At 44.8% G+C, this 288358-nt stretch overlaps 6 protein-coding genes across 6 annotated transcripts; 5 read left to right on the top strand and 1 right to left on the bottom strand.

Annotated features, from left to right (window-relative positions):
• Positions 1 to 103787: 103787 nt before the first annotated feature.
• Positions 103788 to 119528, top strand: LOC129865079 (myotrophin-like). The gene is made up of 4 exons (XM_055937551.1): positions 103788 to 104139; positions 108921 to 109034; positions 110936 to 111019; positions 118220 to 119528. The coding sequence occupies exons 1-4, from the start codon at positions 104071 to 104073 to the stop codon at positions 118304 to 118306; spliced, it is 354 nt and encodes a 117-aa protein (XP_055793526.1). The 5' UTR covers positions 103788 to 104070; the 3' UTR covers positions 118307 to 119528.
• A 38963-nt stretch (positions 119529 to 158491) lies between these two features.
• Positions 158492 to 171913, top strand: LOC129865077 (protein FAM180A-like). Its single transcript, XM_055937549.1, has 3 exons — positions 158492 to 159428; positions 167384 to 167481; positions 171010 to 171913. Exons 1-3 carry the CDS (start codon positions 159350 to 159352, stop codon positions 171358 to 171360), a joined length of 528 nt encoding a protein of 175 aa, XP_055793524.1. The 5' UTR covers positions 158492 to 159349; the 3' UTR covers positions 171361 to 171913.
• Positions 171914 to 172000: 87 nt separating this feature from the next.
• On the top strand, positions 172001 to 174149 carry LOC129865078 (bile acid-CoA:amino acid N-acyltransferase-like). Its single transcript, XM_055937550.1, has 3 exons — positions 172001 to 173327; positions 173606 to 173758; positions 173930 to 174149. The coding sequence occupies exons 1-3, from the start codon at positions 173285 to 173287 to the stop codon at positions 174031 to 174033; spliced, it is 300 nt and encodes a 99-aa protein (XP_055793525.1). The 5' UTR covers positions 172001 to 173284; the 3' UTR covers positions 174034 to 174149.
• Positions 174150 to 195142: 20993 nt separating this feature from the next.
• On the top strand, positions 195143 to 241014 carry LOC129865076 (semaphorin-3C-like). Its single transcript, XM_055937548.1, has 18 exons — positions 195143 to 195353; positions 201237 to 201411; positions 216662 to 216822; positions 220367 to 220429; positions 222435 to 222554; positions 223811 to 223901; positions 226001 to 226120; positions 226346 to 226488; positions 226588 to 226702; positions 227279 to 227348; positions 229287 to 229431; positions 229727 to 229949; positions 231528 to 231616; positions 232261 to 232302; positions 232533 to 232690; positions 236213 to 236280; positions 237207 to 237337; positions 238469 to 241014. The coding sequence occupies exons 2-18, from the start codon at positions 201276 to 201278 to the stop codon at positions 238901 to 238903; spliced, it is 2310 nt and encodes a 769-aa protein (XP_055793523.1). The 5' UTR covers positions 195143 to 195353; positions 201237 to 201275; the 3' UTR covers positions 238904 to 241014.
• A 695-nt stretch (positions 241015 to 241709) lies between these two features.
• LOC129865075 (platelet glycoprotein 4-like) lies at positions 241710 to 258487 on the bottom strand. The gene is made up of 11 exons (XM_055937546.1): positions 254262 to 258487; positions 253761 to 253908; positions 248940 to 249086; positions 248643 to 248734; positions 247840 to 247889; positions 247529 to 247598; positions 246850 to 247034; positions 246388 to 246506; positions 246031 to 246104; positions 245878 to 245932; positions 241710 to 242929 (listed from the first exon to the last, which is right to left on the bottom strand). Exons 1-11 carry the CDS (start codon positions 254426 to 254428, stop codon positions 242762 to 242764), a joined length of 1275 nt encoding a protein of 424 aa, XP_055793521.1. The 5' UTR covers positions 254429 to 258487; the 3' UTR covers positions 241710 to 242761.
• Positions 258488 to 258621: 134 nt separating this feature from the next.
• Positions 258622 to 278936, top strand: LOC129865074 (guanine nucleotide-binding protein G(i) subunit alpha-1). The gene is made up of 9 exons (XM_055937545.1): positions 258622 to 259034; positions 268689 to 268731; positions 269154 to 269295; positions 269544 to 269701; positions 270843 to 270971; positions 272820 to 272949; positions 274894 to 275047; positions 276911 to 277131; positions 278043 to 278936. The coding sequence occupies exons 1-8, from the start codon at positions 258917 to 258919 to the stop codon at positions 277099 to 277101; spliced, it is 1065 nt and encodes a 354-aa protein (XP_055793520.1). The 5' UTR covers positions 258622 to 258916; the 3' UTR covers positions 277102 to 277131; positions 278043 to 278936.
• Positions 278937 to 288358: the final 9422 nt, after the last annotated feature.

The following is a 288358-nucleotide window of genomic DNA, read 5'->3' as shown; positions in this document are numbered from 1 at the left end:
GTTACTACATGATTCCATATGTGTTATTTCATAGTTTTGATGTCTTCACTATTATTCTACAATGTAGAAGATGGTAAAAATAAAGAAATACCCTGGAATGAGTCGGTGTTCTAAAACAATTGACCGATAGTGTACATGTCGTCATACGGTCAATCAACGCCACTGGCTACCGTGTATAAAACCGCAACAACGGCAACAGATTTATTAAGAGAGCTGTATGGGAGAAGATAAATGCCAAATTACATAATACAATCAGACATCTCTGGAATTGAAGCAGAGCATTGAGAGATGTTCCTATTTACTGCAGACAAATGAATATAAAGCAGGAGAAATGTCAAAAGCGATGATGACAAAACAAAGCTCAAAACGCGGCGAGTACTAAAGAAAATTATGGAAAAACTGAAGCATCTCAGCCCCTAATGAAATTGATGGCGGTTCACATCTCCGATTTACCGTCATGAAAGTGGGCCACGCCGCCAATTCTATTAATCTTGTTCATAGATAATGGGCAACAACTATCAGCCATAACAGCCACCATTGATGCTGAATATGGAAAAGAAAGTGGACAGAGATGAAAGGTAAACAAACAGAGCATTGTGCAGTGGCTGGGGTTAAATGACAGGGTCAGCCTCTTCACAGGGTAATGCCCTCCAGCACCAACTCAATGGAGTAGCTACAGGTGCAATCCCCACTTCAGCACAACAACGCTCATAAAAATGTTCTTATTATGACACTCTACCAAAGCAAAGCCAATAGTAGTTCGCTTAGCATTAGATGGCTTTCAGCAGATATTAGATTAATTAATCCTGTGATGGCTGTTAGAAACAGAAATTATATTAAAGGGGGGCTGAACTCACTGATTTGGCCTGGCTTTGTAGCTTGCTCATTAAGAAATGCAAGAAGCCATGAGCGAGAGGTGTTTTGGGAATGTGGTTTGATGTGGATGTGATATCCCAAACAGCCACCATACCAAACACGCGACGCAGCATGACAATGTGAACGTGATTGCTTCCTTGTTTCTAGAGTTGTAGCTTGTTTCTAGAATAGCAGCTTGTTTCTAGAGTAGCAGCTTGTTTCTAGAGTAGAAGCTTGTTTCTAGAGTAGCATCTAGTTTCTAGAGTAGCAGCTTGTTTCTAGAGTAGCAGCTTGTTTCTAGAGTAGAAGCTTTTTTCTAGAGTAGCAGCTTGTTTCTAGAGTAGCAGCTTATTTCTAGAGTAGCAGCTTGTTTCTAGAGTAGCAGCTTGTTTCTAGAGTAGCAGCTTGTTTCTAGAGTAGCAGCTTGTTTCTAGAGTAGAAGCTTTTTTCTAGAGTAGCAGCTTGTTTCTAGAGTAGCAGCTTATTTCTAGAGTAGCAGCTTGTTTCTAGAGTAGCAGCTTGTTTCTAGAGTAGCAGCTTGTTTCTAGAGTAGCAGCTTGTTTCTAGAGTAGCAGCTTGTTTCTAGAGTAGCAGCTTGTTTCTAGAGTAGCAGCTTGTTTCTAGAGTAGCATCTAGTTTCTAGAGTAGCAGCTTGTTTCTAGAGTAGCAGCTTGCTTCTAGAGTAGAAGCTTGTTTCTAGAGTAGAAGCTTGTTTCTAGAGTAGAAGCTTGTTTCTAGAGTAGCAGCTTGTTTCTAGAGTAGTAGTTTCTTTCTAGAGTAGAAGCTTGTTTTTTTAGAGTAGTAGCCTATCTTTGATGACAGCTGTTTTTGTGATGCAAATGTTAGTTCACAAATGTGAGAATGTTTGAGTTGGAATAAACACAAGCCGTTTAAAAAAAACGCTTTTTCTTTCAACATAACATTTGCGACGATGTCTTCTTGTTTGTTGTGTAAACAAGTCAGAGGCGCTGCGTGCTAATGGTTAGTTTGGCTGTCTGTAAATAAATGGTTGGTTGTTGGTTGATTCTGTTCAGAGATTGGATAGCGTGCACCAGATTATTTGATTACTGCCAACTGTGATTAGACTGCCAGGCAGGCTGCGTTTAGATAGGCAGCCCAATTCTGATATATTTTTTTCACTAAACCAATCACTGATCAATCAGATCAGCTCTGAAAAAGATCTGACGTGAAAAGATCGTATGTGATTGGTCAAAAGACCAATTAGGAGGGCCTCCCGGGTGGCGCAGTGGTCTAGGGCACTGCATCGCAGTGCTAACTGCGCCACCAGAGTCTCTGGGTTCGCCCCCAGGCTCTGTCGCAGCGGGCCGCGGCCGCGACCGGGAGGTCCGTGGGGCGACGCACAATTGGGCTAGCGTCGTCCGGGTTAGGGAGGGTTTGGCCGGTAGGGATTTCCTTGTCTCATCGCGCTCCAGCGACTCCTGTGACGGGCTGGGCGCAGTGCGCGCTAACCAAGGGGGCCAGGTGCACGGTGTTTCCTCCGACACATTGGTGCGGCTGGCTTCCGGGTTGGAGGCGCGCTGTGTTAAAAAAGCAGTGCGGCTTGGTTGGGTTGTGCCTCGGAGGACGCATGGCTTTCGACCTTCGTCTCTCCCGAGCCCGTACGGGAGTTGTAGCGATGAGACAAGATAGTAATTACTAGCGATTGGATACCACGAAAATTGGGGAGAAAAAGGGAATAAAAAAAAAACATATATATAAAAAAACAAAAAAGACCAATTAGGAGAAAAAATATCAGAATTGGGCTGCCTATGTGAATTAAGCCGCGGTGGCCCTGTGTGAGCAGGATTGAAATGAAAACCTAACCCTCATGCAAGTTGTGGCATCCTCAGTTACACAAATATCACAAAACTCTGTTTTGGAATATGCTGAATTTTTTTACGAAAATTGTTCTATTTACACTTTGTAGTCAATTTTGACACTAGAATAAGTGTTTCTGACGTATTGTTGCCACATAGGCCGTTTTTAACCATACAAGTTGGTTTAGTCGCTCTTAAGGCAAAAGTGTGGTTAGCATGCAGACCAGGATTACATTTCTTCAAGGTCCATTTGCTTCCTTAGCTTTGATTAGAATGTTTCATATTATTTTTTACATATCCTCACACTCACAAAGTCATTATTTCCAACTTGCTTCTTTTCAGGGCCATTCACGTTTTACAGCACTGACCACTAAAATGGAGAAGCAGCTTGTTTGTAAAGTTGTCCTCTTATGGGCCCTTTAACAACAGCATGCCACAGGGGATGATCACTGGGCACTATTCATTTGTCTAACTGATCATAAAATTGGTGTTTCACATCAAGCCTGTGTTAGATTTTTGAATGGAGTCAAGGACTGCCAAATTAAATTCCGGAAAATATTAAGTCAATAATGGCCAAAAATACCATCAAGATTTCTGCTGGAATAACCTTACTAGCCCGTCATATTCCCTTAGTATCTATATTAGAAGTCCTCACTTCATCTTGACTGGTATCCTCCAGTATGTCATATACAGTAAATGGGTTGCAAACATGATCCAGCTCTTTTAACAGTGCTCTTTGCCATGTAAGTTCGGAGCTATAATGACATTTCAATTAGCGATGCCCCCCACGGGATGAATTCACAGTCACTGGGACTCTGGCGAAAGGGAAAGCTGTGCATCCTGGGAATGCATAATCTGATGAATGGCTTCTTAATGGAACGGCTAAAGAGCAGCGACAGACAGAACAGCTGGGCTCGAGTCTTCTCTCCGTCTTGCACGTCTCCTTTCTGCTAAGCACTAATACACACGTTTTTTGTTCTGCCCAGCCCCGGGCGCTCTGAGTAGGAATCCATTTCTTTAAAATGTGTATATACACACCAGCTATAAAGAGACACAGAGGTTAAAGGGGTTTTTGAGGAGAGGATACAAACCAAGGGCATTTTCTCTCTCAGAAAACGGCTTTGGGCGTTTCAACAGAGACGGGTCATATTGTTTACTTTTTGCCCCTCGTGGTTTAACTTGTGAAGATATTTTGGTTTTCCATTTTCTGTTTCCAAATTCTATTTGTGATGAATAATTGATGCCAGAGTGTTAGACGTGTTGTGGTGGCAGTTTACCTGCCAGCCACGCTAAGACTTTGCTCCAACTGACAAGGTCAACACTTCCTGTGTTTCTGGAGTCTGATCCTTCCCCTAAATCCCACTAGAGATTGTGTGTAAATCCTTCTACCATCTGTGGAGCTTTCTGTTGGGAACAAACAGGTATGTGTAATATCTGGCTGTAGTATCAATGGTCTGCTGTGATCTCTGAACTGTGCTGGGACTGGAAGCTATATGAAGTCTTTGTCAGGTGGATTTTGATTGTAACTCTCATGGATGAGCTTGGAGTGTTTTGTTTTTTTGCAGTCAGCCTTTTGCTCTGGCCTTGTGTGAGATATGACACACATGCAGACTGCAGAGACCTCTCTTTGTTTGTCCAGAATTCCTTCTTTGTTGTTTCTCATCAAAATCTCTCTCACCATTCTATTCCTTATTATGCTCAACATTAATCTAACATCATTGAGGCCTTCATATGGGGACCTCTTGCTTTGAAGCCTTCCAACTCTAGCTTTGGGTACTTGATGGAACCCCATCACTGCTGATACAATGGAGAGTCCACCCCACTCTGTGAAGGATGGCTTACCAGAACTGTGAGGCCTGCTCTCACTCTGCAAGCCTCTTATTGTTTAGGATTTTCAGAGATATAAAGCTATTTCCTTATCACTGTTTCTGCTTTTAAGCACTGTCTAGCTGCTCTCCCTCTCCCAGACAATCTCTGTACTTCGGTCTTTCCTCTCTTGGGTGCCTCCGTGTTATCTCTGGCTCCAGCGGAGCATCCATCATCACATTACAAGAGTTGGTGAATAGGAGGGCCCGCCACAGACTACACAGGACCCCTCGCTTACTCCCCAGATCAATTATGGATGCATCTGTGTGTTCATCTCCGAGCAGGGAATGTACTTTCTATTATAAATACTGATAACGTGTTTCCTCAACTGTCCTCTTTATCCATCTCTGCCGGAGTTTCAATAACACCCTTCACAAGTAACAAATAGGAAAACATGCCCGCTGTTCTTTGAACTGTTCGAAGTACTCCAAAATTCCACGTAGTCCGTCTGTACGTGAAAAGTTAGGTAGGAACACAACATGCATTGTTGGTTCTCCATTTGAGTGTCTTCGTTCTGGAAATACACTATTTATTTTTCGTTATCTGTACGGACCAGTTCCCATACGACTGAACGTTTCTCGTCAACAGGCAATGCTGTGACTTGAAAATAATAACAGGAGAAGTGCATCCTAGATGGTTTTGGGAAATGATTCCCAGTATGTGAGTTCCTTGAGTTATGGAGCTTTGGAGTGTTTGTGGAGAGAGGAATATCTATGAATACAGTGTGACATTTCTCAGACAGAATTGTGCACAAGTCCTGATTGCATTGCAATGACCACAGATGAAGAAAGATAGGAAACTTGAATAATGCGTTGTCAAGAGGCAATAGAGTCAATGTCGTACAGGACATACAAGAGCAAGCCTTATAAGGGAGTCAAGAGGACAAGGGACTGATGGGGTCTTTTCTCAGTACCTGTCTAGAAATGATACTCTTTCGGTATGATAGTTTGATGGTATGATAACATAAGTTTTACCTTCAGGTAATCTTTTCTATAAAAAGTTTAAGGATGATATCAAAATGAATCGTAAAAGGCTTTAAAGCATTGCATTAAAAAATAAAAAGGCTTTTGAGTCTTGTTTCAATGCTGACCTTCTAGTGTAGGCTTGGCATTAATGTATGTGCTCTCTGTCATCTCTGGGTCTGCATGGCAAATGGCCCAAGACAATGCTCAAGGACCAGTCAAAGATAAGATTCCCCCGTTAAGGGGCCAAAAGGCCTCTCTCTCTCACACCGTATCCAGCTGACTGACTACTTGAATGTGTGATAAAATTGTATATTGCAGCCATGTTTGGTATCTATTTTATACTTGTCCCCTGAGGAGAACTCTGATGCTATCTAATGTATATGGATGTATGATCTCTGTGGTAACTTGTACCTGTACAGGGTGAACTGTAAACTACTGTATGTAAAGGAGTTTTATTGTCTTTAGGAATTCTACCTTAGTTGCATTGGTCTCATCCCCCACAATACCTTTGGATGCTGTGACATCCTGTAGAGATTGGGCCTGAGTGATCAGGTTACTGTAACTAGGTATCATTTAATTGTTCAGTGTTGGTTGGTTTTGGTTTGAAAAAGTCACACCTTCAAATGTTATAAATGGAATGAAATGCCCTTTTCTGCCTCTTATCCTGTATTCCACCCGTGAAAAAAGGCTGTGTGATAGATGCTCATTTCCTAGGCTGTTAGACCTCTGGCCAGGTACATTTTCATCTGATTTGTTCATACATTGCTTTGTAACTCCAAGGTTTTCATGGCTAGAATAATGTCATGTAATGCTTATTAATGGTTTGCAACTTAAGCTTTATTCCATGCATAATTAATAGTTTATTTTACAATGTTATTAAACCTATTTGCCTTTAGAATTCCATTCTCAGACCAATTCTTGCTAGTCACGGATTTACTCATTGCCTAATGCTTGCTTGCATATTTTAATCATTTTTATGGAGTCAGATAAACAGTTTAATAGACTTTGTTAGCATACTAATTACATAGTCTTATTACGGGTTGTAAGCGACATGTATGTATGTGTGTGCGTGTATATATGCGTGTATATAAAATCAAATCAAATGTTATTTGTCAAATGCTCCAAATACGACAGGTGTACTGTAGACCTTATAGTGAAATGCTTACTTACCAGCCCTTAATCAACAATGCAGTTTTAAGAAAATACAAACAAACAAAAAATAATAACAAATAATTAAAGAGCAGCAGTAAATAACAATAGCGGGTCTATATACACGGGGTACCGGTACAGAATCAATGTGAGGGGGCAACGGTGTCAAGGTAATTGAGGTAATATGTACATGTAGGTACAGTTATTGAAGTGACTATGCAGAGATAATAACAGAGAGTAGCAGCAGCGTAGAAGGGGGGGGAGGGGCAATGCAAATAGTCTGGGTAGCCTTTTGATTAGCTGTTCAGGAGTCTTATGGTTTGGGAGTAGAAGCTGTTTAAAAGCCTGTTGGACCTAGACTTGGCACTCCGGTACCACTTGCCGTGCGGTAGTAGAGAACAGTCTATGACTAGGGTGTCTGGAGTCTTTGACAATTTTTAGGGCCTTCCTCTGACACGGCCTGGTATAGAGGTCCTGGATGGCAGGAACCTTGGCCCCAGTTATGTACTGGGCTGTACGCACTACCCTCTGTAGTGTCTTGCGGTCTGAGGCCGAGCAGTTGCCATACCAAGCAGTGATGCAACCCGTCAGGATGCTCTCTGTCACACCCTGATCTGTTTCACTTGTCTTTGTGATTGTCTCCACCCCTCCAGGTGTCGCCCATCTTCCCCATTATCCCATGTGTATTTATACCTTTGTTCTCTGTTTATCTGTTGCCAGTTCGTCTTGTTTGTCAAGACAACCAGCATTTTTGTGTTTGCTCCTGCTTTTCCCCAGCCTCTCTTTTCTCATTCTCCTGGTTTTTGACCCTTGCCTGTCCTGACCCTGTACCCACCCACCTGACCACTCTGCCTGCCCCTGACCTTGAGCCAGCCTGCCTTCCTGTAACTTTCCACCACCTCTGGATTACTGACCTCTGCCTGACCTGACCCTGAGCCTGCCGGCGGTCCTGTACCTTTTCTCCTGTTGCTGTAATAAACATTGTTAATTCAACACGGTCTGCATCTGGGTCTTACCTTGATACCAGATACTCTCGATGGTAGAGCTGTAAAACCTTTTGAGGATCTGAGGACCCATGCCAAATCTTTTCAGTCTCCTGAGGGGGAATAGGTTTTGTCGTGCCCTCTTCATGACTGTCTTGGTGTGCTTGGACCATGTTAGTTTGTTGGTGATGTGGACGCCAAGAAACTTGAAGCTCTCAATCTGCTCCACTACAGCCCCGTCGATGAGAATGGGGGCGTGCTCGGTCCTGCTTTTCCTGTAGTCCACAATCATCTCCTTTGTCAAGTTCACGTTGAGTGAGATGCTGTTGCACCACACGGTCAGGTCTCTGACCTCCTCCCTATAGGCTGTCTCGTTGTTGTCGGTGATCAGGCCTACCACTGTTGTGTCATCAGCAAACTTAATTATGGTGTTGGAGTCGTGCCTGGCCATGCAGTCATGAGTGAACAGGGAGTACAGGAGGGGACTGAGCACGCACCCCTGAGGGGCCCCTGTGTTGAGGATCAGCGTGGCGGATATGTTGTTACCTACCCTTACCATCTGGGGGTGGCCCATCAGGAAGTCCAGGATCCAGTTGCAGAGGGAGGTGTTTAGTCCCAGGGTCCTTAGCTTAGTGATGAGCTTTGAGGGCACTATGGTGTTGAACGCTGAGCTGTAGTCCATGAATAGCATTCTCACATACGTAGGTATTCCTTTTGTCCAGGTGGGAAAGGGCAGTGTGGAGTGCACTAGAGATTGCATCATCTGTGGATCTGTTGGTGCGGTCTGCAAATTGGAGTGGGTATAGGGTTTCTGGGATAATGGTGTTGATGTGAGCCATGACCAGCCTTTCAAAGCATTTCATGTGTACAGACGTGAGTGCTACGGGTCGGTAGTCATTTAGGCATGTTACCTTTGTGTTCTTGGGCACAGGGACTATGGTGGTCTGCTTGAAACATGTTGGTATTATTTCGGAGCCGGTGTATATATATGTGTGTGTGTGCGTGTGCGTGTGTATATATTCAATATTACTTCTCTACACTACCTCTGACATAAATGACCAGATCAAACAATAGAAGACAATAGAAGACTGCACCAAGCTCTACTGCATCTTCCCAGCTCAGCCGCTGTGGACTTCTGCTTAAACAGCCATGTTAATTAAATGCTAAATAAAGCTGGGCCATTATATTCAATTAGGCTTTGTTTACATAAGCAATTACCTTCTAATTTAATAAGTTACTTTAGGGGATACCTGATTGGCTGAATAATGATGTTTACCATTGTCTATCAAACACGGTGGCTCAAGGTTAACCCCTCAGGATTGGCTTGGCTGCTTGCTGTCCTGCTAGTCCAGGTATAGTTATCACGTTACTTTGTCATTGCAGGTAATGTGTTTCCTCTTTTAGGTTGACCCTTCCACATTATGACTTTCATGCATGAAGATGTTAGCATTAAACATAGTTACAGTCCACATCTGGACACAGAGACAGGCTGAACTGCTTTGATGAACACCCAATGTCTTCCTCGGCAGAGGCTTTGCTTTGGAGAATAATGTTAATGGAAAGGATTGGACCCACTGCAAGTCTCTTATGTGTTCCATTCTCACCACACTGAAGACTATCTGTTATGTGTTAGTTCCAGGGGCAGCGGGAGGCTCATGGGGAGTTACACAACCTTTGATTATTCCTCTCCTCTTCCTCTTCCTCTCCTCTTCCTGTCCCTTCTGTTCTCTTCTCTTCACCCACACCTATGATTCAGAACAGTTCTATTGCTGACACCAAGCACAGAGACAAGGGTTGGTGTCAGGAACACTGTTTGGAAAGAAAAGAAGGATGGAAAAAGTTCTGTTCTGAACACTGACACTTCATTTGGAGACATGTTCTCAGTAGCGGAGGTGACAATTACCCATTGTCAAATCATTTTACCCTTAATTTGGGGGATTGTTATTGCCTTGGTAATGATGTTGGAACATTCCGCAGTGTCGCTCCTACTGAACAGGTACAGTAGATCTTGACTCAATGTTCTCTTCTCTCACCATACAGACTTATACAGCCCATATTAGTTCCAAGTCTACATGTTGTATAAGCCTCTGGCATGGCTTTGCTGAGTGTGAATAATATGGAGGGTCAGTCCTAGGTTCCCTACTGACTCTCATACTTTATTTACCAAGTTGGCTGGCAATCAATTTCATACATTGCAAGTAAACATGTTGTTTGTCCATGGGAATAACAGAATGTATTGCAAAATGATTTCTTTCCAGTCGTACTTTTTACAAAGGTTTCCACCCACTCCGTATGTATGATGTAATAATTCACCACAGCTATGATGGACTTGTGTTATGTGCGCTGGCACCAGTGATAGCCATAAGAGAGAGTGTGTGTGTGTGTGTGTGTGTGTGTGTGTGTGTGTGTGTGTGTGTGTGTGTGTGTGTGTGTGTGTGTGTGTGTGTGTGTGTGTGTGTGTGTGTGTGTGTGTGTGTGTGTGTGTGTGTGTGTGTGTGTGTGTGTGTGTGTGTGTGTGTGTGCGCGTGTGTGTGCGTGTGTGTGTGTGTGGAGCCTGGGCAGAGATGAGTAAATAGCATTGCCATACTGACACAGAGCATGTGTTTAGACAGCTGTGGACCTTCTTGATGGGAAGTTAATCATATAGAATGTGTATGGTGTTGTAATAGGATATGCAGGTGTTTTCAGTGTCATTCAGATGAGGGAGAGCCCTTGATCTCGTGACTTGATTATGTGTGAAACAGGAAACATAACATGATATAATACATATATAAACCCTTTAAAATCCTTTGTTTAATTGCATTAAATAATACATGACTACTTTAATGTGCATCATTAAAGCTTGATTATTAACATAGCTTTATGAAAATGTATTTGATGTAAGGCATCAACAGACATGTTATAAATTACCTATATGCTTGCATATTCTGTATCTTACTGGATGTTGCTCATCATACAATGTTTTAACACTTCCAGTTCAACCTGCATTCACACAAGCCAAGTTGTTATACATAAAATATGTTTATTATTTATTTATTGTTATTACGTTGTCATGGTTATGGTTTCAGGTGTGCTGCTGATATACTGCACAGTAAAGTTAAACGGTCAACCTGTGGCGGGGGTCTGACTGAACATAAAAAATAATGTTACTCATTATTGTTGAAGTGGACTTCTTGTTGACGTTTCTCCAAGAGGTGCAAATATATCTCCACCCTGGGCAGCTAACAGTATATCAGACCCTGCTGAGGAGAGGGGAGAGGAACTCATTAAATTATTATGTGTGAGTTGTTTGTCAACTGAATTATTCATAGTGATTTGATGGCTATGGATGAAGGATTTAGAGATTCATGGAGAGAGGAAGCTCTTGTTTGTTTGGCTGCCGGATTTCAGAGCTGCTCAATCTCAGGAAGTCTGAGATTTTAGAGGACAAATGTTTTGTTTATCTGCTCTGGACTATGAATTATCAACTGACAAATAATGTTTTGCAAGTTTGTGGTGTTTGCATGTGTTTATCTAACTCCCTATCTCTTTATCACTTTTTCAGTCTGTTGTTTAGTTTCCCTCTCTCTTGGGTCCTTATACTCTCTCTCTCGCTCTCTATCTCTCGCTCTATCTCTCTCTCTCGCTCTCTCTATATCTCTCCCTCGCTCCCTCTCTCTGGTCACACTACTGTATGAAACACATCCCTCAAAATAACAAAAGGAGCATTATCTTTGAAACCCTTTAATCAGTTCATAATTTTTTTAATTAAGCAAGTCCTTAGTGTCTTGTCCCTCGGGTCCTATGATTTGTCACTGAAGTAGAAGAAATGAATCAGTACAATTTCTTCACCAACAGCCCTCATACAAGTGCACCAGTGAACTCAGCTCAACTCAGCTCTCTTCTCCTCCGCCTCTGCAGCAGGTCTGAGGAAAGGATAAGTCCATTTCACCTGTCAGGGGGTCATCAGATGGCTGCACTTAAGCGAGAGGAAGGGAAGGCTGGCAGGCCATTATCTTTATTTCACCACACCTGGTGTGTGTTCTCAGTCTGGCTCCATTAAAGGGGCTGTTGGCCGGGCAGAGAGACACCGTCTCCTGGACTCATCCACTAGTCTGTCTACCGGGAGCCTGTGGAGGGACACGTATAAAAGAAACAACAGGAAGTGACCTACTATGTGTTATATGTGTGGCTCTTCATATCTTCCTATCTTCATTTCCTCATAAAAACAGATGGTGAGACGATAATAGCACATGCACATCTATTCATAGTATGATGCCTATGCATTTAGCCTACTGTACACATAGAGATGTATGTGCCTGTCTGTCTGTCTGTCTGTCTGTCTGTCTGTCTGTCTGTCTGTCTGTGTCTGTGTCTGTCCGTCCATCTGATATGTAACCAATGATGAGAGGCTTGGCGCAACAACCACCAGGGACAAGTGGACATCGACCACAACTTCAGCCAACTCACTACTAACACCATCCATGTTCCCAAACACCTCTCTGCTCCAGCCCTGAGCACTCACTGGAAGGGAACCACATATCCTCACTTTCCTCCACCTTAACAGGAGACTCACTAGGCCTACATGCTGCAGGAACGGTCAACTGGTTCTCAACAACAGGAAGTGATAACACCAGTGGATCTGGCTTCTTCGCAAACCTAATTTCTTCAAGCTTCTGATTCTCATCACAAGACATAGTCGTGTCAACCTGCAAAACCATGACTGGGTCTTCCAGCAGATCACCACTAATTTCACAAAGTGACTGGGAAGTATCACCCTTCCATAGCTCAATGAGAAACAGGTGAGCTAAATCAACCCTTGACCCCCAAACAACCTCATGGTCAGGCTGCTGAGGAACCACAACCTTCCCTACTTTGGCAAAGAACGTGTCAGTTAAAGGAACCAAATGATCACTGACAACCTCTGAAACTAACAGATCGCTTGGGGAAACCAAATATGTTCTCAGACCACTAAGATAACCTAGTTGCTCACTATTACTTCTTCACTAGGGAGAACCATTTCCTGGGGACCACTGTCTAGTTTGTCAAAAAATGTTTTCTCCAAGTCCCAACATAAATCATCATCCGGTCACACTTTATTTGGATAGTTCGGATTTTTGATGTCATACTATCAACAAACGATCTGTTGATTTGAAGCAACTACTCCCTGAGACACCTGACTTTTCACTGGTGTGACCCAAACCTGATCACTAGGGGAAGCTAGCTCATCACTCTGATCACTGAAGGGAAGTGGTTTAGTAACAACACTTTCTGACTGACTGACAACACAAACTTTCTCCCCTTTGTGCTGTCCTTCATTGATCTGCTGTTTCAAGAATGCTATTTCCTGTTCTAGCCTCGCAATTTCCAACTACCCACTGGGCAAAAACTGGTTGAATCAACATTGTTTCTATGTTGTTTCAACCAAAACTTTCTGTGTGATGACGTTGAATCGACGTGGAAAACCGATTGGATTTGCAAAGAGTCATCAACGTAAGGGCATTTCGTCTTTTTTTTCACCCAACTTTTAACCTAAATCCAATGACCTGTTGACATTTTTTGTTGATTTCACATTGAATTCACTCAATAAAATGTATTTATAAAGCCCTTTTCACATCAGCAGTGCTTATACAGAAACCCAGCCTAAAACCCCAAAGAGCAAGCAATGCAGATTTAGAAGCACAGTGGCTAGGAAAAACTCCCTAGTAAGGCAGAAACCTAGGAAGAAACCTAGAGAGGAGACAGACTCTGAGAATCAACCAGGCTCTGAGAATCAACATGAAGTCCAGATCATTCTTCAAGATGTTCAAACGTTTGTAGATGACCAGTGGGGTCAAATAATAATCTTAGTGGTTATAGAAGGTGCAACTTGTCAGCATCTCAGGATTAAATGTCAGTTGGCTTTTCACGTTAGTTGACATATCAACCAAATGTAAATCAAAACAAGACGTTGAACTGACGTGTGTGCCCAGTGGGATGTCTTCCTCCTGACTGCTATCCACCAGAACCGGGGGCAAGAGCTCATTCCACTTCTCTGATAACTGCTCTGCAACCTCTAACTTGCTCAACTCCTCTGCTATTTCAACCTCTAGCATTTCTGCCACCTGACATAACTGATCCCTCGATAGCTTGAGAAAACCCCAACTATCCTCTACATCTGCCCAAAACACTGCTGGCTCAAACGGCCCCGTAGTCAAAATCAGTACACCAAACCGAACCAATAAATCAACAGACGAAAGTCAGTTAGTCACTGGCTCACCGCTAACTAACCAATACTGTACATGCACACACTCAAAGCCCCTGAGATAACCACTCCTACCAGGCAAAAACCAAACCAGCAGGCCATGCACAAAATCCACACACCATTGCTACAGTTAGCCACTAGCCTAGCACTAACACAAACTGATTTACCAACGCTACAAATCATTGCAACCGTTAGCCACTCGCCTAGCGCTAACTCAAACACATGTGGAACCCTGACCTGTTCACCGGACGTGCTACCTGTCTCAGACCTGCTGTTTTCAACTCTCTAGAGACAGCAGGCGCGGTAGAGATACTCTTAATGATCGGCTATGAAAAGCCAACTGACATTTACTCCTGAGGTGCTGACTTGCTGCACCCTCGACAACCACTGTGATTATTATTATTTGACCATGCTGGTCATTTATGAACATTTGAACATCTTGGCTATGTTCTGTTATAATCTCCACCCGGCACAGCCAGAAGAGGACTGGCCTCCGCTCATAGCCTGGTTCCTCTCTAGGTTTCTTCCTAGGTTTGGGCCTTTCTAGGGAGTTTTTCCTAGCCACCGTGCTTCTACACCTGCATTGCTTGCTGTTTGGGGTTTTAGGCTGGGTTTCTGTACAGCACTTTGAGATATCAGCTGATGTAAGAATGGCTATATAAATACATTTGATTTGATTTGATTTGATGTGCCACAGAGGCCTCGAGACTCGAAACTGGGAAATCTAATCCTGCACACAGCACTAACAAAAGCTACCAAAATCATAGCCAAACAGTCAACACATAATGTTCTGGCCCATGAGAAAAAACTCCTCATCAGCTCTACAGTAGCTAACAACTACTACCAGCTGCAAACAATTGACTAGCTTCGCGGGTGTGGCAACACCAAACATCAGCTATCTTGCTAGCCAGCAATCTGAAACTGACATTAGCCTTACTGATTACCTCACCTAGGATGCTAGCTTGATTGGATTATATTTTGTTCAGATGGTGACAAAACAAACATACATTTGTAAAAAAGGAAAAATACCAAAGGCATGCTCAAACAAAAGACTCAAAACCAAATGAAAGGCCTCCTGGCCAACAAACAATCCCAGCAGCCTCACGGCTTGCAAGCAGGGATACTGCCCTGACTGACGATCACCTTAATTGGCAGCACTTGATGTGCTTACAATCCAGGCTCAGCACTTGGACAAGGTTTCTGCTGCCCCCTGGGGGAATGGAGTGTGTACGTGGCATTGACCTGTAGTGTGCTATCTAAACAGCCTAACCTATTCCACAACAATAGAACATAAGAGTTACATTGAATCTAACAGGTCACACGTCCAGATACCAAAGAATATGTTCATATACTCTTTTAACCTTAGTGTTTAGAATAGGCAATTGTATTTCCACTAACCATTTCAGTTATTTGGGTTGTATTTGAAAGCCTTAGGGTCAAATTGAGGGTTACACTAATGCATTCTGGGAAATGTAGTATTTCCCCCACATTGAACTAAATTGAAATATATTAACTTAGAATATCCACATGCAGGTTTTGTTTTCAAATCAAATCAAGTTTTATTGGTCACATACGCATGGTTAGCAGATGTTATTGTGAGTGTAGCAAAATGCTTGTGCTTCAAGTTCCGACAGTGCAGCAATATCTAACAAGTAATAACTAACAATTCCACAACAAATACCTAATACACACAAATCTAAGTAAGGAATGGAATAGGGAATATATAAGTAAAAATATATGGATGAGCAATGTCAGAGCGGCATAGGCTAAGATGCAATAGATAGTATGGAATAGAGTATATACATGAGATGAGTAATGCAAGATATGTAAACATTATTAAAGTGGCATTATTAAGGTGACTAGTGTTCCATTTATTAAAGTGGCCAATGATTTCAAGTATGTATGTAGGCAGCAGCCTCTCTGTGCTAGTGATGGCTATTTAACAGTCTGATGGCTATTTAACAGTCTGATGGCCTTGAGATAGAGGCTGTTTTTTAGTCTCTTGGTCCCAGCTTTCTTTGATGCACCTGTACTGAACACGCCTTTTGGAAGGTGGCTCGGGTGGTTGTTGTCCTTCATTATCTTTTTGGCCTTCCTGTGACATCGGGTACTGTAGGTGTCCTGGGGGGCAGACCGCACCACCCTCTGGAGAGCCCTGCGGTGGTGGGCGGTGCAGTTGCCGTACCAGGCGGTGATACAGCCCGACAGGATGCTCTCAATTGTGCGTCTGTAAAGGTTTGTGAGGGTTTTAGGTGACAAGATTAAAAAAAATCAGCCTCCTGAGGTTGAAGAGCAGCTGTTGCGCTTTGTTTTCCTTGTTTTCCTTGATCATTAACTTTAATAGCTTGTCCTGAAAATAAATTATTTCAACAATATCAAATATTCATGTATATAACAACGTTTTATGTTTTATGTACAAGATTTCTATTTGTATAGAGGTGGTGTACTAATACAGAATAGAAGAGGCATTTTAATTGAATTTACTTTCCCTGAATTCAATTGTATTTACTTTAATAAAAATTTGAATTGCAATTATGTATCCTGTTTACTACTTCAATTCAAATGTAATTAAAATTCAAGAATTTAACAAAAGGAACATTACCTTTGAAACCCTTTGAAGGTAGACTCAGCAAAATGACTTTGACACGAGCAGCACCGGAGATATTGAGATAAGTGAGATGCAACACATCGCTCTCACACAGTCACACACAGTATCTTTGCATGTGCATGGGTTCACTTCACACTGTGTACAGAGTGGTAGCCACAGGACCAAAACAGTGGAGAAGTTAAGCCTTGCGCTTCAACACTCTTAGTTGTTGAGGAAATTGACCCACTATTCTTTTGACTTTCTGCATCTACGTCAAATTGCTGAGTCTACCTTTAATCAGGTCCATTCTTTTAAATTAAGCATTTTCTGCCCTGAAGAGCATATTCACCACACATGGGAATGTCTTGAATGTTATAAACCATAAAGTCCTTTGTGTCTTGTCCCTCGGGCACTATGATTTGTCACTGAAGTAGAAGAAACAAATCAGTACAATGTCTTCACCAACAGAGAGAACATCCATTTGTCTTCCTCTAGGGTTCTGTGCAATTGCTTTAATTCAACTGCACTCAGCACTCTTCTCTTCCGCCTCTCCACCAGGTCTGAGAAAAGGACAAGTCCAGGGGGTCATCAGATGGCTGCACTTAAGCGAGAGGCGAGAGGAGTGGAAGGCTGGCAGGCTATTCTCTTTATATCACCACACCTGGTCTGTGTTCTCAGCCTGGCTCCATTAAAGGGACTGTTGGCCGGGCAGAGAGACACCGTCTCCTGGACTCATCCATTAGTCTGTCAACAGGGGATCCGTGGAGGGGCACTTATAAAATAAACAATAGGAAGTGACCTACTGTTTTATATGTGTGGCTCTTCATTTCTCCATATCCACATGAAGGCAAGGAGGCTGAGATGGCGAGACGATAATACCACAGGCACATCTATTCATAGTGTGATGCCTATCCATATAGCCCCCCCCCCCCCCCCCCCCACACACACATATGTCTCAATTTGTATGTATATTGTGTTGAGAGAGGAGAACATTTACACAGAACAGAAGGCACATTAGTAGTCATTGTATTTCCATCTTTGAAAAGCAAATTCATCTAAGATTTTGTTGCATTTTTCACTAAATGCACACAGTTTGTTTACGTTTCCATGCTGTCTGTAAATTGATCCGGCAAATCTTCTGTGTAGGTCATTTATGTTGAGATCTTAGATGTATGGTATGAGACCTTAGATGTATGGTAAACTCCCCATCAATGCTTCAGTTCTATATGCCTGCTGTTAATAGAGGAAGGCCCATCAGGATCTACCTGTCCTCCAAACTGCTCTGAGCTACCTCAAGATACCTTCCATCTTATTCTGCAGCAGAAATGGAAAGATGCCGTCTTCATCTCCCCAAAGGCTCTTCCACTTTTCATATTTAGTTCGTTTTGTGAGCCAACAGATAATTGAATGACATAATATTTTAAAATGGAGAGTACGCAGCCATACAAACCAAACCCCTGCGACACAGCTCCTATTTGGGAACACAGTTTAGTGTAGGATTGTTTCTCAGATTCCCCGGTGTGCTCCTTTCAAAACAGAACAAAAACACATGTGAGCATAAACCTCCACGATTTATTCCTCGAATCTGAACATTCTTTCCGGCTCCCTCTGTTTCCACCCCTCCCCATTGCTCTCTGATTATCATCTCAGCTCAGCTCTCCAGGAGCTGTATTAGGTTCTGTGTAGCACTTCTACCTCGCTCCCTGCACTCTGTGGGAGCTCCAAACAGGAACACAAGTGGACCACAGCGTGTTCTATTCCCACTCCCGGTTGGGAGCTGAGGTGAGTGCCAGGCACAGAGGCAGAGACACAGGGAGACAGAAGGGGGAGAAGGATCCTGAATAAGTACAGTGCTGTAGCTATTTCAGTGCGTTAGTCAAAAGGGCCCCTCCTTTACGCCCCCCTGGAGTGGGAGATATGCGCAGTTTGATCGACAGCCATGCCTCTGGTGCCTAGGAATATATTCTCCCTGCGCAGCGCGAGAGTGGATGTACAGGGATAGAAGAAGAAGAAAGTAATACGTGGAGAACCAAGGCAGGATTCACTGACAGTGTAGCAGGGGCCTTGTAGGGCCCTATAATGTTTTTGCCTGATTCCGGTTTCCCCCAAATTCTGCTTTCTCAGTTTTTTCAATTTTGATTCAGGTTTTCACTCTCAAAATCTAACTTTTTTAATAGAAAAACAACTAAATTGGAAGTTCTATGTCCAAAATAAAGATTCAATCATATCAGAAGACCACTTTTGAGGTCTGTAAAAATTCTTAGAAATGTAGATGTTTGGGTGTAGTTACCCTTTAAATCAACTGGGCACCAGTCAGAGACCATTGTTTGGTTAGGGATGTTTCTGTAGCGCTCATGTGACTGCAGAATTTGAAAAAGAAAATGGCCACTGGACTGAGGCAAATAATCATTATATCATTTTGGCAAGTAGTGAACAATTAATTGAGAAGGTTTAGGGAAAGCATTTCCATCTACCAGTAGAAGTTGTCATTACATTAGCCTCAACGCTAACGGCTACACAAAGTGGTAGACAAATGAGCACACACAGACAGGGGCATTCCTATGCAATTGCCTCTTCAGAAAGTTGAAGGAAAATATGAATCACTGAGGGATTTTGTTCATGTCCTATGATAATCTTGGGCAAATGTATTCATTTTCTAATCAATTCAATACATTTAATTGATTCCCTACTAAGTTCAATACATTTTAGAATATTATTGAATTCCATTTTAATGCATTATCCTCAATGTCTATTTTATAGGGCCCTAGTGTCACGCCCTGACCTTAGTAATCTTTGTTTTCTGTATTATTTTGGTTAGGTCAGGGTGTGACGAGGGTGGAATGTGTGTTTTTGACTTATCTAGGGTTTTTTGTATGTCTAGGTGTGTGTGTCTAGTCTAGACATATGTAGGTCTATGGTGGCCTAGATTGCTTCCCAATCAGAGGCAGCTGTTGATCGTTGTCTCTGATTGGGGATCCTATTTAGGTTGCCATTTTCCAGTTTGGTTTGTGGGTTATTGTCTATGTGAAGTTGCATGTCTGCACTCATTGTTTATAGCGGTCACGGTCATTTTGTTAGTTTGTTTAGTGTTCTTCGTGTTCATTCGTCTTACATTAAAAGTATGTATTCACATCACGCTGCGCTTTGGTCTACTCACTACGACGTTTGTGACACCTAGACTAGTTCTCCTCAACGTGTATTTTATAGGGCCCTAGACTAGTTCTCCTCAATGTGTATTTTATAGGGCCCTAGACTAGTTCTCCTCAATGTGTATTTTATAGGGCCCTACAATTGTTCTCCTCAATGTGTATTTTATAGGGCCCTAGACTAGTTCTCCTCAATGTGTATTTTATAGGGCCCTAGACTAGTTCTCCTCAATGTGTATTTTATAGGGCCCTACAATTGTTCTCCTCAATGTGTATTTTATAGGGCCCTAGACTAGTTCTCATAAATGTGTATTTTATAGGGCCCTAGACTAGTTCTCCTCAATGTGTATTTTATAGGGCCCTACAATTGTTCTCCTCAATGTGTATTTTATACGGTCCTAGACTAGTTCTCATCAACGTGTATTTTATATGTCCCTAGACTAGTTATCCTCAATGTCTATGTTTTAGGGCAATAGTCTAGTTATCCTCTACTTGTATTTTATAGGGCCCTAGACTAGTACTGCTCAATGTGTATTTTATAGGGCCCTGGACTAGTTCTCCTCAATATGTATTTTATAGGGCCCTAGACTAGTTCTCCTCAATGTGTATTTTATAGGGCCCTACAATTGTTCTCCTCAATGTGTATTTTATACGGTCCTAGACTAGTTCTCATCAACGTGTATTTTATATGTCCCTAGACTAGTTATCCTCAATGTCTATGTTTTAGGGCAATAGTCTAGTTATCCTCTACTTGTATTTTATAGGGCCCTAGACTAGTACTGCTCAATGTGTATTTTATAGGGCCCTAGACTAGTTCTCCTCAATGTGTATTTTATAGGGCCCTACAATTGTTCTCCTCAATGTGTATTTTATAGGGCCCTAGACTAGTTCTCCTCAAAGTGTATTTTATAGGGCCCTAGACTAGTTCTCCTCAATGTGTATTTTATAGGGCCCTACAATTGTTCTCCTCAATGTGTATTTTATAGGGCCCTAGACTAGTTCTCATAAATGTGTATTTTATAGGGCCCTAGACTAGTTCTCCTCAATGTGTATTTTATAGGGCCCTACAATTGTTCTCCTCAATGTGTATTTTATACGGTCCTAGACTAGTTCTCATCAACGTGTATTTTATATGTCCCTAGACTAGTTATCCTCAATGTCTATGTTTTAGGGCAATAGTCTAGTTATCCTCTACTTGTATTTTATAGGGCCCTAGACTAGTACTGCTCAATGTGTATTTTATAGGGCCCTAGACTAGTACTGCTCAATGTGTATTTTATAGGGCCCTAGACTAGTACTGCTCAATGTGTATTTTATAGTGCCATAGACTAGTTATCTTGAACTTGTATTTTATAGGGCCTTAGAATAGTACTGCTCAATGTGTATTTTATAGGGCCCTCGACTAGTTATCCTCAATGTGTATTTTATACATCCCTAGACTAGTTCTGATCAATGTGTCTATTTTATAGGGCCATAGACTAGTTCTCCTCAATGTGTATTTTATAGGGCCATAGACTAGTTCTCCTCAATGTGTATTTTATAGGGCCCTAGACTAGTTCTCCTCAATGTGTATTTTATAGGGCCCTAGACTAGTACTGCTCAATGTGTATTTTATAGGGCCCTAGACTAGTACTGCTCAATGTGTATTTTATAGGGCCCTAGACAAGATCTCCTCAATATGTATTTTATTGGGCCCTACACAGGTTCTCCTCAATGTGTATCTTATAGGACCCCAGACTAGTTATCCTTCACTTGTATTTTATAGGTCCCTAGACTAGTCCTGCTCAATGTGTATTTGATAGGCCCCTCGACAAGATTTCCTTAATGTGTATTTTATAGGGCCCTAGACTAGTTATACTCAACTTGTATTTTATAGGCCCCAGACTAGTTATCCTGAATGTGTATTTTATGGGGCCCTAGAATAGTACTCCTCAATGTCAATTTTGTAGGGCCCTAGACAAGTTCTGCTCAATGTGTATTTTATAGTGCCATAGACTAGTTATCTTGAACTTGTATTTTATAGGGCCTTAGAATAGTACTGCTCAATGTGTATTTTATAGGGCCCTCGACTAGTTATCCTCAATGTGTATTTTATACATCCCTAGACTAGTTCTGATCAATGTGTCTATTTTATAGGGCCATAGACTAGTTCTCCTCAATGTGTATTTTATAGGGCCATAGACTAGTTCTCCTCAATGTGTATTTTATAGGGCCATAGACTAGTTCTCCTCAATGTGTATTTTATAGGGCCCTAGACTAGTTCTCCTCAATTTGTATTTTATAGGGCCATAGACTAGTTTTCCTCAATGTGTATTTTATACATCCCTAGACTAGTTCTCCTCAATGTCTATTTTATAGGGCCCTAGACTAGTTCTCCTCAATGTCTATTTTATAGGGCCCTAGACTAGTTCTCCTCAATGTCTATTTTATAGGGCCCTAGATGAGTTCTCCTCAATGTGTATTTTATAGGGCCATAGACTAGTTTTCCTCAATGTGTATGTTATAGGGCCATAGACTAGTTCTCCTCAATCTGTATTTTATAGGGCCCTAGACTAGTTCTCCTCAATGTGTATGTTATAGGGCCATAGACTAGTTCTCCTCAATCTGTATTTTATATGGCCCTAGACTAGTTCTCAGTAGTACTGTACTCATTTCTCTATGTGGGAGAGACTACTCTTATTCCACACAGACATCCCCTCCAACCAGGATGGTATCTATCGACCCAACCCAACCAGCCGGCAGAAGAGTGTATCCAATGCTTCAGACCGACTCAGACCGCCTGCTCTGGGGAGGCCAAGTGGGGGTGAAGCTTCCAGTTAGCTGGGTCTGAGTTTCCTTGCCATGGTCTTTGACTTCTCATGGGGGGCTGAGAGATGGGCTCTCTTCTGTACGCCTGCAGACTGCAGACTCCAGTCATAGCACTGAGGTCCAGGTTAACACAGGAGAACAGCAGGATTATTCGCAATTTCCTGTCTATTGGAGATTTTATTATCTGTAGAAAGCATGGGGCTTCTCATAGCACACAACTGGATAAGAAAATGTACATGATGTGTGCAGGTCTCCATTTCATATAACTTGTATTAACACTGCAGATTAAAAGCGAAAAATGAGATGGGTAGATGCCATATAGATTGTTGATTATTTTTGAAGCAGACAGTCAAACTGTGTACTAAAACCATGTGAATAAGTCAAAAGTGTGCACTGAATAACGATGCAGTTTCCTCTGTTACAGTTGTTTACCCAATATATATTTTGTTAAGGAATGTATCAAGTTCTTCTCTCGTATAGTTACAAATGGAAAGGTGCATGGAGGGTTTAAATGTAGAGAAGTTCAAGCGAATACGTGCCCTACCTGTCCCAGGGGCTCTCTGTGAGTAGCACAAACCAGAAACATAAGTGAGCTGTTGAATCATTGATAGCAGGAGGCTATCTCATCTACCTCTACTCATCTACCTCTGGGTTCAGGGACCTGGGGTAGAGAGGAAAGAGAGGGAAGAGAGGGAAGCTTGAAAGTGAGACGGCCGGGCCGATGATCTCCTCAGCGAGAAGGTAGAATGTAGTGAAGCGCTGTTTGTGGGCCACCCACTGTGTTCTCTTCCTTTTAGCACCACATGAGCTCATCTATGAGACGGCCTTGAAGTAGCCTTGATGTAGTCTGGCCATTACTCAGCCCTCCTCTCCTCTCTTCTAGTCATTTTATTTCTCTCTCTCTCTTTATCTCTCATTCTTTCTCCCTCTTAATGATTTTAAGTTTGAAAATGTTTTTTTACATTTTTTTATAAAAAGAGAACAGGGACCGAACATTAAAAAGACAATTTCTAATTTCTTATTGAAAAATAAAGAAGTGTTAAACAAGATACTTAGACTTCTAGTAGAGCCTATATTAATCTCATTTTCCGACTGTTCCATTTCACCAGTGACCAATGTTTTGAATAACGAAAAAGTTATTTAGCCTCTCCATAAAACAAAGGAGAGCTGCCAGTGTGGAGATGGAGGAGGAGTATAAATTGAGTAATGAGTTTGTGGGTGGAGTGTAGCGGCTGATGTTCTCATGAACTTACATGTATAAAAGAACGTGAACAGCGGTTTTCAGAAAAATATCCACAATAAGCCATAGTAATAAAGTAGGATCAACTCACTCACTCACTCGCACGCACACACACACACACACACACACACACACACACACACACACACACACACACACACACACACACACACACACACACACACACACACACACACACACACACACACACACACACACACACACACACACACACACACACACACACACACACACACACACACACACACACACACACACACACACACAATGCTATCATGTCATGTGTGAGCATCTGCATGTGCAGAGAATACGAGATATCAGTCTTGCGGCACACAAACCAGCCAGTCTCTCCCCCTCCAGCATCATCAATCTCTAGTCTCCAGCTCTCCTACAGGCTGCTGATTTTCCTCAAAGTATTCGAAGCAGGGAAAGCCTGGGGCTCATCTCAAAAACACCACCCCACGACAGTCTGCCCATTCCTCAGCCCTCCTCTCCTCCCATCAGCCCTCCTCTCCGTTCGTTCTTTCCCTCTCTCTCTGCCTCTCACTTTCTCTTATTTCTTGTCTCTCCCACCTCTCCTCTATTCTAGTCATTTTATCTCTCTCTCTCTCTCTCTCCCACCTCTCCTCTATTCTAGTCATTTTATCTCTCTCTCTCTCTCTCTCTCTCTCTCTCTCTCTCTCTCTCTCTCTCTCTCTCTCTCTCTCTCTCTCTCTCTCTCTCTCTCTCCCACCTCTCCTCTATTCTAGTCATTTTATCTCTCTCTCTCTCTCTCTCTCTCTCTCCCACCTCTCCTCTATTCTAGTCATTTTATCTCTCTCTCTCTCTCTCTCTCCCACCTCTCCTCTATTCTAGTCATGTTATCTCTCTCTCTCTCTCTCCCACCTCTCCTCTATTCTAGTCATTTTATCTCTCTCTCTCTCTCTCTCTCTCTCTCTCTCTCTCTCTCTCTCTCTCTCTCTCTCTCTCTCTCTCTCTCTCTCTCTCTCTCTCTCTCTCTCTCTCTCTCTCTCTCTCTCTCTCTCTCTCTCTCTCTCCCCCCATCCTCATCTTTCCCTCTGTCTCTTTCTCTCTCTCCTTCTTTTCTCTCTCTCTGCAAAATGCTGGCAGTGAGTGAGAAACTTGGTTTTAGCTCAAAGGTTTACCAGACCCTCTACTTCCTCCCTCTGTCTCCTGCCCTGTGGCAATCATCTTGCCATCAATACATTTCTACCATTAATAACCTTAGCGGTCTTCCACGATTGCTGTGTCAATGTGCAGTTACATAAGCCTACAGCACATTAGGTACCGAAACTTACGCATGTTGCTGCCGGCAGGCGGCCAAGGAATTTCAGCTGGTGGATATATATATAATATTATATATAATAGATATATAGATATATATTTTTTGTTTTGGATGGTGTTGTTAACACAGCATGAGCACTGAAAGTCTCTTAACTGTGTGTCTTGTCCCTGTCAGAGCCATGTGAAAATAAATCAAGTCAGATTAGTTCATGAGATTAGGCTTCTAAGAGGAAGGCTGCAGACTGGACAGCTGGATGTGTCATTAACAGACTAACAACAGACAACACGCGGACGTGACATCCATGACATAGTTTAACTGGCCCGGTAGGCATGTTTTATGGGAGTGCTCTTCGAATGTGACCTGACTCACCCTGCCGCTGGCCAGCAGCACGCCGGCCGAGCCACGCACAGCCACAGTTGGACGTAGGTGACCGTGTTCCTGAGAACAGAAGATGCTGCTGGGCTGAACTTTGACCCTGCTTGGTATCAGTGGGCCAGTTGGTGGGCAGCCAGAGGGCCAGAGGATTAATGACAACAGAGCAGACACTCAGGCTCAGGGACAACACAGTTCTAATTAGATACATGGGAGAGGAAAGAGGCAAAGTGCTCTTGTCTGACTGGGTATATACAGTGTACTGGAATCAGGAAGGGAGTGGAATGCCTAGCGTTGTTGGCTGGGGCCTTGCTGGTTTGTGTATGTAGAGAGTGTGTGTGCGTGCATGCATGTTTGTGTGTGCTCAGCTTGTCTGATTACCCCACCATGATGTCGTCCAAGTCTTATAATGAAGTAGGGGGGGCAGCAATCAAGCTCAATTTTCATTGTTACCAAAAATAAGAATGATTGTTTTCCTGTGCCAAAGTGTGAAATTGCCTTTGATATCGGTGCGTGCCAAGCGAGAGGGCAAGCTGCCGATCTCATTGTGTTGCTGCACGGTGGGCAGGGAGCCATGGAGAGTCTATAGAGGTCGCCACGCTCCTTCAGGAGGTTGACTTTACACATAGGATTACAGCATGCGTGTTCCCTTCTATCTATCTCACACATAATGTACTGTGACATTCCACCTCTTTCCTGTTCAAATCCGTCTTTTTACTCCTCTTTCTGCTATTGGAGGAAGCATGCCCACCGTTTTCCATCTCTCTCCCTCTCTGTACCTTGGCATATGTTTTACAAGTGTCTGGAATGCTATTGGAAGGATGTGACACCATTCTTCCACAAGAAATTCCATCATTTGGTGTTTTATTGATAGTGGTAGAAAAGGGTGTATCAGGCACCGCTCCAGAATCTCCAAGTGTTCAAATGGGTTGAGATCTGGTGACTGAGACGGCCATGACATATATTTTACATCGTTTTCATGCTCATCAAACCATTCAGTGACCACTCGTGCCCTGTGGATGGGGGCATTGTCATCGTATGGGGTCATAGCCATGGTAGCCAAAATAATGGTCAAAAATGTGTTATGCCCAGCATTTTAATACATGGCCCTAAGCATGATGGGATGTTAATTGCTTAATTAATTAAACCACACCTGTGTGGAAAACCTGCTTTCTATATATTTTCTATCCCTTATTTACTCAAGTGTTTCCATTATTTTGGCAGTTACCTGTATGTCAGAACAGATGAAGCTCTGATAAAAGAATGTGATAATTCTAGTGTTCCTCTCCTCTCCTCTCCTCCCCTCCCCTCCCTTCCCCTCCTCTCCTCTCCTCTCCTCTCCTCTCCTCTCCTCTCCTCTCCTCTCCTCTCCTCTCCTCTCCTCTCCTCTCCTCTCCTCTCCTGTGTAGTGAGAGTGCTGGTCACCGGGCTGTGACTTGCTGTTAGTATTTAGACTGCAGTCTCCACTCTGTCCAGCTGACTCCCCTGTGTGTGACCGTCACAGGCCACTGACCAGCAGCATCTCACACCAGGCCCGATTTTTCTCAGAGGAGGAAAACCTTGCAGCATGCGCTTATCCTCTCCTCTGTCTCCACCCTAATTCTCTCTCTCTCTCTCGCTCTGGTTTTCTGTCTCTCTCGCTCGCTCGCCCTGCCCTGCACCACACAGTGTGTGTCTGATAACCTCTCCCGGGCTGTCAATCTGTTGACACACCGGTGTCACCATCATACTGTCTGGATTCAAACAGCCTGGAAAGTCTACATTATATTCACACAGATGTAAACATTTTGACATGTGGTCCATGGCATACTGTGTTTTGTATTTTGAATGTCCAATACACTTATACAATACTTTCAGCAAAAAAAACACACACATACACACAAAGAACAGAATAATCCACATATGTAACAGCTGTAGTGAAACGTGTTAAATTCCTCATTGAGACGGACTGATTTTCTAGCACGTGAAGGTGTCTGAGGCTTTGTGGGACAGTAAAAAGAAAAAGAAAGGGGAGTCCCTTTACAGACCCGTCTTGCATTTAATGGATCACTTGCCTTAGAGAGGTTGGATCGTGATATTCATTATGCGGTGCTGCTTGTAGCACTACTGTAAAGCACTAGAAGTTTCCAGCTAGGTGTGAACAAACATTTAATGACAATTGCATATTCATACTGTATGGAACTCATGTTGAGAATCTAAAAAACTGTAGTTGCCTATTGCATGTATTTGTTGCTGAATTTATTATTTTGGGGGTATCTGTACTTTACTTTACTATTAATATTCTGACCACTTTTACTTTTACTTCACTACATTCCCAAAGAAAATATTGTACTTTTTACTCCATACATTTTCCTGACAACCCAAAGTACTCGTTACATGTTTAATGCTGAGCAGAACAGGACAATAGTGAAATTCACGCACTTATCAAGAGAACACGTGGTCATCCCTACTGCCTCTGATCTGGTGGACTCACGAAACACTGAGTGTCAGAGTGTGCCCCTGGCTATCCATACATTTAAAAAACAAGAACATGGGGCCGTCTGATTTGCTTAATATGAGGAATTTGAAATGATTTATACTTTTACTTTTGATATTTAAGCATATTTTAGCAATTCAATTTACTTTTGATACTTAAATATATTTAAAACCAAATACTTTTAGAATTTTACTCAAGTAGTATTTTACTGGGTGATTTTCACTTTTACTTGAGTAACTGTCTATTAAGGAATCTATAATTTTACTAAAGTATGACAATTGGGTACTTTTTCCACCTCTGGTAATACACACCGTATTACCAGTGGTGGAAAAAGTACCCAATTGTCATACTTGACTAAAATTAGAGATTCCTTAATAGACAGTTGGAACGGGCTCAACTTTTATAGTACTGTAATGACCTGACTAGATCATAAAGGAACAATTGTCCAGACAGAGGTTTGAGTTTACGAATTGATGATTTATTAACCCAACTTTACACAGGCTACTGTTTGGCCGTAGCCCACGCCAAATAAATGAAAGATACCCCACAAACCAACCGTGACCTTCTCTTGTGAAGCCCAGACGTAAGAGAGAGAACAATGGCTAAACTTGGTCTTAACTTGCAATGCTCCATCCCCCTGCCCAACCCACCTCCACACCGCTCCGCCAACCACCAGGATGCCCGGCGTCAGAACATTCCAGGCATCCCCGGGATTGGCAGATAGCAGGTTGATTGGCATGTCGGACCCCGCGAACACTGTTAAGTACAACACAACCCACTAATAGCCTACCACATAACACACCGCTATCTGTGCGAGTCGCTACACAGCCCCCCCACCACAAAGTCCCTCGTCCCTGAGGGAACAAACAAAGTCTCTGAAGCAACCCAGAGGTCTCCTTTGCCTGTGTGGCCGTGATGGTTGCAGAGTGTCCAGATGTGAAACAGGGGGCTCCATCCGTGGCAGGGGGCTGCCTCTCTGGGAACCAGGGGATGAAGGAAGGGATATGGGGAACAAGGAAGTGGAAACAGGGAATACAGTCCGTGGCTCCGGGGAACCACACAGTGACACGGGGAGGGAGACAGGGGGAGTGGGCTGTCTGGAGCCTTGTCTGCGGCACCTGGGGGTGGGTGACTGGAGAATATCATTGCCAGAGAGGGGAATTGTGGGGGTCCTTGGGGTTTGGGGAGCAGAGGCCCCTCTGCTTGGGGCTAACCTGTCCCGTTGCAGTGCCACCTTTCTCCCCCTGGGAGGAAGCTGCACCCGGTAAACAACCTCCCCTACCCTCTCCAGGACACTGCAGGGTCCCACCCAGTGACTGTCCAACTTGGGGCATCTGCCTTTTTTCCTTACGGGGCTGCAGAGCCAGACCAGCTCCCCAGCCACAAAGTGCCTTCCCCGGGTGTGCACGTCATAGTTCCTTTTCTGCATCACACCTGCATTCACCAGCTGCTCTCTGGCGAAGGTGTGGGCTGTCTCCAGGCGGTCCTGGAGTCTCCGGGCATACTCCGGCCCCGGGGGAACATGAGGGCTATCCAGGGGCCGACCAAACGCCATCTCCGCAGGGGTGCGGATCTCTCTCCCCAGCATGAGGAGGGCAGGCGTGCAGGAGGTGGAGTCTTGGACAGCGGAGCGGCATGCCATGAGGACCATAGGCAGGTGCTTGTCCCAGTCACGCTGGTGTTTGGCAGAGACGATGGCCAGCTGCTGTCCAAGAGTTTTGTTGAAGCGCCCCACCAGGCCATCACTTTGAGGATAGAGAGGAGTAGTGCGGGTCTTGTGCATACCCAGCCTCTCACACATGGTGGGGAACACACGGGACTCAACGTTTCTGGCTTGGTCGCTGTGGATGGATTCCGCAGCTCCAAACCTGCTGAACATCCCCGCTGTCAGGGCGTCGACGATTGTCTCTGACTCCTGGTCAAGGAGAGCATAGGCCTCGGGCCATTTTGTGAAATAGTCCATGGCCGTGAGCACCCAGCGGTTTCCAATGTCTGTGGTGGGGAACGGCCCAACTACATGGGAGCCCCCACTGGGAACTGTTGGAGCTGAGCATGAGAGCAGCCTGGGGGGCCCTTTCTCGCTGTGCAGTTGTCACAGCGGCGGCAAAAGTCCTCCACATCCCTCTTGTGCTGCCCCCAGTAAATGCCCTGACGGAGGTGGCGCAGTGTTTTTGTGACCCCAAAGTGTCCAGTCCCCACCCCCCCATGAGTACTCTAGAGCACAGCCTCCGGCAATGCTTTTGGGACCACCACCTGCCACCTCTCCTCTCCCGTAGCTGACTCCTTCCATGCCCGCTGTAGCACGCCATCAGCCAGCAGCAGTTTCTCAAACTTTGACCACAACTCTTTGGTCGCGAGTGAGAGCGCTGTCACCTCTTCCCATGGTGGCCTCACCTGCGCCTCTACCCACTGTAGCACTGGCTGTTGGTCTGTGTCCCGTCCCTGCTGCTGCCCCCATTCAGCCACGTCGACAGTCTGCAGCTCACAGCAGACAGGCCAGTTCGGCCGACACTCTGTGGCACAGACCCCTTCCTCTGCACACAGCTCTCTCTCCAGTCCCCCTCCTCTGCACACAGCTCTCTCTCCAGTCCCCCTTCTCTGCACACAGCTCTCTTTCCAGTCCCTCTCTCCGCTCACAGTGGCGGCAGCCGTCTACAGTACAGGGCCGACGGGACATGGCGTCGGCGTTGGAGTGGCGTGCCCCTGCCCTGTGCACCACTGTGAAGTCATACGACTGAAGCTCCTCCAACCAGCGTGCCACCTGCCCCTCTGGCTCTCTGAAAGGCATGGACCACTGGAGAGCAGAGTGGTCAGTCCTTACAGTAAAGGGCAGGCCACCCAGGTAGTACTTGAAGTGTTTGACGGAAGCCACAACAGCCAAGAGCTCCCGCCGGGTGACACAGTAGTGGCGCTCATGTTTGTCAAATGCTTTGCTGAAGTACGCCACCACTCTCTCCCCCTCTGGCCCCACCTGGGCCAGCACCCCACCCATGCCCACATTGCTCGTGTCTGTGTCCAGGATAAAGGGCAAGGTGAGGTCAGGGGGGCGAGCATGGTGGCCTCGATCAGTGCACGTTTGAGGGTGTTGAAGGCCTCCTCACACTCCACTGTCCAAGTGAAAGCCTTGTCCTTCGGCAGGCCCAACCCCCCTCCATGCCACTCCGCCAACCACCAGGATGCCCGGCATCAGAACATTCCAGGTCGCTACAGTACCGTCAAATACATCACCCTATGTGAGTGCAGTAACCAACGCTGTGTGGAACAAGGACAAAAGCTCCAATGATTAGAAGTAATGGCTTCTTCTCGCTAAATGAAAGCATGGAAATGATCTGTCCACGGAGCGTAAGTGTCACCAGAGATGTCCTGAGGGAGGGCACTCCTCCGGTCTCCCTGTGCTATTGTTCTTAGCGAAAGCCTTGTGCCCTCCACAGCTTGATCAATCACAAGCTCGCAAGAGCCTGAAATAGCCCCTACTCAATCACTCACCCTCCCAACCACCCTCCACTACCAACGCCACCCTCAACCACCTGCTCCCTTTACTGGCAGCCCCGCTGGCATGAGGCAGCTAGCTGGCTGGCGTATCCTCTGTGTGGAGGATGGGGGGAAGGGGAGGAGCGGCAGGGGGAAGGGGAGGAGCGGCAGAGGCAGGGGGAAGGAGAGGAGTGGCAGAGGCAGGGGGAGTCAAGCGGGAGATTGACTTTAGCAGGGAGCAGAAGGCCGTCAGCTGAACGCCTGAGATGTTTCCTTCGTAGCAGCTTTCACAGCAGATTAGACACTTTCCAACTGTCTGGCTTTCACTTTAGTGTACAAAGCCTACCTGCACAGAATACTGATGTCCACTGTAGTGTAGAGTTCTTCAGGCCTTTATCTCCAGAATGACTCTCTCTCTCGCAGAGTGTGTGTGTTTCTCTCTGTGTGTGTGTTTTCTGTGTATGTTACCGACAGTAGTGCGACAGAGGATCAATGACGAGCACGCTTACTCTCAGTCACCACCATTCACGCAGTAGCATCTAACCTAGTGTACATGTTGTTTATGGCTGAGAATAAAAGCTTAAGCTCCAGTGAAACGGAAGGGAGTGACTGCCCACAACAACTCCATATCAGCATCACTGTGTTCCACAGTGGGAGTCGTTGGTCTTTTTTTATCGGTTGACAACCAACTCTATAAGGCTATAGAGTTGCTATAAGCCCTCTTTGGCCCTGGCAGAATGCAGCCTCTCCATGATAAGGGGCTCTGTCCTTGTCATGAGGAGTGATTTCCTTCTGTCAACTCACAGGCAGCCCTCTTCCTCATCCCTCCCTTTTAGTTTTCCCCTCTTCTCCTCTCATCTCCTCTTTTCCAACCTGACAGATTCACTCTCTCTTCCCTCCCCTGGACTCCTCCATCCCCAAAAACAAGCCTCTCTTTCCCTTCAGGGACTTTCATGTCCACCAGGCGCCAGGGTGCTCAGATCAGAAGTGATTGTCTGCATCAACAGAGCCGAGAGAAGAAAAGACTGCTGCTGTCCTTGTACAGTGATCACACGAGCAGGCATCCATCTTCTGATATTCATAAGCTCTTATGAGCTCTTATATAAAAGTCAGACATGCATTATGAGAATAATGCGTCCTCACTACGCCCACTCTTTTAAAGTGTGGATCTCGGCAGATAAGCAGATGAGAGTGAAATGTGAAATTGTCTTTCCAGTCATTTGGATATATCACCACCCACATACCTCATTTATGGTTCTGTCCTGGTCTCCCGAGGCGTCGCACCTCTTGTGTTCAACAGCTCTGTGCATCAACGTGTCAACAGCTCTTGTTTAGTAATTAGAGCTCATGATAATAGAATGAATCCCACAATACCAGATACTCATCTAATCTCCATCCTCCTTCTTGCCCTTATACAATCCCTCTCTTTGAATCAAAAACATCAGAACATGAGGAAAGTATTCAAGTTAGTCAACTACGGCAACTTCTGCTTACACTTCTGCTTATAGTTCTGCTTACAGTTCTGCTTATAGTTCTGCTTATAGTTCTGCTTACAGATCTGCTTATAGTTCTGCTTATAGTTCTGCTTATAGTTCTGCTTACAGTTCTGCTTATAGTTCTGCTTATAGTTCTGCTTACAGTTCTGCTTACAGTTCTGCTTACAGTTCTGCTTATAGTTCTGCTTATAGTTCTGCTTATAGTTCTGCTTACAGTTCTGCTTATAGTTCTGCTTATAGTTCTGCTTATAGTTCTGCTTATAGTTCTGCTTACACTTCTGCTTACACTTCTGCTTACACTTCTGCTTACAAATATGGGAGCGTTTGAGGACTGCGTCATGTTCTTTCATGCAACACTAGAAGGTCACGGAGTGGGACTGACTGTGCCTGGCCACAAGGTCACAGAGGGGGACTGACTGTGCCTGGCCACAAGGTCACGGAGGGGGACTGACTGTGCCTGGCCACAAGGTCACAGAGTGGGACTGACTGTGCCTGGCTACAAGGTCACAGATTGGGACTGACTGTGCCTGGCCACAAGGTCACAGATTGGGACTGACTGTGCCTGGCCACAAGGTCACAGAGTGGGACTGACTGTGCCTGGCTACAAGGTCACAGATTGGGACTGACTGTGCCTGGCCACAAGGTCACAGATTGGGACTGACTGTGCCTGGCCACAAGGTCACAGATGGGGACTGACTGTGCCTGGCTACAAGGTCACAGATTGGGACTGACTGGACTGACTGTGCCTGGCCACAAGGTCACGGAGGGGGACTGACTGTGCCTGGCCACAATGTCACAGAGGGGGACTGACTGTGCCTGGCCATAAAGTCACGGAGTGGGACTGACTGTGCCTGGCCACAAGGTCACAGAGGGGGACTGACTGTGCCTGGCCACAAGGTCCCAGAGGGGGACTGACTGTGCCTGGCCACAAGGTCACGGAGGGGGACTGACTGTGCCTGGCCACAAGGTCACAGAGTGGGACTGACTGTGCCTGGCCACAAGGTCACAGAGTGGGACTGACTGTGCCTGGCCACAAGGTCACAGAGGGGGACTGACTGTGCCTGGCTACAAGGTCACAGAGGGGGACTGACTGTGCCTGGACACTGGGACAGAGATAAAATGGCAGTACCACTGGAAATTAGAACAGAAATAATAAAGACTGTCAGTTTGCTTACATTGACTTGTAACGGGTCCGTTTTCTTTCTGTGCCTCAGAGATTTGAATCTCCCTCGCTAAATCTTCCACTTCCTGTCCTTTGTCTTGAACGAGGTTATACGCACTTGAATATTGTTTTTGAAGTTTAGTTAACCATTTCGTCTCTGTAGATCAGTTGTAATATGTGTGTACGTTTCCACAAATGAGTCATACATCAGTTATGGTATAATATATATAGTATATAACTATATACGTCCCTTCCAGTTGTAAAGAGAGAGAGAGCCCCAGATATTATTTCAACCAGTTTGAGAGACTTAGATATAACGTTATATTCTGCACACAGCAATGCAACAAGTAGGCAGTTTTTTTTAAAGAGCCAAATCCCCCTTTTTTGTCAACAATGAAAACACAGCACGTTGACAGGATACAGGAAGAGAACCCACCACTTCAAAAGATTCACACACCACTTCATAATAATCCCCCGCAATAGAAATCAGATGGTAAACCATCGATGCCAGGGGCTCAGCCTGATGAGGGCTGCCTAACTGGCGTGGACAGCTCCTGAAGAGTAATGCCAGAGTCCAAAGCAGCTCCCTGCTCAGGGCCCAATTGAGGAAGTCCATGTAACAACTATTCAGCACACAGAGGATCACAATCCTCCACCTTATAGAGGGCAGAGTAGAAATCCACGGCATGTTGGCGCAACTCACCGTCATCCGTGGTCACCTTGCCATCAGGGAGACGAAGGCAGACCATCTGTTTACGTTGCAATGTCGACTGCCCTAGCTAAAGAAAAACACTAGGAGCATCCATATCCTTGAGGGTAGCAAAGCGAGACCTAATCAAGGCACCCTTCTATCTTTTATGTAAAAACGACCTCAGTTCATGTCTCTTGTCTTATAAGTTCATGGCTAATCCGGGGTCATCTTGAGTGAGATTTGATGTCCTGTTCAAGGGCCCTGATAGTCTCTACAACTTCAATACTAGACAGAGCAGTGTACCTTTGACAAAACACACATATTTGGGCCTTCCCAACCTCCCACCATTGTCTCAAGGACTCAAAATTCAATTTAATAACTCTCCATTCTTACCCAAAACAACAAAAACTTTTCACAAAACAAGGCGTCATGTAATAACTCAACATTAAAATACCAATAAGGGGATGACCTTCGTGGACAGGACAAGTGAATATCAACAGTAACAATATGGTGATCAGAAAAACCCACAGGAGTAATGTCACACCTTCCAACCCTACTACAGTAGTGCTCAGATACACACAACCTGTCTAACCTTCCAACCCTGCTACAGTAGTGCTCAGATACACACAACCTGTCTAACCTTCCAACCCTACTACAGTAGTGATCAGATACATACAACCTGTCTAACCTTCCAACCCTACTACAGTAGTGATCAGATACACACAACCTGTCTAACCTTCCAACCCTACTACAGTAGTGATCAGATACACACAACCTGTCTAACCTTCCAACCCTACTACAGTAGTGCTCAGATACATACAACCTGTCTAACCTTCCAACCCTACTACAGTAGTGATCAGATACATACAACCTGTCTAACCTTCCAACCCTACTACTGTAGTGATCAGATACATACAACCTGTCTAACCTTCCAACCCTACTACAGTAGTGATCAGATACATACAACCTGTCTAACCTTCCAACCCTACTACAGTAGTGCTCAGATACACACAACCTGTCTAACCTTCCAACCCTACTACAGTAGTGCTCAGATACACACAACCTGTCTAACCTTCCAACCCTACTACAGTAGTGCTCAGATACATACAACCTGTCTAACCTTCCAACCCTACTACAGTGGTGATCAGATACATACAACCTGTCTAACCTTCCAACCCTACTACTGTAGTGATCAGATACATACAACCTGTCTAACCTCCCAACCCTACTACAGTAGTGATCAGATACACACAACCTGTCTAACCTTCCAACCCTACTACAGTAGTGATCAGATACACACAACCTGTCTAACCTCCCAACCCTACTACAGTAGTGATCAGATACACACAACCTGTCTAACCTTCCAACCCTACTACAGTAGTGCTCAGATACACACAACCTGTCTAACCTTCCAACCCTACTACTGTAGTGATCAGATACACACAACCTGTCTAACCTTCCAACCCTACTACAGTGGTGATCAGATACATACAACCTGTCTAACCTTCCAACCCTACTACTGTAGTGATCAGATACATACAACCTGTCTAACCTCCCAACCCTACTACAGTAGTGATCAGATACACACAACCTGTCTAACCTTCCAACCCTACTACAGTAGTGCTCAGATACACACAACCTGTCTAACCTCCCAACCCTACTACAGTAGTGATCAGATACACACAACCTGTCTAACCTTCCAACCCTACTACAGTAGTGCTCAGATACACACAACCTGTCTAACCTTCCAACCCTACTACAGTAGTGATCAGATACACACAACCTGTCTAACCTTCCAACCCTACTACAGTAGTGCTCAGATACACACAACCTGTCTAACCTTCCAACCCTACTACAGTAGTGATCAGATACACACAACCTGTCTAACCTTCCAACCCTACTACAGTAGTGATCAGATACACACAACCTGTCTAACCTTCCAACCCTACTACAGTAGTGCTCAGATACATACAACCTGTCTAACCTTCCAACCCTACTACAGTAGTGATCAGATACATACAACCTGTCTAACCTTCCAACCCTACTACTGTAGTGATCAGATACATACAACCTATCTAACCTTCCAACCCTACTACAGTAGTGCTCAGATACATACAACCTGTCTAACCTTCCAACCCTACTACAGTAGTGATCAGATACATACAACCTGTCTAACCTTCCAACCCTACTACAGTAGTGCTCAGATACACACAACCTGTCTAACCTTCCAACCCTACTACAGTAGTGCTCAGATACACACAACCTGTCTAACCTTCCAACCCTACTACAGTAGTGATCAGATACACACAACCTGTCTAACCTTCCAACCTTACTACAGTAGTGCTCAGATACACACAACCTGTCTAACCTTCCAACCCTACTACAGTAGTGCTCAGATACATACAACCTGTCTAACCTTCCAACCCTACTACAGTGGTGATCAGATACATACAACCTGTCTAACCTTCCAACCCTACTACTGTAGTGATCAGATACATACAACCTGTCTAACCTCCCAACCCTACTACAGTAGTGATCAGATACACACAACCTGTCTAACCTTCCAACCCTACTACAGTAGTGATCAGATACACACAACCTGTCTAACCTCCCAACCCTACTACAGTAGTGATCAGATACACACAACCTGTCTAACCTTCCAACCCTACTACAGTAGTGCTCAGATACACACAACCTGTCTAACCTTCCAACCCTACTACTGTAGTGATCAGATACACACAACCTGTCTAACCTTCCAACCCTACTACAGTGGTGATCAGATACATACAACCTGTCTAACCTTCCAACCCTACTGCTGTAGTGATCAGATACATACAACCTGTCTAACCTCCCAACCCTACTACAGTAGTGATCAGATACATACAACCTGTCTAACCTTCCAACCCTACTACAGTAGTGCTCAGATACACACAACCTGTCTAACCTCCCAACCCTACTACAGTAGTGATCAGATACACACAACCTGTCTAACCTTCCAACCCTACTACAGTAGTGATCAGATACACACAACCTGTCTAACCTTCCAACCCTACTACAGTAGTGCTCAGATACACACAACCTGTCTAACCTTCCAACCCTACTACAGTAGTGATCAGATACACACAACCTGTCTAACCTTCCAACCCTACTACAGTAGTGATCAGATACACACAACCTGTCTAACCTTCCAACCCTACTACAGTAGTGCTCAGATACACACAACCTGTCTAACCTTCCAACCCTACTACAGTAGTGCTCAGATACACACAACCTGTCTAACCTTCCAACCCTACTACAGTAGTGATCAGATACACACAACCTGTCTAACCTTCCAACCCTACTACAGTAGTGATCAGATACACACAACCTGTCTAACCTTCCAACCCTACTACAGTAGTGCTCAGATACACACAACCTGTCTAACCTTCCAACCCTACTACAGTAGTGATCAGATACACACAACCTGTCTAACCTTCCAACCCTACTACAGTAGTGATCAGATACACACAACCTGTCTAACCTTCCAACCCTACTACAGTAGTGATCAGATACACACAACCTGTCTAACCTTCCAACCCTACTACAGTAGTGCTCAGATACACACAACCTGTCTAACCTTGCTGCACTGACACCACCTTCATTAACTTTTAGCCATGTGTACTGCCTAACTTTTGCATGTCTTACTCTTCACAAATCAGAAAGCTCAAACTCAGTTAATAGACCAGGCAGGCAAGTGGCTGACCGCAGGTGAGGTTCTTCAGCAGCGTGGTCAACAGTAAAATCCACTGTACAGTTCCAGTCCCCCTCTAAAACCATTCACCCCTCTTGGTCTTAAGGTTTCCTTTATTTGATCAAATACAGCAATACGCTCTGTACCTTTATTAGTAGCATTAACATACAAATAATACAAATAAAAAAACAACCCTTGACAATCTCTGTTGTAGATACCACAGTCACCCCTAAGCCTGAGGAAACCAGAATTGCCACCCCAGCACTGAAATTAGCACCATGACTAAGTTTATGCTGCCCCTCCCACCACATACCCCAGTCAACCTCACTAGCCTCATCACTATGTGTCTCCTGTAGAAAAACTACATTAAGCCTTTTCTGTTTTATTACTTCTAATACACAAGCCCTCTTATTCCTGTCCCTTCCCCCATTAATATTGAGATAACCGACCCTTAGTATCTCCATATAGAAAAGAGAAAGGAAAAACAGAAAAAACCACAAAGAAACCAGACAAAGAGAAAAATGCACCCTATGAGGCATGATAATTATCAATGTTTTAATTTAATGTAATAAGCATGACGCTTATGGCCAACATCCCCACATACTGACTTTCAACGATAACTCCAAAGTCTGCTCCGATGAGTCCAAAAACATAAACACCTGACGCCGAAACAACATAACCTGTTTCAGCTTTGCTTTATCTTGGCCAGGTCGCAGTTGTAAATGAGAACTTGTTCTCAACTAGCCTACCTGGTTAAATGAAGGTGAAAAAAATAAATAAAAAATAACCTGGTGTTTGCAACCCAGCGGGACAATTTGAATTGAACTTGCAAACTTCCCAAACCGCAATAACTTGCGCTCCAATAGCTCATTGAGAATAAAAGGTGGTACATCCAAAATCGTAACCCTTGTTGACGGAGAAAAAAGTGGCGTAACTTGAATAAACACACACTTTAAGAAGTAAGCCTTGCTCAACCATACAATCAACAAGATGCTCTTCTTTAAGAAAAACCACCACCGCTTTATTCATCCGCGACGTATAAGTAACATTTTCATATCCTACCTTCTCTCCTACGGCGACCAGAAACTCCTCCACAGTGACAGTAGCTTCAGTAACACACGTGTCGAAGTGACAGGTGAATGCACCAATTTGTAAGTCGCTCTGGATAAGAGCGTCTGCTAAATGACTTAAATGTAATGTAAAATGTAAATGACAGGGACGGCGTCCCCATGGGGGTCGACATCCCCACCAAAACCAGGGCAATTCCAACAAGAAATACAATACACCTAATTCTACCACTGGAGAAAACATCATCATGCATAGAAAAAGCTAAACCACCAAGAAAAGAGAATAAAAAGATAACACGGGCGATCTAACTCCAGACACCACTCACACTCGCTCATACAACTCCCAGCATGCACCAACACTCCCAGCATGCAGAGAGAGAAAGAAAGAGAGAGAGAGAGAGAGAGAGAGAGACAGAGAGACAGAGAGAGAGAGAGAGAGACAGAGAGACAGAGAGAGAGAGAGAGAGAGATGAGTGAATAGCTGTAGCCCAGGGAAGAAGTTACAACATTCTCTCTCTTAAACAACATCTGAACTACCTGCAACAGCCAGATGCCCCGCGGCTCATTAGCTATGCAAATGTGGCACACCTGACATTCGTCTTAATGGGAGCCAACCAATACTCCACAGTGAGGCGGCCATCAGTCATCCCGTATTGGATTACGCCAGACAATGGAATTGGATATGCTAATGTATGCATATCATTGCAGGTAAGGTGACATGATATCCTGCAGCAGTGCATCAGAGTGAGTTAAGGGAAGGGCCCTCACCATAGCAACATGTAGGGAGGGGAGGGGCCAGGGTGCTCTGGGTGTTACGCAACACCACAGCAGGGTGGACACAAAACAATGTCATCGTTTATACACAGCTGCTATCTTCCTCATAACACTGCCAACAATCCTGTATATTCAACGCTGTAGATGTAGTTACGTAAGGGGTCCCTTTGATTTCTCTCTCTATTTTCTCACCTCTATTTCTATTTTTCTCCCTTTCTTCCTCTCATCCTACTTTCTTTCCCTCCCTTTTTTCCACCTCTCCTCTCTCCCCCGCTCCACCCCTCACCCCTTGCTGTGTCTCTGGCCGTGCTTAGTGGGCGCGGGCCGCTGTGATCCTCTGTGAGCGCTCTCAGGATTGGCCCTGATGATGCATCACCAGCTGGAAGGCACAGAAGAAGAGAGAGAAGAGAAGCGATCTAGCTATCTCCTCCAACAGTTCACTGAGGATCAGTGGTGTTCTCCTGCTTTCATCTCAGCAGCTCTCGACGAGCTGCACCTGCATGCCCTTTATCTGAGCCCACACTCTCCATCCATCTATTCCATCTATCTACTCATCCATCTATTCCTCCATTCATCCATCCAGTCTGGCTCTGCACATACAGCAGACACAGATACAGCATTGTTGGCGACAAAAAACACTTGTTAAGGATTTTGCCCCGTGAGAAATGTTGCTGTGGATTGCAACACACAGCACTTTCATCACTATTTCCCTTTCCTCTATTTCTCTGTTTGTGACGGAGACATCCCTCACACATGTATGTCTGAATGCCACTCTTCATGACCCCAGCACTGGTCCCCCCTCTCCTTAATGTGTGGGTGGAACGTTCCCAGCCATCGGGAGGCACCTCGGAACACTGCAGCGTTCCGTATTCCATCCATGATTTCCCTGGGCACCCATAAAGCATTGCACCAAATCTGGGATCCAGTTCCCTGGTGACGCGGCCGTACCGCGAATTCCCGAAGTTCCTCGCTGACGTCACGCCATGAATATCAGCCTTCCGATTCCGAAGCCTTGTGGAGGTAATCGTTGCCCCGGCCGACTCCTGGGAGATGAAATCCCCCTTTCTCTCTCAGGTTTTCAATAATGGCCCATTAAGCTGATGCATGTAGAGTTGACGTCATAATAACATGGGTTCTTTTAAACTGCAGTTTGGATCACCGCCAGTTAGGAGGGTTCGACTCCTCCAGGTTAGGTGGCTTTTGTTGATTCAATGCTTAATCTTTACATATCAAACACAATCCACTCTGAAGAGATCGATACTGAATGGATGAACGGTGTGGACGTCCGGGCTGGCATTATTCCCCGCTGACGGTGAAGCACGTCTTTATCTCCCATGTCTCAATGACCTCTTCTAGTTGTTAAGAGCAGGTCACGCACCAAACTTTCCCAGTTCCTAGTAGAGACACAAAAGCACATTCATGCCTCTGGCCGCTGAAAATTATTCGACGTCTACTCTCTTAACTCTCTCCCCCTCTCCCTCTTTTCCTTTATTCTCTCTCACAATTTCTCTTTCTCTTCAATCCCTCTTGCTCTGACTCTCTTTCTCTCCCTCTCTCTCTTTCTCTCTCTCTCTCCCCCCCTCCTGCTATGAAACATTTAGAGATGCCCTGAGCCTTGGTATCTACCGGTCAACCTGCTCCAATGGTCTCTCTACTATCTTTTTATTTCTCCCAGTATTTCTCTGTGTTCTCTCATATTTTCTGTTTTGTGGCACTGGAGCAAGAGCCTCTAAACCCCTAAATAATGGATATAGTTGACACTCGGCCATTAGTATCACTATATTCCTACAGTGTACAAGAGATGCATTGTTCTTATATCTGACTGAATGGGTAAATGACGCAATACGTTACCACAATAGGTTTAGTCCTATGAGATCCAATCAGCAGTGAGGCAAAAAAGCTATGAAATAGTCTCTCTTTGTTAAAAAGACGGCTCTGCCAGAGTGGAACTGGAATTTGTTGATAAAGAACCTTCCCTTTATATCTTAAATGCCTTTAATTTGTTATGGAAGTTTATCTTGCCGTTTTGTAAGACACAGAATACAAAGTAAAATTAATAAAGGCATGGTAAAAAAAAACGTCAAACTGACACCTGTAAAATACTTTAAAACGGCACGCACACGCACACACACATACACATGATGGAGCCGCAAGAGAGAGGGTCAAGAGCTTCAAGTTCCTCACTGAGGACTTAACATGGTCCTCTCACACCAGCACAGTTGTGAAGAAGGCACGAAAGCCTTCTAATTTTCCCTCCGGAGGCTGAAGAGATTTGCATGGCCCCACAGATCCTCAAGAACTTTTACAGGTGCACCATCGAGAGCATTCTGACTGGTTGTATCACTGCCTGGTATGATAACTGCGCCACCCTTGATGGCAAGGCCGTATAGCGTGTGGTGCGGACGGCCCAGCGGCTCACTGGTGGCGAGCAAGCTCCCAGCCATCCAGGACATTCGTGTCAGGCCCGAAAAATTGCCAGTAACCCCAGCCATGGACTGTTCTCTCTGTTTCCCTCCGGCAGACGGTACCAGAGCATCGGACCAACAGGCTCCGAGACAGCTTCTTTCCCTAAGCCTTAAGACTGCTGAACAGCTAACAACAGCTGCCCACCCTCTTCCACAGACTATCTGCACTGACTCTATGATCACCCACAGGTCTTTATCCACACAACCCTCCCCCCCCCCCCCCCCCCCCCACACACACACACACACACACATACACCGACACTCACACACTCACAACTGATGCTGTACACAGTCACCACGCCCACTGCTGCTATTTTGATTATTATTGACTATTATCACCATTAGTATTTATCCTGCGACCAGTCACTTTAACCTGTTGACATATACATACCTCAATCACTCCAGTACACCTGCACACTGGAATCATGCTACTGCCACTGACCTGTATGTAGCTTGTATTCTCATCTTAGTTTTTTCTTCTCTCGTATTTCTCCTGTGTTTTCAATATTAGTAATTGTATTACTGCATTATGGGAAAGAGCTGCAAGTAACCATTTCACTGTACTGTTTTACAACTGCTGTATCCTGTGCACATGACAAATACATGTTGAAACTTCAATACACACACACACACACAAACACAAACACACACACACACACTGACATGAAAACTGTGAAGAAAGGAGTTCTGTCTGCATTACGCTACCCACTCCCAAACAGATATGTTCACTAACCCTTCTGTTTCCTCTGTGTTAATGTGTCAGCAGTGACTCGGGGCTATGACAGCTTCCTCTGATGTCTTGGAAGGCTGTACTGACTCCTGCAGGATGTTGAGGAGGAACTGTGGGAGCATCTGGTGAGAGGAAGCACTGCTACGGAACCCTCCTCTTCGAAGCAGCCATGCAGCAGCATCTGCATTTCTCCCACTGCGCTCATATATCCTCAGCAAATCTGACAGTACTATCACCTGATCATTTTATCTGATATAATTTTGTAGATATACGTTTTAAACACAGGAGGTTGGTGGCCACCTTAATTGGAGATAACAGGCTCGTGGTAAGGGCTGGAGCGGAATTGAATACATCAAACACATGGTTTAATGCCATTACATTCACTCCGTTCCAGCCATTATTAAGAGCCGTCCTCCCCTCAGCAGCCTCCAAGACAAAACGCACCAAACACACAATATATTTGTTGCCAAACGCCATGGGAGTGGCTCTGCAGAAATTTGAGAAACAACAATAATAACAATATTTCATTTAATTTGTGAAGTGCTTTTCTCACACCCAAGGAAAAACAATTAGAAAAAAAAAGATAAATCCAAAACACAGAACATTGCAAGCAGATCCGGTGGACAGGAAAACAGAATTAACATACATTAGGTGTCACGTTCCTGACCTGTTTTCCTTTGTTTTGTATTCATTTTAGTTGGTCAGGGCGTGAGTTGGGTGGGTTTGTCTATGTTTTGTATTTCTATGTGGGGTTTTGTGTTCGGCCTGGTATGATTCTCAATTAGAGACAGGTGTGTATTGTTTGTCTCTAATTGAGAGTCATACAAAGGCAGCCAGGGTTTCACTGGTGTTTTGTGGGTGTTTGTTCCTGTGTCCACACAGGACAGTTGAAGGTTAGTCACGTTTGTTGTTTTGTAGTTTTGTAGTGTCTTGTTTTGCTGTGTTCATTAAAAGATGGCTTATTTCCCTCAATCCGCATCTTGGTCCTATCCATGCTCCTCCTCGTTTGAGGAGGAGAACAACATTGACTGCCTTTACAGAAACACCCACCACAACAGGACCAAGCGGATTGAGGAGAGAGAGAAAGAACTAAGGCACTGGACACAGGAGGAATGGTCTTGGGAGATCATGGACGGAAAAGGACCCTGGGGAAGGGTTGGAGAGAATCGCCGCTCTCGGGAGGTGAAGAAGGCAGCCACAGCCCAGGAGCGGTGGATTGAGGAGGCAGCACGGATGAGAGGCTGGAAGCCCGAGAGGCTCACCCAAGAATTTCTTGGGGGGGGGCTAAAGGGGAGTGTGGCGAAGCCGGGTTGGATACCTGAGCCAACTCCCCGGGCTTGCCGTGGAGTAAGAGGGCGTCGTACTGGTCAGACACCGTGTTATGCGGTAAAGCGCACGGTGTCCCCAGTACGCGTGCTTAGCCCAGTGCGGGCTATTCCACCTTGCCGCACTGGGAGGGCTAGGTTGGGCATCGAGCCGGATGCCATGAAGCCGGCCCAACGTATCTGGCCTCCAGTACGTCTCCTCGGGCCGGCGTACATGGCACCAGCCTTACAGGTGGTGTCCCCGGTTCGCCTGCATAGCCCAGTGCGGGCTATTCCACCTCGCCGCACTGGCAGGGCTACGGGGACCATTCAACCTGGTAGGGTTGGGGAGGCTCGGTGCTCAAGAGCACGTGTCCTCCTTCACGGTCCGGTATATCCGGCGCCACCTTCCCACCCCAGCTCAGTACCACCAGTGCCTACACCACGCACCAGGCTTCCAGTGCATCTCCAGAGCCCTGTTCCTCTTCCACGTACTCTCCCTATGGTGCGTGTCTCCAGCCCGGTGCCTCCAGTTCCGGCACCACGCACCAAGCCTCCTGTGCGTCTCCAGAGCCCTGGACGCACTGTTCCTTCTCCCCGCACTCGCCCTGAGGTGCGTGCCCTCAGCCCGGTACCTCCAGTTCCGGTACCACGCACCAGGCCTAGAGTGCGCCACGAGAGTCCAGTGTGCCCTGTTCCTGTTCCCCGCACTCGCCCTGAGGTGCGTGCCCTCAGCCCGGTACCTCCAGTTCCGGTACCACGCACCAGGCCTATAGTGCGTCTCAGCCGGCCAGAGCCATCTGTCTGCCCAGCGCCGTCTGAGCCATCTGTCTGCCCAGCGCCGTCTGAGCCATCTGTCTGCCCAGCGCCGTCTGAGCCATCTGTCTGCCCAGCGCCGTCTGAGCCATCTGTCTGCCCAGCGCCGTCTGAGCCATCTGTCTGCCCAGCGCCGTCTGAGCCATCTGTCTGCCCAGCGCCGTCTGAGCCATCTGTCTGCCCAGCGCCGTCTGAGCCATCTGTCTGCCCAGCGCCGTCTGAGCCATCTGTCTGCCCAGCGCCGTCTGAGTCATCCGTCTGCCACGAGCCATTAGAGCCGCCCGTCTGTCCCGAGCCAGTAGAGCCGTCCGTCAGTCAGGAGCCGCTAGAGCCGTCCGTCAGTCAGGAGCTGCCAGAGACGCCCGCCAGTCAGGAGCTGCCAGAGACGCCCGCCAGTCAGGATCTGCCAGAGACGCCCGCCAGTCAGGAGCTGCCAGAGACGCCCGCCAGTCAGGAGCTGCCAGAGACGCCCGCCAGTCAGGAGCTGCCAGAGACGCCCGCCAGTCAGGAGCTGCCAGAGACGCCCGCCAGTCAGGAGCTGCCAGAGACGCCCGCCAGTCAGGAGCTGCCAGAGACGCCCGCCAGTCAGGAGCTGCCAGAGACGCCCGCCAGTCAGGAGCTGCCAGAGACGCCCGCCAGTCAGGAGCTGCCAGAGACGCCCGCCAGTCAGGAGCTGCCAGAGACGTCCGACAGTCCGGAGCTGCCCTACAGTCCGGAGCTGCCGTACAGTCCGGAGCTGCCGTACAGTCCGGAGCTGCCCTACAGTCCGGAGCTGCCCTACAGTCCGGAGCTGCCCTACAGTCCGGAGCTGCCACTCAGCCCGGACCTGCCGGAGTCCCTCAGCCAGGACCTGCCGGAGTCCCTCAGCCTGGACCTGCCGCCCCTTGTCCCGGTGCTGCTCCTTGTCCCGGTGCTGCCCCTTATCCCGGTGTTGCCCCTTGTCCCGGTGCTGCCCCTTGTCCCGGTGCTGCCCCTTGTCCCGGTGCTGCCCCTTGTCCCGGTGCTGCCCCTTGTCCCGGTGCTGCTCCTTGTCCCGGTGCTGCTCCTTGTCCCGGTGTTGCCCCTTATCCCGGTGTTGCCCCTTGTCCCGGTGCTGCCCCTTGTCCCGGTGCTGCCCCTTATCCCGGTGCTGCCCCTTATCCCGGTGCTGCCCCTTATCCCGGTGCTGCCCCTTCATTTAGGTGGGGTTAGTGGGAGGGTGGTCATTGGGAGGGGGATAAAGAAGCGGGGATTGATTATGGTGGGGTGGGGACCTCGTCCACCGCCAGAGCCGCCACCGTGGACAGACGCCCACCCAGACCCTCCCCTAGACTTTGTGCTGGTGCGCCCGGAGTTCGCACCTTAAGGGGGGGGTTCTGTCACGTTCCTGACCTGTTTTCCTTTGTTTTGTATTCATTTTAGTTGGTCAGGGCGTGAGTTGGGTGGGTTTGTCTATGTTTTGTATTTCTATGTGGGGTTTTGTGTTCGGCCTGGTATGATTCTCAATTAGAGACAGGTGTGTATTGTTTGTCTCTAATTGAGAGTCATACAAAGGCAGCCAGGGTTTCACTGGTGTTTTGTGGGTGTTTGTTCCTGTGTCCACACAGGACAGTTGAAGGTTAGTCACGTTTGTTGTTTTGTAGTTTTGTAGTGTCTTGTTTTGCTGTGTTCATTAAAAGATGGCTTATTTCCCTCAATCCGCATCTTGGTCCTATCCATGCTCCTCCTCGTTTGAGGAGGAGAACAACATTGACTGCCTTTACATTAGGTCCTTGAAAGCTTTCATGAACAGCTTGTCACGATCGTCTTGACGTGGAAGAGAGGACCAAAACGATGCGTGTGAAAAGTACATATTTTAATAGATGACGAAGACGTAACACGAATACTTAATCAAAACAAAACAACAAACCACCGTGAAGCTACAAACGTTAGTGCATACACAAGCTACAAACGTTAAACATAGACAATTACCCACAAACACCTAAAGCCTATGGCTGCCTTAAATATGGCTCCCAATCAGAGACAACAATAAACAGCTGTCTCTGATTGAGAACCAAATCAGGCAACCATAGACTTTCCTAAACACCTACACTGAACACAACCCCATACATTCTACAAATCCCCCTAAACAATACACACACCCTAAACTAGACAAAACACACAAACAACACCCATGTCACACCCTGACCTAACTAAACTAATAAAGAAAATCAATATAACAGAGGCCAGGGTGTGACAGTACACCCCCCAAAAGTGCGGACTCCGGCCGCAAAACCTGACACAGAAGGGGAGGGTACGGGTGGGCCTTCCTATGGCGGTGGTTCGGGTGCGGGACGTGGACCCCCCTCCACCATAGTCACTACCCGCTTTGGTGGCGCATCTGGACGGAGGAGCAGCTCCGGACTGAGGGGCAGCTCCGGACTGAGGGGCAGCTCCGGACTGAGGGGCGGATCCTGGCTGGCTGGCTATGGCGGATCCTGGCTGGCTGGCTCTGGCGGATCCTGGCTGGCTGGCTCTGGCTGGTCATTGCTGGCTGACGGCTCTGGCTGGTCATGGCTGGCTGACGGCTCTGGCTGGTCATGGCTGGCTGACGGCTCTGGCTGCTCATGGCTGGCTGGCGACTCTGGCTGCTCATGGCTGGCTGGCGACTCTGGCTGCTCATGGCTGGCTGGCGACTCTGTCTGCTCATGGCTGGCTGGCGACTCTGGCTGCTTATGGCTGGCTGGCGACTCTGGCTGCTCATGGCTGGCTGGCGACTCTGGCTGCTCATGGCTGGCTGGCGACTCTGGCTGCTCATGGCTGGCTGGCGACTCTGGCTGCTCATGGCTGGCTGGCGACTCTGGCTGCTCATGGCTGGCTGGCGGCTCTGGCTGTATCATGGCTGGCTGGCGGCTCTGGCTGCTCATGGCTGGCTGGCGGCTCTGGCTGCTCATGGCTGGTTGGCGGCTCTGGCTGCTCCTGTCTGGCGGAAGGCTCTGGCTGCTCCTGTCTGGCTGGCCGCTCTGGCTGCTCCTGTCTGACGGAAGGCTCTGGCTGCTCCTGTCTGGCTGGCGGCTCTGGCTGCTCCTGTCTGGCGGAAGGCTCTGGCTGCTCCTGTCTGGCGGACGGCTCTAGCGGCTCCTGTCTGGCGGACGGCTCTGAAGGCTCAGGACAGACGGGCGGCTTTGAAGGCTCAGGACAGACGGGCGGCTTTGAAGGCTCAGTACAGACGGGCGGCTTTGAAGACTCAGGACAGACGGGCGGCTTTGAAGGCTCAGGACAGACGGGCGGCTTTGAAGGCTCAGGACAGACGGGCAGTTCAGGCGGCGCTTGGCAGACGGACATCTCAGACGGCGTTGGGCAGACGGGCAGTTTTGAAGGCTCAGGACAGACGGGCGGCTTTGAAGGCTCAGGACAGACGGGCAGTTCAGGCAGCGCTTGGCAGACGGACAGCTCAGACGGCGTTGGGCAGACGGGCAGTTCAGGCGCCGCTGGGCAAACGGTAGACTCTGGCCGGCTGAGGCGCACTGTAGGCCTGGTGCGTGGTGCCGGAACTGGTGGTACCGGGCTGGGGACACGCATCTCAGGGCTAGTGCGGGGAGGAGGAACAGGACGTACTGGACTCTGGAGACGCACATTAGGCCTAGTGCGTGGTGCCGGAAATGGTGGTACCGGGCTGGGGACACGCACCTGAAGGCTAGTGCGGGGAGCAGGAACAGGGCATACTGGACCCTGGGGACGCACATTAGGCCTAGTGCGTGGTGCCGGAACTGGTGGTACCGGGCTGGGGACACGCACCTCAAGGCTAGTGCGGGGCGCAGGAACAGGACCCACGGGGCTCTGGAGATGCACAGGAGGCTTGGTGCGTGGTGCCGGAACTGGAGGACTGGTACGAGGGGCTGCCACATGAGAGCTAGTATGTGGAGCTGCTACAGGAGGTGCAGGACTAGGAAGGCGTACAGGAGGCCTGGTTCGTGGGACTGTCATTCCCAGACGGTTAGCACGCACCTCAGGACGAGCATGGAGAGCTGACCCAGGTAACATCACTTCCCGCACACGCTCTGTCGGGTGGATTTTGTGCCTCACGCACCAACACAGCAGCTCCCTCATTTCACTCTCCTCCAAACTCCCCAATAAATCCTTAACAGTCTCTGTATCATTCCCATTGCTCACCTCCAATATCAGCCCGACTGGCTCAGGTTCTTTCTTAGGGTCCTCACGGGTAGCACGGGAAGTTGACGCAGATCTCCTATCTGAACTCACCACACTCCCCATGAGCCCCTCCCCAAGAAATCTTTGGCGTTTCCTCGAGGGCTTCCTACCGCGCCTTCGTGCTCCTTTCTCCAACTCCATCATCCTGTAACCCTCCTCGCACTGCTCCAGCGAATCCCAGGCAGGCTCCGGCACTGTCTCTGGAAAGCAAGCCCACCTGTCTATCTCTTCCCAGGTTGTTCTCCACTCATCCTTTTCCCGGGTCCATTCCTCCACTAAGCGCTGTTCCCTCCTTTCACGCTGCTTGGTCCTGGTTTGGTGGGTAATTCTGTCACGATCGTCTTGACGTGGAAGAGAGGACCAAAACGCAGCGTGTGAAAAGTACATCTTTTAATAGATGACGAAGACGTAACACGAATACTTAATCAAAACAAAACAACAAACCACCGTGAAGCTACAAACGTTAGTGCATACACAAGCTACAAACGTTAAACATAGACAATTACCCACAAACACCTAAAGCCTATGGCTGCCTTAAATATGGCTCCCAATCAGAGACAACAATAAACAGCTGTCTCTGATTGAGAACCAAATCAGGCAACCATAGACTTTCCTAAACACCTACACTGAACACAACCCCATACATTCTACAAATCCCCCTAAACAATACACACACCCTAAACTAGACAAAACACACAAACAACACCCATGTCACACCCTGACCTAACTAAACTAATAAAGAAAATCAATATAACAGAGGCCAGGGTGTGACACAGCTCAGTCTTTAGCTGTGCCTTAAACGAGGCCAGAGACTCTGCAGCCCTGACAGTGACTGGAAGTGCGTTCAGATGATGTGTTGTTTGCAGTGGGGCCGCACTCTCCATGCAAATGGGGCTGGTAGTGAGAAGAGGTTGGGGTGAAGACAGCTTGTTGTGTGTGGGGGTGAATGCAGTATCTTCACTGAGGAAAACACTGACTGAGGAGATGGGGGTTGTTGATTAGTGTGTGACGTTTGTGTTGCAACCACTTGTGGTCCTGTGTATTTTATTGAACAGTTTGCGGGTTTTAGTCCCTCAAATGTATTGACACCCAGACACCTTCACACCTGTTGCAAGCATGCAAAACTTCTTGCTGACATCTGCTATCATCTCATCACATACTAGCACTGCATGGTGCTGAAGAGGCATTTTCAAAGAGATCCTCGGTATGATGATGATGAACAGGAGAAGAGAATGGAAGCCGGTGATTCACTAACAGTAGTAAGTCTGGGATGTGGGAGTTACAGATGTAAGATCTTAATTTGGTAACTCTTTTGTTGCTCCGAATTTTCCTGCACAGGACGAAATACAAACTTGTAGTGTAGTTTTTTTTGTAATTTCCACTTTGAAATGTCAGACTTGATTTGCCCTAACAAAAAATGTATCAATCTCTACAAAAATGTCAATAAATTATAATCCACATATTAATTCACATTTCCTTGTTGCAGCAGCAATATTTTCCTGCTGAAGCAAACTGGCTCAAATGAAGATCCTACATCTGTAGACTCACAACTCTCATTAGCAATCTGTCCTCTGTAGAGTGAGTTTCCTGTATCCCTTCACTGTTGGTAAACAGGCATGTGTGCCAGTAGAGAAGAGACAGTGGAGGTCTGTTTAATTTGGGCCCATGGAGCCTAGTCTGATCCCTGGCTAGAAGGAGTGGCTGTCTGTCTGGAGTCAGAGGGGAGTCTGGGGAATGGAGTCCTGCCAATCACAGACACATGTCTGTCCAGGCCTGATCAAGCCAGACCCCTTCTGTGGCACCGGGCGCCAGCATCCAATCAGTCCTCGGTCCACCTGGCTGGGCACACTGCCGGCAAAGCTGGGGAGGCTAGGACCACGGCCAGCCAATCAGAGTCTGGAGGCTTGTGAGAGCGAAATTACAAGATGATGTTATAATGCTGTTATTGCATCAAATGGTTGTTTTATAGAATAGAATAGGGTTCTTCAAACTCTATTGTGTCTGTGTGAACTGAGAGGAGCTTCTGAGAGTGAACTCTAGCAACTGATTTATGATGGTCTTGTCCTCTCTCGGAGCTCGCATTCCATAGAATGAGTTGGAGTTTGTGTGCCGGGAGTACCAGGGTGGAGATGGCTCGGGTAGGGATAATTATGAGAGGAACCTTGTTTTGGGTGCCAGACCCTGGTTTTCACACAATGAGAACAGTCTTTACAGCAGATACTGTCTGCTGTGAATGATTCATTTCTTTCATACAAAGTCTCACCTTGTGACCCATTCCACACATCTGTTGTTTGTCATGCAGACTAAGGGGGTGTATCTTTGCTCTAAAATATCTTTGTATCCTTTGTGTTGGGGCTCTCAACCCAACAATCACCATGTTGGGTCGACCAGCCATCGTTATTGCTCTATGCTCCCTTGTCGATAAGTTTTGAATAAAGTAATATCCTGATTGGTGATTGGCCTTGTCTCTCCTCATTATTGATTAGAATTTCCACGACAGGATTTAGTAAGAGAATTTGACAATCCTTAATCAACAGCCATTGAATTCTAAGAATCCTACGAAATCTACTTGTTTTTGTTCATGGTCCTTTGTTGCAGTGCTTGCAGCATGAGGTCGGTTTGACTGTTACACCCTAGATTAAAAAATAATTGGTATCTTTTGCTTGACTGACACACATGCATGTACACACACACTCACACACTTATGCCCACACACACTCACAGGTCATCTGTCTGTTCAGGGGCAGTTCAGTAGCACATATACGGCTAGACACAGGGTTGGTAACAGAGTTACAGACAAAAATATGTCTGACTATGTATGGATCTGATGACCAACTCACTACACCAGCATCATGGCAAAACACACTCTGGTGTCCAAGACAAGGAACGGTGCGACATTGCTCTCCTCCTCCTCCTCCTCCCACGTTGCTCCCACTGCCTTCCCTCCAGCCGGCTCTCTCAGCACTGCATCTGTGAGCCCTAGAGCTGTGAGATGATGAGTCAGTATTTGTTTAGTGGCATTTTGCTAATGCTAACGTGGACCTGGGTGAAGAGAGAAAAACAAGCAGCAACTGTTTGTCCATATGGGCAGATGACAGATGACAGATGACTGATGACAGAGGGCCTGGCATGGCATGTTGCTGGCTCATACTGCCCTTTTTATTGCTCTCTTTACACTTCTGCTGGGTATCCTACTGTGTGTGTGTGTGTGTGTGTGTGTGTGTGTGTGTGTGTGTGTGTGTGTGTGTGTGTGTGTGTGTGTGTGTGTGTGTGTGTGTGTGTGTGTGTGTGTGTGTGTGTGTGTGTGTGTGTGTGTGTGTGTGTGTGTGTGTGTGTGTGTGTGTGTGTGTGTGTGTGTGTGTTTGTGTGGCAATCCTCTGATGAATCACACACTGGGTTTAAGAGATACTACTTTCTATCTTGTCTCTTAACGAGAACATCGTGATTCAGAACACCGAGTCAACAATGTCTCCTCTCTCCCACCAGAGTGACCTGCTGTGACATTTTGGTTTCCTGATTCTCTGATCCTGACAGCCAAAACCACGAGACGCCGCCTCCACTGAAAAGGGAACATTTTCCTCACCTCCTTATGTCCCGTTACCCAGGTGGTCCCTGGCAGCCATCGTGTCATCGTCAGTCTCGAAGGGAGGAAGGGAGGAAGGGAGGAAGAAAGAGGGCGTGGGCATTTGCCTGAGACACCCCCCCCCTCTGTTCTCTTCACTCACTCATTAACTGGGATTTCATACATGTGCTAAGCCTGGTTAATGGGTTTGCCCGCATCCCGAATGGCACCCTACTCCTGTGATAGTTGACTACTTTTGACTATGGGCCATGTAGTGCACTATATAGGGAATAGGGGGCCATTTGAGACACACTACACAAGAAGTGGAGCAGTTGCCTGAAGGGAAGAGGTGTCAGTCAGAAAGTCACTTCCTTTCAAAGGGCCGTTTCAATCACCAAACACACATTACCTACCGCCCAGGGAGATGGAGAAAAGGTTGTTTGTGATTCAAGGGGTATTTTTGATTCAGTGGATAATAATGGATGCATGGTGTGTGTACTTCACATCAAGATTCTCTCATCACATGATGTTATTGGTACCTTTGAAAGTCTTATATGTGTTTTGTAGTGAGTTTGTGTTTGCGTGTGTGTATTCTTGTGCATGCCTGTGTAGGTGAGGGTGTGGGTGTGTGTGCATGCATGCCTGTATTTATGTGTGTGCTTGTGTTTATGCGTGCACGCATGTTTCCCCATGTGTGTGATTGTCTAGTGTGCCTCCGGCAGCTGTGATGACCTCTTTGCTTGACTGTTGCGTGGGCTGCCATTAGTGCTGTCCTCCCGGGAGGTTGGTGATGTGTATTCCATGGTGATGACTGGGATAGCTATGTTTACTACTACCACTGCTGTTTACACCCACACATCTTAATAGCCTGACTGAGCTGTCAAACAATAGCTGCTGATCAATAGCCCTGGTCCAGGAAGGAGGGAGAGGGAGAGGGAGAGGGAGAGGGAGAGGGAGAGGGAGAGGGAGAGGGAGAGGGAGAGGGAGAGGGAGAGGGAGAGGGGTGGAAAGAGAGTGAGAGAGAGAGAGGTGGAAAGAGAGAGAGAGAGAGAGAGGAGAGAGAGAGAGAGAGAGAGAGAGAGAGAGAGAGAGAGAGAGGGGGGGGGGGAGAGAGAGAGAGAGGAAGAGAGGGAGAGAGAGGGAGAGAGAGAGAGAGAGAGAGAGAGAGAGAGAGAGAGAGAGAGAGAGAGAGAGAGAGAGAGAGAGAGTGCAATAGATGGATATAGAAAGAGGAAGATGGAGAGATTGTCCTCAGCTCCTTCTTCTCTCCTGGTGGCCTTCTTTCACCTCCTCTCACACCAGAAACCCAATTGAGGGCCCCCAGTAATGAAACAGATGTCATCTCACATTGGCTCTCTCCATTTATCATGGGATTATTTGCTGTGAGGCCGCTGTGTAGTAAGACGCCTGTTACAGGAGCCACTCTACAGCTGAACTAGCTGCTTCAACAGGCTGGCACATCCTGGATAGAACTGGGTCATTTGGATGTGGCAGCAATGGATTGGTACTGGAGGAGAGGCACTTCAATCATTTGAATAATAAAGAAGCATTTCTTAAATCTACTTCCATGGTCCTCCAAGAGTGGTTGAATATCTTCGTTTCGTCTGAGATTCAAGAAGGCTAGTTGGTTTGCTATGACGACCGTGGTCTGGACATGACCAGAATACTATTTCACAAAATCAGTGTTCTTTTAGGTGTGTTTGCTGTTCTGTAAGCCATGACCTGTGCGACCACTGGGATTGTAATCATGTATATATTGCCATTACATTTCTGGACCGATGACCTTATACCACTGCTATGTGAACTCCATGTGGAAGATGGAGAGCAATGTTAAATCAAAGTCACTCAAGCTAACTCTCACAAATGCACAGCAGAGCCCTGCAGTACTATTTTTGTTTTGATGGCTCTAGCACAAGGCTTGACCTTCGGTCTAACATAACATTATATATATATATAAGGCTTAGTCACTCTGAGCCATGTAGACAAGCCGCCAAGCCTGCTAGCGATTTTAACCTGTGTGTTTGACTTTAGTCATGCTGACCAGCCAGCCTGTGTTTTATAACGTGGTACTAGAGCCTCACCACAGACGAACGCATGCTGGTGTCATAGCCAGATCTACTGTCTGCATAGTGGGTATGATGCAGTGTCCTAATACACAGTATGTTCAGTATAGGTTCAGTCTTCATCAGCAGTGGGTGAAGGGGTTCACTGAAATGGACTGCTGACTGTCACTGGAGGTTGGAAGGACTTAACAAGCCTGGCATCTCACAACACAAACCTGCACTATCTCTGAGCCCCAGCTAATGATGCTAGGCAGTGTCTCAGCTGCATTGGAGCGGTGTGTGGGTCTCTCTTCCTCTCTGAGCGGTATGCCATGTGACAGCGTAATGCTGATTCACCTCACCACTCTGAAAAGATGTGTTGGTAAAATGAATTCTCTCTCTCTCTTCGATCTCCGTCTCATTGCATTAGGGCTGCCATATAAAAGCCATGTAGACCTTAAATTAGCCACAGACAGAGGTGTTAAGAAGTGGTCATCCATAGTTTCCATGGGTCCTCATCTGTCCCTGTCCATCCCCCATTATGGTGAAGAAGATGCTCTTTGGCTCTGTGGCTGAACACACATACAACACTGTATCCTGATATCTGTAACAGCCAAGTGTCTGTGGTGGATATACTGCTATGTATAGCTTCCCCTTTGTATCACCTCTCCTTCGTCTTCCATCAAGTGTTAGCGCTGCGGTTCGCCCCGGCTGGAAAATAAAAGGGCTGATAAGGAATATGGAAGATAAAAACCTGAGGCTTTATCAGTCAAATTAGAGTGTTAATGGCTTCAAGGTCAGAGTGGGACGCTTTTAGAAAGCGGGGGTCTGGCTTTTATCACAGTCACACATTCTCCCAGTAAGAGGAGTGATGTTTAAAAAGTACACTGCCACCCTGTGGGTTTTACTAGTGGGGTGTGGGGTTCGATGAGGAGTTTACACAGTAGCCACTCAGAGAGAGAGAGGGAGAGAGACCGTGGCAGTGGCCAACTCTGTGACCTGCCATCTCCTGATCCAGACTCCTACCCTTCCCTCTCCTCATTACTAACCCGGCCGCCTTCATCCACGTCGCCATATTTTTCAAGGCATATTTTAGTGTGCTTGTCATGGAAGTACGGAGGTTAACACAACGCACACACCTTCCCCTGGTTGGGAATTCCAATTACAGCCATCTGCTGCCCATCTTGTGGATGGAATGCTAGTGTGAAGGAAATGATGCCTGCCGAGCACATATGGCAACAGAAGCCAGAGAGGGAAAATATTAACTAAGGAATAAAATGGTGACAGCAGAAAATGGCATTGAGCTCTACCATGGTGCTTATGTCTCTGTGTGGAGGAGAGCGAGGGACTGCAGGTGGTGGGAGGAGAGAGATGGACTGTCACTGTGCTAGCCTTGCTGCTGTAACTACGCTTGCTCTCTCTCTCTCTCTCTCTCTCTCTCTCTCTCTCGCTGTCACACAACAGACATGTCTCATTGGAGCAGACGTCTGTTACTCCAGCCCTAAACCTGACATGTTCCCATGATTATAACAATGTCAGTTTCCCATTAAATTCCATTCGATTTCTGCATGAAATCATCAGCGCTGGCACACAGAGGATTATTAAACAAGATTTTGTGGGCTTTTTCTTGTGCTCTCTCTCTCTCTCTCTCTCTCTCTCTCTCTCTCTCTCTCTCTCTCTCTCTCTCTCTCTCTCTCTCTCTCTCTCTCTCTCTCTCTCTCTCTCTCTCTCTCTCTCTCTCTCTCTCTCTCTCTCTCTCTCTCTCTATCTCACCTCGGCCTGATAAAAGAGTCACAAATGTTCCTTTTTCTTCAAAACATCCTACTCCTCTTCCATACTAAAACTCTCTTTCTCTCCGTCTTCTTTAAGGATAAGTTACATACTGTATTGATCCTTCAGTGTTGCTTTTCTCCCCCTCAGTCAAGGCCTCAGTCAATTGGTTCCTGTCCAACTGCCTTCATTCTCCCTTCATCTTTCTCTCTATATACCAATCTCTCTTTCTTTCTCTTTCCTTTGTCCGTCTCTCTCTATTTTTCTCTCTCTCTCTCACTCCCTCTTTCTTACCTCCTCTTAAACAAAACCAGGCTTTTCAAGGCAGTAAGGCTAAAGTGGATTCTCTGCCATCCAAATAACATGAAGGGTGATTTAATTTTTCAAAACAATTAACACGAAGCCCCAAACTGAAACACATTGGCCAAAATGACACATTTCACTTGCAAAATGCATTAAGAACTTCAAAACATAAAATACATGACACAAAATCAACCACCTCCATCAAAACATTAAAAAAACATTATTTCAATCAATCGTTACAAAATGTCCCAATGAATACTAACTACAACTGTCAATAATCTTAATTTTTCAAAACAATTAACACAAAGCCCCAAACTGAAACACATTGGCCAATATTGCACATTTCACTTGCAAAATGCATTAAGAAGTTGCACCATGAAGGCAAGTAAACATATTATCACGGTACGGGTTCTTTTCTTTTGTCCGAAAATTATTTTACCAACGATAACCAATGCAGAAAGTGTCATTCAAGAGCATGAATATCCAGAAACAAACGGCTTCATTTGACCTTTCTCCATTTGAACTGAGAGCTGAACTATCTTCCTCTGTGGGCCGCTCTACCTCTCCTTTGTCCTTGCCCCCTGCCTCTTAATTGGTCCATTCTTGCAAACAGCAACTCAGAGGTGACCTCTTTTATGCATGAATAGGTACTGACTGATGATTGAACAGTTGCACAAAGAAGTTTTGCACACGTGCAGAAGAGGTTCACATTCAAGAGAGTCATTTGCATCAGCTGTGAGCAAATGTTTTCATTTTGTTTGTCATGATTTGAGTTTTGCGTCTTTTGTAGAGAGTCGTGTTTACTGCTTTGCACAAATGTGCTTAGCATTTGCATTGTGTGTGAAAGCAATGAGAAATTACTTACAGTTTTGAAAAAATAATACTCTTTGCTAATTAGGTTACGATGGAGATCCAGTGGACCCCAGTTTCATTAAAAGTGTCTTAGCAATTGAGAAAAAGTGTAAAACATCAGGGGGTGCGCTAGAAGACGCAGGGAGAACTTGAATAAGTCAAAAGGGTGAGATGTGAAACCTACATCACAGCTCTCTCTCCTCGGTATGCCATAAACTCCCAATCCCACCAGTTTTTTCTTCTTCTTATCAGTGAATTTCCCCCCGCTCTTCATCCCTCTTTTTCCCCCCTCCCCTTTCTTCCCATGGACACTTTGAACGGCATCCCCTTCCCGGCTGTCACTGCAGGGCATCCATCCGTGTGCAGCTCAACACAATGTGTAATGATGTAAACAGATAAGAGTCCCACTACGACAGCCCACCCGCCCGCGTGGGCGTTCCTCTTATCTACCTGGGATATTGGAGTGGAGCGGAGAAACGGCAGACTGCAGTTTTTACTCTGGCGGCCCCTAATCTCACGCTGCCACTCTCCATTTTCTACAGCCCCATCTGCAGCCGTCGCTCTCCCAGGTAGAGGGAGATGAGATGCAGACAGAGCACTCCCACGGACTCTCTCTTTCTCTCCTGGACCCTGTGTGTTTGGAGTGGAAAGGGGACTTGAAAGGAGAAGGAGAAGGAGAACTGAGGCATTAGGGTAATTTGGGTTACAACAGCCATTTGTGTCAAGCACTCAAAGCCGAGGGCAGCAGTCATTTGAATGCGACGTCTTCGGAGACGTTTCCTCTTCGCATGAATTTATTGGGGCTGATTATGCGTGATAATAGGCGTATTGGTGGTTAGGTACACCTTCTATTCTCTAGCAGGTCTGCTAAGGTAATGCATTTGGTTGAATTTGCAAAACACTTTCTTTGAGCCTCAGAATGCTCTCTGATCTCTAGACCTCGGGTGGCATACAGAAAAGAGCAAACTGAAAAGTTTAAATAATTGATTTGAATGGGTTTTGCTTTTGGAAAAATCTACAGAATTCATGAAATTAACATCAAGAAAGGTAACATCAAACGACCCCTTAATTTTAAAATTATATTTCATATGTGTTATTTAATAACTGTATATCAGTGTATGTCTGTTATTCAAAGAAAGGAGCCATAACACTTGAAATAATCTTTGTTTTTGAAGAAAGTAATTTACAGCTGAAAGTCTGATAACACAAAGCTGATATTGTGTTGAACCTTGCACCGGGACCCTTTGAACAAACATTTCCTTTGAACAAACATTTCCACTGCAGCCTGATGTAGAAGCTCTGAGTTACACCCTGTAATTATATTTCAATGGGTTTTATTCTCTTTGAAATCTTTATGGTCAAAAAGGCAGGCTCAGCACGGCCCCCATTGCAACAAAACAGTTTCGTCCACTTGCTCCACTTGTTTAGGTGGCAGGTTAGACAGGTAGCCAGCAGATAGCCAGCAGGTAGCCTAGTGGTTAGAGTGTTGGGCCAGTAACTGAAAGGTTGCTGGTTTGAATCCATGAGCTGACAAGGTAACATTTTTGTTCTACCCCTGAACAAGGCAGTTAACCCACTGTTCCCTGGTAGGCTGTCATTGTAAATAAGAATTTTTTCTTAACTGACTTGCCTAGTTAAAAAAAAAAGAGATGTATTTGGCTCCCGTCTAAGATTTGTGCTCCACGCCCCAAAAACCTTGCTCCCTCAGCATACTGCTCTTGATAATGGATATTAAAGGGCCAGTGGAGTCAAAAACATGATTTCCTGTGTTTTATATATATTTCCACACTATGAGGTTGGAATAATACTGTGAAATTGTGAAAATGATGAAATGCCCTTTTAGTGTAGGAGCTGTTTGAAAAGACTGTCTGAAATTTCAGCCAGTTTTGGTGGGATGGAGTTTTGACATCACCAGGCAGTAAATTAGTTAATGGACCAATAAGAAAAAGAGTTTCAAACCTCTCTGCGAATAACAGGTAATTTACAGTTTTACCCTCTTTGCTAAGAAGCAATTTTTGTTTCTTTTTGACCATTTTAATTGAAAACAATCACAGTAAGGTACTTAATTGTTACTCAGAAATTATTGGATATTGATATAAAAATAGCTGCCTTGGACTTTTAAAGCCGTGATTATCAGTGAGTTCACAAAGGATATAGTCAGACCCAGCCTAGATAAAGCTGTGTATCATTACATTTTTGTATAGAGCTGACGCTCGTTGTTTAGATGATATGAATCACAATCTCTTCTTTAATTAGATTATTCTATCTTATTGAGGCCCTGAAGCCCTCTCTCGCTTAACAACCTAACATCTAATCAGACTATTTGTTTGCTGGATTCTAGCTAGATAAGTACGTTTTCAACAGATTCATCTTACTTACCTGGGAACTTTCCTACTACAAGAGGGAATTGCTTGCTGGAGTTAGGTTTATAAAATAAAATAATGCTAAGCAAAACCTGAATCGTTTTAGACAGGCAGTAGTTCCTTAGTGGAGGCTCTGGTTGGAGGTATGATAGCAGCTATAATGGTCTGCTTTATCCTAGTCAGAAGCAGTAAGTCAGGGAGAGGGTACCGGCTATCCCAGGGCAGCATAATGTCCACACTGAAAGAGTTGTCTTTCTCCTCTCCTGGAGTAGTTGGGCTCTCTGTGGTTCTTTCAGAACCTGCAGCTCCCTTAGCGACCACAGCTCTGCAGCCACTCTAGCCCCTAGCTCTCATCTCCTATGCCATCCACAGCCTTGTCTCTAGTTCACCCTCTGTCCCCCGGCACACCAGCCCATTTTGTCCCCCAGCATGTCTAAGCCTCTGTACTCCCATAGCCTATTAGGGGCTAGAACACCTCTCTGGTTTCATAGCCCCTTGCTTTAGCTCTACGGTCCTTTTAGCCCTCAGCTACCTATCCCCTGAGCTTCCTACTGCCAGCCTCAGCTACCTATCCCCTGAGCTTCCTACTGCCAGCCTCAGCTACCTATCCCCTGAGATTCCTACTGCCAGCCTCAGCTACCTATCCCTTGAGCTTCCTACTGCCAGCCTCAGCTACCTATCCCCTGAGCTTCCTACTGCCAGCCTCAGCTACCTATCCCCTGAGCTTCCTACTGCCAGCCTCAGCTACCTATCCCCTGAGATTCCTACTGCCAGCCTCAGCTACCTATCCCCTGAGCTTCCTACTGCCAGCCTCAGCTACCTATCCCCTGAGCTTCCTACTGCCAGCCTCAGCTACCTATCCCCTGAGATTCCTACTGCCAGCCTCAGCTACCTATCCCCTGAGCTTCCTACTGCCAGCCTCAGCTACCTATCCCCTGAGCTTCCTACTGCCAGCCTCAGCTACCTATCCCCTGAGCTTCCTACTGCCAGCCTCAGCTACCTATCCCCTGAGATTCCTACTGCCAGCCTCAGCTACCTATCCCCTGAGCTTCCTACTGCCAGCCTCAGCTACCTATCCCCTGAGCTTCCTACTGCCAGCCTCAGCTACCTATCCCCTGAGATTCCTACTGCCAGCCTCAGCTACCTATCCCCTGAGCTTCCTACTGCCAGCCTCAGCTACCTATCCCCTGAGCTTCCTACTGCCAGCCTCAGCTACCTATCCCCTGAGCTTCCTACTGCCAGCCTCAGCTACCTATCCCCTGAGCTTCCTACTGCCAGCCTCAGCTACCTATCCCCTGAGCTTCCTACTGCCAGCCTCAGCTACCTATCCCCTGAGATTCCTACTGCCAGCCTCAGCTACCTATCCCCTGAGCTTCCTACTGCCAGCCTCAGCTACCTATCCCCTGAGCTTCCTACTGCCAGTCTCAGCTACCTATCCCCTGAGATTCCTACTGCCAGCCTCAGCTACCTATCCCCTGAGCTTCCTACTGCCAGCCTCAGCTACCTATCCCCTGAGCTTCCTACTGCCAGCCTCAGCTACCTATCCCCTGAGATTCCTACTGCCAGCCTCAGCTACCTATCCCCTGAGCTTCCTACTGCCAGCCTTAGCTACCTATCCCCTGAGCTTCCCATTGCCAGCCTTCAGTTCCATGTGACCAATGGCCCCCTCGGCCCAAAATGTTTGGCTCCCAGCTATCCTCCTCAGCCTTCTGCCTCCTGCTCAGACAGAGGAGAGAAGAGGTGCCTGACTGTCCATTGTCCTGCTGCCATTACCCTGATTAGAAAATAGGCCACGTCGCTGTAGCTCGAAGTCAACCTGAATATGTGGTGTCCACTTTCTAATGAGGTCAGACACGTTGCCTGTCCTTCAAAGAAGACAAAACGCATTCACACGTGTTGGCGGTTCGGCACAGGGCTGCAAACTATCAAGAAATTACTCAGCCAAAGTCTCTAATCTATACTGAACCAGAGAGGGAACAAGCTACTATTTTTGGCAAATAAATAATCCATTACAGAAAACAAATGGATGAAATGTCATAAATCTGTAGCTAATTGTCAAACAAAATTGTTCCTCTCTCTCAGCCAGGTACGAGTGAAAGTTAGTCCCCTTCCAGGTGCCATTTAGTTGAATTTGCACTGATGTGCCAGTCACTCCTCTTCCACTTCCCAGACTCTGGGTTGAAATGTGGTCAAATGATTACCTGCAGTGCTCCACAGCCTCATTAATTATACATGTAGCGGAGCCAGAGTGTGATTCTAAACTGCAATGGGCGTTGAGCGATGCGCCTGTCACTCAAAGTTCAGACTGGTGCCGGAGGAGGCTGACTGGTGCCGCCGACGTGATCGCGCCCCAACGGAGGAGGCTGACTGGTGCCCCTCAGTGCTAAACAGGAGAGTGAGAAGGTATGACGGTGACGGTGTGAAAAATAGCATTTGTTTAACCCTCGTACATTATTCTGGAGATTAGTGTCATCGGGATCAGGGAAGATGGGAAAGCAGGGAGGAGAGAGAGCCATGGAAGAAAAATGTGTCCTTGCTATCCGGGGTTTCCTTGGGACGTCCCAACTCTTACCCCATTGAAGTTGACATTTAAAATGGTTAAGGTAAGGGATAATGTTAGGGTAAGGGTAGGGGTTCAATTTAGGGTATGGGCGTCCCAAGGATCCCGGATAGCACTAACCCTGTGGTAATGTTCCATTTGAAACAGCCTTTTAATTAAATACAGTCAATTTGTGGTCATTAAGAAAATACAAAAACTAAGAAAATTCTGTATGGAATACATGGCTGTTAGTTTTTCTCCTCATACATCAAGCCCTTTTCATAAACTCGTGTGTAGTTGTGTGTTTATGTATGAAAGTAATGTATTTTATGATGATGACAATAGCATGAAAGAATTTGAATAATTGGTTTGTGGTTCTTGCAACAGTAAACACACTCATCTAATAAACTGCACATATGAACACTGTAAATAAGCCATAGTTCATAACCCTTTGGTGAGCTCAAGTTGTTTGTCTTCATTAGTCAGATTCCAGAACGTTCCATTTGTCTTTTGTGCTCTTCTTCCCTCTTCTCGTTCTGGTGAGCCGAAGCAACAGTGCAGAGACAGTATCGCACCAAGAACGCAAATGATGATTGGTGAAAGATCCATTCTCATTAGACTATGCCTGACTTTTCCTGAGTTACGAGTGATGTTGTGGAGTGTGAGTTGCATGGTGGGCTCACCTCAGAAACAGAGCTCCCCCTTCTCTCTGCAGCCCCAGAGTCGTGCATTACTCTCCCCACCTCTCCCTCCCTCCCATGCCTTGTGTAGCCCTGCTACTGTGAATACAGATGTAATCTTACAGCTCTGACACATGCTAGATCCCAATCCAACACTGTTATCCCCACAGTCCACCATCCAACACCACCTACATAATCCTCTCATTCCCACCCTGTGTTTCTCCCTCCATCCCCTGCATCTGTCCGTCTGTCTGTATGACTAGCCGTCTGTCCAGACACTTCATTATGACGACAGACACCAGGTCGACAGGCAGAGTTGGAGGAGGGACCAGGGAATGCAGGCTGCCTACTTTCCTCTCCTCTTACAAGTGGTCAAGGACATTGGCCCCATGTTCTGTTCTGTTCTATAGCCGGCAGGTTGTACTAGCTCTTTCTTTGACATTCAAATGAGGATCATCCCTTAGGTCTGTACAGCTTTCCTATCTCTACCCTCCCAATAAGAGCAGATATGAATTCAAAATGACCAGGCCCATCACTACTGTAACTGCAAGACCTGTCAGAATCATTAGGATTTGGCACCTGTATTTCACCGGTACTGCATGCTGATTTTAAATGCTAATGGCCATCCGCTTATCAGTAGATGCTTGAACTGCAGCTCTTTTTTGAAAAAGAGAGTCAAATGTGTAGCAGCCAGTCTTTGGAGTTTCATGTCCGTAAAACAAGTTCAATCCCCCAGATGTCAGTCACTCATCCCACTGTCTGTCGGAGGGGGGGTTATTCCCTAATTGCCCCCATGTTCTCATCCCACTGTCTGTCTGGCCAACATTGGAAGGGGGGGGTTGTTATTCCCTAATTACCCCCATGTTCTCATCCCACTGTCTGTCTGGCCAACATCGGGGGGGGAGGGGGGGTTATTCCCTAATTACCCCCATGTCCTCATCCCTTTGTCTGTCTGGCCACCATCGAAGGGGGGGGGGGGTTATTCCCTAATTACCCCCATGTCCTCTTCCCTCTGTCTGTCTGGCCACCATCGAAGGGGGGGGGGGGGGGGGTTATTCCCTAATTTCCCCCATCTTCTCATCCCTCTGTCTGTCTGCCACCATTGAGGGGGGGGGGGGGTTATTCCCTAATTGCCCCCATGTTCTCAGCCCTAATCACTTAATTAGGAAGCTAATCTCTGCAATTCAATTAAAGCTGTGTGATGGCGTTCAGAGCATCAAGCTGACCCCAAAGGCGAGGCGGAGTCCCCAGACAATTATACTACACTACTGAGTCACCGTGTGAGGCTAAATGGAATTAATTTATAAGCCTGGTGTGGAACAACTGGATTGGGTGGTCTAATGACGTACACATTGCAGTGCTCAGTTGAAAATGTAAATATGCTGAGGACATGATCGTGTAGTCATATTGATGGAGTCAGATAGTCAAGACTATCTGCAAGGATCTGAGTATGTGTTTTTGAGCTGTAATGGTTTTCAGAATTTACTTTATCAAGGTTGATAACATGTTTCCATTCACTGTTGAAGTCAAATTCAGAGTTGATAGTGTTTTGCCTAAAGAACAACTTGTTCATTATGAAAAATGTTCCCTCTAAGCAATTTTTTGTTTCTCTGTGCAGGCTGATATTTCTTCTGTGCGGCAGTCCCACGGCTGCCGCACAGAAGAAATATCAGCCTGCACAGAGAAGCAAAAAATTGAACTTCACTTAACATTCTAGAGTTTCCCGTTAATTAACACTATCAATGTTTCCCTTTACTGTGGGAATTGTGATCGAATCAATGCAATATTAGAAACTTTCAATACAACATACCGAAACAAAACAAACGATGCAGGAGTTAGTATGCAAAACTAACTATGCAATATATTATGTTGTAGGCAGTTTGCATCGGAGTAGGATTCTATTGTGTTGACAGGAACGACTTAGGCCTGTACTCTACACAGACCGCTGTAACATAGCAAATCAGAGCTGCAGTAGACCTACATGCAAATAGACCATTGCCATATATGGATCTTTGCCAATCCAAGATGGCGTAGCAGTCATATATATATATATATATATATATATATATCTTTTTCTCCGCATATCTTTTTGATATTTTTTTCCAAAACTCAACTTCAAAACACTCTCCTGCATCCCGCCTCACCCAATGTGGTGCGGATCTGTTTTTTTCTAAAGAATTATTCACCTCGAATAAGGAATCCCACAACAGGAGCTAGCCAGCTCACTAATTACTAGCTAGCAGTCAGCTAATCACTGCTAGCGGTCATCAGCTAACCTTTAGCTCGGAAAGCTCCCGCCAGTTTGTACAACTCGACTCAAACCAAAGCATACCGGACCTATTTTCTCTCCATATCCCCGGATTCCTACCGCAAGCTCTGGACATTTTCACCTGGATCGTCGCAGCTTGCTAGCTGCTACCCGAGTACTGGCTAACGCCGGTCCCGGAGCAAGCACCAATTAGCCTGGAGCCCATGCTAGGCCCTTTCTCCCATGCTAGCCACTCCTGGGCTACAATACCCGGACCCCTTCTACTGCCGGTACGGGGCACGGAACCCCGCCGATCCTTCACAACTGCACTACGACTTAATCTGCTCGAGGGGGTACTCAACTGGCCTCTACATCGCGACCACCCCTGAATGACCATCCGCTAGCCGCAGCCTGCTAGCTGCTAGCTGTCTAGAGCATATTGGACTGTTAGCTGTATAGATCCATCGACGATTTCTTGGGCCACTATACCTTTTTTGTCAAATGGACTTGGACCCCTCTGCTACTCGGAACCCTACTAATCCATCACGACTGGTCTATCGACGTCACCAACGCGGAGACCAAAACAGACTTTACTCCGTCGAGAAGTCCCTCTAAGGCCCATTTGCTAGCTTGCTAGCCCCGGTCTGCTAGCTTGTATCCCCGGCCTGATAGCTGTCTGAATCGCCGTGTCTCCAGCCAGCCCAACCACTCACTGGACCCCTCTTGATCAACCGGCTACGCATGCCTCTCCCTAATATCAATATGCCTTGTCCATTACTGTCCTGGTTAGTGATTAATGTCTTATTTCACTGTAGAGCCTCTAGCCCTGCTCAATATGCCTTAACCTACCATTTAGTTACACCTCCCACATGTGCGTTGACATCACCTGGTTTAAACGTCTCTAGAGACAGTATGTCTCTCATCATTACTCAATGCCTAGGTTTACCTCCAATGTACTCACATCCTACCATACCTCTGTCTGTACATTATGCCTTGAATATATTCTCTCACGCCCAGAAACCTGCTCCTTTCACTCTCTGCTCTGAAGGCACTAAACGACCAGTCCTGTTAGCCTTTAGCCGTACCCTTATCCTACTCCTCCTCTGTTCCTCTGGTGATGTAGAGGTTAATCCAGGCCTTGCAGTGCCTAGTTCCACTCCTACTCCCCAGGTACTCTCATTTGTTGACTTCTATAACCGTAAAAGCCTTGGTTTCATGCATGTTAACATTAGAAGCCTCCTCCCTAAGATTGTTTTATTCACTGCTTTAGCAAACTCTGCCAACCCGGATGTCCTTGCCGTGTCTGAATCCTGGCTTAGGAAGTCTACCAAAACCCCCGAAATGTCCATCCCTAACTATAACATTTTCCGACAAGATAGAACTGCCAAAGGGGGCGGTGTTGCAATCAACTGCAGAGATAGCCTACAGATTTCTGTCTTAATATCCAGGTCTGTACCCAAACAATTCAAACTTCTACTTTTAAAAATCCATCTTTCCAGAAACAAGTCTCTCACTGTTGCCGCTTGTTATAGACCCCCTTCAGCCCCCAGCTGTGCCCTGGACACCATATGTGAATTGATTGCCACCCATCTATCTTCAGAGCTCGTGCTGCTAGGTGACCTAAACTGGGACATGCTTAACACCCCGGCCATCCCAATCTAAGCTCGATGCCCTCAATCTCACACAAATGATCAATGAACCCACCAGGTACAAACCCAAAATCCGTAAACACAGGCACCCTCATAGATATCATCCTAACCAACTTGCCCTCCAAATACACCTCTGCTGTTTTCAACCAAGATCTCAGTGATCACTGCCTCATTGCCTGCATTCGTAATGGGTCTGCGGTCAAACAACCACCCCTCATCACTTTCAAACGCTCGATAAAACTATTCAGCATGCAGGTCTTTCTAATCGACCTGGCCTGGGTATCCTGGAAGGATATTGACCTCATCCCGTCAGTAGAGGATGCCTGGTTATTCTTTAAAAGTGCCTTCCTCACCATCTTAAATAAGCATGCCCCTTTCAAAAAATGTAGAACCAGGAACAGATATAGTCCTTGGTTCTCTCAAGACCTGACTGCCCTTGACCAGCACAAAACATCCTGTGGCATTCTGCATTAGCATCGAACAGCCCCCGTGAAATGCAATTTATCAGGAAAGTTAAGAACCAATATATACAGGCATTTAGGAAGCTAAGCCTAGCTTTTTCAAGCAGAAATTTGTAACCTGTAGCACAAACGTTCTGGGACACTGTAAAGTCCATGGAGAATAAGAGCTCCTCCTCCCAACTGCCCACTGCACTGAGGCTAGGAAACACTGTTACCACCGATAAATCCAGAAGAATTGAGAATTTCAATAAGCATTTTTCTACGGCTGTCCATGCTTTCCACCTGGCTACCCCTACCCCGGTCAACAGCCCTGCGCTCCCCACAGCAACTCGCCCAAACCTCCCCCACTTCTCCTTCACCTAAATCCAGATAGCTGATGTTCTGAAAGAGCTGCAAAATCTGGACCCGTACAAATCAGCCGGGCTAGACAATCTGGACCCTCTCTTTCTAAAATGATCTGCCGAAATTGTTGCAACCCCTATTACTAGCCTGTTCAACCTTTCTTTCGTCTCGTCTGAGATTCCCATAGATTGGAAAGCTGCCGCGGTCATCCCCCTCTTCAAAGGGGAGACACTCTAGACCCAAACTGCTACAGACCTATATCTATTCTACCCTGCCTTTTGAAGGTCTTTGAAAGCCAAGTTAACAAACAGATTACCAACGTTTCGAATTTCACCGTACCTTCTCCGCTATGCAATCTGGTTTTAGAGCTGGTCATGGGTGCACCTCAGCCACGCTCAAGGTCCTAAACAATATTATAACCGCCATCGATAAGAGACATTACTGTGCAGCCGTATTTATCGACCTGGCTAAGGCTTTCGACTCTGTCAATCCACATTCTTATTGGCAGACTCAACAGCCTTGGTTTCTCAAATGATTGCCTCGCCTGGTTCACCAACTACTTCTCCGATAGAGTTCAGTATGTCAAATCGGAGGGCCTGTTGTCCGTACCTCTGGCAGTCTCTATGGGGGTGCCACAAGGTTCAGTTCTCGGGCCGACTCTCTTCTCTGTATACATCAATGATGTCGCTCTCGCTGCTGGTGATTCTCTGATCCATCTTTACGCAGACGACACCATTCTGTATACCTCTGGCCCTTCTTTGGACACTGTGTTAACTAACCTCCAGATGAGCTTCAATGCCATACAACTCTCCTTCCGTGGCCTCCAACTGCTCTTAAATGCAAGTAAAACTAAATGCATGCTCTTCAACCGATCGCTGCCCGCATCTGCCCGCCTGTCCAGCATCACTACTCTGGACGGTTCTGACTTAGAATATGTGGACAACTACAAATACCTAGGTGTCTGGTTAGACTGTAAACTCTCCTTCCAGACTCACATTAAGCATCCCCAATCAAAAATGAAATCTACAATCGGCTTCCTATTTCGCAACAAAGCTTCCTTCACTCATGCTGCCAAACATACCCTCATAAAACTGACCATCCTACCGATCCTCGACTTCGGCGATGTCATTTACAAAATAGCCTCCAACACTCTACTCAGCAAATTGGATGCAGTCTATCGCAGTGCCATCCGTTTTGTCACCAAAGCCCCATATACTACCCACCACTGCGACCTGTATGCTCTCGTTGGCTGGCCCTCGCTTCATACTCGTCGCCAAACCCATTGGCTCCAGGTCATCTACAAGTCTCTGCTAGGTAAAGCCCCACCTTATCTCAGCTCACTGGTCACCATAGCAACACCCACCCATGGCACGTGCTCCAGCAGGTTTATCTCACTGGTCACCCAAAGCCAATTCTTCCTTTCGCCGCCTTTCCTTCCATTTCTCTGCTGCAATGACTGGAACGAACTGCAAAAATCTCTGAAGCTGTTGACTCTTACCTCCCTCACTAGCTTTAAGCACCACCCGTCAGAGCAGCTCACAGATCACTGCACCTGTACATAGCTCATCTGTAAATAGCCCATCCAATCTACCTCATCCCCATACTGTATTTATTTATTTATCTTGCTCCTTTGCACCCCAGTATCTCTACTTGCACATTCATCTTCTGCACATCCTACCATTCCAGTGTTTAATTGCTAAATTGTAATTACTTTGGCACCATGGCCTATTTATTGCCTTACCTCCCTTATCTTACCTCATTTGCACATACTGTATATAGACTTTTTCTACTGTATTATTGACTGTATGTTTGTTTATTCCATGTGTAACTCTGTGTTGTTGTATGTGTCGAACTGCTTTGCTTTATCTTGGCCAGGTCGCAGTTGCAAATGAGAACTTGTTCTCAACTAGCCTACCTGGTTAAATAAAGGTGAAATATATATTTTTTTTTAATCACTTTGAACTGGACTGTTTTTACAGCGTAAGCGGTCGTGAGTAAATGCACTTGTCTTGAGATCAAAGCACGAGCTGCACCAGTGCACATTTGTACATTTGTTCATATTCATTGCTGGTCAGTGAGTTATTAGCCCAGTTATAGATCATTCGTAATCAGCGATAGGGGAGTGATTGTGTCACACCCTGATCTGTTTCACCTGTCTTTGTGATTGCCTCCAGGTGTCGCCCATCTGCCCCATTATCTCCTGTGTATTTATACTTGTGCTCTCTTTTGCCAGTTCGTCAAGTCAACCAGCGTTTTTGTGTCTCAGCTCCTGCTTTTCCCAGTCTCTCTTTTTTTCCACCCTCCTGGTTTTGACCCTTGCCTGTCCTGACTCTCAGCCCACCTGCCTGACCCCTCTGCCTGCCCCTGAGCCTGCCTGCCTGCCGACCTGTACCTTTGCCCCACCTCTGGATTATAAGACTTCTGCCTACCCTGAGCCTGCCTGCAGTCCTGTACCGTTGCCCCACCTCTGGTTTACTGACCCCTGCCTGCCTTGACCTGCCTATTGCCTGCCCCTGTTGGATTATTAAACCATTGTGAATTCAACGTTGTCTGTATCTGGGTCTTACCTTCATATTGTAATGAACCCGATGGGAGACAGAGAGCTGGTTTCAAGCGCATGGCGCAGCAGATGTTTATTTGTAAAGGACCACAGGAGGAGGCAGGTAGATTGGTCCAGGGGCAGGCAGAAGGTCATACACAGGGGTCCAAAGAGGCAACAGTACAGACAGGGAAAAGGCTAGTAACGTAGTCTGGGAGATCAGGCAATAGGTTGATAACAGGAAATCCAATAGTCAAAAGTACAGACAGGGAATAGGCAAAAAGGCATCGTTAGTGAGGGTGGCCAAAACTATGATACACAAGAGAATAAATACGGGAAAAAACAGAGCTCTGAATAGAAATGTGTATCAAAACAAACAATACCTCACATTGATGGGGTGCAAAGAACTGAACTAAATAGAGTGTGTAAATGACATACAGGTGAGTGAACAGGTGATTATAATTCAGGTGATTGGGATCTGGAGAGTGAGCTGCGTTCAGGGGATCTCGGTGTTTGAGAGTGTGAGTTGGAAGCAGACGTTACACATACCTGATAGATTGCTTCCTGCAAGAGCACAAAACGTGTGCATTTCTAGACATCTTTGAAAAGTGAGTCAGATAAAGAGTTTTTTTTATCTGAAAGGGGCAGTGGTGTATTTTGAGACAGGCTTGAATAAGCTAAGTAGACAATAGGCAGAGGATAGCATAATTTGTCTGATTCTCTGTAATAATGGTATGGGAATAATTATGCATTTTATTTTGTGAAGTGGTTTTTGCATCAAACACAACAATATTTTCAGTCACCTCCTTGTCTGAAGGACAAGTGGATAAACAGGTTCATGTCAAGCCCTGCATGTTTTTATCAAAAGTCACATGGAATGTAGGCCTACATTGAACACCACACATTGGCTGCTACTGTGGGCTGAATGACAGAACAGCTATTTCCATGTTAATGCATTTTCTCCATTATTTCTGACGGTTGGCCACTCCTGTATGCCTACATTATAATCAAATAGCCACAGTAGTCTAATTGACCGCTCTTAAAACTAACTTAAAGTGTGTACAGCCTCAGTGTTCACAGTAAACGTGTGTCAGAAGTTTTACAGAATTTTCACAACATTCAAGTTTGCGCTCAGCAGACCTGAAATTTGCTCAGTGACGTAAAACAATTGAGGGAACATTGATTATGGGTCTTGGTCTTTTAACTGGATGGATGACGCACAAACAATCTCAAAAGCGTGAATCTGTGAACTGAAGTCAATAAATATCCAATGAACCTGATCTGAACAGAACATTATTTTCAACACACCTGTCTCAAGGCAAGTCACAAAGATTCTCATAAACCCATCTATTAGCAGTAAGCATGTAGTCACTGAATCCAAGAGAGCGTCTGTCAATTCTCCTTACATTTTTTGCATGTTTAACAAGGTACAGTTATTAACATGGTAATTCACAGGTGACTTCCAAATGTGTAGTTACACAACATTATTTACATAGTGTAACAAGAAAATGTGTCACAGCATCAATAATTACACATGTGGAATAACCTTCGGCCAGTGGATGTGTAATTACACATTCCTTGTTCCAATTGTGTAATAACTGATAGCTACTAGCTCTACAGCCTTATTACTACATAATGACATAGTGACACGTAACTATGTTGTTACTAGTTACTACTGTGCAGATATATAGTCATAGGGGTAACTTAATGTAAAGTGTTACCCAAATTCATTTAAACCACCAGGTTTTACGGGTTAAGACTCTGAATGCCATCCTCCTAATCCTTTTAGTATTCAGCCAGCACATAATGGAAGCAACCAGATTTGGGGAGGGCAATCAGTGAGTCTAAATTGAGAAATGGAGGGGCCGTGCCTTCAACCTCCTGGTGCATTGTTTACACGCCACCTAATTTAAAAGGAAATTGAATGCATAATTGCCTGTACATCTGGGGGCATCGCCTTGATAATTGAGAGGAGGGAGAGATGGGGTGATGTCGGGAGAGGAGGAAAGGAGGAGTGCAGGCTTCTTCTTCTCTTATTTTGTGTGGAGATCAATCAGACAGTTTCCCAGCGGTGAAGGAGAATAGAAACAACCAACTTTTTTCCAGTGTCTTTGTGTTCCCTCAGTGAGTGTCACTCCTCGGTTTCTCTCACCCCTTGTTTGGTTCCCGTCGTCCAAGTGTCGAAGCAACAAGTTGAATCCTTTGCCGTTGTAGCTGTTGGGGAGATAATGAACAGGCTAATTAGGGGACGTCGTTAGGATTGTAATTCTCTTACTTCATCTGCTCATTAGCTGTCAATATTGTTAATTAGTGGCGTTAGGAGTAACAAACATCTGAGGTGGAGCAGCGTCAGATTTTCTGCTGTGCTCTGCCTCTTTCCTGTACTGTGGCCGTGGCTCCATTCATTGTAGCCTGAGAATGGCCAAAGGCTTAGCCTCCAGAACGTGCGTGTGGTAGCGATGGTACTGTGGTGTACTTATAACTGACTTGCCTAGCTAAATAAAGGTTAAATAATAAAAAAATAAGCCACTGAGGCCAGCTAGGGTCACATTACTTCCTGTGAAACTGACCGCTAACATCAACATATTTAACACAGGGAGTAAGTAGCCCAGGTTCTCTTAGCTACGGTACAGGATGGGTCACGGGTTACATTGGACTCTGTTCTATCCTCATGGGATGCCAGGCTCAGTCATTAGATAGCTATTGTTGAGACGGCCACTCCCCTCACTTTGGGTTGAGTGTGTCTCGCTGATTTCCACAGAGCCTTTTCACTTCCTCCTGAAAACCAAGTGTCCTCCAGTTAAGTTGAGAACAATGGCCTTTTAATTTGTGCCATTTCGCACGTTGCTGATGATCTTATATTTCAAACCTGTTTGAAACCCCCTGAAAAAGAAGAGTCCCAGGCAAAAATGCAGAGGAGTATATTTATTTAATTTGTCATTAATCATGCTGGACTAAATAATAAGGCGGCGTGCGGCAATTAATCAAAGACGACGAGGGCAGCAACATCTTTCAGTTGTTTATTGTGCACTATTGGCATTATTTTTCTATTTTTTTAATTAGGAATGGGTTGGCTTCGGAGTCAAAACTAAGAGGCTTGGTGTGTGTGTGTGTGTGTGTGTGTGCGTGTGTGTGTGGAATATAGGATGAGTGTTTTAATTACGACGCAGAGGCCTGGGTGTCTTCCGTTCACAGTAGTCCTCTCACAGTAGTCCTCATTTATGACGGCAACAGAGAGGAGACACTAGATTGTTTTAATCTGGTTTCTTCCGACCAGGGAGGGGGAAGAGTCGGTTCATCTGTTGATTAATTTCTTCTTCTGCATTTCCTGCATGCGGGGAGAAAAGACTGTGTAGGACATGCTCCAGTGAGTCTGGAAGAGAGAGAAAGAGAGAGAGAGATGTCTTTTATAATGGAGAGAAGACAGAAAAAAGAGGGAGAGCGGGATGACATTGAGTTTGGTGGAATCTGCACAATAAAAAAACTTTGATTTCAACTCGTCCTTGGTCCGTATTCATTTAGCGTCAGAGGGCTAGATAGATACGCTGTTGTTGTGGCTAATTTAATTGATTTGATTGACAGCTACTGCACTCGCTGTGGTTATTTTCAAATGGAATAGACAGAAGAATGAACATGCACATTAGAGTATAGACTATATTTCTTTGTTACTAGTGTCTTTGGACTTAATATATGCAGGGAGAAGCAAGAGACTACTGTCTGCTGAGCCAAATACTGAGCTGAGATTATAGGACCAATGGCAGACAGGAATGATTACTGAGGTTAAATGACCTCATATTCTTCCAAAGACTATTTATCTACTTTCCTCTCTGAGGAAAACCATCCCCTCTATTTAGTTTCTCCTTGGGGTAGAGCAGTGTGTGGGCTAGCTGCCACTTGCCAGGTCTTAATCAGTGGAACTCCACCTGCGGTGGCTGTGAAAAATGGTTGTGCCTCTGCAGGTATTGTGATTGGAAAAAGGCAGCTATTTTGTGCTCCTGGGGAAGGAGGACCCGAGGTTGTAGGTCGCTCCTCTCTTTATGAGGAAATTAATAAAACACTCCTCTGTGTTTAAAGATGTGGAGAAAATAGTTGTTCCTTTTTTCTTGAAACGAAGTTCAAGCAAGATTTACGAAGACTCCATGATTAACAAATTATTTCTGACTGACTGTGGAGGAACTCAATGTAATTCAAGTGGCAGTACCATGTTATTGGAATATCTTCGTATTTCTCTGACAGATATTTCAGCAGTACCACAGCTGCTACACCAGCCATGAAATGAAGTGGTTGATTCAGAAAGTAATTCTGGCCTCTTGGTTTATTTCTTTTTTCTTCAATGAATTTCCTCTGCCTCTGTAGAAGGAGAGAGTGCCCTTTCACTCATCGGAGGAGTGCAGAGGACTCTCATCAATTATTCCCCCCGGAGACGCGGCCGGCCGACCGCGGCCGTTAATCCAGCTGCTGGGGTCTGTAGCTCGACTCAACTCCCCTCTAACTCTCCCTTTGTTTGTTGCATTTTATTCATGTCCCCTTTGCTTATCTCCTCCAGTGGCAAAGCCATTTGTTTTATCCAAAGCAATTTTGGGTTTTATTGCAGGGTGATTGTGCACAGTGAGGTTCTGTCGGAGCACCGATAAATGTAGAGGACGCCGACAGCCGGTACTCCCACCCATCCGGCCAGTCACCAACCCACAGTCAGGGGAGTCCAGACACCAGCTTACCCCTCCCTTATGGTCTTCCTGTGTTATGTACTGTACGCAGAGATTGAGCTGTCAAATGAATACAACAAACACAATGCAAACACTGTAACAGGAAATGATGACGGAAATAGAGCCGCAGTCCATTGCATTCATTGCAGGTGTCTTATTCCCGACACAGAGGTGTTCTTGCAGTGTAAGCATTTGAGTGTTATATTCTCTTCAGTAGCGCAATCCCCTCCTTTTCTCTCAAGCTTTTCCTCTTTTCTGAAATAAAGGGCTCTTTCCTCTCATAAGGAGGAGATTGCAGCCATCAATATTGATTTCGCTCAGCTCAAGTGCAGATGATTGCGTACATTTCCTTTTTAGATGTGCATAGATAATTATCTCTGTCAGCTAATCTAACATTATCACCCACCCCCAGAAAAGTTTAATGGTTGGTTCCTGACAGAGGCTTTGAGTAGATCAGTAGACATATTACTGAAGACGCCTGGGTCTCCTTAAAAAGTTTCGGGCCTCTTAAAACATTGATGGGCTAATGTCTGTTGAGGGAAGAAAAATTGTACATGAAATATTAATTGAAATTTTAATTTCACTGTTGCTGTGTCACAGCCAGTGTTGGGGCATTACAGTAATACTATTACTTTTTGCGGTAACGAGTAATATAACGGAGTACTGTTCTAATTTGAGTAATAATATTACAGTTACTGATCAAAGATAGGTCGCTGTTACTTCTTTACTTTTGTTATCATTACCTTTCTATTACAGTTATAGATCCAAATAAATATTTGTGACGGTTATTATTCCCTCTGCTGACGCAATATTAAATCCCCCCCCCTGTCCCAGATTCTAATTGTTTTTGTCCTTAGTCCTTTCACCAAGTTCCTGTTTACGTACACACTATTACTACTAACTGTTTTAGTGGGCAGATGAAAAATGTCAGAAGTGTCTAAAACATTGAGTTTCTCAGGGTGGAAGTACTTCCATTACTTTGATTTGGTAGAAGGACAACATCACAATTGTCACGTTCTGACCTTAGTTCCTTTTTTATGTCTTTATTTTAGTCTGGTCAGGGCGTGAGTTGGGGTGGACATTCTCTGTTGTTTTTTCTATGTTTTGTTCTGTGGTTATATTTCTGTGTTTGGCCTAGTATGGTTCTCAATCAGAGGCAGGTGTCGATCGTTGTCTCTGATTGAGAATCATACTTAGGTAGCCTGTTTTCCCACTATGGGTTGTGGGTAGTTATTTTCCGTTTCAACCAAACAACCAAGGCTTGATCTAATCGTTCAGGAGGACAGGCTGGAGCCCAGTCCTACTTGTATAGGCCTACATACTGTAACCTTGACATTATTTACAATGAGTGAGGACGCTCAATGTTTTGGTGTAACGCGAAAGTGCTATATCCAGTAGTGTAACTAATTACTTTTCCCAGGGAGTGATAAGTCATTTGTTACTTTTGAATGAAGTAACAACCCCAACACTGGTCACAGCTACTGTATTGTTGATGACCAATACAGATCCCTCAAATACACTATGGGCCTGCTCAAAATCCTATTCTTGCTGAAACATCACATTTTACTAATGTTAAATCAGCATAAAATCCTATATTCTGTTAGATTACACGGAGTACGTCATGTTTCTATCTACCTATTGCTCACTAAGAAGTAGTGACCATTCGCTCACAGAGTTGCATCAAGAACTGTAACTTTATACATTCAAGCAGAACCAATATTCGATCTACTTATAGTAAGGATCAGTGGGTCCTCATCACCCTTCCTCACATGCACATTCTATGCACAGCTTTAATAACAGAGTCAGAAGTCATTATTTCTGGGGTGACTGTAGTTTGCCTGATGAAATGTTGGCTCAGCCTTACTGGTAGAAATGTGTTATTTATGATCCGCAATATAATACAAAGTCATTTGAGACCAAATCAGAGCGATTATGTTTAAGGAAACCATAACCGTAATCACTCATCAGCAAAATCATTGTCAGTGCTGTTGTCATTTATTTAGTCATCATTATCATGCTCGTCGTTGTCATCATTATCATCGTCATCGTCGTTGTTGTCACCATGACATAAGCATAATGTAATTATCAGATGATACCTTGGTAAAATAACAGTCCCCTTTTCCCCAACCTAATACACTTGTGGTCACAGACATATAGGATGCCCCCACCTCCAAAACAACACACAGAATACACATAAATACAAGATGGATACCACTGTGACCCAACTACAGCTCATAGACCCAAGTACATATGTATATATTCTTAGACGGATAGAGACCCTATATATTACACAATCATGTACCAATTCCCACACGGAAAAACAAATATGTTGTTGTGAGCTTTACAGTAATGTACTGTTAAACCAAAGTTTCTTTGGAATTTACGGTAACATACTGTACTTTCTTTTTTACAGTAACTGCCAGTAAGTTTATTTTTTTACATTGCAGCAGTTCACTCTCATTCAGGTGAAAAAATGGCTTAATATGCAAGGTAGGGTCTTATCTGCCTCCTTGGTGACCTGCACTCACCCTCCAACAGAGCAGCCTCCTCCCTCCCACCCCTACCTGCTCAATATCACCTAACCCTCACAGGGAGCGCTAGTAGGTTGAACACTGTCAGTATACACAGGAGTTCAGGAGATCTCTGAATGCTCTTTGAGGTTTTACAGGCTAAGTCCTGTTTTTATCATTGCTATGGTAATGTGATTGAATAAAAACAGAGATTGCTACAGTAGGCAGTTAAGGAGTGTACAGTCCTTCCCTTCATGGTGGAGGTTGGCCTAGCCATTCTACTAATGATGCCAAACCAGTAGTGTGCGTTGTGAGTTCAGTTATATTCCCCATATCCACCCCTTTTATACACATGTCTAGCCCTCAGAGAAAAGCCAGGCATCGTGTGCTAAGTCTAGAGGACTGTGTAATCACGCAGTAAGCATGTCCAATTGTGATCAATGGAACTATTGATCAAGTGTGTTGTGAGGTTGCAATGCCTTGGGACCCTGTGGTTTGACCTCTGCAGGGAACTGTCTGTTGTTCAGATCTGAAGACTCGTTTCCTCTGCAGCAGGGCCTCGGGGCCTCAGGGCTTACTGCTTCCTGGAGAGAGGCGCTCGAGACCCCAACAGATCCACAAACCGGTAAACCGACACAGACAGACACATGCTGTCATAGAGCATAGAACGTACACACTGCACTGTCCTCTGGAATATAACGGTATATAAATAAACGTAATTGGAGGAGAGAGACAGATAGCTTTTACATGAAGGAAACCTCGTGGGGATATCACTGATGAACAGAACAGAGGATGATAATGCTTTGAAGATTGCAGTTCAGCAGTCATGGATTATAACATATTTGTATGCATGAGGAAATGACCCGAGGTACTTTTGCAGATGAAAATAATTAAAGTTGGGATGGGATTTGCATGATAATAGCAAAGATTTTAATTTCTATTGCATGAAGAGAAAAAATACATGTCTGTCAGTATGAATTTAATCTGATTGTATTTGCTTTTTCAAACCTATTTATTCTAGTGATGTTATTATGCAGAGAATGATGCCTAGCGTGTTGACATTGGTGTTTTATATCCTGACCTAGTGGTCTCTCCTACTAATCAACATATTCACACAGACCTCATCACACATGGAACATCGCCCGGAGAGGAGAGAGGTGGCACCCTGGTTCAGTCTCTGGGAGACAAAGAAAGGAAAGTGACAGATGTGTTTTCCATAATTCTGCCTGAGCAGCAGAGGACAAGGTTGATATCAACGGTGAAACTAGTTTTCAGGGTCCAACTGTTTTTTTTTCTGCGATCTGGTTCGTTGTCCCCTGGGCGCCTGTGGCTGACAGTCTGTTCCAGACATGTTTTTGCATCGCTCTGCACCTGGACAGGGACATACCGCAGGCCAGAGAGGAGCGGAGCTGCATCCCTGTGATCCAAATCTGTGAACTCTTGGGGCCTGCAGCTCGCATTCTGCATTCGGTGTGACAGTGTGTCTTTCAGGGGCATAGTAAACACTAAACACTTCTTCTTCAGTTGACTAAATCCAAACTTCTTTTAATGATATTCAGCATAATTATGTTAAACAACCCCATCATCCTTGTGACAAATCACAAATGCTATTTATTTACCAACATTTTATTTATGATGATTCCTGAAAATCACAGTCTCAGGTTGATGCTAACCATTGACCTGAATGACCTCAGATCACATCCTATTGTAGTATTGATCTGATGATTTAAAAAATATATAAGATGAGGTCATTGCTGATGGTCTATCACTGCATTGTATCGGGGCACAAACCAAATTAACACGAGGGGGGAAGGGGCTCACCATTCTGGGTTTAATCAATCACCCCCGTAGGAATCAGGGGCGGGAGGAGGAGGGACAGGTGGAAGAGGGGTTGGGATGTGGGATGTTGTCTGGGGAAGGAAGGAATTCCCCTTCAGGGGCTGGTGCGGAACCGACTCGTTTTTCACCGCGCGGCTCATTCATTCATTAGGCAGCGAGACGGGGGTGTTACGGTGGTGGTTCTGCCACGCTGGCGCTGCCTCGTTACTCTCCCAAGGCTGGCAGGAGTGTAACACGGTGTGGAATATCTAACACCCCCTCCATCGTCCCCAACCCTGCCAGGGAGAGATGTGAGCTCAACATGTTGGATTGGATTGCAGTATCGTCATAACTCAGCCAAGGACGTTGTCTGTGGAGGAGAACGGGATAAGTGACGTAGAGCTAGAGAGGGGTTTCAAATCCCCGCGAAGAGACGTGGGAGGTATTTCTCTGATTGAAATACTAATAGCCTTGGAAGATAGAAACCTCCTCTCTCTCTCTCTTTTTTTAACTGCCTGTTATAGCGTAGGGCTTAAATATCATTCTTCCCTTCAACTGCATCTAGAAAATATTGAAATCCCGTGAACAGTTGATTTAGCTTTGTACAGTACCTATTAAGAGCTTCTTTTTAGATGAAGGACCAGGGCTTTGTCCCAAATGGCACCCTACTCAGAATGGGGCTCTTGTAACGATAGTCTTCATCCTCTTCATCTGAGGAGTAGGAAATGTCGGACCAATACACAGCGTGGTGCGTATTCATATTTATTCGAATACTTTAAATAAAGAACAAAACAATAAACAGACGAAACAAACGAAGACGCAACAGTCCCGAAATAGTGAACACTAATACACACCAACAGGAACAATCACCCACAACCCACAATACCAAACAGGCTACCTAAATATGGCTCCCAATCAGAGACAACGACAAACACCTGCCTCTGATTGAGAACCATATCAGGCCAAACACATAGAAATAGACAAACTAGACATACAACATAGAATGCCCACTCAGATCACACCCTGACCAAACAAAACATAGAAACATACAAAGCAAACTGTGGTCAGGGCGTGACAGCTCTGCACTAAATGGGGAATAGGGAAGGATCTGCCATTTAGGAGGCACCCAGTGCTGTTGAATGTAATCACCCCATATTGATCAGAGAGGACAAAGGCCACGTTATTACTGGTCTATGAGTGTGTCAATGCTCCTACCCATTTGCCTGTGATGCATTAGTTCCATTTACATGGCTGAAATGTCCCCAGCAGAAACATGTCGCCTTCACCTAATTACTGTCATTTCCCCTTGTTTGAAGCCAGCCTCCATTTGAAGCCAGGTAATGGCTTTTAGCACAGCAATTATTCCACTTCCTTGTATCTTCCTATCTCTCACTTTGGATGAGAATAATTTCCCCCGCTTTACGCTGTTTCGAGGGATATCTGCAACCACACCACAGAACGACCCCCTGTCGTTGTTATTAACGGTTGCATGTAGGAGAGGGGCTCCTTCACTTTAGAAACTGCAGTACAGGATTGCTTCAAACTCACTATTTCCGAAGCCACAATAGTTGTTTTATCTGTGTTCCATTTATACTATCACAATTTACTAACAAGATTCTTATCCCATGTTGTTCTCTACTCTCCCCAATAGGCACTTCAAGGTTGTTTTTTCTTTCCAGCTTTTCTTGGTGATGGGTACGGTATGCCTGATCTGAAAGCCCGTAGAGACCAGACTGTGATGGGTGCAGATGTTGTAGATGAGGGGCGATGAGGGGAGATGAGGAGGAGGAGGAGGTGCAGCGTGGTGCTGGAGGATCATGTGTTGATAGCTGACATATCTGTTTTCAGATGGGGAGAGCCGAAGCCCTATGCCTCCCTCGGGGGAAATCTGCTCTGTTTCCATCTCACACATTTCTACTGGCTCTCACTCTCTTCCTCACACGCACACACACACAACACACACAGACACTGTATCATCCCAGATGCAAGAGCCAGATTTACTTATTTCATGATGGGCTTCTAATCCAGCATTATCTATTGATTTCGATTAATTTTTATCTCCCACCCAAAGCAGTTATGATTTATCCGCTAGAGCATACGTGATAAATGTACTTGAGAGTAAAAACGGTATTTGTGTAATTGGATCATTCTTCGTCCCACTCCCCATAACTCCTCTGTCTGTTCTTTGGTAGAGTTATGAGCGCTCATGGCAGGTAATGTATTTCATTATACGCCAGGCTAGTTTTAAATATAGAAAATGGGTGGGATGGGACCAGTCCAGCCTAAGGCCATTTTCTCGGCTGGTCCCTGAAGGTGCATCCAATATTGATTGCTATGGAGCGGAGTGTTATATCCCCACAGAGCAGGATGTGTAGGCAGCAGGAGAGACGCTGCTGCTTGTTGGCTGGCCAGATTTAGACTGCCAAGCAACACTAGTGATGACAGACTACTGGTGGAGGTGCCATGGATTTACAGTGAGCTGCAGCTTCACAGCTTGAGCTGCTGAAGCCCCCAAGCTGTCTGCAGAGCGGAGAGGCAAAACAGAGACGAGGCTCTCTCTCTCTCTCTCTCTCTCTCTCTCTCTCTCTCTCTCTCTCTCTCTCTCTCTCTCTCTCTCTCTCTCTCTCTCTCTCTCTCTCTCTCTCTCTCTCTCTCTCTCTCTCTCTCTCTCTCTCGCTCCTTCTCTCTCATCATGTCAACATGTGAGCATTGATTAAGGCTGAGAAGATGTATGCAAGGGGGAGGAGAGAGTAAAGGAAATGCTCAATTGTTCTGTGTTTACCACCTGTTATGCAAGTAGGTTGTTTCCATCTACTGTGGGATAGGAACACAGCATCCATGATAGGAGAGGACTGTCTCCAAAGAAAGTACAGAATTCAAAACAGCAAATATCTGTCACTAAAATCCTGCTGCCTAAGGAATGAATTTCCATTCAGATTGTGACCAGAAAAATATGGGTATTTATTCGGCGCTCTAACGCGCTGAATGATGAAGAAGTTTTGCCCAGTGATGCTCTTGACTAGATTAACATCAAAAGTATCCTACTTTGCATTCTGGGTGTAAGGTCTGGCTTCATCTGACTTTCACTTTGAGCTGTGATGAATCTGCTGAACAGTTTTTCTCCCTATAAAGGGACATCTGATTAAATGAAAGGCGTCTGATTCTCAGAGCAGTGGTGGTTTGACAGCCCAAGTATGATTCATCGTCATAATCTCCTTTGCACAGCGAGCGATTTTTGTAATCAACACATTCCAAGTGAAAAAGACGTGAATCATTCTCTCTCATATGTGCCTAATCAAGAGGGGAAAGCAGCAAATGAAACAAGCTGGTTAGGACTGCGTGGCTCATCAGACAGCTCTGAGCGTAGTGTGAGAATATGGGTGTACATAATGGGAAAGTTATGCCTCTACTTAGTATAGAACATTGTTTCTCAAGCATGTGCTTATTTCTGGGGGGTTTTCCCAAGCCTTGATTCGTGGAATTTATGATTATTTGAATATGGTGTGTTAGTGCTGGGGTAGACACAGGAAGAGGCGAAGTGGGATGGTCCACTCCCGTTGAAATCTGTCCACAAAGACAGCAATAAGCAGAGCGATAAGCAGAACACCTGCCTTCCAGCCTTTGGGACGACTCCCATTGTTAGGGCGGAGAATAGACCATCTCGTCATTATATACAGTATATCTGGCGTCCCCCAGGAAAGGAATGGGATTGTTACATAAAAAGAAACACTCAAAAATGCAGCATGTGTCCAACCCTGGTAAATGTTTTCACCTGGAACTGATCATCAATGCTGACAGAGGAGCAACAATGTGCATGAAGGGTTTTTCCAGGTGAACTGCTACAGTACACAGATTCCGAAGCTGACTCAAGCGTAATGCATCAAAGTAAGGAAATAAAACTGTTTGGTCAGCAAGAATAAAACGTCCCTAATGTTCTGCATTATTTTTCCACCCCTCGTCTCTCAGGGCTGTAAAGCTGGTGCTGCAGTCTCTAAGGTGTTTACGCTGGGCAATTTCAGTTATTCACCACCGAGGAGCGAGGAGGATGGGAGGAATACCAACCTCATCTGATACTCACCTGGGGCATGAGTCTGGCTGCATTCCATACAGGTAATTACAATTATGCTAATCAACTGCACCATTTGGCCCAGAACAAACACACACACCTTCTATATAAACACACACCACATATACCGACACGCCCACTTGCACTCACACATGGTTTGGTATGTCACGCTCTAAATCTGTTAAAGTTAATAGTTACTTTTCCAAAATTTTAATCAGTAAAGTAACTTTTAGATTAACCAAACTCAGTAACGTAATCTGATTACTTTGTTACTTTTGGATCAAACACATTTGGTGTGTCATCATAGTAGTCACTGACTTGTGGTCAGACTCGCTCATGTGGAGCAAACTTAAAATTGCCCCTTTTTTAATGTTTAGTTGAATTTTATTCATAAAACAGAAAGGTGTTTCTTTTTTTCTCCTCACAAACATAATTTCTGAATTTATAGTAATCCAAGAAGTAATCATCTTGTTTTTCTAAAGTATCTGTAATCTGATTACAATATTTTTGCTGGTAACGTAACTCAGTCCTGGGGCCCCCGGTAGGTGCACATTTAGTTTTTTTGCCCTAGCACTACATAGCTGATTCAAATAACCAATTGATCATCAAGCTTTGATGATTTGAATCAGCTGTGTAGTGCTGGGGATGTTGGACCGAGTTTGGGAAACCCTGAGTTACGTTACCAGCAAAAATATTGCAATCAGATTACAGATACTTTAGAAAAACAAGATGATTACTTGTAATGAGTTATTCCCCAATCCTGGACTCACACACACACAAACATGCACAGACAAACACACACACACACCATCAATCTTATCATCATCCTATGCAACTGATGAAATGAACAAGTGGTTAAAAATACTAGGCTATACATCTATCACACAAGGACATAAGCGGGCAAATCATGGCCACTCTCAAGGAGAAAGCTGAAAGTAGCCGCAATCTTCTCTCTCTTGTTCCTGATTCAGTTTCCTAGATTGGCTTGGGAAGGAGATTGAAGCCATGAAACCGGGTGGGGGGATAGAGGAGGTAATAGGTTTTGGACTAGGGCCTTATGAGACACAGGACAGGTGATGACTTGAGCACTCTCAAGGTGATTTTAGTGTGCACAGGAGGCAGTGGAGGACCATGTCAGTAAGGCACCTCTGGATAGGGCAAAATAGCACAGGACTCAACATCCACCAGAATGGATACATACAACTACACAAAGTTTCATTTAGCATCTATGCCTAGTGATTTATGAGTGTAGTTACAGTACAAGTGGAGAAACAGATTGACAGCAGTCCTTGATGAAGTTTAAATCAATGTATTACATACCTTGATGCAGCAACATTTACAAAAGCTATCACTCTCCCTGTGTCACGTCCTGACCTTAGTTCTTATGTGTGTTGCTTGTTTTAGTGTTGGTCAGGACGTGAGCTGGGTGGGCATTCTATGTTGTGTGTCTAGTTTGTCTGTTTCTGTGTTCAGCCTAATATGGTTCTCAATCAGAGGCAGCTGTCAATCGTTGTCCCTGATTGAGAATCATATATAGGTGGCTTGTTTTGTGTTGGGGATTGTGGGTGGTTGTCTTCTGTCTTTGTGTTCTGCACCAGATAGGACTGTCTCGGTTTTCACATTTGTTATTTTGTATTTTGTATAGTGTTCACGTTATTGTCTCTTCTTTATTAAATCATGTTGAACTCTAGCCGCGCTGCATTTTGGTCCTCTCCTTCACCCCAGGAAGAAAGCCGTTACACCCTGCTGCATAGTGATGCCTGTTGCAGGCCAGGACTGGTATAGCTCACAGCCTAGAGCCTATAGTTGGCAGCCTACAGTTTAATTTACAACCTACAGCCAATACAACCTATACCCTATGCACCCTAAAGCCGGCAGTGGCCAGGCCAAGACATTCCCTCCCGCCTCCCGGAACAACAGAGCGAGTGCTAATGAGGCCATCTTCCCTTAATTTAATTTAGCATGGCCCATCCACGGGGCTCTACTTCTTTCTGCCATGCGGCTCCCAGCTGCTGGGTGATTAACCTGGGAGGAACTCTACAGGATTCTGTGGTAAATACCGCTGTCTGCATGGTCCATTACTGTGGAGGGCTGCCCTGCCTCCCGCCACCCGCCCACCATTAGCCTCACTCAGCCAGCCTCAACGGCGGCACAACATTCAGCTGTGGCTCTCCTGTCTCACACACACACACACACACACACACACACACACACACACACACACACACACACACACACACACACACACACACACACACACACACACACACACACACACACACACACACACACACACACACACACACCTACAATGTGCTATTGCAGGCCACATCACACATCACATACGCATGGACACACTCACATTTGGACTTCAATAATGAACTTCTGTGGTGGATCAGGGTGTTCCTTTATCTCCATTCTAGTTGGACGGGGGGAATGTGTGTGAAAAAGTGCTATCACTCGCCTCTGATTAATTTATTTTCTCACATCACTCTGACTGTATCTCATGATGATCATTCTTATTGCTGACGTGCTCTCAGCTCTCGTTGAACTATGCATTGATACATCGTTGAGTCAGCATAGAGAGTTGTTCATTTTCTTTAAAAGACAGCCAACTGGTTGAATCAATATTTTTTCCATGTCATTTCAACAAAAACATTTAATGTGATGACATTGAATCAATATGGAAAACTGATTGGGTTTGCAAAAAATCCTCAACGTAAGAGAATATCCCAATTTTTTCACCCAATATTAGCCTAAATCCAATGGTAGGGTGACATTTTTGGTTGATTTCACGTTGAATTCATGTTAATTGACAACTCAAATCAAATCAAAACTAGATGTTGAACTGACACCTTTGCCCAGTGGCAGGGGTCACCTTAGAATCCTACTATTAAAGTAAATGCTAAACCAGTGATTATTGAACATATTTGATGAGTCTCACCTGTCTGTGAAACATGTGGGAGCATTCCTGTGCGCCCAATGTGAAACCAGTGAACAAACAACCAGAAACTAAAAACCCAGAAATTGATAATTGAGCAGTGTAGACAGTCACACACACACACATACACACATGTATATATCACTCATTTACAAGTTCAAAAATGAATATAGCAACTAAGGATTCTAGCTTTAAAAATGCTAAGGTATACATCTAGCACAAAAGGACATAAGTGGGCAAATCATTGCCACACTAAAGGCAAACTCTCAATCGCAATCTTCTCTCTCTTGTTCCTGATTTGGTTTCCTAGACTGGCTTGGGCAGGAGATTGAAGTCGTGAGACTGTTGATTAGAGGAGGAGGGAACAGGGTTTGGACCAGGGCCTTATGAGTAGGGCCAGGAGTTTCTGGCCACAATTGTAGGAACTGTGCTTTTACCGGTGTTTACAGCATTGTCCACTAGTATTGACATAAACTGTCTCCAATCAATCAATGTGTGTTTGGAGGGGGGATTTCCTAAGCCAGTGGAGGCATAGCTCTGTTAACTTCTTTATGATAGGGGACAGCATTTTCACTTTTGGATAAATTGCGTGCCCATAGTGAACTGCCTCCTACTCTGTCCCAGATGCTAATATATGCATATTATTATTACTATTGGATATAAAACACTCTGAAGTTTCTAAAACTGTTTGAATGATGTCTGTGAGTATAACAGAACTTATATGGCAGGCAAAAACCTGAGAAAGAATCCAAACAGGAAGTGAGAATTCTGAGACTGGTCAATGTTCAACTCATCGCCGATTCAATTCCCTATAAGATATGGATCTGTTTGCACTTCCTACGTCTTCCACTAGATGTCAACAGTCTGTAGAACGTGGAATGAAGCTTATGCTGTGTTGTGGGGCCGGATGGGAGGGGTATGAGTCAGTTCCTGGTCATGCGCTTTCCTCATGATATCGCCTTGCGTTCCATTACTTCTACAGACATGAAGGAATGCTCCGGTTGGAACGTTATTGGATACATATGATAACAACATCCTGAAGATTGATTCTCTACTTAGTTTGACCAGTTTATTCGACCTGTTATATAACTTTTTGAAGTTTTCGTCCGAGTTCGCCTGCATTTGCGCGACCGTTTGGACATGTGCACTAAACATGCTAGCAAAAGTAGCTACTTAGACATAAGTAATGGACATTATCGAACAAAACAACAATTTATTGTGGAACTAGGATTCCTGGGAGTGCATTCTGATGAAGATGATCAAAGGTAATGGAATATTTATGATGTAATTTCGTATTTCTGTTGACTCCAACATGGCGGAGAAATGTTGTTATGTTTGAGCGCCGTCTCAGATTATTGCATGGTGTGCTTTTTACGTAAGGTTTTTTTGAAATCTGACACAGCGGTTGCATTAAGAACAAGTGTATCTTTAATTATATGTAAAACATGTATCTTTCATCAAAGTTTATGATGAGTATTTCTGTTATTTGACGTGGCTCTCTGCAATTTCTACTGATATTTTGGAGGCTTTTCTGAACATGGCGCCAATGTAAACTGAGATTTGTGGATATAAATATGCACATAATCGAACAAAACATAAATGTAATGTGTAACATGATATCCTATGAGTGTCATCTGATGAAGATCATTAAAGGTTAGTGATAAATTTTATCTCTATTTCTGCTTTTTGTGACTATTATCTTTTGCTGGGAAAATGGCTGTTTTTCTGTGGCTATGTACTGAGCTAACTTAATCGTTTGGTGTGCTTTCGCCGTAAATCCGTTTTGAAATCAGACATGTTGGCTGGATTCAAAACATGTGTAGCTTTAATTTGGTGTCTTTCATGCGTGATTTCATGAAAGATTGATTTTTATAGTAATATATTTGAATTTGGCGCGCTACAATTTTTCTGGCTTTTGGCCAAGTGGGACGCTACCGTCCCACATATCCCAGAGAAGTTAATCTCACAAAACCTATTATTTGTTAGGGAATACTATTTGTAGATCAGTGATTCTACACCTCACTTTGCTCAAGCTGAACCTCTCCAACTGCCACGGAAGTTACTGCTGAGTTCCTCCCAGGTTAATCACCCAGCAACTGGGAGACGCATAGCACTCCTATATTTATTCTGTGAGGCAGTACCACGCACAGCTTAGAGGGAACATTTTTCATAATGAACAAGTTTATCAGGAATCAAGGTAAGACCCAGATGCAAACACGTCAAATTCACAATGGCTTAATATTCCAACAGGGGCAGATAATAGACAGGTCAAGGCAGGCAGGGGTCAGTAAACCAGAGGTGGGGCAACGGTACCGGACGGCAGGCAGGCTCAGGAGACAAAGGGCTGTGAGACATAGGTTTGACTCTGGACACATGAAAGGTGGGGTGTATATGAAGGGTACGGCCGCTCTTCCTGCCGCTCTTCCTCTGCGGAGAACAGATGATGAACAGCAGAAGGCCTAATAATATTGGAGATGGGAAATGGGCCCATAAACCGGGGGGTGTGTTTGCGGGATTCCACCTGGAGGGGCAGATCCTGGGTGGATAGCCACACCTTCTGCCTGAGACAATGTTGATCAACTCCTTGTTGTTCCCTGGAATTGGTCTTGAGGAGGGCCGACCGGGCTCTCCTCCAGGTATGACCACAGCGGCGGACAAACATCTGGGCAGAAGGTACGCCGACCTCTTGCTCCAGTTCGGGGAAGAGCGGGGGCTGATACCTCAGGGAACACTCAAATGGAGATAGGCCCATGGCAGAGCAGAGAAGGGTGATGCGGGCGTACTCGACCCACACCAGTTGCTGGCTTCAGAAGGTGGGGTTGGCGGAGACCAGGCAGTGCAGAGTAGTCTCAAGATACAGTTTGGCTCTCTCCAACTGGCCATTTGACTGGGGGTGTAATCCAGAGGACAGGCTGGCTGACGACCAAATGAGGGCACAAAACGGCTTCCGGAACCGGATGAGAATTGAGGCCCCCGGTCGGAGACCATGTCCATGGGAAGTCCATGGATCCAGAAGACGTGCTGCACCATGAGCTGGGCCGTCTCCTTGGCTGAGGGTAGTTTGGGGAGAGGAATGAAGTGAGCGGCCTTGGAAAACCGGTCGACCACATTCAGGATGGCAGTGTTGCCCTTAGACGGGGGGAGACCCGTGACAAAATCCAGGGATATGTGAGACCAGGGACGGTGAGGGACAGGCAGTGGTTGCAGAAAACCAGCCGGAACTTGCCGAGGAGTCTTATTCTGAGTACAAACTGTGCAGGCGGAGACAAACACGGCAACATCCGGAACCGTCGTAGGCCATGAAAAGCGTTGTCTCGCGAAGGCCAGGGTCCGACACGAGCCCGTGTGGCTGGCAAGCCTGTAGGAATGGGCCCACTCCAGGACCGAAGAGCGGACAGCGTCAGGCACAAACATCCGATTATCCGTCCCCCCCAGGGTTCAGCTGGGAACGTTGCGCCTCCCGGACTTGTTTCCCTATACACCAGTTGAGTGTCGCCACCAGGCACGAGGTGGGAAGGATGGTCTCGGGCTCCGGTGTGGTACCCGTGGGGCTATGGCAGTGGGACAGTGCATCCGCTTGACATTCTTGGATCCCGGCCGGTACGAGAGGGAGAAGTTGAACTGTGTGAACAGCATCTGGTTGCCTGGAGTTGCGGCGCTTGGCGGTGCGGAGATACTCCAGGTTCTTGTAGTCGGTCCACACGATGAATGGGTGTTACGCCCCCTACAGCCAGTGCCTCCATTCCTCCAATGCCATCTTCACCACGAGAAGCTCACGATTCCACACATTGTAGTTCTTTCTGTGGCGTTGAGGCAGTGGGAGAAGAAGGCACAGGGATTTAGCTTGAGATCCAGGGCAGAACGCTGAGACAGGACCACCCCCACTCCGACATCAGAAGCATCGGCCTCCACCACAAACGGATTGGAAGGGTCCGGTTGAACCTAGATGGGAGCTGTGGTGAAGCGATGTTTGAGGTCCAGGAACGCCCAGTCATCAGCTGGAGACCACACAGCAGTAGCCCACACAGCAGTAGCCCAGGTGTGAAATTGTGTGTGAATTTGATGGTCAAAGCAATGAGGGAATCGAGCTCCGTAGGTAACTCCCAGGCTGCAAGCTTGTCCTTGATCCTTGATATCGAACAGTGCCTCTTGATTCCAAGCATTCTCCGCTGCCAACGTGCGTAAATCCACCGCATAATCAGCTACACCGCGGGAGTCCTGCCGAAGTTGGATTAGCTTCCAGGCGGCCACTCGGCTGGAGAATGGGGTATCAAAAAACTTCCTCACTTCTCCCACGAGACTAGCGCACAGGGCGGGCTGTTGTTCCCACACAGCAGTAGCCCAGGTGAGAGCCCTCCTGGACATCAGCGTGATGAGGTAGGCTAATTTGGAGCGATCTGAGGGGAAGGAGGAGGGCTGAAGCTCGAAGACAAGGGCACACTGCGCTAGGAACGCCCGACAGGTGCTCTGCTCTCCATTGAAGCGTGCTGGAGGAGGTAAGTGGGGCCTCCGAGAAGGTGGAGTGACCGATGAGACGGCACTGCTAGCAGCTGAGTCGCTGAGGAGCTGTGGGGTTACCACCGTGGTAGGCGGCCTCCTAGACAACCCGTGTAATTGCTCCAGCAAACTGTCCAACGCCCGGTCATGGCGTTCAGCTACCATTTGGACCCCCTCCACAAGGCCATGAAGCAATTCCTCGTGCTTACCAATGGTGGCTCCCTGGGTGGAGATGGCGTTGTGCAGCTGGCCCGGGTCTGCTGGGTCAGTCATGGCCAGTTCGTACTATCATAAATCAAGGTAAGACCCAGATGCAGACACTTCGAATTGACAATGGTTTAATATTCCAACAGGGGCAGGCAATAGACAGGTCAAGGCAGGCGGGGGTCAGAGACTGTGAAAAGCAGGAGCTGAGAACAAAAACACTGGTTTGCTTGACAAACAAGACGAACTGGCAACGGGCAAACAGGGAACACAGGTATACATACACAGGGGATCATGGGAAGATGACAAGAAGACACCTGGAGGGGGGTGGAGATAATCACAAGGACAGGTGAATCAGATCAGTGTGTGACAAAGTTGTTCTTTAGGCAAAAACCTATCAACTCTGAATTTGACTTCAACAGTGAATGGAAACATTTATCAACCTTGATAAAGCAAATTCTGAAAACCATTACAGCTCAACAACACATACTCAGATCCTTGCAGATAGTCTTGACTATCTGACTCCATCAATATGACAACACGATCATGTTCTCAGCATATTTCAACTGAACACTTAATTGCATATGTCATTAGACCGCATAGCAGACGGAGGTAGAACCCTGTGGGAAGGTTGACATTTATTGTCATGAGTCTTGTCCTGGAGGCAGAACTGAGTGTTTCCCCTTCGATAGACCAGCTGCAAAGTTAAAATTGGGATGGGAGGTGCTAAATTAAATTAATGGAAGATGGCCCCATTAACACTACCTCCATGGGCCGTTACTGTGGAGGGCTGCCACCTGCCACCCGGCACCCGCCCACGGACCAAACTTTACAACTCAATTCCTACATTTGAATTAAAAAAAATGTACCAAACAAAATTATGCTACATTTTATCTCTGGGACCCTCAGGATGACAAATCAGAGCAAGATTACTGAATGTAAGTACATTATTTACCTTCAGAGATGAATTCATCAAACCAGTTGCGGTGATAAACATTTTTTGTTGTTGTGCACTCTCCTGAAACAATAGCATGGTATTTTTTCACTGTAATAGCTACTGTCGATTGGACAGTGCAGTTACATTAATAGGCTCTTACTATAGTATTTTTTTTCTCGAGAGATAGGACAAAGTTTTTTGTTATGTTGAACATGTGCTCTTCATGACAGAACGTTAACATCAGGTGAAATAAAACTATTTCCCCCATCAAGTGACTACTCAAAAGGCACCTGATTTGTGCACAGGGATCACCATGGAAACCTGCGATTAAACTAAATGCTAAGTAATAAGGGTGAATATTAACCATATTTGATTAGCCTTACATGTCTGTGGAACATGTGGGAGCATTCCTGTGCTCCCAATGTGAAACCAGTGAACAAACAACCTGAATTTAAAAACCCAGAAATGGAAACGTGAGTAGTAGTAGACCGAGGGGTTCTGTACCCCTTAGGTGGTTTAGCAGTCAGAAGTGATCTAATGTGTTGCTTAGCCCCTCTCATTCACTTTGTGTTCCTGAGCACCTGAAAAGCAAAGTTCAGAGTCCTCGGCAGACGAGCCCTATTGATTCAAACGGCTGTGATTCGCTCTCTGTTTTGTCCCGTGCATCCTTGCGAAATCCCCTGAACTCAACAACAATTCACAGGAGTGTGCTGTTTGCTCTCGTAAGAATCAGAGACAGACTATTCAATATCTAGTATTGTGCATATCAAAGAGGACAGTGAGCTTCCTGAGTTAGAGGCTAGCAGTTACTCCATAGCTCTGTGTACGCTCACCTCTGCCTTCTGTGGTCTCAGGCAAAGCAACTACACAGGGTAGCTAATGTCAACCTACACTCTTAGAAAAAAAGGTGCTATCTAGAACCTTAATGGGTTCTTCGACTGTCCCCATAGGAGACCCCTTTTAAAAACCCTTTTTGATTATGGGTAGAACCCTTCTGGGTTCCATGTAGAACCCTTTCTACAGAGGATTCTAGCTAGAACCCAAAAGGATTCTACCTGGAACTCAAAAGGGTTATCCTATGGGGGCAGCTGAAGAACACTTTTTTCTAAGTGTAACAAAACTCATATTGATGAATTGCTGTCTAATTGGGAGGCTGGAGATTGTATAGATTTTCTGACCAGACTTATCACAGGTGAAGTCTGTCTCACAAGCTGTGTAAAATAAGGAACCATATTAATAGGGTAGCTTTGTGGTGAACGATCTGAACAGGGAAAAGCATTTTAAATGTTTTTAGATCGCACAACCTTGATTAAGTATCAAGAGAAACAGTTGTAAAAGTTGACTGTTCTATCTTCCGGTAACCTTCCCTCAATCCCTCTTTGAGAGGGAAATCTAAACATGCAGAAACGTTTAGCTAAAGTGTGCGAAAATGTGTATTCACCTAATCCCATTCATTTCCCCCTTCTGTCTCTAACTCTAAACTTGGAGGCAGAAATTGGATGATTTCCATTGGCACTCGAGTGAGGCGCCTTTTCACAAGGCACTGCTAATCTCCCAGACCTCCCTCTGTTTAACTCATCCTGTGACATATTGACAGAGGGATTTCTCCATTCTTTACTGTGTTAAAACAAATCATCTAACTTGACTCATCCTGTAAAAGGAATATACGTCAATGGAAGAATTATTCATCTATTAGACATTCTCATGTATTACCATATTTTCACTCATGTAGATATTGGCTAATGTATTTTACTGTGGGCCCAAGTAGTTCGTATAATCAGTATGATCAACATGATTTCTCTCAGTCCATGACCGGTACATTGAACTAGTTATCAGGAGAGAATGGAGAGACTACATCCCAAGGGAGGACTGCTAGATGGTGAGGGAGCGGCGCCGATAATATGGGGTGATATGCTGGAAGGAAAGAATGAAAGAAGATAAAGAGCGCAAGCGGGAGAGAGCGCAAGCGGGAGAGAGAGAGAGCGCGAGCGGGAGAGAGAGACAGCGAGGGCTGCCCGTGAAAACTGGGGCCCGCCACGCACATCGCTCACACGTCCAGCAGAGAATGGAAGCAGGCTGACTGATTTGTGCCTAATGAAGTTGTCACATCCTTTCAACAGCCACATCGACAACGTGCAGCACAAGCCCTCAGCCAGGGCTGTTTAGGGGTGACCAGGGGCAGCCAATGGCGTGACAGGGCTAGCTGAGGGATGGATGATGCGACGGAGCACTGCTTGATGGGAGCGGGGGCGGATGATAGAAGGTTATAAGGGTTAACTCTGGACAGTGGACATGCACTGTACAGTATATTTGCTTTATAGTTGTAGCTGTACAGTATATTTACTATGTAGTTGTAGCTGTACAGTATATTTACTATTTAGTTGTAGCTGTAAAGTATATTTAATTTGTAGTTGTACAGTACATTTACTATGTAGTTGTCGCTGTACAGTATATTTACTATGTAGTTGTAGTTGTACAATATATTTGCTATGTAGTTGTACATTATATTTACTATGTAGTTGTAGCTGTACAGTAGATCTACTATGTAGTAGCTGTACAGTATATGTATTATGTAGCTGTACAGTATATTTACTATGTAGTTGTAGCTGTTCAGTATATTTACTATGTTGTTCTACAATATATTTGCTATGTAGTTTCACAGTATATTTACTATGTAGCTGTACAGGATTTTTATTATGTATTTGTACAGTATATTTGCTATGTAGTAGCTGTACAGTATATGTATTATGTAGCTGTACAGTATATTTACTATGTAGTTGTAGCTGTTCAGTATATTTACTATGTTGTTCTACAATATATTTGCTATGTAGTTTCACAGTATATTTACTATGTAGCTGTACAGGATTTTTATTATGTATTTGTACAGTATATTTGCTATGTAGTTGTACATTACATTTACTATGCAGTTGTAGCTGTACAGTATTTTTACTATGTAGTTGTACAGTATATTTACTATATAGTTGTAAAGTATTTTTACTATGTAGTTGTACAGTATATTTGCTATGTAGTTGTACATTACATTTACTATGCAGTTGTAGCTGTACAGTATTTTTACTATGTAGTTGTACAGTATATTTACTATATAGTTGTAAAGTATTTTTACTATGTAGTTGTACAGTATATTTACTATGTAGTTGTACAGTATATTTACTATATAGTTGTAAAGTATATTTACTATGTAGTTGTTCAGTATTTTTACTATGTAGTTGTACAGTTTTGCAATAGTTGTAAATATGTTATGAGATTGCATTGTTGACTTTATTCATTGTTAAGCATTGTTGACTTTATTCCCAATGTTGTAGATGTATGCTAGTACAGCTAGTATGCTAGTACAACACTGCTCCTCTGATGGCGCAGCACCCCTCGTCTAGTGAATTGATACATTTACATTTTAGTAATTTAGCAGATGCTCTTATTCAATTAGGATTAAGTGCCTTGCTCAAGGGCAAATTGACAGATTTTTCACCTAGTTGGCTCTGGGATTTGAACCAGCGACCTTTCAGTTTCTGGCCTAACGCTCTTAACCGCTAGGCTACCTGTCACCACTCAAATCTAAACAAATCATTGGAATCCACTTCTCTGCACCTTTGAGTGAGAGTAGCTGTTGCTGTGTGCTACATAATTGCAACGGTTGGAATGTAGTTAGAATTACACCGTCGCGGCTTTGTAGACAGGGTCCCGTCCAGGAGCCTTCTTATTTTCTCCCCACCCACACAGCCACGCTCCCATGTGGAGTGGCAGTACAGGAGTATCCAGGGTCTGACCTCGAGAGGGAGGCAGAAGCTGGAGTCAGAAAGCAGCTGTCCACCCACAGTTCCATATTTCCACTGCCTTTAATAGATGCAGAGTCAGACAGGGTCAATGGTCAGACATGGTCAGTACAGAACATGTTCCCGCCACACCGTTGATGATGATCTCTGGTCTCTGAGTGCTTTCACCGTTTTACAATGGCCTGCTTTTTATAAACCTGTCAGTCAGCTATATATAAAGAGAACGTGCTTTTAGAACTTCCCAGTCTTGCTCCTGGCAAACTATTTTCAGAGTGAAGCCTTTATTACCTTGTTATTCATTTCATGCAGTGAACGAGATCGCACAGTACATTAAAATGATACTCCATTAAGTTGATTCAAATGTATTATTGGTTATTCCTCAGGTGCTTGGGGAATCTAGCGTGGATTACATGTGGTGTGAAGCCGATGTGGAGAGGAAGACGGATATAGATTTATATAGATCTTGTTTTATTGGTTTAGAATTGCAACTAATTTGCAGCAGTATTAAGCTGATATGCATTAAAACTCTTTCTACCACAGCAGGTTGGTGGCACCTTAATTGGGGAGAACGGTCTCGTGTTAATGACTGGAGCGGAATTAGTGGAATGGTATCAAGTACATCAAACACATGGTTTCCGGGTGTTAAATACCATTCCATTTGCTTCGTTCCGGCCATTATCATGAGCTGCCCTCCCCTCAGAAGTCTCCTGTGCTTTCTACAAATTGCTAAACTGTCTCCTAAAGCTAGAATCGTTAGTTGCTAAATCTATTATGAATTAATGATACATACTCATTGATTGTTGAAGAACATAACTTCTAAATGCCTCATGAGCTTAGTTCAACTGTCGTACCCCATCAGATCCCAAAACATGTGCATGTTGTACTTCAATGTTTGTAACAATGTAAATGTAAACAAACCCTATATAACTTCAAAACATGGTTAAAACTATAATGTTGATATCATGGTCAATGGTCATGATCAGTCAGTCAGTGTGGTCAGTGGTCAGTGGTCAGATGGTCAGTCCTTGTACCCATAGCTCTGTCTAGGAATTTGAGAGTGGTTACATTGCTCCAAGCCCATCCCTCAGTTTTTTTTGATCAAAACAGAGGCGGAGAGACACTTTGTTATTGTTTCAATTAAGGATCCTAGCTTTAATATGTAACGAGACTAATAATAGTACTGTTGAACCATGCTGTCATACTGTACAGGTGCTGTTGTGATTCTGCACTCCAGAAACAATGGTTTGGTTGTGCTGAGGGGAAGGGAAAGCATATAAGCCCCAAACTTCCTCTTCTCTCAATATACTCAGTATCTTCCTCTTCCCCTTTATTACTTTTCCAATCTGCATTTTGATTCATTCTACAAACACGCCAAAGAGAAAACAGAACTATATTATGCAACTGTCTTATCAAAACTTTCCAAAATGTAAAGCGACAAGACCAGATGCTGCCTCTCTTCATCATAATCTATTTCATTCCTCAACATCAGAAACTGAATTGGGTTCATATGGAATATCTTTGGGTATAAATAGTTTGCAAGGTTTCAGAGCATGCTAGTCTATATCAATCATGGTCGGCTGCTTACTTCTGAGGGTGACTTAATGTAAATGCTCTGTGGAATTCTGTGCAAAGCAAATATTGAAGCAGTTGAAGGCTAAAGCGAACACTGATACAGAAGCACGGTGGTTACATAAACAATTATTAAGCGTTTATATAAAATCACTTAAATCCCTTAAATTAATCATAACTTTTACAAGTGCAATCTCTGTCAATTAACATTTTCATTAAATCAATTTTCAAATGTTTTAAAGTAATGCTGTATAGTTAAGCAATAATGCACGAGGAGGTGTGGTATATGGCCAATATACCACGGCTAAGGGCTGTTCTTATGCACGACACATCACGGAGCGCCTTGACACAGCCCTTAGCCGTGGTGTATTGGTTGTGTACCACAAACCCCAGAGGTGCCTTATTGCTATTATAAACTGGTTATCAACGTTATTAGAGCAGTAAAAATACATGTTTTGTCATACCCGTGGTATACGGTCTGATATACCATGGCTGTCAGCCAATCAGCACTCAGGGCTCGAACCACCCAGTTTATAATCATGTATATAATGTATATATAATCATGAAGCACAATGTTATTGTAGTCTTTGTCAATTTGGAGTCTGTCTCTGTCTCTGCTATGCAGTGATGCCATTGAGTTGGGATCTCCCTGGCTGCTGTATGAACCCGGCACAGTCTGTCTCACTAATCATCAGCCAGTTAGCATTGACAAGACTGATAGAGATGGATTATTGCAACATGGTCAGCACATGGATTACCTGTCAGTACTCTGACTAGCTGACCGAGCTGGAGATGTGGAGATGCTCTTATAGGTATCAGAGCTTGACAGAAAGCTGGAGATGAGTTTGCTATGCGGTGCAGACAGAAGAAGACAGAGGAAATGAAAGAAGAAGCAGGGCAGACAGAAGAGGAGGAGGAGGAGGAGGAGGAGGGAGGAAGATAAGGAGAGCATGTAGGGTGAACTAGATGTTTGATCCCTCTGCATTGGCAGGTGAAGACTCATGCTCGGTGATGAAGAGAAACTGCCCCAATTACCCGATGTTACCCCTGGATGCACACTGGAAGCATATCTCCCTCATCCATACCATTCAATATACCATGTGGCACACATTAATATTGTTCACCTTCATGTTTAATTCGAACCTTCTGCAGTGAGAATGAATGGCCTTGCCTGAGAGGAGGAAAAGTTGCTTAGTTGTCAAAGTTTTTGGACACGGCCTCTGAAAATGCGATCTTTCATTTAATGAGATTCTTCTCCAACTTTTCTTTGTCTTTGCGGTGCGATAAAAAACTACTGCCTGATCACTAGTAAGACAACTACAGGGGACATGTACTAGAAAACATGTTCAATATCAGTTTCCCAGATCATTTAAGATAGAGCTGAAAATAGGGGTTTATTCATCGTTGTGAGAAAGAAAACATTTATTTACATTTTTGCCCCGCTTTTTTATTGAAAACGGGTTCATATTTTTGCCGCCTTGGGATTGTTTTACCAAAGTGAAAAATAGAGGTGCCCCATACTGTCAAATCTGTAGGGACAACTTGTTTTACACTCCATTCCTCAAGATCAATGCAGCATCTAGAGATGTTACAGAAAAGTGTATGTCCTAAATTTACTCTCCCATTAGAGTTCCGCCCTAGAATTCATTTTGAATATGGTGCCAATCCATCTATGTTTATTTCTTAGTCCAGCACACTTCAGGCTTTATTGTCTATAATAAGGTGGGATGTCCTGTAAATCATCTGCTTTAAAGTGTGATGTGACTCACTATAATCAGCAGGCGGCCATCTTACCAGCCAATGATAATTACGTTAGCACATTGAAATGTTCACTACAATCCTCATTAGGTATTGCAGTGGGGACATTTCAAATGAACACAGCAGCACCCACAAACATTCATTTGAGTTTTAACCAGCCATCAACATTCTGTATATCGGCCTGCTGCTCATATATACTGCACTTTATGAACTTTAGATCACCCAATGGTGACTCATTTGAGACATGTATGTGACATTAGCATGCCAAGCAGGGGAATGTAGGGAGTCATGTCCTATGTCCTCATCCTCATGTGGTGAATAGATACTCCAACCCGTACTCTGGAGAGTTTATTACAAACACATAAAGCAGTTTTAATGGCCACCCTGAACCTCTCCTCAGACAAGCAGTGTGTGTGTATTGTACATCTATCAGGCTTAGAAGAGTGGGGGACAGGGGAAGAGGCTGGGCTGCAGGCAGGACGTTGGAGGAGAGTTAGAGAATATCATTACCTTCATTTTTATCCCGAGTGCAGAGCCCTATTGAATTTTCTCCAAATGGCGACTTTTATAGTCGCTTTTCATCTGCTGGCCGAGTTTGTTTTTGCTCCAGAGTGCTTATTTGAAGTAATAATAGTGCTACAAACAGCCATTCATCACAGAGAGAGGGACATATAAAGCCATTTGATAGCGTGGGTTGGGGTGAGGGGGGGGGGGGGGGTAGAGGGTGAAATAAAGATGTGCGGGTCTTCCTGTTAGGGAGGCTAGAGACTATGACATGAGGAAGATCTCAGTTGCATACTCCCCGTTTCTTCTCTCTCCTCTCCTTCTGAAAACCCATTGGAAGAGAAGGTCAGAGAGGAGGGTCCTCTGGCTTTTTTATCCAATGGGTTTCGAGAAGGAGATGAGGATGGGGGGAGTATGCAATTGAGAACGTCTCATAGCCTTGAACTTCTTTGATCTTGGCCTTACCCCTTCACAATGATTGACATTAACCTTTGATAAGATGTGCAATCTACTATCATCAGTGGCTATTTTGCCCCATTGGGAGTTTGGTTTAGTCCTGATGTGTTTTTATTAACCTGTGGGTTCAGCAGACCTGGTATCTATTAGTGATGTCCCATTGAATATCAAGAGGGAGGTAATGGAAATTGCCATGGAGTGAAGAGCAGATGCCAGGAGATGGGGGGTTACTTCCTCTCTACCACCCAGAGTCAGTCACACTCCTCTGGGCTGACTGAGTGATGACAGGAGCTGTTACACCACATGCCTTAAAAAAAAAACTAACAAACTTAATTGACTGGGCCGAGCCTTTCCAGTAAAAAAAAGCTCTGTCTTTCGTTTTATTTAATCACTTATGTGAACACCAAATTATTCAAAATGGCGTAGCAGTGGGACGTGTGTCTTTGTCATGTCCCATCCTGTCCTGTCCCATGTATATATTGTTTTCGTCATATACATTTAGTATATATTTTAATCTCAATTTCCATCTATGGACTGAATATACTCTCCTCCAACCCACCTCACCCAATGGGGTCCAGATATGCTATTTTTATACTTTAGAACCGGAGCCCCCTTCAGAAGCTAGCCAGTTAACTAGCTACTAGCTAGTAGTCAGTTAGCCACTGCTAGCGGTCCTCACCGTTAACTCGGACATCAGCCAGCCTCAACACGGTCAATTCCTGCCAGTCTGCACAGAGCGATATCAACATAGAGCATATCAGACTGCTTTTTCTCTACTACATCTCCGGATTCCTACCGCAAGCTCTGAACCTTCACACCGGATCATCATTTTGCAACCCCTATTACCAGCCTGTTGAACCTCTCTTTCATATCGTCTGAGATCCCCAAAGATTGGAAAGCTGCCGTGGTCATCCACCTCTTCAAAGGTGGAGACACTCTAGACCCAAACTGTTACAGACCTATATCTATCCTACCCTGCCTTTCTAAGGTCTTCGAAAGCCAAGTTAACAAAAAAGATCACCGACCCTTTCGAATCCCACCCTACCTTCTCCGCTATGCAATCTGGTTTCAAAGCTGGTCATGGGTGCACCTCAGCCACGCTTAAGATCCTAAACGATATCATAATCGCCATCGACAAAAGACAATACTGTGCAGCCGTAGATACAAACCAACATTTGCGAAATATAAACAGAGTACTTTCTCTATTGATTCAACAACAGGAGAGAGAGTTACATGCTCCTCTCCTGAAAACCTTATGGAGTAGGAATGTGGAAGTTCAGAAATCGAATCCTACAGAAGTGAAGAGGAAGAACTTGTGGTGAAGGCTTCCGAGCCTCACCTCAATGAGCAGGGACATGCCTGAGATGACTCTGGCCCAGTGGGAGTTTGTTTCGCGGAGAAAGTAGAGTCATGTCTTTTGGCTGACCCATTTGTAGTATCAGGCTGTGTGGAAGGGGGAGTTGGGTGTTGTTAACTCAGTCAAAGTATCCAGAAGTGGACTTATATCGGTTTTCTGTGTGTCTTCCACCCAGAGGGAGTGGACGCTATGTGTCACGTGCCTCATTGCTCCCCAGTGGCGCAGCGGTCTAAGGCACTGTATCTCAGTGCTAGAGGCGTCACTACAGACCCTGGTTCGAATCCAGGTTGCATCACAACTGGCCATGATTGGGAGTCCCATAGGGCTGCGCACAATTGGCCCAGCGTCATCCGGGTTAGGGTTTGGCCGGTGTAGGCCGTCACTGTAAATAAGAACTTGTTCTTAACTGACTTGCCTAGTTAAATAAAAGTTAAATAAAAATAAATAAAAGGACAAGAGCTGTGTCTAGCTATGCTCTCCAGAGCAGAGCACCACTGAAGTTAGTGATTACTAAGGTGGCTTTGAGTGTGGAGATGGATCAACTGAAGTTGAAGATCCCTGGTATCTGTGATGCACACCATTTGGTGAGATGTAGATCCAGTGGCGAGCGTGATACTGAGGAGACCCTGTCTATCCTTGATATTGAGTGTTTGCCTGATAAAGTCATGCTAGGATATGTTAGTTATCCCGTGAGAGCGTTTGTGGGTGCCAAGGTTATGGTCATGTTGCAGCAGTGTGTGGGAGGGACATTCTGAGGTGTGGGAAGTGTGCAGGAGGGCATGGGACAAAGGAGTGTGTAGTTTCGGAGGAAAAAGTAGTGTGTTGCAATGTTGGGGGAGTTCATGTTGCTGGGGATCATGTGCGAGTGAAACAGGTTGAGGTTCCAAGGGGTTGAGCAGTGCAAAAAGTGACAAATGCTGAGGCAGTGAGGAAAGTAGAGGATGATGGGCAAAGGGTAAGGGATCATGAGAGAATACCAATAAGTAGTAGGGCAGGAATGAGTGTCCTGAAATAGTTTGTGTTTTAGCAAGGTTGGTTTCTTGGCATTCATCGCTATGGTAATTAACTGTACAGCACAGATGAAAAGGAACAGAAGTCGCAGAAGATAAAAGTAGTAGTAGCAGCAAGTAGTAGCAGCAGCAGAAAAGTTATTAGGAGTGAACGATTTAACTGCAGAATAGTTAGAGGAGATCTTGAAAGGAGTCCCATCCTCCCAAGCTAGAAGCCAGGAGTAGGAACAGTTCGAGAAAAGTTGTGGGATAAGGAGTGTGTTTTGATTTTATAGGTGCAGGGTTAGTGGGTGGTGCAAATGTTATTTTACCGTTCACATTTCTATATATATTTGTCAAATTCCGAACTGAGAAGGGCTGGATTTCTCAAAAATCGTCTCATCAGGCGAAAATTCAAACGAAGAAGATCTGCGTTCTCAGTCGTCACTAGTTACCACAGCCACAAATTCATAAACCCCGCCCATTACTACAATTTAACTTCTTAAAATGTGATTTTAAACCTAACCTTGAACCTAACCTTAACCCCACTGCTAACATTATGCCTAACCCTAAACTTTTTTTTTTAAGTGAATTGTTCATATCTAGCCAATTTTGACTTTGTGTTTTCTAGTGGAAACCGTATTTTCGGGCATGAAGAAAGGTTAACTTCCGGGTGTGCGGCATCGGAAACGCTTCATGAGAGAAAGGCGGACCCCTCCTCTGCTGTCCTTTCTTTGAAACTTTATTTTTTAACAATTGCCTGCACTGCACTCTTGAAGTACCAGGTGTTCAATTTAGCAAATTATTTAATTCCTGTAACGCTGCAAAGTTTATAGCCGCCTTCGCTTGATTACGGAGTGATCTGTCAAGAACTGCTTGCCTTGAGAGAAGTGTGACAGCTGCCTTTTTCATCAGGGAAGCCGCAGTGAACTCTTTGAACACAAGAAAATGGGGGATAAAGAATTGATGTGGGCCTTGAAAAATGGAGACCTTGACGAGGTTAAGACCTTAATGAAGGTACGATATACTGTAGCTATCTTACTCGAAAATCAGCCAGCTAAGTGCGCTAGCTAGCTATGTTTTGTCTGTATAGCTAGCAAACGTTAGCTAGCCATGGCATTGCAAGGTTAGCTAGCTAGGTAGCTACCTTTCATTGCTAGCTTAGTGTACATTAGCTAACTATCCGTTCACCTAACTATCACAAACTCACTGTAGTTAGTTAGCTAGAAGGTTTGCTTTTACAAACGTTTGTTAAACAATCGGTACCTAGATTGGGTAGATTGTTAGATAGCCAGCGTTAGCAAACTACCATGCTAAACAGAAATGGTTAGCTAGCTACTGCAACAACTTGTTGTAATCTGATTCAATCACAGTGTATCGGTGTGTCTTTTTGCTATTACCTAATGAATGACTATTTCTGCAGACAAGCATATATATGGTCAAGTACCTAGCTAACGTTAACTAATTATTAAGCTAGATAGTTGGCCCCTGCTTGAGAATCAGTCTTGGTTGGTTTTAGCAAGCAGCCTAACTAGTTATAGCAAAATCCACAGGCCCCTGTTGTTGTGACAGCTAGCTAGTGTGAAGTGAGATTTGTTGCAAGGCAGATCTATCTAGATGGCTAGCTTGCTAACTTCATGCCGTTGAAAACATGAAGTAGGCCTAATCATACTAGTTTGCGCTCTGCTTTGAATGAGGATGTTCCGGGAAATCTTATCATTCAGCCTCCATACTGACTGAGTCTCACTAATTATCAGGCCACACCTATGCCATTTTTAGAGCAGTGAAACATTACCTATTGGTCTGTAAACAGGTCATTTAGACATTAACTTATTTTGGTCAAATTCTAGACATAAAATAGACTCAAACTTGAATCAATCATATTTGAAGAACACTAATGGTGGCAGTCGTTTTGTAGGCATCTCCTTGAAATATATTTTTATCACCAATGTTGCATTCTCTGTAGGCCTACATTCCAGGCACACATGGTGCATTTGGAAAGTATTCAGACCCCTAGACTTTTCCCACATTTTGTTACATTTCAGCCTTATTCTAAAATGGAGATGTTTTTTTAAATCCCTCAACAATCTACACACAATACCCCACAATGACAATGCAAAAACAGGTTTTTAGAAATTTTTGCAAATGTATTAAAAACCATTTTTTTCTCACATTTGCATAAGTATTCAGAACCTATACTCAGTACTTTGTTGAAGCACCTTTGGCAGCGACTACAGCCCTGAGTCTAGGGTATGACGCTACAAGCTTGGTACGCTTGTATTTTTGGAGTTTCTCCCATTCTTCTCTGCAGATCTTCTCCAAGCTCTGTCAGGTTGGATGGGGAGCATTGCTACACAGCTATTTTCAGGCCTCTCCAGTTATGTTCGATCGGGTTCAAGTCCAGGCTCTGGCTGGGCCACTCAAGGACATTGAAACTTGTCCTGAAGAGTACAACCTTGGTTTCATCAGACCTGAGAATCTTGCTTCTCATTGTCTGAGAGTCCTTTAGGGCTGTCATGTGCCTTTTACAGAAAAGTGGCTTCTGTTTGGCCACTACCGTAAAGGCCTGATTGGTGGAGTGCTGCAGAGATGGTTGTCCTTCTGGAAGGTTCTCCAATTTCCACAGAGGAACTCTGGAGCTCTGTCAGTGACCATCAGGTTCTTGGACACCTCCCTGACCAAGGCCCTTCTCCTCCGATTGCTCAGTTTGGCCGGGCGGCCAGCTCTAGGAAGAGTCTTGGTGGTTCCAAACTAATTCAATTTCAAGAATGATGGAGGCAACTGTTCTTGTGGAGCTTCAATGCTGTAGAAATCTTTTGGTACCCTTCACCATATCTGTGCCTTGACACAATCCTGTCTAGTGGCTCTGTTGACAATTTCCTTTGACCTCATGGCTTGGGTTTTGCTCTGACATGCACTGTCAACTGTGGGACCTTAGACGGGTGTGTGCCTTTCCAAACCATGTCCAGTCAATAGAAACAGGATGGACTTCAGCTCAATTTCGAGTCTCATAGCAAAGGGTCTGAATACAAATGTAAATAAGGTATTCATGTTTTTTAATTTTAATACATTTGCAAACATTTCTAACCCTATTTTCACTGTCATTATGGGGTAGAAAAAGGCTGTATCATAACAAAATGTGGGGAAGGGGTCTGAATACCCCCCCCCCCCTCCCCCCCCCCCAATGCACAGTACATAAGATATCTAAGCATTGGATCTTTCTGTGATGTACCTGAAAATAATACTGAAACACGGCTTGTGGTTTGAGGTTTAGCCAGTCTGGTGTAGGTTGAACACCTTAAAATAGCTGTGGGTTAACTCTTGTTGAAAGCTGAACCACACTGATGAAGCGTTAGGTCTGTAGAGCTCCTGTGTAAAAGCAACATGTCTTTTTATGAATTTTATTTAGACAGTAGGCTTGGAGCTAGACAATCTGACCTCTATTCTTTATAGACCTATCAGTTGATTAGCTAACATCTGTGAAATAGCCTAGCTCTAACCATTAGGGTGGACTGTATTTAGGCTCTGCTTTCCTTTCAGCTTTTGGTGATTGAGTTTAATCAAAGTCAGAGGTACAGCTATTAAAAAAAAAATCTTTACTGATTTTGGCAAGCAAGACCGTTACTAATGCACTGAGTTGCTGCATTACTCATATTGATCTCAAAGGCTGCGTTTACACGGGCAACCCAATTCTGATCTTTTGCCGCTAATTAGTCTTTTGGCCAATCAGATGTTTTGCCAGTAATTGACCAAAATATCAGAATCTGCCTGCCTGTGTAAACATAGCCCAATAATCCCGGATTACAATTAAATTGCAATAGGATGGAAATGTTTCAGATCTGGGCCATTCAGTTGCGGAGATGGGTTTTTCCGCCCTTTGCCAAAGATTTTTCAAAAGCAGGCAGCTCCTAGACACTTCATACTGCACATGTGGAAATTAGACTGTGATCCACTGTGGTTTCCCTTATCCCTCAACCTGAATGAAGCCATTGAAATTGGCCCCATATTACCCAGCTCCTGGAGGTGATATTTGAAAACTATTAGAACGGGGATGAGATACCATCATGCCTAATGGATTCAGTTGGCTTGGGTGTAAAATGAAGGTGTGGAATCAGGTTTCCACTGTTTTCCCTGACCTTCAAGGGAATAGTGACACAGGTGAGCATGCCAGAGATGGGCCTCTGTGGGTTATATATATGGGCCTCTGGGTTATATATATATCTGTCATACAGCTAGTGACAGGATAGCAGTTTGACTCCACATCACTGTCGGGTTAAGCCGTTATGTTTGTCATTCATATATATTCATATTTGAACTGCAGGAAGGGCAACTAGTGTCTGCAGCTGCTGTCTCAGTTTATCCAATAGAACCTTTCTCACCAGGCTACATTAGCCTAACTCACGGGAGAGTAGAGAGGAATGTGTAAACTCTGAATACAACACATGGATGGACCATAGGCTACATTTACCTGAGTTATGGAGATCTATCAAGCTTCAGAAATCCAATGAATTGCAGCAAAGGCATCCATTGGATCACTGTGCTGTCTAGCCTAAGCTTTTGACAGCAGGTGAGTGGTGCTAGCATTACCCAAAGCCTGGCTGTAACCTTTACTGCGCCAGATTGATTATCACGCCCGGCCGGCACAGCTAAAGACTAGCCCAGACCCCGACTCATCTCCTGAAAGGCTTGTTGCCTTAATTCCATTACCGCGTAACTGCCCTATGCAGAGACTCAAACAAAAACCATTGACTTCAAAGTTTAGCAAACCATAAAACTCAATGCGCAAGGATTTGTCTACTCTTAACAATTTCCACTGAACATTTTACAAAACACATTTACAGCAAGAACTATGCAAAAACAAAGTTTGATAACCGCACTAAACTGAGATTTTACCGTATTTCTTTTACCAAACTTTTTTTTTTCTTACATTTTTTATTTACTGTGGAAATTGTTCAACGTTGTCATTGTGCATAGAGCTGTGTGATTTTGTTAAACTTTGAAATCAATGGGTTTTGTTTGACATACATTTTTTAAGTGAAAAAACTGAGTCATCAAATCTTCTGGTGACCAACACAGACGAAGGATAGCCGTGCCCCCTCAACCCCTGCTCTAGTGTCTCTCCATCACACTCTTGCTTCCTGTAATAAGATATGTCTCTCTGTCACACAAGCGGAGTAGGTTCTGCTTCATGTTCATGGGTACACCGTAGGTCCTAGCTAATGTATAACCTATAGAGCTGCTGTCTGGGAATCCATTTCTGTCCTGTAGCTAGCCAGGTACTATAGAAAGTCATTCAAATGGGTTGGTTTTATGCAGGATGCTTAGCAGGTGAATACATTCCAGTCCTCTCTTTCCTCGGGCCAGATAGCCAGCTAATGAGAAAGGTGCTATGGTATGACCTGGTACTGACAACGCTGCCTGGTCTGAGTGACCGGTCTCTGTAATGAGTATTGTCCCTTCAGGACTACCCACCGCTCCACACAATGGACTGTGGAGGAGCTATAGAGCCTGTCTTTCTTCTCGCCTGTAGGCTTGACAGTTTGAGGCCTCGCAATACCACAGCAGGGAGACTCTAGGAAGAGGCGTGTGGTGTGATTGTGTGACGGCCTCTGTTTTGAACTGAGGGGTGTTTCTGGCACAAGAAAGGATTTCTATTATGTGATTGTATTAACTGTGTGCATGTCCATGCAGTAAGTGTTTATGTTCCTTTTAGCAAGCGGGTGACCAAGTCTTGATACAGGAGGGGAAGTTGTGTAGGTGATGGTATCTCAACCGTTTTTAAAATATTTTTTTTTTAGGATGAGGATGTGAACAGGACCCTGGAGGGTGGCAGGAAGCCCCTGCACTATGCTGCTGACTGTGGCCAGGCTGAGATGCTGGAGTTCCTCCTCTCCAAGGGCGCAGATGTCAACGTAAGAGCTGCTAGTGGGAATACTGCTATCAATATAGGCCTACTGCTGTTATACAGTTATTAGAATACTGCTGTCAATATAGGCCTACTTTTATACAGTTATTAGAATGCTGCTGTCTATAGGCCTACTTTTATACAGTTATTAGAATTCTGCTGTTAATATAGGCCTACTTTTATACAGTTATTAGAATACTGCTGTTAATATAGGCCTACTGTTATACAGTTATTAGAATACTGCTGTTAATATAGGCCTACTGTTATACAGTTATTAGAATACTGCTGTTAATATAGGCCTACTTTTATACAGTTATTAGAATACTGCTGTCAATATAGGCCTACTTTTATACAGTTATTAGAATACTGCTGTCAATATAGGTCCTACTGCTGTTATACAGTTATTATACTGCTGTTAATATAGGCCTACTTTTATACAGTTATTAGAATGCTGCTGTTAATATAGGCCTACTTTTATACAGTTATTAGAATACTGCTGTTAATATAGGCCTACTGTTATACAGTTATTAGAATACTGCTGTTAATATAGGCCTACTGCTGTTATATTGTTAGTATTTAAAAACCGTATTCTAATTTGAGTCCTTCTCTGTTTTATTAGTACTGAAATGGAAGAAGGCTATGGTGGTAGCCCTCTCTGTCACCGATCTGCTCACGTTAGAGAGATCAGTTATTACTGATGACCAAGGAGGAAGGATGATACGTTTTCCATTCTGTGTGTTTGCATTAATTTGCTTATTGAATAGATCTAATTTTACCAGAGAAAACAGCACTCCCTTATTCTGAATCCACTCATACAAAGCTTCTACTATAGTCAACCACATACTGTAGTAACGACTCAGACCGACATGACTTAACTACTGTAGACTCTGCTAGTTTTGTTCAGACATGTAGAGAGTGGTTAAGCTCTATGTTTGGACCAATGGGATTCCTCCGTTATAAGGGACTTGTCATTCTCCTGAAGCCCCCCCCCCCAATTCCCTCAGTGTGGAGAGAGCGGCACAGTCTAACTGGCCACATAGTCTGTCAGAATGCTCCCCTGAGCCTCAACCCATTACCACACTGCAGTGGAGGGAATCGATCTGCTGTTACAATCGGATGGAGTAGTGTGATGGTTGTGGCATTTACAAGTTAGGGAAGGTGACCATATTGTACAGTTCTGCGCTAGTATCTTTCTAGGTAGCCTCGGTGTGCAACTGTTGTTAATATTATAAATTCTTAACCATATTCGAAGCACTTCTTTGGTCTCAGTCCCCTCAGCTCCTCAATATTGCCACACAAGCCTGAACGTGCTTATGGATGTCACTGACGTTATAGTTAGTTTCACACAGACACGTGTTGACCGTTCAGGCGATACCTGCTAGAGCTGGAAGTTCTGACCTTCCAGTGTGAATTTGGAATGCTTGTTAACTAGGCCCAGCTCTCACTGCACACAGTCTGTAGGGCCATGTCCTCTCCCCACCTCCCTTATCTGCCTCACGGTCTGATCACCACCACACTTGTCATTCACTCCAACATCCATCAGTCTGCCTCTTACACCATTTTGTTTTCTCTAGGCTTGTATCACTAACACCCCCCCCCCCCCCCCCCCCCCCCCCCCCCAGAATGTGTACCCCTGTCTCTCTTCCCCAGTCCCTTCAGATAAGGGGCCCCAGCCAGGGCTCCTGAAACAGGAGAGATAAATAGTGCCAGAGTGGATTTCCTCTAATTCATTGACGTGATAAGGAGAGAAATAAAAGCTCTCCGTTTGAGTTATTTCCTGTGATAACGAGAGTGACGTGATGTGCCCTTGTGTTGGAGGCAGGGACGACTGGTCTGCTGATGTATGGCGCCTGTCCACGCACAAACCCGCTTACTTCCTTTTTTTTCACTTTCTTTGGTCTCCCACAGGCCCCAGACAAACATGGTATCACTCCGCTGCTCTCTGCCACGTACGAGGGTCACCTCACCTGTGTCAAGATCCTGCTAGAAAAGGTAATGCCACACACGCGTGCACAGAGCTGTCTTTACACTCGTCAGAGCCATTTCTGTGTTGGAAGTTCTGTGTGATGTGTAACTGCTGAGGTAACTCCTGTATGACAAGGGACTACAGTAAAGGCTGAATGTTCAGTGACTGTCTGGTCCTGGCTGCCCAAACCTTCTGTTCTGTGTGGAGGGAGCTGGAATGTTCCCAGACCTCATCACACAGCACTGCTGCTGTTTCTTACTCTCCCACTAGCTAGTCACACACACACACACACACACACACACCTCACTCAGCTCTGGAACACTGAGGAGATGATGATACGATGGCTGAATGTGACACCTCTGTCCTGGCAGTCACCCACCGCTGTAGTGAGGAGCCAACACTTTTCCTGAACACCAAGGAGCTGCTTTTACAGTCCTGTAATGCTGCCATTTTGGATTCATACAAGCAGATAGGTTTTGTATTCTTTGAGAGGTGATCTTTGTCAAATTATGAAATCTTATTCCTAGTACACAGTAACTACTATCACAGTGCAGTTGTAGAGCAGTGATTTGGGCTATATTTGTTTGATGCAGAACTGTGTACATACAGGATATGATTTGGGCCATATTTGTTTGATGCAGAACTGTGTACATACAGGATATGATTTGGGCACTGCCTTGTGGAGTAGAGTCAGTCACTCACTGTGTGGTGTTAGTTTTCATTCAGCTCACGTTTTCCCAGCTGCTATCTGTTATCATGGCGTGCCGGCTCAGTGAGGTACCTGTTGTGCAGCCACATAGAAATTACAGATGTCTCCGTTCTCTAATAGTAAGCCCTGTGGAGGCTTATATCACTTTCCTCTCTTTCTCTCCCCCTCACTCTCCCCTCTTTCTCTCCCCCTCACTCTCCCCCCTCTTTCTCTCTCCCTGCTTCCCTCTGAAAACATGCCAAACTGCTGTGAAATGGATGTACCCCTCTCTCCCTCACTCGTAGTTGCACAACACAAAGGGTAGAAGCATAATATGGTCATTTCTTTCATTACCTCGTGATTGTGCTTTTTTTTATGTCTGTGGTCTCTATCTGGGGAGCGCCGACATGTCAGAACAATTACAAATTACTTTCATAAAACGTGTGTGCGCCTCAGCATTTGTATGTGGATGTTTGTGTTTTCTTGTTTCTGACTGTGTGAGAATGGAAACCAACAGGCTAATATTTCCAGTGGGTAAGCATCTGTCATCTCCCAGCCCCAGCCAGGCTAAATGAGGTGGGGTATACAAAAGCTCCGTGCCGCGCTTCTCCGAGAGTGGCGTAGGCGGCCTCACTCGCCGAGAGATCCAGCGTCACAGCAGTTAAGGGACTTACTCGCGACGGGACTGCCAAAAACACGTCGCCACTCGCCTGTGTCCAAACTCCAAGCGGCGCCCCTCTTTGCATCCTACGGACACGACCCGCCACGTAAATCACCCGGCACCAACACTACTGGGAGGGGACACAGTCATGATGCATGCAGAGACCGAGATATCATATGGATTAGAGGTCGACCGATTCAGATTATTTTTTTATTTTTTTACACCGATTAATCAACCAAATTATTTTCTTTTATTTTTCTTTCTTTATTTAGTGTATATGTAATAATGACAATTACAACAATACTGAATGAACACTTGAACACTAACTTAATATAATAGATAAATAAAAATCTATTTAGTCTCAACTAAATAATTAAACCTGACTGTTCCATTTGGTTTAAATAATGCAAAAACAGTGTTGGCGAAGAAAGTAAAAGTGCAATATGTGTCATGTAAAAAAGCTAATGTTTAAGTTCCTTGCTGAGAACATATGAAAGCTGGTGGTTCCTTTTAACATTTGTCTTCAATATTCCCAGTTAAGAAGTTTCAGGTTGTAGTTATTATAGGACTATTTCTCTCTATACCATTTGTATTTCATATACCTTTGACTATTGGATGTTCTTATAGGCACTATAGTATTGCCAGCCTAATCTCGGGAGTTGATAGGCTTGAGGTCATAAACAGCGCTGTGCCCCAAGCATTGCTAAGAGCTGCTGGCAATACTAGTGCTGTTTAAATGAACGCTTACAAGCCTGCTGCTGCCTACCACCGCTCAGTCAGACTGCTCTATCAAACATCAAATCATAGACTTAATTATAATAAACACACAGAAATGCGAGCCTTAGGTCATTAATATGGTCAAATCCGGAAACTATCCTTTCGAAAACAAAATGTTTATTTCAGTGAAATACGGAACCGTTTCGTATTTTATCGAACGGGTGGCATCCATAAGTCTAAATATTGCTGTTACATTGCACAACCTTCAATGTTATGTCATAATTACGTAAAATTCTGGCAAATGAATTACGGTCTTTGTTAGGAAGAAATGGTCTTCACACAATTCGCAACGAGCCAGACGGCCCAAACTGCTGCATATACCCTGACTCTGCTTCCACTGAACACAAGAGAAGTGACACAATTTTCCTAGTTAATACATGCAGAGACCATGCCTGCTAACATGAATTTCTTAACTAAATATGCAGGTTTAAAAAATATATACTTGTGTATTGATTTTAAGAAATGCATTGATGTTTATGGTTAGGTACATTGGTGTAACGACAGTGCTTTTTTCGCGAATGCGCTTTTTAAATCATCACCTGTTTGGCGAAGTAGGCTGTGATCCGATGATAAATTAACAGGCACCGCATCGACTATATGCAACGCAGGACAAGCTAGATAAACTAGTAATATCATCAACCATGTGTAGTTAACTAGTGATTATGTTAAGCTTGATTGTTTTTTGTAAGATAAGTTTAATGACAGCTATCAACTTACCTTGGCTCCTTGCTGCACTCACGTAACAGGTGGTCAGCCTGCCACACAGTCTCATCGAGGAGTGCAATGTAATCGGTGTCCAAAAATACCGATTGTAATGAGAACTTGAAATCAGCCCTAATTAATCGACCATGACGATTTTATTATATATTTTTTTTAATCGGTCGACCTCTAATATGGATGGAACCAGATCACCTCTTAGGGATGGGACAGTCACGATACATGCAGAGACCGAGATATCATGTGGCTGGAACCAGATCGCCTCTTGGGGAGGGGACGGTCTCGGCGCGATACGTCAGCAATTGAAACCCCATCTGGCAGAAATGAGAATGTGGCGTCTGTCATCAGGCGAAGGAAGGCACTTCCCTCATCAGCAGGGGTTAGGCCTGAAGTGGAGTGCGAGGAGATTTGAGTTGACGCTCCACACCACAGCAGCCTGATGGCTCATTTCAGCCAGAAGCACCACCATCAGGACTGGAGCTCTGAAACACTTTCTCTCTGGCTACCTTTCCCCACACTGTTATTACACATCAAGAGCAACAGCAGGCCAGTGCTTGAATGTCTACTCATTGATTCATGTCCACTCGTTTATTCAGCTTTAAGAAACATTCAGAGGAATCTGATACTGCATCGTTAGTCCACTACTACCAGAATGTATCATTCATGATAACTCAAATATTCATTTTGGACAAAATGCTTGATAGTCTCGGAAGTGTGCACCTGATCATCATGGGAGCTGACCTCTGACTGCCCCCAGGAGGTTCCTGCATTATCGAAGGCCTGTTAACCCTGTGTCTAACCAGCCAGCAGGCTGGGGGAGGGAGTGTTGCTGACTTGACTACAGGCCAGAGAGACGGCTTCAGAACAACACGGGGCTTGTTAATTATGAATCAACACTGAATCCCTCCCTTAACAACTCCCACTCTTTTATTTTTATTAACCCATCAACCCCCCCCTAAAAAAAATATTTTTTTATTTTACAGCTTTTGTGCTACATACACATTTTACATACATGGTACTTTTATATAAAGCAGTCACAACAAAAATACATTACCAAACATAAGCTCTTCAATCCCACCATTCTCAGCCCATCCCACCTATCAACATAGACCACACTCTTTTAACTGTTGGCCATGGCCATTGGGTCAGGAGTATGATATTATTCAGCCTAGTCTTCTAGCTGCATTAGACCTGGGGTGTATTCAGTGATGTGAAACGGTCTGAACGTTCTGTGAAATGTTGCAGATAGAAATGGAGTGAGTAGAGCTCACACTGTTCCTTGTTCAATCATCTGTTCTACGTCATACGTAACGTTACGTTACCTCCTCCTGATCAGGCCCCAGTCTACACTGTGCTAGGCAAGTGAGGGAGAGTGATTGTGTATGGGTACCGCAGTGTGAAGAATGTGTCGTGATGGATTTAAGACTTGAAGGGTGGGCTGGGTAACAGGAAATGAGTTAGTAGGATTGTGCAGACTACCATTTCCTCCCTGTCTAAATGTAGACCTCTGCGCACCACTATGGGCATGTTGCTAGGAGGGAGGAGGACTGGGGGGAGTGAGACATGCTCGTACTGTGTCGGGATGCTATTAATCTTCTCTCTTCTCTCAGGATGATGTTTAGCTTTTGGGACTAACTAGCCAAGATACTTTTTCATGTGCTCGACAATAGATGCCAGAAATGGTTTGTTGTGGACAACAGTGTGTGTATAGATAGATAGTACTACCTTTTCCAGGCTTATAGTGGCTCAGTTGGTTGAGCATTGTGCTTGCAACACCAGGGCTGTGGGTTCAATTCCCACGGGGAACCAGTATGAAAATGTATGCACTCACTACTGTAAGAACTCTGGATAAGAGCGTCTGCTAAATGTTACACTACAGCCTCCCGCTCACCCTCACTGTCTTACAGTACAGCATACCCCTCACTGTCTTACAGTACAGCATACCCCTCACTGTCTTACAGTACAGCATACCCCTCACTGTCTTACAGTACAGCATACCCCTCACTGTCTTACAGTACAGCATACCCCTCACTGTCGTCTTGCAGTACAGCATACCCCTCACTGTCGTCTTGCAGTACAGCATACCCCTCACCCTCGTCTTGCAGTACAGCACCCCCCTCACCCTCGTCTTGCAGTACAGCACCCTGCTCGTGTTTTGGTCAAACAGCCGTCCAATCTTTTTCCTCTTCTTTGAGCACAGTGCAGCCAACAGAAGTCAGTTTCTCCATCCCCATACAGATATCGAGCTCTCCTTTCTTTCCTCTCCTCCCTCGTTCAAGGCCATGTAAAATATGCCCCGTGAACGGCCCCGCGGCCGCTTGACTGGAGCGGGCGGGTCGATGGACTCCTGTAAGCATCACATCTTATAACCAATTCTGAGGGGAGGAGATCTGAGGGCCTGATAGATTATGCATGGGCAGTCTTTCCTTTCCACTCAATAATGGCATAATGAAGACTTAATGGACACCTCGGCCAAGAGGCAGACTTACATAACCCCTATTACTACTTACTGCACGCACACACACGCACACACACACCGTGGCGTTGTTTGGCTCTGTCACTCCAGGATGCTGTGACTGGCCTACATCTCACTTAGCTCAGGCTGTATCACATCCGGCCGTGATTGGGCGGCGCACAATTGGCCCAGCGTCGTCCAGGTCTTGCCGGGGTAGGCCGTCATTGTAAATATGAATTTGTTCTTAACTGACTTGCCTAGTTAAAGGTTAAATACATTTAGAAAATAGTTGCAGCCTCAATCTCTTCCTGGCTGGATGTTGTTTGGACCATCAGTGTTTACTGGCTACCATCATTACTCCCATTTTAGACTAGCTCATTATTCTAAGTGGAGACCGGTGGATCTCCGTGGTAGATAGTCTGCAGTTGTTTTCTCCCCCCTCTCAGTAGAGCCCAGGGAGAGTGAGAAGCCGTGTCGGTATACGACAACACGAGTTGGTCTTCACTGGATAATACAGCTAGCTAGCTCCAGTTATGAGTCAGGGAATGCTCATTATATGGTGCTGGAAGGCTCCTGTAGGTAGGTAGCAGCCTTCTCCCAGGCTGTGTTGACTAGGAGTCTTGTTGAGGTGAGCGTCGGGGTGAAGTGGTGCTGTTGTGTAAATGAGGCCTATGGAGTACTGCTACTTCTGGGTCCTCCGTCCTCCTCCGCCGGTACCAGCTGCTAGCTAATGACTTCCCCTGAGCTAGAGGGCCTCCTCCGCCTCCTCTTCCTCCTTGTTCTCTTTGCCGTCAGCCCGCGAGAGCCTGGAAGACGATGACCATGGAGAACAGCAGGCTTGGTCACAAGATAACACACCATCCAAGTACAGGTGTTGAGGCTTCGCTCCTGCTCGTTCTCTCTCGCTGCGTGTCTGCAGATTGCTGTTTTGTTTAACCATGTTACCACATTTATTTAGTGATAGTTTGGTCCTGTTATGAATATTGAAAGCCATACAATCTCACTAAGCCAGGTCATCATTGTAAATAAATAAAAAATATATAACTTTTCACAAAGTTGCATCAGAACACTGTAAACTGTATTGTGAGATGCAAGTAAACTCTTAAATGTAGCTTTCCCCCCAATTTTAGAGATCTCTTTCTAAGATGGTATCCACCAGTCCTGTTTAATCCCTGTAGCCCGTGCCCCGCTCCGATGCTCCTTTTGGCAGCACACACACTTTCTGCCTGGCACTCAGTGAGTCAGGCTTCTCCACTCGACAATGGCGTGTTCTCTGCCCGGGCTCCGTAAGCCCCCGCTAAGAGGCTGAAGTCTTCCATTAAAGTTGTTGGTCTGGTAATGCTCGACCACTCGTCAGCTAGTCTTCTTGTAAATTTAATCCCACTTTGTCCGTTATTTGCAACCCTTGCTGCATTCCCTTCACCCTCATTCACCTTCACTGTCTTGTTCTTAAACAGTGTGTGTGTGTGTGTGTGTGTGTGTGTGTGTGTGTGTGTGTGTGTGTGTGTGTGTGTGAGAGGAAGAGCAACATTGGGTTAGAGGGAGTCGGCCAGAGCAGGGCGCTACACAGCTTTGCTTCTCTTGAACCTATAATGAGTAGTAGTTTGGGATGCTTGTTGATGAGTTAATCAGTGATTAAGCGCAGTGCCTTGCCGTTCCTTTTGGAATGCACTTGGAGGGTGAGAGGGACTACATCATCACAGAGTGGGTTGAGGGGGACAAGCAGGTTGGCCCACACTCTCACAGAGCATTACTGATGGGCTGAACCTGTGGCCTTGGGTCGAGGGCCGGATGGGGGTGTAGGGTGAACACTGATTCTAACCTTGGCCTGTAGTTCACTTAGAGAGAGGGTTCACACTGTTGAGGCCTTGACGCTCCACTCAGATCATAATGTCTCCCTGTCATGTCCCCCCCCCCCCCCCCCCCAGGGAGCCGACAAGGAGCAGAAAGGACCAGACGGGCAGAGCGCCTTCGAAGCAGCCGAGACCGACGCCATCAAGGCTCTCCTCAAGTGAGACGGGAGCCTAGAAGGGACGGACAGGCGGATGCAGCAGTGGTCCCCCAGACAGACAAGATGGACACACCGCTTCCCCCGACCTCTGTCTTTAGCACTGCTTTGTCTGTTTGCGGTTTTTGTTTTTTCCCTTTTTTGTTTTATTTTTTAAGGTATAGGGATTCTCTCTTCTTGCCTCTTCAGTAGCCATTGAATGGATGGACTTGTCAATCATGTCTCCCTAAGGGACCAAACACCGAGGGGGAAAAGCACCGACTTGGACCCTCCCTGAACACACAAGGATGCAATGTAAAAATGAATAGAGCTTAACTCTTAAATATGATCGCGCTCAAGTCCTGTGTGCACTCCTTTCACAAAGATGTTGGCAGAAAAACAACGGAGACATTCAATAGTGTTCATTTTGGTTGGCCGTTTTCAGTATTGTAAGACCACTTGGTTATATTCATCTTCCAAACATCAGTTGTGCTAGATGGAGAACGGTTGTAAAGATGAATTCTATTCGCCCAGTAAGATGGCCTCCTCTTTCCCCTGGCTGTGTACTGTAGCTCTTCTCTGTAGACCTGACTGGCTAACTGTCCACTGCTTCAACTAGGGGGGTTTGTACTGTATGAGAGGGTAGGTCCTGTTTAGGTCGCTAATAATATTGGTTACTCACTCTCTACGTAACCCTCTACTGATAACATATCACACTAAACATTAATGACCAAGGTTACTCTAACGTATAATAGCGTAAATACCCCCTTGACCAATCACCATGTTGGCTATTACAAAACAATATATGTAAAATAAATTTTGATTAATTTGTTATTAAAACATTGCTGTGTAGTGATGACATTATGTCAACATTGACCATTTATGCAATTTAGAATTGCATAATGTTTTTCCCTTTTGAGTGAGTTTTGAACGTGTTCTGATCTGCAATCCTTTGTTGCCGCAGTGTGTTTTGTATTAGATGAATTTGGTGGGTGGGCTCTGAACAGAGGGATATACAGGGGTGTAGGGTTCAAACTGGGGATCGGGGAAATGATGGTCCTCTCTGGGTTTGATTAACCTGCCGGCTCTGCTGCATGTCAGAACTGCTTCTACTGCTACCTTCTCCAAAATGGATGCCTTCCTCTTTTGGTTGCTTTCAAATAATTACAATGCAATGGTAACAAAATACAAAACGCTTTCTCTCTGGCATTGTTGTGAGGGGAAAACTGAAATAAAAAATCTTAATTATTCTTGTCTTTGTGTGGTAATCCATTGGTTTTGTTTTCTGCTGGTATTGTCAACTTTTCAGTCAGTCTTACAAATCGAAAAACACTCATTGACTCTGCTCTTAGAACGGACACTTCTGAGCGGTGCGCACACTTAACTGTAATCTATATTAGTTCCTTTGTATACAGCTATACACGTCTGTGCACCCACTTACCTGCGAGGCTGCGATCCATACTAGGTGCTTTGTATACAGCCATGCCCTCCATCTTAATGACTTGAGTATTGCTTGTGTCTTTGTCAAACTGTCAGCATCAAAGCCCCCCTCCAGCTGTGTCTGAGCCTGGAGCACAGTGGGTTGTCCTGACTGAATAACAAGCAGCAGCTATTGATTCCATTGATTCCTCATTATACTGTCTGGGCTCTCTGAGTGGTGAGTGTCTCTGGCAGGGGAAAAAATGACTTGCTCATATTGTTCGCTGGCGGCTGCCTCTCAAGTGCCCCCAGTCCCAGGTGAACTAGCTCGCTCTCCCCCCGGTTAAATACCCTCCTCTGCTTAGTCGTTGACTAACACCTAGCCAGTTGCCTCCCATTGGGTAAAGGGCCAATGGAACACTATCAAGGTCTGCTGCTCTCTCCAGCCTATAGGATGACATTAGAAAATATAGGCTGAGGTTTGAGAAAGGGATGTTTATCACTTCTTTGACATCTTGGTGTTTTATTTTCCCTTCGCTGGTGTCTTTATCTTCAAATCCTTTGGTTTCTCTAAAGGACTCGGCCCGTGTTCATGAGCTTGACCTGAACAAAGTCTCCCTTTTCAACTCCGATAGGCCTGTGTCTTTCAGGAGGTGAATGAGGAATCTTGATGGCATGGGGGAGTATGACCATTGAGTTGCTTCCCTGATGCTTGTAGACATGGGTCACCTACCAGGCACATTGCTCTGTACAGAGGAGGGCTGAGCATGACGTCAGTCTGAAACACAACACAACAATGTGCTGTGATTGGGCAGGGCCCAGCTCTTTTTCATATTTCACTAAATGACGCATGGCTTAATGAAGAGCCAGTTTTGTACCCTCTGAGATCATAATCCGCTTTCTTCATCCCTACACATTGCATGTTATGTTCTGTTATGCTCCCTGACAGTCAATAGAATACTGTGGACTAGCTCAGGTCAGGAAACACATTCCTTCCTGGCCCATTGGTCATTACTCGACACACACCCCATCTAAAACGATGGTATCATTGAAAAGAGCTGCACACTGGAACGGTGCTAACGTACGTGTTTGTGAAGTATATTGAGTATGGCTGAAGTGGGCGGGCTGCCTAGTATCCAATAGTGTTTCTGTTATAGAGGCTTTTCTTTCTTCTCCAAAAGGCATTACTGGCGATGATCAACTGCACTGTTCTGCACCACACTAAGAGCAGTGAACCCTGGGGCGCACACTAAAAGTACCCAACCATTTCAAATGGTGAGGCAACAGTTGGCTGCAACATGTTTCCTGCTGTGCCACTCAAGCTTGACTAGAGTCTATGATGGAACCCCGCTACACAAAACATAAACAAAAGCATTCAGTAGCAGGTGAAAGACATTTCACCCAGCTTAACCTGCGGCTGATAGACGACAGTCACCATAATGTCTTCTTTAGTCTGTAATTACTAAAGGTAGCTGGAGAGAAGAGAGCGAAACTGGATGAGTGTAGTGGCAGGCCTGTGAAGTGATGGCGTTAGGTGTTCTGTTAATCAGACAGACTCGTGCCTCTCTTTCCCCTGCCCGTGTCTAAAGCCTTCTTCCCCTGTCTGTCTCCCCGAGAATAAAGGAGAAATCAATTATTCCAGAGCTGTGAAACATCGACATAAACTCAGACTGCGAGTGCAAATTTTGTTCAACCCTTGTCTCTTCTCTGATTGGGCCTCTACATGATTAAAATGGTTAGAAAGGTCTGTCTGTCCATTCTTGATTGGCAAGGAAATTCTGCTTGGGAATATAAAGCACTTAATTTCCTACTGTCTTTGTAATGCAGAGGCACAAATACTCTTCATATGTGTCGAGAAAAACCTATGATTTAGGCTGATGGTGAATAAGAATTGATTCATTGCCTCCGTCTTGTCAATTAGCCTATAAATTGCCTCTCTCCACAGGCCTGCGGACCTGCTCACAGGCAGTTCCGGCGTTTTCAACGGAGCTTTATCTGCCTAGACCAGGGAGGGAGATCCTGTTTTATAATTAAACCATAATAATTTGCTTGAAAATGGAAGCCGTTCCCAGTAGTTTAGATACTGTTTGTAGTCTAGGGGAGAATCTCAATTCCATACTCCTCATGTCCTCCCTCCTCGCCTCCTTCTAAAAACCCACTGGAGGAGAAGGTCAGAGGGGCGAGACCTCTGGCTTTCTCATCCAATGGGTTTTGAGAAGGAGGTGAGGAGAGAGGAGTGAAGACACGAGGAGTATGGAATGAGATTCTCCCTTGGAGGCCATCTATTTGATGTGCTGCTTATCGGAAGGCTATTCTATATGTGATAGTAAGACTGGGTCAAATAGACATCAAAACCAATGTTTGAACCAGGTCAAATAGACATCAAAACCGATGTTTGAACCAGGCCAAATAGACATCCAAACCCGATGTTTGAACCAGGTCAAATGGACATCAAAACCGATGTTTGAACCAGGTCAAATAGACATCAAAACCGATGTTTGAACCAGGCCAAATAGACATCAAAACCGATGTTTGAACCAGGTCAAATAGACATCAAAACCGATGTTTGAACTAGCGCTTCCTATCAGGGAGTTGGTCTAACGTTTCATATATTCATGAAGTGAAAAGAAAAAGCTATTTTACATACATGTCAGACATGATAAAGATCCATGGGTTTCTTTCTGTTCCCTTGAACTCTACTCCCACCTTCTGTATGGAAAAGAGAACTGCACCAACCGGGTTTTTTTCTTCCATAAATGATTTTACAACCACATACATGCATTTAGACTCAAATAGATATCTTACTTGTGAAATACCAATTCACAAAGAACACTGTTTTGTTCATGATTATGTTTCACCAAAGTGAACGGTCTAAACCTGATAATGTAGGGAATAGTAGAAGCAGATTGATTGCTAAGTGTCCTGTCTCACAGACATAATTGCCAGACGCAGTAATTAGCGTGTGTACGCATGGACACACACATTCACACACACACATTCACACACACACATCATCCTCTCTACTCCAGTTTTTATCTATTTCTACAGAGATTCCATGTAGAGTGGAGCTCGTAACTAACCAGCTCTAAATGCTGCCAAATGAAGTAACAAATCGCGGTCATTATAATAATAATGATTTGTCTTTCTACCCATGATTGTCTCTGGACGATCCTCTGCCTGTCTCCTGTTTTTTCACCAAAAGGCATGGTCTACACTACATAGTGCAGGGAATAGTAGAAGCAGATTGATTGCTAAGTGTCCTGTATTACAGACATAATTGCCAGATGCAGTAATTAGTGTGTGAGCGCATGGACACACATTCACACACACACCGTCCTCTCTCCTTCCTGTTGCTGCTGAGAATCCATGCAGAGTATGATAGTGATAATAATTTGTCTTTCTATCAGTTATTGCCTCTGGACGATCCCCTATGTTTGTACTTTTAATTTCAATAAATAATTTGTCTTCTTCAGAGAGAAATAAAAAAGGAAAACCATTCCTCTGGAAAAAATAACACTTTTCATATATAAATTAAGCTCAAATCCCTCAGGCAGTTTAGATTGGCGAAACGGTTTGGCTTTTCAACTGATCTGAATACATGTAGAACAGTACTTGCTCTGTCAGTGTGTGCTTGTGTGTAGAACAGTACTTGCTCTGTCAGTGTGTGCTTGTGTGTAGAACAGTACTTGCTCTGTCAGTGTGTGCTTGTGTGTAGAACAGTACTTGCTCTGTCAGTGTGTGCTTGTACGCATGTGGATTTGAAATATTGGACAGCATCTTGTAAGTTTGATCCATGAAGAAGTCAGCAGGAGAATGAAAAGAATAAAGTGCTGGTGGGTGACGGACTGACTTGCCTCCATATCAAGGCTAATCACATAAGCGTTTAAGGAATTTTCAATGCAAGACTTTAATTAAGATTCAGTCCATTGGTCACAAAGCCATCGTCTCCATGGGCTGGAGTTAAAAGCTGTCAGGGAGGCACAAGGGTTGGCCTGGGCCCCAGCCTACGTCTCCTCTCTTTCTGCTCCTTCATCCTGCTCTCTGTCTCTCCATCTGGTCCAGGGGAGCAGGAGGGAGATGTTTGAGCAGGGAGGTAGGGAGGTGGGGGGTAGAGGGGACTGGACTGGAGAGTTGTCTACAGGTAAAGGCAGGTCAGCTCAGGTATGGCATTTTTACCGTGGAGGGAAATAGTGGTAGTTGCTTCCTATAAATCTCTTATGGGCTATTTACTTATCAATACCGCTTTATTTGTACTCGCAGCTAATGCGTACAGAGCCCCAGCCTCAGTCCCAAACCGACCAGGGCCCAGACTCCAAGCTTTCTCAGCTGGATAATCATTTGTAGAGGAATCAATGGTGGCTGGAAAGCTATTAGGAACATTTTAATTTGGAATAAAAGGAGATTTATGATTGCTGTTATGACGGAGCACCCCAGGTGCAGCGTGGCTGCCGGCTATGGAGGCGTGGGCTGCTGAACAACATCGGGGCAGGCTGGGTAATATGTTGGAGGGACCACATGCTGCCTCAGTGACTTTGGTGAACCACTCTCTCCCCAAACTTTCCTCCTGCACAACTAGAGTTAGAAAGTGATTTACAGAACACTGGCAGCTTCTTCTGTCTATTTCAGCCTTCTTCAACAGACTATTTAAAAGTGGGTGTGTACTGTAAGTGCACTTAGCTGATAACAACTACTGTGAGTACAACAGCTGGTGGCATTTAAACAATAGATAGGCCTGGAGGGAGAATCATGAGACCGAATGTTCCAGGCCAAATCAAATAAAACAATTATTGTCACATGCTCTGTAAACAACAGGTAGCAAAGCTACCAGTGAAATGCTTACTTACAGGCCCTTCCCAACAATGCAGAATACAAAACAAAATATTAATATTAATAATATAAATACTCAATGATAGCTTAGCTATATACATGGGGTACCAGTACTGAGTCAATGTGCAGGGGTACGAGGAAATTGAGGGAGATATGTACATATAGGAAGGGGTAAAATGACTCGGCAACAGGATAGATAATAAACAGTATCAGCTTATGTGGAAGTGTGTGTGTGGCAAATGTGTGTCTGTGTGTACGTGATATGTGTGAGTGAGTGTGTGTGTGTGTGTGTGTGTGTGTGTGTGTGTGTGTGTGTGTGTATGCGTTGGAGTGTCAGTGTAAGTACAGTGCACTTGGAAGGTATTCAGATCCCTTGACTTTTCCCCCAAAAAATGTATGTTACAGCCTTATTCTAAAATTGATTAAATTGTTTTGTTTCTCCTCATCAATCTTCACACAATACCCCATAATGACAAAGAAAAACAAATTAAACTTTTTTTTGAAACAAATAACAATAAAACTGAAATATCACATTTACATAAGTATTCAGACCCTTTACTCAGTACTTTGTTGAAGCACCATTGGCAGTGATTATAGCCTCGAGTCTTCTTGGGTATGAAGCTTGGCACACCTGTATTTGGGGGGGGTTTCTCCCATTCTTCTCTGCAGCTCCTCTCAAGCTCTGTCAGGTTGGATGCGGAGTGTCGCTGCACAGGTATTTTCAGGTCTCTCCAGAGATGTTGGATCGGGTTCAAGTCTGGGCTCTGGCAGGGCTACTCAAGGACATTCAGAGACTTGTCCCGAAGACACTCCTGAGTTGTCCTGGCTGTGTGCTTAAAGTCAATGTCCTGTTGGAAGGTGAACCTTTGCCCCAGTCTGAGGTCCTGAGCACTCTGGAGCAGGTTTTCATCAAGGATCTCTCTGTACTTTGCTCCGTTCATCTTTCCCTCGATCCTGACTAGTCTGAAGAACATCCCCACAGCATGATGCTGCAACCACCATGCTTCACCGTAGGGATGGTGCCAGGTTTCCTCCAGACGTGGCGCTTGGCATTCAGGCCAAAGAGTTCAATCTTGGTTTCATCAGACCAGAGAATCTTGTTTCTCATGGTCTGAGAGTCCTTTAGGTGCCTTTTGCAAACTCCAAGTGGGCTGTCACGTGCCTTTTACTGAGGAGTGGCTTCCATCTGGCCACTTTACCATAAAGGCCTGATTAATTGAACGCTGCAGAGATGGTTGTTCTTCTGGAAGGTTCTCCCATCTCCACAGAGGAACTCTGGAGCACTGTCAGAGTGACCCTCGGGTTCTTGGTCACCTGCCTGACCAAGGTCCTTCTCCCCAGATTGCTCAGTTTGGTTGGGCAGTCAGCTCTTGGAATAGTCTTGGTAGTTCCAAACTTCTTCCATTTAAGAATGATGGAGGCCACTGTGTTCTTGGGGACCTTCAATGCTGCAGAAAGTTTTTGGTACCCTTCACCATATCTGTGCCTCAACACAATCCTGTCTAGGAGCTCTGTGGACAATTCCTTCAACCTCATGGCCTGGTTTTTATATAGACAGGTGGGTGTCAATCAATTGAATTTACCACAGGTGGACTCCAATCAAGTTGTAGAAATATCTCAAGGATGATAAATGGAAACAGGATGCACCTGAGCTCAGTTTCGAGTCTCATAGCAAAGCGTCTGAATACGTCATATATATACATATAAATTCAAAACATTTCTAAAAACCTGTTTTTGCTTTGTCATTATGGGGTATTGTGTGTAGATTGATGAGGGAAAACAATTATTTAATACATTTTAGAATAACGCTGTAACATAACAAAATGTGGAAAAAGTAAAAAGGGACTGAATACTTTCCCGAATGCACTCTATGTGTGAGTGTGTGGGTAGAGTCCAGTGTATATGTGTAACCGATGTGAAATGGCTAGCTAGTTAGCGGTGGTGCGCGCTAATAGCCTTTCAAAACGGTGACGTCACTCGCTTTGAGACCTTGAAGTAGTGGTTGCCCTTGCTCTGCAAGGGCCGCGGCTTTTGTGGAGCGATGGGTAATGATGCTTCGTGGGTGACTGTTGTTGATGTGTGCAGAGGGTCCCTGGTTCGCGCCCGGGTCGGGGCGAGGGGACGGATTAAAGTTATACTGTTACATATGCATAGAGTCAAAAAGGGTTGGTGCAAAAAGGGTCAACGCAGATAGTTCGGGTAGCTATTTAGCATTCTTATGGCTTTGGGTGTAGAAGCTGTTCAGGGTCATGTTGGTTCCAGACTTGGTGCACCAGTACCGCTTAGAGAACAGTCTATGCCTTGGGTGGCTGAAGTCTGACCATTTTTAGGACCTTCCTTTGACACCTCCTGGTATAGAGGTCCTGGATGGCAGGGAGTTCGACCCCAGTGATGTACTCGGCTGTACGTACTACCCTCTGTAGCACCTTGCCAAGCAGTTTCCATACCACGCAGTGCTGCAGGCAGTCAAGATGCTCTCAATGGTGCAGCTGTAGAATGTTTTGAGGATCTGAGGGCCCATGCCAAATCTTTTCAGCCTCTTAAGGGGGAAGAGGCTCTTGTCATGCCCTCTTCACTACTGTCTTGGTGTGTTTGGACCATGTTATGTCCTTAGCGATGTGAACACCGAGGAACTTGAAGCTCTCAAACCGCAGCCCCGTCGATGTGAATGGGGGCATTTGGCTCTCCATTTCCTGTAGTCCATGATAAGCTCCTTTGTCTTGCCCACATTGAGGGAGATGTGTTTGACCTTCTCCTATAGGCTGCCAGGTATTAGTAGTGGGAAGTGTTTGTTCACCTTCGGCCACACTACCTTTGTTGTTAAACCTGACATCTCCCCTTACCGCAATCTTCCCTCCCACTGCCTTGGCTTAGTGACCCCTATTAGTCAGACTTGGTCAGGGAGATGCTCTTTGTGTCTGTGTTACATCTCTTTGTGTCTGTGTTACATCTCCCACCACAGAGCACATGCACGAGCCCCCGTTGCTGTGCAGGGCAGCCAGTGTTCCCATCCAACCTTTGTGTTCTCCTGAGTTGAATCCACAATTAGCTGTCTCCTATTCAACATATACCCCCTAATGCTCTCTTAGCATGACCTATCTACAGGTAAACACCAAACCAATGGACCCCTGGACCCTTACTGAACTACCCCTGTTGCCTGGCTACCCATCCACATCTCTGCGGCCAAACTGACGTTTCTTCTCCAGGATGACAGTGATCGATAGAGCAGCGAGTTGTCAGGCAGCTGCCCCTCCTCCTTGGTCTATGGTATCGATTCATCATGTTCTTCAGCAGATTCCATTCCACTAGTGGTTTGATGATGTACAAACTGTGCCCACGTGAAAATCTCTGGTTCCCTCTGTTTCTATTACATAGAAGGAATTCTAAGTTTGGTTTTAGATGGGAGTTCGAACTTTTAGCCCTGATCAAATAGAGGGTTTGACTCGAGAACTGTTTCATTATTGTAGGGTTAACGATCCCTAAGTGTATATTTAACTTTTGGGGGTGGACATATTTCTTCACAAGGGGGAGTGCTTTAAAGTGTGGTGGTCTTGATTTTTAAACAGAGTTTATTCACTAGGAACTAAACGGAAGCAAACTGAAAGATACAGGGAGGGACATACTGTACCTGACTTTGTCAAATAGAAACTGTTGTTTTTGTTGTAAAATGTTTTTTCGTTTGGAGTTAACGATTTCTTGTGCAAAACAGGGGGTGTATTCATTACGGAAACTGTTTAAGGTTTAAGAACCAAACGGAAGCAAAACAAGAGTTTCTATTGGACAAATTCAGGTAGGTCCCTCCCCGTTTCGTTCCGTCTGCTTCCTTTTACAAAGAAACGTTTTGCAACCAAATCTGTGTAATGAATACGCCCCTGGTGATTATGTTTGTGATCCATAAACACATCAAGATCAAGAATATGGTGAGTAGCACTGAACCCCTTTTGCAAATGCTTTTACCTGTGTACTCAAATTAGCCATATTTCAATTTCTGAGTACTTTCAGTGCAGATAGACTAGAGCAAATCCTTTTGAGAAGTGTTAATTCCATTAAGATCAAGCTATCTCTTCTCCGTCTATCAAATGCACGAGGAAGACCTTTGCCGTCAAAACTCATTCACACCATGACAGTGTGTAGCCTATGGTGCTGTGAAATCTTGAAACATCTTCTATTGTCTCGTCTATTGATTTATTTACGTTCTTTAGGCAGTTTGTGTTCCATCCTGCCAGAGAGATAGATAGATAGGACTGAGTATAGAATCGCTGGCACTCGGGGCTGACAGAGTCCATTATGACAGCAATGATGTGTTCACTCCTGCTGTCACCCTTTGACTAATGGCATCTCCTGTAGAACGCATCAAAACTCTGTCTGCCATTCAACTCAGTATCGAGGTCTTCCATACTTTCAGAGTCAGGAATCTGAGTACAAGAATAATGTCTTCTTTGCGCCAGTCGCTGCTTGTTATTATTCACAAACTCCTTCAGAAGCTGACTTTAATCGATAGATACAAACACAGCTCTTTATTTTTTTATGTCTTTGCTCTGCACATTTTAAATGATAAGGACGATAATAGCACAGAGCAGACATTGTGGAGGGAGAGCTCGTTGGGGATATGCTGCCTCAGTCGTCGCTCGGGGATGTTGTGGTCCTGTCAAGGTGCAGGGCTGGCGAGAAGTGGCCTATTAAAAGCCTGTAAAGTAAGCACATTTGATGTCCTTGAGACGTCTACTTCACTCACGCCCTCATAACAGGGTCAATACAGGCCCAGACAACGGTGGTTCATTGAAAAACATATAAACAGAGACCCATAGATATTGTGATGAATCACTCAAGATGCCGATATAATAATAGAGTTAGTCAATTGGCCCTCTCTCCTGTCTCCACCTCCCCTCCAAGGCTCTTGCCTATGCTACTCCTCATGGGGGACACTTGTTGTGTGCTCATTGATTATATGGTTTTTAATGCACATCATGCAGAGCAGGAGATGCACAGTAGTAGTGCTGAGAGGGCCTGTATGTCAGTGCATCGATCTCTCCATTAACCGGTCAGTGTTGGACAGTGCAGCCATGTATCCTGTTAATAAAGTGTCTACGGTACCACACTGAACCAGGTGCAAAACACATTACTTCCTATTACATTGGCCAACAACAAGGAGAGCAAATACTTTGTCAACTGTTTAGTGCTTCCCCGTGGACTTTATTCTAATGGAGAGTGTGATATGAGATATAATTTCCCTGGTTTATATTTGCGACTTGTTGTTGTGTTCCTGCAAAGGCAATAAATCAAGCTCTTTAGCGACTGTCTCCAGATCAGCGCTTGCTGCATCAGATACTCTGGGGACATGTCAATAGTGTGAAGTGGCTTGTCTCCTCCCTTTCATCTGCACTGATATTAAAGAGGCTAAAGACAATTCACCATAGGTATCTTTACCATATTGTTTCCTCCATATCCTGTTTGTCTCAGACACAATTCTGATGCTCCTTAGTTGAGATTCTGTGAACTGAGACTGGGGCGCTGTGTGATTCCCTGCTCAGTTGTAAAGATTCATAGATATCTTTAGACTCGGAGGACGTTAGCTTAGGGTCTCATGTTCAATTATTAAACCGGCCCAAATGGTGTCTCAGTCTTCCTGGGCGTCCCTCCCCTGCGCTAGCTGGTGGCTAATGGCTCTGACCGCCACAGAGCTGCTTGTTCAAACCATCAGCAGGAGCTCTGCTGGGCGAATGGTTAAGCTTATTTGCATGTCTTAGTTTTCAGTTGCAAATAAGCTTAACCATTCGCCCAGCAAGCAACTGAAAACTAGGACATGCAAATAAGCTTAACCATTCGCCCAGCAAGCAACTGAAAACTAAGACATGCAAATAAGCTTAACCATTCGCCCAGCAAGCAACTGAAAACTAAGACATGCAAATAAGCTTAACCATTCGCCCAGCAAGCAACTGAAAACTAAGACATGCAAATAAGCTTAACCATTCGCCCAGCAAGCAACTGAAAACTAAAACATGCAAATAAGCTTAACCATTCGCCCAGCAAGCATGTCTTAGTTTTCAGTTGCAATGAAATGGAATTAGTTGGAATCACATTGTGGATGTATCTGGGGTCAGGGTGTGCCGTAGACTAGCCACAGGTCAAAAATGTACTGCGTCGTCCAACTGAGTGTTGGAATTGGGAGATGATACTGTGGGGTTCCTATTCGCTCCACTGGTCTTTATGCAGTAGTAACAGAAGAGCAATACATGTTCCCATTCAATCTCTGTTAATGTGCCTATTAACCTTAATCGTTTATCAGAGCATCAGGGGTAATTTAATTGTAATCTTTGAAGAGAATAGATTATGTGCACTCTATTAACCTTTTCATTGCTTCCCAGCTAGGCTACTGTGTGAATATCAATAGTGTTTTCAGTGTTTGGTCCTCTCCTTTTCTCCATGAGGAGAATTTGAGCAGAGTCAACCTGGACTCAGTGTTAGACAATTAGTATGATATGTTACGTTTTGTATGGTATGTATTAATTTGTGGATTTTCATCATCCATTTCATATATGTTACGAATTACAATTCGTATTTGTTACAATCTGCCATTTGTACAATATGTTACTAATTTGCAAAACGTAAGATATATTACGAATTCCAATTTGTTGTGGCTAACATTAGTTAGTTGGCTAGGTGGCTAATGCTAATGTTAGCTAGGTACCTAATGTTAGCTAGGCTAGGGGTTAGCTAGGCTAGGGGTTAGGATTAAGGTTAGGGTTAGGTTAAAGGGTTAAGAGAAGGGTTAACTAACATGCTAAGTAGTTGCAAAGTTGCTAATTAGCTAAAATGCTAAAGTTTTCTGTGATGAGAATCAAACAGACAACCTTTGGGTTGCTAGAGGTTCATGTTATACGTAAACATTCCATCCCGACCAACCACCCTACTTTAGTTTTTGCCTTAAGTAATCCTCTGTTTTATGTATCCATACCAAACGTAACATTTCATACTAAATTGAGTAGGATTTACATTTACTATGTTACGTCTAGTGTATGAGAACAGGCTGGCAGAGCAGGATTGTCTCACGTGTATCACTGAGTGCACAATCTTTTTTTTTCTTCAACTTTATTTAACCAGGTAAGCCAGTTGAGAACAAGTTCTCATTTACAACTGTGACTTGGCCAAGATAAAGCAAAGCAGTGCTACAGAAACAACACAGAGTTACACATGGAATAAACAAGCATACAGTCAATAACACAACAGAAAAAAAAGAAAGTCTATATACCGTGTGTGCAAATGGCATGAGGAGGTAAGGCAATAAATAGGCCATAGTAGAAAAGTAATTACAATTTAGCAGATTAACACTGGAGTGATAGATGAGCAGATGATGGTATGTAAGTAGTGATACTGGTGTGCAAAAGAGCAGCAAAGTAAATAAAAACAATATGGGGATGAGGTAGGTAGATTGGGTGGGCTATTTACAGATGGACTATGCACAGCTGCAGCGATCGGTTAGCTGCTCAGATAGCTGATGTTTAAAGTTAGTGAGGAAAATGTAAGTCTCCAGCTTCAGCGATGTTTACAATTCGTTCCAGTCGCTGGCAGCAGAGAACTGAAAGGAAAGGCAGCCAAAGGGGGTGTTGGCTTTGGGGATGACCAGTGAGATATACCTGCTGGAGAGCGTGCTACGGGTGGGTGTTTTCATCGTGACCAATGAGCTAAGATAGGGCGGAGCTTTACCTAGCATAGACTTATAGATGACCTGGAGCCAGTGGGTCTGGCGACAAATATGTAGCGAGGGCCAGCCGACTAGAGCATACAGGTCGCAGTGGTGGGTGGTATAAGGCGCTTTTGTAACAAAACAGATGGCACTGTGATAGACTACATCCAATTTGCTGAGTAGAGTATTGGAAGCTATTTTGTAGATGGCATCGTGAGTGGAGGCTTTGTTGCGAAATAGAAAGCCGATTCTAGATTTGATTTTGGACTGGAGATGTTTGATATGAGTCTGGAAGGAGAGTTTACAGTCTAGCCAGACACCTAGGTATTTGTAGTTGTCCACGTATTCTAGAGGTGAATCAGGGAATCACCCGCAGCAAGAGCGACATCATCGATATACACAGAGAAAAGAGTCGGCCCGAGAATTGAACCCTGTGGTATCCCCATAGAGGCTGCCAGAGGTCCGGACAACAGGCCTTCCGATTTGACACACTGAATTCTGTCTGCGAAGTAGTTGGTGAACCAGGCGAGGCAATCATTTGAGAAACCAAGGCTGTTGAGTCTGCCAATAAGAATGTTGTGATTGACAGAGTCGAAAGCCTTAGCCAGGACAATGAAGACAGCTGCACAGTACTGTCTTTTATTGATGGCGGTTATGATATCATTTAGGACCTTGAGCGTGGCTGAGGTGCACCCGTGACCAGCTCGGAAACCGGATTGCACAGCGGAGAAGGTACGGTGGGATTCGAAAGGGTCAGTTATCTGCTTATTAACTTTGCTTTCAAAGACTTTAGAAAAGCAGGGCAGGGTGGACATAGGTCTGTAACAGTTTGGGTCTAGAGTGTCACCCCCTTTGAAGAGGGGGATGACCGCGGCAGCTTTCCAATCTTTAGGGATCTCGGACGAAACAAAAGAGAGGTTGACCAGACTGGTAATAGGGGTTGCAACAATGGCGGCGGATCATTTTAGAGAGGGTCCAGATTGTCTGGCCCAGCTGATTTGTACGGGTCCAGATTTTGCAGCTCTTTCAGAACATCTGCGATCTGGATTTGGGTGAAGGAGAAGCTGGGGAGGCTCGGGCAAGTAGCTGCGAGGGGTGCAGAGCTGTTGGCTGGGGTTGGGGTAGCCAGGAGGAAAGCATGGCCAGCTGTAGAGAAATGCTTTTTGAAATTTTCGATTATCAGGGATTTATCGGTGGTGACCATGTCGCCTAGCCTCAGTGCAGTGGGCAGCTGGGAGGAGGTGCTCTTGTTCTCCATGGACTTTACAGTGTCCCAAAGCTTTTTGGAGTTAGAGCTACAGGATTCAAATTTCTGTTTGAAAAAGCTAGCCTTTGCTTTCCTGACTTCCCCGAACAGTTGCATACTATTCGATGCAATTGCAGTCCGCCACAGGATGTTTTGTGCTGGTTAAAGGCAGTCAGGTCTGTAGTGAACCAAGGGCTATATCTGTTCTTAGTTCTACATTTTTTGAAAGGGGCATGCTTATTTAAGGTGGTGAGGAAATTCCTTTTAAAGAACAACCAGGCATCCTCGACAGACGGGATGAGGTCAATATCCTTCCAGGATACCTGGGCCAGGTCGATTAGAAAGGCCTGCTCGCAGAAGTGTTTTAGGGAGCGTTTGACAGTGATGAGGGGTGGTCGTTTGACCGCGGACCCATAGCGGATGCAGGCAATGAGGCAGTGATCGCTGAGATCCTGATTGAAAACAGCAGAGGTGTATTTGGAGGGCAAGTTGGTCAGGATAATATTTATGCCCATGCTTACGGATTTAGGGTAGTACCTGGCGGTTTCCTTGATAATTTGTGTGAGATTGAGGGCATCTAGCTTAGATTGTAGGACTGCTGGGGTGTTAAGCATATCCCAGTTTAGGTCACCTAACAGAACAAACTCTGAAGATAGATGGGGGGAAATCAATTCACATATGGTGTCCAGGGCACAGCTGGGAGCTGAGGGGGGTCTATAACAGGCGGCAACAGTAAGAGACTTATTTCTGGAGAGATACATTTTTTTTAAGTAGAAGCTCAAGCTGTTTTGTTATAGACCTGGAAAGTATGACAGAACTTTACAAGCTATCTCTGCAGTAGATTGCAACTCCTCCCCCTTTGGCAGTTCTATCTTGACCGAAAATGTTGTAGTTGGGTATGGAAATCTCAGAATTTTTGGTGGCCTTCCTAAGCCAGGATTCAGACACGGCAAGGACATCAGAGTTGGCGGAGTGTGCTAAAGCAGTGAGTAAAACAAACTTAGGGAGGAGGCTTCTGATGTTAACATGCATGAAACCAAGGCTTTTTCGATTACAGAAGTCAACAAATGAGAGTCAGTGCCTGGGCCTGGGTTAGCCTCCACATCACCCGAGGAACAGAGGAGGAGTAGGATGAGGATACGGCTAAAGGCTAGCAAAATTGGTCGTGAGGTGCTTTGGGGACAGAGAATAAAAGGAGCAGATTTCTGGGCGTGGTAGAATAGATTCAGGGCATAATGTGCAGACAGGGGTATGGTGGGGTGCGGTGTAAGAAATACCATTGTAAATAACACAAGCATATTGCTATTACATTGTTATAACTAACTTCTTTCTTAAACAAGGTTCTCTCACATACTCACAAGCAGAAACTGAGACACACACACACCAGAGACAGATGGCTGACACAGAACATTCATAAACACTGATAAGGCAGGGAAGGCCTTGAGCAAGAGTGCTTGGGTCTGCATCCCACGAGATAATGAGACACACACATAACCAAGGACTGAGGGCTGACGTAAACCTTTCATAAACACCGATTAGATAGGAACATCTGCGCACACACCTAAATCTCCTGTTTTAACTGAACATTGGTAACAAAGAACTTTTGATACAAGACTCAGAAGGATGACGCACAGCTCATCCGGACCAATCTGAGAAGACAACAACCTGATCAGGACCAACCAGAAAACCAGATCTACCAGACTCAACCTACTTTCTGTCCTGTATAAAATGACTATGTATTTCTGTTATCTGGGCTCTGTCTGCAGGTTCCTTACGAGCTGAATGAACGAGTCCATGCATGCTTGTATCAGATATCTTTACCTCTGAATAAAACTGCTTTTTATTATACGAATATCCACCCTGTCCAGAGTCTCTACTTCGTCTCAGTTCTCCAGTAAACTTGTGTCAATCAACAGCGGGTACAAGCCCAGGCACTGAGTGATGATAAGAGAGGTTGCATCTCTGGACACGCTGGTTATACTGGGTGAGGTCACCGCATGTGTGGGAGGTGGGACAAAGAAGGTATCTAAGGCATGTACAGTGGGACTAGGCGCTCCGCAGTAAACTAAAACAATGATAATTATCCTAAACAACAGTATACAAGGCATATTGACATTTGAGAGAGACATAAAGCGAGGCATAATGCAATCACAGCTGTTGATTGGGAGAGCTAGCTAAGTCAACAACGGGTAAGACAACAACAGCTAGTCAGCTAAGACAACAACAGGTAAAATGGGGATGAATGGGCAGAGGGTCGGTTAACTACACACATGGCCTGATTTCCGTTGCTAGGACTGACAGATAAACATAGGTAAACAAAGTGGAGTACCGTGATAAATGAACAGTCCAGCAGGCATCAGCTATGTAGCCAAGTGATCATAGGGTCCAGTGTACAGCAATAGATGGAACAAGGAAGCCGCGGGGTAGTCGTTGCTACGCTAGCACGCGGGAAACACAGCGTTTAAAGTTAGCAGTCCGGTGTAAGTAGAAGCGTCTGATCCGTCGACCGGCAAAGGCACAGCTGATGGAATTACGTCTGCGGACCAGTTGTGGTGGTACGGCGGGGCGCCGTGTCAACAAAATTACCGGTCCGGTACGGCCAGATGGCGAAAGAGGTATTGTAGTTGTGGTCATTTCGTTTGCTAGCACCTGGCTCAGGGCTAGCTTCGGGGCTGGGTCACTCAGTGACAGCTAGTTAGCTGTGATGATCAGGGGTTTACGGCAGGAATCTGGCGTTGTAGTGGAGAAAAACAGTCCGAGGCTGGCAGGTATTATCCAGGCTAAAAAAACGGCTGGTGCCTGAGGAGAGGGTAAAGGCCGCTAGCAATGGCTAACAATGACTAAATAGCTAATAACTTAGCTAATTAGCTGGCTACCTTCTGATGAAAGTTTTGGCTATAGGGTCAAAAAAAAAATTGCGGATCCGTGTCACATTGAGTGAGGCGGGTTACCGGAAGGTATATTTAATTAAAAAATGGAAAAAGAGATTGAAAAATAAATTGGAATATATATACAAAAAAAGACGAAAAAATACAAAACGTAAACGAGAGGACAACAAACCAATACATTAAGAACACCTGCTTTTTCCATTACATAGACTGACCAGGTGAAAGCTAGGATCCCTTATTGATGTCACCTGTTAAATCCACTTCAATCAGTGTAGATGAAGGGGAGGACACAGGTTAAAGAAGGATTTTCAGCCTTGAGACAACTGAGATATGGATTGAGTGTGTCAAGAACTGTAACGCTAGTGGGTTTTTCACGCTCAACAGTTTCCTGTGTGTATCAAGAATGGTCCACCATCCAACTTGACACAACTGTGGGAAGCTTTGGAGTCAACATGTACCAGCATTCCTGTGGAACGCTTTACACCTTGTAGAGTCCATGCTCCGATGAATTGAGGCTGTTCTGAGAGCAATAGGGGATGCAACTCAATATTAGGAACTTGTTCCTAATGTTTTGTACACTCAGTATACATCTAAATGTTGCTCATGTCTCAAACAGTCATTGGTTGAAGCATCCGACACCAGTCGAGAGGAGTTTCCAAAGAAACACAATATTCATAATAGTAATGTCCCGTGGTTCTCCTCCTGGGAGAGAGATACAGCGAGAAATATCAAGAAAATACAACATTTTATATTTTGCCAAAGAGCTCAAGTCAAAACAACAGGTTTTTTCCATTCACATCTGCGAGACATTGTGGCCTGGATCAGAAGAGAGGGAAGCTGATAGTGGATATGTTATTCTTGGCCTTTCAAAGGGAAATAGTGAAACTAAATTGACTGTTTCAGTGCATTGCTGGCCGTTTGGGTAAGCTGTTCATCTGGTCATATCTCTTCTTGGTTAATGTTTCTTTCATTGTCCAATTTCCGTTCCTTTGCGGGCAGATTGTTTCACCATGCGTAATGCTAATAACATAAGAGTGTTGCTAATGAATGCACAATCGGCTGGAGACATCCAGGTGTGTTTTATAAAAAGATGAGCTACGTTCCATGGGGAATAATAAAAACTGTCTTCTAATAGTGAATCATCTAAACTAGAAGATGAGTGAATTGTAGTCATTTGGGCACTATACATTTTTCTTATGATTTCCTTTGAAATGTTCAGCACCAGTTAAATGCACTGCACAAGCAGCCCTATAAGTCATGTATGTGTGTGCGCACATTTGCGTGTGTAACAGTATAACTTTAAACCGTCCCCTCGCCCCGACACGGGCGCGAACCAGAGACCCTCTGCACACATCAACAACTGACACCCACGAAGCGTCGTTACCCATCGCTCCACAAAAGCCGCGGCCCTTGCAGAGCAAGGGGCAACACTACTAATAGGTTTCAGAGCAAGTGACGTAACTGATTGAAACGCTACTAGCGCGTACCCGCTAACTAGCTAGCCATTTCACATCCGTTACACTCACCCCCCTTTCAACCTCTTCCTTTTCCGCAGCAACCAGTGATCCGGGTCAACAGCATCAATGTAACAGTATAACTTTACGGCGTCCCCTCGCCCCAACACGGGCGCGAACCAGGGACCCTCTGCACACATCAACAACAGTCACCCACGAAGCGTCGTTACCCATCGCTCCACAAAAGCCGCGGCCCTTGCAGAGCAAGGTGCAACACTACTTCTAGGTTTCAGAGCAAGTGACGTAACTGATTAAACGCTATTAGCGCGTACCCGCTAACTAGCTAGCCATTTCACATCCGTTACACGTGCATGCAAGCAAGCATGAGCCTGCGCAATGACTGTGTCAATTCCCCAAAAAAGCCAATTAATTCCATCTCCCACTGTAGAGCCTTGTCAGCCAGGGCCATTAGCCAGAGACAGACAGGACGAGGCGCTGAGACGTCTTTACACCTATGTAACATCTCTGTTGATGAAAGTCCTCTGAGATCTTTGATTGGATGGTTGGTGTGGGGTGACGGGAGATTCCAGACTTAAAAAGACACCTAAAAGACACATCGTTCTCGAGCTCATTTGAACAAGTTTGGTGATTGGCAGGAAGTTGTTTTTGTGCTTGGCTCTTTAGGATCGGAAGTTTTAGTGGATTATTTTTAAGTCATTTTCCTGACCTGCGAGTCAGGCAGTACAGTAGCTGATTATCGCCATTCATTTAAAGGAGTCTTGAGTCTTTTCTGTCCCCACTTGTCTCCATATTGTTAATTAATTATGCTGTATATTCTGGTTAAACACTTGACTGAGCCTTCAATCTCTTGCCTAAGTGTTGGTTCTAATTCTCCACTGAAGCCCTCTTCAATAGAAGGTCTGAGGCGATATTTTCCTCTCTCTATACTCACTGGCACGTACTCTTTCAGCTTGTTGTCTTTCAAGCTCAACTTCACAGGAATTTCTAATTGTCCTCAGCCATCTGTCTATTACAGTACCTCAGTAAAGACAGAATGGACAGCAGACAAGCTCAGCTTCTTTACTTCTCTTCTATGGTAAATCCATGTTTCCAGCACCAACCCACAGTCTGAAGAATCATATACTGTACTCTGTGTATTGAGGAAAACTTTAGTGATGAACAAGAACTGTAAATACATCAAGTAGCTAGTTTAAAGACGATGGTGTTGTGATTATCCAGGTTGCTCCTAGTGACTCAATTTCCTGAACAAATATGAGGTACTGTATATGATCCAATTGGGGTAGCAGTGCAGACCAAAGCTTAGTAAGCCGTCTTACCCTGAAGACTGATACTGGGGTTACGAGGCCTTTAGATAACATAGTATTATAGAAAATAGAGGAGCTGGTGGGAGGAGCTATAGAAGGATGGGCTCATTGTAATGGCTGGAATGGAATTAAATGAACGGTATTAAACACATCAAACATATGGTAACCACATTTGACTCTGTTCCATTTATTCTATTCCAGCTATCACAATGAGCCTGTCCTCCTATAGCTCCTCCCACCAGCCTCCTCTGATAGAGCTAGAGGCCTATGTTTCCTCTTTAGCCATCAACAGAATGTGGACATTTAGTTTCCTTATCTCTCCTCTAATGGGAACACAAACAAACTGAATGGACTTTTCCGCATGGCTTCAGACGGATGGGATAGTGGGATGTCCGTTGAGAGGCAGATAATTGCTATGTTTAACTTTTAATTTCAAGGAGTGGGAGGGAGAGAGAAATTCCTCCTTCTTGTTTCATTGGCCAAATAATCCTTCATTGGAGGTTGATCACCTCTCTCTCACTGCTCAATCTGTTAGATAAAGACGGCATGGCATCAGAAATAAGGAGAAGGGAGGATGGACGGAAATAGAATGACAATTGGATGGAGATTTGGAGATTGTGCATCCCAAGAGTCCCTCAAAGCAGGGTGGGCGATGCTCACAGGTTTGGAAATGATTCGTTTGGAGAATCGCCTCGATTTGTTGTTTTTTTTCTCCCTGCCCCCTCTATCCGTGTCTCTTTCTTGGGGCGAGAGGAAAGGTATTCATTAAAATTTTTCAATAAGTCATTATTTGTGCTCCTCTTTGGCCATTTTGTCTTTATATTTAATATACTTGTGTGTTTTTTTTGGGGGGGGGGGGGTGGGGATGGGGGCAGATCGTCCTGCTTTCAATTTAAGAAAGGAAATATCTCCTTGAGCTCATAAGATGTGTCCCATAAAAAAATCAAGGTTGGGTTCATAAAAGATTTACGGTCAGGTAGGAGTGTTGGCGGTTTAGTTGAGATCTCATACAGGTCTTCCAGGTTTTGATCTACAAATATGTGATGTTGGTTTTGGAGTGTTATTCATTTCCCTCAGTTTACACACCTGTTGTGTAAACTGAGGCATCATCGATCCACTTTTCATTTTCCTTTTGTTTTGTCTTGTATTCCTAGAAACCTGGTCTCAATTTCCTCCTAACATGTTGTGTATTTAACCCTCTGTTCCCCCCATGTCTTTGTGCGGAATTGTTTATTGTAAGTGCATGTGCACGTTTTCTCTGGTGCGCAACGGGTTTTGTACTCATTTGTTCGTTGTTCTGGTTTCCGGTGGTTTTATGACCCAGTTTTGCTCTCCTGCGGCTGACTTCCCTGCCACCAGCTACGCACCCCCTTACACCTTACATATCCGTTACCTGAAAAATAAAAACATGAACATGTGATGAAATGACTGCAAAGTACAGTAGAAAATCAAAATGTTACAATGAAACCAATGCTTTTACTTCTGCACTAGGTGCAGTGTTGTGTTCAGGGATGTAGTAGTAGAAAAAGTCAACGCCTGTCGAGATGACGGTTGGAGACTAGCGTTTTCCCTCAACTGCACCCCTGGTGTTATTTTTACTGTATAGTTTTACTATAACAGTTTTGCTACCCTTTAGTTTCTCCCAACATACCATATCATCATATTAAAGGTAGCCACACTGACTGAGGAGGAGGCAGGATGCGTAGGTTGTTGCCCCAGCCGATATCATCTTTAATGGCTTTGGGCCCAGAGGACAAAGGTGGGGACAGAGACAGAGGGAGAAGTAGAGACAGAGGGGGAGGCAGTATTAGCCCTGGTGCTAGAGGAGCTGGCCCAAGAGGGAGATTATAAAGTCATTGGAAAGCTGATCATCGGTTATTAAGGGAAAGGCCGGTGCATTAATGTGTCCAGAGACCTGAGCCACACAGGGAATGTCTAGCAGGCAGTGTGGAGAGGGAAGGCCACATTAGTGGTGTATGGAGAGAGGAGGAAAATCAAAGTTTATTGGTCGCATACACAGATTTGCAGATGTTATCACAGGTGCAGCGAAATGATTGTGTTTCTAGCTCTAACAGTGCAGTAATAATACCTACCAATACAAAACAATAAGCACATTATCCAGAAAGTAAAACGATAGAAATACCAGAACGAGCAATGTCTGAGTCTGGGATATAAATGGTACATCTGTAGAAGTTCATGAGGGACCAAGCCAAATTTCTTCAGCCTCCTGATGTTCCTTTTCACCACTCCGCCAGGGCTCACACCTCCTCCCTGTAGGCTGTATCGTCATTGTTGGAAATCAGGCCTACCATTACTGTGTCGTCAGCAAACTTGATGACTGAGTTGGAGATGTGCGTGGCCACGCAGTCATGGGTGAACAGGGATTACAGGAGGGGGCTGAGGAGAAAGAGGGGAGGTGGTGGAGGAGGGGGCAGGCCACTGGTGGAGGTAGAGGAGAAGGGGGAGCGTAGGAGCAAGAGGAGGATGGGAAGGAGTAGGTGTTGAAGGAGGATGACGTGGAGAAGGAGGGAGAAAGAGAACGGTGAGAGGGCTGGATATGAAAGCCCTTTAGATGGGGAGAACAGGAGAGGGCATCAGGAGATTAGATGAACTGCTGTGAATTGAGATGAACTGGACGGCAAGATAGAAGTTCTGTCTGTTAAACGGTGATGTGTCTCTTTTGCTATTGATCAGAATAATTACCCTGCACCTCTTAATAGTTCCAATTTACCAGAACATTTCTTTGTTTACTGTGCAGAAAAATTGTGTAAGCAACTTGTTTTGTTTCACTCATTGTTGCCTCAGGAGCCCTTTCTGCCAACTTTTTGATTTGGCTTCAGCAGCAGGCTTTACTCAGGGACAGGTCTGATTGTTCAACTTGACTTCAGAGCTCCTTAATGGTGTATTGTGGTTAATGCTGTTATGGGGAGCTCTCAGCTGATTGGCTATTTAGTCACATAGTCCCCGAGTGGTTTCTAAACAGGGACCCTTCAGACGTTAGTTTCTGAAATATCTTTCCTCGCTGAAGAGAAAAGCATGCAATCAGTGGTATTGATTTAGGGAGCTCAATTTCTTAAACAGTTGCTATGAATATTGGAGTGTCATGATCATGACTTTTCACAATCTCTTACTTACCAATCACTTACTGCACTGTACTTTCTAGTTCTGTGAACTCTTCCTCATTGGTCACAATAGGTTGAATGTGAATTTGAGATACGCACAAGGTACTCAAACCTTGTAAATGCCCTATTGATGTAAATGCATGACTTGTGCAGAAGTTAGTTACTGTAGTTGTTAACATCCTAAATTAATCTAGGACTCTGCATCATAAACTATTGCCAAAAGCAAGTTAACACTTCCACAACGGCATATTACATTTTCAAAGGCTGATTTAGTGGCTCAGTATAATAGTTATGCAGACAATTGTATCTTTCAACGCCCCAATGCCTTGTTATTTATGTTTTTTACAACTCAACTCCCATTACGTTTCCGCATATTCATAAATCATTTAACTCTGTACCTATCCAAAACATGCCAATAAACAAATTAACAGACTAATCAAAAAGTGTGCACTCTTTGAGATTTTTTTGCTAACAGTCACAGACTGAGAATTGACATTAATACTGTTTCAGAGCTGATTATTTGGTCTGTTGCATTCAGAGTGCTTAGATGGTTGGTATGGTATTGCAGGGAGTTCAATATTCTACTCACTGAGTAAGGCTGCTGGAATTACCAGACTAAAGATAACAAAACAGTTTGAATTCAGTTCTGTCCCTCTTGCTTGTTTGTTTACCCTACGCCCAAATACAGTCTAGACAGCAGGGGATTTTGAGTGGGTGTTTCTTGGTGGGTGAGGTTAGAAGAGTTTAAGTTCGCTCTCTTTTGGGTGCTTGTGCATGCTGTCAAAACGGCTTCAACTTTTCCACCTCTCGCCAACTATTGAAACAAAACAGACTTCACCTGGAGAAGGGTGCTTTTGTGTTACCTTGGGGATGTGGATCTGTTGGACGCTCTTTGTCATTGTGATGACATCAGGTTATGTATGAGTCTCTCTGTCTTGGAGAGGGGTTAGGAGAGCTCTCTGCTGGCCAGAGGGGTGAATGCTTGACATAGAGGTACGAATGATTAGCCAGGAGTAATTAGAGTCTCTTCTCCTGTCGGAACGATGTGTCTGATTAATCTGCAGCAGTGGGGAGTCTTGGCTCAACACAGGACAGTGTATCATAGCGTAGGCTAACTGTGTGCTTAAAACAGCATGATGAGTGACAGTGAATGATGATGCTTAATGGAGAGGACATTTGTATAGGTGGGAACTACGTCTTGGGACAGTAACTGTCTAAGATCACTTTGCTTGTCTAACTAACTGGTCTGCCGAGATTCTGTAATCTTGATAATAAATGTAAATCTACTTTAGATGTCTGTTAAATGGACAGTATGGAGACACAGCTAATCATGAAATGAATGATATTGTGATTTGTGAGGTAGTTACAATGAGCTAATGTATATTTTTCAAACTCGTGGCCACAGCATTCTATTGAGGTACATTGTTAGCTGTGTGTGTGTGTGTTTGTGTGTGTGTGTGTGTGTGTGTGTGTGTGTGTGTGTGTGTGTGTGTGTGTGTGTGTGTGTGTGTGTGTGTGTGTGTGTGTGTGTGTGTGTGTGTGTGTGTGTGTGTGTGTGTGTGTGTGTGTGTGTGTGTGTATGAGAGACCTCTACTCCCACCGACCCCAGGGTTCGCCCTAACCGGCTGAGTGGTTTGGGCCAGGGCTGACCTTGGAGGTGAGTCCACTGACCTGGATGTCTGAATAGCTCATTATCCAGCCAATGCGCCCTCAGGGGACCAAGCATGAGCCAGACTGCTCCCTGGGTAACAACCAGGGAAAACATTCCGATCCAGCTCTCATCTCGACCCTGCACAACAAAGTTCAACCCAGCTCTCAGCACAGCTAACAGAAGGAGATTCATTATAAGGGGCAGGAAATGTCACACAGCTTAAGCCCCTGTGATTTGCTAATCATCTGAGGTCCCCAGATCCTGCTGACAATGCAACATTTAGCGGGAGGTTTTATATCCAGTATTTTTTTATCCATGTCTCTCTTACCCTGTTCGTTATCTTCTCAGTGCTCTGTTTTTTATTTTCTTGTCAGCATTGTTGTGCGCTCTAAGAGAATCCCTCTTAGAACAGCGTCTGTCTGTCGCTAAGACTCTCCATCTCGTCCCATGTCTAGTCCCTCTTTTCTCTCCAGGCCCTTTCTGTCAACAGTGGCGTTCTTTACTTGCTCAGGATCTCTGCATTAGCAATTCAGTTGTCAAAAAGAGGGAGAAGAGCGCAAAAAGGCAGAGCTCACAGGGGCCCATCCCATTTCTCACTGTGGCTAATTTGTCTTGATTAGGGCCAGACGTCTTTTGCAAAAGTGAAGGCAACGCCACATGGGAGGCACTTGAGTGTGCAAAGACATAATTACCTTACTGTGTTGGAAGGAAAATGGTAGAAAACACAAAGAAACTCAAGTCCCAACCCTACTCCAGGACCATAAATGGCATCTTTAACCTTTATTTAACTAGGTAAGTCAGTTAAGAACAAATTCTTATTTACAATGACGGCCTACCCCTGCCAAACCCGGACGACGCTGGGCCAATTGTCTGCCCTCCTATGGGACTCCCAATCACGGCCGGATGTGCTGCAGCCTGGATACGAACCAGGGACTTCCACTGAGATGCAGCGCCATAGACCGCTGCACCGCTCGGGAGCCCCCCCAGGATGATCAAATCGTTATCACTCATAGATGAAGAGAGATGCCCAACTTCCCCTGTGGTTCCATGGAAAAAGAGATTATGAAGCACAAGTTGCCTCTAGTTCAGGTTTGCATTGTTACCCCCCCCCCCCCTCCCCCCGCCTTCTTACTAACGACACTAGGCAACAGGGATGGTTTTGAGATTCCAGGAGTGGAAGGAAGATCAGGATAAAAAAAAAAGGCTTTGGGTAATCAATTCACCCCTGGATCAAATATGTCCCCAGGGGCTGGTCACTGAGCCCTGGCCAATAACAGGAAAAATCTATTAGCCCCACCAGTGGCCAGATTCCATCTGTTAGCATGCTACGGGGTGTGTGTGTGTGTATGTGCGTGTGCACAGTTAGGCCTGGGAGGGGCTTGTGTAACCTCTCTCTCACAAAAGCCCTACTGGGCGCGAGACAGAATACATAAAAACGTCTTCTTCAGGACACACATTATCCAGTCATACCTCTCCAATGAAAAGGATGAAAGCCAAACACACTGTCTGACACAGAGAAAAACAGAGACAGAGAGAGGGGAGGGGGGGATAAAGAGTTACTGTCGGGGGAATGTGGACAAAGCAGGAACACTGTAAGTACAAGGGTTCTGAAAGGGTTCTTCGGCTGTCCCCATAGGAGAACCCTTTTTCGTTCCAAGAAGAACCTTTTTGGTTTCCATGTAGAACCCTTTCCACAGAGGATTCTACATGGTTCCCAAAAAATGGAACCTACAAGGGTTCTTCAAAGGGTTCTCCTATGGGGACAGCTGAAGAATCCTTTTAGGTTCCAGACAGCACTTTTTTTCTAAGAGTGTACTACATCGCTGTGTTCAAAGACAGACCTGCCAGACCTTTCAGACAGTCAGTCAGCCATAACAGTTTTTGTCAGGCATTGTCTACCTCTGATTATACCTAAAACTGACCTTGATGTTGAGGAGTGAAACTCACACACGCTCACAACAGGAAACTCCGAGAGAGGCAGAGACAAAATCAGTGAGAAACAGAGGGAAACTGAGGGGGAGAGAGAGATGGAGAGAGGGAAACTGAGGGGGAGAGAGAGAGGAGGAGGGAGAGAGGGAAACTGAGGAGGAGAGAGAGAGGAGGAGGGAGAGATGGAGAAAGGGAAACTGAGGAGGAGAGAGGGAAACTGAGGGGGAGAGAGAGGGGAGGGGGGAGAGATGGAGAAAGGGAAACTGAGGAGGAGAGAGGGAAACTGAGGGGGAGAGAGAGGGGAGGGGGGAGAGATGGAGAGAGGGAGGAGGAGGGAGAGAGAGAGGGAAACTGAGGAGGAGAGAGGGAAACTGAGGGGGAGAGAGATGGAAACTGTGGGGGAGAGAGGAGGAGGGAGAGAGGGAAACTGAGGGGGAGAGAGAGCTCAATCCAGAGGCTCAGACAGGACATTGTACCTTTGATCAGCCTTGTTGTTAAACATTCTGACCTCTGCAGAGAGGCAACCCCCAGTAGAGAGACACCGTAGACAGGGCACACATCTTTCTCTGTCCCTCCTTCATCCCGCATTTTCACTCTGCAGAAGAGCCCAGCAGGCAAAGCGGTGCTTGATATGGCATTTTTAGATAGTTTGGATAGATATTTATGTTGTTTTAAAAAAATGTATTTAGCTGTTATTTTACCAGGTAAGTTGACTGAGAACACGTTCTCATTTACAGCAAGGACCTGGGGAATAGTTACAGGGGAGAGTAGGGGGATGAATGAGCCAATTGTAAACTGGGGATTATTAGGTGACCGTGATGGTTTGAGGGCCAGATTGGGAATTTAGCCAGGACACCAGGGTTAATTAACACCCCTACTCTTACAATAAATGCCATGGGATCTTTAATGACCTCAGAGAGTCAAGACACCTGTTTAACGTCCCATCCGAAAGACGGCACCCTACACAGAGCAGTGGGATATTTTTTAGACCAGAGGAAAGAGTGCCTCCTACTGGCCCTCCACTTCCAGCAGCATCTGGTCTCCCATCCTGGGACTGACCAGGATCAACCCTGCTTAGATTCAGAAGCAAGCCAGCAGTGGTATGCAGGGTGGTATGTACATGATATTGATGACAAACAAGTTCTCTATGGTGGACACAGCGTTTAGCAATTCATACAATGTCTCTGTCTCTAACAAGGCTCAATGAAAATTTATAGTTGGGTTAAGAAGTTTAGCAGGGATTTACAGTATCTGTGAGGCAAAGCACATTGTAAGCTTTTTTGCTGCCCGGTCCCCTTTGTCCTGAAAGCTGTGTTAGAGAAGAGAGTCACCAGAGTGGATCTGCTGCTGCAGAGGAAAGAGTGTAATGAGAGAGGCTTTTAGAGGGGATATATAATGAGATATCTAATGAGGGGAATGAATGAGACACAGCAGGGGGACCGGAGGATGGGGGGATCACATCCACTCACAGTAAACAACACAGAGGGAGGGAGGGCCTGTGGATACATACACATCAACTGTCTGCCGCCTCACTAATGTCTTTTCTGTCCTCATCAGTGTGTGCGTGTGCATGAATGAGTTCATGAGTGAGTGTGTACAGACTACAGGCTATACGATTATTTTTGTATGTCTATATGTGTGCAGGGGAATGTGCAGGTGTATTGTTGTATGTCTATATGTGTGCAGGGGAATGTGCAGGTGTATTGTTGTATGTCTATATGTGTGCAGGGGAATGTGCAGGTGTATTGTTGTATGTCTATATGTCTGCAGGGGAATGTGCAGGTGTATTGTTGTATGTCTATATGTGTGCAGGGGAATGTGCAGGTGTCTTTTCGTGAGGGGCTTTGTAGTGTAACAATATATTTCTGTATGGGCTGATTGTTACTTGTAAGAGCCGTTGTTGCATTTGGAAATGTCTTGGTCTGGAATATAGACGGCAGCTCTGCCTCTGATCTAACGAGGCATTTTGCTCTGCGGTAGACAGCTTTGAGGGGATTTCAGAAGAGGAAGTGTGAGATTTTAACAAGGAGAAAATTTTATTTGGCAAACGTTGAGCCGAGAAAAGGTTGCAAAGGAGTGGAAAATAAGACGGGCTTCAAGCTGAGTCCCACCCACTCAAATGCTGTTACGTCTATTTAGAATTGGATATAGGAAACCAAAAGCCCTGAACTGCCATTGTGTAACATAAAAAATGCCTCAAATTTAGCTAAAGCTGTGGAATTAGCTTTTCATACAAAGATGCTTCTCTTTCTGCTAAAGATGGAAAGAAATGTGCCTTGGGTTATCTAATGACTTTGTTTTTGTTTATTCTGTCATACTGTATGTCCGTCACACTAACTTTCCAGTACATCCAGCCAATCATTTTGCTTTCGTCACTTTCATTGACAAGATTGACATGGTCATTGAATATGAATGTTAGTTCTTTGTATCAGCTTGATGTCACAGTCTCATTTACATGCAGTACAGGTACACACTGGGCACAGACGTCAGTTCAACGTCTAGTTTTGATTTTCATTTGGTTGAGTTGTCGACTAACGTGAATTCAACGTGAAATCAACAGCAAAAAAAATAATTGCACTGTCAATGGATTTAGGTTGATATGTGGGTGAAAAAAGACGAAATGCCTTTATGTTGATGACTTTTTGCAAATCCAATTAGTTTTCCACGTTGATTCAACGTCATCGCGTTGATTTTGGGGGGTTGAAATGACTTGGAAACAACGTTGATTCAACCAGTTCTTGCCCAGAGGGTAAGGTTATGAATGTAGCTAAGATCCCCCTTTGTTTTTCTTTCATCATTTTTATTTGACATAGAAATCTGTGGTTAGGGAAATGAGCACACTGCATAGCAACAAGGCAATCACTGAGAGTAGAGAATGGGAGATGTAAATTCTCTGTGCCAAACATAATATTTTATATTTTCAGCTACATCACTGTCTCAAGGGAGGTTAGTGGAATTATCACATAATGGTTCTGCTTTGTGGGAGCTTATTACCCTAATGCCCTTATTAGAGAGTACCAGAGGTGAGTGACATAATAACCACATTCATCATATAATACACTGTACAAAAATATTGGTCCCATGTTTCATGAGGTAAAGTAAAATATCCCAGAAATGTTCCATACGCACAAAAAGCTTATTTCTTTCAAATGTTGTACACACATTTGTTTACATCCCTGTTAGTGAGCATTGCTCCTTTGCCAAGATAATCAATCCACCTGACAGGTGTGGCATATAAAGAAGCTGATTAAACTGCAGGATCATTATTACACAGGTGCACCTTTTGCTGGGGACAATAAAAGGCCACTCTAAAATGTGCAGTTTTGTCACACAACACAATGCCATAGATGTCTCAAGTTTTGAGGGAGCATACAATTGGAATGCTGACTGCAGGCATATCTACCAGAGCTGTTGCCAGATAATTTATTGTTAATTTCTCTACCATAAGCCGCCTCCAACGTCCAACCGACCTTACAACCGCAGACCATGTGTATGGCGTTGTGTGGGCGAGCGGTTTGCTGATGTCAACGTTGTGAACAAATTGCCCCATGGTGACGGTGGGGTTATGGTGTGGGCAGGCATAAGTTATGGACAATGAACACAACTGCATTTTATCAATGGCAATTTGAATGCACAAAAATAGGTTGATGGGATCCTGAGGCCCATTTTTTAAGGTATCTGTGACCAACAGATCTGTAGTCATGTGAAATCCATAGATTAGGGCCTAATGAATTTATTTAAATGGGTTGATTTCCTTACATGAACTGTAACGCAGTAAAATCTTAGAAATTGTTGCGTTTCTAGTACGTTTACAGTATATATGGTATAATACATTAGGGGTGAATACAACATACTGTATATACTGCAGCCAACAGTTACAATATCCTCTTCTCCTGTGGGTTTATGGACCTCTGTAAACCAACATAAGACTGCTGGTTACTCCGATACAACACTTACAGTCCATTAGGAAAGTATTCAGACCCATGGACTTTTTCCACATTTTGTTACTTTACAGCCTAATTTTATAGTTTTTTTCCCTTATCAATCCTCACACAATACCCCATAATGACAAAGCAAAAACAGGTTTTAAACAGAAATATCACATTTACATAAGTATTCAGACCCTTTACTTTGTTGAAGCACCTTTGGCAGCGATTACAGCCTCAGTGTCCTCTTGGGTATGACGCTACAAGCTTGGCACACCTGTATTTGGGGAGATTCTTTCATTCTTCTCTGCAGATCTTTTCAAACTCTGTCAGGTTGGATGGACAGCGTCACTGCATAGCTATTTTCAGGTCTTCCCAGCCCAGGCTCTGGCTGGGCCACTCAAGGACATTCAGAGACTTGTCCTGAAGACACTCCTGCGTTGTCCTGGCTGTGTGCTTAGGGTCATTGTCCTGTTGGAAGGTGAACCTTCGCTCCAGTCTGAAGTCCTGAGCGCTCTGGAGCAGATTTTTCATCAAGGATCCTTCTGTACTTTGCTCCGTTCATCTTTTCTTTCGATCCTGACTAGTCTCCCAGTCCCTGCCGCTGAAAAACATCCCCACTGCATGATGCTGCCACCACCATGCTTCACCATAGGGATGGTGCCAGGTTTCCTCCAGACGAGACGCTTGGCATTCAGGCCAAAGAGTTCAATCTTGGTTTCAGACCAGGGAATCTTGTTTCTCACGGTCAGAGTCCTTTAGGTGCCTTTTGGCAAACTCCAAGTGGGCTGTCATGTGTATTTTACTGAGGAGTGGCTTCCGTCTGGTCACACTACCATAAAGGCCTGATTGGTGGAGTGCTGCAGAGATGGTTGTTCTTCTGGAAGGTTTTCCCATCTCCACAGAGGAACTCTGGAGCCCTGTCAGAGTGACCCTCGGGTTCTTGGTCACCTCCCTGACCAAGGCCCTTCTCCCCCGATTGCTCAGTTTGGCTGGGCAGCCAGCTCTAGGAAGAGTCTTGGTGGTTCCAAACTTCTTGCATTTAAGAATGATGGAGGCCACTGTGTTCTTGGGGGCCTTCAATGCTGCAGAATGTTTTTGGTACCCTTCACCATATCTGTGCCTCGACACAATCCTGTCTAGGAGCTCTTTGGGCAATTCCTTCAACCTCATGGCTTGGTTTTTGCTCTGACATGCACTGTCAACTGTGGGACCTTGTATAGACAGGTGTGTATATTTCCAAATCATGTCCTATCAATTGAATTTACCACAGGTGGACTCCAATCAAGTTGTAGAAACATCTCAAGATTGATCAATTGAAACAGGATGCACCTGAGCTCAATTTCGAGTCTCATAGCAAAGGCTCTGAATACTAATGTAAATCAGGTATTTTATTTGTAATACAGTTGAAAAAATTCTAAATATCTGTTTTTGCTTTGTCATTATGGGGTACTGTGTGTAGATTGATGAGGGGGAAAAATGACTTAATCCATTTTATAATAAGGCTGTAATGTATCAAAATGTGGAAAAAGGGAAGGAGACTGAATACTTTCCCAATGCATTGTATATCCTGTTCAACCAATACTGTTGACTTGGATGCATTTTGACATATTCCTTCTTGGTCGATCCTAACCCCACTTTGTTCAGACTTCCCATCATTTTCCCCTTCTTTATGCAGTTACGTTTTCTCTCTCTCTGTTCTCCCTCTCTGTTCTCCCTCTCTGTTCTCACTCTGTTCTCCCTCTCTGTTCTCTCTCTGTTCTCTGTTTCTGCTGGCAGTGCATGTGTCCTGTGTTGTGCATCCAGCAGGAGGTCTGGACTCAGCCTACCATTAGCCACCTCTGGTTCAGGCTTTCATATGTTTGGTGTCCACTTCTGGAAAACAACACGTACGCTACCCTGAGGTCCTTCCTATTTTGCCTCACCCTGACTATTGGCCCTCATTGAACAACCCCTCCACCTGTCCTAGAATGCCCCCCAAGAGAGCCTGTCGTGTCCCAACTCCCCTTTTCAGGCGGGTTCCTTTCAGACATCTCTCTCTCTCTCTCTCTCTCCTTTCTATCTTTTGTTCTTTCTTTCTTTCTCTCTCTTTCCCCCGCTTTCATCCTGCCATCTTCCGTGGAGTACAAACAGCATACAAAGTTGGGATGTTTTTGTTGCCATGGCACCAGGAGGAAGCCTAGGCAGAGAGCTCTGTCAATATTGTATATACACTGCTCAAAAAAATAAAGGGAACACTTAAACAACACAATGTAACTCCAAGTCAATCACACTTCTGGGAAATCAAACTGTCCACTTAGGAAGCAACACTGATTGACAATACATTTCACATGCTGTTGTGCAAATGGAATAGACAAAAGGTGGAAATTATAGGCAATTAGCAAGACACCCCCAAAAAAGGAGTGATTCTGCAGGTGGTGATCACAGACCACTTCTCAGTTCCTATGCTTCCTGGCTGATGTTTTGGTCACTTTTGAATGCTGGCGGTGCTTTCAATCTAGTGGTAGCATGAGACGGAATCTACAACCCACACAAGTGGCTCAGGTAGTGCAGTTCATCCAGGATGGCACATCAATGCGAGCTGTGGCAAAAAGGTTTGCTGTGTCTGTCAGCGTAGTGTCCAGAGCATGGAGGCGCTACCAGGAGACAGGCCAGTACATCAGGAGACGTGGAGGAGGCCGTAGGAGGGCAACAACCCAGCAGCAGGACCGCTACCTCCGCCTTTGTGCAAGGAGGTGCACTGCCAGCGCCCTGCAAAATGACCTCCAGCAGGCCACAAATGTGCATGTGTCTGCTCAAACGGTCAGAAACAGACTCCATGAGGGTGGTATGAGGGCCCGACGTCCACAGGTGGGGGTTGTGCTTACAGCCCAACACCGTGCAGGACGTTTGGCATTTGCCGGAGAACACCAAGATTGGCAAATTTGCCACTGGCGCCCTGTGCTCTTCACAGATGAAAGCAGGTTCACACTGAGCACATGAGCACATGTGACAGAGTCTGGAGATGCCGTGGAGAACGTTCTGCTGCGTGCAACATCCTCCAGCATGACCGGTTTGGCGATGGGTCAGTCATGGTGTGGGGTGGCATTTCTTTATGGGGCCGCACAGACCTCCGTGTGCTCGCCAGAGGTAGCCTGACTGCCAATAGGTACCGAGATGAGATCCTCAGACCCCTTGTGAGACCATATGCTGACACATGCACATTTGTGGCCTGCTGGAGGTCATTTTGCAGGGCTCTGGCAGTGCACCTCCTTGCACAAAGGCGGAGGTAGCGGTCCTGCTGCTGGGTTGTTGCCCTCCTACGGCCTCCTCCACGTCTCCTGATGTACTGGTCTGTCTCCTGGTAGCGCCTCAATGCTCTAGACACTACGCTGACATACACAGCAAACCTTTTTGCCACAGCTCGCATTGATGTGCCATCCTGGATGAACTGCACCACCTGAGCCACTTGTGTGGGTTGTAGACTCCGTCTCATGCTACCACTAGAGTGAAAGCACCGCCAGCATTCAAAAGTGACCAAAACATCAGCCAGGAAGCTTAGGAAGTGTAGGAACTGAGAAGTGGTCTGTGGTTACCACCTGCAGAATCACTCCTTTTTTTGGGGGTGTCTTGCTAATTGCCTATAATTTCCACCTTTTTGTCTATTCCATTTGCACAACAGCATGTGAAATGTATTGTCAATCAGTGTTGCTTCCTAAGTGGACAGTTTGATTTCCCAGAAGTGTGATTGACTTGGAGTTACATTGTGTTGTTTAAGTGTTCCCTTTATTTTTTTGAGCAGTGTATATTTGTATTATTAAGTGTTTTTTGTTGCAATTTGAAACAATTTTTTGTTACCCTGTTCAGAAAAAATATCTGGTGGTGGCCCATGGAGTTGCAGGACTGACAATGGCACATCTGTTTACTTTGCTTGGCTAGCATTAGCTCGCTAGCTGGCGAATCTAATTTGAATGATGCATCAACACCTGATTAACACAGAACCAGATTTGTATTCCACCTGCCTCGGTTTCTGGAAGGATGTGGACTGTGGTGTGAGGGGATTGTAGAGGCTCACCTCGTAGGAGACACTTGGTGATTACTGCCGAGGTGTGGTGGTTGTTTCAGTATGACATGTTGGATAAAGGAATAAAGACAGACACCAATGTCAAGTTCAATAGCCTTGTTCATGCATTGTACAAATCCCTACGCGTGGAGTCCGGGGAACAGTCCGGCTAGTCGAATACCTATCAACTAGACTCCTATCAACTAGACTCCGTAACAGTGGTCTCTCAGGCACTTTTGCTGCCGAAGCATCACCCAGGTGGGTGCTACATATTCGGTGGTGGATGTTCCAGCGTACCTACAGAGGAGGAGTAGCTGTGAACTTCAGAGACAGAGGAGCCTGACAAAGAGCTCCCGACTGTTGTTTCTCCCTCCCTGGCTGTACCATCGACGCCACCTCCACTCAAGCTACTCCTTTACTGAACTGCATCATGATCTAGCTGTGGAAGACCATCTCCCATCAACTGCCAGCTCTCTGAATTTGTTTGAGATTCTGTATGAAAAGCTTTATATTAAATACACAGGAGGTTGGTGGCTCCTTAATTGGGGAGGACGGGCTTTTGGTAATGGCTGGAGCAGAATCAGTGGAGTGGTATCAAATACCATTCCGTTTGCGTCGTTCCAGCCATTATTATGAGCCGTCCTCCCCTCAGCAACCTCTACCGATAAAATACATGTATTATTATTATTATTAGAGGGGTTGGAGAGACTGACATGGATCAGGTGGAAGCGGTTGGTAGTTATGGCTTGATGGGTTGTGGCATGGACTGGACAATAGGGCCTCAATTATGTTATCTCGTCTTTACCATCAAGAAACAACAACAGGTTGTGTAGATAAATATAATGTTTTGTCCTTTCAAGTTGGTACAATTTCTACCAGCTATTGTCCGCATGTTGAGTCATCCCCAACTATTTCAACAGCAGATGCATTTCTCTCAACATTAGCCTGCCTGTGTGTGCAGCCCGTGGGCGTAGCGACCAGAATTCCCCTTCCCAAACCTTCCGTCAATCAGAGTCGCATCACCAGGCAATGTCGCCATCACCATGCACCCGTCACTCACAGACTAGTCCGGTGACACTCCCCTCTACCATTCTGCAGGTGACAGCGTTGTCCCTGGAGGCAGAGATGAGGGGGATGGGGGGAGGAGGGGGACGGGGGAAAGGAGAGGAGGGCAGACGATATAGGTGGTGATGGCTCTCTGGTCAGCAAACATGCCTTCATTGTATTCATTACTAATACTGTGCTATAATTGGTAATTGCTATAGCATGACCTGAGACGTCTGTGTACCTCCCTAATCATCGTGTCAGAAATAATCAATCTGCCCACATGTAACAAGGCAGGAAGCTCTCAGCGTGTCACCATCATCAACACCTCTCACTTTCCACAGGAAAGTCACAGGAAAAGCTGTTCCCCAGGGCGAATGTGTCACTGCCCACGACACACCAACAACAACCTGCAGCTCTGAGGAATTCAGCCAAGACATGCAATACTGCCTCAGCACAGAGACACTGACATCAATACAGAGACAAGCTTCAGTATACCTGCAACTGGAACTGCAATGACTAACACTAATGACTGAAACAATGCTGTTGCAAAGTGAAGGAGCAAATACTAGTTTCAGACAACAATTAAGTGTTTCCTTCTCGTTATTGAAATGCTGGACTGGTCAAAAAGTGGAGGTGCAACAGAAAAACCCAAAGAGCGTTTCAGGGAACTTCCCCACCGGTGGTCATTAATTGCAGAGCAATTACGAAGCAAGATGTTCATGACGAGTCATTATTGCATTGTAATTGTCTCTATGTCTGAGTAATGAGGCTGGTGTTGGGTGTTGTGATTTGGCTGGTTAGTTCTGCAGGCTCCACTGGTCTTGGGGAGAGGCATAATCAGCAGCAGTGGAATCTCTCTAAGAGAGCCTGGATGGTGTGTGTGCCCTCTGGCCAACCATAATAAGAGGAGCTGTCATGGGAGAGGGCCAGGAGACATCAGCTCCATTTGCAGTTAAGACACAGTAGAGATGGATCACGCAGCTGAGCCGCTGTCTGTGTCCAGACAAATTAGCTCTGAACTAATATCCTCCTGACAGGGTTTAGGATATGTTTCTACAGTAATGGTTTGTCTATTCATAATGGGTCTTTTATGTTGGATGTTTTTAGGGAAATTCAATTAATTCTTGATGTCGGATGACTCGGAATTGTGTGGTGGAAGACGTATCAGATAGGCACTGGTGCTGACCCTGTCAAGAATTTATATTTTCCATTAAACCTTTTGCTACAGCTCAAATAACGATTCTGTATATTCTGCCCCATCCTGATTGCTGGTAATTACAGTCATGTGACATTTAGAGTCTGAAGTGTATAAATTAAAATGCTTTTCTTGTGTAGTTCTCCAATAGGGACTGCAGCTGCGCTTCTCTTGTCTAAAGGTAATTTGACTATTGAGGCTTTTACAGACATCTAATGGCCTCCTATTCATTTGCATATTTTATGTATTACAGAGCTTTATAGCACGACTTGGGCAATTAAGCACTTGAGCGATTTCTCAAGGGTCCCCACCTGGACCTGAACCCAAACAACCCCAACATCTCTCTCAAGTGCATTCATATCGTGAGCATTTATCTTAATAGAATTCATTCTCAAATTCACACAGCATCACCAAACGAGTTTGAAAACGGCATCAGTCTGATGGGGTGCTGGAGTGATGGAAGAAGAATGTGTGTTCTTAGCCTGCCCCCTGCTGGTAAATGGAGAACTACACGTCAGTAGAAATTACTAGGGCTGGGACTTTTTCCTGCTCAGGTATCCAGGAGCTCCTGTGGACCTCATTTAATTTTTTAGCCTACAGTTAGGGATATGCTTTACTTGACCATGCGACCTCTGGGATATGTTTTATTCGACCATTTGACCTTACTAGGAGTAAGTACTGGCTGTGGACATGGTCCTGTGTCACAGTGTCACCTCCTCATCCATTTCAACAGACTGATTTACTACTGTCTTCTAAGAGTAAAGGTGCTGGGTAAGTCAACAAAAAGACTGGAGTTCCTCTCTACCATGACCCTTCCAGTAAGGAGACGGGAGACAGGCTGTGGTGAGGTTCCTCTCTACCATGACCCTTCCAGTAAGGAGACGGGAGACAGGCTGTGGTGAGGTTCCTCTCTACCATGACCCTTCCAGTAAGGAGACGGGAGACAGGCTGTGGTGAGGTTCCTCTCTACCATGACCCTTCCAGTAAGGAGACGGGAGACAGGCTGTGGTGAGGTTCCTCTCTACCATGACCCTTCCAGTAAGGAGACGGGAGACAGGCTGTGGTGAGGTTCCTCTCTACCATGACCCTTCCAGTAAGTAGACGGGAGACAGGCTGTGGTGAGGTTCCTCTCTACCATGACCCTTCCAGTAAGGAGACGGGAGACAGGCTGTGGTGAGGTTCCTCTCTACCATGACCCTTCCAGTAAGGAGACGGGAGACAGGCTGTGGTGAGGTTCCTCTCTACCATGACCCTTCCAGTAAGGAGACGGGAGACAGGCTGTGGTGAGGTTCCTCTCTACCATGACCCTTCCAGTAAGGAGACGGGAGACAGGCTGTGGTGAGGTTCCTCTCTACCATGACCCTTCCAGTAAGGAGACGGGAGACAGGCTGTGGTGAGGTTCCTCTCTACCATGACCCTTCCAGTAAGGAGACGGGAGACAGGCTGTGGTGAGGTTCCTCTCTACCATGACCCTTCCAGTAAGGAGACGGGAGACAGGCTGTGGTGAGGTTCCTCTCTACCATGACCCTTCCAGTAAGGAGACGGGAGACAGGCTGTGGTGAGGTTCCTCTCTACCATGACCCTTCCAGTAAGGAGACGGGAGACAGGCTGTGGTGAGGTTTTCTTTACCTGCTGGACATTGTTCTCTCAGACTCAGGAACATCATCTGTTATTACCTTATGAGTTGATTGTGTAATGTACTGAGAGACAGACAGGTGTTAACTTGTTCACTGGGAATATCATCACCTTCTCTCATCATCCTTTATTTGAATATACTGTTCCTTCAGTGAGACACGGAAGGGCAGAATACCTCAAGTGCCCATCTGGTTTCAGAGGTGAACGTTTCAATTCAACATATTGTGTTCGTAAAGAAAATAACTTGAAAGTCAGCGGGCGCTCGATTAATCATGCCCTCCAGCATTGCCTGATGTATCAGTGAAATGTTTGAAGTTACCTAATCAAGGTGGTGGCAATAGTGATGTGAAGTGGGTAATTAAAACCGCTGGCAATTTTAGATTTTCATTTAGATTTCATATCAGTCATCAGTCATATTTCTTATGATCATGCGCTGATAATATAGAAGCAGTAATTGTAAAACAAAACATTTAACCCAAATGATCATTTATGAATACACCATTAGTTCTCAGCAGTAGAGTACTGATATAGCAGATATTGATTGAGCTCTGAAATACATACTGCAAAAACAAGTGTCATCCACAGTCAGTAAGCTAAGGTAGAATGGTGTAATTCTATTTAATAATAGCAGACTCGTTTCTGAAATCGCTTGTCTTTTCCAGTTATTTTCCTTTATTCCCTGCCTTCATCCCAGATGACAGGCCAACCAAAGCAAAGCTCCTGGATTCCTGAGCAAACCACTATGCGCCTTGGCCCTGGTAGCGAGAGTTTTGAATGTTGTTGTAACTGACATCATGTGACTGACTACAAAGAGAACAGACACTGTTCACTGAGGACAACGGAGAGACGAAGAGAACACTGAAATGCTATACTGCACTGTAGTCTATTGTATGTGGAGTGGATGTATTTGAAGTGGGCAGATATTGGTGTTTTACTCTTGTCTGTGATGAAGCTGTCAGACACTTACTGTGTATACAATATGTGGCATGCAGGTGGATTCTAAGACCGAGTATGATGATAATGAAGATGGAGATGATGATGGAGACGTGGTATTCCTCACAGTGGTGATAGTCTCAGCCACCATCGTTGTCTCTGTGTGAGGTAGCAATAAGCCTGGGGACGAGGTTACGATATGACCATGATGACCATTATGCTAATGCGGATGGAAACCATATTGGAAACGACGGTGACCCCGATGATGATGATACTGGACAGCTTTTACAGGTTGTAGACCAGCTGCAGTCAGTCTGGTGTCAGCTCTGCCTCAGCCAGTAGCACAGTGAGCGGCAGGCCAGCCACTAACAGAGCAGCCATTCCCTGGGTCTTGATGACTTCCAGATGACAGCCCAGACAGCCTGGCCAGAGAAAACTCAGCACTCAGTCACAGACAGAGAGAGAGGGGGGAGGCATAGATTAGGGAAGGGGAGGAGAGAGAGAAACAGAGAAACAGACAGGGTGGTGGAGATGAAACAATGAAGCAGTTGCATATGAAGTGGTTTAGCAGTGCTCCAGTCAGCGTTCTTACCTCATTCTCCTGAGGGTTGTTTGTACACAGCTCTCTCCAGCTGGGACCTGGCTGGCTGCTGTGATTGGCTGGGGACTGATCCACATTCAGATCCCATTGAGACAGACAGACGACAGGGCAGTGTCAGTGTGTGTGTGTGCTGGGCCGAGAGTCAGCATGATGCATCAGTGGGGTCTACTCATCACTGTGTTCTACTGCCAGCTGTATCTGGCTGCTGCTCAACACTGGAGGAAAGGTAGGACACCTGAGCACCTCACAGAGCTTAGACTGACTTCAGGTCAGTTTGAGGGGTCCACATAGACACGTTCATAGAAAGTTCATGGTTGTTGTATAGACGTTCTCAGAACTAAGAGCAATAAGAAGTAATGACCTGCATTTTGGAATCAAAGGAAAAAATAAACAATATGATTATGTATTAAGTATCGTTGTGTGTTATCATAACTGAACGTTTTGCTGCCAAATACATTTACATTTACATTTAAGTCATTTGGCAGACGCTCTTATCCAGAGCGACTTACAAATTGGTGCATTCACCTTATGACATCCAGGATTATGGCAAATAGATTATTTAGGTGGAGTTAAGTAGGCTACATTTTTTTATGTAAACTTTTTTCTGATGTGTTTACAGACTTTTATGAAATGTAATGTTTTTTGGAAGAAAATACAAATGTTTTGTTTGATTTGGCAGGGCTGTGGGTGTTAGGCTCCTGTATGTATGTGATTGTGTTGATGAGAAGGAGAGAAATGCTATTTTCTGAATATCTTTCAACAAAGTTCCCAGGGAAAAACAACTGCAAGTGCCTCTTTGTAGTTGGGTCCAAACATTTGGATCCACAGTCATACATTTTACCTCCCTCCCACACACGTCAATGTTTGGTTCCTTGGAAATGTTGACTGCCGAAAATAGGTCCCTCCGAATTAAGGAATGTAGGAGGGTGGATTTACATGTAAATCACTGACAGTCACATGATGTTGAACTTGCTTCAGGAAACGCAACTTAGCTCAGGTCTTTGCTGGCAGATGAGATCCAGCCATATACAGTCGTGGCCAAAAGTTTTGAGAATGACACAAATATACATTTTCACAAAGTTTTCTGCTTCACTGTCTTTAGATATTTTTGTCAGATGTTACTATGGAATACTGAAGTATAATTACAAGCATTTCATACGTGTCAAAGGATTTTATTAGCAATTACATGAAGTTGATGCAAAGAGTCAATATTTGCAGTGTTGACCCTTCTTTTTCAAGACCTCTGCAATCTGCCCAGGCATGCTGTCAATTAACTTCTGGGCCACATCCTGACTGGTGGCAGCCCATTCTTGCATAATCAATGCTTGGAGTTTGTCAGAAATGTGTGAGTTTTTGTTTGTCCACCCGCCTCTTGAGGATTGACCACAAGTTCTCAATGGGATTAAGGTCTTGGGAGTTTCCTGGGCCATGGACCCAAAATATCAATGTTTTGTTCCCAGAGCCACTTAGTTATCACTTTTGCCTTATGACAAGGTGCTCCATCATGCTGGAAAAGGCATTGTTCGTCACTAAACTGTTCCTGGATGGGAGAAGTTGATCTCGGAGGATGTGTTGGTACCATTCTTTATTCATGGCTGTGTTCTTAGGCAGAATTGTGAGTGAGCCCACTCCCTTGGCTGAGAAGCAACCCCACACATGAATGGTCTCAGGATGCTTTACTGTTGGCATGACACAGGACTGATGGTAGCGCTCACCTTGTCTTCTCCGGACAAGCTTTTTTCCGGATGCCCCAAACAATCGGAAAGGGTATTCATCAGAGAAAATTACTTTACCCCAGTCCTCAGCAGTCCAATCCCTGTACCTTTTGCAGAATATCAGTCTGTCCCTGATGTTTTTCCTGGAGAGAAGTGGCTTCTTTGCTGCCCTTCTTGACACCAGGCCATCCTCCAAAAGTCTTTGCCTCACTGTGTGTGCAGATGCACTCACACCTGCATGCTGCCATTCCTGAGCAAACTCTGTACTGGTGATGCCCGATCCCGCAGCTGAATCAACTTTAGGAGTCGGTCCTGGCGCTTGCTGGACTTTCTTGGGCGCCCTGAAGCCTTCTTCACAACAATTGAACCGCTCTCCGTGAAGTTCTTGATGATCCGATAAATGGTTGATTTAGGTGCAATCTTACTGGCAGCAATATCCTTGCCTGTGAAGCCCTTTTTGTGCAAAGCAATGATGACGGCATGTGTTTCCTTGCAGATAACCATGGCTGACAGAGGAAGAGCAATGATTCCAAGCACCACCCTCCTTTTGAAGCTTCCAGTCTGTTATTCAAACTCAATCAGCATGACAGAGTGATCTCCAGCCGTGTCCTCGTCAACACTCTCACCTGTGTTAACGAAAGAATCACCTACATGATGTCAGCTGGTCCTTTTGTGGCAGGGTTGAAATGCAGTGGAAAAGTTTTGGGGGGATTCAGTTCATTTGCATGGCAAAGAGGGACTTTGCAATTAATTGCAATTCATCTGATCACTCTTCATAACATTCTGGAGGATATGCAAATTGCCATCATACAAACTGAGGCAGCAGAAAATAAAAATCTCAAAACTATTTGTCCACATCCCAGAGCCTCATTAAATATGCATGAGAGCTTCTCTGTGCCGAAGGACTTAACATTGGCTGTGATGTGGGTGGGGGAGGGTGAAATTAATATTTGTGTCATTCTCAAAACTTTTGGCCACAACTGTACATTATGTGACTGTGTGGATACGAGTCTGACATGATCAGATAAAATAACACAAACTTTATTAATTCCAGAGGGGAAACTGGTCTGTCAATCAGTCATGTGTCTCAGTATCCATTAGGAAAATATTATTACATCCATGTCATACTAGTACTAAGCTTATCTACTGTATGGCTATTGAACGCCAGGTCACTTCTAAAGATCACATCTGAATATTTATGATTTGATAGAGGGGACAGACAGTGATTTAGAATTGGGGACAAACTGTAAGTGTAGCCCATGTGACTGTCTCTGGCCCACTGTGTCCCTCTGACTGCTGCCAAATTCTTCCCCAGCTGTTTTGACTGCAGCAGCTTGGAAGAACATCTGCATATCAGACTTGATATATTGTTATCCCTTCAATATTGAGACAAATCTTGTCCCATATTTGGAGCTCTCAGGTCTTCGGTCCACTGGGAAAGTTCTAATTAGGACATATACTTAGCTTGCTCCAGTGTGTGTGCATTCTGTGGAAAATATCACTTTAGACATCACAATGCAAATATGTCAACTGGTTAAGCAAACATCATTCATCAGTTGTAGTATGGCAAATGTTCCTGACTTTGGTTTTGGCTCTGACTTTAATCAAAATAACCATTACTGTAAACCTGGAGTACAGTGACCTCTGGTTTGCTTGCTTTTCTCTAGTCATGACACAATTCCAGCCAAGACCATTTAGCACTGCTTGTAATGAATGGCTTTGTGTTTTCCCCTGGCTCATTGCATGTGCTTAGAGGGAGATTACAAGTTCCCTGCTTGTCTGTGAGGACACAGGGGACAGTGTCCTAGCAAACACTGATTATTTAGTCTAGCGCTACAGTGGGCCGAGAAGCACGAGCGATGATTGGTTTCTTCTAGCTTTGAAAACTGAGATCTGCTTTCAGAGGTGGATCATCCACTTTAAACCAGCAACCACTTATTCCATATGTGATCGGCTAGATTCAGAAACCGAGTCTACTGTGCATCAGATGACTGTGTTGGCCCGCTGAGCTAAAGCCTAGGCATTACACGAGTCTTCAGGTCTCAGGCAAGGTTACACATCACATGGGCATTGCACGTATATGTTTCTTTGTGTTGCTGTCGTTCTGCTGAGGTGAAAAGAAGGTTCCCTCCTGTTCTTCACTTCTGACTCGAGCTTAACACAGTGGACTCAACTCATCATCTGTGTGTGGAATTCCAGCTCCACCTACCTCCACTTATAGATACAGACTGGAAGGCATCAGGAAAGGATGTGCTCCTGGATGGAAGTCAACATTGGGGCTTAGGCTTTCCAGTACATACTGGATGAGTATCTCACTTGGATGCACAGTAGCACATATCAGCCCAAATCTAGGTGAAAATTATGACGGCAGTGTCTGGCATTCCTCGCAGCTGCTGTTTGTATGGCACCTGTGCAACTACTGGGTAAACCCATACAAATTGCTGGCTGGTTGGAGCAGCCATTTTAGAGCTAATATCTCCACAGTGGTACAGCATCGCCTTAACATCAAATGATTCATGGAAAATGAAGCATGGAAATGAACCTCATAGATCTCATAACCTCACTGTTCACACTGGCTCTGTGCCAATAAAAGTTGTTGTCCCTATGGGTGTGTTCTGTATGCTTATACATTCCAACGCTGCTTCTTTAACCCTGTTTCTGAATGGGGAGAATGTGGCAAGTGTTGTCCTGTCGACAGTGTGAGGCCTTGGTGGCCGGACGGTTAGGAGTACAGTGGAGGGGGACTGGGAATAACAAGAGCTGATCCTGGTTCAGAATCCATATGGAGTACAGTCGGAGAACAGTGGAATTGTGCTGGGTGTCAGTTGACCAGAAGCTGATTCCTGATCAGTTTCCATTGAGAGGGCCAATGTTTAGACGGCATTCCCAGCCGCGTCCTCAGAGCATGCGCAGACCAGCTGGCTGGTGTGTTTAAGGACATAATTACTCAATCCTTATCCCAGTCTGCTGTTCCCACATGCTTCAAGAGGGCCACCATTGTTCCTGTTCCCAAGAAAGCTAAGGTAACTGAGCTAAACAACTACCGCCCCGTAGCACTCACTTTCGTCATCATGAAGTGCTTTGAGAGACTAGTCAAGGAACCTATCACCTCCACCCTACCTGACACCCTAGACCCACTCCAAATTGCTTAGCGACCCAATAGGTCCACAGACGACGCAATCGCAACCACACTGCCCTAACCCATCTGGACAAGAGGAATACCTATGTGAGAATGCTGTTCATCGACTACAGCTCAGCATTTAACACCATAGTACCCTCTAAACTCGTCATCAAGCTCGAGACCCTGGGTCTCGACCCCGCCCTGTGCAACTGGGTCCTGGACTTCCTGACAGGCCACCCCCAGGTGGTGAGGGTAGGTAACAACATTTCCACCCCGCTGATCCTCAACACCGGGGCCCCACAAGGGTGCGTTCTGAGCCCTCTCCTGTACTCCCTGTTCACCCACGACTGCGTGGCCATGCACGCCTCCAACTCAATCATCAAGTTTGCAGACGACACTACAGTGGTAGGCTTGATTACCAACAACGACGAGACGGCCTACAGGGAGGAGGTGAGGGCCCTCGGAGTGTGGTGTCAGGAAAATAACCTCACACTCAACGTCAACAAAACAAAGGAGATGATTGTGGACTTCAGGAAACAGCAGAGGGAGCACCCCCCTATCCACATCGACCGGACAGTAGTGGAGAAGGTGGAAAGTTTTAAGTTCCTCGCTGTACACATCACGGACAAACTGAATTGGTCCACCCACACAGACAGCGTTGTAAAGAAGGCGCAGCAGTGCCTCTTCAACCTCAGGACGCTGAAGAAATTTGGCTTGTCACCAAAAGCACTCACAAACTTCTACAGATGCACAATCGAGGGCATCCTGTTGGGCTGTATCACCGCCTGGTACAGCAACTGCACCGCCCACAACCGTAAGGCTCTCCAGAGGGTAGTGAGGTCTGCACAACGCATCACCGGGGGCAAACTACCTGCCCTCCAGGACACCTACACCACCCGATGTCACAGGAAGGCCATAAAGATCATCAAGGACAACAACCACCCAAGCCACTGCCTGTTCACCCCGCTATCATCCAGAAGGCAAGGTCAGTACAGGTGCACCAAAGCAGGGACCGAGAGACTGAAAAACAGCTTCTATCTCAAGGCCATCAGACTGTTAAACAGCCACCACTAACATTTAGTGGCCGCTGCCAACATACTGACTCAACTCCAGCCACTTTAATAATGGGAATTGATGGAAATTATGTAAAAATGTACCACTAGCCACTTTAAACAATGCCACTTAATATAATGTTTACATACCCTACATTACTCATCTCATATGTCTATGTATATACTGTACTCTATATCATCTACTGCATCTTGCCATCTTTATGTAATACATGTATCACTAGCCACTTTAAACTATGCCACTTTATGTTTACATATCCTACATTACTCATCTCATATGTATATACTGTACTTTATACTATCTACTGCATCTTGCCTATGCCGTTCTGTACCATCACTCATTCATATATCTTTATGTACATATTCTTTATCCCTTTACACTTGTGTGTATAAGGTAGTAGTTGTGGAATTGTTAGGTTAGATTACTTGTTGGTTATTACTGCATTGTCGGAACTAGAAGCACAAGCATTTCGCTACACTCGCATTAACATCTGCTAACCATGTGTATGTGACAAATAAAATTTGATTTGATTTGCTTTTAAACTATGACCCTCATTAAGCTCAGTGAACCTATATTTCTCTTGGCTCAAACAGCAGTGATTGGATATCTGGCTTAGATTAGTAACAAGAGCACGTTCTACAGTAGTAGGGAACTAACCAAGCTCAGAAAGAATGTCACTCTCTGACAGGTGTTGTATCTATGAGAGAATGAGTAAGCTATGGTGTAAGGTATGGATAAACAGTAGCCCTGTGTGTTGTGTTTCATAAAGCTAAGTTACAACCGCATTGAACTCTGAACTGTTGAGAGGACAACTTATTTTACCGCTAGTCACGCTGTGTTCCTACCATGACCTTTCTGTTCTGTCCAGGGCCCAGGCATTCCTCAGAAAGACTGAAGCACTGCATGATCGATGGTCTGTTTGTGTCCATTTCATACATGCTCCGACTTCCAATCAAGCTTCTTATTTGGGCGTTGTCTGTCTGTACCTGACCCTTCAACCCAAAAGCACATGGCCCTGTACTTTCAACACACCGTCAGAGTTCCTGCCAGGTATTCAGGGCTGTAATGGAAAAGAAAACAAATAAGGTATTGAGGGAGAGATGCTGTTGAAACAAACTTTCTTTGGGTTGGGCTGGGTCATCTCTAGGTTATGTTAACAACATTTCTCAACGTGTCATATTTTTCTGTTGAGGTCAAATACTTGACCACAAGAATGTCTCTATGTACTGTAGCTGTCTCTCAAACTGGTGAAGGGTATTACCATGTCACTACTGTGACTCCTGCCTCAAATCATCCCCTCACTGTTAAGAAGCTCAGAGTAATACAGAGAGAACACTGTTGAAAGAAGCCACTCAAAGCCCCATTATCTCACTTAATGTTAATCACGCCTAGGTCATTTTTGAGAAATTAGACGAGTCCTTTGTAGATATAACAACTACCACATCTCCCTTACAGGTCGAAGAATAGGTGTGAAGGAGGTGGTTCAGTGAATGGCCTCATCTGAGATCAGAATACCTGCCTTAGCTGCATTTAGCTCAGGAGCTGCCTTTAGCTCAGCAGTCTTGTGGTATGCAAGAGACCAAGGTTGGAACCCAGTTGGTAAGCTTGTGTCCAGGTGTTTCTCTGCTTCTGCTCCTGGTTAGCTCCCCTTATAAATGACAGAGCTGCCTTAGTCTGCGGTCCTGAAGGCTGAGAGAGGGGGCTTTTATAAGGAGCAGACCACAGCTCCTGAACTCTCAGGCCTGCTGCGGCACATATGCCCTGACACTTTGAAATCTGACCACCCTACCCTATAGCCAAGCCCTATAGACACACCTGGCTCTTTGAAAAGAGGGGGCATCTATAACGAGGGACATACCTGAGATTACCGGTGTCAGAGGTTTAAAGGTTTTCACCTGGTTTCACATAGGGACATCTGCTGCAGTTTACACTCTAGTTGTCTCCCACAAACCTGGGGCAAGATAGTTTAACCTATGTAGACATGTTAACAATATGCAGTAAGTGTAGTATTTTACATGACCTATAGCCACTGTGTCAATGTATCTGACTATATTGTATACTGTAGACCTATGCCACTGCGTAAATACTGCAACGTGTGCTGAGTTTGACTGACCTCCTGGTCTCAACAACGGAAACCATATTCACCCGCTCAACGGGAAATTCTGGATCTATTGTATTTTAGGCCTTCTTTTGGTTGCCATTGGTTTAATGAGTCATTCAACTACTCAAAATGCTATCTCTCCTCTTCTCACTTTCTCTGTCCTTTCTCTTCAGCCCTTTACCCATCAGCTTTTAGAGTGAAGCGTGGCACACACTCATTGGTCAACCCCACCTTCCAGAACTCTGTGGAAGATGTTAACCTGCTGTTTGAGGTGAGTCAAAAATAGCCATCTCTGCTTAAATTACATTAATGAGCTTAAAGGGGATTTAATTCATTGTGAATGTTACATGGAAACAAGAAGATTGTTGTCAGATAAAGTTAAATCTTCCACAAACGTAAAGTTTTATTGCAGGCTCTCAGTCTGTAACAGTCTGGCTCTTCTCTCCGACCCACAATGAATCATCCAGAGACCCTCCTCTCAGATCATTTTGTCGTTAATACTTAATAATGTTCTGACAGTGAACTCCATATCCCAGAGGCCCCTGCTTCTTCTCGTTGTTGAGCGAGACCATATCCACTGTGGGCACAACCCAGATTCATCCACACATATTAGAGCTGATATGTTGGAGCCCAAGGAGCAAACATTATGTCTGGACATATACCGCTCAACCATCCTCCGCTCTGATGTTTAAGTGGAAAACATGGACACAGAGGTTAAAGGTTATTGAATCTTTGTGAATCCTGTGGGGTAGCAGCAAAACATGTTGCATCAGAATCAATGCCACTCAAGCTTTTATATTCGCCATTGCTTCTAAATAAAATATCTTAGGCATCACAAGTCAAAAATACCTGAAAGCTCCTCTCTTGTGCTTTTGGGAAGAATTCTTAACTTTCAGAAACTCTGTTAGTTACTTAAGTGGGTTGTAGGTCGCAGAGGGGCCCCTTTCTCCATACTGTAGCAAACTCTTCTATCAGTCCTTGTCAGTGCCGCATCTCAAATCGACCCCTAGACCCTGCACTTATGGAGATCTGAGAGTGCATAGGGTCTAAGGGTTGATTTGGAATTGGGCATTACAGTATGGGAAGAGGCTACATTTCTACTGTTTGTTATGACAGAACTCAGAACATCGCTGAGCAAACAACGGAAACCAAGAAGTGCGTGTGCAGTAAGCAAAGTTGGAGAGCTCTTGTCTTCAGCAGTGGGCCTATGTGTGTAGGTGTGTGTATCCCTCAGAGTTCCATTCAGAGAGAGAAGTGAAAGTTAAAGACGAATTGAATGTTTGACTCCTCTTCTCCTACTAATTGAAGAGCTGAAACATTTCCTGTTTGATGTGAATCTTGTGGGTACTACCGCTCGTCGTGCTGCAGGGACATGGAGGTTGGAGGTGGGAAGGGCAGAGGCAGAGAAGCTGTAGGCAAAGTGAACAGTCCTCATGGGTTCAAACTTTCTGAATTTCATACAGTTGAACTTGGGCAACGAGAGTCATGGTTGGAGCAGGAACGTAGTTTTGACCTACTGGGAAAGGGAAGCTGAAGCCTTAGGCAGCAGCCGTCATCAGTAGCAGTGTGTGGGTAAAATCACTGGGGAAAAAGCCATATTACAACCTATGTGTTGTGAGAATTTATTTGGTTGCTCTATGACCTGTTAGTTCATATGCCTTGCCACCGTGATATATTGATAAATAGGCCTAAGGCCGAGTCAATAAGAAGACACAGTGGCAGAATAAATTCAACCACACATTTGTTTCATCACAAAACCGGAGAGCATCCTCTATGCGGTGAAGTCCACAAAGCATATTGAATGTAACCAACAGTTACATGAACTACACCATGGTCAAGCAAAAGAATGTTTCTGGAATTTTCAGACTACTTAACAACTATTTATTTAGAACCACGGAGAGTTACTGCAAGTCACAAAGAAAACTGGAGCTGCCTCCACTATTCCAGCACCATTTCATCTTCAACATTTCAACATTATCAAATCACCTATGCTTAGTCTAATACAGTGACAACTAAAATACACCAAAAACAATCTAGTCCAATCAACGTAATGTGGCGTACAGCAGGTCAGCCACCCGGGGGAGACTCGTCGAGGCGATGGCTCCATCTGCTGGGTGTGCCAGGTCTCGACGGGTTCTCCGGCCAGGACTAATTGGCGCTGATTGGGAGTTGGTGAGTAATCAAGGGCTGATTGGTCACAAGCTGTGCAAGGCCCATAAAGCTGCCAGAAGGGCAGCACACAGGGAGAGAGTGGGGAAGAAAGGACTCCCGTATAGTTGGGGACGGTTACAGAGGGAACAGGAGTGAGTGCAGTTGTGATCCCGATAGGATACCGCAAGACCCAGAGCCCAGAAGACGGTATCCCGGAGAGGGTCTCATAGGGGATTTTAAAAAAAAGATGTATTATTTAAATAAACAGCCTTGAAACCGAGTTTATCCTACTCTGTCCGTGTCTGATCTGTGTCAACGTCTTGACCAAACCCCCTGGTCTTCCATAGTGAGCTAAATATGATGTGGCTTCCCATGGTTTTGATTTCTCTGTGTGTGTGTGTGCGTGCGCGCTTGTACATGCATGCAAGTAGAAAAAACACATTGACTCACCCTACTTGTAGAGAAACGCCAATGCGATCCTCTCTTTCATGTTGACGAAACGGTCTATACAGTACATGCTTTTATTTTTCGTTGTCCTAGGCTAACTGGCTAAAATGCTTACTCGCTAGCCTAACTTCCTTTCATGGTCAAAAAAAATGCTTACTCGCTAGCCTAACTTCCTTTCACGGTCTATACAGTACATGCTTTTATTATTTGTTGTCCTAGGCTACCTGGCTAAAATGCTTACTCGCTAGCCTAACTACCTTTCATGGTCAGTTAACATTAGCCTTCTACATTTAGCTACATATTGAACTTCCATCCTCTCAGGTCAAGGGCAAAATGTATGAATTTATCATTGGATCAGAATCGCGGTTATAATAATTTGCCAGTATGATGAATATATGATGTAAAACAAGTCCACCGGAGGACAACACAATGAAATGTAACAATTGAAGTTGTTTTTTGTCAATGATGTTTGGGTCTCAATGTGATAGAAGTGAAGCCAAATCCAAACTGGCTTCCCCTGACACTTTCTTTTGGTGTGCCAAGACCATTAACAGTTTAGCTCAACTCTGATTGGCTAATATTTTATCATTTTTATCAAGGGAGGCCAAATGCCAAACAATTTTTGACCAGACATCATCAGATAGATGGCCTACATATACAGAGAGAAAGGGGCGCAGTTTCACTCGCTCTAATGCTTTCTCCGGTGAGATACATTCCACTGAAATAAAATTCTCAAAGACCGAGACAAAAGATTTTTTTAAATTACACTTTTTTTCTCTGATAATTTTTTGGGGAAGCCTGGCTTCCCTTGGCATCCATGAATACATGCCAACGGGAGTCAGGTTACTCAATGTTAACTGTCCCTCTATCCATGGAAGGAACAGAAACTTATTTTTAAGGGCTTAATTATTGAGTGTTTAGTCTGATTCCATAAGGCAGCAAACATATTTTTAATGTATTGTATACCCCCTGGTGGTAAGAGCTTGACTTGTATTCCAGTTATACCATCGGTGGTGCATGAGGTGAGTTTCACCATGACTGTTTGGAAATCGCTCTGTTGATCGAATCATTCAATCAGTCAATTGATTAAATCAATCAAACCATCTCAGAACATGAAGGTATTGAGATGACAGATGGACATATGAAAAGTGGATCTGATAGAACCTGTAAAGAATCTAATACAACTGTGTCTGTCTTCTAGATCCTGCTGGCAGGCCTGCAGATCGAGGGTGAGGACAAGCCCTTCGTGATCCCAGACATGGAGCTGGCGTCTCTGAGGACGGTCCAAAAGCTGGAGGTTATCTGTGAGGACGTCCTGCCCAAGAGACTATCCGAGATCAGACGTCTGACCTCCCACCTGTCCCAGCGCAGAGGTGCCCTGAGCAGGGAGGACTTTGAGCGCACAGTGCTCACTATGGTGTACACTGCCCAGACTCTGGCTCATACCACCTCCCAACACCAGAAGGCGCTGTGGGGAGACGCCCTGCTGCAGCTGTTCAGGGCCATACAAGAAGATCTGACGCCCCCACCCAGGACACCTCAGCACAACTAGTGTTATGGACATGTGGACACATTCTTTTAGATACTGTAATATACTGATCATTTTATACTGTAACACAAGTCACTTTTTGGCAGAGAATTTGAAGGATGTTTTCTATTGAGTTGTATTGTATTATCAAAATGGCTGTTCTGATAATGTAATGTGTTTGGTTATGATCAAATGATATGATCTAATCATATTGAAAGGAGGATGTGGGAAAAGGAGGGATGTGAACTATATCTTGTTCATGTTCTATCTACCGGATTCCGCCTTGTTCCAGGACTTCAGACGTAATCAAACATTTAAAATATTTTATCAGTCACTCTGTCATCGAGATTCATACCAGGTCTTTATCAAATCTTCTTTCAGCTGTTTATCACAATCACATAATCTTTACCCAGCACAGTCCCATGGCGAAAGGGAGCTTCATGAAAAAGTTGTCCTATGAGGTGCAGAAATATTGTATTGAACTGTAACATTGCTTTGGATGAAGACAGGGCTATCAATTTGCTCAGCTTATTTCTCTAATTGATATTATAATAAAATAATGATCAATATATATGTTTTTAACTGTACCATGTTATGACCATGTTATGATCCAACCTATCCTGATGCAGGACGGATTCACAGGTTTTACGCACCAACAATACCTTTTGGAGAGCACTATGGTCCTCTTTTGATATGACCTTGTTCTGAATATGTGCAAATGAGGGATATGGCTATAGAATGTTCACTCACATTTGCAAAAAACGTGGGGAGGGATTTGCCTCAGTCTCAACCAGTTTTTATTTTGGAAGTAGAGGATTTTAGCTGCTCTAGCCTGCAGGGAGGATGTCTAGCTCTTCTGGTGGTCACACATAATGGCAGGGGTGAGTCCATGCCCCATGCTCCTGGTAGAGCCCACTAGAGCCCTCATTGATGAGAAACTACAGATTGTGGTGAAGAATGTTTTTCCCCCCAAAATAAGATGACCCTTCGTTCCTTTCAGCGCTCTGATGGGATGCGTTCGGCCATTATGCCAGTGATGAAACGGGGATGGTCAAAGGCAAGAACAACTATGTTTTTGGGCTTGGGTTCCTACTTGTTGTTTTGCCAGATGTTACTATTTATGGTTGTTATACTTCATGCAAAAATATTTTTTTACAGTACAGTATTTTGACTTGTTTATCAACTGTACAAATTGCTATAGTAAAGCAACTGAGCTGTGTTATTGTACTGTATCGTGTGTGAAGTTGCCGAGGACATCCGTTTCAGCGGTTCTTATGTGGGCTTAGAGTCCATGGGTTTACTGTGGATCATAAGGCCAGTGTCTGGCAGTGAAACAGGACTCCGGTACACACACACACACACACACACACACACACACACACACACACACACACACACACACACCAAATTACATAAGATATGCCTCTGCTCCAGTATGAATTCTGAATTATTTTCACTTAGCTCTCCCTACATAGTTGACTGTTTCTTTTCTCTCTGTAACACTGTAAACAATTATTTTACAGGTGCTCTGTAAACACAACCCTATTTTCCAACATATGTTTTGATAATTCAGCCCAGATGTATGGTGTGTTTTCCCTTTCAGATTGTCCCTTGTGTCAATAGCTGACAAGTACAACACGTGAGTGTGTTTTAACCTATTCTAAAGCAATGGTAAATGACCAAATTTGGAATGCACTGAAATTATAGTTGTATTTTGCTCAAATCTCTAGAAATATGCACAAGATGCACTTTGATGAGAACAACCATTTGATCTGGAGAGACATGATCCAGCCCATCACTGAGAGTGGCCCTAAAGTAGAGGTGATGGTATCTTTCAGACTGCATTGTATGCCCACTATACTGTATGTATTTGTACAGTGAGGAACTGACATGTGTTTGGACCTCTTTTTTCAGCCCCTAGGTCAGGAGGTTAAAGTGTCCATTACTGATGGTCATTGGAGAAGCTGACCAGAACTGTGCCACTGCAGGATGTAAGTACTGCACATTTGAGTTATTTAGTAGACACTCTTGTCCAGAGCAACATACAGGAGCAATTAGTGTTAAGTGCCTTGCTCAAGACATATTTTTCACCTAGTCACATCAGGGATTCAAACCAGCAACCTTTCAGTTAATGGCCCAACACTGTTAACCACTAGGCTACCTGCCACTACCTGATAATGCATACATAGACCTATATTGATTACAGTATAAGTTGGCACACTAAAAGGCCTTTCCCAGATATCACCTGACCTCTGACCTCTATGCACAGATGCGCAGTACAGTATGTTGGAGAGGGCAGGGAACGGTCACCTGCGGACAACTGTGTCCTACCCTGGGGCTGGTCACCTGATCAAACCTTTCTACTCCCCTCACTTCCGCTCCAGCACCTTCCTTAGGCTTTACACCAAGAACAGGGTCAAAGGTGAGGGATTTTACAGAGCATCTCTCATCTGCTCTTACTTACTGTACGGCTAGATCAAGGACTCAGTCGATAGTATCACTAGACATTACACATTACATTACAAGTCTGTGAAAGGGATTGTTTTCCATTAGTATTTTTACCCTACTGTAAAACTGTGATGTGTTGTTGCAGTGATCATGTTGTGGGGAGGGAAGTCCAAATGGAGGAGGATCCTGGAGTTCCTTCAGAAGAACCTGTACCAAAGACAGGACCCCTCTGTCCCCTCAGAGCTGTGAGATCTTCCTGGACTATCTCCATTATAGTTGTCGCTTCTCTAGCTTCATTATCTGTCAGGGCCCTATTCTTGAAATTAAAGAGAGACAATATTGGTTGGATTTGTTTTTATTCACCAGGTGGCAGCATTGTACAGTCTCTTAAATGACTGGTGTGCTGCTCGTAGTTGTCATAGTAGTCAATGTCCTGCCAATGACAAGGAGGAAGAAGAGGAGATGGTCGACATCGGCCTTTCATCAAAGTCCTTATGGAGAACCCTTTCTGTTTAAAGACCTTGGGTTAGACCTTGGCTGCTCGGTCACGGTTGAGTTGCGGTCTTCCAGCCAGCCTGGTTTGGATTCCAAACTCCTGTGAGGTGATATGAAGTGTTATTGATATCAGCTGAGTTGGAGAGAATGAACACCGCTGCCTTTAACTCTTATCAACTGCATAACTTTTTAATTTTTTAGATGTCACCCATATATTCTCACTTCAGATCACTCCATTCTGGCAAAGGGGACTGATGGCGTAAACATCTCCATGTGTTGCTCATATATTAAACCAATAGCCTGGTCCCAGATCTGTTTGCGCTGTGTTGCTCCTATGGTCATTGTCATCCCAAACATCGTCATGCACAAACAGATCTGGGACTACGTAGGCTACTAAACCAATGCCTTCTCTAGTGAGGAAGGATAAAATCCCAATTTGGCAACCTGCCGTGCTATTAAACCAATGCCTTCTCTAGTGATGAAGGCTAAATACCCAATCTGGCATCCCGCCGTGCCATTAAACCAATGCCTTGTGTAGTAGTTTAAGAATAAATACCCAATCTGGCATCCCGCCATGCCATTAAACCTTTACAGACTCAGTGGAGTATACCCTCAGCCTTAATTTCTCGGGAAGCCTTATGGTGTGACTTGCCCCCCCCCCCCCCCCCCCTTATTATTATGAGGAGGAAGTAATCCAGCGCCTGTATCCCATGCATCAGACCCACGCTCCGGCTCCGCCATGGAAAATATTCCACTGGCAGCCCCTCAGCACGGCCCATATGGACCAAATTCCTCCTTTTGAAACTCCATTGAAAGAATATGTTCATTTTGTGAGCCCGAAAAAAAAGGGGAGTAATAGATAAAAGCGATTTTAAAAGAAAACATTTCTATTACTCATTGTCACACATGGCGGCGGGAGAGAAGAGGACGAAGGGGAGGGCTTTAGAGACGCAGTCAGAGACTCCAGATGTTGGGTTCAGAGGTTCTGGTTTATGAGCTATAGAGCCAGGCACAGTGTGAGGCTATTACCCAGATAATGATGCCACCTAGTGACCATGGCAACGTACAAATCCTGTAACTCTCTGGTTAGGGTCCATGCCATGTTAAGTGGGCAGCCCACAGAACACTAGATCTAGAATCCCTACTCCCCAGGGGCTGATAGTGAGGTAGGATTTTAGAAATGTGGCCCACCCACTTTTAGTGGGGAGGTGGAAGGGAGGGTTGAAATACTTCCCTGTCCATCCATAGAGTTTTGACAGAATGATATAGCATATATAATGGCTAGGGAGCCTGGCTTTGACAGTGAGAGGGGAGAGGGGTGATGATGCCAACGTTGTGTGCGCTTGCGTGCTTGAGTGTGTGTTAGTTTCCTATGTGTTAGTCAGGGAATGGGATGCCTCAGTGTATCCAACAGCCAATTACACAGTATGAGGAGGGTAGTGCCTAACCCATAACAAACAATACTTGAACAGCCTGCATGAACTCATGAGATCAGCCTGATATTAAATTAACACACTGCCACTACTTGGAATCATGTCACCAAGAATAGATAAAACTACGTCTCAAAACAGATCAAATAAATAAAAGCTATTTAGCACATTTAGGTATGCCATGCGTTCATTTGATTGGGTTAATATATGCTTCTGTCGCTGTTTTTGCCCTTAAAACTGAGTATCACAGCAGACTGTCAATCTAATTCTTGCCAAGCACTTGCTCGCTTTGATGTGGTTTCTTGGGGAAGGCTTCTCCTCCAAAACCCCATAATAATCAGTAACCGAAGCGGCCACATTTATCACAGCTCTTGGAATTCTGACATTCTGCTCCATGTTCCCACACAATGAATTTGTTGTGCATAGCACCCCTGACACAGTCGATAAGCGATGGGAGATCGTTGTCAAGGAGGGAGTGATGAGGCTTAGGCATGAGGTGGTTCTCTCTTACTCCCCCTACAGCTCTTATCTAGTATTGTTGTGTAGAGGTGCTGGGTTCTCATGAGAGTTCTGGTATTGTTGTGTAGAGGTGCTGGGTTCTCATGATAGTTCTGATATTGTTCTGTGGGGTGCTGGGGTCTCATGATAGTTCTGGTATTGTTGTGTAGAGGTGCTGGGTTCTCATGATAGTTCTGGTATTGTTATGTAGAGGTGCTGGGTTCTCATGAGAGTTCTGGTATTGTTGTGTAGAGGTGCTGGGTTCTCATGATAGTTCTGATATTGTTCTGTGGGGTGCTGGGGTCTCATGATAGTTCTGGTATTGTTGTGTAGAGGTGCTGGGTTCTCATGATAGTTCTGGTATTGTTATGTGGAGGTGCTGGGTTCTCATGAGAGTTCTGGTATTGTTGTGTAGAGGTGCTGGGTTCTCATGAGAGTTCTGGTAGTGTTGTGTAGAGGTGCTGGGTTCTCATGATAGTTCTGGTATTGTTATGTAGAGGTGCTGGGTTCTCATGATAGTTCTGGTATTGTTGTGGAGAGGTGCTGGGTTCTCATGATAGTTCTGGTATTGTTGTGTAGAGGTGCTGGGTTCTCATGAGAGTTCTGGTATTGTTGTGTAGAGGTGCTGGGTTCTCATGATAGTTCTGGTATTGTTGTGTAGAGGTGCTGGGTTCTCATGAGAGTTCTGGTATTGTTGTGTAGAGGTGCTGGGTTCTCATGAGAGTTGTGGTAGTGTTGTGTAGAGGTGCTGGGTTCTAATGAGAGTTCTGGTATTGTTATGTAGAGGTGCTGGGTTCTCATGAGAGTTCTGGTATTGTTGTGTAGAGGTGCTGGGGTCTCATGAGAGTTCTGGTAGTGTTGTGTAGAGGTGCTGGGTTCTCATGATAGTTCTGGTATTGTTGTGTAGAGGTGCTGGCTTCTCATGATAGTTCTGGTATTGTTGTGTAGAGGTGCTGGGTTCTCATGAGAGTTCTGGTATTGTTATGTAGAGGTGCTGGGTTCTCATGATAGTTCTGGTATTGTTGTGTAGAGGTGCTGGGTTCTCATGAGAGTTCTGGTATTGTTATGTAGAGGTGCTGGGTTCTAATGAGAGTTCTGGTATTGTTATGTAGAGGTGCTGGGTTCTCATGAGAGTTCTGGTATTGTTGTGTAGAGGTGCTGGGTTCTCATGAGAGTTCTGGTAGTGTTGTGTAGAGGTGCTGGGTTCTCATGGGAGTTCTGGTAGTGTTATGTAGAGGTGCTGGGTTCTCATGAGAGTTCTGGTATTGTTGTGTAGAGGTGCTGGGTTCTCATGATAGTTCTGGTATTGTTATGTAGAGGTGCTGGGTTCTCATGATAGTTCTGGTATTGTTTTGTAGAGGTGCTGGGTTCTCATGATAGTTCTGGTATTGTTGTGTAGAGGTGCTGGGTTCTCATGATAGTTCTGGTATTGTTATGTAGAGGTGCTGGGTTCTCATGAGAGTTTTGGTATTGTTGTGCAGAGGTGCTGGGTTCTCATGATAGTTCTGGTATTGTTGTGTAGAGGTGCTGGGGTCTCATGATAGTTCTGGTATTGTTGTGTAGAGGTGCTGGGTTGTAATGATAGTTCTGATATTGTTCTGTAGAGGTGCTGGGTTCTCATGAGAGTTCTGGTATTGTTGTGTAGAGGTGCTGGGTTCTTATGATAGTTCTGGTATTGTTATGTAGAGGTGCTGGGTTCTCATGAGAGTTCTGGTATTGTTGTGTAGAGGTGCTGGGTTCTCATGAGAGTTCTGATATTGTTCTGTGGGGTGCTGGGTTCTCATGATAGTTCTGGTATTGTTGTGTAGAGGTGCTGGGTTCTCATGAGAGTTCTGGTATTGTTATGTAGAGGTGCTGGGTTCTCATGATAGTTCTAGTATTGTTATGTAGAGGTGCTGGGTTCTCATGATAGTTCTGGTATTGTTACGTAGAGGTGCTGGGTTCTCATGATAGTTCTGGTATTGTTGTGTAGAGGTTCTGGGTTCTCATGATAGTTCTGGTAAGGTCTGTTTCAACACAACCCACTGCAAGGGTCTTTAACTCAATTTGTCCTGGTGTAATCCTACCACAGGTGCTGGCTTCCCAAGGGGAAATGCTCATCCAGCGCGCGCGTGTGTGTGTGTGTGTGTGTGTGTGTGTGTGTGTGTGTGTGTGTGTGTGTGTGTGTGTGTGTGTGTGTGTGTGTGTGTGTGTGTGTGTGTGTGTGTGTGTGTGTGTGTGTGTGTGTGTGATTTAATAATATTTCTTCCCCATTTACACTACCATTCAAAAGTTTGGGGTCAATTAGAAATGTCCTTGTTTATGTAAGAAAATCGTATTTTCTGTCCATTAAAATAACATCAAATTGATCAGAAATACAGTGTAGACATTGTTAATGTTGCAAATGACTATTTATTGCTGATTTTGAATGGAATATCTACATAGGCATACAGAGGTCCATTATCAGAAATCATCATTCCTGTGTTCCAATGGCACGTTGTGTTAGCTAAGCCAAGTTCATAATTTTAAAAGTTTAATTGATCATAAGAAAAACGCTTTTGCAATTATGTTAGCACAGCTGAAAACTGTTGTTCTGATTTAAAGAAGCAATAAAACGGGCCTTCTTTAGACTAGTTGAGTATCTGGAGCATCAGCATTTGTGGGTTCGATTACAGGCTCAAAATGGCCAGAAACAAAGCACTTTCTTCTGAAACTCGTCAGTCTATTCTTTTTCTGAGAAATGAAGGCTATTCCATGCGAGAAATTGCCAACAAACTGAAGATCTCGTACAACACTGTGTACTACTCCCTTCACAGAACAGCACAAACTGGCCCTAACCAGAATAGAAAGAGGAGTGGGAGGCCCCGGTGCACAACTGAGCAAGAGGACAAGTACATTAGAGTGTCTAGTTTGAGAAACAGACACCTCAAAAGTCCTCAACTGGCACCTTCATTAAATAGTACCCGCAAAACACCAGTCTCAATGTCAACAGTGAAGAGGCGAATCAGGGATGCTGGCCTTCTAGACAAGTTTGGTAGATTACCTCCACGTTTCTCTCTACACCAACATTTTTTATCTCTACTGAACACACCCAACAGTTAATGCCCAAGGAGCAACAGCCTTATCACGCGCCCACACTGCCCCTTACTACCCAGTCCCCACAATAGACTCAGTGTATTAGTTATGTGGTTACAGCAATCTGCTTTTAATAGACTCTCTCACTTTGGACATTGTGCAAATGTATCTGCCATTCAGCCAGTTCATCACAGGCTAGGGTTTCTCTCCCCTTGTTGCTTGGCATCTTTATGGAGGCGCTTATCACACAACTGATTTTTCTATTGGTTGTCGTCCAAGGAGAAGCTCTAGTGTGATTTTCTTGGAAAGCTAAGGAGATAACTGTGAGTAATGAGTAAACAACTGGCTCCATGAGGTGTGCTGACTGGTGGAAAACACCTTGAGAATAAACATTGCGCAGATTTCCATCCTAGCATTTTCTCTGTTTAGTTAAGAATGAATCATTAAAAGGGTAAAGATGAAACAATAATAAAGCATAATCCCCGCCCTTGTTTCAGTAATACATTTAGCTGTGGGTTTGGGCTGGAGAAATGTAACCACTCTCAAATTCATAGACAGAGCTATGGATGCAAGGACTGACCATCCATGATATCAAAATTACAGTTTTAACTTTGTTTTGAGGCTATATAGTGTTTGTTTATATTACTTTGTTTACGAACATTGGAGTAATCAATACATGAATTAATCATTAATGTATAAGTTCAAAAATGGATGTAGCAATTGCAGATTGCCCCTTTAAGTGACTATAGTATCTGTGGTCAGCAGGCTCTGTTTTCTCTGTAGCCATCTTCGTATGGTTTTAATGTGCATCGTACTGTTGTGTCAACACATACAGGGAACCCAGTGTTAGGCCTCGACATACGGGGAATTCAAGCGTTTATTTCTCACAGAGTAAACCGTGAAATTAGGTGCATCAGTGTGCACATACAGTACCTGTGTGCTTGCGTGCGTGCGTGCGTTCGCGCATTCGTCTCTGTGTGTGTTCCCCTCAGACGTGCTCCAACCCACCCCTGAGCTGCCAGTCACCAGAGGCAGCAGGGTCATTATGTGTGTGTGTGTGAGTGTGTTCAGTGTGAAACTAGCTGTGAAGACGCGTGTGGCCCTCGGGGAGCCAACCTGATCCTGTGAGCCGTTTAGTCAAACTGCTTATCCTTCCATTTCAACACGCCATCTGATTTGTATTTCAGGGGAATGTCCACCTACAGTATGATGGACCTTAGTTGTATGACAGTCTCCACTTAATGACCTCATCAGTAAGAGACACATGTAACATAGCCTCCCTAGATCATCCCTTAGTGGTCACCGTTGGGTGGTGGTGTCACGTTTCTGACCGGTTTTCTGTTATTTTGTATGTGTTTGACGGTCAGGGCGTGAGTTTGGGTGGGTAGTCTATGTTATGTGTTTCTATGTTGGTTAATGGGGTGACCTGATATGGCTCTCAATTAGAGGCAGGTGGTTTCATTTCCTCTGATTGAGAGCCATATTAAGGTAGGTGTTTTCACACTGTTTGTTTGTGGGTGGTTGTCTCCTGTGTCTGTGTCTATGTACGTTGCGCCACATGGGACTGTTTTAGGTTTGTTTGTTTGTTTGTTTGTTTGGTTTATGTAGTCTGTTCCTGTTTCATGCGTTCTTCGTGTCATGTAAGTTCTTATGTTCAGGTGCGTCTACGTCGTTTGTTGTTTTGTAGTTTGTTAAAGTGTTTTTGTCTTTTTTCGTCTTTACTTAAATAAATCATGTCATATAACCACGCTGCGTTTTGGTCGAATCCCTGCTCCTCCTCTTCGGATGAAGAGGAGGAGGAAAGCCGTTACAGGTGGTGCCTAATGGGAGTGGTGCCTTATGGGAGTTTTAAGTGGTATCCATCTGACAAACATTGTTTGACCTAACACACCCCAGGCTTTATTCCACAACGGGGAAAGTATGTTTACTTGGATCACATAGTAGAAAGTAAAAAGCTGTTGGCTTGGTGAATCCCTCTTTCCCCTCCTTTCTTGTTAATGGTGTTTTTCAGGGGAACAGATGTGTTGACTGAGTCACATAAGGACTCTGCAGATGCTCTGGGTTGAGGAGTTGAAGCATTCGTGTCCTGGAGAATACATCACACACAGTAGGAGGGAGATGATGTGGTGATCAATGTGTCCACATGAGGATTCATGTAGAGAGAGAGAGAGGATACAGGTAAAGAGAAAGGGGGATACCTAGTCAGTTGTACAACTGAATGCCTTCAACTGAAATGTGTTTTCTGCACTTAACCCAACCCCTCTGTATCAGAAAGAGAGAGAGAGAGAGATACAGTGACTTCGGAAAGTATTCAGACCCCTTGACTTTTTCCAAATTTTGTTACATTACAGCCTTATTCTAAAATGGATTAAATAAATACAAATCTTCAGCAATCTACACACAACACCCCCATAATAAAAACAGAAATACCTTATTTACACAAGTATTCAGACCCGTCGCTATGAGACTCGAAATTAAGCTCAGGTGCATACTGCTTCCATTGATCATCCTTGAGATGTTTCTACAACTTGATTGGAGTCCACCTGGGGTAAATGCAGTTGATTGGACATGATTTGGAAAGGCGCACACCTGTCAATAAAAGGTTCCACAGTTGACAGTGCATGTCACAGCAAAAACCAAGCCATGAGGTCGAAGGAATTGTCGCTAGAGCTCCGAGACAGGATTGTGTTGAGGCTCAGATTTCCGTAGCATTGAAGGCTGTCAAGAACACAGTGCCCTCTATCATTCTTAAATTGAAGCAGTTTTGAACCACCAAGACTCTTCCTAGAGCTGGCCACCTGGCCAAACTGAGCAATCGGGGGAGAAGGGCCTTGGTCAGGGAGGTGACCGAGAACCTGATGGTCACTCTGGCAGAGCTTTAGAGTTTCTCTGTGGAGATGGGAGAAACTTCCAGAAGGACAACCATCTCTGCAGCACTCCACCAATCAGGCCTTTATGATAGAGTGGCCAGACGGAAGCCACTCCTCAGTAAAACGCTCATGACAGCCCACTTGGAGTTTACCAAAAGTCACCTGAAGACTCTCAGACCATGAGAAACAAGATTGTCTGGTCTGATGAAACTAATATTGAACTCTTTGGCCTGAATGCCAAGTGTCACGTCTGGAAGAAACCTGGCACCATCCCTACGGTGAAACATGGTGATGTCAGCATCATGCTGTGGGGATGTTTTTCAGCGGCAGGGACTGGGAGACTAGTCAGTATCGGAGAAAGATGAACGGAGCAAAGTACAGAGAGATCCTTGATGAAAGCCTGCTCCAGAGCGCTCCGGTTCATCTTCCAACAGAACAACGACCCTAAGCACACAGCCAAGACAACACAGGAGTGGCTTCAGAACAAGGCTCTGAATGTTCTTGAGTGGCCCAGCCAGAGCCCATACTTTGAACCCGATCCAACATCTCTGGAGAGACCTGAAAATAGCTGTGATTTTGTTTTTCTTATTCTTTATTATAACTTCAAAAAATGTTCTAAAAACCTGTTTTTGCTTTGTCATTATGGGGTGTTGTGTGTAGATTGATTTGAAAAAAACACAATTGAATCATTTTTAGAATAAGGCTGTAACTTCACAAATGTGGAAAAGGTCAAGGGGTCTGAATACTTTCCGAAGCCACTATATATCTTGGCATCACTGACAGACTTTACACTTTTGATCATGTTTTCTCCTATCTGTTAAATAGGCCTATGATTGATGCGTAATCAACTAAGATATGCATATAGCTCTAGGCCTTTGCTTTTACTGTTCCTGATCCCACTGATATATATGTGGGAGACATAGTGTATGTCCATATGCACAAAGCTCAACTTCAGCCCGGCCTTCATGATTCCCTCCCAATACAGCCGACTTGTAGTTTACCCAGGAAATCCTTGTCTGGTTAGGGTGCCAAGATTGCCCAGATAGAGGTTATCTAGCGAACATCTGCTCTTTGTCCTGAGCGTTGGCTTTGGTTCTCCTGCAGTGTGTTCAGTCTCATAGTCCAGACATGGAGTCCAGACATGGAATCAACACAGAACCCTAAACACATCATGATTAGATTAGAGGCTTTCTCTTTATGACATTCAAGTAATTACTTTACAACTTTGCGGTGACTCTCAAGGACACTTCGGTATGCTGATTATGCAGAACAGTAAATGTGTTAATTAATCTGGACCAGTATATGGCTTGAAGCGTAGAGTCCTGACCCAGTAACGGCTCCATAAACAAGTCCATGAGTCCATTAACGCTGTCGATACTGATATGGAGCCATTTATCTAGAAATACCGAGAATCAAATCTCACTGTTACTCCTTACAAAACGCTGACTCATTAAAACAGTAATAATAGGTTCTAGTGTCCATGACTCAACACATGCCATGCAGGGAACCTCTCATACATTTGCAGATGCAGCAATGGAAGAAGTGACCTCTGGCGCAGCGCCGGACACATGGCAGATGAACCTTGGTCCTCTCTGGGGCTGTAATGAGGAAGAAGGCCCATAGCGTGCTGGAGGAATATGAACCACAGGTTAATGTTGACAGAATCAATCAGAGCCTAGGTAGAATTACCTAAGCCTGTCCCGCCCGGGTCCCCAGGTCACCCATTCACGTAATTAGCAAAGTACTATTCATCTACAGAGGGACAGGGGCTTGGATACAGCTCCCTCAGCGCTCTGAGGCTGGGCCAAATAAATAGCTGGTATTAATACAGCCATGTACACACACACACACACACACACACACACACACATCTCTGGGATTAGAGCACAGGGGTGGGCATCCCATCGGCTCATCCCCTGTGGATTGGGCCATATTGATCTGGCCTGAAGTCATCCCATTTAAAACATGAGGGACTCAATAGGGCGGTCACACTGTTAGAGTAATATAACTGATTGGTACTGTTAGGTCAGAGTCCTGGGTGCAATTCAATTGTTGGACGTGGTAGTAAAAGATGGAGCAGCTTCAAGCAACATACTCAAAATATGCCTCTTCAATTGAGTGAAAGTGAATGGGAAAACTAGGGGGTAAGGATGGCTTGATTCAAAGCAAAAAAGCTCCCAGCACACTGCGCTTTCATAGTGTCACTTGTTTGTTTTGTGCCAAAGTTTCGACCTCACACCCGTAGCTTGTGGTGGGAGAACGGTCTGTGAGTGTGAGGGTGTTCTTGTTTGTTTTCTATTTACCCAATATGTATGTCTTATCGTCACCTTGCTCCCAGCCTTGCCTCATGTTGTCCACATGTGTTTCTAATCCAGCCTGCTGACTGCCTGATGGTTTGGTGTAATGAGCATATATCTTATGATGCAGAGCTGGCCTTAACACTGCAGCAACCCTCCCTCAGAGAATGAGCTCATATCTGAACTTCCAACATGAAGAACCAAACAAGCAATCTGTAAGTGATTCCAGGATATGGTCAGGGAGATATTGCAATCAGCGGGCTATACGGAAAGTCTAAGATCGTCAAGATGTACTGGTAAGAACGCTTTTGGAAATTGTGAAAAGTTGCAAGTTGTCTAGCGATTTACAGTATATCCACATACTGTATCATTAAATGAATGTGTATTTGATTGATGGTATTTTCTTATTTAATACCAGAAATTGTAGGACATTGTTATATGCAGTAAATACCTATGTACTCCTACTACTTGTTATTATCATACTTTACGGATTACATTTTTAAAAGCCTGGAATGAAAGGAATGGGTAAGTTTAAATGGTCACTTATCTCTTCATTTAGCTGTATCTGCTTCTTCAGCGGCTTTCAGTGGAGGGTTTCTGGTTACTAAGCTATTTTTAAAATGCCCAGAATAAAATAGCTATAGGGCCGTTTTTCTTTCACTATGAGAGGAGACAAAGGCAATGCCTTTCTAATTCAAAAAGTTAAGACTGGAATATGTTAAACCTAATCTGAAAAGACGTAACAATGGATAGGCAAGAGAACTCACTTCCTGTTTAAAATGCAGACACCAATCAGAAGTAGTACTTCTGCAGAGAAACCTATCCACCCACCAATAATGCAGTTATTGATTAACATGTCTGAGGCGCTCTTTGCTGCTGATTGGTCTGGTCTGAGGGGACCTCCTGATTGAATTGTGGACCCAACATAAATAATGGTCTGCTGGCATAGACCAAAAGAGCTTATGGAATGCAACTGGTAAGCGGAAATCAAGTGTCACTTTTCTCCTCTCTCCATTAATGCACTCGCTGCAGTTCCTTTTGACATGGGGAGGCGTGCAATCCTAGCAGAGCCTTCGCCTGTTAAAATAACATTCATCAACAAAGTAACAATGAGGCTGATAGCAGGCCTTTAAAATGAATTAAACCTAATTGAATTCCACTGTGCTGATGACAGAATGCATTCAGTTCCTGATTTAGGGCTGTGATTGGTCATGCACGCCTGTTGACCCCTGACCCCAGGAAGCATATAAAACAGCAGGATGTTTCCACAAGGCCAATTCATAAGTGCTGCGAGACACAGTGGCCAATATCCCCTCCCCTCCCTTCTCTGTGCTAGCCTGCCAGTCCACTCTAAACAGATACATTTGTCTTTGTTTCTACCTAATTTAGACAGCATGTGGAGGGAGGGACCACAATACACAGGGCCCCCTGCCTGCAGTTACTCATGGAAAATGAAGTCACCAGGTTAAATGAAAATGTATAGCTTCATTGATCATGTGATTTCTAGATAAAATACTCTGTCCTTGGTGAAGGGAAAGCATGGTCACAATGCAATTTCCTTTGTTTTGATTAGGGAGTGGGTTACATTTTGTCATGTTTGGCTGGATGTTAGAGGTTAAAAGCATTATTCCTGGTGACTGGCTTCTGTGCATCTATAGCAGTCTGTTGGTGGTTGGAAATGGATGGCTGTTGGAGTTGTAAGCTCTGGGATAGCCTGACCCTTGTTGATTTATGTTGCCTATCCTAAGAGGTTTACCTTATCTAATGCAAAGTTTTTTCTTGAACTTTGAACTTTCTATGAAACTCAAACCGCTTTGGTTGAGTTGAAAGTCAGACTAAACTCAACATTTATTTATATATTTTGATTCATTTGCTATCTAGATAGACATTTCAAATAACGTTGAGGTTGTTCATCTGTGGGCCATTCAGGTCTCCATCCATGTTGAAGCTATTGTTTTGGGGGAATGTGAGGCGTTTACATGTTCCAAGATGGATGGCACTGACTTTCCCTTGCTCTGAGACTTTGTGTACATTATACCTTATTGTTACCATTTACGTAGCGAAAGGCTTGGACTTCTACATACACAAACTGGGCTTAGACTTTGGGCTGCCAGACAGACCACTGACAGCTATTCTGTGTTGAATGAGTAGAGATGAACAGTGGAAGCAGATGTAGAGAGAATGCCTGGTTCACTATTTCCTCAGTGGTCAAAAAAGGTCATTCCTCTGATTGACACTTGGATTGTGATGGAGAAACATGACCATTCCCAGTTGACATCTGCTCAGGGAAGAATGGCCCTAGAATACTGACTGGCATCCGCTGCTTTGAGCGGAACGACTACTGACCGATTCGCCACCGCCGCCAGCCGATTGAAGAAGGAATGTCCCGTTGAGAATTGTTCTACATTGACACAAACTGATACATTCCGGCAGAAGATCCCAATGAACAGCTGAAGATCCTGGTGATGATCCACATGATCCAAGATGACAGTCAAATTACGGGAGTCGAGATGCAGAACTAAAAACACCCTAAAGGAACCTTCTGCCTTCACCCTCATGTTAAACTGTCAGCTACAGCCAAGTAGATTATGATAGATCGGTCTGTGTGGAATGTTGTCTTCGTAAGGTTCTCTAGGCTCTGATTGGTTCTCTAGTAACTCATCAGCATCCGTCTTTAGGGGTGTTCAGTGTCAAAGTAATCAGAGGTATTATCAAAAGCCTTTGACCCACCAACCAAATCATTAGCATATTGCTGATAGGAGAATTTAGTCGGAGGTTAAAGCAACAATCCCCTTTACAAGATGGACAGCTGCTTTTAATACCAGATTTTCAGCTTCCAACTTACCAGGTGGGTCGGCACGAATACGGCTGCATTCTTTCCGAGGCTTCGGTTGTGTGTTTTTAAACTAGTATCCATCTACAACCTCTCTGAGGAGGAAGAGTTAATAAGTCCTCCACCTGTCTAAAGGAAGGTCAAACTACATCCTGGGTGTTCACTTGTTTTCTGTCCCAGTAGAAACTGTCGGCAGGGTCACATGAGTTCCAGACAGGAGTGCTCCATGTTAGATCCTGGGAACTGATACACTCAGGATTGAAGGAGAGTGTTTTCAGGTGTTCCTATTCCAGGAGTATGAGCCCAGCTGGCTGTGCTGTTCTGATCTGTTCATACTGTGGTGTTTTACCTCTTTGGCCACTTGCTTTGATATTGTGTCAATTTTCCGCCACAAAGGCAGTAGAACTCTCCATCAGTACTAGAACTCTCCATCAGCACTAGAACTCTTCATCAGTAGCGCTTGTTGGCTGATGGGAGATGAGGAGAAATAAATGAACACAAAATCAGAGATGTAAAATGAGGGATGAAATGTAATCAAATCCAGTAGAAGGCAGAAGTCATTGTAATGGAATTGAATGGTGCTTTATGGGAGGGTAATGACCCATAACCATGTACTTGACAAGCATAGAGGAAGCTATGATAATGGAAGAGAATGAGAAGCACTGTACTATAGCTCTGGTCATGAGGTGAAACCTACTGTGGTATCTGCCAATCGGTCAGTCTTTCTGCTCTCTCATCATTTGAATAACTTATTTAGTAGCTGGTAACATCCGCTGAGTAATGCTACACAGATGTCTGTGGCTTCTCAATGTGAATGGAGCACTTTGAGCAGCTGAAATATGGACAGAAATAAATAGACTAGTCCATTCGCTATTATGAATCATTGGAGGAGGCAATTATTATAGTGTGCAAGGGCCATTGGTCCTTTAAATTTGACATTTTCCTGATAACTGTTCACATCATGACATAAGGTAACATACATCTGTACTAGACCCATTGTCACCCTCCAAAATCCCTAAATCTAAATTATATGCCATAGATCCCTGGATAGGAAGGTCAGAATTATCTCTGCTAGTAACTGTACCTGTAACTGTACCCTTTATCACAGACAATGGCAAGACAAAAATACAGGAAGTGGTATAAATCTTATAACTCAACTCCAATACGCTTTTCCTATTGAGCTAGAGAGAGAGAACCTGCGATGGCACATATGATATTATTATACTGTACCCCTTGCTGAGGTGTCTAGCACTGTGACAGACAATATTGTTCAGTGGCAGGGGGTGAGTGGTGGGGTTCTCCATACAGTTCACTGTGCTGTATACCAGACCTGGGTTCAGATACTATTTGAAATCTTTCAAATTCTTTAAGTGCTTGCTCTAGCCTGCCTGGAGTGACAGATGGTCAGGGTTTGCACTGTTGTGACTACTCTATTGGCCAGGAAAGCTCATTCAAGCCTAGCGGAAGTATTTACAAATTATTTCAAGTAGTGTTTGAACCCAGGTGTGGTGTATACATGTCATAAACAACAGGAAGGCCTCACACAGAGCCAGTCTAGGTCACAGACAACAAATGGAGCAGTTGAGATTAAAGTTGACTTGTACAGTGCACCTTAGGGAAGGAAGGAGGAGAGAGTATAACCGTTGATTGATCCCATAATCTAACTCTGGCCCTTCCTGTGGGACTTTCTGGGAGCTGGTATACATGAGACTGTGTTGGCAGAACTAATGGTGAGAAGCAGCGCTATTATTAGACACCTGATGTCTGTCTTTCCTCACACCCTGTCTGCCTTAGTCTTCATTGGGCGACCTCGAAGATATGCGATTCATAATAGGATCAGGTATGGCGATATTATGAACAGTGTTCTGAGTTGAATTTAGTTTGTGGAATTCATGTAGTCTGGGGTCAAACAGACGTCAGCCAGAAGCTAGTTGAGAAGTAATCGTTCATTTTGACACAGACTCGCTCTTATGAGTCTGTCTGGGTATTATGAGTCACTTAGTTAATTGAGTTCCTCCTCTCCTTTCTCTATAGGCTTTTATTTCTGGACCTTCCGTCCAGCCTCCACTGTGAGATCACAGGATGTCCTTTAGATATGGAAATGCCCTCGTTTATAGAAAGTCTCCCTCTGTTTCCCTCTCAAATGCCAAGTCATTCCACATTAGACTGAAGAAGTAGTCTCAGCTGTGCTGATTCTACCAGAACTGCAACTGTACTACAGTAATGGAATTCTTAAACACGGTCCGAGGGGAACGCTTTCAAAGACGAGTGTCTGAGGAGATCTACCTCAAGCTGTTTCAACACCGACCGTGACTCTGGCTGAATTCCTCCTCTCTCTCTGTCCAGGGTGGCAACGGCCAATCTATTAATCTAACACACGGTGCTTTTCAGATCAGATTCCCCCCTCTCGCTGCCTGGCAGGTTGTTACTGATCCCACTATTCACGTTTTCTGCTGTTGTTATTGCAGTCTTTCATGGCTAAGTGGCAGCGGCGGCCTCAACTATGTGCTGTGTGGACAGATGGAGGGAGGGATATGCAAAACCAGAGCAGCTGCACCAACAGAGAAAACAATATGTCCTTATTACACCTCTCGTAACACGCAAATCAATCCATCATTAGCTCGTTCAGGCGTCCACCACTCACGCTCCTGCCTCGTTATCACACCCGTCATTCCCATGGTAATTGAGGAGAGGGTTTGCAATAAGCTTCAGTTCGCTGATTAGGATGTCGTGTGCAATTTGGGTAGTATTTGTCAGCGATACATAGGCTGTCCGAAATGGCATGCTATTCCCTATACACAGAGTGTACAAAACATTAAGAACACCTTCCTAATATTGAGTTGCATCCCCTTTTGCCCTCAGAACAGCCTCAATTTGTCGGGGAATGGACTCTACAAGGTGCAAAGCGTTCCACAGGGATGCTGGTACATGTTGACTCCAATGCTTCCCACAGTTGGGTCAAGTTGGCTTGGCTGTCTTTTGTCTTGTCCATTCACTCTCTGAATGGCAGACATTCACCATCCATGTGTCAACATCTCCAGACTTAAAAATCCTTCTTTAACCTGTCTCCTCCCCTTCATCTACACTGATTGAAGTGCATTTAACCTGTCTAGCCCCGGGGACCCCCCCCCCCCACATTCCACTGAAAAGGCAGCGCGCGAAATTCAAAAAATATTTTTTTGAAATATTTAACTTTCACACATTAACAAGTCCAATACAGCAAATGAAAGATAAACATCTTGTGAATCCAGCCAACATGTACGATTTTTTAAATGTTTTACAGCGAAAACACCACATATATTTATGTTAGCTCACCACCAAATACAAAAAAGCACAGACATTTCTTTCACAGCACAGGTAGCTTGAACAAAACCCCCAAATAAAGATAGAATTAGTCACTAACCAAGAAACAACTTCATCAGATGACAGTCTTATAACATGTTATACAATAAATCTATGTTTTGTTCGAAAAATGTGCATATTTCAGGTATAAATCATAGTTTTACATTGCAGCTACAATCACAAATATCACCAAAGCAGCTAGAATAACTACAGAGAGCAACGTGAAATACCTAAATACTCATCATAAAACATTTGTGAAAAATACATGGTGTACAGCAAATGAAACACAAACATATTGTGAAACCAGCCAATATTTCAGACTTTTTAAGTGTTTTACAGCGAAAACACAATATAGCATTATATTAGCTTACTACAATAGCCAACCACACAACCGCATTCATTCACCGCAAAGGTAGCGATCGCAAAAAAACAGCAAAAGATATAAATTTATTCACTGACCTTGATAAACTTCATCAGGTGACAGTCCTATAACATTGTGTTACACAATACATATATGTTTTGTTTGAAAATGTGCATATTTAGCGGTACAAATCGTGATTATACAATGTGAATACGTAGCCAAACTGCACAAAATTATCCGGATATATTTCTGACACTCACCTAATCTAATCAAAGAACTCATCATAAACTTTAATAAAAAATACATGTTGTACAGCAAATGAAAGACACACTAGTTCTTAATGCAATCGCTGTGTTAGAATTCTAAAAATAACTTTAGTACGACATACAGCTTACGTTATAGCGAGACAGCGCCTGCAATGAGGGCGGAAAATAGTACTAAACATTTTCCACAGAAATACGAAATAACATCATAAATGGTTCCTACTTTTGCTGAGCTTCCATCAGAATGTTGTACAAGGAGTACTTTGTCCAGAATAATCGTTGTTTGGTGTTAGAATGTCCTCTTCTCCTGTCAAATTAGCAACCAAAGCTAGCCAAGGGGCGCGAAGTTGTCCATCTTCACCAAACGCAGAGAATGGAAAACGCCAAATCTCCCGATAAACGTTCAATAATCTGACAAAACTATATTGAAAAAACATACTTTACGATGATATTATCACATGTATCAAATAAAATCAAAGCCGGAGATATTAGCCGTCTATACCGAAAGCTTTTCAGAAGGCAATCCAGGGTTCCTTCTCGCGCCTTGCTGAACAAAGGAAATTTGGGGTCACGTCATTCCAAGAGCTCTTGTTCGACCTCAGATCAAGCTAGACACCCCATTCCACCTCTCACTGCCTCTTGACATCTAGTGGAAGGCATATGAAGTGCATGTATATCCATAGATTTCAAGCAAATGAATAGGAAGGCCCTGGAACAGAGCCTCGATTTCAGATTTTTCACTTCTTGACTGCAAAATTAGTTCTGTTTTACTCACAGATATAATTCAAATGGTTTTAGAAACTTGAGAGTGTTTTCTATCCAATAGTAATAATAATATGCATATTGTACGATCTAGAATAGAGTACGAGGCCGTTTAAATTGGGCACGATTTTTTCCCAAAGTGAAAACAGCGCCCCCCCTATCCCAAAGAAGTTTTTAACAAGCGACATCAATAAGGGATCATAGCTTTCACCAGGTGTTCCTAATGTTTTGAACACTCAGTGTATAGTGCACTACTTTTGACCAGAGCACTATGGACTGCTTGTACTCCAGCTGATGGGGGTTCAATACCTGTGGTGGATACACAGTGGGGGAGCAGGACGCGGTCAGCTCTCTGCCTCACATCTTTTATCATCTCCAATTAGATGTTAATTGTTGCTAATTCGTTAGAGCCTGTAGCTATGATAATGACTTTCCACCTGTACTGTTTCACCAGGCAGTACTTGCACAGTAGGAACCAATTGGAGGTTTCATTGGCTCAGGGTTGTGGGTTCAACTCCCGCACAGCCCACTGAATACAGCTCTTTTAGTCACTTTCGCATCTGTGAAATGATGCGAAGCTGAAGGCAAATGTCCAAAGAAAAATGAGTGGAGAAATCTTGATTTGTGTTAAGAATAAGACCAAACTTGAAGGGAGGAATATTCCATGCTCAGCCTGATAGATTGTCCATGTAGTCTCAGAGTTTCTGTTGTATTACATTATGAACGCTCCGGTATAGAATCACATACCATGAAAGCAGATGTGTGTGACGGAATATTTTGGCTTAGAGTGGAACCACCCGTAACCCTAGCCATCGCTCAATGTATTTAACTTCGGTGTGGCAACAAAAAACACATGCGTGTGTGTGTGTGTGTGTGTGTGTGTGTGTGTGTGTGTGTGTGTGTGTGTGTGTGTGTGTGTGTGTGTGTGTGTGTGTGTGTGTGTGTGTGTGTGTGTGTGTGTGTGTGTGTGTGTGTGTGTGTGTGTGTGTGTGTGTGTGTGTGTGTGTGTGTGTGCGTGGCCGCTTGTGAAACAAAGACACAGTCATAAGTACAGGTGGACAGTCCAGATTGCGTGATGAGTTCTATAAACTGAAAGATTTATTTATCCTCCCAACAAGACGTTTTTGGAAAACTCCAAATGAAGCATACCAATGTTTTATCATCTCTGGCCTTTAGAATTTCAACACAGAGCAGACATGTTTTACATGACACCACAGAGAATGCATCCTATTCTCAGTGTGAGAGAGTTGCAGCTACCAAGATTGTTTACAGTGTCAGAGAGGGCTGTTATTCAGAAAGGTTCAGGTTCATTTCCCTCCTCTCGTCCTCTAATAATGTATCTCATGTCTGTATGTAATGTCATGAAGATAGTTGTAGCCCATCCCTTCTGTCTGAGGCTGACGTGCTCTCAGCTTCATCACAGCCATTAGTCATTTACTGCTCCTTTCTCCTCTCCTCTGTAGAGGGTCTGGTTAAAGAGGAGACCCGTCTGCCTCTATTCTCTCTGGGTGAAGAGAAGAGGCTTTACGGCCCAATGAAATGGTCTCTCCCGCTCTGCTGCTCCGTATCCTGACAGTTTAATTGGAGAGGCATAAATCAGCCCATCTGTCAGAGAGAGGAGTAATTATTTCCCTGTGTCTCCGCTACCACCTTTAGGAGCACACCCACACGTAGTAGTAGTAAATACACACACTAAATTAAATTTGTCTTAATATTGTGTTGCAATGTATTTTTAACCGATTTTCTCTGAGTTAATTTCAGAAGACACATTTGGAAAGCATTGTTCGAGTTTATTGTATATTGAAAATGTATTGGACCATAACACATTGACAAATATGTATTTTTAATGGGGCGGTTTGTATCAGCTCTCAAGCTCTGTGAAAACTCAACCTCAAAGCTGTTAGTGTAAATCCTGCTTGCTTGCCTTTACACATAAACTGACAGGAATTCAAGTCATTCCAAGAGCAACACAAATGTGCCCGTTCATGGAAACACAACCTGGGTAGAATGTACAATACCACACAGCTCTCTGGAGCACACTCTGGAAATATAGCGCACAATGGCATGTGGCTACTATGTGCGGTAACACATCTCATTTATTTAAGTATGTGTCAGGCCTTTGAACAATGTGGTTTTGTTTTGGCACTATTCACTGGGCTTAAGAGGGGTACAAATGAGGAGATGCCATTACATATCTCATCCTGAGGTTCCTACTCAACTCACTAGTGGAAAATACAAGTAAATTCTCCCTCTTTTCAGAACCCCCTTAATTGTAAACCCCAAAGCTGACTCAGCACAACAGGGTTGTGATAATTATATCAAATTATCACCAGAATTCAAATAATGTCTAACAACCTATTTTAATATCTCAGCATGAAGAAAACATGTCCCCCGACTAACTCAATATCTGGGCTGTAACATTTTACGACACTACTATGAAATATGTGATGTTTTTGAAACTGTCTCCAGCCCATGTTAGATGTGATTTTATTATTTGGAAACATTCAACAGGAATAATATTTAATATTGGGTTGGTGTGTAGATAGTGAAGGAGGAAGGGTCTCTGTTGATTTTAATCTACTGCTGAAGGGCAATATGACTGAATGTGTTGGGAGTGGACAATGAGTGTCCCTAGGTAAACTGTTCAGGGCTCTGTTGGACATAAATGATTGTTACTGGCTCAGTCTCTCTCATATTCTCCTGCTTTCTCCCTGGTTACCTCTGTCTGCCTGTGTGAGGTAAGAGTCGTCTGTCTGCCTGTGTGAGATAAGAGTCGTCTGTCTGCCTGTGTGAGGTAAGAGTCATCTGTATGCCTGTGTGAGGTAAGAGTCGTCTGTCTGCCTGTGTGAAGTAGGAGTCGTCTGTCTGCCTGTGTGAGGTAGGAGTCGTCTGTCTGCCTGTGTTAGGTAGGAGTCGTCTGTCTGCCTGTGTGAGGTAGGAGTCGTCTGTCTGCCTGTATGATGTAGGAGTCCTCCACCAGATGAATGTTAGTACTGGGAGGGATTGGGTGATCAGTCCGCTGTTTCGTTAGCTGACGGGGGGGACGGGGGGGACGGGGGGGGGGAAGAGAAGCGAGGAGGGGGGGACTTCAGTAGAGTATGTAATAGGAAACCAGCCCTTTCTCTCTCTCCTCCTCTCTCTACCCTTCCTTCTCCCATCTCTTTCACTCATCAAGTCAGTCCTGCAGGCGGTTGGATGTAACAGCAGCAGCACTCTCTTCTCTGCCTTCTTTCTGGGAGAGTCACCAGGGAACCGTCTCAGTGGTACTTAAGTGCTTGACGAGGATAAGGACTGGGTCAACACAGGAACAATCAGGGAACCAGGTCTTTGGGATCGACACAGAGCAGGAGAGGAGCCTTATAAGGTGGGTCCTAGGCTGGGCTGTCCTAGGCTGGGACAGGGGTGTGTGGACAGTCAATCTTTGTGACAGAGAGATCACTCACCAGGGCCGTGAAAGAGAGGCGGTAGTGGGAGAGAGCTGCATGGACTCGGGCTAACAGGTGCAGGGTCCCACTGGTAGACAGACTGAAAGGGAATAAGAACGGCTGAAAGGGAACACATTTAGACAAGTATTAAGAAAAGCTCCAAAAGACTTGATCCAAATGTAACCGCATTTTTGTCTTGTTAATTTAGATGCCTGTTTACGGTTTGGTGGCTTATTTTCTCCTTTCTATAATGATGGATAAGGGGTTCTCTGTGTTGAGTATTGTGAAGATATGTCTGAAATGACATGCTGTGAGGTGTCTGAAAAGTAATGCTGATCATTGAATGTGTTTTTGGTTGTTCTTCATCACTGATGTTTGCACACATACTGTGTTTATGGTGGGATAAATGTTATATTAACATTTACATTGAGTAGAAATAAGTATAATTGTTATAGGACGTACTATTACAAATAAATCAGGGTGATCACGAGTGTGCCTTTGCTCTGGGACTGAGATTGTCACGTTGTCTGACATTAACTATATGAGTAAAAACAGGTTGTAGGTTGTGAGTCTAAGACGATTGACTATAAACCAAAGATATAGTTAAAAAGTATTATTGAATTCTATTCAACAGGTTACTGTTGAGCCCTGAAACCTCCATTTTTGTTACAAAAACGTTTGTTTTTCTTAGCTCTTCCTGGTTAAACGTGTGCTTGGCAACATGTCCATGTACCCGAATCGTTAACTTGTGAGTGACAGGGTGTGGTGTGAACACTCGGAGCCCCTCTGGTAGATCCTGTAGGCGGAGGGAAGACACCGATACAGACAATTCACACAGAGTTCAACTCTTTACTCTCAGAATATTATTATTATTATCTGTTTACCATCTTTTATTTATATGCTCTAGGTCTAAATAGCATCTCTGTCATGACTAGAGAGAGAGAGACTCTGTAATTTATGTGTTGTAATTACAGTGTGGTTATCTCTTTCTAAAGTAGGAATCTTTGTACAAATAGAACCAGGAAGAAGAGCGAATCTAGACCAAAACAATCCATTTATCAGGTCGTAATCCAGATGGGACTGCTTTTTCCTCATTACGTTCCATCTACAGTGCATTTGGAAAATATTCAGACCCCTTGACTTTTTCCACATTTTGTTACGTTACAGCCTTATTCTAAAATGGATACAAAACAATTCCCCTCATCAATCTACACACAATACCCCATCATGACAATAATCTAGTGTACAAAGCCATATGGAGAGCCATAAACATATACATTAATTTGTCTGGCGAGACTGTACTCTGTCCAGAAATAATGCTGCATGCAAATGTATAAAAAAAATGAAATATAACATTTCCATCAATTACAGCCTTGAGTCTTATGTATGACGCTACAAGCTTGTAGCGTGTATTTGGGGAGTTTCTCCCATTCTTCTCTGTAGATCCTTTCAAGCTCTGTTAGGTTGGATGGGGAGCGTCGCTGTACAGCTATTTTCAGGTCTCTCCAGAGATGTTCAATCGGGTTCAAGTCCGGGCTCTGGCTGGGCCACTAAAGGACATTCAAAGACTTGTCCCAAAGCCACGCCTGCATTGTCTTGGCTGTGTGCTTAGGGTCGTTGTCCTGTTGGAAGGTGAACGTTTGCCCCAGTCTGAGGTCCTGAGTGCTCTGGAGCAGGTTTTCATCAGGGATCTTTGTTCCATTCATCTTTACTTCGATCCTGACTAGTCTCCCAGTTCCTGCTACTGAAAAACATCCCCACAGCATGATGCTGCCACCACCATGCTTCACCGTAGGGATGGTGCCAGGTTTCCTCCATACGGGACGCTTGGCCTTCAGGCCAAAGAGTACAATCTTGGTTTCAAATCAAGTTTTATTGGTCACATACACATGGTTAGCAGATGTCATTGTGTGTGTAGCGAAATGCTTATGCTTCTAGATCCGACAGTGCAGCAGTATCTAACAGGTAATATCAACAATTCCACAACAACCTAATATCTAACAATTCCACAACAAAACCTAATACACACAATATAGTAAAGGAATGGGATAAGAATATAAAAATATATGGATGAGTAGTGACAGAGCGGCTAAGACACAAAAGATAGTGTAGGATACAGTATAAACATATGAGATGAGTAATGCGAGATATGTAAACATTCTTAAAGTAACTAGTGTTCTGTTTATTAAAGTGGCCAATGATATCAAGTCTGTAAGTAGGCAGCCGCCTCTCTGTGCTAGTGATGGCTGTTTAACAAACTGATAGCCTTGAGATAGAAGCTGTTTTTCAATATCTCGGTCCCAGCTTTGATGCACCTGTACTGACCTCGCCTTCTGGATGGAAGCGGGGTGAACAGGTAGTGGCTCGGGTGGTTATTGTCCTTGATCTTTTTGCCTTCCATTGACATCGGGTGTTGTAGGTGTTCTGGAAGGCAGGTAATTTGACCCCGGTGATGCATTGTGCGGACCGCACCACCCTCTGGAGAGCCCTGCGGTTGTGGGCGGTGCAGTTGTCGTACCAGGCGGTGATACAGCCCGACAGGATGCTCTCAATTGTGCACCTGTAAAAGTTAGTGAGGGTTTTCGATGACAAGCCACATTTTCTTCAGCCTCCTGAGATAGAAGAGATACTGTTGCGCCTTCTTCACCACGCTGTCTGTGTGGGTGGACCATTTCAGTTTGTCGGTGATATGCACACTGAGGAACTTAAAACTTTCCAACTTCTCCAATGCTGTCCCGTCTATGTGGATAAGGGGGTGCTCCCTTTGCTGTTTCCTGAAGTCCACGATCATCTCCTTTGTTTTGCTGACATTGAGTGAGAGGTTATTTTCCTGACACCACACTCCGAGGGCCCTCACCTCCTCCCTGTAGGCTGTCTCGTCATTGTTGGTAATCAAGCCTACCACTGTAGTGTCGTCTGCAAACTTGATGATTGAGTTGGAGGCGTGCATGGTCACTCAGTCATGGGTGAACAGGGAGTACAGGAGAGGGCTGAGAATGCACCCTTGTGGGGCCCCAGTGTTGAGGATCAGCAGAGTGGAGATGTTGTTTCCTACCTTCACCACCTGGGGGTGGCCTGTCAGGAAGTCCAGGACCCAATTACATGGGTGGGGTTGAGACCCAAGGTCTTAAGGTTAATGATGAGTTTGGAGGGTAATATGGTGTTGAATGCTGAGCTTTAGTCAATGAACAGCGTTCTTACATAGGTATTCCTCTTGTCCAGATGGGATAGGGCAGTGTGATGGCGATTGCATCGTCTGTGGACCTTTTGGAGCGGTAAGCAAATTGGAGTGGGTCTAGGGTGTCAGGTAGGGTGGAGGTGATATGATCCTTGACTAGTTTCTCAAAGCCCTTCATGATGACAGAAGTGAATGCTACGGGGCGGTAGGCATTTAGTTCAGCGGGGTGAACTAAGTTTTCCTGATTTGGAAAGGCACACACCTGTTTATATGATGAGTTTGACCAAGGCCCTTCTCCCCCGATTGCTTAGTTTGGCCAGGCGGCCAGCTCTAGGAAGAGGCTTTGTGGTTCCAAACTTCTTCCATTTAAGAATGATGGAGTGTTTTTGAGGACCTTCAATGCTGCAGACATTTTTTGGTACCCTTCCCACATCTGTGCCTTGACACAATCCTGTCTCGGAGCTCTACGGACAATTCCTTCGACCTCATGGCTTGGTTTTTGCTCTGACAAGCACTGTCAACTGTGGGACTTTATATAAACAGGTGTGTGCCTTTCCAAATCATCTCCAATCAATTGAATTTGTCACAGGTGGGCTCCAATCATTTTGTAAAAACATCTCAAGGATGATCAATGGAAACAGGATGCACCTGAGTTCAATTTCGAGTCTCATAGCAAAGGGTCTGAATACTTATGTAAATAAAGTATTTTTCATTAAAAAAAAATCTAAACCTGTATTCGCTTTGCCATTGTGATATTATGTGTAGATTAAGGAAAAATATTAATTTAATCCATTTTAGAATAAGTCTAACCAAACAAATATTTGGAAAAAGTCAAGGGGTCTGAATACTTTCCCAATGCACTGTAAACATGCTCAATTGTGTCAAATGATATTATTCCATTACAAATGATAGCCTTGGGAATTGCTCTCAATCAGTACAGACATTATGGCAGAGCCAGACGTTCAGATCTCCTGTTCGGCATCGAAGAAAAACAAATTGGTCTTAAAATGTTGTCATACATTCATCGATTAGTAGTTTTTGAAAGAGAGACGGGAAATTCATTAGGCAAAGGGCCAAGCAACACACAATAAACCCAATTGTCATTATACCCCCTCGGTAATGTACTGCTGTATTTATTCAAGTCCACCTCCTTTATGGAGAACGATTTAATTATCATTTCCAGGATTCCTGGCAAGGCTTCGACAATCAGCAGTGTTTCTGGACTGACTACAGTCTCGCCAGACAAATTAATGTTTATGGCTAACCACATGGCTTTGTACACTAGAACGTGGAGCATTGCTCCTTATAAGGCTGGTATGTATATCAATGTGGAGCTTGATTGTGTACATGGAGCACTACCAGGCTGCTAGACTTGCCTTAGGAGGTTAGGCAGGTCAGTTGTACTAGCTAGGTGCCAGTCATATTTGTAGGGAGCTCCATGATATCACCTGACAGGTTATACAGTATGACCGTGGTAGATGTAAAGCAGGAGAGAAGTTCCAGTTGTATGTGTCTCTAATCCTACTGAGGTGGCGTGTCATGGTAGGCCTGTGTCTTATCTCACAGTAATGACTCCTGGCACTCAGCAGCAGTAGAGGCTCCGTTCTCCAGTGATGGTTTAAGCAGCTGTGAGGCTGACATCTCCAGTCCAGCGCAAGGGCTTCTCTCTCCGGGAACTCACCCCAGCTAGGCTGGGCTGGGATAGGGAGGGCTAAGGCCGGTTTAGGAAGCCATGCTGCCAAAGAGATCTTAGCCCTTCTGCACTTTTCCGTATGCGTTCTAACTCTTCACACGCGGCCCCTCAAACGACGACCCAAGCCCGTCATGCAGGTTACATTTCAGCTGGGTGATATATGGTTCATCTGATCCCAGTGCCTCAACCTTTCCATCAGCTGCATCCCAAATTGAAAGTTTCATAGATATCCCACCCTCCTCTATAAGCCATGAGAATATGCCTTTGTGTGGGTGAATTTTATTGTTTCTCCCATTTTTACTTTCTATTAAACCAAAATTGATACTTTGCGCACAATACATTGAGTGGCGTGGCCATGGGCAGAAGAGCCTGCTCAGTTTTTCAGAGGCAGTGAGAAGCTCAGTCTTTGGTTAGCAGTAAGATAATCTCTCTACAGAAGAAAGTCCCCTGGTAATACCTGTCTTTATCAATAATGGAACTCCTCTTGTCCAATAATGGAAGCAGAGTGAAGGCAGAGAGGAGATTCTCCCCCAGCTCTTTTGTGTAGATGAATCTCATCCATAACAGGGAGCCATGTTAAAGGACGTGGTAACTGATGGATTTAACTGTCATGTGACACTGATATCTCTCCTTTAACACGGATCCTTATTATTTATTGTTTTTATTAGAACAGGAAGTAGACGCCATAGGACAGGAAGTAGACACCATAGGACAGGAATAGATCATGGAGGGCTGCAGCACTGCTAGTTTTAATCCTACCTTTCTAATCAGAAATTGTTTCAGACCTGGGAAACCAGATGAGTGAATCAATCAATTACTGCGATCTATTAACTACCGGGAAGAGAAGAAAATCAGCGATGGTGTAGCCCTCGTGGACTGGATTTGAACATCCTTGCTGCATATGTGGTACTGTAGTCTGACCAGTGATGTACCGCTCTCCTCCTCCCTCAGGTCATTTGGACTAGTTGTGGTTCCTGAGGCCCTGCTGTCATGAGGTGGCCGGAGGGGGTTGTGAAGACCCCGCCCTGGATAGGAGTCGGACCCACCCTCCTGGCTCTCTCTCTCCTCCTCACTTGTGTCTCCAGCTTCCTCCAGCCACTGCCAAGAGTCTTCCTCTCCTTCGAAGGTAAAGAAATGTCCTGTTTACTCCAACAGTGAATCCCTAAGCATCGGACAGACATGTCCTCCATCTAACCCCTCCATCTAACCTTCTCCAGAAATCCCCTAAAGCATTACCGCAGGCTTAGTCTCATCCTGGTCTGCTGTGTTTTACCACAGCTGTGATGAACTTACAGAACACAACGAAGCTATTAGTTTATGGTGTTAATGGGTAACATATGGTCATCCAGAGGATGTACAATCATCTTCGTCATTTTGAACTAACAAGAAAATACTATATAATTACCTTCTCTGCAATGTCTGATATTGTCACGCCCTGCTCTATTTGGTTAGGTCAGGGTGTGATTTGGGTGGGCATTCTAGTTTTTCTATTTCTTTGTTGGCTGAGTATGGTTCCCAATCAGAGGCAGGTGTCTATCTCTGATTGGGGATCATACTTAGGCAGCTTTTTTTCCACCTTTAGTTTGGGGATCTTGTTGGTGTGTAGTTGCGTTCTGCACTGCATGTAGCTTCACGTTCGGTTGTATTTTTATTTATTTTTTGTGTTCATCAAATAAAAATGATGTACGCTTACCACGCTGCACCTTCGTCTGATTCTTCCGTCAACGAACGTGACAGAGATGAGGTCATCTCAGACATTCCCTTAGATGTTTGTGTTTGATTGACGTTTAATCAGTGTTCTCTGCCAGATAGTGGGAGGGGGGCTCTAAACTTTATAGTACCCATGCTGCTTAGTCCCTGTGGGACTTAACATTGTCATGTTCTTGGTTTGGGCCTGTGAGACCCTGAGATCGTGGTTCCATTTTCCGTTCTCTTCCATGTCATGTCAGGCGAGCCAGAGCCGTACATCTGTGAGATTGTACTGTACTGTGTCATGACTGACTGCCCTGGCTCAGCCTGATCCTGGTCCTGGTCCTGGTCCTGGTCCTGGTCCTGGTTCAACTTTAAACGCACACAGTGGATGGAGGCACTGTTTCCTTTCCCTGGGATTGTTGTTACAGCCTCTTGGTTTGATTCTGTTTTATTTAATTTCCTTGACACATGATTGGATGACTTATTAACCCTCTGAACTAGGAAGGAGTTTGCGGGGGAGGAGGCTAGAGGGGTTGTTTCTTGTTTCTCTAGCTTTCAGGAACCAGCTACCCCTCATAAGTGGTGTAGCTGTACACTGGTGTTGATGTTGTACAGCAACTGCTGGGTATGTTTGATTATCTTTCAGTACCTCCAGGCTGATTTATTTTGTCCAATGCAGGAAAGACTGTGGCTGTGCTATGTCTTTGTTGCACATGTGTCTGTGCGGCGTCTGAGTGCTCAGACAGTGTGAAGAGGTGTTGTGACTCATTGTCTCTGGAAAGGCTGTGATATTCTGTGGTCATCTTTTTCCTTGACTCCCAGCACCTTTCTCTTCCTCTCATTGGCTCTCATCCTCTCTCCGCCCCTTCTCTCCTACTGTCTCTCCTTTCTCCTTTCATTTGATGACTTTCTCTCTCCTCTCCCTCTCTTCTTCTCTCTGTGTTTCTCTGTGATTGTCTTGAGTGCTGTAGCCCAGCTGTCAGACAGAGACAGGCAGTGAAACGCCCCACTCAGCAGAGCTGCTCGCAGACAGGACCCAGGCTGTATACACTTGTCTAGGGGATGTGTGGAGCATTAGGGGTGGCTTGGAAAAAGCCTGCTCGCTCACTGCAAACAGACCAAACCACTCAAATACCTCTGTAGCTTTTACATACAACCACGGTAGGCCTATTCACTCCTGCCCTGTTAAAATGTCTGACCTCCATGATTCACGGTCAACATGCTGGAAATTAATCTATCCCTGATGCTGATCATGTGATTGGTTAATCCCTTTTCCATGTGTGGATTTGATTTGTCCCCATTTCCTGCTTTAGTTCGGTTCTATTGTATCCGAGTGAAACGTCAAAGGGAACTATTATCAGTCAAATAGGTTCTAAAGTGGTTCTTGGTTGGGTAGCTCTGGTTTTGTGGTGGACCGGTAGTAGCTTGATTTATTAAAAACAAATTATTTGAAAAGTCAGGTGTGTGTATGTCACTTAGGATGATCTATGTAGGTGCTTCGTTCCCTTGGGACTCATCGGATTGAATTAGTGTGAAAACAGAAGCGGAGGGGATTTGGCAGTGACTGGAAGGGCATTTCAAGGTAAAGAAAGGATTGGAGATTTGATTGTGAGCCAAGGTTTCAGGTGCTGGTTAGCTTCCATGCTGTGATTTTAGAGCTGTCCGGGATGTTAAGCACAGGGGAGTTGAGCTGAACTGATCTATGTTGGTGGAGCTGGAAATCCTTTTCCGTTGGGGCGGACAGGCTCCGTATTTCACCCTGCATTCAGTGGAGCTTCTGCCTGGGAGAGATCCAGATGTAGGGAGTTGGAGACTCCTCTGACCGAGGGAGAGGACTCTTCTCTCAAATAAACTCCAGTGTGGACGTCCTCACTGAGGGAAGTATTTAGGGTACCAGGGTGGGGAGAGGAGAGGTACAGGGCCCAGAGAGGGTAACATGTGGGAGGTCCAGTCAGCAGCAAGTGTAAGGGTGTGTGTCAAAGGTTCTGCACTGGAGGCGAGATATACTGTAGTTCCCTAGAGTAAAGACTCTTTATTATTACAGCCTAAACTGACTAAACCAAAAAAGAGAAAATAAACTCTGGGAGGAGACTTGTGTCAGTACACAGTATCTCACTCTCTTTCCCTCCCTCTAGCTACCCATCTTTTCTTCCCTCTCTCCTGAAACTCTAGCCGAGGGTAAGGCAGGTTCACGTGGCTGAGTGAGTCAGCTCGCGTCTCCAGGAGAAGTTGCCGTCACTGACATTCCTGCTCCCTCACACTGCTTAATCTTGTCTTGGAGAAGCAAACGCAACGCAACGGGACGGCAACCAAAACACAATAATAAACAATGAGAAACGCAGGCCCCAGAACGCAGCCCTATATAATAAACAGTCAAATACGTTTCAGTAAAGCTGGAAAATAAATGAGGGGGTTCAATTCTTAGCAAAAAGCATTATGGATTTAGTAGCATGATAAGAGATTTGTTTTAACTTTTGTTTTCAATCACTTATTTTCCCCAATATTTAGTCTAGCGACCCCTTTCATTTGACATATTCCAAAACACAAACTCCATCTGTCTCAGTGAAAGTTAAAATAATGAATAGCGGACCACTCCGAAGTCTGTGTTTTGTCAGCCACGGATAAAATAAGATAAGGGCCATATTTTCCCATGAATCATTAAAATGTGAGAATGGTACAAATCCCAGGACTAAGGACTGAATAATAAACCACTAACAGTGTCTTATAGCTTTCTCTGAGCAGGTGAGGTGTAGATTAGACTGGACTAGGTCTAATCCTAGGCCAGGATTCAGACAAACACAGAGAAAATGTAATAAAATATTTGTCTGAATCCCGGGTTAGGATTACCTAGTCCAGTCAGATTTACACCTCACCTGCTCAGAGAAAGCTTTTGGGATTTGGAGCCCTAGGCGTCGTGATTTGATGGCTACTACTACCACCATCTCTGTCATGATCTACAAGTCAAGTGCACTGCGATGTCGATAATCTGTGTTTATTTAAATCCCTGCCATAGATTATACGGAGAAATGTTTCAATTTCAACTAAAGTGGAAAATGAATCTGGGTCTGGTCCAGTGGTCACATAGCATTGTCCTTTCTCAACCTGATTCAGTGACATAGGTGATATGCTTTTAATCAGAAACAGAATTCACTTTTCTGTCTTGGCTTTTTACTCCGCAAAATATACTTTTGAACATACAGTATCTGGATTTCATCTCAGTTTATTTGGCCAAATTGCTGAGCGTAGAAAAAAACGTTAGATCATCAGTTTCTTGGTCAGAAAGGCTCATGCCATGTTGATACTTTCTGTTGTTTGACCCAGGTGAAACATTTCTGCCAGTGAGTTTACAAGCCAATACGACAACGTTTTAGCCCTGATCTAATTGTTAGGAGGCCGTATTAACGAGTTGCCTGCCCAGGGCTATGGCTGTATGGTACTTATCACACATCTAAGGCTGTCTGTATACGGTCTGGTAGGGTGATTTGGGTTTTGTTTCTCTCTGGGTGATTGTGAAGAGGATTCTACACTAACGCAGAGGGTGTTGAGAGTCATGGTCACTGTCACTGCTGACTCGGGGTGGCTCAGGGTGTGTGCTGGTCTTTGTTTAAGATGTCATTAATGTCATCTGTCCTGGTAAAACACTGCGGTCAGGGTATCACTGTGTAAATGAGGCTTACGAAAATATACAAGTATTTGGATGTAAAAAAAAAAAAAGTCTGTGTATATCTATGTGTGTTTCAGCAGGTGTCTATTTGAATCCTTCTGTCTAGTCCTTGGTAGAGAGCCTTGGTCGCGTAGCTGTAGTTTGAGACGTGTGGGAGATTGATTAAGATGGTGTTCTTGTAATGCGTGTTCCCTCTCTCTGGGAGCTACTCCTGTTCCCAAACCCTGAGCGGAACCAGACGTCACACACACACAGCCGTCTGTCTCACAGCCTTTCACCATAGAACGGATGCTCTGGTTCCACAGCTTCCTCAGATGAGTTCCTTCTTTTATCATGCGTCATTAGAATCTCCTCCTAGCCGTCATTATTCCTAAAGGATGACTATCAGGAGGTCGTCCAACTGTGAAGTATGTTTATTTAATTGTGGGATGGTGTGTGGGTGTGTGCGCATGCAAATTCTTCACATTTGATTACTTTCTACTTTTCCCTGAATCACCATGGAAACTGACAGTTTTTTTTTTCCGTCCCTCTTTATAAAACAAATTGAGGCTCTGAGCTGTTAAGTGAATATTTTGAATACTTCAAGGTATCCTGAAATGTTTGACCCCTTTCAGATTTAACTCTAAGACTCCTCAGCGTTTTACTGAGGAAAATCAAGAGGTGCATTCAGTGGAATTGAAACATAGCCAAGGTAAAACATTTTCCGAATTCCTACGTGAAGGACTCATTTGGAAGTTAAACAGCAGAGCCTTGCCAATGTAACATTCACCTCCTGTAAGATAATGTCTCAAACTTTAAATCTAATGGGAAGGTCTGAGCCAGTGGTTTGATGTTCAAGGTTTTATCCTTGCCGAACCTAAATCTCAAAACCTGATCAAAAATCGCCTAACTTGCCCCAGATCTCATGATAATGTGTTCTCAATGGGCTTTTGTTTTCTATCCCTGACCCCTCTGCAATCACGGGGCCTGGATAGGTCAAACAGACCGCTACCTGCATGGTTGTCAGCAGGGTCAATAGGAAGTCAAAGGTCGTCAAAGGTTATAGGCAGGGCTGACGCGGGGCAAAAGTGGACCAGTGTGTCTGCATTAGTGCTCAGGGGCATGGAAGTAAAGTAAAATGCTTATAATTTCACAGAGCATCCCATATCTGCTTTACACTATTTTTCCCAGAGTGCATCTAAACTTGTAATTTGGAACATAATTTGCCTTTGAAGTGAAATCACAAATCCGTGATGGTATGCTCCAGGGAGTTCAAGGCTATACAAACCAGTGACCTGTCATTACTGTCGACAGAGAGATGTTTAGACATACAAATAACCAGGCTGACTGGGGTCGTTTTTTGTGTGGTTGTTGTTTGTGTCTCCAGGCATGTGTCCTGTTGCTAGCCGAGCTAATTGATTGAGTTAGAACCTGGACATTCTCCAGTGAAAGTTAGCGGGTACAGGCTGCAGCAAAGCCTACGGCTGCTGTGTTTGCGGACAGGGTTTGACAAGCCTTCTGTCAGTCATACCTTTTCTCTCCTTTCTCCTCCTTTCTCTGTCTCTGTGTTTTGACATTCCTGTCTTTGACCTTGCCGCCCCAGATGAATGTTTTAGTGTTCATCCCGTGCACCGTGTTGAAAGGTAATCAATGGCCATCAATATGGAAGAGACGGTATCTTTCTGGAAGATGCACAAGGTCAAATGGAAATGGTGACGGTTGGTCTTTGGGAATTTAGGCTATTGATTCAGTGAAATGTATTCTCAACGTTCTTTTTCTGGCTTTTTTACAGATGTATCATTAAATATGTTATCTTGCACACAGAACTATTCTCATACTGGCTTTGAGCTTAAGTGAGTTTCGAAAGAAAAGGACATGGTTCTTTAAATAATAAAATGGAAAAGGCTAAATTAACACAATTACATACAGTGCTTTCGGAAAGTATTCAGACCCCTTCCCTTCTACATTTTGTTACGTTACAGCCTTTTTGTAACATGGATAAAAAAAATATAGAAACATCTCATGGATCTACACACAATACCCCATAATGACAAAGCGAAAACTGTTTTCTAGTAATTTTTGAAAATGCCTTAAAACTAAAAAACGGATATCTTATTTACATAAGTATTCAGACCGTTTGCTATGAGACTCAAAATTGAGCTAAGGTGCACCCTGTTTCCATTGATCATCCTTGATGTTTCTACAACTTGAATGGAGTCCACCTGTGGTAAATTCAATTGATTGGACATGGTTTGGAAAGGCACACACCTGTCTATATAAGGTCCCACATTTGACAGTGCATGTCAGAGCAAATACCAAGTCATGAGGTCGAAGGAATTGTCCGTAAAACTCCGAGACAGGATTGTGTTGAGGCACAGATCTGGGACAAAAAATGTCTGCAGCATTGAAGGTCCCCAAGAACACAGTGTCCTCCATCATTCTTAAATGGAAGAAGTTTGGAAACACCAAAACTCTTCCTAGAGCTGACCGCCCAGCCAAACTGAGCAATCGGGGGAGAAGGGCCTTGGTCAGGGAGGTGACCAAGAACCCAATGGTCACTTTTACAGAGCTCCAGAGTTCCTCTGTGGAGATGGTTGTCCTTCTGGAAGGTTCTCCCATCTCTGCAGCACTCCACCAATCAGGTCTTTATGGTAGTGTGACCAGACGGAAGCCACTCCTCAGTAAAAGGCACATGACAGCCCGCTTGGAGTTTGCCAAAAGGCATGTTTTTGGGGATGTGTTTTTCAGCTGCAGGGACTGGGAGACTAGTCAGGATCGAGGGGAAAGATGAACAGAGCAAAGTACAGAGATCCTTGATGAAAACCTGCTCCAGAGCGCTCAGGACCTCAGACTGGGGTGACGGTTCACCTTCCAACAGGACAACAACCCTAAGCACATAGCCATGACAACGCAGAAGTGGCTTTGGGACAAGTCTCTGAATGTCCTTGAGTTGCCCAGCCAGAGCCCGGACTTGAACCCGCTCGTACATCTCTGGAGAGACTTGACAATAGCTGTGCAGCAACGCTCCCCATGCAACCTGACAGAACTTGAGAGGATCTGCAGAAAAGAATGGGAGAAACTCCCCAAATACAGGTGTGTCAAGCTTGTAGCCTCATACCAAAGAAGACTCAAGGCTGCAATCCCTACCAAAGGTGCTTCAACAAAGTACTGAGTAAAGGGTATGAATACTTCTGTAAATGTGATATTACATTTTTTTTCATTTTCAAACATTTCTAAAAACAGTTTTTGCTTTGACATTATGGGCTATTGTGTGTAGATTGATGAGGGGGAGGGGGAAAACTATTTAATCAATTTTAGAATAAGGCTGTAATGTAACAAGATGTGGAAAAATGCAAGTGTTCTGAATACATCCCGAATGCACTGTATTCACTAACAATGGAACAAGGCTCAGAGTGACTCTTTTGGAATAACTTTTTATTATACCAGTGAAAATGTTTGTATTTTATTGTTGGGATCAATGACAAAATGTGAGTTATTTTAGCCTTTTCGAGGTCAAGGCCCTTTTCTGACATCTTGGTCATAACATATCGGTTTTGAGTGAAGGTTCAAAGAAACTGCAGGTCTGTGACCAGTTATTACTCTCTGTACCCTCACCAGTGGTGTAAAAAGTACCCAACTGTCATACTTGAGTAAAAGTAAAGATATGTTATTAGAAAATGACTCTAATAAAATACTACTTGAGTAAAAGTATTTACTATTAAATATACTTAAGTATCAAAAGTAAATGTAATTGATCAAATGTACATAAGTATCAAAAGTATAAATCATTTCAAATTCCTTATATTAAGTAATCCACACCGCACCCTTTTTAATTGACGGATAGCCAGGGGCACACTCCACCACTCAGACATCTTTAAAAACAAAGTGTTTGTGTTTGGTGAATCCGCCCGATCAGCAGTAGTAGGGATGACCAGGGATGTTCTCTTGATAAGCATTCACAATGTAACGAGTACTTTCGGGTGTCAGGGAAAATGTATGGAGTAAAAAGTACATTATTGTCTTTAGGAATGTAGTAAAGTAAAAGTCGTCACAAATAGTAAAGTACAGATACCTAAAACGACTTACAGTAAGTAGTACTTGAAAGTATTTTTACTTAAGTACTTTACACCACTGACCCTCACCATAATTCAACAGCACTGAGATGAACGTTTGATCTGCATGATGTCAGACAGGAAATATAGACTTTTTAATCCAACAAAACAAAATCTCAACATGTCATCTCTGCCCCATTCGCCTAAACTTTTCTCAGCCTTTGCTTCTCTTCCACCTCCACTAATAAATCGGAGAATCTCATGGCCCAGTACTGTCTATTAAACCTCCTCTACACGTGACAGTTTCAAGTTTTATTAGTCGTATTTACGGGATACACATGATATACACCGTCCAACCAAATCCTTACTTGCAGTTTCCTTCTCAACAATGCAATAATAAATAATGGAAGATAAGAATACGAACGTAAAGTAAATGACTCAGTAGAATAGAATAAACAATTTAGCTTAAGTATAATACAAGAAGGCACATTTTATAGTCCAATATTGGCCCTCCCTCTGGTCTCATGGGGCCTGTAGTCTGCACAGTAAAAATACATTGATTTAGTATCTGCGGGCGGGGTGAAGGAGTAATTTGAGGACTGGTTAGGTGAAAGGTCATGAGAGGCCCTAAGGGGGGGTTGGTGGGATGCTGTGTCAGGTGAAGAGGCCAGGTGCTAATTAAGGCTAACGCTAGCTAGCGTGATGGACAGGTTGGTTTGCGTCTCCGGTTTCAGACTCCTGGAGGGGATATTACCCAATGCTGCTGCAGCGCAGGTCATCCGTGTAACGAAGACTGCTCTGACGCTGGTGCTGAGTAACCTCACCCTGCAGAGTCTTAGAGAACCACACTCACTGCCAAGGAGAAAGATTACTCTATGCCCTCGTGTTCTACCCTTGTGTCCTACGTAGTGAAAATGGAGTGAGAAATCAATGATGGGGAGGTCATACTAAAGGCTAATATGAGAATAGTCATCCTACATATGACCATGAGAGTCCCCTGACATTATTCACATTTTACATTTACATTTACATTATGTCTGGAGACTGCTAGATAATGCAGTAACTTACAGAAAATGGTGGGAAGAGGATGATGACATTGGATGGGATGAGAGTTAGTCAGCCGAGCAGTTGTCCCTCTTCCTCACAAGCAGTCCCTGTATGTCTATGGAGAGGAGTGTGTTGATGCTTGAGCGGTGAGTTTGTGTGCTCCTGCTCCTCTTGCCTGGCCGAGAATGTGGTAAATGTCAGACAGACGGACAGCCAGACGACTCTGTCGCCCTGCACTGGCCACTCTGGGACTCTGGGTGGTCCCTCTCTACGGGGGGGACAAGGAGGAGACCATGCTCTGGCACGATACCCAACCCGTCCCCTCTGCTTTACCTGCCTATATACCACCTGCTATAACACTGTATGCTGTAGAGGTACTATAGGCTAGGCCTATATCCCCATGGAGATGGAAGAAATGTCCTCGTGCCGGTCAGCGTCTCCAGAGCCAGACCGAAGCTTTGAGTTGCCAGGATAAAGGTTGTGAGTGGCGCAGTATGTGTGAATGTACCAACATTGTATTAGAGGAGTGTAGCCATGCAGAACTGCCCCCAAGGAGATGTGGCATTGTCCTCACAAAGAGCACCGACACTTGGCAAGAGGTCTAAAGTCAGACGTTTATAAAGAAACCCACTCCATCTTCAGTGGGTACGTGAATCAGGGGGCGGAAGTGTACTAAGCCCATGCTTCAATATTTATCAAGGCGAGTGATTGGGATCCGACAAATCCTGCCCCTGAAAACAGTGGAACACAGGTCCTAGTCGTTGAAAATAGACAATGCCCCATTTGCATGTGGTTAATGAATTCATGATGGCCTTTGAGGGTGCGGCCCATTTTGAAAAGGCCTGCATTGAATCTGAGACACAAAGGGAGGTTTGTGATTGGCTGCCTGCCCAGCTCTGGTGTTAATGGGGTCTGAAGACCTCTGGGCCTTTGGCTCTCAGACACTGAGGTAGCCAACATACAGCAAGAACTCACACTCCACAGGCGTAGTTAACCATTTAACCTAGTCTAGCTTTTAAGTACTCCTATGAGTAGAGCGGATTAAATCTTGGTTGAGTAGACTTGGTTCTCTTAAACTTCAGCCCCAGATGAGCCTTGGCTTGAACCATCCTATACCGTGTACGGCATCCATATTAGGATGTTGTCCGTTCACACAATGCCGTAATCCTGATCCTTTGACACCTCTCCTGCCTCTTTGTGCACCTGACCCTGCCTGGACACAGCTGGACTACAGGTGGCTCAGTACAGCCTGAGTGTCAGTCCCCAGCTGGTGCCCCCCCACAAAGGGAGAGTAGAATGAGCCTGTCAGGGTGGCTCAGTGGGCCGACCAACACAGACTGCTGGCTCCATATCCTAAAACCCGATCTTGGGGGGGACCCACATATTCATCGCTCTTGCAAAAGCCAGACGGCGTACTTTCCAGCGGCGCTGAATCTGTCTTTTTACAATTCTGCAATGTGATAAACTGTTCCTTGTATGGCGAGCCAAACCTAAAACACCACTGGCTTGTTTACTGGAGGGGATCATGGTGGAGGCCCACTACTTTGATCAGCCTAACAAATGGGAGAGTTAGTCTGTCATTCCGTGTTATGGGTTTTCACTTCGCCGGAGGGAAACTTCTTATTCTCTGTGGTGGCACCATTCCCGTCTCCCTCCCCTTAACTCCCCCTCAATGTAATCACAGCACCATGAAACAAGACAAGGCCTATCCCATCTACATTTATAAAATTATGAAATGAACACTGCAATCTCTTCCATGATTTTAATTACAGTAATACCATCATGGGCGGAAGGACAAGTCCCTGCTGCTGCCCAAATCCTTCACTTAGATTCTACAGACTGACATCACAACTGTTTTGTTCCTTATGGACAGTACTATGTGGCATGCAGGACGGTTGTTGCCTTTCTCTGCTATCCTCCCTTAGTTTACAGAATACTTGTTTATAGGGAATGATGATCACGGCTTGTAGTCTGGTCATGTCATCAGATGTTCCTGGTGGGTACATTTTAGACTGGATTAAAAGTCTGCTGTCTTAAACAGATTTGCCCTCCGTGCAAGGTTCACTGGACAGGGGATCAATGCAAATGTGAATCGAAAGTGTTTAATAAGCTGATGAAATATAGATCATCTGAGAACCTGCTGTAATGTCAAGGTGAATGTGTATTCATTAGGCTCATTAGTTACATTATCACCATCGAGGAACTCTGACCTGATGTCTTGGGCGACCGCTAGTATGGATTTATATCTGGGTTTTAGTCTTGCATGCGAAATATGTAGTCTACTCCACTCAGACTAGATAACATCTGCAGTTGCTCTGCGGCAGTGTATGACCACGCGAAGCCCGCAACCCACCACTAGTCTTAAATATTGAATGACCGTTGTGGTCTCTTGGCCCCTACAAAAGGTTTTTGTGCCGCTTCCGCTTGACCAAGCTCTCACAAATGAACCACTCTTCAAAGGGACTAGAGGTATTACTGTGCGCTCACCTGTAGCGGTCGGCTGCTCTGCAACCTTCAGTCCACTACATGGATGACCGCTCCTGGTCAGAACGCTATTCCTGCACAGCGGAGCCCCCATGGGTGAACGCTCACAGTCAAAGTGAACTCCGTAGTCCTAGCAGGAGGCACACGGGGGAAGGTGCGGCCCGCCTGCCCACATAAATAATAGACTACCCACAATCCTCTACTGAGTCCTGCTCTGCGTTCTCCTACTGCGGGCGTGTTCTGTAACGAGGGCAGAAATGTTTTTGTATCCTGTCCATGATGCCTAAACAACAAGGGATACGCCATTTCATCCTCAGTCATCACCACAGCAGCTCAACCTACATACCAGACCTCCCCAACGTCTTACTGTCAAGGGTGGTGTCCTCACATTTTACGACCCCCTGAATACTTCAACCGAGCCAATAACATTGACCAACATTCTTACTCATTATGTTTAACAGTTAGAGCCAGTTTTTTTCCTCAAGCCACATCTGAGTGAATCCAGTCTACATAAACAGCACCATCGATAGCAGACTGGACAGACAAGGACAATTTAGCCAATTATATCCACAAACACTTATGACATACTCAGGATCTCTGCTGGTGATGTCATCATAGTGGAATGCAGGCTAAGCCCATGACTAATAAATATTACTAAAACCTAATGGATTTATAATTCATTATGATGAGAGCATATGGGAGCTCCCATTTGATATCTTGGTTTTCAATAAACAGTACCGAACTCATCGTAAGAGCATGGGTTTGATTGTCAACCCAATGATTTATATGGTAACAGACCGTACTGTACATGTACCAGCCACTGTCCTCAAATGCTTTAAGGGATACTTCTGGGACTCATTATTACTGATCTATGACAGCCATTATATTGTTTACGGTTTGCTTTGATTACATTTCCCCAGCCACGTATTAATGTTATGGCGTCAAAAGCTTAACTCGTCCCACAAGGATGACTTCCGATCCCATCAGGTCAAAGGTTAATGGGTAGTAGAATAAACATCCACAGACTTGCCTGCCACCATCTCTCTTTGTAAGCCGATCTCATTATAAATTAGACGCATGTTGAATTGTGCAAATCCCATGTATCTCAGGCAGAAAATGGTGGAGAAGCACTTGAAGTGAGTCTTCATGTTTTCTTCAGAGAGTGCAGGTGCGGTACACCAGCGGTTATTGTGACATTTTGAGAAGGCTGTAATGCGTACCCAGGCATGACTCCTGTGTTCCCTGCTGGGGTCATGATGAGCAGACAGACACTGGATCCCTGGTATGCACCAGAGGCTATGCTCGCCTCACAGAGGATCAGCTGGGCGGCGGGGTCATGTGACGCACGCCTGCCGCGCTGTTTCCCCCCAAAACACTGGACTTAGTTAGGGCTTCCACCCACGGTAGGAAACATGAAAGTCTCCAATTCCTCCACTGAGAAAACAATACGGAGTTAATGATAATAAGTTATTTCACCCGGGCCGCCTCACCCCACACCCCTCTGAACACTTTGTTCCTCTTGTGGAATGTTCCAGAGGGACAATATGGATAGAATCAGACTGTACCAAGAGCATTGACTTTAGCGGGGTTTCCGGATCCACATTGAGCAGAGCTACAATAAACCCTACTGTAAACAGGAATCATTAAGTGAGAGTCAGCACCTTTTGCTCCAGGAAAAACAGAAGCAGGAGACCGCAGGCTTGTAAACTGAACACTCCTTTCCCTCAAGCATAAGAAAAAGATCAAATAAAACCCTTTCCAAGAAGGTCTTTACATCTCTCCCCTGCCTACTTATTCTGGAGGGATGTAGGTAAGAGTGGTTTGGAGTGAAGCATGGTTTTAATTAGTTCTTACAGTTACTCCTTCACCCCTGGTGGCACGCCTGGCTTCCCTGATCTCTGGCAGAGCTGCTGTTGAACATCTGTAGCCTGATGAGCCGAAGGTTTGAGCTAACCTAATATCTCCCTGAGCCCAATGCGATGCTATTTCCTCAGCTCTAAAGCTTTGGACACGTGATCTTCTCCTTTTTCCAGAGGTTCTCTTTGTTAAATGCACATTGTACTTGTTGGAGTTTGACAAGGGGCTTCGTATTAGATTTGAGTCTGGCGGAAACAAAGTATTGTGTGTGTGTGTGTTGTTCATTAGGCGCTGTGAGATAATGCTCATGCCTAAAGTTATACATGATACACCAACCGACTGCTTTGTGCTTTTTTAACAATATCGCCTAAGTTGATTTCTCTACATATGATTGGGGCGTAGGATATGAGGATGCTTGGGCCTCCCGAGTGGCACAGTGGTCTAAGGCACTGCATCGCAGTTGCTAGTTGTGCCTCTAGAGATCCTAGTTTGCGTCCAGGCTCTGTCGCAGCCGGACGCGCCTGGGAGACCCATGGGGCGGAGCACAATTGGCCCAGCGTCGTCCGGGTTAGGGGAGGGTTTGGCCGGCAGGGATGCCCTTGTCCCATCGCGCTCTTGCGACTCCTGTGGCGGGCTGGGCGCATGCACGTGTACAGTGTTTCCTCTGACACATTGGTGTGACTGGCTTCTGGGTTAAGCAGGCTTTGTGTCAAAGAAGCAGTGCGTCTTGGTTGACTTGGGTTTCGGAGGACGCATAGCTCTCGACCTTCGCCTCTCCCGAGTCCGTACGGGAGTTGCAGCGATGGGACAAGACTGTAACTATCAATTGGATACCACGAAAAAGGGGGGTAAAAGTTAAAAAAAATAAGGATGTGAGGATGCTTATAGAGTTATGTCAAGATCAATAGAGTGAAGAGGTGTGGGAAATGGTACTTATTCATGTAAACAACTCTAGTGCTGTTGCTGTATGGAATAAAGGTAAACACACATCCATGATCAGAAAGAGAGGCGGAGGGGAGGCACTGGAAAACAGCTTTCCTTCAGGATTAAAGGGGCTCGACCTCAAAAGCAATACTATTGAATAGAGTAATGAAAAGTGATTTTAGCCTGGAGGCCTGAAGGAGAGCACAGCCAGCCTGTTTGTTGATTAGAGAGAGAAGACAAAGGAAGAAGGATCAACTTGCTCTCAACTCCTCTATTCCTGCCCTCTGTCAATAGTGATGAATATGCATGAGCTTGGCATAGACAGTGAAGGCCTTTGATGGTTTGGATGGAGAGCTCTGGACGCTTAGAGACAGAGGACGTTTACTTCTTCCTTCTAGCTTTAGGACAATACGGGCTTTTACAGTAGCTGGTCGGTCAGAGACAACCAAGTAAATGGTTTTTCCACAGATTTCTTTTGCTCACCATGACTGTCCAGTGTTCATAAAGTGTCTGGAATGTTGTGTTGTGTGGAATCTACTGCATGCATTGCAAAACAAATGCAATCACCTTCTATGCACTTGTTTAGTCAGTGTTAGCTGACTTGGTATAGTCCTGCTGTAAACGCTACAGATTCCTCCTTATTTCCCACCATAACATTGTCTGTTTGTATCCCACAGACCTGCAGGCCTCCCAGACGGTGGAGTACTACAGTCTGTCAGACAAGGCCATGGACTACAGGATCCTGTTGATGGATGAGGACCAGGACAGGATGTATGTAGGCTGTAAGGACCATGTCCTGTCTATGGACATCAACAACATCACCCATGGGACACTCAAGGTGAGGTCCTCTGAACAGTCCGTTAAACTGCTAAGATTTTCTTTATAGCATCAGGGAAACGTTTAGTTGATCATTGTTTGTTGTGAAAGTATTGTAAGTAGAGACTGGATATAGCAGGATACTGACTTCATCTGCCTTATAGTATGATGGTGTGATGACTCATAACTCTCTGTCCGACACCAACATGAGTTCTATTACTTTCCATCCTATTTATCAAACTCTCACTAAAGGAGACAAAATGACCTTGATCTCATTTAGCTTTCCTTGCATGTGGCAGATCATGGCTGAATACATTAGGCTAATTATACAAGAGCAGTAATGGTGGTAATTAAGTTAAAATAGAGTACATTTTATATGCTAGATCACACCCATTTCATGGAGCAAAATATGACATATATTAGTGGTGCCTGATGCAGCTCTGTGATTCTGTAACATAAGTTCCATGCTAATTGTATCTCTGTGTGCAGTGAGGGAGCTATCCTGTCTATAACTGACAGGCGCGAAGAGCAGAACAGATGGGAATGCATTTAGTTTACCCCAGAGAGAGCTGTAGCACATCCATTTGCAAAGTAATTGCCTGATACGTTCCCAGCATTAGACCCTTCAAGCTCCTCACGGGATTGGAAATATAGCGTTTACTGGAGACAAGTTATCATCATGATTGGGAAGTCACTACAGTGAAGAGCATCCCTATTAGGAAGTCACTACAGTGAAGAGCCTCCCTATTAGGAAGTCACTACAGTGTAGAGCATCCCTATTAGGAAGTCACTACAGTGTAGAGCATCCCTATTAGGAAGTCACTACAGTGTAGAGCATCCCTATTAGGAAGTCACTACAGTGTAGAGCATCCCTATTAGGAAGTCACTACAGTGTAGAGCATCCCTATTAGGAAGTCACTACAGTGTAGAGCATCCCTATTAGGAAGTCACTACAATGAAGAGCCTCCCTATTAGGAAGTCACTACAGTGAAGAGCATCCCTATTAGGAAGTCACTACAGTGAAGAGCCTCCCTATTAGGAAGTCACTACAGTGTAGAGCATCCCTATTAGGAAGTCACTACAGTGTAGAGCATCCCTATTAGGAAGTCACTACAGTGTAGAGCCTCCCTATTAGGAAGTCACTACAGTGAAGGGCATCCATATTAGGAAGTCACTACAGTGTAGGGCATCCCTATTAGGAAGTCACTACAGTGTAGGGCATCCCTATTGGGAAGTCACTACAGTGTAGAGCATCCCTATTAGGAAGTCACTACAGTGTAGAGCATCCCTATTAGGAAGTCACTACAGTGTAGGGCATCCCTCTTAGGAAGTCACTACAGTGTAGAGCATCCCTATTAGGAAGTCACTACAGTGTAGAGCATCCCTATTAGGAAATCACTACAGTGTAGAGCCTCCCTATTAGGAAGTCACTACAGTGTAGGGCATCCCTATTAGGAAGTCACTACAGTGTAGAGCATCCCTATTAGGAAGTCACTACAGTGTAGAGCATCCCTATTAGGAGGTCACTACAGTGTAGAGCATCCCTATTAGGAAGTCACTACAGTGTAGAACATCCATATTAGGAAGTCACTACAGTGTAGAACATCCATATTAGGAAGTCACTACAGTGTAGAACATCCCTATTAGGAAGTCACTACAGTGTAGGGCATCCCTATTAGGAAGTCACTACAGGGTAGGGCATCCCTATTAGGAAGTCACTACAGTGTAGAGCATCCCTATTAGGAAGTCACTACAGTGTAGAGCATCCCAATTAGGAAGTCACTACAGTGTAGGGCATCCCTATTAGGAAGTCACTACAGTGTAGAGCATCCATATTAGGAAGTCACTACAGTGTAGAGCATCCCTATTAGGAAGTCACTACAGTATAGAGCATCCCTATTAGGAAGTCACTACAGTGTAGAACATCCCTATTAGGAAGTCACTACAGTGTAGAACATCCCTATTAGGAAGTCACTACAGTGTAGAGCATCCCTATTAGGAAGTCACTACAGTGTAGAGCATCCCTATTAGGAAGTCACTACAGTGTAGAGCATCCCTATTAGGAAGTCACTACAGTCACTACAGTGTAGGGCATCCCTATTAGCAAGTCACTACAGTGTAGGGCATCCCTATTAGGAAGTCACTAGAGTGTAGAGCCTCCCTATTAGGAAGTCACTACAGTCACTACAGTGTAGAGCCTCCCTATTAGGAAGTCACTACAGTGTAGGGCATCCCTATTAGGAAGTCACTACAGTGTAGGGCATCCCTATTAGGAAGTCACTACAGTGTAGAGCATCCCTATTAGGAAGTCACTACAGTGTAGAGCATCCCTATTAGGAAGTCACTACAGTGTAGGGCATCCCTATTAGGAAGTCACTACAGTGTAGAGCATCCATATTAGGAAGTCACTACAGTGTAGAACATCCCTATTAGGAAGTCACTACAGTGTAGGGCATCCCTATTAGGAAGTCACTACAGTGTAGGGCATCCCTATTAGGAAGTCACTACAGTGTAGAGCATCCCTATTAGGAAGTCACTACAGTGTAGAGCATCCTATTAGGAAGTCAATACAGTGTAGGGCATCCCTATTAGGAAGTCACTACAGTGTAGGGCATCCCTATTAGGAAGTCACTACAGTGTAGAACATCCCTATTAGGAAGTCACTACAGTGTAGGGCATCCCTATTAGGAAGTCACTACAGTGTAGGGCATCCCTATTAGGAAGTCAATAGAGTATAGAGCATCCCTATTAGGAAGTCAATACAGTGTAGGGCATCCCTATTAGGAAGTCACTACAGTGTAGGGCATCCCTATTAGGAAGTCACTACAGTGTAGAGCATCCCTATTAGGAAGTCACTACAGTGTAGAGCATCCCTATTAGGAAGTCACTACAGTGTAGAATATCCCTATTAGGAAGTCACTACAGTGTAGGGCATCCCTATTAGGAAGTCACTACAGTGTAGAGCATCCCTATTAGGAAGTCACTACAGTCACTACAGTGTAGGGCATCCCTATTAGCAAGTCACTACAGCGTAGGGCCTCCCTATTAGGAAGTCACTACAGTGTAGAGCATCCCTATTAGGAAGTCACTACAGTGTAGAACATCCCTATTAGGAAGTCACTACAGTGTAGAGCATCCCTATTAGGAAGTCACTACAGTCACTACAGTGTAGGGCATCCCTATTAGCAAGTCACTACAGTGTAGGGCATCCCTATTAGGAAGTCACTACAGTGTAGGGCATCCATATTAGGAAGTCACTACAGTGTAGGGCATCCCTATTAGCAAGTCACTACAGTGTAGGGCCTCCCTATTAGCAAGTGACTACAGTGTAGGGCATCCCTATTAGCAAGTGACTACAGTGTAGGGCATCCCTAGTAGCAAGTGACTACAGTGAGTGAAGTTTGTCAGTTTGCTTCAGAGTTTGTTTATTTCTGTTCAATATGTTCTCTTCCTTCTTTCGGCTCCACAAGCTGTCCCTGGTTTCTGGGTTTTAAAAAATTCCCAACTTTCCAAGACCAGGATGTGCAATGGTCCCTAATGAAGCTGTTTTCTGTGTTTCTCACCAGGTGTTTTGGCCTGCATCTGTTAGCAAGATTGAGGAATGCCAAATGGCTGGCAAGGACCCCACGGTAAGAACACTTACACTCAATATGTAGCACTAACCGCTAACTAAATCCACTGAAAGTCATGTGTGATGCTAACCGCTAACTAAATGAATGAACACACTATACTGATGATGTCTCTGGTCCTTCTCCATTAGCATGTGTTAGCATGTGTTAGCATCCTGGGTTCCAAACACGTGGGGCTGCAGATGTGGAGTTGAGGAGAGTCATTGACTCCTGGCATTCCTTATGTTAGTTGATAGACGAATGAGGCATAGCACTGCTCAAATCCACCCAGAGAAAATAAACAAGCATCAAAGCAGTATGCTAACTACTGTGACTGACAACAGATCTCATAACCTGTCCTGATCCCTTACTGCAACTCTGTTGTATTAGCATATACAACATCGACAACCTCAAAACAGCAGCTGGTGATTCAGTTTTCTGTAACTAATTAGGCTGTTTTGCATGTTAGGACAAAAATTCTGTTTTTGTTCCATTGTTTTTAATGGACTGTTGGCCTGTTTTTATTTGGACTGCGACTTCAAAGGCATTCATGTGGTGTACTGTTATGAAGCTAGTAGTCGTAGTTAGTAACAACAGCCACCTTGGCAGAGAGCTGCGGTCTTGTACAGTACTAGAGTGTAGGACCATAATCTTGTACTGTAGGGGTAGAGAAGAAGCTGTTTCCAGTCAGTGGAGGGTGATTAGTGCTGCCTAGAGTCACGGCTCCAGCTCTGTGGACGCCTCTACTCTGCCATCCCTCTCTTTCTCTTTCACAGCCCTGCCTGGTCTCTCTATCTTGCAGTCTCGGCCTCTCCCCTCTCTCTCGCTTTACTCTTACTGTCTCTCTCTACCTCTCACTCGCTCTTTTTTTCTCTCTCTTTCTCTCTCTCTCTGTTTAAACAACCCTTGTCAGGTTGTTATGCTTACCCTCCCGATGTGTGTATATATTCAATTCCTCCTTACGATAGAATCCGGGGTCACCGGGCCTCCAGACTACGACCACACATTGTTAAGCACTGGAGGATGGCATTTGGGAGAAATATTCATTTATTGTATGTATAAAAGCTTGAGATAGATTAAATCCATGTTTAAAAGTTCCCTCGCTGTGTGATCCTCCCTTAAAGGCCATCAGCCGGGTTTTAAATCCCCTACTACAGTTGCTCTGGCTCTGAAGGGGGGCTGTGGCTGGATAGTTAACCCAAGCAAGCTCTGGGACATGATATTAGTTCATATGTAAATCTGCTATTGGATATGAGCAGACAGTGGGGGGCGTAGAGTTGATGGAGGGTGTCGTCTGAAGGGTGTTTATCTGCTAGGAGGAGAGGGTGAGGGAATGAAAGAAAGAAAATGAAAAAGCGAGAGGGAATGAAGGGTGTGTGATGTTGGACGTATCATTGTTTTTCTCGGCGGAGTTGGTGTGCGGAGTGTGAGCGGACGCAGCTGCCCCGTTTCCGTGGGGATGGCCAAGTTCCTAACGGCTCCCTGGGTTCTCCTCCGCTGACTCGCTCCACGGTCTGAGTTTTTATTACCCACAAAGCCCAGTGCTCCGGCCACTCCCACCTCGTGCTGAAGAGGGAAAGATCTCGATTGGGTCTGTAATCAGATCACAGGGCTGTAAATACTCAGCTCTGGACTATATAGTATATACTCAGCTCTGGAGACGGGGCTTTGACGAAATATCACTTCACTGTTGACACCCTTTTTTCCACTCTACCAGTGCCAGGGAGCAAACTGGAAATAGCTATTATGATTGTACTTAATGACAGTATATAAGTAGCAAGTGAGGAAAGTTGGAATAACATTGGTAGCTAACCATTTGGAACTGTGTAATTGCTCTTTATGAAGCATAGGCCCTGACCAATCACAACTTGGCCACTGTTAGCTTTATGACCTTCTCAACAATTGCAGTCTGGAAGTATTTTGCTGTTGAACATGCAATATTGCATGATAGATTGATTGACTGATGTATGGATACTTTGGTGATTTCATACATTTACTAACCAATTTCCTCCCCATCTCTCTGCAGCATGGATGTGGTAACTTCATCCGGGTGGTCCAGCCGTTCAACAGAACCCATCTGTTCATCTGTGGGAGTGGTGCCTACAGTCCTGTCTGTGCCTTCATCAACAGGGGCAGGAGACCAGAGGTTAGTATGCTCCTTGACTTATAATCAGGCCATGACAGCTTTGCTATAGTTCACCTACAGTACAGTCTCTACCACCATATTCTCATACAAATGGAAATTCCTGTGGATATGTGATGTGGTTATTGCTGAAACTAGAGTTTCGTAGGTTTACGGCTGGGCGCCTCTGCTTCTGAAACCTAACTGCCGGATTTTTTATGTTTCATCTGGGGCAAGAGGAAGTCTGTCTTAATCCAAGACATCCTCAGGAAAGCAGCCATGACAGTTGAGTTTAGCCTTGTGTGCCAGTCTCTCTGAGACAGAGAAGAGAAGGATGGAGTAGAAGAGGAGGAGCTGTCTGCCCCGGTCTCTGGCAACCTGGCCCTGAAAACGAGACTGGGAAATCCCTCCAGGAGAAAAGCGCTCACTGAACTCACTGGCAGTTACAGCAGTCTGCAGCGCCTGCCAAATGCTAATCGGCACAGAGTTCGAAACCAGGCTCTTTCTTCAGTATGGTGTCTTCTGTCATTTAGGGTTTTGTTTAAAAAGCAGCATTGCTCTGTTTTTCCCATCCGCCAATGCTTGGATGTGTCAGTATCGTTTCTCAGACTGGGTTTGCTAACAGTAACAAGCTGCTATTGTGGGACTTTGACGCATAACTCCCTGGGCTCTTTGGCCCCTAAGCGTGTGTCACATTGTTGTATGGGAGCCTAGTGAGGAGGATTTCAGTGTCACAGACAGGTCACCTTTGTGTGAGTGTGTCGCGGTACAGACCCTGTGATGAATGGCCACGGATTGCCACCAGAGCCACGGGAAATCTTCATGCACCACTTGGAGAGCAGCCGCGCTTTTCTGGAGAATGTCTCTGGGCTGACGGCACCCCCTTCCCCTTCATTCCCCCAGTCAGAACTGTCGAAGTGTGGGTTGGACCAAACCGGGGGGATTTTCCGCTGACCGCCGAGATTGTAAATTCGGATGATCCATTTCACTGTGAGGGGTGGCAGAGGGCCAGGTCTGAGATGGAACCACAGCATCTCAGCCCATCGGAGGACATTCCTCCCTAATGGAATGTTCTTTTAATGTTCCGTGCAGACCAGTAAAGGTAAAGCCCAGCGATGGTTTTGTAACTCTTTAAACCAGAGGGAAAAAACCTTACTCTTGATTACCTTGAGAACATTTGGAATGCTCATAATCTCATATTTATTGCTAAAAAGAGCAGAGGGTTGAATTCCACCAAATTCCCATATAAAATCTGTTATTTACATTTTCTTTTCCTGCAGGAGCAAGTGTTCCATATTGACTCCAGAGCGGAATCTGGGAAGGGAAGGTGCTCCTTCAATCCTAGAGTCAATACTGTCTCCGTCATGCTTAGTAAGTTTTCCTCTGTCCCTCTATTGGCACTATTTATGTCTCTGCAGGACGCATCATACAAACCCCCAAATCGCTATACTTCCCCACCCTATGGTTAACCTGACTCCCCATCCCCCTTATCGGTGACCCTGCCGTAGGTCGGGCCGCACACCCTTGTCAGTCTGTGTCATCCTTTGGCCTCTGATTGGTTGCTGGGTGTCAAGTTGTTGACGAAATAGCCAGAGGCACCGAGTCGCACGCACAGCTCGACTTTCTGACACCCAATCCCTGTGGCGTCAGCAGTCTTATCCATCATCAGCCCCTCAAGCCCGGGACGTACGATCACAAGGAGAGGGCAGAGAGGAGGGGTAGTGGTGGCAGAGAGGAGGGGGTAGTGGTGGCTGAGAGGAGGGGGTAGTGGTGGCAGAGAGGAGGGGGTAGTGGTGGCAGAGAGGAGGGGTAGTGGTGGCAGAGAGGAGGGGGTAGTGGTGGCAGAGAGGAGGGGGTAGTGGTGGCTGAGAGGAGGGGGTAGTGGTGGCAGAGAGGAGGGGGTAGTGGTGGCAGAGAGGAGGGGGTAGTGGTGGCTGAGAGGAGGGGGTAGTGGTGGCAGAGAGGAGGGGGTAGTGGTGGCAGAGAAGAGGGGGTAGTGGTGGCAGAGAGGAGGGGGTAGTGGTGGCAGACAGGAGGGGGTAGTGGTGGCAGAGAGGAGGGGGTAGTGGTGGCAGACAGGAGGGGTAGTGGTGGCTGAGAGGAGGGGGAAGTGGTGGCAGAGAGGAGGGGGTAGTGGCGGCAGAGAGGAGGGGGTAGTGGCGGCAGAGAGGAGGGGGTAGTGGCGGCAGAGAGGAGGGGGTAGTGGCGGCAGAGAGGAGGGGGTAGTGGCGGCAGAGAGGAGGGGGTAGTGGCGGCAGAGAGGAGGGGGTAGTGGCGGCAGAGAGGAGGGGGTAGTGGTGGCAGAGAGGAGGGGGTAGTGGTGGCAGAGAGGAGGGGTAGTGGCGGCAGAGAGGAGGGGGTAGTGGTGGCAGAGAGGAGGGGGTAGTGGTGGCAGAGAGGAGGGGGTAGTGGTGGCAGAGAGGAGGGGGTAGTGGTGGCAGAGAGGAGGGGGTAGTGGTGGCAGAGAGGAGGGGGTAGTGGCGGCAGAGAGGAGGGGGTAGTGGCGGCAGACAGGAGGGGTAGTGGTGGCTGAGAGGAGGGGGTAGTGGTGGCAGAGAGGAGGGGGTAGTGGTGGCAGAGAGGAGGGGGTAGTGGTGGCAGAGAGGAGGGGGTAGTGGTGGCAGGGAGAGGACCTCTGAGTCAGACTAGGGGACAATCAGGCCTGTGTCTGGGCTAGATAAAAAGGCTCCATCTCCATACTGAACCCCTCATATGAGCCTGTGCTGTCTGGGGGATGTTGACACCACTGCTCCCCTCAGAGCAGCCAACCACATACAAACACTCACACTTGGACCTGAGCCACACCTCCAGAGTACAGGCTGCTGCATGCTGGGCTGGGGCTGGTGGAATGATGAAGTGACAGAGTAATGGAATGATGAAATGCACAGAGGGTGTGGAGAGAGGAAAGAGAGAGAGAGTGCGGGCTCTCAGCCAGGTTCATTAGCAGAGTACAGGGAGATCAAACACTATGGCTGTAAATCCACTGTTGGCTCCATTACTGTTTACTGTCACCATTCCCTGTCCACAGTGATGTACTGTCTCTGTAAATAAAGGCTGTCATTGTAAATAAGAATTTGCCTAGTTAAATGAAAAAATTCCATCACCATTGAATTCACCATTGAATATGAACCCAGAATTTCCATTGCTGTCAATGGAAATTGAGACAGGCACATTTTTGTTCCCTTGGCCATAAATAGTCAGCGATTTTTTTTGTGTTGGTGTTTTGTCAAATCTTTAGGGCTCGTGGGGGGTGGAGAGAGTGTTCTGTTTGGTCAGATGGGAGTAAGATGGTTCAGCTATGATCCAGGGTTGTGTTCATTAGGGCACACCGTAGTGCAACTTTTTGAGATGGAAAATGAAAACAAGCTTATCTTAGTGGACAAGTTCAGGTAGTACCTCCCTGTTTTACTTCATTTTCTTCCATGTTGTGCCATAATGAACACAGCCCTGTATGTGTCTCTGTGTTCCAGACCAGGAGCTGTTCTCAGGCATGTACATAGACTTCATGGGGACGGACGCTGCCATCTTCAGGAGCCTCACCAGGAGGAACGCAGTGAGGACAGACCAGCACAACTCCAAGTGGCTGAGTGGTGAGCACGTACAGCAGACATATATGAAGCACATGTAATGTACACCAGAAGTCTCCAACTGTGACCCTGAAGATCTAGAGGTTGGGCAGGCGTTTGTTCCAGCCCTGCACTAACACATCTGGAGTTGGAGGTCCACATTTAGTACATCAAATGTACTTCAACTACTTTGACATTGGACAGAACGTTATACTATAACATTTTAACCTGTTTATTTACTTTCCATAGAACCCATCTTCATAGATGCCCAGCTAATCCCAGATGGATCGGATCCCAACGATGCTAAACTGTATTTCTTCTTCCGGGAGAGACTGACGGACAACAGTGGGAATACCAAGAACATCCACACCATGGTCGCTAGAGTGTGTCCTGTGAGTGTGTGTTCAGGAAGTGTGTGTGTACGTGCGTGTGTGCATTGCATATGTTTGCATGCTTGAGACATTAACATGCATCTCTTTCAACGTCTACAGAATGACATAGGTGGCCAGCGTAGCCTGGTGAACAAGTGGACCACGTTCCTGAAGGCCCGGATGGTGTGTTCAGTTCTGGAGGAGGACGGCACCGAGACACACTTTGACGAGCTCGGTGAGGAATACGCCAACACCTACCTACTGTGTTCACCAAGGCCTGGAACGTTCTGTTCCAACCCAAACCACTTCTCCTGTTTACCTAGAACTAAACATCTCCCTGGCCAGTCTCTACAAATACCAATGTATCTCAGATTCTCGGGTGTTATGGATTATAAATAGGGTCTTTACACCTGTTTGTTGACCTGCTCCTCAGTATTGAAATAATTCATGGTTGCACTTTAGTTGGCTAGTCCACCTGTAGATGCTCTACAGACTATTAGTAACATTTTAAACTATCTTCTAGCTCTATCCCCAACCTTAACCCTTACCCTAACCTTTAGTCTAAACCTAACAAGCAGTAGCTGTTCAACAGATCGTTTGTTGATAATATGACACTCCGGACTATCCAAACAGAGTGACCCAATTCATCCCTTAGTATTATTTTAGTCTTCTGTGAGTCTATGGAGGTCTGTCAACACGGACATTCATTCAATTCATCTCCACTTCAGACTCTTCCGTTCCAGGAGTCTTAAACGATAAGGTGCAGGATGAACGCTGACTCCATAACACAACGTTGTGTTTTCCCTTCCAGAGAGTGTGTTTTCACTGGAAACCGATCACCCCAAGAGCCTCCTGGTGTTCGGCGTCTTCACGTCCACAAGGTGAGGCCAACGGTAATGTTGCTCGAGCCTTAGTGGCTATGCTGACTGGCATGGCAGCACCGGATATCACTAGGAATGAAGCAGACATGACAGGAGCTCCTGGATAGAGACCCCCAGTATCACCTTACTGTAGCATTTAATTTCTTAATTTAACTAGGCAGGTCAGTTAAGAACAAATTCTTATTTACAACGACGGCCTGCACCGGCCAAACCCGGACAGCGCTGGGCCAAGTGCGCGCCGCCCAATGGGACTCCCAATCACGGCCGGATGTGATGCAGCCTGGATTCAAACCAGGTACTGCAGTGACGCCTCTTGCACTGAGATGCAGTGTCTTAGACCACTGCGGGACTTGGGAGCACACTCTAGTGACCTGCATGTTGTACCAGAGGAGGCTGGTTGGAGGAGCTATAGGAGGATGGGCTCATTGTAATGGGATAAATGAAACGGAGTCATACATGTGGTTACCATATGTTTGATGTGTTTGCTACTGTTCCATTCCAGCCATGACAATGAGCCCATCCTCCTATAGCTCCTCCCACCAGCCTCCTCTGCCACTACAGTATTTGGCTCGTTGACTTAACTTTACCATACTGTTCGCATTTCATTGATCACTTGTCCTAATGTACTAGTAATGCAGTTAGTGAGCTCTGCTTCCTTCGCAATGTTGAGAGCAAGTTCATTATGTATGAGTATCACCATGTAGTACCTCTGGTGTTTCCCGAAGTCTACTGTTACTGTATATGGTAACTCAGACACTATATGTGTTCAATAACTGTATTTCTCATCCAGGGCTTTTGCAGGATGGCTATGGATGCCTGTTATGTGTACTCACTGGTTTGTATTCACTAGGAACTAAACGGAAGCAAATGCGCAGAAACAGGAAGGGAACTATCAATAAGAAACACGTTTCTTTTTACATTGCAAAACATTTTGCTATGGTGTGCACTAATGAATACAACCCTGATTTCTTCAATCATCAAGGCTAATTGGGCAGTATCTAGATCAGGGTTACTCAACCTTGTAGCGTGATCCTTCCATAAATCCTAAGGAAACACTTGTATCTTTTAACCCGGCCATTTGAGACTCATCCTCTCTCTATAGCCAACACAAACAGCTTGTAGTCTCCATGTCTCCAAGCAATCTCTCGCTCTCGCTCTCTCGCTCTCTCACTATCTGTCTCTCGTGCTCTCTGTCTCACGCTCTCTGTCTCTCGCGCTCTCTGTCTCTCGCGCTCTCTGTCTCTCTCCCTCTCTCGCTCTTGCTTTCGCTCTGTCTCTCGTGCTCTCTATCTCTGTCTCTCGTGCTCTCTGTCTCTTGTGCTCTCTGTCTCTGTCTCTCGTGCTCTCTGTCTCTCGTGCTCTCTGTCTCTCGTGCTCTCTGTCTCTCGTGCTCTCTGTCTCTCGTGCTCTCTGTCTCTCGCTTGCTCTCTCGCTTGCTCTCTCTCTCGCTTGCTCTCTCTGTCTCTCTTGCTCTCTCTGTCTCTCTTGCTCTCTCTCTCTCTTATTTATATATATATATATATATATATATATATATATATATATATATATATGAATCTCCAACACAGTCTGTAGTCTCTATGCAACGTTGTCATTCCTATCAGCACAATGTGTTTCTTTCTTTTGCGCCTTCAGGCTTTCTCCTCTGTTTCATTCGCTGAACAAAGGCTCTCTCTGTATTACTGATGGTCATGTGGTTTTTATGCTCTGGTCCAAACCACATCATATCCTTCTGGGAATGGAGCAAGAATGGGGCAAGTTGGGTAGGGCGAAGTGGGGTGGCAGTAAGCTTCACCCGGATTTGATGGCTTGGATATCCTATGAACAGCGGGGTTTAAAGGACTATGATGTTTTAACTTAATGGATCTGGGGGATTCTGGGATGCCAGTTATCTACATCACACTGACCGCCGGAATGTGTGTGTGTCGTTTCCCACAGCTCAGTGTTTAAGGGCTCGGCCGTGTGTGTCTACAACATGGCAGACATCTTGACAGTCTTCAACGGGCCGTTCGCTCACAGGGATGGGCCAAACTTTCAGTGGGTGGCGTACCAGGGACGGATCCCTTACCCCAGGCCTGGAACCGTGAGTTTAGGATCTAATATCTGTATTGAACTCAAAATAAGACAAGAGCTCCAATGCAAATGTACAGTTCCTTGTTGTTCTCCTACACAGTATCTACTGTGTATCTACTGTGTATCTACTGTGTCTATCAGTGTGGTTGAGGAAACAAGGTCAGAGAAGCATTAATCAATGAGGATGAGGACAGCAGAGTTCAGGGTCAGGGGTAGGCTTTTCCTTTCTGTACCTTTGTCACAGAGTTGAGTGGTAGGGATTTATTCACCTCTATAGCATCTCTCCTCTTTCTCCCTCCCTCCAGTGTCCAGGCGGAGCCTTCACCCCTCACATTCAGAGCACCAAGGAGTTCCCTGACGACGTGGTGACTTTTGTTAGGAACCACCCAGTCATGTTCAATCCTATCTACCCTGTGGGCAGGAGGCCCCTGGTGGTCAGAACGCAAGCTGACTACAAGTACACCTCCATCGCTGTGGACCAGGTGACCGCCGCAGACGGGCACTACCAGGTCCTCTTCCTGGGCACAGGTTTGTACTCAACGGTACATCCTTATTGCTCTATTAGAGACAAATAGCACCCATTCCCACCACACAACATACACACACCACAGGCTGGGAGCAGCACAGGGTCAAGCCTGTAGATCGCCTACATCCGCACCTAAGTAGCTGTTCAGGATGCCTGGTCAGGATGCCTGTTCAGGATGCCTGTTCAGGATGCCCTCAGACTAACATTCTCATATTCCTCGTCTCGCCACTTGTGTTCCACAACCATCAGAGTTACACTTTAAAGAGCTCTGACTAATGCGGTGGGTTACATGAGTGGGATGCTTCGTAAAGAGTGTGACATCGTCCATGATGGAGCATCCATGTTGGCTACGGATGCTAATAGATCTCCAGGCCCCAGCATGACAGCCTAAACGACCTGTTCTCTCTGTCACCAGGGGGTGGCGCCACCACAATGCCCTCATTATACATAACCCACTTAATTCCATTTTATTCTATATTGCGTTAATCCATCTCTGCTCTCTCATGCCATAACGCAGGCGTTTCATAAGCAAACTATTACAGAGGGGATATGAACTCAAGATAAGTAGTCAGTCTCGCTCTTCGGGGAATAGAACAATAGACTACACTATAACAAGCTGCATGAGAGACAAATAGACGGTCAGGAGGGCGATGCAGCCCACTGGGTGGAGGAAGAGGAAGAGGACAGGTCTGAGCAACAGAGGGGCGTGTGGAGCTGGCTGTACGTCCTGCATCCCAGGGAGCCTCTCTCATTTCTCTCACCCACAGCTGTTTATGTTTATCAGCCTTCCAGTCCTCCAAGATTCCTGAAGACATGCCAGTAATGTCAGACTGCAGGCCGGAGAAGTGGGGGCTTTGTTTCAGCGATGTGCAGAGTTTTTTTTCAGGGATTTCCAGGAGATCTTGCTGTAACTCTCCTCCCTCTCTCTCCCTAGCTAACTCCTGGACAAACATAGTTCTGCCCCTTTCCGTGGCCTTTGTCCGTTCTCCTCTCTGTGGGTTCTAAAGCGCACAACCCCACAACTGACTTGACTGTGGATACCGGTCACAGCAATCGTGTTAAATTCAAACCCAAATATGTGTGAGGAGAAGAGCCAGCTCTATATTTATTTACTTTTTCATTCTAATTTTGCTAGCCATTCTAATTTTGCTAGCCGTGTGTGTGTGTGTGTGTGTGTGTGTGTGTGTGTGTGTGTGTGTGTGTGTGTGTGTGTGTGTGTGTGTGTGTGTGTGTGTGTGTGTGTGTGTGTGTGTGTGTGTGTGTGTGTGTGTGTGTGTGTGTGTGTGTGTGTGTGTGTGTGTGTGTGTGTGTGTGTGTGTGTGTGTGTGTGTGTGTGTGTGTGTGTGTGTGTGTGTAGGGGTTTGTGCCTGTGAAGTGGTTGTCCAATGACTGTCTCCATTCTCTGACGTGTATATGGAACTGATAGATTCGCACACACACACACACACATTTCAAAACAATAACATGTAGTATGTCAATTGTGAATTATTTTGTCTGTAATGTCTTTTTTGTTATGTGTTGGCTAATGGGGATCCTAATCAATCAAATCAAAATGTCTCTGTGTGTGTGTGTGTCCTCAGACAAAGGGACAGTGCAAAAGGTCATCGCTCTCCCCACAAACCACTCCCTGGACCAGGATCTGATACTAGAAGAGCTGGAAGTATTTAAGGTTTGAATTCTCTCTCTCTCAATCACAGACAGACAAATGTCTCTCTCTCAAATGCAGACAGAATAGGAGCTTTTGGCTTTTTCACAAAGGGTCGCAGACTGTACTCCTAAGGGAGGAGCATTCAGGAGAGTGATGACCCGGGCACTAGACCACCACACAAGACTGATGGGAAGCATACTGACATTAGAGGGCGATGCCAGTCACCCATACCAACCCTCACACGCTCTGGTTTATCTCAGCCTGATAAACAAAGCAAGTTATCCGTGTGATCAAGGCCCAGCCAATCTTTAATCTCTCTCTGCACCTGGACGACACCGGTCTCCCACTAGTGTAGTTTTACATGTCATAGAGATCTCACATAGTGTTCCTACTAGTGCCGCGCGGTGGAAGGTGATGTGGTATTCAATAGGACGTTAGATAACCTGAGTGTTGGTAAAAAGATCCTTACACAGAATGTAAAGGACCAAATGTATTTCCTAAGATTTCCGGTGTGCAACAAGGACTAGCTCAATCACACCTACAGTCTTATGTAATATGACATGATAAGATAAGAAAGTTATTATGGTCCATTACTTTTATGACATTGGGTCACAACATTTGTTACATAAGATTATTGACATTGTGGCATGTTTCTCTCTTCCCAGAACCAAGCTCCAGTGACAAACTTGAGAATATCTTCCAAAAAAGTCAGTATATACAAGCAGTGCTTAATGTTTCACAATATTGTTTCAAAATGCTTCTGATTAGCTCATTGCTATTGCCTAATGCAATAGTTTATTTTCTGCATTCAAATTGTGACTCAGCCGGAAAGCCAGCTAATAAGCCATAATTGTCCGCGATCTTAACTTAGTTAAGTCACTCTTCCACTTATTAAAACAAACAGTGTGGCTGACATTTGAACTGTTTTGCCTTGCAGCAACAGCTGTACGTAAGTTCAGAGCACGGCGTGTCCCAAGTGTCTCTGCACCGTTGCCATGCCTACGGCTCAGCCTGCGCCGACTGCTGCCTGGCCAGAGACCCCTACTGTGCCTGGGACGGCCTGAGCTGCACCCGCTTCTACCCCACTGGCAAGAGGTACGGTACTACAGACCCTGGTTTGGGTCAACATCAACAGTACAACACCAACTGAGAAAAGACCACTCTAAAGCAAACCGAGCGGCACAATTAACATTTTACAGTGTTATTCCACTCTATGGTGGAGTCTGCTTTTACCCGTAAAACATTGGTGCTGAGAACCCAGGTTGTTAAGGGTTACAGTATAGGGCAACACTTCACACAGCTTAGGTGTTATTCATGGGGAATGAGTACAAGTCATTATACAGCTCTTAGTTGTTTGTTTGGTTTTCCCAAAGATATACATACTGTCACAAGCCGGCTCATAGCCTGTGAATGAGGGGACAGGAACAACAGGTATAGGCCAATTAAAAATGTTCTTTATTATAAACCAAACAATTAACTTTAAACTAAGAAAAAAGGAATGAGGTGTGGAAGTATCATAATGTAGGGTGTATGTAAAGTGCATGGATGCGTGAATCGGTGTGTGTGAATATGACTGAGTGAAAACTATGCAAATCTACAAAGGAACAAACAAAACAGGATCATACCTGGAGGAGCAGAGAGAGAGAAGTGTTTAGTGAAGCAGTTTATACCCTGAGCCCAGGTGGCTCCAATCACTAATGACCCTCCTCTGCCTGCAGGAGGAACCTGCATGCACGTCCTAGCCTGTTACTGTAATTACTTAGCTAGTTCATTCCACTGGTATAAGGCAATGTATTAGGCTGGTTATACAATGTATCTGCAGGTCGGAATTAACATACACTATAGAAAACATTAAGAACACCTGCTCTTTCCATGACCAACTGACCTGGTGAATCCGGGTAAAGGCTAGGATCCCTTATTGATGTCACTTGTTAAATCCACTTCAATCAGTGTAGATGAAGGGGAGGAGACAGGTTCAAGAAGGATTTTTAAGCCTTGAGACAAGTGAGACATGGATTGTGTATGCATGCCATTCAGAGGGTGAATGGACAAGGCAACAGATTTAAGTGCCTTTGAACGGGGTATGGTAGTAGGTGCCAGGTGCACCGGTTTGTGTCAAGAACTGCACCGCTGCTGGGGTTTCCACGCTCAACAGTTTCCTGTGTTTAAATAATTGTCACGCCTACTCCCGCTCTCCCTCCCTGGCGCTCGAGGTTGCCAGGCTGCCCAGCACTACACACTCCTGCCACCATCATTACGCACACCTATTTCCCTCGTCACACGCATCAACGGTTCATTGGGCTCGCCTGGACTCAATCACCTGCATTCATTATCCCTCCCCTATATCTGTCTGTTCCAGAGGTTGTTCCCCGCTTCAGCATTATTGTTGCCATGTCATTCTGTTCACCCTGTTCTGACACTGTTCCTGTCCTGTTCCTTGTCTGTGTTTGGTATACTCAGTGTATACACCATGTGTTCTTGAATTGATCCAACCATAGCTATAACACAGCCGTAGCACAGTGAGTGATACCGTTCTACTTTGAACACTCCCCCCTCTGGTTTCCCTCCTCACCGGCTGCTCAGCTGCCATTTCAGTCAACCACAGTTCAAGTATAGCTTGGTTATCGAACAGAGGCTCTGCCCCTTTACTCCACAGAAATCCTGCTGGAAATGTGCCTGCTGTTTAAGCTCTCTCCCTGTAGCTGTTGGATGGGATGCGACTGAACCATATGGTGGAATAACACTGTCAAATGTTCCTCACACCGCTGTGTCTGGCTCAGTGGTCCTTCCTCACTGTTGATATTATGAGATTTTCATAATGGGCTGGAGGGTTGGTATAACCATGTTTCTAAGCTACTGGGCTTTGTGAAAGGTATTTATTCTCCAACTAGTTTATGTAGGCAATGAAACTAGATATACAATATACACTGCTCAAAAAAATAAAGGGAACACTTAAACAACACAATGTAACTCCAAGTCAATCACACTTCTGTGAAATCAAACTGTCCACTTAGGAAGAAACACTGATTGACAATAAATTTCACATGCTGTTGTGCAAATGGAATAGACAAAAGGTGGAAATTATAGGCAATTAGCAAGACACCCCCAAAAAAGGAGTGATTCTGCAGATGGTGATCACAGACTACTTCTCAGTTCCTATGCTTCCTGGCTGATGTTTTGGTCACTTTTGAATGCTGGCGGTGCTCTCACTCTAGTGGTAGCATGAGACGGATTCTACAACCCACACAAGTGGCTCAGGTAGTGCAGTTCATCCAGGATGGCACATCAATGAGAGCTGTGGCAAAAAGGTTTGCTGTGTCTGTCAGCGTAGTGTCCAGAGCATGGAGGCGCTACCAGGAGACAGGCCAGTACATCAGGAGACGTGGAGGAGGCCGTAGGAAGGCAACAACCCAGCAGCAGGACCGCTACCTCCGCCTTTGTGCAAGGAGGTGCACTGCCAGCGCCTTGCAAAATGACCTCCAGCAGGCCACAAATGTGCATGTGTCTGCTCAAACGGTCAGTAACAGACTCCATGAGGGTGGTATGAGGGCGCGACGTCGACAGGTGGGGGTTGTGCTTACAGCCCAACACCGTGCAGGACGTTTAGCTTTTGCCAGAGAACACCAAGATTGGCAAATTCGCCACTGGCGCCCTGTGCTCTTCACAGATGAAAGCAGGTTCACACTGAGCACATGAGCACATGTGACAGACGTGACAGAGTCTGGAGACGCCGTGGAGAACGTTCTGCTGCCTGCAACATCCTCCAGCATGACCGGTTTGGCGATGGGTCAGTCATGGTGTGGGGTGGCATTTCTTTGTGGGGCCGCACAGCCCTCCATGTGCTCGCCAGAGGTAGCCTGACTGCCAATAGGTACCGAGATGAGATCCTCAGACCCCTTGTGAGACCATATGCTGACACATACACATTGTGGCCTGCTGGAGGTCATTTTGCAGGGCGCTGGCAGTGCACCTCCTTGCACAAAGGCGGAGGTAGCGGTCCTGCTGCTGGGTTGTTGCCCTCCTACGGCCTCCTCCACGTCTCCTGATGTACTGGCCTGTCTCCTGGTAGCGCCTCCATGCTCTGGACACTACGCTGACAGACACAGCAAACCTTTTTGCCACAGCTCGCATTGATGTGCCATCCTGGATGAACTGCACTACCTGAGCCACTTGTGTGGGTTGTAGACTCCGTCTCATGCTACCACTAGAGTAAGAGCTCCGCCAGCATTCAAAAGTGACCAAAACATCAGCCAGGAAGCATAGGAACTGAGAAGTGGTATGTGGTCACCACCTGCAGAATCACTCCTTTTTTGGGGGTGTCTTGCTAATTGCCTATAATTTCCACCTTTTGTCTATTCCATTTGCACAACAGCATGTGAAATTTATTGTCAAGCAGTGTTGCTTCCTAAGTGGACAGTTTGATTTCACAAAAGTGTGATTGACTTGGAGTTACATTGTGTTGTTTAAGTGTTCCCTTTATTTTTTTGAGCAGTGTATTTGACAGGATTCAACGGTTAGGCCACTTCACAGTACATAGTATATATATATATACAGTATATATATGGTACTGTATTGTGGCATTGGAAATATTTATGGATGGTTATGGTTTCTATACAGAAGGAGCAGAAGACAGGACATCATCCATGGCAACCCACTGACTCAGTGCAGAGGATTCAACCTGAAAGGTATGACAACATCCAGCCAACATGCACCAAATGCCTGAGAAACCCACAGCTCTGTTGAATTTGCGGGCATTGGTGTGCTTATCCATTTATCTGATTTCCTCGACTCATTTGTTATGTGGCTAGTCTATCCCAGCTGTACTCATTTTACTCTAAAAGAGTCTAACATAGATTCTGTTGGTTTATGGGTCATTTGAGTTCAGGCCCACTCGTGGTTCAGCAGCAGGTGCATAGTGTTTTACTGTATTGTCCCCTTGAGACTGTGTGTGTGTGTGTGTGTGTGTGTGTGTGTGTGTGTGTGTGTGTGTGTGTGTGTGTGTGTGTGTGTGTGTGTGTGTGTGTGTGTGTGTGTGTGTGTGTGTGTGTGTGTGTGTGTGTGTGTGTGTGACTCAATCAGCTGTCGGCAAACGGTCTAACAAGGGGAGGCGCTACGGTCCCCATAGTGCCACATTCCAGTATAAGTCTGTGTAAATGAACATATGTCATGGGACTAAACCATATGGTAATTGGTGCTAATTAGTCTATACCCTGTCATCCATCCAGCATGGGGATGAGCTAGTTGGCTGGTACATAAACATCAGATGGCAATGCTGTCAGTTCAAGACCAGGTCAACATAGCTTGTTCTACTATACAGATATGAAGTGCATCTCAGGGGGAATGCAATCTGACAAACAAGCGTACATGGGGGATAATCTTAACTTGAGTCAAATTTCTTTAGTACATTGAAGTCAATGGGAGACTAATTGAAAATTAGACTTAAGTGTATGTTAGGATTTGCCCCCTAGTGACTGGGAGGGTTTGGTTGTACTACAGGTGTCACTAACCCTCAGGTCAACTTTTGACCCTGACTCTTGGGACCTACATCATCCCGTTGTGTGGTTAATGTCTGTCAATGAGTTGCCGTGTGTGTGAAACACCCTTGTTTCAGCGTACAGGAACGCGGTGGAGATGACCCAGTATGGGGTAAAGAACAACACCACCTTCCTAGAGTGTCTTCCTAAGTCCCCTCAGGCCTCCGTCCGCTGGCTCATCCACAGAGACAATGACAGGAGGAAAGAGGTCAGAAAACAACTTCCCGAGTCAAAGTCAATTGAGAAGCTGGGTTGAACCATAGAAATGGAATGATTCATTCTGTGTGTTCAACGTCAGAGCTGGCTCAATTCCGACTCCAGTTTCTTGCAAATCAATGACGTTTTAGACAAAAAATGTAATCCCATGACGTGAAGGAGGATTGATTAGGTATCGTTGTTCCTCAGTCAGTAACACACGGGACAGACTGAGTACAAAGGCTGTTGGCGGTCGATTACAATATCAAACACGTCATTACAATCGAATGATTGTGTCGAATGCCTTGATCTAGTTGGATCTAGATCAATGAATTCGACACAATCCTTTGATTGTGATGACATGTTAGTGATCTGATATTATTTCAAACACGTCACGCCTCGGGGATGACGTTGTCTGTGTAACAAGGTAGTGATATACTGTATATCAGATGTGATATGGGACCTAACTAATGAGTCTATTCTCAACGGGGGAAACATTTCACATTACTGACACCCTCTAAGACTTCGTGCTGCCCATCAGGCCATGAGAAACGATACGGGGCTGTGCAAAGAGAGCACCTGCTCTTTGATAAAGATTCACATCTTTTACAGATTTCGCTGTTTATAGCTCATGCATAATATTCATATCAGAGATTCTATGAAAATGAGTACTCCAGGTGAACTGTTTAAAGGCGTCCTCCAGCGATGTTTGACCTTTTACTGTTGAAAAGCGATATCCCCAGTATACATACAGTAAAGGACACACTAGAGGGTAGAAAATGTATGTTTTCAGCTAAATTGTGTTTTTTAGACACAACTGCAAACTTCAAGGAGCAGGACATTCATGGCTGATGGGAAGTCGTGATGTCATGGGCCTCTCCATTGCTTGAGGAACAATAGAGAACAAAAGAGGAAAGCCCCCCCCCTTCCTTGTGCTATGTCATGAAATATCTGGACCACCTATTGAGATGTGCCTTACGTTAAGTAAATCCAGTGTTAAATGAGGTGAAAAGGAGACTGGAGTGCCACTTTAAGTTGATTTGTCTTTACTCGATTTACTTGACTATAGATCATGCTGTGGGATAATGTTATGCTATAGGACAATTAAGACCATTCTGCTGACACCTCTCTTTCCCCCTTCCAGGTGAAGCTGGGTGACCGTGTGGTCGCCACTGACCACGGCCTGCTCATCCGCTCCGTCCAGCTCTCCGACCAGGGCCTGTACTATTGCCTGGCCACAGAGAACACCTTCAAGCGCACCGTGGCCAAGCTCCGCCTGCGTGTCCTGAGTGAGGCCATGGTGTCAGTGCTGATGGACAAGCAGCAGTCTCCCTGGGCCTGGGCCAGTACCCTGCACCCCAAGGCCCTGCTCTCAGCCTTCAGCCCTGCAGAGAGCCTGGCCATACAGCAGTACTGTAAGGAGAGAAAGCAGCTCCAGAGCCTGCAGGGGGCCAGGCAGCAGAAGGGGATGAAAGGAGGGCCTCCTCTACGGGGAGACATGGCCAAGCTCAAGCCCCTGCTAGACCTCCGGAAGAGCCGCAACCGCAGGAACCACCTGGAACTGCCTGATGATGTTTGACTGGGGGAGACAAGGGGTTAATAGGGCTGTGGAGAGGGGGGTATACATGAACACACACACCTGGCCACACACACACACACACAACCCCCGAGCTCCCAACCTGCCCAGAGGCAATGGACCTGAACTGAACACTTCCCCAGCTCCAGCTACTGTAGGTTTACAAGGAGAGAGTGGGACTCACCCTACCTGGGGCTGTCTGTAGTCTTATATGCATGAGGTACACTGACCAGATGACTGTGATATACATGCACACCTCACATCCTATCACACTCGCCAATTAGACAGAGGTGTAAGCCCTGACCCTGGATCAGGACACATGGAGATGTGTGGATTTAGGCATCGGGTTCAGGTGTCGTAGGCTACATACACAGGATGACTTACTGCATTCAATGCTGCTCCCATAGTTCTATGATAATACTTGCCACACATATATACTGTAGTCACGCTATACAGTAGGCAATGGTCTGATAGCAGTATTGTAGTATATTGCAGTGTAGACATTTACAGCATAGGGAAATGCATCAGGCAGCATGTAATGGCTAAGTATGGATGGATGTCTGGTCCAAGGATAACAAACCTGGAGTTACAGATGGTAAAGATTGTGATTTGAGTAGGGAAATCATTGGCATATTAATTTGTATATCCAAGAGGAGTGTTTCATAGGGAGCACCCTAGCTGTTTACACTCTGCTCTGCAACTGTACATTGACTCATATTCATCCATATGAACACTGTTTACAACTACCACCTATTACAGTTTTACATTTGACAAAACGACAGGGCTATCGTCAATATCAGAAACAAATCTCTCATTGTATGACCCGTTTCTATGTACACATTGTAGCTCTGTCTCTATGGAGGAACTCTATCCCTCCTAACACCAGATAAAATAGCAGCACTGTCTATACAAAGGGCATATTGTCCATACTAAGTGGTCCCAATAAAAAAATATTCCAGCCTTGGAAATTAAAACATAGTGGCTAGGCCAAAGTACACCTCCAGCTCAGCTGCCAACCATATGGACAGTACCGTTACACTAAAACATGTAGCGCTGTGTGAGCAAAGAACCTTCGTTGGGAGGGGTTCTGCTCAATTTATTACAGGAACACTGGCAAGACCACCCTACACGTTCACAATCCTTACTCAGTCATTTTCTAAACATCACGTTTAATAGGACAAAGGTCATGTAAAATGTTAGGTCACAGCATCCTTACATTCTGTCTTCTTTCCTGTATTTATTCACGTTACTTGGAACACGTATGTTCTTAAATGGTACGGGACATTGTGCCATACTGTACAAGTATCTCTTCGATAGTGTATGATACTGTGTTATACATTAACATGCTTATGTGCTGATATCAAATCCATCTAAACTTTGTGGCTATTTGCAATACATCGCAGGATTGGTTTTATACCGATGGAGTATAGCAGTCACGCACATCCTAGCTTTTGTATTCAGGTACATACACTCCTGATTTTGGGGTTTGCATTTTCTTGATCGATGATCTGATGAGATATATTTAATCTCCTTACTGAGTTTTAATTTCACGTACAGCAAGACAGACATGCACGATCAAAAATAATCATGATGAACATTTAACTTGAATATCATTCTAATCATTTTGAATAATGCATTTAATTCACAGTTTGTGCGATGGTCAGATTGGCACTCTCTGTTTTAAATAGTGTGAATAGCTCTTTCCTGTTTGTCTCAGAAGTATAGTCTGTGTAGATATATTCATGGTTGGTATGTGTACAGAGTGTTTTTCATTCTATATTTTCATCATAACTTATGTCATTGTGTCCAGTTTTTGTGGATCTGCGCTTTTGAATGTGACCCTAGTGTATATAATTTAACATATCTCATCAAACATTCTCGACCGTATCTGCAAATCGTAGAGATATATTTTCATTTTGACAAAATATTTTTTAAAGGTCTGGCTTTTCCTTAACATAAATCTCTAGACTGACGACTCGTTTAAGTTTTGATCAATTCAAACTTTCCGAAGTGTCGTCATAGTGATGTTCAATGTCATTTCCATGTTATCATAAAACTGGTGTATTTCTATTTATTAACGTCATGACAGCCTGAATAAATGCATTTAGAAAGTACTTTGAATTTCATACATTTTGGTTGTAAGTAGTCATAGATGAATCTGACAGGAGAGGAACAGCAGGATCATCCCAATGAGCAGTAAGTCCCCATATTTCACTTATCTCTTCAGATGTGATACACTTTCACCGGTCACAGTCACGCTTAGGAATTACAGCGATTTATTGAACGTAGGAAATTCATATCAGGTTGTTGGCACCTTAATTGGGGAGGACAGGCTTATGGTAATGGCTGGAGTGGAATTGGTGGAATGGTATCAAATATAGCATACACATGGTTTCCATGTGTTTGATGCCATTCCATTTACTCCATTCCAGACATTATTATGAGCCGTCCTCCCCTCAGCAGCCTCCACTGAAATTGTATGATGAATGAAAACAATCACATTACTGTTCTATTGGCTATTAGATATTTGCTGTGTTTATGTGCTAGTGGGAAATCTGAAATGTCCATCTTGCTAACTGGTTGAACGCGGCATGTGTATATTAACTACAACCAGTTAGCAAGTCAAATGTATGTTTCCTAGTTCCGACTAGCACGTGAATGCGGCTAATTCTGAGGAATTATGGGTAGGAAGAAGCTGCCCATGCAAATGGGGTGGATATGGGAAACGGGAAAGAATTCTGGGAAACAGTGTAATGACTCCAAGTGAAGCTGAATAGATTTACAATGTGATTTATTAGGTACCCACAAGTTTAAATACTTGAGAAATTATACTTAGGCCTGGCCTACTTTCCTTCAGAATATTTAAATGAAGATATCAGTAGCTGGTGTTAGAACTAGCATTACATATTGGTTAGTTTCCATTTGTAGATTCATATTCAGTATTTAATATTCATTTTCAAACAGCCACACATCTTAGAAAATATAGCGTAGAAAGAAAATGGCTTCTCTGGTGCAGAGAAGGCTAGAGAGCTGAGGAGCACTAAGGCAAGTTAAGATGTCTCCTTCAATCTCAATTAAACACTTTCCACTGTTACTGTACAATCTAGAGTAGACAGAGGTATCAAAGAGCCCCGGGAACCGGGAAATTGTCATTTTAAACACCCTAAAACCAAAAACAGTGCTTTCTCACCAAACAAACCCAAGTGCCATGCAGAAACCACAGAATAATCATCGTATGGGGGTGTTTTCACTCTCATTTTGATTTACGGGCCACATGAGGTGAAAGAGACACTGAATAATTGTTGCTTCAAATGTACAATAGAGCGAGTTGTTCCAGTAATGAGAGAACATGGGGATGTGGGACAGTTTTGCTAAACTCATGCCGTGTCATAATCCTATTTAAGACCCCTTGAGAAGCAGGGTATCATAAAAAAATGACTTCACTTCCTCCCAGTTCCTGCCTCCATTGATATTCATGGCTCAACTTCAGTGTGAGCCGAGCTTAAGTTGAACACATTTGAATCGGCATTGATTTATTTTGATTGGAGTCGTGAATGCTATAGCAATTTCAAACGCCGTATATTCTAGCTTCAAGATCCCTGATCAAAATCTAGCAGGGAGGTGTGTGCAAATCAAATTACAATAACATAAAAGAACAGTTTATAATGATTTGTACAAAAATAAGTACATTCTAACTCACACAATGTCTACAATATATCCTCGCTATGTGTCAGAGCGAGAATTTTGAAATTGTAAATAACACAAATGATGAACGTGCGTGATATTAAAAGTGAGAAGTTACAGCACACTGACATCCTTGTACCCCCGCTGTTCATCTGTTGTACAGCAGCATTGTCCCCCTCACACACGCTTGTTGTTTCTGCTTACCAAACAATGTGCCACTATGCAGAGCACAAAGGCTGCTGACCCTAAGCCTATCAGCGTGAACTGCACCGTCTCCAGCATGTCAACACGAGACAACAGCTCCTTCTTAAACATGTCCGCTGTCTCGTCATCCAGGGATGCCGTCTGTAGAAACAGGCAGTCGTTGAGGTATAGCAATTACAGAAACGAGAGGTTATATTTTATTTTTATTTATTTAACCTTTATTTAACCAGGTAGGCAAATTGAGAACACGTTCTCATTTACAATTGCGACCTGGCCAAGATAAAGCAAAGCAGTTCGACACATACAACAACACATAGTTACACATGGAGTAAAAACAAACATATAGTCAATAATACAGTGAAAAAGATAAAAAAAATAAGTCTATATACAATGTGAGCAAGTGAGGTGAGATAAGGGAGGTGAAGGCAAACAGATATATGTATAAATAAATAAAAATATAAAAAGGCCATGGAGGCGAAGTGAGTACAACACAGCAAGTAAAATAAAAACTAAAAAAAACACTGGAATGGTTGGTTTGCATTGGAAGAAAGTGCAAAGTAGAGACAGAAATAATGGGGTGCAAAGGAGCAAAATAAATTAATAAATAAATACAGTAGGTAAAGAGGTAGTTGTTTGGGCTAAATTGTAGATGGGTTATGTACAGGTGCAGTAATCTATGAGCTGCTCTGACAGCTGGTGCTTAAAGCTAGTGAGGGAGATAGGTGTTTCCAGTTTCAGAGATTTTTGTAGTTCGTTCCAGTCATTGGCAGCAGAGAACTGGAAGGAGAGGCGTCCAAAGGAAGAATTGGTTTTGGGGGTGACTAGAGAGATATACCTGCTGGAGCGCGTGCTACGGGTAGGTGCTGCTATGGTGACCAGCGAGCTGAGATAAGGGGGGACTTTACCTAGCAGGGTCTTGTAGATGACCTGGAACCAATGGGTTTGGCGACGAGTATGAAGCGAGGGCCAGCCAACGAGAGTGTACAGGTCGCAGTGGTGGGTAGTATATGGGGCTTTGGTGACAAAACGGATGGCACTGTGATAGACTGCATCCAATTTATTGAGTAGGGTTTTGGAGGCTATTTTGTAAATGACATCACCGAAGTCGAGGATTGGTAGGATGGTCAGTTTTACAAGGGTATGTTTGGCAGCATGAGTAAAGGATGCTTTGTTGCGGAATAGGAAGCCAATTCTAGATTTGACTTTGGATTGGAGATGTTTGATGTGGGTCTGGAAGGAGAGTTTACAGTCTAACCAGACACCTAGGTATTTGTAGTTGTCCACATATTCTAAGTCAGAGCCGTCCAAAGTAGTGATGTTGGACAGGCGGGCCGGAGCAGGCAGCGATCGGTTGAAGAGCATGCATTTGGTTTTACTTGTATTTAAGAGCAGTTGGAGGCCACGGAAGGAGAGTTGTATGGCATTGAAGCTCGCCTGGAGGGTTGTTAACACAGTGTCAAAAGAAGGGCCAGAAGTATACAGAATAGTGTCGTCTGCGTAGAGGTGGATCAGAGAATCACCAGCAGCAAGAGCGACATCATTGATGTAAACAGAGAAGAGAGTCGGTCCAAGAATTGAACCCTGTGGCACCCCCATAGAGACTGCCAGAGGCCCGGACAACAGACCCTCCGATTTGACACACTGAACTCTATCAGAGAAGTAGTTGGTGAACCAGGCGAGGCAATCATTAGAGAAACCAAGGCTGTCGAGTCTGCCAATGAGGATGTGGTGATTGACAGAGTCAAAAGCCTTGGCCAGGTCAATGAATACGGCTGCACAGTATTGTTTCCTATCGATGGCGGTTACGATATCGTTTATGACCTTGAGCGTGGCTGAGGTGCACCCATGACCAGCTCTGAAACCAGATTGCATAGCGGAGAAGGTGTGGTGTGATTCGAAATGGTCGGTAATCTGTTTGTTGACTTGGCTTTCGAAGACCTTAGAAAGGCAGGGTAGGATAGATATAGGTCTGTAGCAGTTAGGGTCAAGGGTGTCCCCCCCTTTGAAGAGGGGGATAACCGCAGCTGCTTTCCAATCTTTGGGTATCTCAGACGACACGAAAGAGAGGTTGAAGAGGCTAGTAATAGGGGTGGCAACAATTTCAGCAGATAGTTTTAGAAAGAAAGGGTCCAGATTATCTAGCCCGGCTGATTTGTAAGGGTCCAGATTTTGCAGCTCATTAAGAACATCAGCTGACTGTATTTGGGAGAAAGAGAAATGGGGAAGGCTTGGGCGAGTAGCAGAGGGGAGGGCAGTGCTGTTGTCCCGGGTAGGGGTAGCCAGGTGGAAAGCATGGCCAGCCGTAGAAAAATGCTTATTGAAATTCTCAATTATAGTGGATTTGTCGGTGGTGACAGTGTTTCCTATCTTCAGGGCGGTTGGAAGCTGGGAGGAGGTGTTCTTATTCTCCATGGACTTTACGGTGTCCCAGAACTTTTTTGAATTTGTGTTGCAGGAAGCAAATTTCTGCTTGAAAAAGCTAGCCTTGGCTGTTCTAACTGCCTGTGTATATTGGTTTCTGGCTTCCCTGAAAAGTTGCATATCACGGGGGCTGTTCGATGCTAATGCAGAACGCCATAGGATGTTTTTCTGTTGGTTAAGGGCAGTCAGGTCAGGAGAGAACCAAGGGCTATATCTGTTCCTGGTTCTAAATTTCTTGAATGGGGCATGCTTATTCAAGATGGTGAGGAAGGCATTTTTAAAAAATGACCAGGCATCCTCTACTGACGGGATGAGATCAATATCCTTCCAGGATACCCCGGCCAGGTCAATTAGGAAGGCCTGCTCGCTGAAGTGTTTCAGGGAGCGTTTGACAGTGATGAGTGGAGGTCGTTTGACCGCTGACCCATTACGGATGCAGGCAATGAGGCAGTGATCGCTGAGATCTTGGTTAAAAACAGCAGAGGTGTATTTGGAGGGCAAGTTTGTTAGGATGATATCTATGAGGGTACCCGTGTTTACGGAATTGGGGTGGTACCTGGTAGGTTCATATACTTAGAAAATACTTTGGAAATATACAATAACAAACGCAAGTTAAAACGTTTTAGAAGTAAGACCTGGCAGCAGTAAGTACAGCTCAAATGACTTACCTCGTTTAGCCAAACTATAGGGAGTATGGTGTAATCTTTCACTTTCTTTAACACCCTGGAGAATATGTAATGAGAGAGAGTTATCCTTGGATGAGTGGCTGTATATACAATAGTAAAGTACGGGAAAATAATAGACCAAGACATTAAACCTACGTGATGATCTTGGAGGGGCCGTACATCATGTTCACCTGCAGTCTCTTAGCGAACCTCAGACTGAACCCTGTGGTCTGACAGAAACAAACACCAAACACATTTATTCCCACAGCAGTTAGGCCTACTGTACTGTACACGCCAGCAACAGACAATCAGGGTCTGTCAAAATCTAAACAGATGCGAGAGCAAGGGAATGCCGCTTATTGAGAGAACAGCACAAGAATACCATGAATACCATGCGTGCTGAGACTTTTTTGTGGAGCGTTAGCATATGCACAGAAGACTGCATAGTTGGGAAGGTCATTGGACATATGCTAGAGATCAGGGGTGAAAGGTGAATGGATGCAGGGCTCTCACCGGTTCCACATCCAGGAACGTGACGTGATTCTCCTCACTAGGACCAAGGCCCTCCACATCTTCAACCAGGTATGGACTACCATGCAGGAAGTGAGGCAGGGAGATGTAGACTGGTTGTCCTGGTTGAGAATATCAAAGATGGACACGTTGATCACCTGGTACTGTACACAGGACATGCATACAGTACCTTTAGAACCCACAGTATTCCCTGACCAGGAAAAACTCTGGGACCTGCTTATAGTGGAACGGAACTGCAGTAAATGCTAGTTGATATTAACCCTTTATTGTTCCTGTAAGTCTCTCTGGATAAGAGTGTCTGCTAACATGACTAAAATATGAATTTATTAGAATTCTGTGCCATTCATACAGTGCTAATAGATCATTAGATCATATTATTATTTGCATCCGGTTGATGTCCAGCAGTGCAGGAACCAGTTAGTGACTGTTGCCCGTGTCCCTCACCACGAGAGGAACTGATGTCCAGGACTCCGGCCAATGTGCAGTTCTTAGTGACCACGGAGTCTGTGCAGAAGCACTGGTTGTCTGGGTTGACTGCAGGGGAGGCTAGGGTGAGCGGGGGCAGTTTGAACCGGTACACCTCGATCCCCTTCAGGTCCAGGCTCCTCTCATACTCAGCTGACACAGACCTGAAGACATTGAAGAACAGTGCTTTTAGGAGACAAGGCTCTTTGTTTTTGCCGGGTCCTGACCTCTTGTGGTCATGATTAGAAAGGCATCTTCAAAAGTGAGGATGGGAATAAAGAGTGCTGATTTGGGATCAGTTTAGTCTTTTAGATGAATGAATAAGATTGCATGGAGGGTGGTACCTAGATAAGCAATACTCTGAGATGCTCATTGCATATGGCTGCAGATCTGACTACAGTGTCTGTGAATATTAGGCCAAAGGACATAGTGAAGAGTCCTTTCCAGACTCCAAGGGGGGTGATAAACAAGTAGTACATTTCTATTGGCTATATGACGGCAGTGAACAGGATTAAAGCTGATAGAAGTTGCTTTACAAACTAGGGCCACTGCAAAACATAATCAGTTATCATCTCCACTTATCTTCGTATACCGTGACACCAGTCTTCATTAGATCTGAACATTACTATCCACCCCAATAGGTAAATGATCACTCCACCTGCTGATGTCAGGGGAGAAGAAGTACAGAGGCTTCTTCTTGTCCAGGAAGGGAGAGAATGACGAGCCATCTGATGAAAATAGTCAGAACAATGGTAAAGTTAGTCAGAACAATGGTAAAGAACATAGAATTGAATATACAGTATTAACCATGGCAGTATAAGATGACTTAGTAATGATTCTCCAGTGTTCTTAATTGATTTCTTACGCATTTGAAATGTTTCGGTTGTGTGATGAAAGAGTAAAATGTAATTCAACAAGACAGTGATGCAATGCAAGTTGTCTGCTGCCTGGGTATTTGGGTGACTGTACCTGTGCCGTTGATCATGTCGCAGTATGTGTTGTTCCAGAAAGACACCTTTCTATTAGAGAGAAATGGGCTCATCAGTAAAGCCATCAGTTATTGGGTAATACGACCCAGACAAAAACTGCCTACGATCAAGGGCGGACTGGGACAATAAATTGGCCCTGGCATTTCAAACATACCAGCATATTTTTTTCCTTGAGGCCCCCACACCGGCCTATTTTTTTTCTTTGAGGCTCCCATTATTAGCCAGATAATTACTAAAAAATAGTTAGACAGGCCTACTGGGCTACAAATGGACCAGCCCATCTGGCTTTTGCCCAAAATACCAGATGGCCAGTCCGCGCCTGCCTACACTCACCAAAGACCTGTGGTTTTACATGGTTTGCCAGGAGAATTCTACAGATGATGCTGTAAATCCATGACGCCATTAGACTGAATTGACAATATGGACCCTACGATAACGGTAACAGACTCAGATGTTTCACTTTAAAATGTATGCCAAACAAAAAGCATTGATTTCAAAGTTTAATAACAAACCATGCAACTCTCTGCACAAGGACTACTTTGAACAATTTACACAAAAAATGTCACAAAAACACATTTACTAGAACTGTGCAGATGCACATTTTTCTAGCAGAATTACAGTTTATTTTTTATTTTGTTTATTGATATTACAGTAGGTGAAGTGGATTTACATCCGGTAACGGAATAACGGTAAGAAGGTTAGTGTGTACTCATTGCACTATTTCGATTCAACCCTCACAACAACTCTCCAACTTTAGTGTGTTGAGGCTCAAGATAGACTCACTTTTCCCCCTGCCAGCTGTCAATGATAGACACTTTAGAGATGTCATCCTTGCCTGTGAAGACACTGTATGGCCCGTCATAGGTGCCGTTGTACTGAGGAAACAGCACATCACACCATAGTACAGTTAGGTAGCTACACAACATTACATTTCATTAAGTTATTCCTACATTCTCAGTGAATGTCACATAAATAATGTAGATTGGTATTTTTTGGAATAATGTACATAGAAAACTAAATAAAGAATTTGTATTATTCTATATAGGGAAGGTGTATGAAAATGATATGCTGTGAGCTTACAGGAAAAAAGAGGCCCAGTTTCCCTTTCAGAATGGGGTCTTTGTAACCCCAGAGTATTTCCCTCACTGTCCGTTGCTGGAAGAGTGAGACGTTGTTTAACTTTATTGCAGCTTCCAGTGCCCATGGGGGAAACAACTTGTACCCACCCTGAAAGGAAGGAGAAGAAAAAGGAAGTTGCATTTCCATTATTCAAAACGAGTACATTACATAATGTCAGCACATGTGCATATTACTGCTTCCCTGGCTCATAAAGATAGAGGATTACAACAGAAATGTTTTATGACTGATGTGGTGACATGCGAGAGAGGGCTGTGTCCTACAAATGGTTGCATTATTGCCTCTAACCTCATAGATCCTTGAACATATAGAATACAAATGTCCCGATCTGTTATCTACAGTGCCTTCGGGAAGTAGTCAGACCACTTGACATTTTGTTAGGTTACAGCCTTGTTCTAAAATGGATTAAATACAAAAACTTCTCAGCAATCTACACACATTACCCCATGATGGCAAAGCAAAAACAGGTTTTAATTTGCAAATATATAACATATAAAAACAGAAATACCTTATTTACATAAGTATTCAGACCCTTTGCTATGAGACTCGAAATGAAGCTCAAGTGCATCCTGTTTCCACTGATCATCCTTTTTATTTATTTTTTATTTACTTTTTTTATTTTTTAAAGCCCCCTTTTCTCCCCAATTTCGTGGTATCCGATTGGTAGTTAGTCTTGTCCCACCGCTGCAACTCCCATACGGACTCGGGAAAGACAAAGGTCAGGAAGGCTGTGCATCCTCCGAAACACAACCCAGCCAAGCCGCACTGCTTCTTGACACAATGTCCGCTTAACCCGGAAACACCGTACACCTGGCGACCTGGTCAGCGTGCATTGCGCACAGGCCGCCACAGGAGTTGCTAGTGCGCGATCGGACAAGAACATCCCTGCCGGCCAAACCCTCCCCTAACCCGGACGACGCTGGGACAATTGTGCGCCGCCCCGTGGGTCTCCCTGTCGGCTGCGACAGAGCCTGGACTCGAACCAGGATCTCTAGTGGCACAGCCTTAGACAACTGCGACACTTGGGAGGCCAAGATGTTTCTACAAATTGATTGGAGTCCACCTGTGGTACATTCATGATTGAGAAAGGCACACACCTGCCTATATAAGGTCCCACAATTGACAGTGCATGTCAGAGAAAAACCAAGCCATGAGGTCGAAGGATTTTTTTATGGTCACTCTGACAGAGCTCTAGAGTTCTTCTGTGGAGATGGGGTAACTTTCTAGAAAAACAATAATCTCCGCAACACTCCCCCAATCAAGCCTTTATGGTAGAGTGGCCAGACGGAAGCCACTCCTCAGTAAAAGGCACATGACAGCCCACTTGGAGTTTGCCAAAAGGCAGCTAAAGTGTCTCAGACCATGAGAAACAAGATTCTCTGGTCTGATGGAACCAAGATTGAACTGTTTGGGCTGAATGCCAAGTGTCACGTTTGGAGGAAACCTGGCAAGACAACACAGGAGTGGTTTCAGTACAAGTCTCTGAATGTCCTTGAGTGGCCCAGCCAGAGCCCGGACTTGAACCTTATCGAACATCTCTGGAGAGACCTGAAAATAGCTGTACAGCGATGCTCCCCATCCAACCTGACAGAGCTTGAGATGATCTGCAGAGAAGAATGGGAGAAACTCCCCAAATACATGTGTGCCAAGCTTGTAGCGTCAACAAAGTACTGAGTAAAGGGTCTGAATATTTCTGTAAATGTGGTATTTAAATTTCTAAAAGGCTGTTTTTGCTTTGTCATTATGGGGTGTTGTGTGTAGATTGATGAGGGGGGAAAACTATTTAATATGGCTGCATCCCGCTACCGGGATCGATATGACAGCAGCCAGATAAAGTGCAGGGCGCCAAATTCAAACAACAGAAATCTCATAATTAAAATTCCTCAAACATACATGTGTCTTATATCATTTTAAAGGTATTCTTGTTGTTAATCCCACCAAGTGTCCGATTTCAAATATGCTTTCAGCGAAAACACTACAAACGATTATGTTAGGTCACCACCAAACCACAATAAGCACAGCCATTTTTCCAGCGAAAGATAGCAGTCAGAAAAAGCAGAAATAGAGATAAAATGAATCACTAACCTTTGATTATCTTCATCAGATGACACTCATAGGACTTCATGTTACACAATACATGCATGTTTTGTTTGATAAATCCTGTTGGGGATGGGGGCGCTGTTGAGACTATTTATGCTAATTGGGTAATTTTTGAAACGGCTTCCCACAAAATCCTTGATCGTACAATATGCATATTATTATTATTATTGAATAGAAAACAGTCTATAGTTTCTATAGGAGTTGAAATTTTGTCTCTAAGTGGAACAGAGCCCATTCTACAGCAATTTCCCTGACATGGAGTCAGATTTCAGAAATGTTGGCCACTGTTCTGAAGTCAGTTAAAAGGGCACTGTTATTGCTATGACTATACGGACACTTCTTACGTCTTCCCCTGGATGCCTTTACGTGATGACGATTCCAATGGGGTCGATTGCGCGTTCACAGGCCCTATAAATGAAAAAAACCTGTAGCTAGCAAGTCTTTTCTTGCTGCGTAACGCGCATGGAGGACACCGACCCCCTCCTGTTCCAAGCGTTAGTTTAGCCTGTTATATTTCTCCGGTCATCTTTTCACTCGTTATAGGAGTTAAAAACATCATAAGGTAGTTAATTTAAAGCGTTTTATAGCAATTTATATCCGTTTAGTGCGATTTTGGGACATTTATTTTTGAAACGATGTGAATAGTTGGGCACGCTTTTCAGTTCATCCCGAACGCAGTTGGCATTTCCACATGGCAAGAGGACAGCTTTCCACCAAAAGACGATTACTCCCAAGAAAGGATCCTTTGCCCAAGATACTGATGGAAGAACAGCTCAAGGTAGGACATTTTTATTATGATAAATCGTGTTTCTGTCGAAACATTTTAGTGGCTTAGGACGCCATGTTTTTTGACGTAGCTTCGCTTGGCGCAAACTGTATTGAAAAGTAAGGATAAATTAAAAAATGTAATTCCGCAATTGTATTAAGAATTAAATTGTCTATCAATCCCTGTCCACCCTATATTTTTTAGTCACGTTTATGAGTATTTATGTATAAGAGTAGATCACTGTCTAAGTGGCGCAAGGACATATTCTGACCAGCTGAGTTACATTTCACATTGTCTAACCATGATTTTGGTGGCTAAATATAAACGTTTTCGATCAAACTCTATATGCGTTGTGTAATATGATGTTACAGGAGTGTCATCTGAAGAATTCTGAGAAGGTTAGTGAAAAAATTAATATATTTTTGGCGATGTTGACGTTATCGCTCACTTTGGCTAGAATCAATGCTGGGCTGCTATGTGCTATGTGCTATGCTAATATAACGATTTATTGTGTTTTCGCTGTAAGACACTTAGAAAATCTGAAATATTGTCTGTATTCACAGGATCTGTGTCTTTCGATTCGTGTATGCTGTGTATTTTTACGAAATGTTTGATGATTAGTAAGTAGGTAAACACGTTGCTCTAAGTAGTTTTTCTAGTCCATTTGTGACGGTGGGTGCAATTGTAACCTATGCCATCTACCTGAAATATGCACTTTTTTCTAACAAAACCTATCCCATACCATAAATATGTTATCAGACTGTCATCTGATGAGTTTTTTTGTTGGTTAGGGGCTATAAATATCTTAGTTTAGCCGAATTGGTGATGGCTACTGGTGTTGGTGGACAAATAAAAGATGGTGGATTATGCTAATGTGTTTTTAGGTAATAGATGTACATCTTTACATATTGTGTCTTCCCTGTAAAACATTTTAAAAATCGGACATGTTGACTGGATTCACAAGATCTGTGTCTTTCATTAGCTGTATTGGACTTTAATGTGTGAAAGTTAAATATTTAAAAAAAATATTTTTTTTGAATTTCGCGGCACTGGTTTTTCAGTGGGGGGGGGGGTGTGCCGCTAGCGCCACGCTGATCCTAGACAGGTTGATAAAGTTCATATTTATAACAAAAAATCGGAGTTTACATTGGCGCGTTACATTCACTAGTTCCAAAAACATCAAGTGATTTTGCATAGCCACATCGTTTCAACAGAAATACTCATCATAAATGTAGATGATAATACAAGTTATACACATGGAATTATAAATATACCTCTCGTTAATGCAACCGCTGTGTCAGATTTAAAAAAAAAACTTTACGGAAAAAGCTAATCATGCAATAATCTGAGACGGAGCTCAGAACAATAGCCAAATTAGCCGCCACGTTGGGGTCAACAGAAACCAGAAAATACATGATAAATGTTTTATATATAAATATATAAGCAACTGGGACTGAGGATCAGGCTGATTAATATGGGCACTTCTGTGCACCTTTCATCCAAGCTACTCAATACTGCCCCTGCAGCCATAAGAAGTTTTTAATCCATAGTAGAATAAGGCTGTAATGTAACAAAATGTGGAAAAGGTCAAGGGATCTGAACACTTTCCTAAGGCACTGTACATGTGCACTTCAACCAAACATTCACTATAACACTGAGACCACCACAGCCAGACTCACAACTAAATAAGTTGTGGTTTGTAAAAACAGTAAAAGCTAGGGCCCCATAATTTATGTTGTACTCGTACATTCCAGACACTTAGTTCCCTTCAACCCCAGCTCTCCTTATTGTCCCGTTTCTCTACTCCAGACAAAGTAACCCCGACAGAGGTGGAATACACAATATCCACTCAGACAGGTAGAGAGCCATCACAAGGTAATGAGGTGTCATCCACTTACAGCCACAGCCAGGTTGAGGGAGGTGACACTGTCCTCCTCAGACCCCACAGACATGGAGGGCTCAAATATGGCCCCCGCAGGGAGCAGGAAGGAGATGGTGTAGCTCTCTGGGTTGGCCGTGATGTTCTCTTTGGGCAGGTACCGCGTCCTGATGGGTAGAGAGAGACACACGGACGAATGGCACCCACTCTCCCTTTCGTTCTCCTGCTTTCTCACCCAGTGACTTTTAATCTCTCCTACATTATATCATATTAGATTGGATTCTAGATTAGACTTAGTCAAATATAGGTGTTTTCTCTTCATCTATATGAATTGTAGATATTAAAGTGCAATTTATAATTCAAAATCATCAAAATATATTTAGAATACAAAGTGGAGATGAACAACACCATAGGTTTTTTCCCTCTATACAGCGTTGAAATCACCTAACAGAGATGATGCACATCGTATATATATCATGTTGTGGATCTTTTAGAGGCATTTGAGTGAGTAGGTACCTACTTGTATGTGTAGGGCCCTTTCTCCACCAATTTTGGCTTTGACCCATTCTCCACCACGTCCAGTGGGTTCTGCACGTCGAAGAGCCAGAACTGTCTGTACACAGGTGCGTCTGCAGACACCCAGTTGTCCCAGGCTGTGGTCCCAGGCTCGATGACCGATTCCTGCATTCACCAGACAGACAGAAATTGAGATACTTCAGAATTACACCATCACCACAGCAGCCTACCACAGCTATGTGTTATTATGTGTTATTACACTACAGTCCACCTGTTGGATCCTTCATCTACAGAACTTGGCTTCCTCCCCTCCAATTCTCATTCTCATCTCCATTCCATTTCCACAATAAAAGTTCTAAACCTATTTCAATGTTTGGTCCTTGCTTCGCAAACAGGCACATAAACATGCCTCTCTTCATGTGAAACAATTTGGAATAGTTACAATATATTAGAAATGACATGAGAAGATGTATGCAATTAAATCTAGTGAATGCAGTTATATTTAATGACATTGCAAGACTGGGGTCATGACTAACATTACCATTTCAGACTACTGCCATGATTATTAACAGGCGCAAGGTTCTCAGATCAGTCTCGTTTGCTTTTCATTTCACATAGGTTGGAAGAGCTGTCAAAGTTTTTTTTTAAAGAGTGCTGTGAGCTGTACCTCTGTGGCGCATAGTGTCTGTCAATGAGCTGATTGTTTAGGAATTGATTGAGTGTGCATTAACCCATTGAGACATGACATCATATCTAACCATGCAAATGATCAGAGGCTTGAAGATAATAATTGCAGGATTTGAACCTGTGCCTCACATGTAGTAGATGCCTGCGTTAGCCCTTGTCCTGTTCTTTCTGATTCTCTAATACCCCTGTTTGTCTTCACCTTCAATAATAGCCCCTCCTTTCCTCCCCACTATCCGCAGGGGAGCCAGTGCCCCCATCTACCCCTCCCCTATGGGGTATCCCTACCAGTGCACCATCCTGGGCAACCCCAGCCCACTTACCAGATCCTGGATCCAGCAACACCTCCTCCCACTTCACCGTGAAGGAGAGACAGACTGAATGGGGCTCAAACCCACATTGCAAGAAAAGTGACCTTGAAGTGCTGGGTGTGTAAAACCCAGCATATACCTCATGAGCCACTCCTGAGACCTGACAAGGGCTCATCCGTGATATTTAACCAGACAAGTCTAGAACACTTAAATACAAACATCTTCGGCAAAGCTAGCATTCAAACCCGTGTTGGAGTTGGCTTGCCACTCCAGCACTAACCTGTTGAGCTATCGAAGAACTCAGGGGTTCAGAGCTTCAAATGAGTATTCATCACTATGTTCTCTTCACTTGTATTCTCCACCAGATGGCCACCAGCATGATCCTGTGCAGTTTAACTGAGAGGCCACTGAAGACTCCAGTGTATTAGTAAGTGAAAAAGATCCCGTTCATGGCAAAGTAAATTTTTTAAAATTGATATCACTGTAACATCTGCTTCCAACTCACACCCTCAAACACGTAGATCCCCTGAACGTAGCTCACTTTCCAGCTCACACTCTCAAACACCTAGATCCCCTGAACGCAGCTCACTCTCCAGATCCCAATCACCTGAATTATAATCACCTGTTCACTCACCTGTATGTCATTTACACACACTATTTAGTTCAGTTCTTTGCACCCCATCACTGTGATGTATTGTTTGTATTGTGACCCGTGTTGTTCTGAGCGCTGGGGTTTCCCCCCTGTGATTTATGTGGCTCATGTATGATAGTTTTTGCCTGCCTCACTAACAATTCCTTTTGCCTATTCCCTGCCTGTACTTTAGCCTATTGGATTTCCTGTTATCTACCTTTTGCCTGATCTCCTGGACTACGTTACTAGCCTTTTCCCTGCCTGTACTGTTACCCTTTTGGACCCCTGTGTATGACCTTCTGCCTCCTCCTGTGGTCCTTTGCAATAAACACCTGCTGCGCCCTGTGCTTGAAACCAGTTCTCTGTCTCCCCTTGTGTTCATTACAATCACAATATCTTTTATTTTGGATCTTGCTGAGGGCTTAAGCATATTCCGTTGGATAGCTTACTGCTTGGGGGTCGAGTGTTGGTTTGTGAAGATGGCCCCCTACGGTAGGCAGTAGGTTATAATGTTCATTCACAGCATCACAACTCAGGCAAAGGACAGTATAGCTAATTAGACTGCTGCCCAGGTGAGAGGTTAGAGGGTACAGGAGCAGCCTAGAGAGAGTCACTGTCCAGCAGGTCTCAGCTCCTGTTTCACCATCCTCAATGTCCTTGCCCACATCTGGGTCCTCAATGGTAGGAGTGATCTGTGGAGACAGACGCTTCCACAGTAGCCATTTTATATATTAAATCAGTTTAAATGTAATTACATTTGATATGTGATATGATCCTCAAGCTTTTATCCAATTTGGTGGTATGAATTAAAATTATCCAACAACTGGCTCACCAGAAAACTGAATTGGCAGCTGTACAGGAATCTTAATGAATAATTCCACCTTTGTTGTCCAGAAACAACCATTATTAATTTCTATGCAACTATCCCTCAAATTGGGCCTGAATGTCTCACGTTTTGTAATATGATTCAATGGGCTCGTTGAATTCATCCTAAATTTAGATTAGGTGAATTGCTTCTTGTTGACCAGGTTGGCACAGGGATCTTCCCAGAGCCGGTCTTGGGGAGTCGTCTGACAATCAGCACCTTCCTGAAAGCAGCCACTGGTCCGATGGTCTCTCTGGCCAGGCTCACCATCTCCATCACCACATCTTCCTGGCTTTTCTGTAAAACAGACAGATCACAGGTGGAGAACCACCTCCAACTGGGCACGGACATTCGAGAAGAAAGTATCACCCAGAACAGATTAGTTGAAAATGGGCTTTCCATTAGCCAAGCTGTAACGCTGTATGGAGCTGTCTCATACCACGTTATATTTTGTATCTACCTCTTCTACTCTCCTCAGCACCTGGCCTGTATCTGCGGTCACAAAGGGAAATCTGTTTATAGGAAACCATTAGAATAGCAGGGGTCACCACCATTATTTTGCATGTACTCCTAAACATCCCCATTTGAAAGTAAAAGGTTATGTAAAAGATATGCTGGAAATGTTCCCTGCATGCCTGGCTGGAAATAAATAAATGGAAGGGTATCAAACACATGTTTGATACCATTACATTCACTCCATTCCGGCCATTGTTATGAGTCATCCTCCCCTCAGCAGTCTCCTGTGATGCAGACTATTCACATGGTATCTCTATCAGAAGGTGGAGAAGGGGTCTGTCCATGGAGATTTTTTTTTTATTTTACCGTTATTTTACCAGGTAAGTTGACTGAGAACACGTTCTCATTTGCAGCAACGACCTGGGGAATAGTTACAGGGGAGAGGAGGGGGATGAATGAGCCAAGTGTAAACTGGGGATTATTAGGTGACCATGATGGTTTGAGGGCCAGATTGGGAATTTAGCCAGGACACCGGGGTTAACACCCCTACTCTTACGATAAGTGCCATGGGATCTTTAATGACCTCAGAGAGTCAGGACACCCGTTTAACGTCCCATCCGAAAGACGGCACCCTACACAGGGCAGTGTCCCCAATCACTGCCCTAGGGCATTGGGATATTTTTTAGACCAGAGGAAAGAGTGCCTCCTACTGGCCCTCCAACACCACTTCCAGCAGCATCTGGTCTCCCATCCAGGGACTGACCAGGACCAACCCTGCTTAGCTTCAGAAGCAAGCCAGTAGTGGTATGCAGTGTGGTATGCTGGTCTTGGGGAGAGCTGTCTTTTCTCTATAAAACCACCAGGTGGCAGAAATGCAACTACAACTCAGGTGTTGCATACCCTTTTGATATTGTTTTATTCTGGAATTAAAAATATTTTAATTCATTATATGTGTACTGTAACTTGTATATTAACTTTAGAACTAGGCTACTAGAATCACAGAATAAGGCTGTGGAATAAGAAATCACGTATCCTTTTAACAACCCTCATGGTTTGATGATGAAAATATATTATAACACCCTAGTTGCCTAATAGTCTGCATGAACAGTATAATATATCTCTTGAGGTCTCTCTTGTGGGTGAATAGCATGTTTGCCTTGGTTTAGCTATATTGGTGTCAGAAGTGGGATGGCCCCAGTGTACCCTATAATATGTTATACACAGACAAGAAACAGTAAAGTTCAGTACATTGTTTTCTCATGTGATATCAAATGTCACTTACAGTATTAGGCATTTCCAAAAACCAGAATGTATTGACTCAAAGGTCAGGCTGGTATTTTGACAGAAAAACCTGAAACAGGAAGTATTCGTGTAGCCAACTGGTGGTAATTGTAGTTGAATGAGCAGAGCTCACTGTGGCAGTGAAAGACGGACGCGCTGAGACAGAGAGAGCAATTCGCCGTGGAACTGTTTTCATTTAGAACTATTTATGCCACGAGGAGAGAAATAGCTTACACTGACTGAAAGCATAGGAATATAGTGGTCCTTTTTTTATCTTTAAAAAAAAGTATTAATCCAAGCGACCCGATAGCTTTCACACAAGGGCGTGTGTGGGTCTCGGGGAGCAGCGGCTCGCTTTTTAACCCGTGCATGTTGGTACTGTATATATTTGATATTTTTGCATCACTCGGGTCCGGAGGATTTGCTTGAGGATGGGGTGTACCCTGAGCACGGACGATAAGGCGGCGGTGGAGCGCAGTAAAATGATCGACAGGAATCTGCGGGACGACGGGGAGAAAGCCGCAAGAGAGGTCAAGCTACTGCTTCTCGGTAAGGGAAGTGCTTGTCCTTGCTTTCGTCCCGCAACGTGAAACATTGTGGGACGAAGCAATGGTTATCCGTGAACTTAACTGTAATATTAACTGCGATTGCGACATTAACTAAATGTCAAACGCACTATTTACAGTGATAACGTTATACAATTGGTCTGCATATACAAAATGGCAACAATTGGAATTGAGAATTCTTGCACGATTTCATACAATTCCGGATAACACACAAGCTGTCGTCATCAAATGTAAAACATTGTCAACTTTTACATAGACCTTGAAATCAAAGCACATTGGCGAAATTGGACTACCTAATAAAACAAAAGTTTAAGAACATTTTCCGATTTAGCCTATAAGCAGAACAAAGGTCGTTGTCCACGCTGGCTCATCAGTTCCACCCTTCGGTATGTTATCACCCTTACAGGCAGTTGTAACAAAGTAGCCCCCTTTGTTACGCTTGTTCAGCAACACAAATGGTTTCTCTGGGCCATATTCATTGGCTTAATCCTCCAGCATTTGACACCTTGTCGCCTGTCTGCAGCATTGTGTTTGAATGCTATGTCCAGCTGAGTGCATATGATGTTTCCAATTTGGTAATTGGCCCAGAAACCGTTGGAATAACGAATTGCAATAACTATACTACTATGTTCAAAACATTTGTTTGAGACCTCATCGCCTTTTTTCCTACTTCAGGCATGGATGTATGCTGTTTATGATTCCGCCATTGCTTAGATAAACATATGTCTAAATTAATCTGCTTCTCTCATTGGTTGTTGCAATAGTGGATGGACTTATCTCTGAGTTTAGCCTACTGCTCAATATGTTTTACCTAAAAGCCATTAAAACCGTGGGTATTCCATTGACAAACAAAGGAGCCCATTCCCTGGACAGAAACAAGTGATTTGTTTTTGAAATACTGCTCTATCGTCCACTCCATTGGGGAAGAGAAGGACGGGATGTGTCTTCTCTTTAAATATGGGTATTCTTCACTGATGCCATGAGCAAGAATGGCTGTCCTGAAATGCCTGTAAAACTATAGGCCTGTCGGTGGATGGCTATGAAAGCTTTTGGAGGACGTTGTCCCTGTGTTTTTTGTTTTGATTTCCTGCTATTTTCTTCAGCAAATCAGCATTCAGTGCTCGAACCACCCAGTTTATAAATGGTAAATATCAGCATAAGTTTTATTTGTACTTTTCTAATTACGTTGGTAATCAGTTTCATATTAGCAATAAGGCACTTAGAGGTTTGTGGTGTATGGTTATATGGTATAAGCCTCTTCCTTGTTTAGAGCCTAGGCTACATTCATCTGCAATGCTATGAGTGATGAAACTGATTCGAAGCAAGTCAGGTCCAGTACTATGGTCTTGCTGCAGGCTGCGACTTAGGTCTCCAAATTTTCTTCTGAGTGAAATTATAAAGTTTGTGTAAAGTCAATCCCAGACCTGTGACGTCCAATATTTTGAACTCTTTTGAAAATGGTCTCTCCCAAAATTATTTACTTAACAAAAATATACACACAACATATATTAAGTGACATTTTCCATACACACAAAACGATTTTCTCTTTTCCATAAGCACAAATTGTTTACATCCCTGTTAGTGAGCATTTCTCGTGAGCATTTCTCATTTGCCAAGATAATCCAGCCATCTGATGTGGCATATCAATAAGGTGTATTAAACAGCATGATCACTACACAGGTACACCTTGTGCTGGGGACAATAAAAGGGCACTCTAAAATGTACATTTTTGTCACAACACAATGTCACAGATGTCTCAACTTTTGAGGATGTGTGCAATTGGCATGCTTGACTGCAGGAATGTACACCAGAGCTGTTGCCAGAGAATTTCTCTGCCATACGCTGCTTCCAACATTGTTTTAGATAATTTGGCAGTACATCCAACCGGCCTCACAACTGCAGGCCATGTGTAACCATGACAGCCCAGGCCCTCAACATCTGGCTTCTTCACCTGCGGGATCGTCTGAGACCAGCCACCCGGACAGCTGATGAAACTGTGGGTTTGTACAACAGAAGAATTTCTGCCTAATCTGTCAGAAACCGCCTCAGGGAAGCTCCTCTGCATGCTCGTCATCCTCACCACTTGACCTGACTGCAGTTTCGTGTCGTAACCAACTTCAGTGGGCAAATGCTCACCTTTGATGGTCACTGGCATGCTGGAGAAGTGTGCTCTTCATGGATGAATCCCAGTTTCAACTGTTCCGAGCAGATGGCAGACAGCGTGTATAGCGTTGCGTGGGCGAGCGGTTTGCTGATGTCAACGTTGTGAACAGAGTGCCCCATGGTGGGGTTATGGTATGGGCAGGCCTAAGCTTACGGTCAACGAACACAATTACCTTTTATCAAGGTCAATTTGAATGCACAGAGAACCTGTGACGAGATCCTGAGGCCCGTTGTTGTGTCCTTCATCTGCCACCATCACCTCATGTTTCAGCATGATAATACACGGACCCATGTCACAAGGATCTGTACACAATTCCTGGAAGCTGAAAATGTCCCAGTTTTACCATGGACTGCATACTCACCAGACATATCACCCATTGAGCATGTTTGGGATGCACTGGACTGACGTGTACGGAGGACCGCGTGTTCCAGTTCCCGACAATGTCCAGCAACTTCGCACAGCCAGTGAAGAGGAGTGGGACAAAATTCCACAGGCCACAATCAACAGCTTGATCAACACTATGCGAAGGAGATGTTGCGCTGCATGAGGCAAATAGTGGTCACACCAGATACTGACTGGTTTTCTGATCCACGCCCCTACATTTCTTTTATGCATCTGTGACCAACAGATGCATATCTGTATTCCCAGTCATGTGGAATCCATAGATTAGGGCCTAATGAATTTGTTTCAATGGACTGATTTCCTCATGAACTGTAGCTCAGTAAAATCTTAGAAATTGTTACATTTCTATTTTTGTTCAATGTATCAATAAGAAAAATAAAAGGTCTCCCCCAATATCATACATACCTATACAAAGAGGTGCTATGTTACGTGTTGCTGCTTCGGTTGTTGATCTCGCTCTCCGAGACCGACGTGAGTAAGGTCTTTAATCAGGTAAACAGTCGCAAGGCCACGGGTCAGGACAGTATTCCAGGGCGCGTTGTCAGGGAATGCGTAGATCAGATGGCAGGCATAGTCACAGTAATCTTCAACTTCTCATTGTCCCAGTCTGTAATCCCCATATTTTAAGATGACTTCCATCATTCTGTAATCATGAAGTGCTTTGAGAGGCTGGTTATGGCACACATCAACTCCATCATTCCAGACACCCTAGACCCACTCCAATTTGTATACCACTCAAACAGATCTGGAGATGACGCAATCTCAATTGCATTCCATACTGCCCTCGCCCACCTAGATAAGAGGAATACATACCTAAGAATGCTGTTCATTGACTACAGCTCAGCGTTCAACACCATCGTCCCCTCAAAGCTCATCACCAAGCTTAAGACCCTGAGACTAAACACCTCCCTCTGTAACTGGATCCTGGAGTTCCTGACGGACTGACCCCAGGCTGCCACGCTCACCCTCAACACATGGGCCCCACAGGGGTGTGTGTTTAGTCCCCCCCCCCCCCCGTACTCCCTGTTCTCACACACGACTGCGTGACTCCAACACCAAGTTTGCCGATGACGTGACTGTGGTAGGCCTGATCACCGGTGATGAGGAGACCGCCTACAGGCAGGAGGTCAGTGACCTGGCAGTCTGGTGCAAGGGGACAACAACCTCTCCCTCAACGTCAGGAAGTTGAAAAGGTTTGGCATGGGCCCTCAAATCCTCAAAGTTCTACAGCTGCACCATTGATAGCATCTTGACTAGCTGCGTCACTGCTTGGTATGGCAATAGCACCGCCCTCGATTGCATGGTGCTACAGAGGGTGTTGCAGACAGCCCAGTATATCACAGGGGCCGAGCTCCCTGCCATCCAGAATCTCTATATCAGGCGGTGTGAATGGAAGGTCCGGAAAACCATTAGACTCCAGCCACCCAAGCCATAGACTGTTCTCTCTGCTTCCTCATGGCAAGCGGTACCGGTGCATCAAGTCTGACACCAACAGGCTCCTGAATAGCTTATATCTCCAAGCCATAAAACTGCTAAATAGCTAACCGAATGGATACACAGACTAAATGAATTGACCCCTGTCTATACACACTAACACTCCAACACCATTAACATGCACACACATTTATATGGACTACACACACACTCACATACAATCATAATTTACGCTGCTGCTACTCTTTTTTTTAATGAAAAATAATAATATATCCTGATGATTTGTCATCTTATTCCTAATAGTAATATGGTCATGGTGGTGGCCGTCGGACTTTGTCGGTTGGCAACCAACTTTAAGGTGCATTACCACCACTGACTGGAGTGTGGACCGCGGTTCATCTTTCAATCACCCACGTGGGTATATGCTCCTAAAAACCAATGAGGAGATGGGAGAGGTGGGACTTGCAGCACGTCAAAACTTGAACTTGGTTCGATTTTTCACCTGGCCATGCAGATGTTCGTTGACGCGCGTGAGCAGTTTAGATGAAATGATTGACTAACATGTATTTGTCAATTTATTTTGCAACGCAAGGTCAGCGTGTTAGAGCTTGCAAGAAATTTCCCAGTACTTGTGTGCGTGACATTGAAACCTGTTTGCGTGTTGGCACCCTGACCTGCTTCCTGTGTCAGCCGTTGGTAACCAGGTAACACACCCAGCCTCGTCAGATGACCGTGAGATATGCTAATAGAGGAGCAACAGGAAGGAATGTACTAGATCAGGTCTAAACTCCAACACTCGTTATAAATTGAGGAGGAAGATGTTTGGGTTTCTGTTTGCTTACATATTTAGTCTTTTCTGTTACTATACTTCTGTCACAAAAGTCTCAATTCCTCTCATCTGCCTCCTAGCTCCCCCACTAAACATACTTTGTTTAATTACATCCTGGTCAAGAGGTCACAACCATATCAGTGACGCTGATGGGGCATACATCGGCACAGGCAGCACCTCAGAAACGGTGGTGAATATTAACTACTAAATCACTTCAAGGACACCAACCGTCAAGCATCCATGTTTTACATTGGGTGGCGTTGATGGGCTGTCCATGTCTGTGCTGTGGACTTCATGGGGGGTGGCTTACGGTAGGACGCACACACAAACACAAAACAATTGTTGAATTCTCCAGAAGGAACCTGCATGTAAGCATTTCATTGGCCAGTGTATACCACGTGTATCCTATATGACTAATAAAACTTGACACACACACACAGCATAATGAGCAGTCTGTCAGCGGAGTATACCGGCATCCTGCTGTCAGAGGAACAATCATTCGTATGAGGAGTGCTTTGAATGTTTGGGTGTATGCTGTCAAGTCTGTACAAGCAACATCTTGTCTTTATTAGGCCGACTACACCCAACCACATTGGTGTCGAGAGGTTTCTGTAGGTGGTCTGTGTAACATTTTATGTAAAGCGTTATGGGTAGTACTTTATTTTACAGTACTAATGCTTCCATTTGTATTTCCCGGATGTTTGATAGGAAATCATGTGTCTTTCTTGTACTTCAAATAGTTCAACACATGGTAATTAATTACCTGTTACCAAGTTTGTAGTAATAACTCTCAAATAAACAAACAAGCAATTCCTAGGTTATCACTGTATCTGCTATTTTACCATGTCATTTATCACATCTGGTGAGCTATGTAGGTCTCCTGTAAACTGAGGTTCTTATGAATTATGAGGAATTCAGTAGCTTCCACTTCTCCAGCACCGTCCCGTTAGATCTCCTGCTGTTACTGGTCACTTCCAGTAAAGTATCGGCCTGCATGTAGTTTGTTTCCTAAATCTATTATCCATTGATCTAGATGTGGACAGATGTATCCAGCTGATTTCGCTACATGACTCCCTGATGGGTTAATGCTACTGTAACTTCCTGGGTTCCCTTGTGAGTCACTCACAGGCTCAACAGCTCCCGATGGTAACGAGGGATGGGGACAGCTAATGTGGCACCACTAATGTGGTTCATGGAGAGTGAGCCAGGCCCAGCTGTAAGCCCGTTCAGCCCTGTCCCCTGTCCCTCACTCCTTCTCAGCCCTGTCCCTCGCTGCCTCTCTCCCTCTCAGCCCTGTCCCCTGTCCCTCACTCCCTCTCAGCCCTGTCCCTCACTCCCTCTCAGCCCCGGCCCTCACTCCCTCTCAGCCCCGGCCCTCACTCCTCTCTCTCAGCCCCGGCCCTCACTCCTCTCTCTCAGCCCCGGCCCTCACTCCTCTCTCTCAGCCCCGGCCCTCACTCCTCTCTCTCAGCCCCGGCCCTCACTCCTCTCTCTCAGCCCCGGCCCTCACTCCTCTCTCTCAGCCCCGGCCCTCACTCCTCTCTCTCAGCCCCGGCCCTCACTCCTCTCTCTCAGCCCCGGCCCTCACTCCTCTCTCTCAGCCCCGGCCCTCACTCCTCTCTCTCAGCCCCGGCCCTCACTCCTCTCTCTCAGCCCCGGCCCTCACTCCTCTCTCTCTCTCTTTCCCCCTCTCCCAGAGGACTGTATGCCCTGGCCAGCCTAACTGAACCCCAGGCAGGACGTGCCCTGGTTCTTCTGGTGACCCAGACAGAAAACCCCTCGGCTCATTAGATCTGAAAGCCCTCAACTCCGGGACAGGCAGAGAGACTGAGCTCTGAGAGAGTGGGAGGAACTCCAAAGCGATTCTCCCCACCCTGGTATTATATAAAAGCTCCAACTTAATCATCACTTAAGATTAAAATGCAACAGAGCTGTCATTTGGAATGAAGACTTGATTGTAGCCAATCCTACCACAACTCTTTGTAAAACGTTCCTTCATTGTCGACATGCATGTCCTCTTTACTCTCTGTGGAAAACCACCTTGGGGGAAGTTCTAGGAGAGATGGGTTGGATGGTTGGTGGCATTTAGAAGTACTGTTCTGTAAACGGCCATTTTTTTGTTTGCAGGCCTCAACAATTTTTCTTAAAATAGTATTTTCCCAACCGCCAGAAAGCAGCTGCCTCGCTGTGGTTTTGGTCTGCCTCTTTGATGGGTGTATCAAATTGTGGGTGGGTAACATGACTCGGTCTGTCCCAGCCCATGAGGTCCACTTTTCAGCCTTTGCTTTCTTTAATGGCCCATGTGGCTCAAATCAGGGCCATTAGACTTTAGTGATGTAATAGGGGTGTGGCCCCACCCCAGTAACTTTAGAGTTGAAGGACAGAGCAAGGTCAGTCAGTCCAGACTGGAGCGTTTGTTTGCCTTACTTAAAGAAATGTCATAAGGGAACAGTACCTTGGAGATTATCATTCAATAATTATTCCTATGACTTGCTAGTGTACATTTTGTTGACCCTATGCACGGTTTTGTGTTCCATTGACAAATCAAGTGTGTGTCGGTCAGACAGTAAAACATATCTAGAGGGAGGGTACAGTGAACACACAACAGCCTGTAAAGAGGGTATGTTTATTCTAGATTGAGAGGCAGCCAGCCAGTGTGTGGTAGGGAGTAGAATGTTGTGTTGTGTCGCTGCCTTGGCACTGAGGCCCTTAGCAGAAGGAGGGAGGTGACTTTACCTGCTGCCAATGCTGTGTGTCTGTGTGCGTGCACGTGTGTGTTACAGTGCACGTGTGTCTGCTGTCTCGTAGTCCCTCTTGGGTTCTTAGTGGCACATGTGACTGTTTGGCTCCGGAGCAATGAGACATGTTAGTCCTCCTCTCTGGGGCCAGGGCCACAGCAGTGACATGTAATTAAAACAATTTGTCCTCTGGTGAAAGCCATTCCAATTAGGCTGAACAGTAGGAGGTACCTGCCTGGGGTGCACACTGTTAAAACACACACATTCTCACACACTCACTCTGTATCAGCATGCTCTAAGGCTCTGGAGAAAGGCTTGTCCACAGGGATTCACTTCTACATGTTGGTTTCAGGTTCTCTTCTGCGTTAGGGAAAGTTCCACGCCCCTACGTTTCACTTGCCACAGCGAGAAGCCCTGACGTGGTGTGTGTGTGTGGCGTGCATGTGCTCGTTGTCTTGCTGTAATGCAATACTAGCTGGGTCTTGCGAGATGGGAAGATTGGGTGTTACAGAACTAGCTTCCTCCTGACAACTCAGATGGGTGTTAGTATTGCCTGGACAGTTCTGAATAAACAGTAAAGAATTTTAATCACACTAGTAACAACAACATTGTATTATAATGTTATATACTACTTTGGTAGTTGCATTTAGACTGACATGGCTACAGTTCCCCTTCTGACCGTGTTTATTGTGTCCGAGCCGAGCCCACGGAACAAGTGAAAACAACATGTTTGTTTTCAGGGACAACCCATATTTCCCAGTAGCCTGACTGTCCCTGAGTGGAAAAACCCACCGGTGGACATTATGTCGAGGAGGGGCCTGGCTTAGTCAATCTCCATGACACATCCTCTACTTATGTGTTATGGGGACATTGCGTGCAGTTTGGGGACATTTGCCTATCAATAATACATGCCCGGCTATGGAGATCAGCCATCACTACACAACCACCCCTAATCCTCCTCAGGTGACCGTGTGGCGAGCGCTGAGATGTCTTTGGTAACGAATCCGGTTGCCATGGCAGTGTGACGGAGGCACGGAGCCCCTAGCAGCAGCCAGGCCCAAGCAACGCTTATTCTGTGTTCCCTGCCTCTGTCATAGGAGTAGTGCCATGTCAATCTCCTCTCCGCCTCACACTCATTGGCTGCTAGCTTTAGTGTCCACCCTCCCGGCTCTTGTCCTCATGTGTGAGTGGTTTACACAGCCTATCAGTCAGTAATGTGTAATTCAATATAGAAGGCTTGTACCATCTTGAAGTAACACAATATGTGCTCATAGGCCCTTTAAGGAAAACACTGGTTACAACTGGTGGTATATCAGAGCTGACAACTAACTCATGTAATGTACAAAGACCCAATGACCAGATATTAACTGGCTGATAGCAGCGTTGTGTTGATGGTGTGTTAGTGGTTTCTGGAAACTACTGCAGGCTGCATGCTTCACTGCTGTTAATGTAGATGAGGAGGAATGTACTGCCTGTGATTTGGCCTTTGCAATAATACTGAGGACCATAATGTATTCACCTCTGTCCCTTCACTGTACTCCCATCCCAACGCACACACTCACTCATCACTCTGCACTCTCTGAATGTTACTGTGTTTTGCTATGGTGCTGCTCATTCAGTCTTGCGACGCTGCCTGAGATGGGTCATTGGTTCCTGCTGCAGTAGGTAGTTCCATAATGCTGTGTTAGTGCTGCTGTTGAAATGTGCCGATAAAGGGAGAGGTGGGGAGGGTCTGTATCGACCGGACGGCTGCAGAGCGACGCTTTGGGTCAGAGACGTCAATACAGAAACACAGGAAGGGAAATGAACAGTGTGTTTGACCACCTCAGGGTTCTCCACTATGGTCCATTTCAAAAGGGGTTGGATAATGGCCTGTAATGAGTAGCTCTTTACAATTGACTTTTCTTTTTCAGTATGTCAGTGTAATCCCATACCAGGCAATATAAATTATGGTCAGTGTTGGCTTCAAATTCCACTGCAGATTCGGAACACATCGCTCTTATTGCATAATTGCAATTAGTTAAATTATAGGCTTTGACTGGTTTGGTAAATGTGTTCTCTCTCTCTCAGGTGCTGGTGAGTCGGGGAAGAGCACAATAGTCAAGCAGATGAAGTGAGTATATCCTTCCATTCTTCCAGATGCAATATCTGCCACACAATCAAAACAAAGCATTGTTTTTGCCCTTCTGTGGGGACAGTTCTCAGAAATGAGTCATTGTTATTGTCCTCGTGCCCCATTCAATTCAGATGCTGTAAACATTGTTACCTGGATAGTGTTGTTATCAATGTTCGCTTTTTCTCCCCTGTCATTTTATGATGGAAAGGTTGCCATTGTGTTGGGGATTATTGGTCTGCTATTTTTCGGTCTTATTTTTTGCTGTTAATAAAAATGAACTTGTTCTCAAAAACAGAAAGTGTTTCTCCTTGTGACTGACTGATGTTGCTCAATGTTCCTCATGGTGACTGACTGTGTCGTGTTGCTCCGTGTTCCTCATGATGGTTGACTGTAGTTGTGTCCTCTGTCCCGTGTGTCAGGATCATCCACGAGGCAGGCTACTCGGAGGAGGAGTGTAAACAGTACAGGGCTGTGGTCTACAGCAACACCATCCAGTCCATCATCGCCGTCATCCGAGCCATGGGACGACTCAAGATCGACTTTGGAGATGCCTCCAGAGCCGTGAGTGGGCTAGACATGATGATGATGATGATGATGATGGATTGCATTTATCAAAGCCTTCTGACTAAAACTATAAACACACATAAACATAAACAACTATAAACACACCCAATCACATGCCCAACACTGATGCCATGGCAGTATTATTAATGATGGTTATGATGGTAGGGATGCTTTTCACAGTGGAACTGATGGTGACGGTTTGATGGTAATAGTGATGGTTGTACTGACGGACTGCTCTCTCCCAGGATGATGCGAGACAGCTGTTTGTGCTGGCGGGGTCGGCAGAGGAAGGCTTCATGACGGCGGAGCTGGCCGGGGTCATCAAACGCCTGTGGAAGGACGGGGGGGTACAGGCCTGCTTCAGCCGCTCACGAGAGTACCAGCTCAACGACTCTGCAGCATAGTGGGTCACACACACACACACACACACACCACCTTGTTCTGCTCACACAGTCTGCTCAGCTTGGTCTGATACACACACACACACACAGCTCCTGCAGTTCCTCTTCCTCCCTAATTCTCTTCTGCTGGAAGTAAATACATTCTCATTCCTCTGCGATAACCAAAGGCCTTGAGCAGTCCATTTATTACAGATGCCCGCCCACTCTCTGGCAGACATCTCTACTGCCTACAGTCCAGTCCGCTTGGTGTTTCAACCTTGAGTGAGACTGTCAATATTTGTTTTGTGTGGGGGTGTCACCCCTGTAGCAGGACTGTAACACGCAGGCTGCAGCGTGTCTGCTGAGTCCTTGACCTTAGCATTTAGCTCATGTAGCTGTCTAACAGCAGATTGGCCAGGGGTGTTGTGGTTACCAAACCCTGGTAGCAAAACACCACAGACAGCAGAGCTAGAAAACATGTCCAAATCCCTCTGTCAGTGGGCAGCGTTGGAGCTCAACTCCCTCGATTCAGTTGTTCTTTTTCTGAAGTGATTGTTCTTTTTTCGTCCGCATTGTGCCACAGCCTTTCCATAAGCCAGTGAAGTCACCAGAGGGGCAGCCCCTGCGGTGTGCCATGAGAAACCCCTCCACCTTGTTTTGGAACGGAACAGCTGCTGGCCATTTCCAAATCAATACCCAGAATCCTTTTGGCCAGGGCTACCACACACACAGAGCGAGACACAGACCAGCGTCACGTAGCCTGCCGACCGGCCTCTACAGCGAGGCTGCTGACACCGATCTCTGCTGTTTGTTTGGGTTAAAACACCAGTGCTGCTGAGTCGTGTGTAATTACTGCTGCCGTAATCTTTTGGAAGAGTAATACAGGGTAGGCTGTTTGAGCTAGGGGGGTGTATTTGTGGAAATATTGGATGAGGGACCATTCTGAGGCAACAGAAGGGGGGCACTGATAGTGTGGAAGAGAGTGGAAAAAATGTCACTCGTTTTTTCCAGTTCAAGATATCGAAGCAGACATGGTTCATGGCCAAACAAGATCTGTTTATTATTTGAATAGCTTATTGTCCTATTGTTCCATTGAAGTATGTGTATTGGATGCATTGACTCCCATCTAAACATTCTCTCTCTCTCTCCCCCTCCCTTCTCCAGTTACTTAAACGATTTGGACAGGATATCCCAAGCCACCTATATCCCGACCCAGCAGGATGTCCTGAGGACTAGAGTCAAAACCACAGGCATTGTGGAGACACATTTCACCTTCAAGGACCTCCACTTTAAGTGAGCACTTCCTCCAAATCCCTTTTTAAGTGTAGTCATATTCCCTACTTTAAATAGGATAACTCAATCTACTTCCCTACTGTGTGTATTGAATCACTCAAACCCATAGACATGTCCTTAGTCCAGTGGTTTCATTATGACTGGATGACAGAGCTGACCATACCACATCAGCAGTGAATCATATCTGTTCTAGTGTTCCATTGGCTGATGCCAGAGAGGAAAGGGGAACGATTGGCTCACTGGTCAATACCCATATTTCCAGTGTTGGGGATTAGTGAACTACATGTAGTTCAACTAGTAATTGAACTGCATTTTACAGTAGCTTGGTGGTAGTTCAACTAAATTCAAATCTAGGTAGTGTTTTCAGTAGTGAACTGTTTTACCATGTAGTGGTGTGGCTAACTACTGGAATTACACACTACTTCTTTACCATGTAGCGGTGTAGCTAACTACTGGAACTGCACACTACTTCTTTACCATGTAGTGGTGTAACTGACTACTGGAACTACACACTACTTCTTTACCATGTAGTGGTGTAGCTGACTACTGGAACTACACACTACTTCTTTACCATATAGTGGTGTAGCTAACTACTGGAACTACACACTACTTCTTTACCATGTAGTGGTGTAGCTAACTACTGGAACTGCACACTACTTCTTTACCATGTAGTGGTGTAGCTAACTACTGGAACTACACACTACTTCTTTACCATGTAGTGGTGTAGCTGACTACTGGAACTACACACTACTTCTTTACCATGTAGTGGTGTAGCTGACTACTGGAACTACACACTACTTCTTTACCATGTAGTGGTGTAGCTGACTACTGGAACTACACACTACTTCTTTACCATGTAGCGGTGTAGCTAACTACTGGAACTGCACTACTTCTTTACCATGTAGTGGTGTAGCTGACTACTGGAACTACACACTACTTCTTTACCATGTAGCGGTGTAGCTAACTACTGGAACTGCACACTACTTCTTTTGCACAAAAAATATCATACCTGCCTAATTGTCACTTGAAACCGTTTTTGTGTTAAATTGGCTAAATTACACAGTCAAAGTAACTTAAGTTAAGTAAACTATATTTTCCTTAATGGTAGCATTAGTGTAGCTTAACTTCTTCCAGTGTGAAGTAATCGGTAGCTTGCTAAACTATATTTTCAGAGTAGCTTCCCCAACACTGCATATTTAGTTGTTTTATCACGTCTGTCCCCCACTCCACGTCCTATTCGAATAGCAAGCCCTTTAAAAATGCTCGTTCTCAACAGTTTGTTCAGCCAAGCCACTCAGTGCAACTCAGCAGAGAGAACTATGTGGAGCCATTCCAACGCAAACCATATCTAAGTACATTAGAGCCCCACAGCCGTCTGTTCCAATGGGTGAAAACTGGCTCACAAAGTGGGGGACATTGTTAGGGCTTGTTCCCTTGGGTTGCGTTAATGGGTTATACAGCTCAAAGTGCAAATTGGTAAGGGTATAAACAAGAATATGTTATTTAAAATACAAAAACATTACATTTAACAAAGTGTATCCATTTATACCCTACAAAAAATTATACCCTACTTTCTAAATATTTTATTCTGTGTTGAACATTTCTACTGTATACCATCTCTCCACAACACAGAAAAGCCTCCAAAAAAAGAAAAATGCATGTATTCTCTGTCATTTCCACCTGGTGGCCTGTTTAACCATCTAACACTTAAACCCAGAGCCCTAGGCCACAGCTCTATGTTTTCTCTAGTGGCCAATGGCCAATAAAGTTGTTTGTCCTGTGTGTGACATGCATGGAAACATCCTCCATTTACATTGTCTGGTGCATTATCCGCCACTTCCTCCTCAGGATGTTTGATGTTGGAGGTCAGAGGTCAGAGAGGAAGAAGTGGATCCACTGCTTCGAGGGTGTCACTGCCATCATCTTCTGTGTGGCGCTCAGCGACTATGATCTGGTGCTGGCTGAAGATGAGGAGATGGTGAGTTCCTGTCCAACGATGGACATTACATAAGAGTACCGTACATGGACAGTACCAGTCAAAAGTTTGGAAACACCTACTCATTCAAGTGTTTTTTTATTTTTACTATTTTCTACATTGTAGAATAATAGTGAAGACATCAAAACTATGAAATAACACATGGAATCATGTAGTAACCAAGAAAGTGTTAAACAAATTAAAATATATTTTAGATTCTTCAAAGTAGCCACCCTTTGCCTTGATAACAGCTTTGTACACGCTTGGCATTCTCTCAACCAGCTTCACCTGGAATGCAATTCCAACAGTCTTGAAGGAGTTCCCACATACGCTGAGCACTTGTTGGCTGCTTTTTCTTCACTCTGCGGTCCAACTCATCCCAAACCATCTCAATTGGGTTGAGGTTGGGTGATCTGATGCAGCACTCCATCACTCTCCTTCTTAGTCAAATAGCCCTTACAGAGCCTGGAGGTGTTGTGTTATTGTCCTGTTGAAAAACAAATGATAGTCCCACTAAGCGCGAACCAGATGGGATGGCGTATCCCTGCAGAATGCTCTGGTAGCCATGCTGGTTAAGTGTGCCTTGAATTCTAAATAAATCACTGACGGTGTCACCAGCAAAGCACCCCCACACAATCGCATCACCTCCTCCATGCTTCATGGTGGAAACCACACATGCGGAGGTCATCCGTTCACCTACTCTGCGTCTCACAAAGACACGGCGGTTGGAACCAAACATCTCAAATTTGGACTCATCAGACCAAAGGACAGATTTCCACCGGTCTGATGTCCATTGCTCGTGTCTCTTGGCCCAAGCAAGTCTATTCTAATTGGTGTCCTTTAGTAGTGGTTTCTTTGCAGCAATTCGACCATGAAGGCCTGAATTCACGCAGTCTCCTCTGAACAGTTGATGTTGAGATGTGTCTGTTACTTGAACTCTGTGAAGCATTTATTTGGGCTGCAATTTCTGAGGCTGATAACTCTAATGAACTTATCCTCTGCAGCAGAGGTAACTCTGCGTCTTCCTTTCCTGTGGCAGTTTCATCATAGCATTTGATGTTTTTTGCGACTGCACTTGAAGAAACTTTCAAAGTTCTTGAACTTTCACGGATTGACTTACCTTCATGTCTTAAATGAATGATGGACTATCATTTCTCTTTGCTTATTTGAGTTGTTCTTGCCATAATATGGAATTGGTCTTTTATCAAATAGGGCTATCTTCTGTATACCACCCCTACTTTGTCACAACACAACTGATTGGCTCAAACGCATTAAGAAGGAAAGAAATTCCACAAACTAACTTTTAACAAGCCAAACCTGTTAATTGAAATGCATTCCAGGTGACTACCTCATGAAGCTGGTTGAGAGAATGCCAAGTGTGCAAAACTGTCAAGGAAAAAAGTGGCTACTTTGAAAAATATAAAATATATTTTGATTTGTTGAAGATTGTTTTGGTTACTATATATACTATATGTACTATATATACTATACTACTATATTATTCCATATGTGTTATTTCATAGTTTTGATCTCTTCACTATTATTCCATAAAGCTAACTCTGGAATGAGTAGTGTGTCCAAACTTTTGACTACTGTATATCTGTATGAAACCAGCCAAATCCTGAACAAAAAATCGTTCTCAATATAATATTTACATTGAACATGCATTTTAGTGCTGGACTAAGCTTCATTCTGGGTCTGTGAAACTGTCTCTACGAGTCCAAACATGTTTCTGAGTATATCTCGATAGTCTAAAGAGGCATTCTCTCCTCAACTCCTTTCCTTCATCTGTACTGATCTGAAAACATAGGATAAATCAATATGGTGGACGTCCTAGCAGGTGTTTTGCTTTCACCTGTCCGTTTTTCCACATCAGTGCAGATGAAGGCCTGTAGCTCGAAGCCCCACAAAAGCTATTGTCCAATGTTGCCCTTCTTCTCTCCCCAGAACCGGATGCATGAGAGCATGAAGCTGTTTGACTCCATCTGCAACAACAAGTGGTTCACAGACACCTCAATCATCCTCTTCCTTAACAAGAAAGACCTGTTTGAGGAGAAGATCAAGAAGAGTCCTCTAACTATCTGTTACCCAGAATACGCAGGTACAGTAACACAGCCAACCAGCCATGGTAGACTGTTTTATAGAATGATTGCGGATAACTGAATTGTGTGTGACTTATCGCTGGAGTTTTCTGTACATTTTCAATGATTTCTTTCAGTTGCACACCTGAACACATATAATTGAATTTCTACATGAGTGGAAAGAGGATCTCATATAAACATATAGCGCTGGTAATATACTGTAGTTACTGAACATATGCATATTGTATGTTCCACCGCATCAGTGTTGTAACAGGAGACATCAGACATGTTCAACAGACATGTTCAACAGACATGTTCAACAGACATGAGTCACTTCTACCTTTTTTTTTTTTTTTTTTTTTTTAAGATTTGGGTATGTCATTTTAGGCGAATATTGGAAAAAAAGGGGGCTATCCCTAAGAACTTCACAGATCTTCATTGTAAAGGGTTTAAACACTTTCCCATGTTTTTCAATGAACCATAAACAGTTAATGAACATGCACCTGTGGAACGGTCACTAAGACACTAACAGCTTACAGACTGTAGGCAGTTAAGGTCACAGTTATGAAAACTTAGGACACTAAAGAGGCCTTTCTACTGACTCTGAAAAACACCAAAATAAAGATGCCCAGGGTCCCTGCTCATCTGTGTGAACGTGCCTTAGGCATGCTGCAAGGAGGCATGAGGACTGCAGATGTGGCCAGGGCAATAAATTGCAATGTCCGTACTGTGAGACGCCTAAGACAGCACTACAGGGAGACAGGACGGACAGCTTATCGTCCTCGCAGTGGCAGACCACGTACAACACCTGCACAGGATCGATAAATCCGAACGTCACACCTGCAGGACAGGTACAGGATGGCGGCAACAACTGCTCGAGTTACACCAGGAACGCACAATCCCTCTATCAGTGCTCAGACTGACCGCACGCAATAGGCTGAGAGAGGCTGGACTGAGGGCTTGTAGGCCTGTTGTAAGGCAGGTCCTCACCAGACATCACCGGCAACAACGCCGCCTACGGGCACAAACCCACCGACGCTGGACCAGACATGACTGGCAAAAAGTGCTCTTCTCTGACGAGTCGCGGTTTTGTCTCACCAGGGTTTATAGTCGGATTTGCGTTTATCGTCAAAGGAATGAGCGTTACACCGTGGCCTGTACTCTGGAGCGGGATCGAGGTGGAGGGTCTGTCATGGTCTGGGGGTGGTGTGTCACAGCATCATCGGACTGAGCTTGTTGTCATTGCAGGCAATCTCAACGCTGTGCGTTACAGGGAAGACATCCTCCTCCCTTATGTCGTACCCTTCCTGCAGGGTCATCCTGACATGACCCTCCAGCATGACAATGCCACCAGCCATACTGCTCGTTCTGTGCGTTATTTCCTGCAAGACAGGAATGTTAGTGTTCTGCCATGGCCAGCGAAGAGCCCGGATCTCAATCCCATTGAGCACGTCTGGGTCCTGTTGGATCGGAGGGTGAGGGCTAGGGCCATTCCCCCCAGGAATGTCCGGGGACTTGCTGGTGCCTTGGTGGAAGAGTGGGGTAACATCTCACAGCAAGAACTGCCAAATCTGGTGCAGTCCATGAGGAGGAGATTAACTGCAGTACTTAATGCAGCTGGTGGCCACACCAGATACTGACTGTTACTTTTGATTTTGACCCCTCCCCCTTTGTTCAGATATTATACACATGTTAAGTTAGCTAAAAATAAATGCAGTGAGGATGTTTCTTTGATGCACTGTCTTGCACTTCAGTTGAATTCTCACTTCGTCTCCTATTGACATCAATTCATGACATAGTGATAATGCCTGAAGTAGAGGCTGGGATTACGCCTTATGAGGAAAGTCATTAGAAATGTGGGGGTTTTCTTGTCTTGCGGCCAGGCTCCAACACATACGAGGAAGCTGCGGCCTACATCCAGTGTCAGTTTGAGGACCTGAACAAGAGGAAGGACACCAAGGAGATCTACACCCACTTCACCTGCGCCACCGACACCAAGAACGTGCAGTTTGTTTTCGACGCCGTCACTGACGTCATCATCAAGAACAACCTGAAGGATTGTGGGCTCTTCTAAGACCTGGATTTGATCGATGGAAGATTTCTGGTGAGCGCACCTTTTTTTCCGTTCCCTTTCTCCATCAATCTTTCCCTCTCTCTCCCTTCTCATCGCTTCTCCTTGTGCAACATAGCCCTGCCCACGCACTGCAGACCTGTGAACTTGTGTTCGTATGTGTAAAGTGCTGGGGGATCGATGTTGGGGCTACATGGTTGAGGGCGCATGTCTGACTGGTGGCTGCCATGAGTGCTCACAGTGCCAGTGTTGAGGACTTACAAACATAACGTATGCTCAATCCACAGCGAGCTTCAAATGTCGCAGCCACCAGTTCGATAGCTCAAACGGTTGGTACGTTGTCAAGGTGGGAGTCACGTGTGTTTGCGAAGCAGAGGATCACTGGTTCGAGCCCAGTATGGGGACAGGGAGAGTGGAGGAAGCCAAACTGTTAGCAGCACACTGAGATCCGTTACACAAGCATGCTGCAGTTATAGCCAAGGCCGGTTTCGGGAAGGCTGCACGGTATTATCCACATAGTCAGTATGCTAAACTAGTATGCTAGCTTTCCCAGATGGTGAAAGTTATCCACAGGAGCTCTTGTTGTCGTGTGTATCTCCACCTCCTGACGACTGGCATCCAACTTCAAACGTTTTAAAATCAGTTGACGTATTTGATTTGTTCCAAGTTGCGCTGCTTCCAGGCTGCCTCAGATGCAGTTTAACCCTTTCATGATCAAACGCTTGTTAAATCTAATCAGCTCAAATCAAGGCCCTCTTCATTCGGGAGCCTAATTAAATGTTCTGCTCCATTAAGATGTTTGGGAGATGATCATTTCATGGTCAAACAATATTTTAAGGATATTTGAATGGAACGGCCTTTTGTACCCCCAAGCATACAATAATATCTAATGGTGTCTATTTATCTCTCACTCTTTCTCTATTTCTCACTCTTTCTCTCTCTAGGCGGTGAAAAGCCAGCATAATGTGCGTTTTCGGGGAGAAGTTCACAAGAATCTGAGTGGGGAGAATCAATTATGGACCATTGCTGTACTATATGCCACTTTTAACGGATTTATTTATGTTTTTGTCTTGGAACATTTTGAATTAGCGTTAAAACATTTGTGTTGGATGTTTGTGTCGTTGTAAAATCATTTTCACACTTTTTTCTTTTTTGGAAGAGCAAGCTTGTTTTATTTAGTTTGTTCCTTTTTTAAGCCCTCTCTGGAAAAGGAAGCTTGCCTTTTGGTGAAAATATAAATTTTCTCTCTCCCCAATTGTTAGGGGAAAAGGATTTTATTTGAGCTCATGTCCTTTTTCTCTGCAGTCACTGACCAAATTGCAACAAAAAAAACATTTGCCAGCTGAAATCGTTCCAACATAAAAGGTGAAACGTTTCCTGAGGGATATTAACAATCTTTTGTGCACATTCCCAACCAATTTAGTGGCGAGATTCCCCGTGGTCCAAAGGTGTGTATGTGTGTCTCGATGGTGACCAACACAGCCCTGCCCACAGGCTGTCCCATACTGACAAAGGGATGTGGTTTTTAACAGTACACCATATCCAATATGAACCCTAGCTAGGTCAAGGAGCTTACGTTATGCTGTGGAATTACAGAATAGGAGTCATACAGAATCGGAGTCAAATTTTACTGTATATTTTAAGATTTATTTAAGGTGGCTTCGGGGACCTTGTCTCTGCGATCACTGCAGAATCACAATTGTAAAGTAAAAATGGATGGGGAACAAACGCATGGTTATTGTCTGTAACCAGCCACAGCTGTTTGTGTGTTCTCCAACAGACGGGGAGCCTTTGTACACTCATTCCCTTATTTTGCTAATAAAACCCTTTACAAACCATTCAGTGAACCTGGCGTCTTCAGTGCTCTCCTGAGTTAGTTGGTGAAAAGGGGGAGGGAGTCAACTTACTGCAGGTGAGTTTGAGCATTTCCTCTAGTCACCCTCATCTATTCATCCTTATGTCATGTAGTCACCCTCATCTATTCATCCTTATGTCATGTAGTCACCCTCATCTATTCATCCTTATGTCATGTAGTCACCCTCATCTATTCATCCTTATGTCATGTAGTCACCCTCATCTATTCATCTTTATGTCATGTAGTCATCCTTATGTCATCATTGTTATGTCTTACAAGACTGTTTCTTTATGCCATATTGATGTCACACTGGCTGCCATATCCAGTTAGCTGGGGAAACCCCAAAATGAATCCTTCTGTTTCACTTTTGTTTTACTTCACATGGTGTGACACACTTCACTGTGAAACAGTGGTATAACGGGAGTGATTTTTCCACAATGCTAATTCCCAGTGTCTTTATTCCTTAACTTTTAGTAGTGTAACATTTTTGAAATTCAAGTGTTTCTTGAGTGGTTGGCACAAACACATATAAAACACGTCAGATTATAGTGTGTGTGATCAAGGAAACTGACAAACAATTCTCTTTGTCTCAAAATGATTCTCCTCCGGTGGCATTTCCCTGTCTGTTTGAATATACAGCTGTCTGGAGTGTGGCACTCCTGTTGTTTGTTGAATGATTGACAGCCTGTTGTCATTGGGTTGTGGGTGACTTGAGGAGAGGCAGAGTCTGGTCAGTGGCCATGGTGACATGTTTAGTCATAGTGATTTTTTTTTTAAATCTCGTTCCTCTAATCTCATTAGCCAGATTACCCTGCAGGGCTATCGTTGTTTTGGGTTTTCGGGGGAAACAAAATGCATTCATGTAGTTTACAGGTTCTTTATAACCTCCTCTATGGTGGGATCTCCTCAGTAACCTCCCACTGGGGGCACACTGGTTGAATCAACATTGTGTGTGAGACACACCTACTCAGTTTCCATATCGTGTGAACTTGTTAACCTTAACTGACATATTTGTATTGGTCATAGATGTTATCCCAGAAACACTGTTTGCAATGTAAATGAGTTAGCACTATACATAGGCAGAGACCACTACTGTCCACTTCTGTGACACGCTCTTGTGCCTTCCCAAGTCAGATCTGAGCCACCTCAGGCGATCCCAATGAGGCGTTGGACTGGCACAGATGCCCGTTAGCAGCCACACACGCCTTTAACGCTGTAGAGCATTAACTGCTTCCTCCATACATCCCTGGCCAGATTGTCTTCCACCCGGGGATCTCCATTCTCTAAGAACTTTCTAAGGACTGGGTTGGGCACCATAGTTTGCATAATGTGTGCACATGATAGACACGCTGATTTGCATCTATAGATGTGTGCACATCCCTGTGGCAGCGTGTCTGTACGCTAAAGCTACATTTGCATAGTTTGGCTGTCATTACAATATGACAGAGGAGGGAGAGACAGATGTGTGACGGACGGAGGGAGGAAGATGTATTTATGTGAAGCTGGGCTCAGGGATTTGGCTCCCATGGGCGCCACGGTTGGCGGGAGATATTTATAGCACCCCCGCAGCAGCTTCGGTGTGAAACACTGTAAAACAATAGTGACACTGTTAATGAATGGGTAACGCTGAAGAGCAGAGGGAGGTTGTGTGTGTGTGTGTGACAGAACAATGGACACATTATTCCTGTGCTGCCTGGAACTGTACAGCGTTGACTCTTTGTTTACTGTGTCTGGCATCTCTGTATGAAGCAGCCGGCCGCAGGAGGGAGAAGACAGGCTTATCTGTGGGATCTGGTCCCGGTGGTGGTTGTGTTGGACCGGCCACGTAGTTAAACTAGCCACATTTTGTCTGTCTGGCTGCCACCTCCAAGTCACTATGGGATGCTGTATTCACTCGCACGTACAGACACACACACTCTGCAATATTTTGCTTTCAGTCTACCTTTGTAGACACATTCACCTTCATGGATGGGGAGCACCAACACACACTTCTGCATGTCCATATACAGCACAGCTGATTGGAGACTATAGTCAGTGCACAGTATCAGTGTGGCTATTAGCAATTCAAAACCAGTTAAGATACTATATGATACACCACTGAAGCTGTGACATGAGAAGGATAAATTGATCAATGTCACTTTCCAACGCCTGGAAACTGTCCACAGCTGACCAACCCTGGTCTTACCAGTTCTCCTGTTATTACCAATCAGAGGATCTGTTGATATTGTGTATGGATGTTCTCTCTTTCTGTAGCATTGTGGTGTGTGTGTGTGTGTGTGTGTGTGTGTGTGTGAGACAGTGTTTCCCTGAAGGATTTTAGTTTTTTCACAGATGTGGCATAGTTTTAGCGTGGCAGTCAATCAATTAGCCATGTCAGGAAAATAAATGTTGATTGGGAAGTTAGTCTAGCCAGCTGTCTATTTTTGTAGTAATCATGGCCGACTACCGACCAGGCACACAGGGCACGTGCCCAGGGACCCTGACCTCCACGGGGTCCCCCATTTTTTTGATTTTGTTAGTCACTCTCACTTGGATATCATTAACATGGCATTAGTCATGGCATGATGTGTAGAATTGCAGGGAATTAGCTTTAAAACTGAAAGCATTTCTCCACCCCACAAAAATGATTTTTAATGGGAATCAATTGTTTGGTCCCCACAATGATAGTTAAACAAACGTGTGATATCAACATACTACTTTATCTGTGTGTTACTATACAGCCTTTGGTTATGCTCCTTGCTTATCTTTTTTTCCCCAGCCCCCCCACAACACGTCACCTGATCTTTGTTGCTTTCATCTTCGTCCTCTCCCCGTGATGTCATCGAAGCTGGGCTCCATGGCAACAGGCAGAGATATTCCTTTAGACAGGCATCTCCTTCAGCTCAGTGGAGAACAGACGTGTTATAAATAGCTCCTGATGTTTCTATGTGTTTGGAAATGATGGGACGTAAGACGCCGTCGTTCGTCACTGAGCTATTTTCTGCATATTGAACATTGGGCCTTTGTGACGAAGCGGTCATGTGATTCTACGGGGCAAATTGAAGAATGACGCCGACCCAAGATTTAGTAAAAAAAAGATTTTTATTATTTTTTATTATCAATGACAGCACGTCTCCTTAAGTAGAGTGTATGCATTGAGCCAAGAAAAGTGCTTCACGTAATCGTTACAACAGCATTAAGCAATGTTGTCATTTCTAACTTTTTTATTCCGCTTTTTTCCAGTTCTTTTTCCAGTTCTCGTTCATTCTCTCCCGTCCTTGACTGCTATGTGATAATGCTTCATTTAGTTTGATGCAGAAACACCAACAGATTCACTGATCACTTCTCCACTGCAGTGTGTGCCTAAATCTAGTAATGCGTGTGTACTACACTATGCCACCACCACCCACATCAAATCCATAACACAAGCGCGTGTGTGATAAAGAACCCGTCTTCTCCACAGGCCTCGGTACAGAGAGCCCAGGGACCCAGATGTGTTTGGAACAGTTCCAGCTCTCACACCCCATCCACTCCTTGCTGCAGCCTGAACAATAGTCCAGGGAGAGTTAGCTCTCTCTGTGCTTTGATGTAAAATGCCTGGGATTAAACAGCCTTTGCAGACTCTTAACATTCCTGTGTGCCCACTGCCTGGGCTGACCAACAACCCATACCATACTAAGCTACTATGGCCTATTTATTGCCTTACCTCCTCATGCCATTTGCACACACTGTATATCAACCTATTTTTTTTTCTATTGTGTTATTGACTGTATGCTTGTTTATTCCATGTGTAACTCTGTGTTGTTTGTGTCGCACTGCTTTGCTTTATCTTGGCCAGGTCGCAGTTGTAAATGAGAACTTGTTCTCAACTAGCCTACCTGGTTAAATAAAGGTGAAATCAAAAAAACGGCCCAGTCACATGAGCTGCATGGCTGGCTGGGGTAGGGTGGTGGTCATGGAGGGGTCAAGGGTTACCTACCTCCGTACAGGAGTTTGTGCCCACCAGGCTGCCGCAAAGCCTTATGGGAGATGAAGTCCGGAGCCAGGCGGTGTAGTTTGGCCTACCACTATGGCTGCTCACTGGGCCACCGCTGAGGAACTCTCAAGCTCCCGCTCTCTGTCTGTCCGTGGGCGGTCCTCTGCTGATTTCCTGTGAATGAATCATTCATGATGTGAAAGATTATGGCTCATGTACTTGTTTTGTCCTACTTTGGAAAAATGGGGCAATGGTGATGTCATGTATTTGTTTGTGTACTATGCTCATAGAAACCACACTGTCCACTTTGTAAGGACGCTTGCGACCTGGCTGGTGTAACTATACCTCTCAGGCTGATTGCTACTGGAAGCCCTTTGGAGTTGGAGTCAGGTTTCTCCTTCCAGACAGTGATGGGTTGTACTCAGACCAGAGCACCTACTTCAGCCAAGCTAAGTAGCCTAATAGCCCACTGTAAATATGATATGGAATGCCTTCTCTGACCATTTGCTTCTTAAATTGCTTCTTCCGGTTATTGATAGGCATGCACCCATCAAGAAACGGAGTGTTAGAACTGCCAAGTCTCAATGAATTGATAAACTCCAGGGCTGAGAGGGATGAAGCAAAGGGAATAGCAAATAAATCTGGCAACACAGCAGATTGGAAAACATACTGTAAATTGAGAAATCACGTAACTAACAAAAACAAGAAGAAACTATACTACGGAACAATGATAGTAAAAAGCTCTAGAGTACCTTAAATATAATTCTAGGCAAGAAAAACAAACTAAATCTAGCCTCATCCTTCATTGAGGCAGATGGCTTGTTCATAACAAAACCCTTTAATATTGCAACCACTTTTAATAACTTTTTTATTGACAAGATTAGCAAATTGTGGGATTTACATGCAAACAAATGCTGAGCCTAAATATCCATGCATAACGGACCAAATAACGAAAGACAAGCACTGTAGTTTTAAATAACGCAAAGTTAGTGTGGAAGAGGTGATAGCAATAATATTATCAATAAGGACAAACCATCTGGTGCCGACAACATGGATGGTAAATTACTGAGGTTGGTAGCGGAATACATTGACTCCTAAACTCAGCCAAAAAAGAAACGCCCTCACTGTTTTTATTTTCAGCAAACTTAACATGTGTAAGTATTTGTATGAACATAAGATTCAACAACTGAGACATAAACTGAACAAGTTCCACAGACATGTGACTAACAGAAATTGAATAATGTATCCCTGAACAAAGGGGGAGGGGTCAAAATCAAAAGTAACAGTCAGTATCTGGTGTGGCCACCAGCTGCATTAAGTACTGCAGTGCATCTCCTCGTACTGCACCAGATTTGCTAGTTCTTGCTGTGAGATGTTAACCTACTCTTCCACCAAGGCACCTGCAAGTTCCCGGACAGTTATGGGGGGAATGGCAGTCACCCTCCGATCTGACAGGTCCCAGACGTGCTCAATGAGATTGAGATCCGGGCTCTTCGCTGGCCATGGCAGAACACTGACATTCCTGTCTTGCAGGAAATCACACGCAGAAGGAGCAGTGTGGCATTGTTATGATGGAGGGTCATGTCAGGATGAGCCTGCAGGAAGGGTACCACATGAGGGAGGAGGATGTCTTCCCTGTAACGCACAGCGTTGTGCTTGCCTGCAATGACAACAAGCTCAGTCCGATGATGCTGTGACACACCGCCCCAGACCATGACAGACCCTCCACATCCAAATCGATCCCGCTCCAGAGTACAGGCCTCGGTGTAACGTTCATTCCTTCGACGATAAACGGGAATCTGACCATCACCCCTGGTGAGACAAAACCGCGACTCGTCAGCGAAAAGCACTTTTGCCAGTCCTGTCTGGTCCAGCGACGGTGGGTTTGTGCCCGTAGGCGGCGTTGTTGCCGGTGATGTCTGGTGAGGACCTGCCTTTACAACAGGCCTACAAGCCCTCAGTCCAGCCTCTCTCAGCCTAATGCGGACAGTCTGAGCACTGATGGAAGGATTGTGCGTTCCTGGTGTAACTCGGGCAGTTGTTGTTGCCATCCTGTACCTGTCCCGCAGGTGTGATGTTCGGATGTACCGATCCTGTGCACTTGGTCTGCCACTGCAAGGACGATAAGCTGTACGTCCTGTCTCCCTGTAGCGCTGTCTTAGGCGTCTCATGCAGTCCTCATGCCTCCTTGCAGCATACCTAAGGCATGTTCACGCAGCTGAGCAGGGACCCTGGGCATCTTTTTTAATGGTTCAAACAGCTGACCAATCAGCCTGTTCCCGGTGTTTAGCAAACATTTGAAAAAACTATCATTGATCATAACCGACTGCCGGATTAACTTAGGTGTTATGGATTTCCATCCTCTGTCTTATCATGGTTGGAGAGTTGCCTATCTAATAGAACACAGTGTTTTCTTTTATGGAAACCTCAAATCAAATTGTATTTGTCACATGCGACAAATACAACAGGTGTACAGAAGTTACCGTGAAATGCTTACTTACAAGCCCTTAACCAACAATGCAGTTCAAAAAAGAGTTACTAAAATATTTACTAAATAAAGTAAAGAAATCAAATCAATCAAAAATAACACAAGAAATGTACATAACAATGACGAGGCTATATACAGGGGGTACTGGGACTGAGTCAATGTGAGGCTACAGGTTTGTCAAGGTAATTTGTAAAGTGGCTTTGCATAGATAATAAACAGCGAATAGCAGCAGTGTAAAAACAAAGTTGTGGCGTGGTGCATTGTTTTCTGTTTTTACTAATGACCTTCCACTGACCTTGAATAAAGCCTGTGTGTCTATGTACGATGACGACTCAAAATTATACACGTCAGCTACAACAGTAAAATAAATAACTGACACCTTTAACAGAGAGCTACAGTCAGTTTTAAAATGTGTCACTAGCAATAGTGTCGTGACTTTACATTCAATAATCTGATGACTGTTATTTATTTAATCAACTATGCTTAATTGTTACCCGATTTTAAAAGAATCATGTAACGATTAACTCATTAGGATTTGGGGCACCACGAGAGCGGTTGTTTAAAGAGTTACCATCTCCCGAATTAAACTCTAAAGGTCTGTTCCTATCACACCCATAAAACAATCATTACCTCTTATCATCAGTCTGAACAGTCGTAACCTCATGCATCTGCCAAAGCCCAGCCCTTAATCATGATTCAGTACTACACAAATTGGTTTATTTATTTATTAACTTAGGGACCTGTTTCTCATGTGTTAACAGACCGACAACATATGGCGGCTTGAAAAGGGGACACTTATCGTTAATACATTTTAGAACTATTCTCACAGTAATCATATACTTTGCACATGAACCGCCGCCCATTTGAGTAAAAAATCTGGAATGTATTTACATGTGAATGCCTTATCTCTGTCGGAACTAGCCCTCCTTAGGAAGGGTGATTGGTTGGCCTTTCAGCGGCACGGATTGTCCGAAAGGGTCCGGACCCGTCTCTTCTACTGTTGTTCACTCTGGAAGATTTTCCTGGGAAGATAGCTAGCTAGCTGTGTCGATGGTTCCCTCAGGGTGATGAGAGTAGCGTACTAAGGTGATTTGAGAAGAGTAGTAAAGTAGGATTTGAAGAGTAGTAGGATGGTCCCACCTTAGATTCTCTTTTCTAGATATTCGACTCAAGACAGCTAATCAGTCTACCAGTCAATCAGTATACCAGTGATTGTCCGAGAGGGGAGTTTTCTCCTCTCTCCACCTCGTGTTGATAGTCAGTTTGGACCCCTTTACACGTGCAGCTTCAGCCTGGCGAAGTTTTGGTCTACTCTGGGAGGTAAGTTTATTTCCTTCACCTCGTGTTGAGGTTCAAAGTTCAGCTCCATGCTTTTCTGGTCTAATGTTCATTTCTGTTACCAATCCTTTTTTGCACTCTGGCTGAAGGGACGGTTCCATCAATCTGACCTGACTCGGAGCGTGGCTTCTTACTATGCACAATTTATAGGAGAGAGATTCTCTTATACCTCCTAAAATCACATTCCCATCTTAACAAAAATACGTTCATTTTTCATATTTCATAGACAACGTTAAGGATGGAAACTTGACAGATAAAGGGGACATATTTTCCATGTTAGTTGTTTCCTTTATAACCTTTTTTAATGACATCACAAAATAAAAACCAATATGACAGTTTTCTATAGATAATTTCTGACCATTCCCTACGTTCTTATGTTAGAAATATTGTTCCAATATTCGCTTTAGAATGTGTTAGAGTTTCGGCGGGAAGACTGTTAACAAAAACATTCCTTTGGTTAATGCTGGCGGGGAAAACCCTAGATCCCCTCTCCTTTAATTTACGACAGGGTGTGAGCTGTGGAACCAGAAGTAGTTCCCTCCTCCCCTCTTCTGTGGGTGAGAGAGGGTCTGGTTATTGTCATCCATTGTCGAGCTGATCTGACCCATTCAGATCCTCACAGGACAGTCATGGCAATAGGCTGGTGCTAAATAGCTCAAACTAAAAACAACTTATTTCGGACAAATCAAACCTAAACCTCATCTACATCTATTATTGAATAATGTGGCCATTGAGCAAGTTGAGGAGACTAAACTGCTGGGTATAACCCTAGATAGCAAGCTGTCATGGTCAAAACGTATGGACTCAATGGTTGTTAAATAGGAAGAGATCTGTCCATGATAAGGCGTTGCTCTGCTTTCTTGACATCTCAATCAACCAGACAGGTCCCACAGGCCCTTGTTTTGTCGCACCTAGACTACTGTCCAGATGTGTGGCAAAGGACATATGCGATTTGTAGTTGATCTAGAACAGAGCAGCACGTATTGCACTTAGATGTACACGGAGGGCAAATGTCAACATGCACGTCAATCTCTCCTGGCTCAAAGTTGAGGAGACACTGATTGCATCACTATTGGCCTTTGCAAGTTGTTGAAGGTACCGAACTGTCTGTTCAAGCTGTTTGCACACCTTTCAGACACTCATCGGTACCACGCGAGATGCAACCAGAGGTCTTTTTACAGTCCCCAGGTCAAGAACAGAAGCTGGGAAACGCACAGTATTAAATAGTGCCATGACTACTCTGCCACCCCAGGTAACTCAAGCTTGAAATAAAACCTGATTCAAAAACATGAAGGGGCACTGTGTATGTTATATTGTATTATGTAGTGATAATGCGATACGACTGTGATATGCTGCTGTCTCGCCTGGTTGTCTTGAGATGAATGCACTAGCTGTGGGTCGCTCTGGATGGGAGCGTCTGCTAAATGGTCAATTGTAACAAATGTAGTGCTATGTATTTTATGTTTTTGATTCCTGTTTGGATCCCAGGAAGAGTAGCCACTGCCTCGGCAGCTGCTAGTTGGGGATCCTAATAAATACTACTGCCTGAAGGCTCCTTTTAAAACGGGCCTAAAGACCTTTCTCTTTAGGACGGCCTTCTGTTGATAGCTGTGCTCCTTGGTCT

The sequence above is a fragment of the Salvelinus fontinalis genome, chromosome 11 (genome assembly GCF_029448725.1).
Source record: "Salvelinus fontinalis isolate EN_2023a chromosome 11, ASM2944872v1, whole genome shotgun sequence".
Classification (NCBI taxonomy): Eukaryota; Metazoa; Chordata; class Actinopteri; order Salmoniformes; family Salmonidae; genus Salvelinus; species Salvelinus fontinalis.
Note: the sequence above shows the minus strand (reverse complement) of the source record. Positions and strands in the feature narration are given on the sequence as shown.

Excerpts from the sequence above, each read along its gene's own strand:
- LOC129865078 (XM_055937550.1), top strand. The coding sequence starts at position 173,285 with ATGGTCATTGGAGAAGCTGACCAGAACTGTGCCACTGCAGGAT. Across the intron at positions 173,328-173,605 it reads GAACTGTGCCACTGCAGGAT|ATGCGCAGTACAGTATGTTG; the intron begins GTAAGTACTGCA and ends CTCTATGCACAG. Across the intron at positions 173,759-173,929 it reads CACCAAGAACAGGGTCAAAG|TGATCATGTTGTGGGGAGGG; the intron begins GTGAGGGATTTT and ends GTGTTGTTGCAG.
- LOC129865075 (XM_055937546.1), bottom strand. The coding sequence starts at position 254,428 with ATGCAGGAATCGGTCATCGAGCCTGGGACCACAGCCTGGGACAACTGG. Across the intron at positions 248,735-248,939 it reads AACTGGGCCTCTTTTTTCCT|TACAACGGCACCTATGACGG; the intron begins GTAAGCTCACAG and ends CTGTTTCCTCAG. Across the intron at positions 245,933-246,030 it reads GGCCCCTCCAAGATCATCAC|GGTGTTAAAGAAAGTGAAAG; the intron begins GTAGGTTTAATG and ends CATATTCTCCAG.
- LOC129865079 (XM_055937551.1), top strand. The coding sequence starts at position 104,071 with ATGGGGGATAAAGAATTGATGTGGGCCTTGAAAAATGGAGACCTTGAC. Across the intron at positions 104,140-108,920 it reads AGGTTAAGACCTTAATGAAG|GATGAGGATGTGAACAGGAC; the intron begins GTACGATATACT and ends TTTTTTTTTTAG. Across the intron at positions 111,020-118,219 it reads TCAAGATCCTGCTAGAAAAG|GGAGCCGACAAGGAGCAGAA; the intron begins GTAATGCCACAC and ends CCCCCCCCCCAG.
- LOC129865076 (XM_055937548.1), top strand. The coding sequence starts at position 201,276 with ATGAGGTGGCCGGAGGGGGTTGTGAAGACCCCGCCCTGGATAGGAGTC. Across the intron at positions 232,303-232,532 it reads TGAGAATATCTTCCAAAAAA|CAACAGCTGTACGTAAGTTC; the intron begins GTCAGTATATAC and ends TTTGCCTTGCAG. Across the intron at positions 236,281-237,206 it reads CAGAGGATTCAACCTGAAAG|CGTACAGGAACGCGGTGGAG; the intron begins GTATGACAACAT and ends CCCTTGTTTCAG.
- LOC129865077 (XM_055937549.1), top strand. The coding sequence starts at position 159,350 with ATGATGCATCAGTGGGGTCTACTCATCACTGTGTTCTACTGCCAGCTG. Across the intron at positions 159,429-167,383 it reads TGCTCAACACTGGAGGAAAG|CCCTTTACCCATCAGCTTTT; the intron begins GTAGGACACCTG and ends CTTTCTCTTCAG. Across the intron at positions 167,482-171,009 it reads ATGTTAACCTGCTGTTTGAG|ATCCTGCTGGCAGGCCTGCA; the intron begins GTGAGTCAAAAA and ends TCTGTCTTCTAG.
- LOC129865074 (XM_055937545.1), top strand. The coding sequence starts at position 258,917 with ATGGGGTGTACCCTGAGCACGGACGATAAGGCGGCGGTGGAGCGCAGT. Across the intron at positions 269,296-269,543 it reads TTGGAGATGCCTCCAGAGCC|GATGATGCGAGACAGCTGTT; the intron begins GTGAGTGGGCTA and ends GCTCTCTCCCAG. Across the intron at positions 269,702-270,842 it reads CTCAACGACTCTGCAGCATA|TTACTTAAACGATTTGGACA; the intron begins GTGGGTCACACA and ends TCCCTTCTCCAG.